General features: G+C 39.3%; 3 protein-coding genes across 20 annotated transcripts; 1 reads left to right on the forward strand and 2 right to left on the reverse strand.

The window, feature by feature from the left end:
* Nucleotides 1-10779: 10779 nt before the first annotated feature.
* Nucleotides 10780-47744, reverse strand: TTC8 (tetratricopeptide repeat domain 8). The gene is made up of 14 exons (XM_084884246.1): nucleotides 47542-47744; nucleotides 34591-34711; nucleotides 34172-34235; nucleotides 33905-34064; nucleotides 33615-33704; nucleotides 31139-31183; nucleotides 26770-26855; nucleotides 22403-22490; nucleotides 19979-20089; nucleotides 16471-16610; nucleotides 14767-14941; nucleotides 14371-14493; nucleotides 12170-12253; nucleotides 10780-11390 (listed from the first exon to the last, which is right to left on the reverse strand). Exons 1-14 carry the CDS (start codon nucleotides 47653-47655, stop codon nucleotides 11274-11276), a joined length of 1518 nt encoding a protein of 505 aa, XP_084740372.1. The 5' UTR covers nucleotides 47656-47744; the 3' UTR covers nucleotides 10780-11273.
* A 15036-nt stretch (nucleotides 47745-62780) lies between these two features.
* Nucleotides 62781-172748, forward strand: EML5 (EMAP like 5). Of its 9 annotated transcripts, none has more exons than XR_014794996.1 (42): nucleotides 62781-63370; nucleotides 70886-71045; nucleotides 77463-77561; nucleotides 79583-79651; nucleotides 83882-84067; nucleotides 84611-84746; nucleotides 85500-85701; nucleotides 87827-87964; nucleotides 89528-89784; nucleotides 91194-91406; nucleotides 94120-94287; nucleotides 95271-95377; nucleotides 96161-96279; nucleotides 97986-98172; nucleotides 100512-100617; nucleotides 103250-103343; nucleotides 104061-104161; nucleotides 106775-106977; nucleotides 107914-108025; nucleotides 110138-110265; nucleotides 112420-112561; nucleotides 127864-128016; nucleotides 128952-129083; nucleotides 130520-130608; nucleotides 132982-133158; nucleotides 136085-136286; nucleotides 136976-137102; nucleotides 143655-143733; nucleotides 144547-144676; nucleotides 145693-145791; nucleotides 150467-150487; nucleotides 153957-154130; nucleotides 154812-155043; nucleotides 157296-157453; nucleotides 160254-160368; nucleotides 161877-162065; nucleotides 162200-162372; nucleotides 164261-164423; nucleotides 164724-164827; nucleotides 168273-168426; nucleotides 168946-169046; nucleotides 169491-172748. XR_014794996.1 is itself a non-coding variant. In XM_084883710.1 (42 exons), exons 1-42 carry the CDS (start codon nucleotides 63174-63176, stop codon nucleotides 169567-169569), a joined length of 5952 nt encoding a protein of 1983 aa, XP_084739836.1. In that variant the 5' UTR covers nucleotides 62781-63173; the 3' UTR covers nucleotides 169570-172748. The 9 variants fall into 9 exon arrangements, 8 of the variants coding, with proteins under 8 accessions (XP_084739836.1, XP_084739838.1, XP_084739837.1 ...); XM_084883710.1 differs by having other exon boundaries at nucleotides 154812-155020; XM_084883712.1 differs by having other exon boundaries at nucleotides 154812-155020; nucleotides 169508-172748.
* On the reverse strand, nucleotides 169679-213199 carry ZC3H14 (zinc finger CCCH-type containing 14). Of its 10 annotated transcripts, XR_014795014.1 has the most exons (18): nucleotides 212976-213181; nucleotides 212463-212505; nucleotides 208808-208922; nucleotides 206126-206166; nucleotides 205487-205682; nucleotides 204748-205177; nucleotides 204051-204211; nucleotides 203364-203464; nucleotides 201403-201558; nucleotides 186064-186138; nucleotides 181122-181281; nucleotides 180140-180372; nucleotides 176415-176535; nucleotides 175378-175514; nucleotides 174998-175089; nucleotides 173971-174077; nucleotides 173090-173488; nucleotides 169679-173059 (listed from the first exon to the last, which is right to left on the reverse strand). XR_014795014.1 is itself a non-coding variant. In XM_084883932.1 (17 exons), the coding sequence occupies exons 1-17, from the start codon at nucleotides 213009-213011 to the stop codon at nucleotides 173482-173484; spliced, it is 2208 nt and encodes a 735-aa protein (XP_084740058.1). In that variant the 5' UTR covers nucleotides 213012-213199; the 3' UTR covers nucleotides 169679-173481. The 10 variants fall into 10 exon arrangements, 9 of the variants coding, with proteins under 9 accessions (XP_084740058.1, XP_084740060.1, XP_084740059.1 ...); XM_084883932.1 differs by having other exon boundaries at nucleotides 169679-173488; nucleotides 174998-175086; nucleotides 212976-213199; XM_084883934.1 differs by having other exon boundaries at nucleotides 169679-173488; nucleotides 174998-175086; nucleotides 181122-181248.
* Between the last annotated feature and the right edge of the window lie 5580 nt (nucleotides 213200-218779).

The raw sequence follows: 218779 nt of genomic DNA on the forward strand, positions 1-218779 counted from the left end.
CAACACAAACAAGGTCCCTGGCTGGCAGTGCAGTCTTCCTCTGAGTCAGAGCTCTTTAACAAGAATATAAAACAGATGGGGAGGAGGAGGCTCATTTTTCCAGCCCTGCAGGGTGTGCAGGTGGGATTGATAGGCAACACCAGACCCTCTTTTATCAGAACTTCTGCCCTGTCATGGCCCACACATGTGCCTACAGCGGCATTCTTACCCTACACAGCCTACCAAGACTTTTACTCCCAAGATTACTTTAAAATCTTCTTTCAGGGAGGGCTAGTCCCCGTCAAGGGGATGGAAAGTGACAGACTTCATTCAGAAAATTAGTTCATTATCATTCATACTGTGGTAGTGGGCTGAACAGTGTCCTCCAAATAATCTTGTCCACCTAGAACCACAGAATATGACCTTATTTGGAAATCGGGTCTTTGCAGGTGTAATCAATTAAAATGAGGTCACATTGTTTTAGAGCAGTGGCTCTCATCCTTTCTAATGCCACGACTCTTTAATACAGTTCCTCATGTTGTGGTCACCCCCAACCATAAAATTATTTTCATTGCTACTTCATAACTGTAATTTTGCTTCTGTTAATGAATCATCACATAAATATCTGTGGTTTCCAATAGTCTTAGGCGACCCTGCTAGCAGTTCTCAACCTGTGGGTTGATGGTCACCACAACATGATGAACTGTATTAAAGGGTCGCGGCATTAGAAAGGTTAAGAACCACTATTTTAGAGTGAGGTCATATCATATTAGCCCAATGAATGGTGTCCTTAGAAGAGGACAGACACACCGGGAAGGAAGCCATATGACAACAAAGACAGACACTGGAGGGATGCAGCTACATATCAAGGGATGCCAAGGACTGCCAGCCACCTAGGAAGAGAGAGGCTTTGAGATGGAGCATAGCCCTGAGGAGAGCTTGATTTTAGACCTTTCAACACTGTAGGACCCTCCCCCCCATTATATTAGGTATGAAAATATTGTCTGGACTTTATACCATGATGTCATCGGTCATCAAAGCCTTAGATCATTATTAGGGAAAGAGAAGAGAAGATCAAGCTCACACAGACTCCATAGTAAAGCACTGAGCTAGAAGTCTGATGTGTATGCACCCAGAATTTTATGTGATTCCCAAATCCAAAACCCTGTGAGATGGTCTGTTAGGATGTTTTCAAGAATCTGACAAATTCAATAAAAAGGCAGTGAGGTCATAGACAAATTGAATAATAGAATAAACCAAGTTATTTGTATACTAGAAAGAGAAATCTGGTATCTTATATAGAGAACATACATTTTATGTATACAGAACACATATCAATCATTGCAAGGTAAGTCCCTCAGAGATTCTATAACCCGATGTCACTAGTCTCAAGAAGAATGGTGAACAAAGAAATTGGTGGTCCATATAGGGAAATCTAAACAAGTGTCGTTGATAAAAGTAACAGAGGACTGTATTGAGAGCTAAAGTACTGGACACATAACATATAAGATTGAAGGGTTTTAATCATGCAGGAAAAGGGTGGAAAGATTAAATTAAATATAGACTTAAATTGTGTATGCTCCTTAATGTGAAGAATAACTACCAAAGGACACAGGAAGAGGTTGTAACACCTCCAAGTCAGTAGAGAGAAGCTAAGGAGAATGTTCTCTCAGTCTCTTCCAGGTCACTGTGACTCCTCTGTACCCTTCAGCCCTAGTGCACATTACCAGGAAAGAACCTGGTTAGGGCTACAGAGCCAAGAAATTTGCTCCTCCTGGTTCCACTTGGCAGGAGGTGGGGGGAGAGGGGCAGGAAGATGTTGCTTAAACGGTGTCTGTGGTTAGGGAGCAGATACTTCCAAGAGAGTTAATGTCTATTCCACGTGGTACGTTGATGCAGCTAATCTGAGACCACATAGATGTACAGATTGTCTCTATATTCAAAACAAATACTAGAAGATTTTTATTTCCCAAGTGGTATCTACCATGTTTCCCTGAAAATAAGACCTACTTACAGGTTTCCTTCTGAGTGAAATATAAGGCATCCCCCCGAAAATAAGGACCCCCTAGGCTAAACATGAGAGATTTGGTCCACTGATTCTGAAAGAAATGGAGTCACAATAAATTCACCAGGAAATTTAGGAATTGGATTGTTATGATGATGTTTCAGAAGATGATGACATGATTGTCATTGAATAAATGAGTAAATTCTTGATACTGTAGGATTCACAGCTTGTCTGGTTTGTGTTGACAACTACCGTACTACCGTACCATATACAGGTAATAAATTTCCTTTATTTTCATTTAACAATAAATGTGTACCGTATTCTTCTTCATGGAAAAATAAGACATCCCCTGAAAATAAGACCTAGCATATCTTTGGGAGCAAAAATTAATATAAGACACTGTTTTATTTTCGGGGAAACAGAGTATATAACAACTTTCAGGATCATATTAACTTGCAATTAAAAAAAAAAAAAAGCATATGATGTCCTCCACCATATATACACCTACACACACACACCCACCACACACACACAGAGATACACAGAGTACACACCCCACAGAACCCCTAAGGTGCAATCTGTATGGCACCATGTGGGCAGAAATGGATGTGTGAGCAACACCAGCGTGAAAAGTGTCTCCAAACACTGACTTTTCCCTCCCACAACCTCTCCAATGCCATTGTGTTGAGTTTACAGCTTTGAAAATGTAATTACCACTTCTAATCACGGGAGAGTAGGTCCTGAGAATTTTAACAGGACATGCTAGACACGGATTGAAACCTCAATGAGCGATGGATAAAATAAGCACAGCTGCCATTTCTGGTCTCTTAGGAACCTAGAGACCAACCTGGGCTCAGGTCAACCTTTCCTTGAATCCCACTGTCATTGGCACATCCCCCCATTGGATTTGAAAATTAAATTGCACCGCGTACAGCTCCAAGCAAGACCATAGTGAGAGCCCAGAAAAGCTATTTGAATAAACAGGATCTAGAATGTTCCCGCTTTCTGCTGTGGCTTCCCCAGCCACCCTCATGCCTTTGGGATTTCAGGAGCAGCGTCCCTGCCAAGGAGGCTACTTCCATGATAGGAGCTAGGGTGCTGAGAAGCTCCTCTTGTTCCCAGATATCTGCCTTGTAAGTCTGCCATGAGGCCTGCAAACCCGTGAAAAAGGACACATATTTTACTGAGAAGGAAGAAACATAAAACTGTCCACATTGGACAATGATTTGGTGGGATCTTGAGGGAAGAAATCCCAGAGCCAGCAACTTTTGGAGAAGAGACCCAAAGGTCCTGACAGGAGATGCAGCTGAGCCAGGCAGGGAAGGCCTCTGAGCCCGAGTCCAGGGAAAGGTGAAGGGGGCGGGGAGAGGAAGGCACTAAACAAGGCAAACTTCACCCACTTAATTCTTCCACCTGGAGCTGAGAAGTGGAAGGAGAGATGTGCACACTGCTGGGGAAACCACAGGCCTTACACAGACCTTAGTCTCAGAACAGCTGCTTTATGTAAAGATATGAGGAATATACTACTTTTCTATGAAAACAATACAGACTTTGGGGCAAGGGAGGAGTGTATGGGGGTTGGGGGGCTAGATGATGATGACGGAGACTTGACTTGGGGTGGTGAACACACAGAACAGCGTACAGATGATGTGTTGTAGAAGTGTGCACCTGAAACCTGTATAATTTTGTGAAGCAGTGTCACCACCAGTAAACTCAATAAAAAATAAAATTAGGACAACAAATACAGACTTGCTTTGAGGTTAATGGAAAGATCCACATGGCTGTTTTAAAGAGAGGGAAATCAGGAGACTTCACCATCAAATGTGCTGACAGTGGCTTTCTTGACCCGGACTCAGATTTTCCTGGCTCATTCCCCTCACCAGCTCAGCCAGTGGCATCACTTAGGGCCTGAGAAAGCTGCTTGCTCATGAACCTCATGGATAAGAAGCAAAAAAGCTGATCCAGGGATGCCCCTTCTTCCCGACTCTGGCCACTCTCCTGCGTCTTATCTAGTCACCACCTTCAGAAGCATCTTTGGGACCAGCCAACACATGGGTTTTGTTTTTGTTTTTGTTTTTCCTACCTTAACTCCTTATTGCTGAACACCATGAGCTCCCAAATTCATCAGAATTATTCCACTGAGGTGGAATTTGTGGTCAACCCCCTGCCCGACCTGCATCTGCAGGCCTCCCACACCCACCTCTCTCGGCTTCTATTTTGACCTGGACCTTGTGGTCTGGAGGGTGGGGGCCACTTCTTCCACCAGTTGATGGAAAAGAGCGAGGACACGGAGCATCTCTTAAAGTTGCAAACCAAGGCCGGTGGCCGCATTCTCTTCCAGGATGAGCTGAAGCCTTCCCAGGATAAGTGGGCAAAACTCAAGAGGCCATGGAAGCCGCCCTGGCCTTGGAGAGGAACCTGAACCAGGCCCCTTGGGAGCTGCATGCCCCAGGTTCTACCCGCGCAGACCCTCAGCTCTGTGACTTCTGAGAGAATCACTTCCTGGGTGAGGAGTAGAAAGTCATCAAGAAGATGGGCGACACCTGACACCTCTGCAGGCCCCTGGCTCCTAGGCTGGGGGAGTATCTCCTCGAAAGACTCACCCTCAAGAGGACCCTGTGCATCCCCAGGTGCGTGGCTTTTATCTGAGCCTCTGCCCTCTGAAACCCTCTCCCATGAAACAGAAGAGGAGGGAGAGGAAGAGGGAGGAGAAGCCTTGTTCTGGGAAGTCAGTATTAAGAACACGTGTTCTTTTCTATCGAAGTTCTTCAGAAGTTGTTTTCTGTTTGAAACCCTATCATAAGCTATGCAACCAAAATAGGGCCTCTGGCCTGGCCAGTGTGGCTCAGCATTTGAGTGTCTACCCAGGAACCAAGAGGTAGTGATTCGATTGCTGGTCAGGCATATGCTCATGAGTTGCACCTCAATAACCAGTGTGGCATGCAGGAAGCAGCCGATCAAAGATTCTTTCTCATCATTGATGTTTCTCTCTCTCTCCCTCTCCCTTCCTCTCTGAAGTCAATAAAAATATTTACCTGGTGAAATGTACCTGAGACAGGCTTGGTACTGTTTGAAGTGACTGTGTTTCCAATCACTCTGGCCTGGGAAGTTTAAGACATTTAGTTTGGCCTTCTGTTTAGTCTCTGAATCATTAACAGGCTGCCTGGTCGGGCAAGTAGAGAGGTACTGCTGTTATAGGGAGCAGATGTGTTTACCTCCCCAATCTGTCTCTCACCAGCTGTGTGGCCGTGGTGGATCCTGTTACCGCCCTGAATTCTGCTTTTCTCATCTTCAAGGTGGGGACACAGATTGCTAGACTGCTGGGCCCACTGAGCTGCTGAGAGAATCAGAGATCATGGAAGCATGTACCTTGTGACCGGTACAACTCAAGGAACTGTCAGGGTCCTTCTGAAGAGGCACATATCGTCATTCGTGAAACATTTGTTCTCTGTGGCGTCTCAGTGTTTATCTAACCTGTGATGCTGACCCCCTCATCTACTTTTGCTTTAAAAATGTAAAAAAAATCAATAAAATAAAATAAAAAAATAAAATAAAAAAGACAGCACACCAAGATGCAGATTTTACTATTTGGTTGATCTTGTGCCGGTGATGTAACTTTTTCCAGCCACTTGTTGTTAAGTGGCTGGAAAAGATAGCACACCAGCCGAAATCGGTTTGGCTCAGTGGATAGAGCGTTGGCCTGCGGACTGGAAAGTCCCAGGTTCGATTCCAGTCAAGGGCATGTACCCTGGTTGCGGGCACATCCCCAGTAGGGGGTGTGCAAGAGACAGCTGATGGATGTTTCTCTCTCATTGATGTTTCTAACTCTCTATTCCTCTCTCTTCCTCTCTGTGAAAAATCAATAAAATATATTAAAAAAAAAAAAAAAAAAAAAAAAAAGACAGCACACCAAGATGCAGATTTCACTATCTGGGTGACCTTGTGCCGGTGATGTAACTTTTCTGAAGTCATCACCAGAACAATTGGGATTCCTAATAGTTACCTTGTGGGGTTTTGAAGATTACAAGCAGCAGGTGCTTGATACTTCATAATTACTTATTATTAGGCTGTTCTCACTCCTCACCTCTGTTCTTCAGTTTTTCACCAGGGTCTCAAAAGGTGGCCTGCATCCTTCACTTCAAAGCCCACTGTCTTAAGGAACCTGGGACACTTCCCACTGGCACTGTACTGTACACCTCCACTCAAATTGTAAAGATAGATTCTTTGGTAGATATGGGCTATTTATGTTACTTATTCCTTTTGAGGGAGCTTCAATAGTTGCTGCCTTTTGAGGATGTTAGAGGACGTTAGAGGTGAAAGTGTTCTTAGAAGCCATCTAGCAAAGTGGTTCTCATCACAGCCTCCCCTCAGACATGAATTCCAATGCAGCAAATCTTAAAGTGGAGAAAACTGAATAAGTATTAATGTTTTTCTTTCCCCCAAATTCCTGTGAAATATAGAAATATTACATAACTAGTAGCCCTGCCTTTGTAAAAAGACAACAATCTTGTTAAGAAAACTATTTGTTGCAACCCATAATTACCGAGGCACCATCTGTGACATCCAGTGTTCTTTGCATGAGCGGAGACATCCGGGCACATTTTAGGATTTTTTTTTTTAGCACAGATGGGAAAGAGAAAAGGGTGTAACCAAGCAGAAGCATGGCATGAACTATCTGATTGGTTGCATATGCTATGCTGTTGAGAAATTTTTATTTAATAGCTATTGTAAATGCACTCATTTTCCTAGAAAACTTTATTTGCAATCTATATTCAGCTTTATATTCTCCCATTGACCCTGAACATCGCCTTCAGAATGATTCTTACAAAATACCTGCTTCCTCTTCCATCCTCAGGTAAAGCTTAAACCCCTGAACTTGGAACTCAAAAACCTACATTTCAGTCCTTCCTGAGTCTCCAGATTTAGCTGTCATGGCCAGACCTCTCTAGCTGCTGTTGCCCAATGCCCATCCACCAAATGCATACTCTAGTGGCCCCCAAATATGTTGACCCAGGAGCCTTGCCTGGGATGTCTCTCCATAGCCCAGTGGTCGGCAAACTCATTAGTCAACAGAGCAACAAACTGCATCTCACAAGCCACATGTGGCTCTCAAGCCACAGTTTGCCAACCACTGCCATAGCCCATCTCTCCCCTCAGGTTGTCAAAAATCACACTGCTTTTCCGAAGTAAGACACTTCATCCAGTAATTTCTCTCATCTGCTCTCAATGCTTGTTCTTAAAAAAACATCTGTAGAGCTCCTAAACTGTTATAGCACTTAAACAGTGTCTGTAAAAATAGCATGGCACTTCAGTTAACTGTATTTGCTTAACTCAAGTCTGTTGAAGTATAATCTACTGTGAAACTGCTTTGTTGTAAGAATGTAGAATTCTGCCCTAATTGGTTTGGTTCAGTGGATAGAGTGTTGGCCTGTGGACTGAAGGGTCCCAGGTTCGATTCTAGTCAAGGGCATGTACCTTGGTTGTGGGCACAGCAGGGGGTGTGCAGGAGGCAGCTGATTGATGTTTCTCATCGATGTTTCTAACTCTCCCTTCCTCTCTATAAAATAAATAAATAAAACATATTTTTTTAAATGTAGAATTCTATAAGATTTTTGTTAAAAAGGTTTCATTGAAGTATAATTGACATACAACAAACTGTATATATTTAAAGTGTAAAATGGGATGAGATTGCAATATGTATAGACTAATGCAGCCACTACTGTAACTGAGATAACGAACATATCCATTACCCCGAAGTTTCCTCATGTGCCTTTGTGAGTCCTCCCTTGCACTCCTTTGGAACCCTAACAACAAGATTTAAAGGATGAACAAAAGAAAAAGAATTAACCTATTGGGCAATTTAGAGTCTTTCATGAGATTGAGGGGTGCTCTGAAAAGTGGGAGGAGAACCCAGAAAAGTAAGGCACAAAAGAAGTCAAAGGAGAAGAGAACTTCAAGAGAGTGAGCCATGCAAATGCTATGAAAGGTCAAGTGAGATATAGACTAAAAATGAACCACCGAGACATCCCATGTTCATAAACACACTTAATATTAAGATGGCAAAATTCCCCCAACAGATCTACACATTCAATAGAATCTGCTAATGGATATGAGGTTTCTTTGGGGATGGTGAAAATGTTTTAAAATTAATTACAGTGATGGCTGCTCAGCTGTGAATATATTAAGAATCATTGAATGGTACTAAAGAGAATGGTATGGTATATGAATAATATATTTTTAAAAGGGGTGTTTTTTTAAAAAGCACCTCTGGATTTGCTCATTGGGAGTAATTAGCGACCTTAATGAGAGCAGTTTCCATAATGAAGGGAGTACTAGAAAGAGGGAAGCTTTAGAACTGTTATTCAGAGAGAAGGTGAGGGAGAGAGAATCTAGTAGAGAAAGAAATTGAAGTTATTAGATCAGAGCAGGTGTGAGGCAGGCGGGGGTGGGCAGTGACAGTGTGAAGTTCTAGATCCCATTGAACTTGAGTGAGGGTCTATCTTTTCTCCGATTTAAAAAGGGAAAATTTTTCTCCCTAAAATCTGCCGAGGTCTGGCCTTTTCCTCCCTAAGATAATGTGGTTGCTTTCTCCAAGAGTTTCTATCATTGACATTTTACCAACCAATTACTCCTCATTAGTCAGGATTCAGGTAAGGGAAAGGATCATACTGCAAAGAATACTATAGTCCCCAGTGATTATAATCTTTATTCTTTAATATCAAGAATATGGCTTTAAATCAAGAAGTAAAATGCCAGCATCTCTAAAAAATGTTGTATTTGCCAGCCAAAAAATAGGACTAATGCCATCTACATGGAAGAATATAAAACTGCAGTTATTTTCAAATTGCTAAATAAATCTCACCCTCCCCTACTAATATCTGAGGCTAGATAACCATTTTGGAACTCTAGAACATACCCAAGGATTATTCCAATTAACCTGTTCCCTAGAATTTATAACCATTTGGTTATGACCTTTTACCTGAGCTCAATTTCTGGGTTCATTATAGTCCAAGGTTTGAGTCCTTCCACAGTATTTCTAAAAATCTTTGTGTTTTTTCTGAATGCTTAAACTCCGTCCCAGCTAAAATCTCTTGACAAGAAATCCTTCATGTTAATAAAGAATTGGTGGTGGAAACTGCATTAAAAGGATAGTGACGTGTCTTTTTATCAATTTTCCTATCTCTAAGCCATACATTATATCCTGAAGGGTGCACTGGCTCTGGGATTGGAAATGTAACAATAATTAGTACCATAGGGGACTAGTTCAGATGTGATACATTTGCAAAGGAAGAACTTCTAACCTCAGCAGCTATTCAGTGTGGGCAGCCTTCTTGCCATATCTCATTTTCATCAGCTGGAAGCTCAATGATGTTAATTTTGGTTGAACAGTTTGTATATGGGCTGAATACCTTTTTAGCCATGATGGAAGACCATTGTTCACCTTCCTTCTATATGAATGTGGGCACAGAAGCCAGAACTGACGCAGTTCAGAAATAATTTTGTTACCAAGATGTATATAGCTCCTGACGCAGTGTTAGGTCATCATTCTGCCTTCAGCCATCCTGACTCACCCTTTGCACTGGCGTTCACATTGAATTAGCATAAAGCCAGGACAAAAATATCTCTATGTCACCTTAGGTATACTGACTCATGTACTTTTTGTTGTGTGAATATTCCCTTATTATTTGCTTTTCCCGATGCATATGATGTTCATTTTAAGTGATCATAGCTATTTACAGGAGAAACACTGCAAAGTGACTTAAGAGAGTGGTTAGGAGCACATACTCAGGGGCCACCATGCCTGTATTTACCTCTCAGCTCTGCCACCTGTAACTGTTTGACCTTGGGCCAGCGGCCTGACTGGTGCCTCATTTTTGTCACAAGTAGAATGGGAGGAGCAGCACCTCCCAGGACTGCAGTGGGAATTAGATGAAATAATCACATCAAGTGCTTATAGAACAGTGCCGGGTGCACACACACCCTCAGTAAGTGTTAGCCAGTTATTAGCACTTCTTTTAAATTAACTGAGAAAACGGTTCACATTGTAAAATGTCAATCTAAATACTAAGTACAGTACTAGGGCTAGAGGAAATTCTCATGAGCTAAACCAGCACTCGCAAGCTCTGCAGAAGAAGGAAAGGTTAAAGCCTAAAACTCAGGGTCAGGACTGTGGCTCCATCATGGCCGTACCACCGGCCGCTGTGCAGCCCCAGCCCCTGCTTCCTTCCTGTGCCCCTTGAAGACACTCTCCACGTACTCTCGGAAGTTACTTCCAGCCTCTAACAATCTATAATGCCTTGAATTCACATGGTCTTGTTCTGTCAGCTAGGCAGTACTATTTACACAGATCTGAAGAGAAAGGAATAAGCATCTATTATCATAAAACGGTTTTCATGTAGTTAAGAAATGAAAACTACATGGACAGATTCCAAAATCCAAAATGGAGTGTCCCTGTCCCCTTGACGCACGACCTTGAACAAACACTTTAAGAAGAGCTCCTCTATTCCAGTTCGGGGCCTGTCCAGGATTTACGAGGCACAGAACGGGGACCTGGCCTGACCTTCCAGGGCTGAGCACAGGTGGGACTCCTGGCCTGTGACCCCATTTCTAACCCTCATGTTCTGACACCAACAGTGTGACAGCCCAAAAATAGCTTCTCAGGAACAAAACCAACTTGGTGGTGCATTATTTCAAATAAAATGAAAATGATGACTTGATTTCTAAGAATACTGACTTCCGAAAGTGTTTTTATCTGAGCTCCCTGAAATAAGATCTCATGAAAAATAACAGAACCATGGTGTTTTACACACTGGTTTATTTTAAAGCATAATGTATAAGAAAAGGTAGAGTCTCTCACAAAGTATCTGATAAATACTTTAAAGAAATCTCTAATAAGGGTAAATGTACACACTTTTTAGCCACAAAAGTGTAATTTTAAAGGCAAATTTCAGACCTCTTTAGCTACATGATAGCTAATGGCAAGCTTAAGAACAGTAAAAATGTGCATTAATAAAACTTTGAGGAAATTCATGAAAACATTTTATAAGCATTATAAACATCCACTATATAATGTGGGAGAAGGCTTCATGATCTACTTACAAATGCTGAAATCCTGCTTTTGTAATATTACAAAGTTATTATACAAGTTTCAATTTACATACTTGTTTAAACTCCCTCATGTCATCTTCACGAATATCAAGCACAGATTGGAATTACGCATGTATATAAACACACTACTTCCTTCCTTATGTAACGCCCATCGCAAAAATACACTTGGTCTCAGGAGCAATCAGAGCGTAGCAAAGTGCTGCTTTAGCTGTTTAATTAAGTGCTGGGTGTCCACGTGATCTGGAAATGCGGCCTCAGACTTTCGAGCAGCAATATAGCTTCTCTGTAGATCTCCAATCTGCAAAAAGACCAGGATAAGACCACAGAATAAAACTTCCCAAAAAATGAGTAAGGATTCAAAACAAGACACACTAGTCCAAACTCAATGGGGTTTCTAAGGGTAAATTGCTTGATTATGCTATTTGGAATTTAGAATTCTTTCACCTAGATAACAATTCTGACTTGAAAAAAGACGAGAAAAGGAAAATAAACAATTATATAAATGACTAGAGGCCCACTGCAGAAAGATTCCTGCAAGAATAGGGCTTCCTGCAGCAGGAGTGAAGCTCCCTCCTCCACTGCCTCGCTTCCTCCCTTCTCTGCCGCTTCACTCCCTTCTGCAGAGCTTGGCCTCCTCCTCCGCTATCTTCAGTCTTCCGCTCTGTGCCTGCATATGCAAATTAACCACCATCTTTTGGGGGGTTAAATTGCATACTTACTCCTGATAGGCTGGTGGACATAGTGGAGGGATGGTCAATTTCTCTTTCATTAGTGTAGATTTCCATGCCAATTACTGAATCCTTCCCAAACCCAGCAGTTCCTTAATGAGTATATTTTTAATGATTAAATGTCATATCTTAAAATGTAAAATAATTCTTCTGCAACCCATAATGGTATTAAGTTTAGGCAATATTTGGTGATAACGTTCTTTAAAGTTTATTACACTGTTCCTTAAGGGAAGACATATGTGTAAATAATAATTGTGTTTAAAAAATCATTTCTTTCAGGAAGTTATGGTTAGAATGCCCTTATTTATCTGTATTTTTTAAAAACCAAGTTGCTGTAAAAAGAGAATACCTTATCAGAGATTGTTGCAAAATTAAAATGCGGTTCATACAAGTGGGGTGCTAAAGATGATGCAGTTTGCAACAGCGCTCTTGCCTGTGGAAAGAAAAGAAAAGAAAAACCAAAGGTATCTGAGCAGATGGTAGCACTATATTTATGATTTTTTTTTTGTAAAGAATCTTTAACCAGGATAGGACCTTAGTAAACATGATGCGATAAATACAGATGACATTCCTTATGAAATACAACTTACTAATGTTCTAATAACTACTTATATTTTCCAAAACTAGATTAATACTAAAATGTTTCAAAATATGGAAAAAATAAGGGAACTGAAAACTTAGAATAGATTTAGTTATTTGAGAACCGCTATTCTTCTAAAGTTTATATTTCAATATGACAACTCAAAATATAATCCTCTCAATGCAAAAAATAATAATAAGTCTTGTTAATCCAGTATGTGTTGCTGTTGACTGAGTTAGTGGGCTCCTAATGATCTGTTCTCTAATACAACAAACACACCTAAATGCCACAGAAAATGTCAAAGCTCCACACTCTGTTCTGGGTGGCAGTGAGCAAACAGTTTATTACTCTGCTGCCAGTGCCTGAAGGTGTCCTGGACAATGAAGTGCGACATGGCCTTTCTAAAAAGGGGACGAAGCTGAGACCCCGGTGAAGAAAAGAAAAGTCCCTGCAGGATCTGCAAGAACTCTCCGAAGGCCCTAAAGTAAGGACAGTCCCTGCGTGTCTGCAGAGCAGCAAGGCAGCGAACGTGCCCAGAAGCCAGTGTGAAAGGTGTACAGTGGTCCTCCCTCATCCACGGGGAAACGCTCCAAGACCCCCAGTGGATGGATGCCTGAAACCAGGGATAGTACCAAACCCTGCACATTCTGTTTTTCTTATACATACATATTGATGATAGTTTAATTTATAAATTAGGCACAATAAGAGATTAACAACACTAGTAAGATAGAACAATTATGACAATATACATTATGTAAATGTCATCTCTCTTTCTCTCTCTCTCTTTCTCTCTCTCTCTCTCTCTCTCTCTCTCTCTCTCTCTCTCTCTCTCTCTCCTCTTTCTCTCTCATAACCAATCTGATAACTGTGACAGCTAAGTGACTGATGTGCAGTGACTGATGTGCAGCGTGGATAAACTGGACAGAGGGATGATTCCCGCCCTGGGCAAGATGGAGAGGGATCGCACTCAGGATGGTGCTCAATTTAAGACTCATAAGTTGTTGCCGAAACCAGTTTGGCTCAGTGGATAGAGTGTCAGCTTGCGGACTGAAGGGTCCCAGGTTCGATTCCAGTCAAGGGCATGTACCCTCAGTGGGGGGGTTGCAGGAGACAGATGATCGATGTTTCTCACTCATTGATGTTTCTAACTATCTCCCTTCCTCTCTGTAAAAAATCAATTAAAAAAAAAAAAAGACTCATAAGTTGTTATTCCTGTAATTTCCCATTTTACATTTTAGGACCATGGTTGAGCGTGAGTAACTGAAACCGAAGAAAGCGAAACCGTGGAAAGAGGGGGCTGCACAGTGGCAAAGGTGTGTCTGAGAGGGAGCCAGAGGCCATGTTCCTCGGGCCTCCTAGGCCAAGTGTTCAGTCCAGGTTTTATTTCCGATGAAAAGAGAAAGTTGCTGAAGGATGCTCAGCGAAGTAGTAATAAAATAACCTTGTTTGCTGTTTAAAAATCCCTGCGGCTGTCCTGAGGAGGATGTCTTAGAGGCACACTCACTTGCTGACTTGAAAACAAAAAGACCAGCCAGGAGACTCTTGTATTGGTCCAGGCAGGAGGTGAGAGCAGGTGGGGGAGTGTGGTAAGGGAGGAAGGTGGCCGGGTTCGGGACGAGGCTTGGAGGTCGGCCTGACAAGGGCTTGGGGACCCTGCTGGGGACATGGGTGGCAGGAGAGGCAGTCCGAACAAGAGGCCTCCAGGGTGCCCCCAGGATTCTGGCTTGAGCAGCTCCCGGGTGGGTGGGGACTGTGAAGGTGCAACATTCCCCCGAGACAGGGAAGACTAGGGCTGCAGGTCTGTCCTGATAAACCAGGTGCTAGTGACTCGTGCCAGGTCACATCACTAACGTGTGACGGGCTGGGATTCAGACCCAGCTCCCGGTTAAATGTCAGCCTGCGGAGGTGCTGCCGGGACAGCTTTTCCTGGGAGGCAGCGGCCTGTCCGCTGTGCAGGGCGGGGCGCTGACCTGTTCCACGTGGCCCTTCCGCATCTCCAGCACGGCCAGGTTGTTGTAGGCCTCGGCGTGGTGGTTGTTGTTGACCAGAGCCAGCCTGAAGCACTGGTGGGCCAGGCTCGTGTCTCCCACTCCCTGCAAAAGAGACACGCGTGTCCGCCCACCCGACCCACACGCTTCCTCCCGCCACCTCCTCCGGTCTGAGCAAGAGTGCCGATCATGGGAGTCAAACGGGGAATTGTACGTGAGAGGATTTAACTCGGGAATATAAAGGGAGTGTGGTGACGCTTAGAAGTCTCTACATTGCCACCTAAGACTGTTGCCGAGCCTGGATTCACTATTCCTGAAAAGGCCTTCAGGCTGCACCACCTTTTCTACAACAGAAGTTGTCTGAGAGGAACGACATACCACAGCTATATGTCCCAGGTTGTACCAGACATCAGCCGTCTCTTCTTCGTTCTCAGCCAGAGAAAGGGCACGTTCGAATGAGGTCAGGGTCATGTCGTACTGCTGGGCATAGAAGCAGCAGAGCCCCAGGTTGTTGAAGAGCTGGCAGTTATAAACCCCCATCTGCAGGAGGCGCCTGTGTGAGGAGAGAAGACATATTTTGGCGTCAGGCCAACTTTACAAATGTTCACACAGATGCATTTTTTACAAAGTTAGAAGTGAATTTATTTTATAATTTTAACACCCCCAAATAGAAGTAAAAAGTATTGCAGTCAATGAAAAAAAAATAAATGTTAAAGCAAATACAGAAGCATGCCTTTTTGAATGGTACCCGTTATGGGAAATGTGTCCAGAGGCAAAGTCAGACAACTTATCTAAGTTTTTCCCCTCCAAAAAGCTTGGTTGGAGAATCAAAATAAGATAAAAATAGTCACGTAAAGTGAAACCCACACATTTTTGCGTCATAATGCTTTCGTACCCATAGGTAAGCTCCTAAACATCCTGATCTAATTTGAGGATGTTTAGCATTTACTTCCACATTTTCAGCTGAGTTGGGTCCTGGTTTTGGCGATGAGTATTTTGTAGTTTAGCTGCATCTACCAACCAATGGGCTCCCATTGAGGAAGACAAGACCGCGACAGCTCAGGAAGCCCATTTGCTTCTAAGCATCATTAATCCCATAGACAAAGGACAAGAGCTCAAATAAGCAGATGAAATCCAGCCCAGCTGCCCTGAGGAACCCATAGGGGCAGGAGAACAGACAGCATCGATATTATCGCTTATATGTATCTGGGAAGAACTCTTGCCAGTTGCCAGTTACCACCTTTTATATTACCTAAGGGCTGAAGAGGAAATCGAAATTTAAAAATTCATCAGAAACAAGCTGTGGGATAAAATAAGTCTGTGAGGGGAAAAAAAAAAAAAAACAAACCCAAAGAACAGAATTCATTTAGACTGAAAAATTTTTTGGACAGAAGTTGACAATGCTTCACAGAACAGGGGATGCTGTTTCAGGACCCCATTGGGGCTCAGGACCTGGGAGCTGCTTCTCTTTGCTAATCTCACCCCCATCTCAGCTTCCAGGTTGTTACATTACACAGAGAGGTTTGAACGAAGGCAGAGATGGTGAGAGGGAGGTGCTTCCAGCAGCCATAGAACTGATTAATGACAAAATGACTAATTTGTACAATGCCAGAGGGTTAAACACTCAGGTGATTATTGGGGTGTGTTTCTACAAGGTGCCAAATATCTGTGCATTTCCAAATTTTGAGAGGTCACTTTTAATGCTCATAAAACACCTGGGTGGCCGAAACCGGTTTGGCTCAGTGAATAGAGCGTCAGCCTGCAGACTGAAAGGTCCCAGGTTTGATTCCGGTCAAGGGCATGTACCTTGGTTGGAGGCACATCCCCAGTAGGGGGTGTGCAGGAGGCAGCTGGTCGATGTTTCTCTCTCATCGATGTTTCTAGCTCTCTCTCTCTCCCTTCCTTCCTTTCTGTAAAAAATCAATAAAATATATTTTAAAAAAACACAAAACATCTGGGTGTTGGGAGTTTCTAGTCTCATAGAGACATGGCTTATCCACTATTTATCTACATTCCCTCTTTATTACTGTCTCACCAATATTCCACAGGAAAGGAGTCTCACAAACTGAAGGGAGAGCTCACCTGTAGAAGCGGAGGGCGACTTCTGGTTGATCAGAGTAAAAGTGGTTGCTCCCAGTGCATGCAATGGCCTCCATGTGAGTGTTGTCCTGTTTCAAAACTTCTTTGTAGTATTCAGAGGCTGATGAGATATTGTTCATTTCCTATTCGCCATCAAGATAGAAGACAATAATTTTAAAAATATATTTTTACTGATTTTTTTTTTTTTTTTTTTTTTTACAGAGAGAAAGGGAGAGGGATAGAGAGCTAGAAACAACGATGAGAGAGAAACATCGATCAGCTGCCTCCTGGGACCCTTCAGTCTGCAGGCTGACACGCTATCCACTGAGCTAAACCAGTCAGGGCAGAAGAGCAATCACTGACTGATATTGCCAAGTCATTACTTTCTGACTGGTTTACATTCTCTCATTCAGTAAATATTTATTAAGAACCTACCAGACTGTTCTAGGCCCTGGGGACACAATATAAACCAAAAAGATAAAGTTGCTATCCTCAAGGAGGCTGCATCCGGTAGAGGATCAACAAATGACCACACATGTGATGTGATGTCGGGCAAGGCCAAGGGATGGAGAGAAAAACAGAGCAGGGTGAGGAGACGGGAGGGTGCTGATGCAGAAGGGCCGCGGAGAGGGTGCCGTGAGCACAGGCCTGGGTGGAGGGAGGGGCTGAGACCTGAGCACATTTGCTGTTCATACAAAACATCTCTGCCGGCCCGTGCAGCGTAGGCTGCGGTGCTAGGACAAACTTCACTGGTGAACGCCAAAGTCATTGTCACTCCAGAGAAAAAGGACACGCTGGAAATCTTCATGCCGCAAACTCTGCGCCAAGGGGAATGGATTCAAGGGGAATGCTGCCCCCGACCAGCTCAGGTCTGGGCCTCGTCCTCATCACCCTACGTGTGCATGGCCCTGTCCCCACGAAAACCTTTCCTCTCTCATCTGCCTTCCTCTGAGTGTGAAGTGAAATTCTCCTTTCCTCACAAACCTCCCCTGGGCACTCTTAACAGGATAGGTTCCTCCAACTCCTGGCCACCGCGAAGCAGGGCAAGGAAGAAGGTGGCTGGTTAAAGGGCCTGCGCCCTATCGCAGGCATGGCAGCAGTGACCATCACAGAGGCATGGAGGGAACTCTGACCAGCAAACACAGGCTAGAGGTGCCCGCGTTCTCTAGGTCTCTCTGCCAGCACTTCCTGCCTAAGGAAGACCGGCAGAAGGACTGGGATGTGAGAAGGCAGAGCATGAAGGTGCAAGAGCATAAGGATCGCAACCCTATGCACGAATGCCACTGGGTTCACAGCCCAGTTTATTTCTCCTCCTCCCCAAGCTTCTTGGTCAAAATTCTGTTCAACGTGGAGTCACACACGTAGAGATACAGAGATAGAAAATTTTTATGGAATGATCAAAGTTCTCTATTTACATGTCTATCAAAACTATATTTCAAAAAGAAAAACCACCTTTCCAGACAATTCAAAAATACTACTGTTTTTCTTTTTTTAAAGTGATGCATGTTCATTACAAAAAATCTGGAAAATACTGAAACTGTAAAACCAAAAATAAAAATCATTCATATACTACTCCCCAGATATAGAAACTATTAATATTTTCCACTTTTTCTAACAAAATAATTTTTACAATATCGTAACTAGCATTTCAGGGCATTTAAAAGAGAACAGAGGTGCTTCTATTAAATACTATATTCGAAGTCCTAAACAATAATATATTTTTTAGTTTGGTAAAATAATTGAAGAAATGAAACTATTTGTAGTGATGATTATTTTATTACTTAGAAATTTTAAGAGAACCTGTGGATAATGAATTAAAACTTAAAGAGTATTTAACCAGGTTGCTAGTATCAAATCTACTTTTAAAAATTAATGCATTCCTACTAACCAGAAATAATCAAACAGAAAATACAATAGAAAAAAGGATCCCATTCATAGTTATATGCAGGAATACATCTGTGCAGAAAAAGTTAACTAGCAGGTCTGAGACTGTTATTCCTGGAAAGGCTGGCTTACAAGGTTGGCCCCTGAGCAGCATCTCAGAACTTTGCTAGTTCCCTACACTGATATAAAACTTTCCCAAATGATAAGAACTGCTCACCTCACTTACACTGTGCAAGCAATGTCATTTTTGCTGAACAGTGCTTGACTTTTGGGAGTCTGGGATTTGGGTACGTGATAGGCAGAGGGTGCCTATATGACCAGCCCCTAGTAATAGCCTTGTACACCAAGTCTCCAATGTGCTTCCCTGATAGACACTGCTTGGTACACGTGGTCATAGCCTGGGGCTGAAAGAATGAGATGTGTCCTGTGTGAGTCCACAGGGGGAGGACTCTTGGAAGCTCATGCCTGCTTTCCTCTGAACTCTGCCCCAGGTGCCTCTTCCCTTTTCTTAAGGTCTTTCTAATAAATCACCCAACTTCAGGGTGGTTTGGGAGACCCCCAACAAAACATCTTTAAGAGATAATTAAAAAATATGTGCTGTAAAATAAAAGAGATAAAAGTGAAAGGAGACATATTGAGAGTGGGGGAGAAGCAGCCCAGCCCACCCCCTCACTCTTGTATTCAACTCAAGTCCCATCACTATCCCTGCAGTTATTTTTAATGGTTCTTGACAAGTCAGTCCTAAAATCAATATAGGAGAGCAAAGGGCCAAGAATAACCAATTGTGAAGAACAGGTCTGGGGAATTATTGAAAAGCTAAAGTAATTAGGCAGCAGGAAGGATATCTCAATGGGACTTTTCATGGAATTTGACATGACTGCTAAAATTTATAAAAAGTAAGCAAAGTCCTGATAATGATGAACAAAGTGCCCTACTAAATAGCAAGTTTTATAAAACCACAGTAATTAAGATGGTATAATATTGGCATAAGTTTAGACAAACAGACCAACAGAACAGAATTGAAGGCCCCAAATCATGTCTACCCTACATAGAAAAAAAATTATAGTGACATTTGAGACCTTAGGAAAAGGTCCATAAATGTACAATAAATGTACTGAGACAACAAGCAAGCTATAGAAACTAATTTATTTTTATTTTTTTTAAATATATTTTTATTGATTTTGTACAGATAGGAAGGGAGAGAGATAGAGAGTTAGAAACATCGATGAGAGAGAGTCATCGATCAGCTGCCTCTTGCACACCCCCTAGTGAGGATATGCCCTCAACCAAGGTACATGCCCTTGACCGGAATCGAACCCGGGACCCTTCAGTCCCCAAGCCGATGCTCTATCCATTGAGCCAAACCGGTTTCGGCTATAGAAACTAATTTAAATCCCTATTTCATACCATTCTCCATACATTTATGTACGTTTGAAATATTGCTTAAGAAAAAGTCAGCTTTACTAAATGCATCCACTAAAATCTCTTACTCTGTTGGTAAACTACAGGCCAGCAGTCCTGGTTTTATGAATTGTTCTCCTTGCTAGGACCCCACAGGACAATGGGCTTACTTAAGAAGCATATGACCTCAAGTTTACATCAACTTTTTGAATACTATGAATGTCACCTCGTAGATCCTGGCAATTCCACAAAGTAGGGTTACTTCTCCTGGAAACTTTTCTAAGCCTTGTTTGAAAAGGTTTAAAGCAGTCACAGGTTGATCCAATGAGGTGTAAACCTGAAACCAAGATACATTTCAGTAAAAGTACAGTTCTTAAAGTAATATAGAATTTGTTATGACAATTTGTTACATAATTACTTAGTAACAAATTATCTCCTATATATTATAGTAAAAATTGTGAAGGATTTCCAATAATGATGTTATCATTTTATCTCCACAGGTTGTATATGAAGCATTCACTCATTTATTCCTTCAATGAATAAATGAGTGAATGCTTATTGTCACAAAGACTGAGCAGTGAGTAGACAAGGATCAAGGGAAACACTTTTTAGGATAGAAGACATGACTATGTCTACAGGTTGGCCAAAAGAATCAATTGTGAGACTGAAGTTGAAGACACAGGAGAAAGTTGGGAACAGGCGCTGAGAAAGAGCAGCAGGGAGAGCTTGTGGACACGGTGGTTTTGGAAAAGGACCCTCAGGCTTGCATGCATGCATATTAGCATAACCAATGGACACAGACAGCAGCAAGTGAGGGCATGAACAAGGGGTGGCGGGGGGCGGACAATAAGGGAAATAAGCACACATATGTAATACCTTAATCAATAATTTAAAAAAAAAAATAGAGGGGAAACAGATTTGTGAAGAGTGTGGTCAAAATGTTGAAAGAATTGGCACTTGATGGCTTTCACTTAATTAGCAATCAGGATATTAGCATGAATAACCCACATATTTAAAAGAAATCTCTAAATTAGAGAATTATTTTGTGTATAGAAACATAAGATTCGGGCTTTTTTTCTTCATGACCATGGGTCCTCCATTTCTTCCTCCAAAGATAGTTTGTGCTTTGAAGAGGCCCAAGTAGATACACAGAAAACTGTTCACAGTGTTTATTACCAAAATATAAGACTAGAGAGGAAGTATGGGTGAAATTTTTTCAACTTTTACCTTATATATTTTTTAAACTTCTTTTTAAAATATAATGAATTATATAATTTAATATGCAAAATAATATAAAATATTGAATAATCATTTTTAAATTAACCATCTAGAATTGTAATAATTCTGTTCCTAAAATCTGCTGATCCCTATCAGCTAACAATCATTCCTTCATATATTTAAAAAATAATTAAATTTTACCTCTATACAGTCATGTAGACAATGGATTTAAACAAATTAATTTATGGAAAAATAAGTCAAACCACATAGTTAACAATAGTTAAAATTAAAAGTACATTTCTTAACCACATGGTGAGTGGTTATCAACAAGATAGTATTACCTGAATTTTAATTTCAAGCTGTCAGAAAAGTTTGTCTACTGTGAGTCTTAGAAACTTACTTTAAGAGTTGAAGTTTACTATATAAGATGCAGTAGGTTTAGGTTCCAGACAGTTCAAACGTGTTTGGAACCACTGTACACGCACTAAGATGAGCACACTAAGTTCATAACACAGCTTTCATTTGCTTTTTCAGAATGCTAACGTCTAATGCCTGTTTACGAGTGGTAGCACTATCGTGTATATCTCATCTTCTTTTCAACCCCCTTCACCACACTTTTCAATTGAAAAAATTCTTAAGAGGATTGGGCACGGTGACATCATAACCACCAATTCATCAAATGTTTCCTTCAAAGTAGCCTTGGTGAGGGTCAAGAAGTAACTTTACCCCAATCCTGAGATTCTAGGTGTGCCCTCACTTCCGCCGTGGCTGTGGGTGGCACGAGGAGGCAGGGGGTAGGCTTCGGAATCAGAAAGCTCTGGGCCTGCATGCTGGCTCTAACAGCCAGGTGACCCCGAAATCTCACTGACCCTCCCAGACCTCCTTTTCCTGCAGAGCAGAAAGGAAATACTGAAACCTGCCTTGTGGAGTTGCTCTAAGGGTTAAATTGAATGCCTATGGAACAGACCAGATACAATTCCTTACACTGAGTAGGTGGCCCACACGTGGGAAATATTGTTTTTGTTATCACGGCAGAGCCAAGAAGTAAAGGACCTATATTAGAACCACCCCTGCTCTGCACAGTCTGCTTGGGTGGGACACGGTGTGTTGTTAAAAAAAAAAAAAAAAAAAAAGGAGGGGAGGTGAGGGCCTCTATGGAGCCTGCACCCATAGGGGTGGTAAGCTCGTGATATTTTCTTCTGCTCTAATGGGCAATCTTTCAAAAGGGTTTTCTTATTTTCCATCAATTTCTCCTGAAATGGTTCTTCTCTATGTGGTCTCACATTTTCCCTTGCTAAAAAGAAAAATAAGTTAAGTCTGAAGACACTAGCTTGCCAAAATATTCCTGAAGAAACTAGCAACTCTCCCCAGGTGCCGGCAGAATGTACACAGTTCTGAGGAGGCAGATTCCACTCAGATGAGGAACACTTACTTTTGCCAAGTAGAGAAATGTATCTACCATTTCTTGCTGCTTCAGAGCCGATTTAAACTGCTTTTCTGCTTCACGATACATTCCTAACCTAAGAAAAGCCATTAAAAAATTAGGCATGCACCTTAAAAATAAATACTCTAATACGCATTCATACCCTAGGGATATGGATAGAGACAAATTACATCTATAAGAGTAAGCACGTAAAAAGAAGGTAATGTCCACACACACACTTATATTAACATTAACATGTAGTTTATATAGTTTAGTAAAACACAGTCTAGTTCCCTTATTTACTGTCTATCTAATCCTCAAATGCTGTGTAGAGTCTGCTGCAGTTTAGGCACAGCAGGACCAATAGCTGCTGGTGAGCCCGGTCAGACGGGTTCAAGGCCCAGAGAGCTTATGATCAGCGGGACATATGGCAAGTGACCTGGATAAATGCTTAGAGTCTCTGTTTTACTGGAAGAACTAAAGGATGCCCTTTCTTAGAAAACAGCATTTCCTCTGAGGCAAAAATCCCAATTTTAAAACCATTTTTGAAACAATTTTGATGTAAGGAGTAATTGCCACTTGAGTTGATAGCTATACCATTTTGTTATTCTAGAAACATTTTCTTTTCCTCTTTTTGGTGTCCGATGTTGACTGTCCTAGCCTACCACTGGGAGATTTGTTCCTTGCCTAACTGTAATTGTCCTGGTATCAGACCCACCTCTTCTGCCCAGCAAACATTTTGTTACCACTAACTCAATCATTACAGCATACTCAGCCTGTCTTTAATAGGTTTGTTGGGCTTTCTTATAACTACTCCTCCCCTCTACCGCCCCTCCCCCCCCCCCGACTTCTAAGAGCTCCTTAGGCACTTTAATATTATTTAATATAATTTTATTTTGTAAGATAAAGTCAGAACAACACACAGTATGTTCCACTGTGCTACTTTCACTTAAAGGCTAGAAAAAATAGCTCTGATCTCTTTCCTAACCTAAGCCTCAAGCATTGGCTCTTCCCCAATAGCTATTGGAAGACACGGGATTAAAGGTGTGAAAAGTGAACCCCCAAAAAACTGGCCTAAAGTTAGAGGATATATGATATAACAGAAGCCCCCACCTTCTCAAAGATTTCACAACTTTTATAACGAGTAGTTATAAAATTTTACCAAAGACACTAAAAGTTCTGGAAAACAGCATATTTATGTGCATAACTTGAACTAAATGTGCAAGTCTGAAACACGTGGCTGAAGTTCATCACTGACTTCCATGAACACCTCATTATTCATGAGAGTCTGTGTATTTTTATTTTTAATTTATTTTTATTTATTTTATATTTTATTGATTTTTTTACAGAAAGGAAGGGAGAGGGATAGAGAGTTAGAAAGATCAAAGAGCCGAAACCGATTTGGCTCAATGGATAGAGTGTTGGCTTGGGGACTGAAGGGTCCCGGGTTCGATTCCGGTCAAGGGCATGTACCTTGGTTGCGGGCATATCCCCAGTAGGGGGTGTGCAAGAGGCAGCTGATTGATGACTCTCTCTCATCGATGTTTCTAGCTCTCTATCTCTCTCCCTTCCTCTCTGTACAAAATCAATGAAATATATTTAAAAAAAAAAAGAAAGAAAGAAAGAAACATCAATGAGAGAGAAACATCGATCAGCACCCTCCTGCACACCTCCTATTGATGTGCCCGCAACCAAGGTACATACCCTTGACCAGAATTGAACCTGGGACCTTTCAGTCCACAGGCCAACACTCTATCCACTGAGCAAACTGGGTGAGTCTGTATATTTTTATTTAGTAAATTGTCTCTTTCCAAAAATGATTGAAAAGGGATTACAGCAAAAAGACACATATAAATAAAAATATGAAAACAGAATTACCTTTTTAAAAACACACACACACACACACACAAGGAGATGGAAAGATAAACCAATTAAAAACCAAAGCAATCAGAGATACTGAAATACCCAGAAACCAAAGAAAAGGAAGTCTTTTATTACTGCACCCTTAGAGCTCATTTCTCCTAGTACTAGCAGAAGGAATGTACCTCCTGGGTTCATGTGCAAAGGAAATGGGTGGGCCATGTACACAGCAAGTATAATGAAAACATCGGTCATATTCATGAACACAGGCCAATATCAGAGTCAGAGTCCAGAGATAGGAGATCCCCACCAACTGCCAACATTTTCTCTGCCATTTAATTCAATAATCGTCAAGCACCAACTACATGCTCAGTTCCTGATGGCAAGAAGACGCAAAAATGAAGATAACAACCATGTCCCAAAGGCACCAATAAAGGCTGAAATAAAACATGCTCACAGGTAAACTTGGTTTCGTGGCAATGAGAACAAAAGGTGCCTGGAGAGCTCAGAGGAGGAGTGAACCAAGGTAGTTTCAGGCAGGAAGCAACAGAACAAGATTTTGCCCGACAGGATGAGGTGAGGGTGAGGGGACATTTCAGACAGAAGCAAACTGTCAGAATAAACGCACAGACGGGCGAGTGCAGAGCATGGTGGGGGGATGCCAAGTTGTCCTGGCTTAGCTGAAAAGGTAGACACAGTGAGGAATGGGAGAAGTGAGAGATGCGGGCAAACATGCAGCCTGAGACAAGACCTGGGGTACCACCCCTAAAACCCAGACTTCATTCTAAAGGTAATGCACGTTAGCCAAAGCAGCCAACAAGAGCTGTGCTTCACAACAGTACATCGACAGTAGGAAAGACTACTTGAGGCCAAAAACAAAAAAAATAGTAGTAGACAATTCAGGCAAGAAGTTCATGTAATAATTCAAACAAATGACACTAAATGCCAGAATGAGGGCATGGCTGGGACTGTGTAGTAAGGGAGCAACTGTGAAAGCTACTGCAGAAGAAGGACCAAAAGAACTAACTGGTCAGGAGCAGAAAGACGGAAGTCGGTTTGGGGCTACATCGCTGGGAGTCCATCCTTGGCCTCCCTAGTGGAAATTAGCTTTCTCTAGTTCCCTCTGCCCCTGCACCTGCTTCCATCACAGTGGGAACCGGGCTTACGGTAGTCTACTGTCCTCTCTCCGCACTGGCCTGTAAGAAACTATCATTTAAAGGAAGAAGCTCCCTAATGGGAGAGGAAATGAATGAGTGAATGTTATATCCATAATAAAGATGAGAACCTATTAAGAAACAGAGAACGGTAATATGAAAAAGTACACTCATTTAAATGCCATCCTAAATGGATGGCAGAAGGAATCTGAGTTGTGCTTATCTTTAATTATTAAAGATTTCTGAAAGTCTTGCTCAGACACTCAAGATTTCAAGCTTGTCTTCAGAAACTATATTCATGAGTTTAATGTTACAATGATCTAAAATTACCTTTTAACAGAAAAGATTCCTCAACCCAACAACAGGAAAAAATACTTTAGAGTACAATGTGAAATATCTAAACAGATAGTAGTCTTAAAAGAAAAGGCACCCCTTTGGTTCTATTTATATAATTCCTTTTCCTCACAGTATCTGCCTGAAAACTAAAGAACTGAGGAATGGTCACAGTAATCAGTTTACCTTGTTTCATTTTGTTTCATGCACCAGGCCTCTAGTGTGCCTGGTGCATGAAATTTATGCACTCAGGGTAGGGGGGCAGGTCTCTCAGTCCAGCCTACGCCCTCTCACAGTCCAGGAGCCCTCAGGGGATGTCCGACTGATGTCTTAGGCCCGCTCCCTGTTCAGGGAATGTCCAATTGATGGCTTAGGCTCAATCCCCACCACAGGGAGCCATCAATTGGACATCCTTAGTGCTGCTGCAGAGGCGGGAGAGGCTCCCACCACCGCTGCTGCACTCGCCAGCAGTGAGCCTGACTCAGGGCTTCTGGCTGAGCAGCACTCCTCCTGTGGGAGTGCACTGACCACCAAGGGGCAGCTCTTGCATTGAACATCTGCCTCCTGGTGGTCAGTGCGCATCATACCAACCAGTTATTCCTCTGTTTGGTGGATTTGCATATTAGCCTTTTATTATATAGGATGTTTATTTCAGAGAGGAAGTGAGAGGGAGAGATAGAAACATCAATGCGAGAATCATCGATCAGCTGCCTCCTACAAACCTTACACTGGGGATTGAGCCGCAACCCGGGCATGTGATCTGATCGAGGATAGAATGGTTGATCTCTTAGTTCATAGGTCGATGCTCAAACACTGAGTCATCCCTGCTGGGCTAAAATTATTATATTCCAAAGGTGTCAGTTCTTTGTGCCACCCTGTGATTGCTCAGTAAATGCTTTCTCAACTAAGCCAAAGATATTTCTTCATGAGAAAAATCTTTCTCTCACTCCCAACCCCCAAAATGATCAGGTTTGAGACTCTAAAATATGTTGCCACTCCTAAGCCCTTCCCAAACAATCCAGATTTTACCTGTAGTAACACTTTCCAATCTGCACTTTCCACCACCAGTCCTTGTACTGAGAGTGCTCTGTGGAAAGGGCAGCCAGATCCAAGGCCTTGGGAAACAAGTCGTTTTAGGTTAGGATTTTCTCTTCTAACAATAAACAGAAACAATAAATAATGAAATCAACCATATAATTTGCATCAATCAAAGCATGCATTAGAAATCAGACAGCAACTCAAGTTGCTCATGTTTCCAGATGGCCCCAGGAATTTTCCCCAAATAATCAGTTCCAGACCAGAGGGCTGACAGCAGATGACAAGTAAACACTGCTTAAAGGGAAGCAGATGTACAACATATTTAAATACAATTTTAATATACAAGGCACAAAAGTGGTATTTTAAAAATCCATACATTTTCACCCTCTCCCCACCATTTATCGACTGTCTAATGATCCAAAACGCCTCCTAATTCAGCGTCAGTCAAGCCTGCAGGGTGTTAACCTGGTCCAACCGCAGGCTCCACTTAATAGAGACACAGAGAAACAGAAAAAAATCAAGGATGCAGGTAGAAAAGGGTTTGGAAAACAGGATCATGAAGAAGCTGGGGTACTTGGGTAATGATCATCTTCAAAAATCTTCATTCCATATTCTGATATCACTTCACATTCCAATAACTCTAAAGGTCAGACTTTCCTTTGCTACAGACTAAAAAAAAATCCCCTTGGTTGCTTTCATATTTAACATGTGTTTCTCCTATCTCTCTTGTGTCTTTTATTTTGTTCTTTCTAGTGTTTAAGATCTGGAAAAAAAAAAAAAATGACTAAACAGGAATGAGAATTTTATATAGAGGAAGTGGAAACCTTTTGGATAAGAGAAAAGCAAATCAATCTTTTCACAGATTTGCAGCTCATAGAAAATTTGAAGCTCATGCAAATATTTAGTGAATAAAAACTCAGGTTATTAGTTAAAAGAGAATTCTGATATTTTAAAAGTAATACTTATTGTTCTTTCTCTCAAGGTTGAAAAACTTATTCTTTAAACAGTGTTAGTATAAGGATGGCCAACACTTCAGTTAAAGGAACTTCAATTTTCAGTTCTATTATCTCAGAATATATCCCATATTATTGTCCATTTCTTAATATTAACCTTTTTCTAAAATAAATGCCAGAAATAAATGCTCTCCTACTGTAAAACTAATAACATTTTTTTGTTTCCCCTCTTCTCTTGCTCCAGGAAAAACTTTTAAATAAATATGCAAATTACTTTTTTTAAAAGTGGTGTCCCTATGCTGGGGTTATAATAGACTTGAAAAATCAACACCTCTACTTGAAAGCTATAGATATTAAAAAACAAGACACATATAACTTTCATATGCTTATTTTTCTTTTTTCCCCCAAGTCAGAAATAAAAATGGAAGCAAAAAATGATGGAAAAAGTGTACCTTCAATTAGCATTATCCCTGGAAATAGTAGAAAAACATATTTTCAATCAGCTAAATTCAGGGGTATAAATATCTGCATATATTACTTTTTTATATTTTTTAATTTTCCAAGACTAGACTCGGTGCTTATTCCAGGCTACTGATTTTGCTCTCACATACGGCCCTGAAACACATCCTCCTACGTAGGATCCCCATGTTTGTGCTAACCCAATTAAGAAAATTAATATGAATTATTGATATAGAATAATAAAAATATACATTTAAATGATCATTCTTCATATGAAGTATGAGGCTGTACTAGACAAAACCATTGGCGACAATTTCAAAAGGGCCCCAAGTTCTCTGAAGACAGGCACCCCTTCTTACACAGCTCTCTGGCTCTGATATGCTGCCGTGCTAAGTAAGAGACACTGAAGAATTATCTATTGATTTAATTAATTCAATTCTTTATTTCTAATTTATGTTGAAAATAACTTAAGCACCAAACAAACTTATTATAGTAATAAGATTCATATTAAAATTTAAAAATTTTAAGTGGTAACAAAATCTATATTATTTCTTTAAAGTCCCAATTTTTAAAAAAATATATTTTATTGATTTTTCACAGAGAAGAAGGGAGAGGGATAGAGAGCTAGAAACATCGATGAGAGAGAAACATCGACCAGCTGCCTCCTGCACACCCTCTACCAGGGATGTGCCCGCAACCAAGGTACATGCCCTTGACCAGAATCGAACCTGGGACCTTTCAGTCCACAGGCCGACGCTCTATCCACTGAGCTAAACCAGTTTCGGCTAAAGTCCCAATTTTTTATTTTTTTAAATTACAATTTACATTCTATATTATTTTGCCTTAGTTTCAGGTATAGCATAGTGGTTAGACAGTCATATGTACTTTACACAGTGCTCCTTCAATGTTTCCAGTACCCACCTGGCACCATATATAACTATTGCAATATCATTGACTATTCCCTATGCTGTACTTTGCATCCCCATGACTATTTTATAATACCAATTTGTACTACTCAAATCCTTCAACTTTTTCACCCAGTCCCTCAAACCTCCTCCCCTCTGGCAATCTTCATTCTAAAGTTCCAATTTTTAAAAATAAATGACTATATATATTTAAGGGCCTTTAAATAATTTAACCAACACAGAATCTCAATATTAAAGGCTCAGAAGATCATAAATAAAAACCGTAAATGCATAGAAGTCCATAAGCAGAGTCTTCAGAGATCTACACATCATAACGTTTGTGAAAATGTCCAAGTGAGCACCCCAACTGCTTTCCTAATAGGGCTCCAACTCTAATGTTAAAAAAAAAAAAAAAAAAGAGTTGTCTTTTCACTATTGTTATAGGTGTGACAACTTCAGGATGATGAAATTAAAGAGCATTTGAAATAGAGACTCCTCGGTCACCAGCTTTATTTTGTCAGTGCTGTCAAATTGCCCCAAAAAGGGAGAGGAGGAAGGGGAGATGTTAAAAACCCCAAGGCAGAAAAAAACAGTTTCCATAGGACAACTTTTCTTTTCCTTAACACTGAAACATCACTTCATAATATTCTCTAAAGTTATCCACAGTATTCTCCATATCTGTCTATAGACAAATGCAGAATCACCAACCCACATGCCATTTTAGATTTGTTACTATTGGCTTTCCCCACAAACGGAAAAAGTATTAAGAATTCAAAGATAGTGCCAAAACCGGTTTAGCTCAGCGGTAGAGCGTTGGTCTGCGAACTGAAAGGTCCCAGGTTCGATTCCCGTCAAGGGCATGTACATTGGTTGCGGGCACATCCCCGGTAGGGGGTGTGCAAGAGACAGCTGGTCGATGTTTCTCTCTCATCGACGTTTCTAGCTCTCTATCTCTCTCCCTTCCTCTCTGTAAGAAAAATCAATAAAATATATTTTTTTAAAAACACGAGATTAAAAAAAAAAGAATTCAAAGATAGAAATATAGTTTCCCATAGAAGAGCAACTTGATTTTTCTTGACATTTAAATACCATTTTACAGTACTTATTTAATATTCTTTAAATTTGTGTAAAATAATTTATTTACAAAGAAATTTGGAGGCCACCCAAGTAACCAGTATAAAAGCACCTCTGATTTCTTCAGCATGTTGAAAACAGAATTCCCTTTTTTCCCCAGCCAAGTTGCAAAACATTCATTAAAAAAAAAAAAAAAAAAAAAAAAAAAAAAAAAGAATGCTTCTGGTTCGTTATCTAAATTCTTCTTCCATTCAGAAAATAACATTTGTGGGGAAAAATAATTTTAGCCCTAGCTTGTTCAGCTCAGAGGGTAGAGCGTCAGCCTGCAGACTGAAGGGTCCCCGGATCAATTCCAATCAAGGACACATACCCGGGTTGCAGGCTCGATCCCCAGATGGGGGTGTGCAGGAGGCAACAGATCAATGATTCTCTCTCATCATTGATGTTTCTATCTCTCCCTTTCCCTTGCTCTCTGAAATCAATAAAAATATATTTTTTAATAAAAATAAAGTAAAATGATATTTTAATGGAACAATCTAATCCAGAACAGAATTATGATGTGGTGAGCCCATACCAGTGAAAAAGAGATACAGGGATTCTGTCTTTCTCAGTATTCCTAGCACACATAATAGTACCAATGCATAGGCACTCAATAATTACTGGTTCAAGGAATAGCCCAATCAAGTAACAAATCCATAAGTAAAATACTGAATAAAAGGGAAAACAGAGGAACCAATTATTTGCGGTTTTACTAAATAAAAACAAAACAAATTGCTTAAGTTCTATAGAGTAATGTATATGTATTGGAGGTTAGCAGAGGAAAAGTCCAACCAGAGGGTTTGAAAATATTAGTAATTCTCCAATCTTTAATAATTCTATCTGTTTATAAGGTAGGAAACAGAACATTTCAGAATTTAAATCCCTAAAGTCAGAAAACTCAAAAATAAAAAGCATGAATTCAAAACTTACAGTCTTAACATCATTTTCATGATGAAAGATATACTCAAACAAAGCCTACAAAGAAAAAAATGCCAAAAATACATTAGATTTTATTTTAACAAAAGCACTCTATTATTATATCAAAACTCAGACAGTTGTGACAACAGCTGGATTGAACCAGAATAAGAATGTACTCGAAAGTGCCTGGGATTTATAAATAATGTGTCAATCCATCATTTGTCACAATTACCCATTTCAAAATATGGCTATTTACAACTAATTCCTGTCTTTACAGAGTCCAAACTGGAAAGCTCAAATGACTGAATATTTTTTCACATTGTACATACTATTTTATTAGAAAGAGATAGAAATGGGGGGGGGGGGGACACTAGAACTGCCAAAAATGACAGATTCATCCCATTTTTAACACATTTTATGTATATTATACAGTGATTATGATATTAAAAACAATACTTTAGACAGAGGAAAATCTGGACTTTCTTCTAAAACAGAGTACAGCTTAAGGGTAAAGTGGGGAAGGAGGAGTTGCTTATTATTCAGATGACTCTAATGCAGCGTTTTTCAACCGCTGTTCCGCGGCAGTTGCCTAATGTGCCGTAGGTGAAGACAAGACAAGAATTTTATAATTTTTCACTATTTTGTTTACTTAATATTTCATAATAAAGTAATTATAAAATACTTTCTTTGTGTTTATTTGATTCCTATTCAAGAGAATTACTTTATATATAGTCAATATAGGCACCGAGTTAAATTTTTTAACATTTTCTAATGGTGGTGTGCCTCGTGATTTTTTTCATGAAACAAGTGTGCCTTTGCCCAAAAAAGGTTGAAAAACACTGCTCTAATGGACAACCAGGGCTGAGAGCCATTATTTTAATCCTTCAGCCAACTCATGCGGATAAATAAGCATTTGCTGGATTATCTGTTGGTAGGACTGCGTCTGTCCACAATAACATTATTTGCACTTGCACAGAGGCTGGTACCCCTGGAAGATATCAAGGTTCTTAACAGAGAGGACTTGGAAACAACAACAAAAAATCAGGCCAAGGTCTTTCTTTAAAAAACTATACGTAACCTTCCATTTGTTCTGTTATACAGAAAAAGGAAGAAAAAGAAAAGAAGTTCAGAATGCAGTTTGGTGTTACCCCTGCCATGAAAAAGATGAGACAGTGCCAGGGAGGCGAGTCACACAGGCACCCCAAGCAATATGCCAAATATTAGAAGTGGGTTCTGAGGAGCCAAGCAAGTTGGGGACCAAAGACAGAAAAACCTGGCATCACTTCTGCAACCCACTAAAAAAGTACAAAATCTAGTTCAGTCTAAATCGAGTAACACAGACAGGTCTGTCCTGGAGGCATCAGAAGTTAACTGTGGAAAATGCCTTCACTGATGAACTTCCTAGTTAGGACACAGCACCTCCAGTAAATGGCTGAAAAGGAATTTCAGGGAACCGGGTATTCCATACAGACTGCTTTTAGCACTCCACTCTCACAGAGAAATGAGAGAACTGAGAAAAGCTTCATGATTCTGCTGAATGAAGCTGATGGGGCTGCTGTCAAATAAGAATTTAGGAAAAGTATCATCAGCACTACTCTCATCTGAGTCCCTTTCTACCTTCTAGCATTTCTCTTCCTGATTTAAACTCCAAGTCTGTATAGCTCGTATCCATTTCGGTTTTCTGGAGTGTTTGATATTTAGCAAATATGTTCAATGCCACTGGAACTGAGATTAGGAATGAGCTCAGGACTCACGTACAGAATTCACAGAGATTACAGTTAAAAACCTGAGCTAGGCTTAAACCAGTTTCCAGAAGAAAAGGGCTCCTGGCTCTGAATTATTCCACGCTACCTCCAAGTATTTTTATACTGGAAAGGTCATGGACTCTCTCCCTCGCCCTCTCCCTCTCTCTCTCTGTTTCTCTCCATCCCTCCCTCCTTCGCTCCGACTTTAATTTAAAGGAGCATTTAATCTTTGAGTAGTTAGAATGACTAATGTACTTGGCTTGCCACTGTCTGGTTTGAGTAATCCTTATTGAGATGCCTGATTAAATACTAATTAGAAGGAGTACATGTTTTTTATCTTCTCTTTGACAGTCCTGAAATCCTCAAGGATAAAAAATTGTTTTTCTGAGAATCGGCCAAGCTGAAAAAGGAAAAAAAAAAAAAAAAAAAATACGCACACATAGAGATGACCTCCTTAGCTTCACTCCCTGAAGATGCTGCTGTGTATCTGCTTGCCTTGCTCTAAATTACTGTTCTTTATAAGGAAGAAAAGAATTTCCTAGAATAATGGTACACTGTATATGCTATCTTTCTGACTGACTTTACTTAACTCCAGACCAAGAGGAATTTTACAAATATAGCAATTAAACATATCCATTTTAATAAAAACATGGCCTTTCCTGCACAGATTTGTATCCATTTCCTACAACGTTATTACAATAATACTTCTAATATAACTTCCTAACATAATTTTAAGTACCTACCTTTGCCAATTTAGGTTTCTGGGCATACTTTGTTAAATTCAGCCTAGATAAATTTATAAAAGGTCCATCCGGACTCGTCAGCATGGAAGCCTATGGAGAAAATGATAAAAACAAGAACTAGAAAACGTTCTCTTGAAACACAAATTAAAATGTATGGATAAAGATTATAAAGGCGACACAGTAAAAAAGAATCACCTTTAGAAACCTTCCATATAATTCTCCACTATCACAGCAGGGGAAAGTGACGTAACGTAAGGTCACTTTGGCAGTGCCAGGCTCTGACAACTCACCGTGCCCAGCCTGACGCACCTTCCGGACGAGCTGGTGATGGGGCGGGCCGTGTAGGCGGTCCGGGGCGTCCTGATGGCCTGCTCCATGGTGCCTGGCCTGCCACCCTGGGTGCTGGGTCTGAGGAAACCTGTGATAGGCCTTCCAGCTTGAGTGATCGGCCTGTGACGATTGTAAATGGTTCAAACACAAAGAAGATCGATAAAGGAAGGGTCTCTAACCGTAGGGACAATATTTAGTGGCAGAAGGTATGACACAGAAGCGCATACCTGATGGCTGGACTAGGCCCTCCGGTCTGATTAGTTCCAGGGAGTTTCAAGGATGTGCCAGGGCCTATGAGAGGAGACAGTGAATTGGACTTAGGTATTACTTATAAAACTGGAAAGACTGTCAGAAACGTGCTGGTGCAAAAGACATTAATAACAGGAAATATATTTTAGGGAAATGTGTTTGAGACTAATATTTATTGAGTGTCTATCAGGTTACTTACGTTATCATATTTCATCTTCACACTAAGTCTGTCAGGTAAGTAGTACTAACCCATTCTGCAAAGGCTTACAGCGGTGATTTTCAACCGGTGTGCCGTGAGAATTTTTTAAACATGCAATACCTGACTACGTATTTGTAAACACAAGATTTCTTCCTCCTAATGGCATTTAATTTACTTAACTGAAAAACCTACACTTACGTGGAACTTGAGCAATAGCATTTTCGTCCAGTATCATTTCCGCAATTCCTTCCTGATCTACATCGATTTCATCGACATATACCATTTCAGTGAGTGCTCGTGCTTTCAAAATCCAAGCTGCCTACAAAGCATGGATAAAATAAGCACATATTAAACAGCATTAGAAGTTCTGCAAAGCCTGTAGAATCCTTCATTAGCATCTAACTGGAGGCCCAATGCACAAAATCTGTGCAAGGGGCTTGGCCCTCACAGCCCCGGCTTCATCCACAAGGTCATCTGGAAGGACGTCCAGAAGGATGCTTTCATTATCATAGACTAGAAGCCCGGTACATGACATTCGTACACTGGTGGAGGGGGGAAGTCCCTCAGCCTGGCCTGCTCCCTCTCACAGTCCAGGACCCCTCGGGGGAAGTGTGCCTGCTGACTTAGGGGAAGTGGCCCTAAGCCAGCAGTTGGACATCCCCCAAGAGATCCTTAGCGCTGTCACAGAGGTGGGAGAGGCTCCCACCACAGCCACTGTGCTCACCAGCCATGAGCCCGGCTTCTGTCTGAGCAGCACTCTCCCTGTGGAAGCTCACAGATCATCAGGGAGCAGCTCCTGCACTGAGCGTCTGCCCCCTGGTAGTCGGTGTGCATCATAGCAACCGTTGTACCACCGTTGTTCAGTCAATTTGCATATTAGCCTTTTATCCTATAGGATTTTTTATTAAGCATGTTTACCTCTTAATGCATTATTCTAATTTAAAGGGTTATGTCAAGAACCTAAGAAGAAAAGATCATTATCATGAAACAACTAATATATCAATTACCTAATAAATAAAAATGTAATAATTAGCTTGTGAGCCTTCTAACATGCCTCTTTATAGATAAAAGAGCTTAGAGGAAATTTTACTGAATAAGAATTTGAGAACAAATGGATAAAGTTACAAACACCGTGCTCCTTCTGTCCTCCTCCCTCAGGATCAAGTCCTTCATGATGACTTCCCTTACAGTTCAACTCTAAACCTACTTCACTCTCATCTGTCTCACAGAGCATTCTCTTCTAGCTTCCATTATTATGTACTTACCGTATTTGACAAACGTTATAATTATTTGAGCATATGTTTAGCCCTCCGTTCCCTAGAAAATGAGCCTTTTTCTTCATTTTTTAATTTTCAATAACTTCTTCGGTGGGTTTTTTTTTTTTTACACAATAAGTATTCCAAAAATGTTGAATTAACTAAGATCAACTTCTCCCAATAATTAATCAACATAATCTTGGTTGCTTTGTGATCTAGCCAATAGAAAACCTGCTAGCAAGTGGAGCTAGGGGAAAGAAAAAAGTAACTAAGGAATCTAGAAAATATCAGCTTTGCTTTAACTAAAAAAAAATTAGATATAAAGGTGTGCACAATTCTATGTCTTGTTAAACACTTAAAACTCCTTTATCAGGAGCAGAGAACAACAAAGCTCAGTCCTATAGACAATATGGAGAGAAGGCAAGTCTTGCAGTCACAGCACAGAGCTGACTTATAGTCTATAGACTCTAAGCTTAGAGCACTAGTTAAGTATACAATTTTACCTATATGTTCCCAAAAATTCTAGTTTAGCACTTCTTAGTTGGGATTCAGGAATCTGTATTTTAACAACTCCACCAGGTGATTCTCATCATGAGAGAAGTTTGGGAAACACTGGTCTAGAGGAAGTAGCAGCAAGGGAAACTTGGACGGTTCAGAGCTCACCATAGCTGCTGAGTGAAGGCAAAGGGACAGAGAGCGGAACACATGAGGGCACTAAGAGGTCCAAAGGGTCCTCACACAAGGAACCCAAGAGGCATGCAGTTAGTCAATCCGCATCTATTGAGTACAGCACTGGGCTAGGTTCTGAGAAGGAAGCATGAGAATAAAACTTGGATCCTAATATCCTGGAACATATCACCTGTTGGAATATAAGGCAAGGCAAAGCAGTGCAAGTGGTACGGAAAATAGTTTTATAGGAATTAAAAAAGTCAAGATTTCTTTGTAGGCTAAAGTAATTGGAATGTATATATTTTTTTAAATTTAAATAAAAGATCTAAAAATCTCCATGCTTTCATTTTGAGTGGGAATAAAGAAGACTATCTTCATGGTATATTTAGGCTCCTAAGGTGATGGCTTCCATTTTCCAGGGCATTCTTTGCTCAGCACCCTCTGGTGGCCAGGAGGAAGGACTGCACATTTTCTGTTGGAACAGTAAAGCAGGAGGTAGGCTTTGCTGGTTCCCTGGGTCATTCCAGCACTTAACTCAGGAGCTCCTACGGCTTGCCAGGTCCTGGGAAAAGAGATAAGTAGGCCACAGCCCTAGTTCCAGCACATGAGAACTGCAGTGCTACGGGAAAGTGTAATGACACAATTCTGGAGCTACTTGGGGAGAAAGGCACCCAGCTGCCTTGAGGTAGAGGGAAAAGCAGAGAAGAGTTTGGCCCAGTGGCCAAGACTAGAAAGCTTTTGCCAGGGAAAGCAAACAACAGGACAAAAGCAGGCTAGTTTGGCAGCTCTGAGACAGCTGAGTCTGGTTGGAGAATCAGGTCCAGCTGAGGCAGCAATCAGGAGAAGTCGGAGAAAATGGCAGTAGCAGATAGGTGATGGTCTCTGTATCCCACAGTGAGGTATATGAATTTTTATCCCGATAAGAATGAGCTGATGAAACTTCAAAACCAGAATGTGGAGTCCTCATTCAGTGGAATTTTTAAAAGCCAAGTTTTTATTATTATAGTGTCATTTATATATTGGGATTTAATTACCCATGCACATATTTTTAAATTATTTTCATGTCCAGACTTTATCTCATAGTTTACGCCATCATGGTTCTCAACATCTATCTTCCTACTAACCTCTCAAATATTAAAGAAGTGCAAATTTTCTTATATTAGGCTAAGCAAAACATAGGAAAGTAAATCAACTATTCCCTTCCTACACAAATTAATAAATACTTCAGAAGCCAAATAAGAACATTTTTAAAATTTTATTCCATAAAAATTCACTTTTTCAAAAAGAGCTCCAATTTCCAAAATCTAATTTTTAAGTAGAAATAATTATGTGAATTTTTTATATCTAAAGCTCTATAATAAAACCTACTTAAACCGTTATTAAATTTTAAATTTCACCACTATTTGAGATTAATCTTCCTGACTTTCCTTCTATCCTAACAAAAAATGACCTTGAAACTCATATATCACTGCTGGATTGAACATCAGATTGTGTTCAAAGAACTGCTCTTGGCAACGTGAACAATTCTTGAGATTTCAGTAATAAACAGCAGATGGGGCTTTGGCTTTAAACAAATTTTTTAAAATTTATTTTGGAAAAAAGCCAAGTATGTTTTACAGCTCCCAAATCCTCTGCCTGTTTAAATTATTTTTTAAGCTCAAAACTAATCAGTGATTAAAATAAAATGCATAATAAAGCACAATCTGTGATCCCAAACTGCCCCTTGAATCCCAAACTGCCCCTTAAATTAGCTTTATCAGATATGTTTAACTTGTTGAAAAATGACAAGGTCAGGCAATTTATGTAAATAATTTGAATACCTATGTATTGTAAGTACTGTGAGATCCACAAAAAATAATAGATGTTTAGGGAAGTTTTTTAAAGAAGAAAAGCATAGATTCTCCCAATGTAACTGAGTGATTACCATATCACATCAATATTTTCTTTTCTTTATCTGTGAAACATAACCCCATCTCGTTCACCTACTGAGTTAGACTGCAGGACATTATTCCGGAGGCAAGTACCTGTTGGCTAATATCAGGAAAAGACTGACTTGTTCTCCCTTCTGTGAGGTTAATCCAAGTTTAGTTATAAAAATAAACATTTCAAAAGGCAAAAAATATACTGAGGGCAACATATTTAAATTGTTCAGTTCCTCTTAATACAGAATGCAAGGCCAGTAGTTAAAAACATGTATGAAACAATTTTGCTAGGTTATTAAGAATAGTCTGTCTAACCCGATTTTGACAACATAAAAATCAGTAACATCTGACACTGTCTAGGCTATGAAGGTGAAAATTTAGGCACAAAATATTGAATTATTATTGCAAAGCCTTATTTATTTTGAAGTGGTAAAAATGAGCCAAAGAAGAGAGAGGCAAAGTATTTTAAAAAAATTAAAAAAAAGTATAAATAGTGAGCTCAAAAGAATCCAGTCACCTTGTTTGCTTTTTATTCTTTTAGCTCACTATCCACTGGATAATTAGGTCTACAGTAACATATCAGGAAAGTAATACTAAGTACAGATCTTTCATGAAGTTCCTGTGCTAGTTTGAAACTTTCCAATGCCATTTATGGTTTTAAAACCATGCAAATTATTGATGTTTTAATTTTAATCAAAAATCCTCCAAAATTAGTGAAAACAAAAAAGCACACTACTTGCACTATTTATAATGTAAGTCCTTCTTAAATGACTTGTGCATAGTATGCAAAAAATAGTTTTGTACCATCTATCAATTTGGAAATCATGGTTATAAACATTTCAGAGACAAATGGCGTACTTTAAAGAACAGGATACTACATTTTAACCTATTTATGATGTCTCTTTACTACTCACAGGCCTCTCTAAGAGCACTTTGTATACTGCTTTCTTCTAAAAGGTTTCATGATTATCCATATGGGCCCTATATAAGGTTCAAATTGCCTATTTACCTGAAAAACACTTAAAATTCTCTCTCATTTGGGAGGGCAAACACCTGGCAATATTTAAACTCTCTGATTTACAGCTCTTTCCTCCCTTCCCCTAATTCTCACACTTCCTGGAAACCCACTTGGACTAAAAGCTTCACCCGCCAGATGTTTCCCTAACGAGACCCCCCTCTCTCCCTCATTTGCTGTTTCTTTCCCAGTTAACACGACCCTCTGACCACCTCCTACCTCTAACCAAGTGGATTTGGTAGAGGTGGCTGTCTGGCCAGGGTCCCTTCCTTTCTTCTTCACTGTGACAAGCACCTCTGTCCATAACCAAGACCTTCTGAACCAGAGTAGGGCTGTTCTACTCAAGACATGTCCTATCCATCACAGTCTCTGCAGACACCTGTGGCTCTGCTAACTTCTTGCTCCCTTTCTAAGATCCTGGTTCCCCTTCCTTCCCTTACTGTTATCCTCTGGTTAATACTGGTTATTTCTATTTAAGCGAAGGGCTTACTGAACAGACTCTATGAGTTCCATTAGGCTATCCATCCACAGACACAAAAGCATTAGGAATGTAATAGTTACATAAGAAGGTACAGAATGCCTAGATACGGCTAATTTTATAACAGGACAGGTAGACAGGCAGCACATTTTCTAATCTATAGCAACAACTAAGCACTAATAACTAAAGTATTCTCTAAACTAAAGGCTGCAGCTAAGCCTTTACCTGAGATACCGGCAATTCAGGACCTGGTTCCTGGAAAGCATTGAGAAGGTAGCAAACATGTTTTTTTTATTTAAATTCTTTATTGCTGGTAGTATACATTTGAAAGAAATACAGTTTCTAAAATAAAAAGTCTTACTGACCAACCAAGTGTTTGTAGGTGAATTCAAACTCACTCAATAAAAATAAAAAATATTAATTTTAATTTTTCCCCATAAGTGCTCTCAGTTCTGCAAAACTAATATACTTTGAAGAGCACTAAATTCTCTATGATCAGAAAATTCTAAGTACTCTAACCTCATTTAGAGCACAGAGAAGATAGCTTAACTGCTCACTTAAAGGAGGCGCAACAGCTCCCCAAATTTTAAATGATTTGACAATTGTACCAAGGAAACATTTCTTTCTATGGTGGTTAAAATATCAGACTTTAATCACTTAGGCAGGAGAAGGAAAATCTACATACTCTAAACCCTCCAGTTCACATAAATACAATGGGATTGGTGGCTGAGGACAAGAAATTAATTCTAACTGTCATGTGCTCTGAGAAATTTTGATAAATAGACTATGTAATATATATATATATCAGTGCCAGGTATTAATAACTCAGGATATTTTCTGTCCAAATTAAGTAGAAATTCATTGGTAAAAAATCAGATTTATAACAAACATCTACCCTTACATGTCTATATCAGTAAGCCTCTGTTGAATACCTGTGTGTGTTTTATTGAGGAATCTACTAAGAAAGAGAAATAGGAAGGGATGGGGAGGGGCCAAGGGGAGGCAGAGAGATCTTTGCCTGCCTTGCTTTCTACAACTCTAAAATCCAAAAAAGAATACCCTACATATTTATTTAAGAATTACTTTGTGCGCAGGCAGGTGTAAACCTTTCGGTCACCATGCGTGGCACGTGGTAGGAACTCCGGAGACAAAGGCCAAGCGAGGCTGGAAAGTGAGTATTTATCAATCAGCTGAACCAAGCACAAAACAGCAGCTGAGAACGCATGGCAACGGGAGGTTTTCAATGCCACTGTGGGTAAGAAAGATCTAGAAAACGTACAGATTTCCCACAGTCCATACTTAGAGAAACACACTGATACACAGGAAATGCAATGACAGAAGTCACCCTCTCTGTTCTTTTTTCTGGTTATTTGTATACATGTCTAGACCCATTATTTCATTTGAGTTTCTTAACAACCACCTGAGAGAGGCAGGTAAGTGTTACTATCCATTTTACAGATAACAAAACAAATTCAGAGAGATGTCTTGCGATTTGCTTAAGGTTATACAAAGAGCCATAGCTCTTTCTTGCCAGGGCATCCTGGAGATTAAAAAAAAAACACGCCGAAACCGGTTTGGCTCAGTGGATAGAGCATCAGCCTGCGGACTGAAAGGTCCCGGGTTCGATTCCAGTCAAGGGCACGTACCTTGGTTGAGGGTACATCCCCAGTTGGGGGGGGGGGGAGGGAGGGGGGTGTGCAAGAGGCAGCTGGTCTATGTTTCTCTCAATTCCTCTCTGTGTAAAATCAATAAAATATATTTTTAAAAAAAGAGTTGGCAATAATAAGGCAGGATTGAAGGGTAAAGTGTACAAGAGACATAAGTTCCATATAAAAAGGGGGGGAAAGCTCACCAGAGGTGATTGTAGACAATGCTTGAAACAGACAAGAAAACAACTAAAGAAGATGCTTGTTATTCTGCCAAGGGCAGGAAGATCCCCCAGTGGCCAAACTGCAACCGGCAGCTCAGCCTCAGAGCACTCTGTTCTCAGACGAAGGCCTCTGTGCGGGCTCTGTCTCATTCCACGGTCCCTCAGGAATACAGTTACAATTTGCCATACCGCTAAAAAGCGTGTCGGGACATGATGTGAAATGAGAAGGTGAGAGAGGAAAATCAGAGGCCTGGAGGATGAGAAGATGTTGGGGCAGGTGAGGTGGTATGAATGGAAGATGGAGACGGGGCCTAAAGGAGAGGGAGGCAGAGAACACACTCATTCCACCACCTTCTCCCGGCATCCCTGGCACTCTGCGAGGCGCTGAAAACATTCCATGGGGGAAAGCACGTGATCCAATGAATTACAGTACACTATGCTAAATGCTATAGTCAAGCTATGGGCCGATTATAGATGACTCAGTTGGAGGGGAGAAAAGAACACATGAGAGATAAGGAAGTCTGAGAAGAGGGAGAGAAATTATTCTGGAAATTACTGAGTGCCTATGATTTATAAACTACACTCAACATCATTTTATCATCAATTCGCACTCCGCACAGATGCTTTCCATATTACCAACAATCCTTTCAGAAAAGCACAGATGACAGAATCCCACATGCAAATATCTCCAGCTCTATAGGGACAATAGCAGCTTACATTTTTGATCACTTACCATGTATTCATGAACTCAACCCTCACAACAACCCTTTGAGGTAGGTTCATTATCATCCCCATTTTACAGGTGAGAAAACGCTGAGGGCAAGGTGGACAGGCAGTATCTGAGCCTAGACATTCTGGGCCATCAGCTTGTAGTTTGCTGAGAATGTGAGATCACAGCCAGGCTGGCCAGCAGACTGCTGTGCGGCGTGGGGAGACCCAGGCCAGCTAGCGCTGGCCTGGAGGTCCATCAGGAGCAGCAGGACTATGACAGGAAAAGACTCAGGATGTTGTAATTTAGAGATAAGGCAAAACTTTTTAAAAATCATTGAGACATCTTTGGATCTCTCTCAATGATAGTTTTGTGATTTTTAATTAACCCACCCCTATAAGGAACCACAAGTGAGGTTTGCTTGGTCTAGCAAATTATTTCCATGGACATCCACACAGCGGAGTAGAAAGCACCAGGCCTAGCCCTAGAGTCAGAAGACCTGAGCTTGGTCCTCGGGAGCCACTTGGCTGCGTGACCTTGAGCATGTCATGCAACCTCCATTGCCCAGTCCTCCGCTCACATTGGAGTAATAGTGCCCACTTTATAGCATAAAACTTTGCACTTTTAAGAAAATGTAATAACTTTCGGAATTCTTCCATACGTACTGTCATTGTCAGTGAAGTGTAAGGCGGTAGCACCTTGGACAGGAGTTATCAATCACACAGAATTTCTCTATAAAAGCATCTACCTAATGAATGAAAAAGCACCAAACTCTCTATGACTTCCCTTGTCAGAACTCCGAAGGAACGTAAATTAAAACTTCTCTTTGGATCTCCTTCAAAGTGAGCGAGAGGACATGGACAGCAGAGTGGCACCGCCCACAACCAGCAAATACCCATTAGCATCAACTTCAATTCACGTCAGTCTGTCTCCTCCCTTCCTCCCTGCACTAAGGCTTTCTCTCGGGCTGCTGGTAATGCTTCAGGGAGTTAAGTCTCCAGATAATTTTGAATGTGACTTCCTAATGGTCACCAGTAATCACTGCAGCTAAGGAACCTACTCTTCTGGGCTATTATTCAGAATTTAACAATAACAGGAAGGGGGAGGAGGATGTAAGGGAACAGAGACATGGATGGATTTCAGAAGGTTAAGGAGATTTAGTAACCAAGTAGCCACGTGGGAATGTAATCTGTATAATTCAGCAGGAATATAAAATCATAAGATGAACTGCTCCATAGGGTACAGAACCAACAGACTAAGTGTGGCTAAGTCTCCACGGCCCCAAAGAGGAAATAAATTAGATAATCATACAGAAAGATGCTTTTTGGCTTGGATCTCTAGATCATTGTCTCAACCAGCTACTAACAGAGAAGTCACTGGGGAGCCCTGATTCCCTATCTTTCATCTAAGCCAGTGGCTCTTAGCCTTTTCTCCACCTTCAAACCATTTACAATAGTAACTTCTTCCTCTCTGTAACATCTCTCACTGCAGGCAGAGATTGAGGGTAGGGAAGGAGAATGTGAGTGACCCCCCTATTCTGATATACGGCTTCCAGAATCACTGATTTTAATAAGTTGGAAATCTATCCGAAATCTAACCGATTGTCAAACAAAAACAAAACACAAACAAACAAACTTAGTGCGTGAAAAACCTCCGTTTTATGAACTGTTTCAATATAATGGAGCTAAAACATCAGAACTGGGTTTCAAGCCATCCATCTGACATATGGAACGCAAAGAACAGTAATCAGATTAAGCCACTAATCAGGATGACCCACATCCTGTAAAAGCAACCTCTCCCTCGGGGTCAGCCTGGTGTGTGGAAGGCGTTTCTCCCTTTCACATCTTGTCACTTTTAACCACTTCTTCAGCCACGATAAAAAAGACAATGCCTCTCTATGAATGGCTTGTTCTTGCCCTACTTTATCAAACGGGGAAACTGTGCTAAATTAACCAATTATCCTTCTCTCTTTACTCTTAACTGACCAGAACCTTAATGAGTGCCCTTCCAGCTTACAGACCCTGCCCTGTGTCTCACCATTCTGCTCCTGGTAAAAGCAGTTCAGAATCCACCTTCTTCATGAACCTTTTCCCACCATCAACCACCATGTCAATACACTCAACCTACCCTTCCGTTCTTCTGTATCCATATAAAAATGTACTACTCTAAAGAAACATGCTATTCCATAGTGTGTCAGACCTCTCTGGCCAACCGGACTACCTCAATTTTGACAAGACTCAAAATTAAATAAAACCCAGAATGTCCCAATAAAAAGCACAAGGCATTAATTAAATATTTTTGAGGGAGGTATGTCAAAATGATATCCCTTAGAGGAGAAGTAAATGTAAAATAGTCTCAAAGATGGGCTTCCTCCAAAAAGGCTGATGTATCAAGACTGAAATGTTATCTTTTTGAAGCTTAACAAATAATAAATCACTTTGGAGAGAGATTCTTCTCATCTGGGAGAAAAATAAGCAAAATGAAAAGTAAGGAAAAAAACAAGAACATCAAAAGCAAAAGCTGTTTTGTTTTGGAAAAAAGTAAGAGCAAACATGAATCCATTTGGCACTCCAAAGAAATAATGTCATTTCCTTGCTCTTCTGTGTATCCCAGCACTGCTTCAAAAATCACTCATTTGTACCAAGACCAGTTTGGTGGCACAGGATGAATATTATACCAGAGAGGATAATTACTATTAGAAACAGTCTCCTGGAGGGATCCAAGAAGAATTTTCTGGACTAATTAACAAGAAATGAATTAAGTTATGTCCATAATGCAAATACATTTATTTGAAAATATAAATGTACATTTAAGAACCAATGGTCCTGAGAATTAAGGATGTGGGGCGGCCAAAACCGGTTTGGCTCAGTGGATAGAGCATCGGCCTATGGACTGAAAGGTCCCAGGTTCGATTCCGGTCAAGGGCATGTACCCTGGTTGCCGGTGTGCAAGAGGCAGCTGATCAATGTCTCTCTCCTCGATGTTTCTAACGTTCTATCCCTCTCTCTTCCTCTCTGTAAAAAAATCAATAAAAATATATTTAATTTAAAAAAAAAAAAGGATGAGGGGCGCCCGGACCACAGGGCTCAGGGGTTGAGCATTGACCTATGAACCAGGAGGTCTCTGTTTGATTCCCAGTCAGGGCACATGCCCAGGTTGCAGGCTCAATCCCCAGTGGGGGCAGACAGGATGCAGCCAATAATGATTCTCTCTTATCATTGATGTTTCTATTTCTCTCTCCCTCTCCCTACCTCTCTGAAAAAAAAAAAAGAAAAAAAAAAGTGCGAGAGGAGGGAGGTTATTTTAAAAAAAGGATGAGGGGCAAGGGTTGGAAGTGATGATCATCAGGCAACGAGGATGATCTTCATAAACATTAATAATGCCATCAAAACGCATCCATGCATATGACTAATTCGCTCATTCAGCAAATACACAACGGCAGCCCCTGGGGGCCAGACTCTGTGAATACCTTACAGACCTGCCATCCTGGACTCGTTCTAAGGAAAGGAAAGAGCATTTGTCAAGTTTTTACTCAAAGGAACCTCCTTAAGCTTCCTAAAGCTCTCCCTTAATTACCTCAGTACTCTTAACACAAATATCTACTTTTTTTAAATTAAGAATAAAGCAGAATTTCTTCAAGGTTGGGAAAAGTAGGCTTGAAATATGTCCAAATTGAAATAACAACTGGGCTCAAAATACCTAAACTGGTCCTAAGAAAAGCACACAGTCCACAAGTATGGTGTTTAAAGGTTGGCTCACAGGATATTTAACATGAATGAACCCTATAAACTTTTCAGCAGCCCTATCCAGATACCAAAAGCCCAGTTTTGCAAGATAACATCAAGCTAAACTTCTCTTCCTGGTGAAACATTAATCATTGTTCTGACCACAGAGATCTTGAAAACCATCGTGCCTAGAACAATGCCTGGTACATCACAGATCTGGAAGTAATGTTTGTGGTACAAACGTAAATGGGTCAATATTTTGTCATGATTCCCCTATTGGATTATGGTTTTTGTGTTGTTGTTTTTTTTTTTAACATCATCTGGAGTACTACTGTCCCAAGAAGCACACTTGGAAAAATACTTGCCCACAGAAACACAATCCTATTACCTAACACAAAGAGAAACTAGCCCGGCGTTTCCACTAACGTGGATTGTTCTAGGGGAGACGGACTGTCTATCTGAAGGCCAAAATGTCCACCTCAACAGGTTATCCTCCATCCATTTGCTGGGACCTACCGCACAGCCTCCTGGGAGTGTTCACCCTCATTGCCTCTGCTTATGCATCTCCCCTCTTTTTTTTTTTTTTTTTTTTTTTTCTAACTAGACTAGAGGAAGAGCTTGGAAACAAGAACTCTATTTTGCATTTCCTAGAAGCCCTGACTAACTGCCGCAGCTCTGCTCCCATTCTCCCTTGGTCTCCCCTTTGCCTCTCCCAGGAATTACCTGTCAACCAGACCAGTACCTCTCATACATGCATCAAGTTATATGACCTATTCCTCCGCTTTACGGAAGATTACACTTGAAGAGAAGTTCAACTATCAGCTGTAGTTTATTTAAAATCTCTTTTAATCATAGCCACCATTTCTTCTTTTAGGCCCTAAAATTTAGGGGGACATTTCTGTCTCTTCCCCAATCTCTCTCTTAAGAATAAATGCATCTTTTCCCCTCCTGGGTTCCTCTAACTGGTCTTATTGGCCATAAGTTGCACTCATGCCCCCAAATCAAATCAAAGACTCCTCCCCCTTGGATAACAGTTTTTAAGAGGAAGTGGAAGGATCACACATTTAATCCAAAAAAAAAAGAAAAGAAAAGAAAAGAAAGCAGCTATTGCACCGGGAGGTAGAAAGTTACAGATCCTTAAGTTTCTCTATAATTGTTTTTTAGAAATTAACAACGCACATACAGCGAGTTTAAGAGCCCATCCACATGCAAGTAAAAATCGGGGACTTAAGTGTTCCTTTCTGGGACCCTTGAAGGAAGTAAAGGCACCGCCAGAGTTGGAGGAGGGGGTGACCACGGCACAGCCATCCTGGGTGGCCCTCCGGGACTCCGGTACGCCGCTGACAGGCAGCCGCCGGCCACGCCTCCAGGGGTCTCGCTCCCGGTGTCTGGGCTAACTAACCACACAGTCAGCCCGACTCCGGGCCTTCCTCCCCGGAGCCCCCCGCCCGGAGCCCCCTGCCTCGTCCCCAGGATCCGCAGGGCCGATGGGGTCTGGCGGGTACCTGGTCGTAAGGGGACTTCTCCAGCATCTGCGTGCACAGATCGGCGCAGAGCTGGAACTTCCTGCGCCTGAAATAGCTCCAGGCCAGGAACAGCGGCTCCATCTCTGGGCCCATGGCTGCCCCGGGTTGCCCGGGAAGGACCACGGACGGACAGACAGACCCCGGGAGGGAGGGGAGGACCAAGGAGGAGCGGGCAGCGTCCAGTTCTGCCCGGCAACGCGGCGGCAGGGGCCTAGTCAGAGGGCAGCCCACAGTGCGCCTGAAAACAGGAGACAGAAGGAAAAAAAAAAAAAAAAAAAAAAAAAAAAAAAAAAAAAAACACCGCAAAGAGAACTCAGCTGCAGGGTCGCCCATACGCTAGGGCTTGCCAAAGGTTGTGCAAAAAATGGGTACTATTAAAGACTACATGTTTCATTCGTTTCGAGAAGAAGGCAGCGTAACTAAAGTAAGAGGCGCTACTTAGACACCTCCGGCTGGGGTCCTCAGCCTCCCCCGTAGAGGCGCGGTTGCCTAGCAGCCGAACGCTCTTCTTACTCTGCCAATCACAGAGTTGACCCTCCAACAGGTCACTGTCTTACTCTTACTCCTTTACCCATTTTTATCGCTAGAAACGAGAAAATGTTAAATATGTCATTGTTCTGACCACAGAGATCTAGAAAACCATCGTGCCTAGAACAATGCCTGGTACATCACAGGTCTGGAACTAATGTTTGTGGTACAAACGTAAATGGGTCAATATTTTGTCATGATTCCCCTATTGGATAGAGGATTATGGTAAGTTTTTGTGCTGTTGTTTTTTAACAGCATCCGGGGTACTAGAAACGCCAGCTTGCAAACCGCTTTTTCAACATCATCTCGCCCAGTAGAACCCAAAGCCCTACCTAAAATCTTAAAAACTCTCGTCTGTTTCTCAAAGCCCCTCTCACCAAATCCCAAAGTCCGAATTGAAAGGAACATTGGAGATTGCTTAGTTCAATACATTCATTTTTTTTACAGATGGAAAACTGAGATAGGCTGCAAAAAGAGAATTTTTTTTTTAACCTTATGTCACGTGAAGTTAGGGATCTTGGCTGTAACCTATGTGGCTACCCACAGGCTGTTATTACTGTTTGTTCATTTGATGCTGCACAGGAATTCTGGATTGTAAGTTACTCATTTTTATTCAAACAAGATAATGTGTGCAAAAAATGAAAAGTGAGCTTTTGAAACACCATCTTCAAACACTTGCTGTTTGCCCAATGTTTACTTGTGCAGAGTGATTTCTTCAGGCACAATTCTGACTTTGCTCTAGAGATCAACCCACATGACCAATATCTTTAATGGTTATGAAAAGACAAGTGTGACTGGGCCAAATCCAGGTAGACTTCACTATGGAAGCCTAGGGGATCTTTATTTTTTGCCTCCTTCCCACCACAGTGGGAGAGGCAAGAGAGGAAAATTAACTCAAAACTGAATAACTTTCTGATCAGGTCTCAATCTCCTTTATAGATAAGAAACAACCTGCCAACAGCACTGAGCAAAGATAAATCACAATTTTCTCAAACCCCCAGGGTACCATAATGCAGACATATTTAACCCAGATTTTTATATATTTCATAGATGTAAAAATTAAACTTACCTTTCTGAAAAATGGGTTGTGAGTAATTTTTTTTTTTACACCTTTACACATTCTTTCTTGAATTTTTGCATCTTGGAGGCAATTCATTTCATGATTATGATTATAATTATCTATTAAAATTAGTGCATTGCTTTCCACTGGGAGTGCCTCTAGAAATGTAATCTGTTCTAATAATATATAAATAAAGCAGCTTATTGCTTTAAGGTGGCAGATTTTTAGGGCCATACATGCTGGCATTTGGCAATTAGGCTCAATATTTCACAGGGTCTTCTCACTAATATCCTTTTTCTCTTCCAAGATCTCACTTTAGATACTATATTATATTTAGTCATCATGTCTCCTTTGGCTCCTGTGTTCAGTGACAGTTTCTCAGACTTTCTTTGTTAAGGTGTGCCAGTCAAGTATTTTGTAGGATGTCTGAGAAGCTTCTAAAAATATGATGCCCAAAGTCCATCCCCAGATATTCAGTAAATGGTTTGAGGTAGGGCTGAGGAATCAGGGTTTTTTTTTGTTTTGTTTTGTTTTGTTTTAGCTTCCCAAGTCCTTTTAATGAGATACCAGGGTTGAACAAACACTATGTGGAGTTCAAAATGGCCTTGTAGTGCTCACTTCGGCAGCACATATACTAAAATTGGAACAATACAGAGATTAGCATGGCCCCTGCGCAAAATGGCCTTGTACATATTGAGAATATTGCCAGCTTCTTAGAGCGGTGGTTGGCAAACTGCAGCTTGCGAGCCACATGCGGCTGGAGAGCCGGGGTTTGCTGCTCTGTTGACTAATTGTCCTAGAGAGAAATAGATTTTTGTAAGTAAGATACAAAAAGTATTTTTAAATATATAATATATATATTGAATATGGGACAAAATAGAAGCATTAAAATATCTTAGGAGCATATAATTCATCTTAGCTTCTTTCAGAAGGTTACTCTTTCTCTTTCAGAAAAGTCAAATGGATGAGAAAAATTATAGAATACTTAGCAAATTGCAGAATGTTATGTCCAAATGTAGCATAAAATGTACTTTTCAAAGGAAATAACATGTTATTTTTAAGTCATGTACATGTATTTATGTTAATTTTATGAATGTATATTTTTATCATTTCTAATAATGCAGAAATAATTTTTAATATAATGCCATTGATAGAAAAAATCATTGCTGTAACAGTTCTTGGTGAAGAGGGTAGATAAGAATTACTGGGACTATTTTCCTACTGGAGAAAATGAAGCATAGCAAAACAACATAATTGCTTAGAAAGGGTCAGTTTCACAATCAGAGCTAGATCTCAGTTCACAGATCCTTATCTTTAGCTCTCTAGCAACTGAATATCGCTTTAGGTTAATTGAGCTTGAAATCAAATACTGGAGATAATGTAACTTTAAATGTCAAAAGTTAAACTTCCTTAAATGTTAAATTGGAGTTATTCAGGCCATGAAAACTTAACCCAAAAGAAAAGCAAAAGTATAAAATAAGATATTCTCTTGGTCAACTATTATTTGTGTAGGCCCTATGGTTGGTGATAAGAATGCAGAGATGGACAAGAGAGGTGTCCCTCCCTAAGGTTATTTATGTATGGAGTGGAGCAAAATAGGTTTAAAGTTGTTCATATGCAAAATAATACAATAATTCTATCTAATAATTAAGGGAATATGCCCCCACAAAGATGGCGGTGCCCATAGCCAATAAGGAGGGAATATGCTAATTTACCACCACACCTTCAAATATGGCAATGCCCACAGCCACAAGATGGAAGCACCCAGTCCCGTCAGCCCCCCAGCCATCCAGGGCCAGCCCAAGGTGCAGGCAAGCTTTGAATGGCAGCTGCCCAGCCACCCAGGGCCACCTGAGGCTCAAGTAACCAGGGCCAGCCAAGGCCTGCGCTACCTGCAGTGGCAGCAGCAGAGGTGTGATGGGGCTGAAAGGACTGGGGGACTCCAGTGGAGCTGAGGGAACTGTTGCCGTCTTGTAGCTATGGCTGCCACCATATTTGTGATGGTGTGATGGTCAATTTGCATATTCCCTCTCTATTAGATAGGATAGAATATCCCTGGCTGGTGTGGCTCAACTGGTTGGAGCATTGTCCCATACAACAAAAGGTTATGAGTTTGATTACCAGTCAGAGCACATAACTAGATTGCAGGTTTGATCCCCAGTTGGGGTAAGTATGAGGCAACTGATCGATGTTTCTCTCTCACATGATCTCTCTTCCTCTCTCTCTCTCTTTCTCCTTCTCTCTCTCTTTCTCCATCCCTCCCTTATTCTCTCTCTAAAATAAATAAAAACATATCCTGAGGTTGAGAATTTAAAAATAGAATCAAATAGGACTTGGAAACTGATTGGATATGTGGAGGGTATTTGGCTAAGAAAAGAGAAGAAAGCTAGGCTCTCTCCAAGGTTTTCAGGTTATGGGGAGGAGAAGGAATGAGTTGAGAAAAAAAGAGATTAAATTCAATTGAGGTATAATGATTTTAATGTTTTGGGACAGCCAGATGAAGATGTTCTGTTGATAACTGGACATAGATACATAAAAAGAAGTCAGCAATAGAGATAAAATGTGACTCATGTAACTATACGTCTTTTCAATGGAGAGTATGAGATTACCCCGTGGAGAGCTTGCTTAGAAACTGTTAGTCAATTCAGTGAACAGAATAAGAGATTTGTCTATTGGAAGAGCAGAGCCAAAAGTTTTATTATTTGCCAATTGCTGATCATTGTTTTTCTAGGAAATTTGTCATGTAAGGAAGTTCTTGTGTGTTTTTTTTAATATTTATTTTGTATTCTGCAATTTAATGGAAACTGATTTAGTCATTTGGAATGCTACCTTCATTACGTGCTAAATTCTAGCATAGATGGTATACTGTTTCTGGGCTGTGTATTCAGGGCCACTGATGTGAAGGTCAATATTTATGAACGCATAACACATTTTAATTACTATAACTCTATTTATAAATATTCACACTTTTCTCAGGTCTTCAAATTCATGTGAGCCCTTACAGAAAAACTATTTTATGCCACAAAATTAGTCACAATCCAGAATTACTGGCTTCAAATAGTTGAGCAATAATTTTTCCTAACCTGGTGGGAAATATTCTGTTAATAGCATGCTCCAAAGAAAAACGCACTATAAAACTAGTGGCACCCCTGAAAATAAATGAAATGCTCCTCAATTTATATCCACGGGCTGCATTACACTCACCCCAAATCACTGGCCGTCTGCCAAGCCCCATTTTCCTCCTGTGGCTCTCCAATGAAGTTGCCACCTGCTACTTTGGCAATGGTCTTAAGAAAATAGAAATACAATTCTTAACCATTCCCCTTTGTTCCAACTTTGCGTGTTTCAATTCTGAATTTTACAGGCAATTACACACTCACTAAGGTGAGGCATCTAGAGTGTCCTTGGAAATATTTATCAAGTCCCTCTGACTCATATTGTACAGGACAGCCTAAACAGTTTGAAACCAAGCCCATAAAGAGAGATTGATTGCATTCCGCTGCTTTTTCCATCAAGCTTCTTGTCCTTTGGAAATCAGATTCTGAAGATTGAAAATGAATTAATTTTCAACAATTGAAGTGGAGCTTAGAACTCTGTTGGTATACATTTTATTTATGCGATCACCACTTCTGGCTGCATATTATCCACAGGCAATTGACAGTGATATGAAAGAGTGCCTTGTTTTCTATTCATTGGGAAGGAGTCGTGCAGATTCTTTTAAATAGACCTAGAGTCTTTTTAAAGCTAAACCAATGACATGCTGATCAAACCAAAATCAAATGGCATAAGGAAGCTGGGTGTACATATTTATGCCAGGACCGGCTTGGCTCAGTGGATAGAGCGTCGGCCTGTGGACTGAAGGGTCCCAGGTTCGATTCCAGTCAAGGGCATGTACCATGGTTGCGGGCACATCTCCAGTAGGGGGTGTGCAAGAGGCAGCTGATCGATGATTCTCATCGATGTTTCTAACTCTCTATCCCTCTCTCTTCCTCTCTGTGAAAAATCAATAAAAATATATATTTTTTAAAAAAGAATGGGTGTACATATTTAAAATGCAAAATAAAAGTACTGATTTTTATAATGCAATATACACTACATTCAAACATTCCTGCCTTCTGCTCTGACCTGCCACAAGGACACATAGACATGTATGAGAAGAAGGCAACGAGTAAGAAAGTATATTTTTTAAAAATATTTTTTTATTGACTTCAGAGAGGAAGGGAGAGGGAGAGGGGGAGAGGGAGAGAGATAGAAACATCAAGGATGAGAATTATTGATCGGCTGCCTCCTGCACGATAAGGGATTGAGCCTACTACCCAGGCATGTGCTCTGACCAGGGATCGAATAGTGACCTCCTGGTTCACAGGTCGATGCTCAACCACTGAGCCACCATGGCTGGGCAAGAAAATATCTTTGATTTGACTAGGGTACTGCTCTTAAAAAAAAAAAAAAAAAAAAAAAAAATGTTCTGGAATATTCTACCACCACCATCCAAACTCCTTACAGAGTCCTAAATGTCTCACAGATTCTAGCTCCTGGCTACCTTTCTGACCATATCTCACCCGCTAGTCTAACTTGTTGTTTCACTTGGGAGACAGTGGTCTCCTCGCTGGTTCTTGACTGGGTTAGCAGGGCCATCTTGTGCTTGCTGTTTGCTGACAGCCACACTCTTCCCCTAGATATCCACCTGCTGCTCTGAGCGACTTCTCTCATTTCAAGGTCCCTACTTAAATGTTACTTCACCAAAGAGGACCTCTTACACAACACCCCCATCTCATTTCCCGGCCCCATTTTTCTTCAGAGTACCTACGACAACTTGACATAGTTCGTAAGTGTAGACCAATAAGATTACCTTCTATCTCTACCACTAACGCCTCTTCCCCAGAATGCAAGCACCAAAAGTAGAGGCTTTGCCGCATCCCAAATGCCTATTCTAGGCACATAATATGTGCTCAAAAGAAAGGTTTGCTGAATAAATGGAATAGAGAAGCCAGAAATGGCAGCGGATATGTGATGAATTAGCATATGATGAATGTGGCATTTCTGAACAGTGAGGAAAAGATAGCCTTTTCAACAGATTGAAGGGGACAGCTAGCTTTCCGTTGGAAAAAAAATATATTGAGTCAACCTCACCAGTATACAAAAATAAAGATCTCCTGGAACAAATTTCAACAGTAAAAGAACAAAAGTTAAGAAGCCTAAAGTTTTGTGTGTGTTTTTTATTTTTTATTTTGGACTGATCTTTGCTAAATAGTTACAAAAACAAAATCATCATTGAAAAGACTGACTTATTCGACTACATAACAAAATTTAAGCTCCTGTAAAGCAAAAGAAATTAGGAAGAAAGTAAATGAATAATAACCTAAATATTGTAAAATACGTGATAGACAAAATGTACACATATAAGAAGTTACTCTGTCTCCCTATTAATCGAAGAAATAAAAATTAAAGTAATAGCTTTTTTTCACTTAGCAGATTAGAAAAAATCAGAAAGATAAAAAATATCCTGGAGAAACCAATGCTGTCATTGATTGCAGGTTTAATGGGAATTCTGACAATGTTTTTGAAAAATAATCTGAAGTTTAAACTACAAAACCCCTTTGACTTAGTGATTTCACTTTTGGAATTTTATCCTTTAGAAAATAAACACACTTCTAACATTTCTTTAGTTTTTATAAGAAATACTTAGGTATTGTTTTTATAATGTTAACTTTAAAAAGATCATGCCCTAGCTGGTTTGGCTCAGTGGATAAAGAGTCGGCCTGTGGACTGCAGGGTCCTGGGTTAGATTCCAGTTAAGGACATGTGCCAGAGTTCGGGGTTGATCCCCAGTAGGGGGTGTGCAGGAGGCAGCTGATCAATGATTCTCTCTCATCATTGATGTTTCTATTTCTCTCTCCCTCTCTCTTCCTCTCTGAAATCAATAAAAAAATATATAAAAATTCAGTGTCAGTTTTCCAACCTCCATTCTCATGTGCACCCCTATTCTTTTTAATTCCCAGAATGTCATCCTTTGTCCTTTACAAGTTATCTACCTATCAATTATTTGGCCCAACATAAATTACTTCTCTCTAAATGTTTACTTATTCCTGCCAAATAAATATACTTGTGGTCTTAAAGGCCCAAGTTCTCACACTAGCTCATAAGCCCCTATGTGATCTACCGGCTCATCCACTCCATCTCTCTGGCCTGGTCTAATGTCACTTTACATTGGCTCATTTTACCCAAGTCACACAGGCTTCTGTTCCTTGAACAAATCAAACATAGTCCATCTCAAGTTATTTGCACTTGCTCTTTCCTTTACCAAGAATGCTCTTTCCCCAGATGTCCCGATGAATTGATTCCTTGATTTCTTCATGACCTAAATCAAATGTTACCTTATAGAGTACTATATCCTTCACCACCAGGACTAGCTACATAATTTATTGGGCCCAGAGCAAAATGAAAATGCAGAGCCCCTAGTTATTAATATTTTCAAGACATCAACAGGAATGCCTTACGCCAATAATGGGACTCTTCTAACCACTGGTCACACACCCACAAAGCCAGACTGTCTGAGAATGTCACATAAAAAAGCAACTTCACCCTATATTTTTTTATCTCCTTTAAACACACACACACACACACACACACACACACACACACACACACACAAAAAAAAAAAAAAAAAAAACCACAAAAAAAAAACACATATTTTTATTTACTTCATAGGGGAAAGGAGATAGAAACATCAACGATGAGAGAGAATCAGTGATTGGCTGCTTCCTGCATACGCTCCACTGGGGATGGAGTGAGCAACCCGGGCATGTGACCAGGGATTGAACCCTGACCTCCCGGATCATAGTTTGATGCTCAACCACTGAGCCATGCCGGCCTGGCCTCCTTATTTTCTTTACAAAGATAAATATTTACGTCTTTCTTATTTGTGTTTCCCACTAGAATGTAAGCTCCATCAAATCAGAAATTTTTGTCTCTTTTATTCACTGTCATGTTTTCGAGGACTTAGAACAGAGACCAAAAATAGCAAACACTCAATACATATTTGTTGAATGAATGAATGAATGAATAGTTCGTCATAATGCATGGCATTGATTGTGGAAGAAAAGCAGATGAGCCCATATTCAGGAAGCAAAAATAAGATTAGAAGTATGAATTCATGCTTTTAAGAATGGAATTAAGTATACAATGAATTGCTTGCTTTCTAGGAAAAAGTTCAAAGCTACTACATATTTTGCTGTAACTATATGTTAAGCCATTGACATAGGAGGATGACAGCTAACTTTCCTAGTGTTAATAATGTGGTTTTATGGTTCTGTTACATGCAATAAGACACTATGATTATGTTGTTTCAACATATTTTATAATTTGTCCAAACAGTATTTCACAAGATATGAAGAAATAATTATTATAAAAATTAATGATTACTTAAAATTGTATCAGATTATGTCAATATTAAGTAGTGTACTTCCTAAGCTTTTCCTGAAGGTAAATTGTGTTCAGAGGCCACAAATCCTTCAACTGATGATTATGTGCATGAATGCCAACTCATATCTCTTCCTTCTACAGTAGAATATTTTCCAAAAAGTGATTTCTGACACTTTTCTGAAATCTAAACTTAGCCCATTGCATTTTCTATTTGTTATCTTTATTTCAGAAGTTACAACCCATGATTCTGTGTAACCAATCCAGACTTCCATTCTATGATACAGATTTTCATCCAGGTATATTACCAGCCCTTATGTGTGACATTGTTTGAAAAAGATATTCACCTCTGATAATCACAGTAACATAGTAACAAGTATTACGTAATACCTTTTGTGATGCTGGTCTCCTTTTTGATCTGCCAGTTCACTGGAACTCAGCTGAAGTCCATTTAAAGTCCATTGAAAGGCTCAGTGGATAGAGTGTCGGCCTGCGGACTGAAAGGTCCCAGGTTCGATTCCAGTCAAGGGCATGTACCTTGGTTGCGGGCACATCCCCAGTGGGGGGTGTGCCAGAGGCAGCAGATCTATGTTTCTCTCTCATGGATGTTTCTAGCTCTCTATCCCTCTCCCTTCCTCTCTGTAAAAAAATCAATTATATATATATATATATATATATATATATATATATATATATATATATATATATATATATATATTTGTATATATATTTAAATATTATTCACTTGTTTATTTTTTCATTTGTTTTTAAAAAATACTTAGGTCTTTTTCTTGCTTTCCTTTTTCCAACGTACATCCTTCAAAGCACAGCCTGAGAGTTCATTTTCTCTGATTACTCCCCCATAATACCAAGCGCAATGATTCACACGTGGGTGCTGAGTTTATGTTTGGGGGTGATTAAGGTTGTGTTTAGGAATTATTTTTCTTTCTGTGGCATGCTTTCGAACAGTGGAATTTTTAGTGATGGACTGGAAGGCATTAGAAACCTGGGAACTTGAAACAAGCTGACAATAATAAGAGGATAATTGTTACTACAGTTAATAACAGTGTCTTTCAGTATCTATGCCAGCATCCATGGTTACCTCCCTGTGTGAGCACAATTATTCATGATCCTGAAGGTGTGCTGTTAAAAGCTCACTGAGCAAAAATTTCTCATGTTTTCTTTTATGAGATTGATGTCAAGGTATGCTTTTTACTTCTTGCTTATAATTATTGGGTCGGCAACTAAGTAATTGCGGATTTTTTTAAGAAAATCAAAGACAATTTTTTCATGGAACTAAATAACTTTATTCTGTAATGTATTGCCCATTTTGATCAATGACCTTTTGCCATCTTTCAGGCAGCATCATAATCCCACGTTCAAAAAACTTCTGGTTTTTATTAGCAAAAAACTGAATTAGGTACGATTTGACATCATCATCATTATTGAAATTTTTACCATTCAAGGAGTTTTGTAAAGATCGAAACAAAAAGTAATCAGATGGTGCAAGGTCAGGACTATATGGTGGATGTGGCAAAACATCCCAACCAAGCTCCATTAATTTTTGCCGAGTGACCAAAGATGTGTGTGGCCTTGCATTGTCATGATGGAATACAACACCTTTTCGATTTGTCAATTCGGGCCGCTTTTCTTCAACTGCATTGTTTAATTTCGTTAGTTGTTCAATGTAGACATCAGAATTGATCGTTCGGTTGGGTGGTAAGAGTTCAAAGTAGACAATTCCTTTGTAATCCCACCAAACTGATAACAAAACCTTCTTTTGATGAATATCAGCTTTTGATGTTGTTTGAGTTGGTTCACCTGGCCTGCTCCACGATCTTTTCCGCTTGATATTGTTGTAAACAACCCATTTTTCATCGCCAGTTATCAGTCGTTTTAAAAATGGATCAGTTTCATTACGTTTCTTTAGCAAATCGCAGCTGCTAATGCGTTGCGTTAACTGTGATTCTTTCAGTTCGTGAGGAACCCATGTATCGAGTTTTTGAACATAGCTAAGTTGTTTTAAGTGATTTTCAATGCATGTATGTGATACATGAAGCTTCTCTGCAATCTCACGTGTTGTACTGTGACAGTCTGAATTGATTATTGCTTTGATTAGGGCGTCATCAACTTCAACTGGACGACCAGAGCGTTTTTCATCTTTGAGTGAAAAATCACCAGAACGAAATTTGGCAAACCAATTTTGACACTGCCGTTCTTTTAAGGCTTCGTCACCATAAACAGCACATAACTTTTTATGAGCTTGCGATGCGTTTTCCCTTTGCGGAAATAAAAAAGCAAAATATGACGAAAATGTTCCTTTTGATTTTCCATTTTTCAACGAACGCCAAATGAAAACTACAAAACAGATCAAAAAACTTTTTTTACTGATTAACAGCTGAATAGCCAACTATCAAATAACAAAATGTGTTTTACATTTGTACTACGTCTGCAAACTAAAAATTCAACTGAAGCCATATATGTGTGAAACCCGCAATTACTTAGCTGCCGACCCAATAGTTGTACCACTGCTATACTGAGAATGGCAGAACTCTTGGTATATAGCAATTCCATCCAAACCACCGCACTAAGAGACCAAATTAGCATGGTTCTGGCAGCTTAAGGCCATGTCCCTAGGCTGATCCAAGACCCCCTTACAATGCCTGTCTGAGAATCAGCTTAACAAGGGCAGGACAATTTATTATTTGTTCAGCTTAACAAGGGCAGGACAATTTATTATATGTTGGAAAGCTTGCAGTTAATTATAAATCAATTTTCTGCCCTTTGAGGTATAAACCTATATACCACCCCCCCCAATTGTTTCTTTGAGGACTTGAGAGCTGTCTCTTTGAAACACTCTCTCTCCCTGTATCTGCATAAATAATTTCTCAAAATTCAATATAACTGGTAGGTGGAGGATAAGGGTCTAACTTCAGTGGCTGTTTTGCTTCAACTTGCACCACTGCCTCCTGTGGTAAAGACAGGAGTTTATTTCTTCCCCGATAAGTTCCAATGTACAAACCCAGGTGTCCTGGTCACAGGACTGAAGCCCCTGAACACCAGCAGTGCCTTTCCCTTCCCACAACCATCTTTGAAAAGGTATCCAACCCTTTGTTTTGGGGAAGTTGAGTTCAGCTTACCCTGGACCCTCTTCCCTATTGCAACATAGTATCCCATATAATAAAAGCCTAATATGCTAAGTGTCCAGTCAAGCAGTCGGTCGTTCAACCAATCAAAGTGTAATATGCTAATGATATGCTAAGGCTGCTCAACTGCTTGCTATGATGTGCACTCACCACCAGGGGGAAGATGCTCCAACTGGTAGGTTAGCTTGCAGCTGGGGTCCAGCCTATTTGGACTGAGTGAGAGCAGCTCGAATTGCCTTGGAGCCCTCCTGTGGCTCCCCCTCAGCTGGCCAACCTCCGCATCCCTTCCCAGCCCTGATCGTGCATTGGTGGGGTTCCTTGGCCTGGCCTATGCCCTCTCACAATCCGGGACCCCTCAGGGATGTTGGAAAGCCAATTTTAGCCTGATCCCACAGGCCAGGCTGAGGGACCCACTGGTGCACAAATTCGTGCACTGGGCCTCTAGTTACTGAACAAAATATGTCCTTTGTTTTAACTAACGTCCAGCTTAGCCTTTGACAATATTATGTTGTATTACCTGCTTAACTCAATATTCTCAGTTGCTGCAGAAACGAATTTTACATGATCACAATTTGGTAGCATGTCTACTCAGGGAAGAAGTATGCAAAGTGCTGCATGTTGGATCTCTGTTAGGAGACAATGCTCCAAAGGTCTTCCCTGTTTCCGCACATCTTTGTGAAGGCTCGGACTGCCTTTTTTTCGTATCTTTTCTGGGATGTTTGTGTAGCGAACAACCTTGGAGGATAAAGATAGCATCTTCTGGACAAAAGGGAGGTTTGCTCATGGTCCCGTAAAATAAAGACGATGTCTCCCTTCAGGGCCCTCAGGTCAGGCTTCCCGCCCATTATAAAAGATTTGGGTTCCCTGACCGTGGTTGAGATTCCTCGCCTGCAACGCAACTCATTGTATTTAAATATTCTTCACCATCCTACATCTCATGAAAATGACATGTAACCAGAAATTAATGCACCACAGATGTATAGCAACAAAACACGTCATCTTTTCTAAGTTCACTGATTAAATATAATCAACAACCTTTTCTTTTTCTCACCAGGGACTTTCAAGGAACTCACTAGTGAGTTAGCAAACATTCTTATTAAAAAACAAAAAACAAATACAGGTGCACCCTGGTCTTATGGCTACAGAGCCACTTGTACCCGAGTTTTTCTTTCCAGCAGGTGCCAGAAACCCAATCTACATTCCTCATTCCTTTCTGCTAAGATTCTTGTTACCCCTAACCAAAGACAAGCTGCCGAGCGGGCACACTTCCCCCAATCTTGCTCACTCCTCTCTTCTAATTCTTCGCTGTTCCTGAAAATTAGGACAAGGGCCCTCTTCATTACAAGAGCTTTATAGCTACTCACTCTGGGAATTGCAAAAATAATAAACTTGAGGATGTCTGAAAGCTTGGAAATTTTATGAAGTTCATGCAATCACTTTTTCCTGCATCATACTTCTCTCTAGTCTGTTAGATGCCAATGGTGAACCTCAGTGCGTTGCATTTCTATTTTAAGCCTTCCTAGCCACATCTGCTCATTTCTTTAAGTTTGCTTTGCATGACATTTATGTAGATTCCTTCCTCTGGGATGGCCCTTCTCCTCTGCAATTGGTAATTTGAATCTTTGAGGAAGTAGAGGCTGTGTAACATCCATTCAAAAGGTATGGGTACCGAATAGGAATCATCACCTTTGAGCAATCACTTTTCAAAAAATTCTCATCCAAGGGCATTTTTACTGATGAGAGAATCAACATTTTGATACTGCTCCAAACAATGGACAGAGCAGTCACTTTCTTGAAAGGATTGTTCATTCCAGCTTATGTCAGATTTCCATTTTAATATTTCCCAGGGAAACCAAAACAGCGATTTTTAGACACGGGGGGGGGGGGGGGGGGGATTCATATTTGTATTTTATTGATATTTCTTGTTGTAAACCTCATGGCTATCATTCTGCACTTAAAACCTCTTAAAGGGTGGACTTCAAATATATATATATATATATATATATATATATATATATATATATATATATATATATATATATTTTTTTTTTTTTTTTTTGCAGGTATTGGTTAACCTCGGCCATATTTCCATGGGAAAGGGGTCACTTAGAAAACTGAGTTACCAGGGGAAATGACATAGCCAGGAATCCATCGCCGCCAGGACATATTTGTTAGTGGGGCGTTCTCCAGGATCACAATATCCACGCCATTACTAAAATGCAAGAAGTATCAAGTACTGGTGTTCAAAACAAATATTTAAAAATCCAGGCACAATGGCTATGTACTAACAAATCGGATCTGACGTGTTATTTTACGACCTAAATTCCTTCAGCTTTGAGGTCACCCACACAAATGAGAAAATGTACAGCTAGGAAGTCAGGTTTCATCCCCACTCAAGTTCTGGTGTAGTGAGCAATATGAAACAGCAAGAAACACGCCAGCCACACACACACACACACACACACACACACACACACCCCAATACACAATCAGAAGGAAAAAAAAAAAAAAAAAAGCGGTTAGCATCCTCTCCCGGCACAAATGCAGTCCTGGCCTGGTCCCCGGGCCTGGCGACGCAGGCAGGCACATCCCCGGGCGAGGTCCCCCGGCGGCAGGGACGGGGTCGCCGAGGGTCCCGGGGCCTGGGCGTCCCCGCGGGGGCTCAGCTCCCCGCGCGCGGGCGGGACGCGGCCTGGGCACCGGGGCCGCTCGCCACGCCTCCGTGGAGCGGGTCCCGACGCCGGGTGAGCGCGACAGCGCAGGAGCGGCGACCCCGCTGCGTTCCCGAGGCTCCGGACCCCGGCGCGTTCCCTAGGCTCTGCGCTGGGAGGGGCGGGGCGAGCGCGCGGCGGCCGGAGGCGGGGGCCGGGGCGAGCGCGCGGCGGCGGCCAATGACAGGGGTGGGGGCGGGGCGATCTGGCGGCGGCGGCCAATGACAGGGGGAAGGGGCGGGGCGAGCGCGCTGCGGCGGCCGAAGGCTGGGGGGCGGGGCCGCGCGAGGCCGGGGTCCTGTGCTCGGGGGCGTGCGGCGCGTGCGCGCGGGGCGGCGGGACCGGGCGGCGCGGGGCGCGGACGCCGCAGGTGGCTCGGGCTGGGCGCCGGGAGCGCGGGCGGCGGCCGGGGCGGGCGTGGAGGCGGGCAGTGGCCCTCGCTCGGCTGCGTCTCCGCCGGGGCGCGGCAGGCTGAGACCAGCGAGCCGAGGCGGGGAAGGGCGCGCGGCACCCCCTGGACGGCCCTCGGCATGGTCCGCGAGGCGAGGGAGGTCCTGCGGCCAGTGGGCTGAGGCGGCGGCGGCGGCCCGGAGCAGCGACATGCACCTGCCGGGCGCGGCTTAGAGGACGCGGCGGGCGGCGAGTCCCGGCCGCCAGCCGGGGGGCTCCCTGCGCCCGGCCGCCGCCGCCTCCCGCCGCCACCGCCGCGGGCCGGAGCTGGAGCGGCGGAGGGGGCGCCCCGACATGGCGGCCCGGAGCGCCCCGAGCTGCCACCTGCGGCTCGAGTGGGTGTACGGCTACCGGGGCCACCAGTGCCGCAACAACCTCTACTACACGGCGGCCAAGGAGATCGTGTACTTCGTGGCGGGCGTCGGCGTGGTGTACAGCCCGCGGGAGCACCGGCAGAAGTTCTACCGCGGCCACAGCGACGACATCATCAGGTACCGGCGCGGGGGCGGGGAGGAGGCGGCCGCCGTCCCCGCCGGGAGCCCTTGGCGGGGTCTGCACCCGCCGACCTCTCCGGGTTTGCACCGGCCGACCTCCCGGAGTTTGCACGGCCCGACCTCCCCGGGTCTGCACCCGCAGACCTCCCGGGGTCTGCACCTGCCGACCTCCCGGGTGCGGTGCGGTGACCCGGTGCCGCCGGGAGCATCGCTGCAGAGACAGCCCGCAGGCGTCTCGTTCCGAAGCCGCGCTGTCCTGCCAGCGCCTCTCCCCATCCTCGGGCGGAGCGGTGACACCCAGGCCGTGGGTCACTGGGCGTTTGGCGCTCGGTATCCTCCTCCCTACACGTTCCTGAAACTGCACAAAAAGGTTATTTAGGTAGCAGTTTCATCCTTTGCATCCCGCCCGAGATTTCTGATTCGACGAATTCTTAAAGCGCCGGTGGGAAGTCCTTAATAGAGAATTGATCGAAACCCAGGACCACGAGCTGGAGGCTGGTCCCGGGCGCGCGCTCACTTCTGGGCCACAATAATGAGAATAACGGAGTTCAGGTTTCACCGCCTGCTGTGAGCAGCGGACCGAAAAGAAGCCCCGGCGACCTCCAGGCAGTTGTTTAGAGGTTCACGTTTGCACCCCCAAAGGCAGTTTGGGAGTAGGTTGCATCTGAAGGAAGCATCCGTTCCCAATTCCCTTGTTTTCTCTAAAGGATCCCTAACATAAGTTTACTTTTGTATTTTTGGCTTGAATTACATTTTTATTGTTTTGCTTTGCATTTTAGTTCTCCCTTTGGGTGAATTCGTTGTTGACATTTCTTTAGGGAATGATGCATTTGAAATGTGTCAGTCGGTGTCTCAACAGAAACTTTTGTGGCAGATAAAGTTGAAAGCTGCAGAAATTGTGCTAAGGCCATTGATGACTGCCTCAAGCACAGCATAGGAAGTGTCGGTGATGGGAGCGTGTACTTAAACTATTTTGAGAATGTGTGTGTGCTGCTTTTGGGTTTTTAATAGAAACTCTAGGATTGGATTTGGTTCCTCCACAGGATTTAAATTGGGCATTTCAAATCCAGTATCTGGGTTTGGTGTCTTACAGGCGAGAATCATAAATTCCATAAACGACAAAGTTCTTTTCTTTAGTGTGTACGTCCATGATCTGTAAGAGGGAAAAGGAGGTAGTAGGGTAAGATGGAGTAAAGGTACGAAGAGCAAAAATTGGGATTGTGGAATACGGAATCGGGTTGTTTTTGGGTTCATTTGTGTGTTTGTTGTTATTAATCCCAAGAGTAGACTTCATGCCAGTTCTCTTTTTCGCTATCCTTGACAGTTTCCTTCTTTTCCATGTGTTAGGTTGCCCACAATGCAGGGGATAGGCAATGACTTTACTTAGTTGAAGTAGCCATCCTCCAGGTACTCGGTTTATTAGGTTGAATTCAATAGGTGAGGAAGGTGTGAAGGATTTTGAGGTCTTCTCAGGACCTCTGTTGTGTGTACTCTTTGGTATTTGAAAGCAGGATGATATGAGGCTCTTTGAAATCTAGATATGATTTATTTGATGGGGCACTATGTTTTTTGTGCATCCAGCCGTAAGTAGAGGTTATGTCATATGTCACACTGCTTGAATTTTTATCATTGTGTTTCTGTAAACTCTAAGGAAGGTAATGCTTTTCCTTTCCTTTCATATTGGTAGGTAGGTAGATAGATCTATAGATAGATACAGTTGCACAATCCATACATTGTCTCACAATATTGCAAAATGGCAAGTTACTTTTATATAGGCAAAAGATTTACCCTTAAAACAATTTCTAACACTAAAAAGGTTTCCTGAAAAAATTGCAGTGGGATAGTAAAATCGGAGTCATATTGCATCTTGAAATTGGCGGCACCAATTTAATATAGCACTAAAAATATAGATGAGGAATCAGTGAAAGGGCTCTGGAAATTTCATCTCGAACAATGACAGGTCGTTATTGTTTGTGAAATAGATCAGGCAAATGTTCAGACTTTTTCCTTTTCTTTCAGTTCAGTGTTTGAAATATAAATGTAGACAGTACTTCAGTAATTTTCAACTATTTCACAGCAAAAAATGTAATATTCATAAATGTGATGCATAGTGGAAAACAGTGTTGTTGAAAAGTTAGCCTTAGTAATAAAAAGTTTACTGTTTTTTTGCCATCTGTTTTGTTTCCATATTTGCTCAAAGCTTAGGTAAAACTTATTGGTCAAATCTGACTTAGTCTGGTGCTAACCGGAATGAGCAGGTTATTTTCTTTAATGTTCTGAAACTATAAATCCTATATTGCTTGTACAGAATGAATCAAAACCAGTTTATCATTTACCAGGTTTTGTTTTTTTTGTCATCTTACTACATCTAGTATTGCTAATGATGGTGCTATATGACATCATTTTGTCCATGTTGCTTGTTGTTTTACTTCTTTTTACCATGTATCTCTATGCTTCTTTAGTAGTTTATCCTTTAGTTGTATTTATGTCAGTACTGATTTATACAGAAGTTAGTTTCACTGTCAGAAATAATATAGGAATTTTAGGGTCACTTTTTCTTATCTTTATAAGTTGGGGGCAAAAGTAGGGCTACAGTTGTTCCTATGGAAAATAAAACAATCCTATATAATAAAGAGCTAATATGCTAATTAGACCAAACAGCGGAACAACCGTCTGGAAGGCCTTCCGGATGAAGCTGGGGCTGCAAGGGCCAACCAAGACAGGTGGGGCTGCGAGGGCCAAGCCCCTTGCACAACTTTCGTGCATTGGGCCTCTGGTAATTAATAAAAATACAAGAATAAACTTCGTGTTTGCATTCTCACAGCCATAAATCTACTTTTGCTCCATCCCATATTATAATCATAGGACTCTCAGGAGACTGTATGCTCAGGTGATCAGAGGAAGGGGGAAGGGGAGCAGAAAGATGTCTTCCAAAATACAAAACTGGCCTTCAAGATATGTCCCAGCAGCTTCTAGTTTACTTGGTTATTAAAAAAAAAAAAAATGACACATGCTGGCAGATGTAGATCCGTGTTGCTTAAACATATGGTCCTCAGACGAGTAGTCTCAGCATCACTTGGGAGCATCTTAGATATGGGGATCTCCAACCCCACCCAACCTACTGAATTAGATTCTGAATTTTAACATGCTCGGCTGATTGTAAACATATTGTAGTTTGAAGTTTGACTAGCACCCTCTATCTAGATCCGTGGTCTGCAAACTGCGGCTCGAGAGCCACATGCGGCTCTTTGGCCCCTTGAGTGTGGCTCTTCCACAAAAATACCACAGCCTGGGAGAGTCTATTTTTGAAGAAGTGGCGTTAGAAGAAGTTTAAGTTTAAAAAATTTGGCTCTCAAAAGAAATGTCAGTCATTGTCCTGTTGATTAATTTGGCTCTGTTGACTAATGAGTTTGCTGACCACTGGCCTAGATCAGTGGTTTTCCAAGTGTGGCCCTCTAACCAGCAACATTGACATCAGCTGGCAACTTGTTAGAAATACAAATTCTCAGAGTTCACCCCAGGCCCAATCAGAAACTCTGGATATGGGACCCAGCAGTTAATCCATGTTAATCACCTCCAGGTGATAACGGTGTGTTGTAAAGTTTGAAAACCCGCTGCTTCTAGATTCCTGATTCTCAACCCTGGCTGCATATTAGAGTCGCTTAGAGCAGTGTTTCCCAACCTTCTCTCATGATGAGAATCACCTGGTGGAGTTGTTAAAACACAGATTCCTGAATCCCAACTAAGAAGTGCTAAACTAGAATTTTTGGGAACATATAGGTAAAATTGTATACTTAACTAGTGCTCTAAGACAGATTTTATATACAGAGCACTAAGTTAGGTAGGCAATTTTACCTATATGTTCTCAAAAATTCTAGTTTAGCACTTCTTAGTTGGGATTCAGGAATCTGTGTTTTAACAACTCCACCAGGTGATTCTCATCATGAGAGAAGGTTGGGAAACACTGGCTTAGAGAGTTAAAATAACTCAAACATAAGAAAATCACCAATGACTGAGTCCCATCCTGGAAATTTGATTTAATTTGTTTAGGGTGGGTCTCAGGTATAATTTGCTTATTGTTGTTTCCTTCTGTTTTTAATTTTTAAGCTTTCCAGATGAGTCTGATATGCAGCCAGGGTTAAAAACCACTGCTCTAGAGATAGTAATAACCCGTGTTTAGCTGGAGGGCTAGGGAAGTCAACCTCAAAAAACTTGGGGCCAAATTCATTCATTACTATTATGCATTTTATAACAATGTAGGTAATCTGCTAAGTGTTGGAACCCCTTTAAGATTTTGGGCCTCTTGCTTTAAGTTCTCCCTTGCTGGACATCCCTGTTTGGGATTTATTACCAAATAAAGCAATCTTAACTGTGGTTTTCTCGTGGTGGATGTGCTCACTACCATCAGGGGCTGGAAACACTGAAACACAGATATCTTGCATCATCAATCCAGGAAAACACAGATGTCTTGCATCAATCATCAGTTTTGGAACCAGAATCTGCAGTCAGAAATAGTCCAAATATCCACCACGTTAACGTCTGATAGGGCATATAAGTGCCTATGAGAAGGATAGGTCATTTCCACCCTATGAAATTCTAAAGTGGATGTATTTTCATGGACGTTTGAAATAACACCCTAAGTTTATGTCTAGTCAGGGCATGGTAACTGAGATAACTATCTTTTGTAGGGCTTGAGACCACGTGCTGCCACCAGCCATGCACGGAGCAGCCACTAACAGCTGACTAGCTTCTCTTTATGCCATCAGGAATCTTCCATTGTGTCTTCAATAGGGGTCAATATTCTGAGACACGTAGGTCTGTTCAGGATTACCTCTAACCGGTGTAAACAAGCTGCTTTGGTTACAGTGGTATCTATTCTGCTTATAGGGTGGTATGTGGCATCACCCTGTTGGCTAAAGACAGCAAGAACGAGCACAAAGATCTTAAGAGCTCCTGGATGGTAGCAACAGCATCACCCTCTGTGGGCCAGTGTAATTTAAAGGTGGATTCGATTGTTAAAAAATAGAGTGCTCACCGCATGACACTGGCATGCATATCCATCTCAACACTAAGCAATTCTTTGGTGCTGATTGGCTGCTAGAATGAGGGGATGGGGATGGGACTGAAGATGGACATCACACTCTGGATCTAGCTATTTCGGAGGCCATAGGCAGGCTTGATTCATCGTTACACCACAAAAGACTTATTTTTTCCCTCCTGGGATAGGCAGTGTATCATAGCTGGATTGGCAAGCAAGAGGTTGTGATAGTAGAAGGTGTTAATTCAGATTTCACTCTAAAGACTACCGGGTTCTTCACCATCAGGGTGAGAGTACATGATTTCACTTTAATCCAGAGGCTGGGGAATACAGGGACAAGGCAAAGAGATGGGTTGGATGTGAGGTAAGAATTCTGGATTGTATCATTGCCAAGGTGTGGATGGTTCAAACTCTTGCCTTTCATAGTGTCTGTATTTTGCATTTCAGCCAGCAATGTTTTGCATTCCTGTTGTTCCATCCACATTCTTGTCAGCATTTAGCATCATCAGCGTTTCAGATTTTGGCCAGATAGGTACTGTAGTAGAAACTCGTTGTTTCGCAGTGTGTTTTCCTGGTGACATGTGATGTGGAGCATCTTTTCATATACTTATTTGCCATCGGTATATCTTCTTTGATGAGTGTCCATTAGGGTCTCTCGCCTGATTTTTAATTGGGTTGTTTGTTCTCTAATTGTTGAGTTTTTTTGTTTTGTTTTAAAATATATTTTATTGATTTTTTACAGAGAGGAAGGGAGAGAGATAGAGAGTGAGAAACATCCATGAGAGAGAAACATCTACCAGCTGCCTCTTGCACACCCCCTCCCAGGGATGTGCCCGCAACCAATGTACATGCCCTTCACCGGAATCGAACCTGGGACCTTCCAGTCCGCAGACCGATGCTCTACCACTGAGCCAAACCGGTTTCGGCTATTGTTGAGTTTTAACAGTCCTTTATCAGATGTGCCTTTTGTAAAATTTTGTCCCAGTCTGTGGTTTGTCTTCTAATGCTCTTGACATTGTCTTTCACAGAGCAGAAATTTTTTATTTTAATGAAGTGAGGATTAAAAACATTTATGGACAATAAAATGGCACTAAACACATATTAATCAACAGTTGAATCTAAAAAACAAAATGAATGAACAAGTAGAACAGAAACAGCCTCATGGATACTGAGAACATTTTGATGGTTGCCAGATGTTGCAGTGGGTTTAATCAGATTTAGGAAGTTCTCTTTCTAAAATTCTTAGGTTATTATATTTTTATCATAAAAAGGGTTGAATGTTTGTCAAATGTGTTTTCTATATCTATTTCTATGTATGGGGGTTTGTTCTTTATTAATATGATATGTTGGTTGACTTCAAAATGTTGAACTAAGTTTTATTTCCACTTATCTTCCCTTTTAATATTCATTTAGTATGTTTTGACTTGTTGACTACCATCCCAAGCCATCCAGATGTTCAAACCAGAAACCCTAGCGTTAACATAGACCATCTCCTTTCCCTATCTCCCTATATCCAATCCGCTGATTCTGTTTTAATACCTTCCTAACTTTTTCCTCTTTCATACATCCTCTACCCTGATGCCATTTATTTTTCCCTCTCAAAGGTGAAACTCATCATCTAAATCTACTTGTAGAAAAATTTGTCAAGGAGAAATTTATATTCATTTCCTGTCTTTTGCTGATGTATTATATATAAATCATTACCAACGATTAGGTCTTTGTCTTGTATTTAAAGATTCATAGATTATTTTCCATGACTCATGGATGACATTTTGTTTTGTAAAATGTGATTTGTACTTAATATTAATGTTATTGTAAGAGTGCTACTAATACTATTTTTGGGCACTAAAGATATGATCTAACTCTATCCAATAAAGGAGTAAAAATGGGATAGAGGGCTTGAAAATAGATGCATACCAATGGAGAGAATGGAATGTGGTAGGGTTGCTACTGATCTGTTGTATGTTCAGTTGACCCTTTTGAACATTCTGTTTTTGGAGAAATTTGCACACACTCTATCAAATTATAGGGATTAGGAGGTCTGTCATTAACTGTTTATCCTATGTACTATTTTTTTTTAATATATTTTATTGATTTTGTACAGAGAGGAAGGGAGAGAGATAGAGAGCTAGAAACATCGATGAGAGAGAGTCATCGATCAGTTGCCTCTTGCACACCCCCTACTGGGGATATGCCCGCAACCAAGGTACATGCCCTTGACCGGAATCGAACCCGGGTCCCTTCAGTCCCCAAGCCGACGCTCTATCCATTGAGCTAAACCGGTCCCGGCTATCCTATGTACTATTGAAGTAGTAGCCCTTAGCCTGGATTTTTATAGAGGTTACTTGTTTTAAATCCAATTATTTTAAATAGATAAGTAAACTCTTAATTTTCACATTGGTATATGTTATGTATACCAAATATTATAAAATCTCTATAACCATCTTTAAGTCTCCTACTTGTTTGTTTTGCAGCCTTGCATTGCATCCTGAACGAGTATTGGTAGCAACAGGACAAGTTGGGAAAGAGCCTTACATCTGTGTTTGGGATTCATACACGGTACAGACCATATCAGTTCTGAAGGATGTTCATACACATGGTATAGCTTGCTTAGCATTTGATTTAGATGGCCAGGTATGTGATAATTTTTTCTTTTTTTGTAACTTTATATTAAGAATGTGTACTATAAGAAATTATTATAAATCTATGCATATTAAATCAGAAAGCAATGATAAAAAGTATTTGTTCAAGGCTGGAGATGGGTAGGTGGGATGAGTGGTTGGTGTATATGAGAACAGTGAGGTTTTTTAATTTTCTCAAGAACTTTTCAATTGAATTAATTACTATCATGAAAGCTAAAGAGATTCTGATGCAGTGGAATAGTACCTGGTTGTTCTAGAAAATTTTACACATAATTCTTTTCCAGGTTGTGTATATTGATAAGACAAATGGAAGACATCTTAGGAAAATAAGGTTTAAATAAAGTTGTATACATTTTAATTTTTAGTTATTATAAGGTTTTCTATTAAAATTGCATTTTTTATTGAAAATAACAAGGCAGTTCCTATATGAACTGTTTTTAGACAAAAATCAAAGTTAAAAACAAAAGATATAATTAATATTTCACTTACTTTACTAATCAGTTCCCAAATTATTTTTTACTTCTAGACAGTGACTTTTTTTAAAAATTAAACAAATCAACAGCTTTTTGGTGGTGTTTTCATGGAACTTGTTTTTACCTAAAACATATTTAAGAAGTGGTAAAAAGTTGGATTTTGCAGCTGTGCAAAACTTTTATAGTCTTTAAAAGTTTTATGTTAAAAATTAGAGTTTAAAAATTATTTTAACCTTTAGAAAAAAATGTAGGTACCTGCTTTTTAATTAATAAAATTAATTTCATAGGGCTAGATTTAATAGGAACAGATTACATTGTGAGCTCTTCCATTGAAAATGATATCCAGTAGATGTTTTATTTATAACTCTGAGGAATAGCTTCTTTGAGTAGCATAGATACATATGACTTTCTGATAAGAGTCTGTTAAGAGATCTATAAAGACTTAACTGGAACCTCTCATTTGGGAAAAAATGTGCTTCTAGGTTTAATATCACAGTGTAGCAGTGATCGTCAATTACAGAACCTTAATTTGTGTGTGCCATTTTTATTATTCAAGTCCCTTAATGTCCTCATATCAGGATTTATTTTATTCTTTAAAAGGAAGAGAATAATACTCCTTACCTACTTTACAGGAGATGATATTTTATGAAATAAACCAACAAAGTTGTTTTTAAAAATCACTTACTAAAAGTATTATGAAATCCAAGATGTTTTAACTGTGTGTCTGTATATTTTAAGTATAGATGTTTTCTTCTTAATTTTAAAATTGCCTTTTCTAAATGTAATGTATGGCATTGCTGAGGAATTTCTCTTATATGTGTAAGGAGAAGTTATGCCCACCGCTTTTCTTAGTTGAAACCTTTAATTTCACTTATTTTAAGCAAGTTAAAGATAAGTCTTGGGTTCATGTATTTTATTACCACAAATATTCATGAGAACATGTTACTTAAAATTTAAGCTTATAAAAAAAAACAACATAATAGCTAAAAGTTATTCAGCACATACTAAGTGTAAGGCATTGTCTACATCAGTGTTTCCCAAACCTTTGACATATGTGTACCCCTTCTATAATTTTCGTAATGCTGAGTACCCCTCGTACTCATGAGAACGTAGAATTAGGTGCAGCTAAGCAAGGTGCAGTGCATATCCCCACCAAACTCTTCCCGTACCCCTGGGGGTATGCGTACCACACTTTGGGAAACACTGGTCTACATTATCTCATTTAATCCTCACAACCCTATGAAATAGAGACCGTTATTATCTCTATTTTACAGATAAAGAAACTGAGACTTAGAGAGGTTAAGTAACTTGCCCTGGGTTACACAGCTAGTAAATGGAACCAGAGCTGGAACCCAGGGCAGTCACACTCCAAAGCTCATGCTTTTAACTGCAATCCTCAACTGCCTCCCCAAAAGGAACTTCGGAGGTGCTTGCTTATATTTCAAACTGAGTTTACCCATCTTAAGTACAGTTAAATCCTGTAATGAACTGCTTCCAGTTAAAGATTAAGTTAAGAAGAAAATATCTGAAATGATGTTAATGAGAAAATGCCTTAGTTAAAAAATATATTTTAGTACATATCTCTCCACTCTATAAACTATGAGATACCCATTAGGAAGTACTGTATAATGTTTGTATTTTCTACTATAACTGAGACTATAAATGACCAATTAAGATTTATCCAGTGAATGAGTTTCCCTGTTGGTAGCAATGCTGGATGTTCTTTTCCTGGAGAGGTTCTTCTGAATGGAGTATCTGTGCCAACACTGGAGTCTCCCTTATGGAGAATAATTAGGGCCTAAAAAGGCTAATTATATAAAGCCACATCAAACCGGGACTAAAATTTCATAGTAAATGGGGGAGGAATAGGAGGAAGAGGAATTTAGGAATTTATCTTGAAAATATAATCATAATTTAAAATAATAAAAGTACATTTCTCATATTTAATAAAACCTGTTACAGTTACAACTTTGCTAATTTATAGAATAAACCAAGAATAAAGGATTAATGTTTTTAACCTAATTTGTGAACTATACACTGGTACAAAATAAAATGCTTTGGCTTACCATTGACTTTAAGCCAATGATGAGGGTCATTTTTACAAAAATATTAGGGGTTTCATGGTTTTTTCCCCCCAAGGGCCTTCAAATAACCTCCTGATATTTAAACATATGTCAAGTGCCTGCTCCTTTTTAAAAAAATTGTCTTGTATTGCTTTACAGATCCTAATATCTAATGGCTTTCTGTATGATTTGGCCAATATTTACTTCATTAAATCCTGTATCTTTTTCAAAATTAGTGATTTTTATTTTGTAACATTGTAACCGTTAGATCTTCTATAATGAGCCCTGAGACCACAGGAATTCTCCACACTAGGATCTCTTCAGTTTAATTGTCCATTATTTGAAAGAATTTCACAAGTATAGGAACACACGGGATGCGTCTAGCTGTGGCTGTTGGAATATCTTTCTTATTTGAGTAGAGTGCCAGAACTTTTACTAAAAACTTCCATGGAATTTTAAAGCTTTTAGCCAGTTGTGACTTGCTTTGTGTGTATGATGAGTTGAGCCAGAGAGAAGAGGCAATGGTATAAAAGGACCGAGCTTCTCTGGTATTCACTTTATGGTTGTCTTGTGACATTTTAATTTCTACACAGTTTGCTATAGCAAGAGGTGAATATCTTTGTTTTGGCTAGATATTTATTGATACCTTCTTGTTTCAGATATTAAAGATTCACCTAAGGATTTTTTTTTTCATTGTTTTTTAGTGAGAATAGAGTGGGGAGGGGGAGAGAGAGAAAGAAACAGATCAATGTGAGAGAGACACATCGATTGGTTGCCTCCTAAATGTGCCCCAACCAGGGCCGGGGATTGAACCTGCAACCCTTTGGTGCAAGGGCTGATGCTCTATCCACTGAGCCACACTGGCCAGCCAGGACTATTCTCTCTCTTTTTGCATGAACCATTCATTCTACTCATTTGGGGGTTTAAATAGTAACTCTACTTTGCATAAATGGTTTCTAACAGGAGACTAGATGACATTTCTCATTTGGACAAGAAGAGGAAATAGGGTCTTAAAGCTACTTATGATTATGGTAAACTGATGATGATGATGATGATGATAATGATAGCGATGATAGCAAACACTTATATAACATTAACTATATTCCAGGCACTCTTTTAACTCCTTTATATACAGGATGGGGCAGAAGTAGGTTTACAGTTGTTCATATGGAAAATAATACAATAATAAATAATAATACAAGAATAAACTGTGTTTCACTTACTTACAACTGTAAACTTCTGGTCCCCCCCCCCCCCGCCCTGAGGGTATATATGTTAATTGTCCTATTAACCCTATGAGGTACTTTTATTATCCCCACTCAATAGGTAAGGAAACTAAGGTAGAGAGAGGCTTACGAACTATCCTAAGTCATCCCATTAGTAAGAGATGGGGCCGGTGTTCCAATCTAGGCAGCCCGCTACCAGAATCCATGCTCTGAACCGGAGACTGGTAAACTTTCTCTGACAAGTCAGATAGTAAAGAGTTTAAGCGTTGTGGGTTAGGTGGTCTCAGTGACAACGGCTCTGCTCTGCCCTGTAGTGTGAACGCAGTCATAGACAGCTGGTAAAAGAATGTGTGTGGCTGTGTCCCAACTTTATTTACAAAAACCAGGGTGCAAGTAGAGTTTGGCCTGAGAATTGTACTTTGCAACCCCTGCTTCTAAATCAGTGCTTTTCAAAGAGTGTGCTGTGGGTCGGTCCTTGTGACTTCTTCTTTAACCCTTCATTCACTAAGAAGTGTATGTGTTGTTAATTTACAAATATTTGAAGGCTTTTCTGAATACTGTTCTGATTTTTGTTCTTGTCAGAAACTAATAACATTGTTTTCTTACCTATTAAGTGGAGATAATAAAAGTACTTCATAGAATAATAACTTCATGCTTATTCTGATTTCTGTTTTTGAAAATACAGAAAACATACTCTGTATTTTCATTATTAGAAATTTGTTTAGGCTTATTTTGTGATTCAAAATTTTGTGATCTTCACGAAGCATCATGTACATTTGGAAAGGGTAGGGAGAAATATGTCTTCTTCTGTTTCCTTTCCTTCTGTTTATGGTACTGTTGTTCTCATTCATTTTATTTCTACATGTTTTGTACACCCCATAATAACTTGCTATTTTTGCCTAGAAGAGTTAGTTTTAAAGGCAAATTAAAAATAAGAAAATCATATTTATGCATTTACCATTTGGGTGCTCTACATGCATATGCGTACTAAGTTAAGTTTTGCATGACTGACCCTTTGTGATCTTTGGGAGTTTTTTCACCTAGCTTCTTAGTAATTGTTTTTTCTTCCTCATAATTTTGTTCTTTGCTTGGCCTCGGGATTTTACCCTGTGCATGAAATATTGGTGCTCTCCAGGGGACTTATAAGTAGATTTTATGGAGCTCTTTCTCTGTTCTGCAAATTCTAGCCATCTTGGCTTCTCTGAACTCTAGGCTGTCTTCTCAAATCAGCAAGTCTGCTGGGCTCTGTTGGTATTCCACCTTTCTGGGCTGTAGTCTGGAAATTGCCTTCTAGGTAAAGGCTGGAGCAATTTCACCTTGTTTGTTTCCTCCCCTTTCAGGATTCACAACTCTTCACTTCCTATTATGAATGTCTGAAAACATTTGTTTCATGTATTTTGTACAGTTTTTGGGTTGTTTATAGCAGCGGGTCAAGTTCAGACTCTGATACTCATTCATGGCCAGAAGTTCATCTTTCATGTTTCTCAACCTCTCTTCTCCTTTCCATCTATCTCCTCTTTTCAATTCTCTCTTTACTTTCCTCTACTTGCCTATTTAACTCTTCCAATGAGTTTTGAATTTCATTTTTTTATATATATCTAAAAATTCCCTTTGCTTCTTCAAATCTGCCTGGATACTTTTTATAGTCTCCTATTCTTTGCTCATATGAATATATTTTTAAGTCTTACACTAATATAATCTGATAAATCCAATGTCTGATGTCTTGCAGGACTGATCTTGCTGTTTGTTGTGACTTTCTGATTCTCACTCATGTTTCTTATGTCTGTGATTATTGGGAACAGGTTTATTTTTTATTTTATTGATTGCTATCTTTAAAAATACTATAAGGGATGGGTGTTTTAGTCTTCCACATAGGATTTATATCTGCCTAGGCAACATTGTTGAAAAATGCTTGAAGATTCTGCAGTCCTTAGGATCACTCCGAATGAAAATTTCCACTCAAGGGATTAATGGTTAATGTGGATTTAGGCCTTACAGTCACATGAAGGCTGCTTGTGGCTACAGATTTTCAGGGTAGTTTTTCTCCCTTCATGCACTGCCACCCCTCCTTAAAATAGGATAGTCTCTTGTTTTCCCTTATTCTGAGGAGTTTGCTGCTTTAGTCAGAGGTTTGCAAATGCAATCCCTACCTTAAGCGTGTCCTAAACTTTATTTCCTATTCCTTTTCAGTATACAGAACAAAATCAGGCTTACCAGGACTTAGCTAACACCTTTCGAATAAAGCGGATGGATGGAGGAGCTCTTACTAATCAAGATTCCCATAGGAAACAACTTTGTTTTTGCTCTCAGATTTCTTAATATTCGATAGCTCAGTAGTGCCTTTAAGAGATGTTTTTATATTTTACCTAACATTTTTAGTTTTTGACAGGAGAGATGTTTAGGGTATTTTGGCAATCCTACTGTTAGACATGGAAGTTATTTTTCTGTTTCTTGATGTAAAGAACCACACATATGTGCAAATTATTAACAAGATGAAATATATCCAGCCTTTCTCTATAAGGTCTATAAAATATAACTGTTTTTGATATTTATAATACCCACGAGTAGAACTTTCCATTTATAATTTGGTTCCTTTTTTACTCGTTTGCCTGCTTATTCTCTTCGGGACTTCCTGGAAATATTTCAGCGCTTGGTTTCAGTTGGACTCGACTCAAAAAATGCAGTTTGTGTTTGGGATTGGAAAAGGGGGAAAATGTTATCTATGGCTCCTGGTCACACAGACAGAGTAAGTATTCCCTTTCTGGTTTCTCATGGGGACCGGGAGACGCCAGAGCGTGTCAGGGGGTTTTATGTTTCTGTCTTTGGTATTGACCAATAATTCATATCTAATTAAAAATTTAAAGTACAGTTGTAATTAGAATGCACATGTATTGTAGACTCAGTATGTATAGTGCTAGCACAAAACTTTTAACCTAGTTGCTTCAGCAAAAATGATGAATTTTTATGACACTAAAACCTCAATTTAAAAATTGAATGGTTTAGGCCTAGAGTCTGTTTAGTTTGGTTTACCACTGATTTGTTACATATATTTCATCATTAAGGTGAAAATGATATTTCATGTGTGAATTTAAAATTATGTATTAGAATTAGGGTTTTTAGAGACCTAACATTTTTTTTTATTTATGAAATTTGTTAAAGATATATTATTCTAAGTTGTTTAAAATTAACATAAAGGATATGTTGTTAGCTTTTGAATTAAATATTATACTACTTTTATAAACACACATCAGAATTTTATCATAAACTCTTTAAAATGTCTGAGTCTTTTGTGTGTAATAAAATTTTTACCTAAACCAGCACAGGAGGGATAGTCATTGATTCTATTTCGGGGGATCTATGAATCTGTAAAAGTATATAGAAACATTTGTGTGATTTGCAGTTTGGAAAAAAAAAAACCTTAGTTTTTAGCAAATTCTCAAAGCGGCCTGTTACACACACACAAACACAATTTAGATTATTAAAGTGTTAAGTACAGTTTATTAAACAATTTTGTATTCTGACTGAGAGCAAAGCATATCACACATTACTACTTTGGATTTAGTAAATAGACTGATTACTATGAAAAAAATAATACTGTCATTGTTGGAACTTTTAAAACTGTTTTTGTGGTTAGTATTTTAAAGTTGCATTAGTAAGTTTTTCATGTAACCTGTTTTTTTGGTGAGTTGTTAGTCATTAATTTATAAGATGTATTATTTCTTCATTATCACTGAAGGCTATCACTTAGTACATTTTTAGAGGTAGTGAGCATTTTACTTCATCAGGCTGACAGATGTCAAAGAAATATGATGAAGACTACCAGATAGCGGAATTCTGCTATGAAATTGTTTTTCAAATATTAGTTTTTCTGTTATTTGTTATTAAAGTATATGTTTCTCGTGTATTTTTTTTTCATCTGGGGTTTTTTCTTTTTTGCTTTTGTAACAAAAATGATTTGTGTGTATTTAGAATTTATGGAATCTTACAAAGAACAAAGCCTGGGGAATCTCCAAACTTTAATTGCATAAATTAATTTTGTTTGATAAACAATAAAGATAAAAATAGCATTTGTGCTGTGAAATAAATGTTTGGATTCTTTATTAAAGTAGCTCTGCATGATGGAAAGCTATAAAAACGTTCTCCCTTCCCAGCTGTATGTGTGAAGTGTGTGTTCATTCAGATTTTTTTTTTGTAGAAATGCCTATGCCCTAGTTGTATTGAACCATTCTTGTTATTTATGGGCCTATATTTTTAAAAAAAAGAATCTAAAAGAATTTTTAATTGTCATTCTACTACTTGCTTCATAAGTTCATGTAGTTGTTTCACAAGTTCATAGAAACTAAGAAATAGTGTTTTTTTTTTAAATAAAGAACAATTCATCTTTAAAAAAAATACATTTTTATTGATTTCAGAAAGGAAGGGAGAGGAAGAGAGAGATAGAAACATCAATGATGAGAGAAAAATCATCAACTGCCTCCTGCGTGCCCCACACTGGGGATTGAGTCCACAATCTAGTCATGTGCCCTGGCCAGGAATCAGACTGTGACCTCCTGGTTCGCAGCCACTCTGGCTGGGCAACATAAAGCTTTTGTTCCTTATCACTTATGTATTTATTTCCCGTAAGATTTTTATTATTATTCTGATAATGATTTGCTGAGAAATATGACTTTATGATAGGTAGGGTTTGGGGTTATTTAGTCTTTTGGACAGCATTGTTAAATGATTCTGAAATTAAGTATTTTAACCATAAATCTGATTTGTTTACAGATATTTGATATTTCTTGGGATTTGTACCAGCCAAATAAACTTGTCAGCTGTGGTGTGAAACATATCAAGGTACTAGAATGGTCTTGTTTTATAAGTTACCAGAGGCCTGGTGCACAAATTTGTGCACTGGTGGGGTCCAGCCAGCCTACCCTGAGGGGGGCCAGCAAGGGTGGGCCGGCTGGGGCGGTAGGGGAGCACCTCGAGGGCAGGGGTGGCCAGGGTGAGGGGCCATGGGCGTTCTGATTGTTCTGCCGATCAGTTGATTTGCATATCACCCTTTATTATATAGGATGTTAATGTATTCTCTGCCGATGAGTACATTTCACACTATTTACAATTTAGGATAGTTTTTGTATTCTGACAGTACTTACTTTTAAATGTCAATATTTGTAATATTTTAATGTCCAATCTAACAAATATCATGTAGTTACTGTGTGAGGAATCTATGTGAGGGACATAGATATGAATAGAGAATTAATAAAACACTTCCCATAAAGGAATTTAGCCTAATGAAATAGGTTTTGCACTATTTATCTTGTTGCTTCATGTCTCACTTAGAAACTAAAATGTGAGAATAGAAAACCAAGTAAACTGAATTTTCATTTACAAAGTTAAAACGTTGTGGTAGAAGCATCATGGAGAGAATTGGCTTTGCCACCTTCTAGCTGTTGACCTGGGATGAGTCATTAACCTCTAAGCTTCTTTTCACATCTTAAAACTGTGGCTTCTGTTACACCTCACAGAGTTGGTGATGTAATAAGGCAGTGTGTATGTCATAGTGCCTGGCACATGATCAGCTTTCTGACAGTGTTACCGTTTCTTCTCCATTAGTTCTCTTATTTGATTTCAGCCTTTGATAGCAACTGTTTACTTTGCATATGAAAGCTTTGAGTTTTGTTTCATAATCGTAGTTCAGGATTTGAAACCCATATAGTCAGTGGTAGTATTCACTCTTAGGTTTATAATTACTTTTAAATCCGTGATGCAAATTGGAACTACTTGCTTTTCTCCCGGTATCTGATATAACAGTTCCTATAACAGTTAAATAACTCCCAGTAAGTAAGGTGGGTTTTTTTAAAAATATATTTTATTGATTTTGTACAGAGAGGAAGGGAGAGAGATAGAGAGTTAGAAACATCGATGAGAGAGAGTCATCGATCAGCTGCCTCTTGCACACCCCCTAGTGAGGATATGCCCGCATCCAAGGTACATGCCCTTGACCGGAATCAAACCCGGGTCCCTTTAGTCCCCAAGCTGCCGCTCTATCCACTGAGCCAAACCGGTTTTGGCGTAAGTAAGGTTTTGTGTGCACATTCTTCTGATACTCTCACTTCCATCCACATTTTCTCCAGAGCATCTTTGGCTGCTGCTGCAAATCTGGGTCCTGATTTGATAATGATTTGATAATGAATAGGCTCTGTGCTAGGTTTAAAGTATGTAGTATAAGCACCATGAAGGTGGAAATTGTGTCTTGTTCATCTTTTATGAACATCAGTTTGACACAGTATTTGATATATATTGTATTAAGTCCTTAATAAATTGTTGGCAAATTAATAGAGACCTTACTGTTGTTTTTCATTTTCAGATTTGAAAATCTTCTCAATTAAACAAACTATATATATATATAACTACCATTTCCTTACATGGTAGCTCTCTGCAGACAATACAAATAAAGAAACTAAATCCCAAAGATGATCTAGAACTGCAGTGGCCAGTACAGCTAATTAAATTAAATTAATTACAATTAAATAAAATTTAATAATCATTTCTCAGGCACACTGGCAGTATGCTCAAGAGCCCCACATGTGTCAAAAGAATAAAGGATTGATTCTAGATACATGTATATAAAAAAGAGCCACATGTGTCTAGTGATTCGTCTATATATACTATATATATATATATAGAGAGAGAGATATACAGACACATTTTCATCATCATAGAAAGTTGACTTGGGCCGAAGCCGGTTTGGCTCAGTGGTAGAGCGTCTGTCTGCGGGCTGAAAGGTCTCAGGTTTGATTCCCGTCAAGGGCATGTACTTTGGTTGCGGGCACATCCCCAGTAGGGGGTGTGCAAGAGGCAGCTGGTCGATGTTTCTCCCTCATCGACGTTTCTAGCTCTCTATCTCTCTCCCTTCCTCTCAGTAAAAAAATCAAAAAAATATATTAAAAAAAAAAGAAAGAAAGAAAGAAAGTTGACTTGGACAGCACTGATCCTAGAATGAAGGTTCTTCACTCTCACTGAGCATCAGAATCATGTGGATGCCTGGACTTCACTCTCCAGAGGCTCTGTCTGTTTATCTCAGTGGGGACCAGATGTACTATGTTTTATCATTTCCCCCCAGGTGATTCTAATGGGCAGCCACAATTGAGAACCACAATTCTAAAAGAAAATAATAGATTGAAATTGGGACTTGCTGAAAGGGAGAAAACCAGCTATTCTTATGCACAAAATCATGGAACTTTAAAATGTAAAAATCTTAAACTTTTTTTTTGTTATTTGAGTAGATCTGCATCATAATTTTTAATTCTTTGATGCTTCATATTTTTTTGTTTTGTTTAAAAATATATTGTATTGATTTTTTCAGAGAGGAAGGGAGGAAGGGAGAGAGAGATAGTTAGAAACATCGATCAGTTGCCTCCTGCACACCCCCACTGGAGATGTGCCCCTAATCAGGGTACATGCCCTTGACCGGAATTGAACCTGGGACCTTTCAGTCCACAGGCTGACACTCTATCCACTGAGCCAGACCAGTTTTGGTTGATGCTTCATGTTTTAAATTAAGATCTTTAGGTCTTAAAATAAGAACTTGAAGGTCAGATAAGATTTTTAATTATATAACATTATATTATTTTAAATAGTAATTTAGTTGTTATAAAGTTGAATTTATTCTTAGGGCCTAATTTCTTTGTACAGAGCTATTTTATATATCTATAGTAATAAAAGCATAATATGCTAATTAGACCAGAAAGCCAAGTGACCTGATAAAGCCGTGGCGGCAGGGGGCTAAGGCAGACGCAGTCAGGAGTGACCAGGCAGGCAGGTAGAGTGGTTAAGGGTGATGAGGTAGGCAGGCAGAGTGGTTAGGGGCAAGGAGGCAGGCAAGTGGTTAGGGGCACTGAGGCAGGCAGGCCTTAGTGGTTAGGGATGATCAGGAGGCAGGCAAGTGGTTAGGGATGATGAGGCAAGCAGGCAGAATGGTGAGGGATGATCAGGAGGCAGGCTAGTGGTTAGGGACGATGAGTCAGACAGGCAGAGTGGGTAGGGGTGATCAGGCAGGCATGCAGGCAAGCAGTTAGGAGCCAGTGGTCCCGGATTGCGGGAAAGATGTCCTGGATTACGAGAGGGTACAGGGGGGCTGAGATCCACACACACACACCACCACTACCACCACCACCAATCCCATCCCAGGCATGCAGGCAAGCAGTTAGGAGCCAGTGGTCCCGGATTGCAGGAAAGATGTCCTGGATTACGAGAGGGTACAGGGGGGCTGAGACACACACACATACCACCACCACCACCACCACCACCCCCACCACCACCACCCCCACCACCACCACCTCCACCACCACCACCACCAATTCCACCAATCCCATCCTTGCACAAATTTCGTGCACCTGGCCTCGTGTGTGTGTGTGTGTGTGTGTGTGTGTGTGTGTGTGTGCGCGCGCGCCTTTGCCCCAATTTTGTTTTTTTATTTCTCTCTGCAAACTATTAAAATTGACTTCACAAAGAAGAACAAAACTCTGGTCATGAAGATTTATGTTTGACCTGTTTGACTTCCCTGTGTTTTCCCAAGAACGAACCAGTCATTCCAAATATGTATCCCTCTTATTTTTTAAGCATTGAAAAGATCAATGGGTGCAACATACTAATCCTTTTATTTTTCCCTGACTTTGCTGTCTTTATCAGATTGAACATTAGGTTTGGTCCTTTTTCCTATTAGTATATAGTATCTTCATTGCTAGCTCATTCCCAGCTTTTCAACCTAAATTTCATGTAGTTTTCTCTTCAGAAACCTAAGGGAAGCATAGCACATTTAAAAAGTAATGTAGTTCACCCTCCCCCACCTCCACCTCTGTTGTTCTTACAGATAAGGATTGAAACCAGCAATTTATATGCTGTAACTAGCTATTGACAACACTAGGATGAGGATGTGAACCTTGAATGCTATTGTATCATAAGGGGAATTCTTAGGTAATTTCTAGTCCGCTGCTCTAATGTAGCATCAAAGTACTGGGAATGATTTACTTTGTTTTATAAACTTTCTTTGATAATCTTATTAGACTCTGTACCTTTTAGTTCTGGAGTTTATGTGGAAATGCTCTGACCCCAAAACGAGGAGTCTTTGGTAAGACTGGCGACCTGCAAACAATATTGTGCCTGGCCTGTGCAAGGGATGAGCTGACATATTCTGGTGCGCTCAATGGGGATATCTATGTTTGGAAAGGAATCAACCTTATACGGACAATACAAGGAGCCCATACTGTAAGCACATTTAAATATTTCCAAACACTTTTTGATGTGAACTGCTTATCTTCTTGCCTTAGAACAAAAGATTACATAATCTAGAAAACTTTCTAATCAGTCCAGTTACTTGGAAAATGTTGTAACAGAATTAATTTTATGCCTATCTGTAATGAATTTTTATAAGGTTTAACCTTATTTTCTTGTATGTTATGTGCATATCATTAAATACCTCTTTGGTCAGATATTGAGTTCCTATATATAATCTGTTTCTAGATTTTACAGATTTTTCTTAAAAAGTAACATGTTAAGCCGAAACTGGTTTGGCTCAATGGATAGAGCGTCGGCTTGGGGACTGAAGGGACCCGGGTTCGATTCCGGTCAAGAGCATGTACCTTGGTTGCGGGCATATCCCCAGTAGGGGGTGTGCAGGAGGCAGCTGATCGATGACTCACTCTCATTGATGTTTCTAGCTCTCTATCTCTCTCCCTTCCTCTCTGTACAAAATCAATAAAATATATATATATTTTTTAAAGTAACATGTTCAATTATTTACTCTTCCAGGCAGGAATTTTCAGCATGAATGCTTGTGAAGAAGGCTTTGCTACTGGTGGCAGAGATGGCTGTATTCGCCTTTGGGATTTATCTTTTAAACCAATTACTGTGATTGATCTCAGGGAAACAGACCAGGGATACAAAGGTAATAACAAACCAAATAGTGTCTCTTTATTAGACAAATTCTAAATATGCCTAGGATTGTCTGTTTCTTTCCGTAAACATGAATGTATGTTTTATAAATATAATGAGATATTTGCCTGTTCAGAATGTATACATGTAATTGAAATTCTTCTGTTGAAGAGAAGTTTTGCCTAAGGTCAGTCTAGATTTTCTGTTATGACAAAGGTTCTTTCATGTCTGATGACTGTTATAATGGACCTGAAGAGAGATGTGTAACCTTGAATCTTGAAACTATTTTACTATTAGAATGCTAGATGTAACTTTAGCAAGTAAACTGTTGAAAAGAAAGTGTGTCAAGGGTTTGGAGGAAACTGTACACAGCACCTCTGTGTTGGCCATAATGTATAGATAAGAAAACTGGGAGGAACATTAGCTTTCCTAAGGTTACAAAAGGAACTGTGAAATATACAGAAAAAGTAGAAGTCTCTCTCTCTTTTTTTTTTTTTAATTAAAAAATTTTTTCAAACCTCATTCTCGGGTGAGGATTAAAATAATTAAAAAAAAAAAGAGAAATGTCATTCCATGTAGAAAACAATATAGAGAATTAAAAAATATGTATGGATCAGAGATTTACAGATTTCTTTTACCTTATATCTAAGGTATAAAAAGTTATAAAAATTAATATCATATATAATTAATAGCATAGGCTGGAATTTAGGGCATTGGAATTCTGTTATTACAGCATTGCTCTTAAATGCAATTCACTTTTGACTAGGCTTGTCTGTGAGGAGTGTTTGTTGGCGAGGTGACCACATTCTAGTTGGAACACAGGACAGTGAAATTTTTGAAATTGTGGTGCATGAAAGAAAGAAACCCTTCCTAATTATGCAAGGGCATTGTGAGGGTGAACTCTGGGCACTTGCCATCCATCCTACAAAACCTTTGGCCGTGACTGGAAGTGATGATCGTTCAGTCAGGTAAGCCAATCTCTCTCTCTCTCTCTCTCTCTCTCTCTCTCTCTCTCTCTCTCTCTCTCTCTCTCTGTCTCTCTCTCTCTCTCTCTTTCTCTCTCTCTCTCTCTCCCTCTCTCTTTCTCTCTATATAGATAGATAGATAGATAGATAGATATAGTTATAGATATAGATATAGATATAGATATAGATATAGATATAGATATAGATATAGATATAGATATAGATATAGATGCATGCCTAAGCGACCATTACAACTGGATGACCAGATGACTGGCTGGTAGCTGTGACATGCACTGACCGCCAGGGGGCAGATACTCAATGCAAGAAGTGCCCCCTGGTGGTCAGTGCATTCCCACAGCCAACCTCCCACAGCCCCTTCCCCCAGCTGGCCAGCCCCCATGGCCCCGATTGGGACTGGGCCAGATAGCCCCAATCAGCCCTGATTGTTGGCCAGGTTGAGGGACCCCACAACACAAAACGAACATATTGTGATGAGTGCTTAGTCTGAAAATAACACATATTTGTATTCTTTTAAAGAAGCTATTGTGTCATTGTAAAATAAACACAATGCTTTACTAATTCAGTAACAGTATAATTTGTAATTAGCTTTAAAAATGCAGTATTCAAAGTTTACTTTTCTGTGTGTTTTTTTTTTCTTGTTCTGACATGAATGGCTATATACTAGAAATTAAAAATAGTAAATTGTCACCATATAATAATACAGCTCAATGAACAAAATTCTACCAAGTTATAACTGTGCCAGTGTAGTGCGCGGAAGGAGTATACAGAGTGCTATGTTGCACCCTGTCTGCCGTCTCTTTCGCAGTGGGTGACGCACCACTGCCTCCGCAGGGTAAAAGCAGCCATAGACACATGTAAACAAACAAATGGGGCTGTTTCCATCAAACTTGGTTTTCAAATTTGATTTTGATTTCATATGATTTTCATATAAAATTTCATATGATTTTCTCATGTCTCAAAATGTTATTCTGTTAATTTTTTTCAACCATTTAAACATGTAAAGAAAACTTCTTAGTTTGCAGACTGTACAAAAACAGACAGTGGGCCCCCTTTGGCCCACCAGCTCTGTTTGCTGATCCCCGTGGTAGAACATAGAAAGCCTTCAGTAATTATCACATTTCTATCAAACATGGACATTTTTCCTTTGAAATCAGGAAGAAGACAATGGTTTCCACCCTCACCATTATATTCAGCTGTAGAGTAAAAGTCTTTGTCAGCACAGTAAGGCCAAATATATATATATATGTATGACATAATATTTATGTATTTATGTACAGAGAGATATATAGATATTTGGATTGAAAAAGAAGAAACAACTCTCATTTATAGGTATTATGATTGTATATGTAGAAAATTGAAGATACAGAGAAATTATTGGAATTAAAAGGAATTTAGCAAGTTTTCCTGGATATATAAAAATATACAGAATCATTTTTCCTATAAGACAGCAAAATATAGAATCCTGTTTTTTTTTTAAAAGATGCTGCTAGAAAAACACTCAAGAATCTACTTAGTTTTACTGATCTTTTGCTAACCTTTTGGGGTAGATGCTTGTTCATTGAGTTGTTGCCTTTGTTTTTATAATATCTGCCAAGTTCCCCCTAAGTACTGTGTCAGCTTGTATCCCTTAAAACAGGTTTGAAGTAAGTTATTAGGATTTTGTCTTTGTCCTTTAGATTATTTGGAAGTATAATTCTTAATTTTCAAGCAATGGGTATTTTCTTTTTACATTTTTGTTGTAGATTCTTAACATTAGAGTCTGGAATAGACTCTCAATTTGCATAGTCTTAATTTGAAGGACTATATACAAAGTATAGAACATATACCACTATCTTATATCTAGATCTCCCCTTTGATCAGGGTAGAAATCATCTATCTAAAAATTGTCATTACATTGTTTTAAAATACAAGATTCTATCTATTCTTGTCATTTTAAGTATAAACAGCATTTCTGTTTTCATGGATAAGAATTCCATGAAGTATACAGTTAAAATCTACATTTATCTTAAAATGAGATGATTATTTTAACCAAAATGTTTTCATAGAGTTTATTATTTTTCAAGCATACACCAGTTAACGATTCTTATATTTTAATTAAATGTTACAGGATATGGAGCCTAGTAGATCACGCATTAATAGCAAGGTGTAATATGGAAGAACCGATTCGTTGTGCAGCTGTAAATGTAGATGGCATCCATCTTGCCCTCGGAATGAAGGATGGCTCGTTCACTGTGCTTAGAGTAAGGTATGGTATTGGGGAAGAAACAGGAACAGATAGTAATTTTCTAAGTGAAATACAATACTTATTGTTTTACCCATTTTCTTTTTAATTAATATATATTTCCGGTATTAGTTTCATTAAATATAAAAATATATTTATAAAATGTTTCATCAGAAAATTAAGTTAACTCAGAAACCTTGGTTTGGGGTTTAAGGATGGTTAATAGATTAGTGGCTAAAATTTGAACTATAAATTTGGATTTCTTGGTAATATTGATTTTCAGTAATGATCCTCTGTCATTGAAGGGGGTGGGATGGACATTAAGCCTTTAAAAATGGCTGAATGATTTTGTTGTTTGAAAAAAATTTCTTCTGTTTTTCTTTTGTTTGGGTCTACTTTGAAGAATTTGTTAAAGCAATTAACAGCTAGTGTTGAATCATAGATATGGTACAGATAAGTATTTATGAAATCTTTTTATTGAATTTATTGGGGTGACACATTAACAAATTTACATGGGCTTCAGGTGCACAGTTCTACTTCACATCACGTCTCTGTGCATGTCCTTGTCCATCATCATTTGTCCATGTCTTTCCTCCTCCATCTCCCCTCCGGCATTCGTCACACTGTTGTCTCGGTGAGGACCATCCACCCAGTTGCCCAATCCAGAAACCATTCATTCCTTTCTTCCTTTTGCCTCCCTGGTTTGGTGGAATGGTATTTCAGCTGGTCCCTTTACCTCCTGCTTTACTTACCTCAAAGCCTTTTTCACTCTACAGCTATAGTGATGCCCAACATATTTGTTTGCATCCCTCCTCTTTCTGAAGTAGATAGAAGCTTTGGACTGTCCTTAGGATGAAGTTCATAATCTGTAGTTAACGTAGACTGAAATTCCCATCTCCCCAGCCTTTTTCTTCCCACCTCAATCTCTTTCTTCGAACATTTATAAAATATCTTCTACGTTTTCAGACACATCCTGTTCTCTTGTACTTCTGAGTTTGTATAGATGCTGACTCCTCTGTCAACATAAAATTTTACGACTTTATTTCCTTTATCATATGGCCCCATGAAGTTAATTTGAATCTCTAAACTACTTGAAGTAGCCAAAACTGGTTTGGCTTAGTGGTAGAGCGTTGGTCTGCGGACTGAAAGGTCCCAGGTCCGATTCCGGTCAGGGGCATGTACGTTGGTTGCGGGCACATCCCCGGTAGGGGGTGTGCAAGAGGCAGCTGGTTGATGTTTCTCTCTCATTGATGTTTCTAGCTCTCTATCTCTCTCCCTTCCTCTCAATAAAAAAATCAATAAAATATATATTTAAATAAATAAATAAACAAATAAACAAATAAACAAACTCCTTGAAGTAATTCAGGAAATGAAATTTAGCATTTTTCACCTGTCTCCAACTATATTGTACTTATATGTTTCTGATCAGCAAAATAATTATTCCTTAATACTACTTGTCTCATTTACATTTATTTTATTGTTTATGAATACTTGATTCAGCCTCACAGTCATTTTATACACATTTGGAAACTGAACTAATTCTGTAGTGACTTTTCCCATATGGTTTAATGTTTTTTTTCCTTATAGAGATATGACAGAAGTTGTGCATATTAAAGATAGGAAGGAGGCAATTCATGAGTTAAAATATTCACCAGATGGAACGTACCTTGCTGTTGGATGCAACGACAGCTCAGTTGATATTTATGGAGTTGCTCAGCGTTACAAAAAAATGGGGGAGTGTGTGGGATCACTTAGTTTCATCACTCATCTGGACTGGTCCTCAGACAGCAGATACTTACAGACTAATGATGGAAATGGTAAAAGACTTTTTTATAGGATGCCAGGTAAAAATTTCTAATACATTATTTATAAATTGTAGATTTTTAGTGCCTATAAATTTTTCTAGGATTTCACTAGAAACAGAGGTAAGCTACATTTGACTATAAGAAATCAGTGAATTCCTGAGCTGATATTTTGGGCATTGTGATCTTTTCCATAGGCTTCCCTAATTAATTAAAGTCTTTTTTGATTCTTAATTAAAGCTTTTTTGCTTAGAGGATCTAGAATAAGCATGTCAAACTCGTGGTCCATGGGCTACATGCCTCATCATTTGGCCCATGTTAGCCTTTGAGTTTGACATGCTTGATCTAGAACCGTATTATGTTGAATTCCATACATGTGTATTGTACCAGAATATGGTAAAGTCCTTCTGTGTGTTAGGAAGTAAAAAATGCAATTTTTATTGTGGAACTTCTATATAATTGCTACAAATGTCTAACCATAAGTTGTTTGGGTATTAATATTGGGTTGCCAATATTAATATAGCTAACAAATTAAATTTGAAAAAGTTTTCATCAAAGATTTAAAAATAGATTTAAAACAGAGCAAAATATTATTAGTACTTTATTTAGTATGATAGTGAATTAGTGACTTTTGCAATAAGCAATTTGATACAACTACATAATTAAATTAATGCATCTCAATAGTGTTTACTAACAATCTGTAAGTAATGAACATTGAATTAATCCTAAAGTCCTGTTACCTAATATAAATGTATTACTTCCCACTCGTCTTTCCTTCCCAGACCTTTTCAAAAGCTCTCTTTTTCTCAACCATGTACCTTCTTAGGTTTCTATTTGAATACTTGGTTTGTCACTTTCTGAGAGCTTTTACTTTTTCTTCTAACTTACCCTATTGTGACTAATCTGTAGCATGACTTTAATAGGGTTCAGTTTTATTCTTCATATGGTGAACCTGCTAGGTATATCTGGTTAAATCTGTGTGTATCTCTGAATCAGTATAATTTTGGCTTTTTAAAAATTTCTAGCATTTTATTATCTCCTCTTCTTACTATATTTACCAATCTATTCATGGGTTCTATTTTTAACTGGAGTGGGAAGCTATTTAATTTTTTTTAATTCCTCACACTCACGGACATGTGGTTTTCGTGTTTTTTTAAGTGATTTTTTTTCCAAAGAGAGGAAGGGAGAGAGAAAAAGAGAGAAATATTAATGTGAGCAAGAAACATCAGTTGGTTGCCTCCTGTATGCCCCCTGACCGGGGTCAAATCTGAAACGTAGGTATGTGTCCTAACCACCTTTTGGTGTTCAGGACTGTACTCCAACCAATGAGCCACCTAGCCAGGGTGGAAAGCTATTAAAAATTTTGGAGTTTACCATTATATCAGTACAATTTATGCTTTAGTAAAAATCAAATGAAATAACTTACTCCATTAAAACTGGTTTCTTTTTAGGAGGTAAAGAAGTGACAAATAAAGAAGAAACAAAAGGTGTTCACTGGGCTTCATGGACATGTGTTTCAGGCCTTGAAGTAAATGGAATTTGGCCCAAGTACTCAGATAATAATGATATAAATTCAGTAGATGGAAACTATATTGGACAAGTTTTAGTTACAGCTGATGACTATGGAATTGTGAAACTATTTCGATATCCTTGTTTAAGAAAAGGTAATTTTTCTTTCTAAGTACTATTTTATAGAAATTCTCAGTTCTTGCAAAAACGTTAGTCTTGAGATAAATAGAGGTTTTATATTTTTGAAAATATTTGCATTGATAATTTGGTGAAGTTGCATTAAAATGGACAAAATTAGCTACTTTTTATTTTGCTAATTAAAAAATTATTGTCGTTACTTTTTTTACATGAAATCTTTATTAGAAAATTATTAGAAAATTAATTTTGAATTCATGTATTACGAATGGACTAATACTTTATCTTTCTTTTTAAAGAACCATTTTTCTTCCCACTTCCAGAATTGCTTCATATTGTCAGACTGTACACTGATGTTCTTTTCTTATGGTTTATTTTCTTTAATTATGCAACTTATTGAACATATATCTTTTAGGTGACATTTTCTTGTCTTTTTCTCAAGAATGCTAATGAAGTGGTGAACTGTACAAGTTCATGCCATAGTTTGGAATTTATTCGTCGTTGGTTGGTCTCACATGCGAGGGTGTTTTTCCTTAAATGCTTAATATATGTTATTTGACATTTCTTTATTTTCTATAATCATGGGGGGGATTCTTTTTTTACTTTGAAGGCAGTGATTTATTCATTTATTGAGTCATTTAAACATTTTTTAAATTATAGCCCTATCTGGTGTTAGCCAGTGGTTAAGAGTGGTGGCCCACGCACCACAGGGTCACAGATTCGATTTTCTGGTCAAGGGCCCATGCCTGAATTGCAGGTTCAATTCTGGGTTGGGTCACATGTGGGAGGCAACCAATGATGTCTCTTTCACATTGCTCTTTCTCTCTCTCTTTCCTCTCTCTGTTCCCCTCCCTCCCTTTTTTCCAGTCTCTAAAAATCAATGGAAAAAATATCCTTAGGTGAGCATTAACAAAAAAATAAAATATTTTTCAATTATAGTTTATATTTAATATTTTAATATTATCTTGCAGTAGTTTAAGGTGTACAGCGTAGTGGTTAGGTAATCATATACTTTACAACATGTTCCCCCCGATGTTTCAAGTACCCACCTGGCACCGTACATAGTAATTGCAATATTGACTATATTCCCTATGCTGCACTTTATTTCCCTGTGACTGTTTTGTGACTACCAATTTGCACTTCATCTGTTCACCTTTTTCACCCAGTCCCTCAACCCCCTCCCCCTCTATCAACCATCAGTCTGATCTCAGTATCTATGAGTCTATTCTGTTTCATTAGTTTATTTTGCTCTTTAGATTTAAGGGGTTATTTTTATATATCATTTTTCTTGGATATCTTCTAAAATGATGATATTAATCATTTTTTTCATAGTCCTGGGGAATAAATGAAATTCTGTATTTGTCATTTATTTCATGCCTTGTTCCATAAAGTATTTGAGTCAGCTTATAACAGGCCCATAAATACTAAAATAATTGCATGAATAAAATATTAGTACCAGAGCAAATACCATAGTATTAAAACCAGATAAAAAAAATAATAATAATAAAATTAAAAAATAAAAACATACTTGCTACTCAGGGAAAGCAAAATTTCTTTAGAGGTTTGAATTTACAAAGAGCTCTCTCCTGTTGTATAGAATATTATATTAGGTGCAGTGAGTGTATTTCTAGAGTATTACCATCTATAGCAGATGCAGTAATAATTTTCATCTGGTTGTTAAAAGCTTTGAGCAAATATTAAAATGCAGTTTTAGTAAAAGGTGATCGTGGGAACAGCCAAAATAGTTTTATTCAGATGAGCAGTCCATTGATTCAGATGCAAGGGCCCAGTTTTCCTCAAAGCCTAAGCCCTAGGCTGATTATTTCTGTTGTGCCTCTAAGGCGGTGAGTGCCAGGTGCTGCCAGCTATGCCATGTTGTTGGTGCCTGCCTATGAGGTGTTCGCTTCCTAGATACAAGTGAAAGTGCATCCATAAGTAATGCAGGCCTTCTGTAACTTAACATAAAACTTTTAAAATGTTATAAAAATGAAGCCAAACCTTATATAACCAGTGTCCTTCCTTCCTTCCTTCCTTCCTTCTTTCCTTCCTTCCTTCCTTCCTTCCTTCCTTCCTTCCTTCCTTCCTTCCTTCCTTCCTTCTTCTTCTTCCTTCCTTCCTTTCTTCCTTCTAGAGAGGAAAGGAGAGGGAATAGAAACATCAATGATGAGAGAGAATCATTGATTGGCTGCCTTCTGCATGCCCCCTACTAGGGATTGAGCCCGCAACCCAGGCATGTGCCTTTGACTGGAATCGAACCTGGGACCTTTCAGTCCGCAGACTAACGCCCTATCCACTGAGCCAAACCGGTTTCGGCATGACTGAAATTTTAAAAGGATCCCATAGCTGCTGGGGCTGAGAGTGGTGGGGGGTAGAGTATACTTCTTTGAGTGTCACTTAAGACCAGAGGCCTCAATCCAAAACATTCAAATATGTTCATATGAAATCGATTGATCTTGTGGCTTGCAGGCTTTTTTCAAAGCAGTAAGACTATGCCTCCCAGCCCTGTGGTTCCTATTAAATTATATCGTGAGTCAGTGTAACAAAGATGTACATCCCTTGATGTAGACGCGTTCATTTGTTCATCCCACAGATTTTGAATTAACATTTTCCTTTGATCATAATTAAGGCAATGGAAGAAGGATGCATTGGTTCAGGTGTAGAGATTATTTTTTTTGAGGTGGTATTTTTGTGTTGGCATTAGTTTATCAATTGATAGGTATATTTTTGTTACAGGGGCCAAGTTTAGAAAATATTTTGGCCACTCGGCTCATGTAACGAATGTCCGATGGTCACACGATCATCAGTGGGTTATTTCTATCGGTGGAGCAGATCACGCTGTCTTTCAGTGGAGATTTATTCCTGAGAGAAAACTAAAAGATGCTCTTCACATAGCACCCCAAGGTGAGTAAGCAGTACTTACTGCCTAACAACATCTCTGTCAATAACGCTTCAGTAACTCCCAGGAAACATTTTGCTGTTGAAATGTAATCTAGCCTTATGGTATAGTTTATTATTGAAAATTTTAAATTAGAATATCAGGTCTACATGGGTTTTTTTGATTTGTTTTGTTTTTAAATATATTGATTTTTTGCGGAAGTTCGATTCAGGTCTATATGTTTAAAGTCAGATTTTACAGAACCTGGAATACGAAGTAGATTTGGTTGCATTTTATTTATTTATTTATTTTAAAAATATATATTTTATTAATTTTTCTTACAGAGAGGAAGGGAAAGGGATAGAGAACTAGAAACGTCGATGAGAGAGAAACATCGACCAGCTGCCTCTTGCACACCCCCTACTGGGGATGTGCCCGCAACCAATGTACATGCCCTTGACTGGAATCGAACCTGGGACCTTTCAGTCCACAGACCGACGCTCTACCGCTGAGCCAAACCGGTTTCGGCAGATTTGGTTGCATTTTAAATCTATGAAATGATAGATGAAGAGACAGTTACATTAGCAGAACAAACATTTAATGTATTCTATGGGAGATGGGTATCTAGGCTCTGTATATAGTTTTTTTCCCCCAAAAGAAAAGTTATTTAATGTCAATTTAGCTGTTAATCATAGTATTTCCTAGCTAACTATAGATTAGATTATTTTCATGTTAATTATAGAATATATTATATTTTCAGACTTAAATTTTACGTAGCAGTCATTGGGGAGAGTGGGGGTACTTAAAGGAGCGATTGACTCTGCAGGGAGTCGGGAGGAAGATAACCTGTAGTGCAGTTCACTGACTTCTGTGTCACCCGAATGGGTAATTCCATCCGATTATTTTATGACTTGTCCGTTGGCACAGTTGCCTCTTAATTAATTTTATGGTGCTGCTTTGAAAATGGATTTTTCTTAAACAAATAATGTTTCATTTCTTAAAATTACAGAAAGTCTGGCTGACTCTAATAGTGATGAGTCAGATTCAGATCTGTCTGATGTTCCCGAACTGGACTCTGAAATTGAACAAGAGACACAGCTCACTTACCGTCGGCAGGTGAGTTTCCCCTGAAAAAGTCTGGTTTCTTTTTCCTCTTCACTTTCTGTTGATTACTCATCTGTTATCTTTTGTGGTTTTTAATTTTTCAAGAAATATGTGGCCACTTGCTTTCCCTCTTTAGGAGTTAAACTTTTGTGACGTGTTCTCTTGATAGTAAGTGCTTGGTATATTAAGTGTGCCCATATTTTATTTACCTACTAGAGGCCCGTTGCACGATATTCGTGCAAGAATAGGCCTTCCTTCCCCTCTCAGCAGCCCGGGAGCTGGCAAGTCCCCACTCCTGGCCCACCCCGGAGGCCACAAGCACTGCTTCTGTAGATCCCTCTGCCACTCCCCTCCCCCACAGAGAAGGAGTCCAGCCCGTCCCCAGCCACTCCACGACTACATATGCAAATTAAACTCCATCTTTGTTGGGTTAGTTTGCATGTTTCTGTGATTGGCTGTGGGTGTAGCAGAGTGATGGTTAATTTGCATGTTTCTCTTTTATTAGGTAAGATAGCTTCTTGTCACAGTATACTTCTATTTATTCCCTTTAAAATATTCTCTTACGAAGTACAAAAATATCATGGAACATTAAATATGCACTTGTCAGTGTTACATAGAAAATATAAATTAGTTTGTTCTTCCCAAGGAAGTAAGCTTCATAAAGTACCTTCCTAGTTAGGACAGTTGTTAAAACTTCAGTAATCAGTGGTAAACACAATGTCTGAAAGTTACATTAGGAATCTGTGAAAACCGTTGTTGATATATATTCTGAAAACATTTCTATATTATTTGAAGGTTTACAAAGAAGATCTACCTCAGCTTAAAGAACAGTACAAGGAGAAACAAAAAGGCGGCACTTCTAAAAGAAGAGAACGGGCTCCCGGAAACAGTATTCGATTGCACTTTGTTCATGGGTATGAAGCAACAGTTTTCCATTTCTGTGTTTGCCTTTGGGCTTGCATAACCTCTCAGTGCCTCTGTTTCCCCATCTGTAAATGGGAATAACACTGTCTACTTCATAGTTCATAGTTTTCAGATGACGAGTAAATAAGGAAATAGTTGTGACTTAGAATGTTGTCTGGTACATAATAAGCATTGTATAAATGTATATTAATAAAAAATTAATTTGTCTTATGATAGCTTTATATTTATAGAAATGGATTGCTTGTCTTTAAACAAATGAGTAGTAAAATGTAAGAGAGTATAATCACCTCTAGCTATGTCTGATTTGGAATGATATTGTGCATTCAGTAGGCCTGAGCATTTTGGCCTTCAAATGTTAGTTTCAGTAAAAGACAGTTTCTGCCAAAACCGGTTTGGCTCAGTGGATAGAGCGTTGGCCTGCGGACTGAAAGGTCCTAGGTTCGATTCCGGTCAAGGGCATTTACCTTGGTTGTGGCCACATCCCCAGTAGGGGCTGTGCAAAAGGGAGCTGATCAATGATTCTCTCTCATCGATGTTTCTTTCTTTTTTTCTTTTTTTTTCTTTTTTTTAGTGTTTTTTCTCTTTTATATATATATTTTTATTTTTTATTTTTTAATAAATCTTTATTGTTCATATCATTACAAATGTTCCTCATTTTTTTCCCCTCCACCAGGTTCCCACCCCACCCTCTGCCCTTTCCCCACCCCCCATTGTCCTCATCCATAGGTGCACTCTCATCGATGTTTCTAACTCTCTATCCCTCTCTCTTCCTTTCTGTAAAAAAATAAATTAATTAATTAAATAAATCAATAAAATATATTTTAAAAAATAAAATCAATAAAATATATTAAGAAAAAAATAAAAGGTAATTTCTGGGTTGCCTTAGAACATTTAGCAGTACAGGTCTCACCTCTCATTCTGGAACAACAGATTCTCCAATCCGACTCTTATTTCTCCTTACCCACTTATAGTGCTTTCAAGGATTTCAAAAAGGATCCATTTAGCAAAAGGTTTTTTTTCTCCCATATTAATAGGCAGTATTGCCATGCAGTTATAGTTTATGAATTGATTTTCTTTGAAGTGCAAAGAAAGGTTGCTATAAATGGAACTGTAATAACCATTTTAAGAAGATTTGACTACTTTTTCCCAGATGAGTATAATATTTTAAAATGGTTTAAATTTACTTTTGGAATATAGATTATTTTCTCATAGTTCAACAATGTGTATAAAAGAGCACACTTTAAAAATCCCCCCCCCCCCGCTCTTCAGCCATCATTTCCCTGCACCAAGACCAACCATCCACTGTTACTTAGTTCCAAAAATATTTATGCATGTACAGACAATATACAAATATATATTATTTTCTGTACCCTTTCACTTATAAAAAGCACCTATTTTTGTTTTATAGTATACAAATTTAGTACTGTACTTAAATTCAAATAGTAGTGTACTATATACATTTACCTGCACCTTGAGTTTTATAAATTCAGTTTTATAGTTTGGATTTAGTTATTGGTAATTAGAGCAGTTCATAAAAGTTTATGTGACCTGAAGTTTTGTATTTTGTTTTAATGGCTTAGTATCTTATAAAATTAGAAATTGAGTGACCTAAAAGATATATACCTACTTCTCCTCTGTATAGTCCATATTTATCAGATAAAGGCCAAAGTTCATATTATATGTTTTCTATGTTTAGTTACAGAGGTTATGACTGTCGAAGTAATCTGTTTTATACCCAAAGTGGGGAAATTGTGTACCACGTGGCAGCAGTGGGTGTCATTTATAATCGGCAACAGAACACGCAGCGCTTCTACCTGGGCCATGACGACGACATCCTCTGCCTGGCTATCCATCCTTCGAAAGACTATGTGGCAACAGGCCAGGTAGGTCATTTGAAAAACTTATAACAGGTCAGATAGGTTAGACCTTTGTTTGGCTTTAAAGTTAGGTAAGTCTACTTTTTAAAAATCTATTTTTTGTATTCTGTGAAATAAAGAGTAAAGAATTCTGGCCCCAGCCAGTTTTGTTCAGCGGTTAGAGCATTGGCTCGATTCTGGTCAACCAGTCAATGTATCTCTCTCACATCCATGTTTCTCTCTATCTCTCTCCCTCCCTTCCACTCTCTCTGGAAATCAATGAAAAAAAAAAAATCCTCTGGTGAGGGTTAACAATAACAAAAAAATAGTGAAGAATTCTTTAGAATGGGATTTTATTTTCATACTAGAGGCTTGTTGCAGGAAGATTCCTGCAAGAATAGGGCTTCCTGCGGTGGTCTCTGCTGCCCCACCTGCTTTTCCCTCCCTTCTCTACTGCCCGGCCTGCTTCCCTCCCTTCTCTGCCGCCCTGCTTGCTTGCTTCTCAACAGCTTCATTCCCTTCTGCAGCAATTGGCTTCCTTCTACACTGTCTTCAGTCTTCATTATGCGCCCAGATATGCAAATTAACTGCCATCTTGGTTGGGTTAATTTGCACATTTGCTCCTGATTGGCTTGTGGGCATACGGAAGTACAGTCAATTTGCATGTTTTTTATTAGATAGGATTACAAATACAATTTATCCTAACTTTTTCCCTATAGTTTTCTTTAGAGTTTTAGTTATTGTTGTTTTAATTTGAATTTGGAACTAAAGAGCTCTGACTTCTTTCTATGAGGATAATATTAATTTTTTAAAATTTGTGAGTTAAAGTTATAGAAAACATAAAGACTAGAAATATGATTTATTTAGGTTATCTAAAATACTGTACTAAGTTATCTAACAAATGTTCTATGACAGACAGGATCATTATGCTTTTGTTTTACAACCATGGTAGGAACCTATTTAGGTTTACCGAAGTACAAAGCAAAACTATTGAAATAAAAAACAATAGGATAAGTCTTAACTGATACCTGTCTATGTAGACATTCTTAGAGAAGGATGGAAAGGGGTAATGTTTATAGATTCTCACTGCATGTCAGAACTTCACTAGTTTCTTAAAGTATATTCTCACCTCAATGAGAGTGAAACCACTTCCTCCAGTTTACGAATAAATTTAGGATTAAAGAAATGAAATAATTTTCAGCCAATAAGTAGGAAAGCCCTTATTCTGTCCAGCTTTAAACACTGTGTAAATATACTTCCTGGGATTTATCATGGGTGGGGGGCTGGGCAACTAGTATCATCCCGTGTGGCTCTTTATAGACAATAGACTGAAGCCCTGGCCCATCGAGGTGAGCATGTGGCCGTCTCTCACCTCCAGGATCACATCTTAAGTATAAGCAGATGCACAACACCCTCCACGTTGTGGTCCCTGATGGTGAAATTCCAGACTGAATGGAGCAGGTCCCCCCAAAGGAAGTTATTGGCAACTATTAATTTTGTACAATGAAAGCTGACGCAGGGCTGACCGAGAGTTGAGAAGCCATTCGGGCCAGTTGCTAGGGCCCAAAGAGGAGGGGTAGAGAGACTGGGGGAGAAGTGACCTCTCACCCAGGAAGTGACCATCAGGGAACGCAAGACTCCAGCTGGACCCACCACTCACTGCACCCGGGCCCTCACCGAAGACCTGTTCCTTTTTCTGGAGTTTTTTTTTTTTTCTTTCCTAATAAAGGCACTTCTTTGGAGGCGGAAGGGGATTGATAGTTTTCCAGTGCTTTAGTAAACATCATAAACCAAATTAAAAGGTAGGGGATAGAGTGCTGCAGGGACATTGTTTATTCAGCCTTGTTTACCTGCTTGGTCCTTTAACCCCTCTGATCTTTGCTTGCACCATTGTACTAGACTGGAAGTGCTTGCTTCCTTTTTTATTCAAGACCTGTGAGGCCCAAGTCATGATTTTCTTTCCAGCATTTTCATCTTCATTAAGCATATATTAACTGAAAATATATTCTTGTCCCACAGTGTGAAAATATATTGTTGCACACAGTTGAGTGTGCAAAATTTACCTTAATATCTTAGTGCTAATTATATCTCCCTTGGAAACACTACCAATAGTAGGCACCCGGCCACATTATCATTATTGGTAAAGCATAAGATAAGATTTAGGAGTCACATATAGTAGTTCTAGGATATTAGCTCTTCAACAAACATCAGAAAAACAGTCACATCTACAGTCTAATTTATGTTTCTCATTTGATAACTGTCAATAACAAATACAAAGAGGACTATAAAATCTGTTTCATTTCCTTTTTAAAAGATGAAAGTAAATTACTTGTATAAAATAACTTTCATAATTCTTTCTCTCGTAGGTAGGTAGGGATCCCTCAGTTCACATATGGGATACAGAGACCATTAAACCATTGTCTATATTAAAGGGCTACCACCAATATGGTGTCTGTGCTGTTGATTTCTCAGGTAAGGCCGTTTTCTATCTAAGAATGATAAAAATACAGAGACAATACATAGCATTTTAGTCTAAATCAGTGTTTTCCTAGACTTGCCAAATGTGCATTTTCTTTTCCTCACCAATTAGGACCAGTTCATGTGGGTTTTCTGGCTATTGTATAATTATAATTCAAGGAGTATAATTTCTGATACCCATTAACTTAAATATGTTCCTATTAAAAATTTATCTATGTAACGTCTAAAATCATCTCAATTACTACTAGCAGTATATAGCTCCCACTTTGGGCAAACTGACCTCAAGTGTCATAGCCACAGAGTAAACTTGGAAAATGTTCAGGGTGAAAGCTAAGAAAGAAAGGTGAGACCTGAAATACTTCTTTTATACATTTCTGTGAAGTGACAATTCCAAGATGTTTTATTTATAATTTCAGATCATGTTAGCTCTACTGCATATGTAAATGTTTAACAATTATAGGTAGCTCACAATATGAAAATAGGTCTACAATGAAAGGTAGGCTGTGGGTCATGAAATGGGGATACCATTAATAGAGAATTTTATATTAAGAAACAGTCAATTTGTGCTTTCTGCCGCTCTGACTAAAGTGATAATTGAATTATTCATAGTGGAGACTTTTGGGGGAAAAGTATATACACATTCAAGGATCTGCTAAAAATCAAGAAATAAGAGAATAAATGGAAAACTAGGGAAGTCAACAGGAAAATAGCACTGGTTGTGATAATGAACTGATTGTGGGTTTTCAAAAGCATGGCAGAGCCATGGTCAGTGTTGCTCAGTTGGTTGGGCATAGTCCTGTGCACCTAAAGGTTGCCAGCTAGATTCCCAGTCAGGGCACATGCCCGGGTTGCGCGATCAATCCCTGGTAGGGGGCATGTAAGAGGAAGTCTGTCAATATTTATCTCTCTCTTCCTCTCTAAAATTCAATTAAAATATACATATTTTAAAAGTATGGCAAAGTGGCAAACATTCTTGCTTTGAGCCTTTATAACTTCTAAACACATGCCCACCTATCAGCTTGACTAATTTATCTCAGTCATTTGTCTAACACATTTGTTATTTGTTGCTTGATAATAGTAACAACATAATTGACCTTTACTAAAAATATTCATATTAATGGCAATATGTGATTGTAAATACATCTTTTTTATTTGATTAACATTTCATAATCACTATGGGTTTTTATATTATAACTAGAGGCCTGTGCACAAATTCATGCATGGGTGAGGTCCCTCCCAGCCAATTGGGGTGGTTTTGCCCAGTCCCAGTCGGGGCCAGCTGGAGGGAGGGGCCACAGGAGGTTGACCAGTTGCAGGAGGTTGGTTATGGGAGCACACTGACCATCATGGGGCAGCCCCTGTATTGAATGTCTGCCCCCTCGTGGTCAGTGTGTGTCATAGCTACCAGCCAGTCATCTGGTCATCCATTCATAAAGGTTGCTTAGGCATACATATACACACACACACACACACACACACACACACACGTACATACACGTACATATATACATACACTAGAGGCCCAGTGCACAAAAATTTATACACTCAGAGGGGGTCCCTCTGCCTGGCCTGCACCCTCTTACAGTCCAGAATCCCTTAGGGGATGTCCACCTGCCAGCTTAGGCCTGCTCCCTCAGGGATTGGACCTAAGCTGGCAGTCAGACATCCCTCTGGCCCTTGGGGTATGTGGCCTAAGCCGCAGTTGGACATCTTTTGTGCTGCCAAGGTGGTGGGAGAGGCTGCCACTACCGCTGCTGCACTAACAGCCATTAGCCCAGCTTGTGACTGAGTGTTGCTCCCCCTGTGAGAGTGCACTGACCACCTGCATGGAGTGTCTCCTGGTGGTCATTGCACGTCATAGTGACTGATCATTCCAGTTCATTCCGCTTTTAGGGTTAATTTGCATATTATCCTTTTATTATACAGTAGGTCCTCTGGTTATGTCAGAGATCCGTTCCTACGGGGCGATGTAATGCAATTTTCACCGTAAGTCGGAACCCACCTACATAAGCACCTCCATCACTCATATGGAGTACATTCACAGCAGTAATGAAGTGAAACAGAAAGATAACAACTCCTGACCTTTATTTGTGGTAAATGAATAATAAAAACATAAAGCACATATGTACATACATTGAAATGATGGAACTTTTTTTATAAATAAATGGGAGATGACCACATAATCACGAATTGACATACAATGAGTCAGATGTAACCTGAGGACTGCCTGTATAGGATAGAGTTCTTATGGTGAATTTCGTTGAAGTGAATGTTGTCTTCCTTTCTTTTCCTTAGTTTTTCCTTCCCATTTTTAAAATCTTTTTTCCCCCCACTTTTCTAATCTTCTTTCTTTCCTCCGTCTCATCCTGGGGGATAAGGTAAATGAAATGAGAGAAAATGTCAACAGATGTGCATTGGGAAATAAGTCTTCCTCCCCTTATAAATTCTGGGTTGTTGTTTTTGGGTTTTTTTTGTTTTTGTTTTTTGTTTTTTATAGCTGTATGTATACCTAGCATTTAACATTATTTTATAAAATTTTAAATAGGATGCTGTAATTTTATATGTACTGGATGGTTTTATCTTCTGAATTTAATGATCAGTATATCTCTCTGATTAATCATCATAGCGGATGGGAAACGTTTGGCTTCCGTTGGCATAGATGAGAGCCACACTGTTGTGCTGTGGGACTGGAAGAAAGGCGAGAAACTTTCAATAGCAAGGTAGGCGAAAGGTTGATATCACATTGCAAAATACTGAAACTACTTTGGGATTCAAGTTTAAAAAATTAAAATAGTTTTGAAATCAAGGAAGCATGTAACCTTTTTCTATCACTGCCATCTTTTTCATCATTAAGTAATGCATCATAGTAAAAAAAGACTAATGTCCATGTAATATGACATTGGAAATAGCTATTATCTAAAATTTCCATTTACAAGTAGAGTGAATTCTGTATGATAAGCTATTTCATAGCTATTGGGACGCATGATAAAATGCTCATATATTTGCGTGAAAGAAGATATATACATACACACATTTCACAAAGACGTTATAGGTTTTTAAATCTTTTATGTTTTCATTTTCTAAATTTTCTACAATGAGCATGTATTATTTTAATAATAAAAAATATTAAAGATTTATTTGAAGTAGGAAATAGTCAAGTGTCAGATTATCTCTTTTTTTAACTTTCTGTTCCTCAAAGTGAAACATTAAAGCATTAGGAAAATACTGATAAATGCTTTTTTCAGAGTATATAGACAGTGCCCAAATAAAAGATAGTTTAAGAGCAACTTTGTATTTGGAAAGGCTATGTTAAGCTAGAGCAAAATATATTTTTTAATCATCTTTAACTCATTCGTGCCATAAATAGCATTCCCTATGCATAGTACTTTAGTAGGTATCATGCAAAAGAAGTTCAAACATTTTGGTATTTATTTCAGAGGAAGTAAAGATAAGATTTTTGTCGTAAAGATGAACCCCTACGTGCCTGATAAATTGATTACAGCTGGAATTAAACACATGAAATTTTGGCGGAGAGCAGGTAAGGAAATGCTTCTTTTTATTGTATTTCTTAGAAATTTAAGAAGTTACTACTTTTCAAAGTGACTTAGCTAAGTGTAATGTGATATTGTAGATTGATTGGCTCCTGAAACAGGAAAGAGAGTTGAAAAACAGGTGAAATCTAAATGAAATCTGGAGTTCAGTTGATGGCAATATAGCAAGCATGTTGGTTTCTTAGTTTTGATAAGTAGTCAATTGGAATGAAAGAAGTTAACATTTGGGGAAACTGAATAAGTATTGTATTTGAGATCACCATGTTATCTTTGCACCTTTTATGAAAATATAATATTATTCAAAATAAAAAGTCGATTTTTAAAAAAGTGATTTGGAGTTGTCTTGATACATTTTAAACAAATATAAGATTTACTTTATCATCATTTATTGGCTGCATTGATGTAGTATTTATATTTGCAAAAGGATTCAACTTATAAAATTAATCAAGTGGTGTTCGAACTCCTTTTTTCTGTTAAAGACATTTTTAAAAAATTCTTTATATGCTATAAAATGACATAGAAATGGGCTGTCTTATTCCTTTAGTTATTTGTACCTGGAAATTAGTAACTGTGGAATTCACATTATAACATGAAAATGTCTCTTTACCACATAGATTATTATACTTACAAATTCCAGCAATTTGACAACAACGTCTCAGTACTCTTAAACCTTTCAGATAAAATATGTAAACATAGGAAGAAGTGAAACTTAGGAAAGAAAAGGCTTCTTGAAGACATTTTCCAAGTTCAAATAACTTTCAAATTGTAAACCACATAGAACACAAATCAATTTTCAGGGATTTAATACTTCATCACAAACTCATCTGATCGTAGTGTATACACATTTACAAAATAAAAGAAATATTTTCATATTGGTAATTTTCATTCCTATACATTTAAACAAAACTTTTAATTTGGGTGTCTTAGTTATTTGGAATTGCAATTACCAAGCACATAATGACTATTCTTTCTATCGAAAAAAAAATTATAACTTTTTGAAATAAGAGACTTAAAGTAAATAGCCTTAAAATGAAAAGATGTACAATTGAATAACTTTTTTCCTTAAGTTCGAGAAGACATCTAGTAGACCTGAAACTGAATCATAAATGGATAAGTGATAAGATTTTGGTGTGCTTTTCAGCCATCCTCATTTTTGGGGTTCTGATCCACAGAACCAGGTGGAAAGTGATCACTTATTGTCTAAATGCTGCCTAACCCTCTAAACGCACAGCTTTATGTAAATTAAGTTAAAGATTACTTAAGCCTTAGAATAAGGGGAGATTCTTACCTCCTATTCTGATGTAGGCTTTGAGGATTCCACATTACGAATTATTAATCTCTCCTCTAAGGAAGTTGAATTCTCCTCCATAGCTGATGGGGCAGGGAGCCACTGAAAGTTTTTCTAGTTTTTCTTGTTATACTGTGTGTATCAGAAAACCAAACTAATGATGGTCTAAACCAGGGGTGGTAAACTCTTTCTCTCAATGTCCAGAGAGGAAATATTTTAGACTTTCCAGGCCCCAAGTCAAGCATATTACATTGGCTTTTATAGAACAAAGAGAGAATTTCTGTGGCCATTAACATTGTCTCCAAGATCGGCCTGCTATGGTGAAGAGGATGGGCAGGTTGGGGTGGGGACCACGTCAGCCTCCCTCTGTCTCAGTGACACATAGATCCTCTCGGAGAGGCCTGCCTTCTCAACGTGGGCAGCTGGCCAGCGGCAGGGCAGCTCCTAGACTGTGATTCCACTGCCAGGTGCCCAGCAGTTGTCATCAGCAAAGTCCTGTAGATGGTGACCAGCTCAAACTATGAGCAGCTGCTATCTGGCAGCCAAAAGTCAGAGCAGAGAAGGGAACAGGCGTGGCCTCTGCAGCTCTCGGTGCAAAGCTGCTCCAGTGGGAACTCTACAAACTCGGGGTGGCAGGATGTGGCCTGGAGCCCAGAGTTCGCCACGCTGCTCTAGATGCATGGACCATGCTCTGGTGAAGGCCAGTCCTCCCACATGCACTTGATTTCCTCTCTCACTTACTCAAGGACATCACGCCAAGCTCTTCTTCCCTTGCTCTCCCACATCAGTTTTCCCTCTACTGTCCTTCCTTTCAGCATTTAAGGTGGTGTTACTCTCCCTCTTAAATAAGTAACTCAACAAAAACCCTCTTTTAACTCTATCCTCTGGTTATTAATCAATTTCTCTTCTTATCTGTGTACTAAAACACCTCTAAACTGTTGTTTATCCTTTCAAGTGGAGATTTATGTCCGAGGTTGTGGTGTGGGTTTGATCCTCAGTCAAGGTGCATATGGGATACAACTGATGGATGTTTCTCTCACATTGATGTTTCTCTCTCTCTCAAAATCAATAAACATATCCTCGGGTGAGGGCTTAAAAAAAAAAAAAAGGCTATGGCCGAAGGCAGCCCCAAGTATGTTTGTCTCAGCCAGGCAAAGTGTTGCTCAAGTTTTACTCATTGAGAAAACGTATTTTTCTTTTTAACTCTTCTTTTTGTTACATGTCTTTCTATGTGAACATCAACAGGAGAAATTGTGCTGTCTTACGTTATATGGTTGAAAGTGGAACTTTCATAATATTTTTTGTGACTCAGGGGGAGGATTGGTTGGAAGAAAAGGCTACATAGGCACGCTGGGGAGGAACGAGACAATGATGTGTGCGGTGTACGGATGGACAGAGGAGATGGCTTTTACCGGGACGTCCACGGGAGACGTGTGCATCTGGAGAGACATCTTCCTTGTCAAAACAGTTAAAGCGCATGATGGGCCAGTGTTCAGTATGCACGCATTGGAAAAAGTAAGTCATCTGAAGATGCTTTAAGTTCAACAGAATTTGATCCTGCAGGGTAGAGCAATTTAACAAGTAAAGGGACAGTGGTATTCAGCTTAGTGGAGCCACTCAGAAATAATCGGTGAGCTAGTTTTCCTGGCCTTGTTGTATTCCTCTTTCAAATGCCTGAACCCAGAGTGAAATAAGTCTGCTGTTAAAAAACAAACAAACAAACAAACAAAAAAAGTCTAACTTAATATGTATTAATCACTTACTATGGGTCAAAAGTTGTTCAGGTGTGTTATAGTTTATCACCATGCCCTACAAAGTAGCTCCTGATAGTAACCTTTCTTTTTGAAGGATAGGGTTATGAAGCCTCCAGGAGAATAGATGTGACCTGATGAAAGTAGTAGAGCTACCTTACGGATCCCGCTAACCAACTGTGTTTTTAAAGGCCAGTCCTAAAAGTTGAATGTGCCACTGGAAATATTTTTGCAGGCTCCATAGTGATGTATAAAAACAACCAGTGGGCCCTAGCTGTTTTGGCTCAGTGGATAGAGCGTCGGCCTATGGACTCAAGGGTCCCAGGTTCTATCCCAGTCAAGGGCATGTACCTTGGTTGCGGGCACATTCCCAATGGGGGGTGTGCAGGAGGCAGCTGGTCTATGTTTCTCTCTCATTGATGTTTCTGACTCTCTATCCCTCTCCTTTCCTCTCTCTAAACAATCAATAAAATATATATATATTTTTTAAAAAGAATCAACTTAATAAAAAAAACAAAAAACAGTGGATTCTTACACTAATTTCCATTCATTGCAAGAAGTAACTTTTGGAAAAAAAACAAAAAAAAACGAAGTAACTTTTGCCTATAAATGTGCTTTCCTCTAGAATTTTTCAATACAAAGAGGCTTATTGTTTTTGAAATATTTGGATTTTTATTAACTGAAACCTTGACCTTTACAGGGATTTGTCACTGGAGGGAAAGATGGCATCGTCGCTCTTTGGGATGACTGCTTTGAACGATGTCTCAAGACCTATGCTATCAAAAGAGCTGCTTTGGCCCCCGGATCTAAAGGTGAGTGGAGATTTAGCTTATTTTGTAGGAAAACAGAGTAATGGCTCGTTAACACCTGTGGTCACTGAGGTAGAGCACATGCCACAAATTTTTCCTTCGCTACTAGACAGGCATCAGAGCTAACGGGAGAAGGCACTTACCTGAATGCTGGAGTCACTTGCTATCCTTTCAGACTGTTTTCTGTGATATACAGGGTAGCACGTCAATCAAAAACAAGATTAGTCGTGTTAATTTTAATTTTTATTATTTTTTTAAATATAGTTGCTTTCTTTTTTATACTGGGTATGTGCCCACAACCAATGTACATGCCCTTGACAAGGATTGAACCTGGGACCTTTCAGTCCACAGGCTGTCACTCTATCCAGCGAGCCAAACCGGTTTTGGCTTAGAGTTAATTTTTAACATCTTTAATTTTCCAAAGAAAACGGCCACGTGAACATCACAGTACCAGCAATCAGGAGTTTGTTTTGTCTCCCCTCGGTGTTTTATTGGCCCTGCCTGTCCAGCCCTGCAGGCCCTCCTTTGCTTTACCCTTCCTCTCAGCACATTAGCCACGGTGTCACCCTCTGGCCTCCTGGCCTTTCTGCTGGTATACACTAGTGCAGTAGTCCCCCCTTAGCCATAGCTTTACAGTAGCAGTTACCTGTGTTGAACATTCGTCTCAAAATACAAAATGGGAGATTTCAGAAATGAGCAGTTCATGGGTTTTGATTGGTGCTGTTCTGAGTGGCATGAAGACATCTCGCGGTCTTCTGTGCAGTGGGACGTGGACCTCCCCTCTGCCCAGGGCAGCCGTGCTGTATTTGCTCTCCACCCTTGAGTCACTGAACCGCCTCGGCTATTAGACCCACTGTTGTGGTATCAGTTTTTTGTGTTCAAGGAACCTTTATTTTACTTAGTAATGGCCCCAAAGCACACAAATAGTAATGGGGCAAGCCAGGCATGCCAGAAAGAAGCCAGAAAGTGCTTCCTTTAAGTAAAAAGGCAAAAATTACCAACTAATAAGGCATTTTATCATCTCATATAATCACAAGAAGGGTGAGTACAGTACAGTATGATATTTTGAGAGAGAGAGACCACATTCACGTAACTCTTATTATAGTGTATTGTTATAATTGTTCTTTTTTTTTAATAAATCTTTATTGTTCAGATTAGTACAAATGTTCCTCTTTTTTTTTCTCCCTCCATTGCTCCCACTCCACCAGGTTCTCACCCCACCCTCTGCCCTTTCCCCACCCCCCATTGTCCTCATCCATAGGTGCACAGTTTTTGTTCAGTCTAATTGTTCTCTTTTATTATTAGCTATTGTTGCTAATTTCTTACTATGCCTAACTTATAAATTAAACTTTATCCTAAGTATGTCTGTATAGGAAAGAAACATAGGGTTTGCTACCATCCTCAGTTTTAGACATCCACTGGGGGTCTTGGAACATGTCCCCTATGGAGGGGGGCAGCTACTATACTTTGGTCATGACTGCCCTTCCTTCTCCCTTTTCTTCCCTCCGGTTACATGGCCAAATATTCGTTTTTCAAATCTCAAACATTCTTTCTTCTAGGATGATATCTTTCCCTCCCATTCTCCGTCCAGAAAAAGGTTGATTCCCTTAGTGTATGCTCCTTTTTCAACATGCTTCTAATATAGATAGGGTCTGATTTTCTCATTATAGATGCCCTGTGAAGGCAGGAGCTGGCTCTATCATGTTTATCAATATATTTCCGAAGCCTGCCTTAGGATACAGTAGACACAAATGAATTCATCTGAAATTGAGTTGAATTAAAATTACTAACCAGAATAGTATGCATGCTCTTAGAGGGTCAGGAGGTGGATACAGAGGTACAGATATAAAGGGAAAAGAAACAGTTATCAGAATGATAGTAGGAGATCTGGGATTATATAGAATCATACATTTGTAGTATATAAGTGGTACTTCCATTTGAGATTAGCAAATTGGGGAAAATGCAGTGCATTTATTAGAATACTTAAAATATAGGAGAAAGCAACCTTGTAATGTGATTTTCATGGTCAGAATAGCATCCTTGGCAATATATATATATATATACTTGTATTATTCTAATTGATACCTAGAGCAACATCTACATTTAACATTTCAGGTCTTCTCTTGGAAGATAACCCATCTATACGTGCCATATCGTTGGGACACGGTCATATTTTAGTTGGCACAAAGAATGGTGAAATACTAGAAGTGGATAAAAGTGGCCCAATAACACTTCTGGTTCAGGTAATTTCAAATGTTAATATGCTTTTTATCTCTTAATATACAGTTGATACAATTCCTAAGCACTAAAGTTGATAGTGGTGAAAAGGATGTTAAATTAATTAGAGAAATATTTGTTAATGTTACTAGATAATATATCAAAAATTTTACATTTAATTATAGTTAAATGCATAGCTTCAGTAAGTAAATTGGCATGATATCATGGGGATAATAGCCAATATTTTAAGAAATTTGTTACTGTAAAACAAAACAATGGGGGGGAAAAACCAGTTTAGTTGATTTAACCCAGTGCATTTATTTCATATTTAATTTTATTTTTTTGAGGTATATTTGTTGAACCTATGGCCATTTTTTTTTGTGAAACTTCAGTTTACTTAATTCTTTCTCACGTTTCTAACTTAGAAAACTTAAAAATGAATTTATGCTAAAAATTTACTGCTGAAAACATCAGTGAAAATGAAGGGTGGGTCTAAAGTAGGTTTACTGCAGTTTGTATGGAAAATTATATAATAAATAATAATACAAGAATAAACTTCTGTGTATTCACAACTATAAGCCTACTTTTGCCCCACCCTGTATGTCAATAATAAAACAAAAACAACAACAAAAATCTAGAAATATATGCTCGTTGGTTTGGCTCAGTGGTTGAGCAACAACCCAGGCACCAAGAGGTTGAGTTCAATTCTCCTTCAGATCACATGCCCAGATTGTGGGCTCCATCCCCAGTAGGGGGCGTGCAGGAGGCAGCCAACTGATTATTTTCTCTTATCATTTTTAAAAAATATATTTTATTGATTTTTACAGAGAGGAAGGGAGAGGGATAAAGAGTTAAAAACATCGATGAGAGAGAATCATCGATAAGCTGCCTTCCTACTGGGAATGTGCTCACAACCTTTCAGTCCTTAGGCCGACTGCTCTGTCCACTGAGCCAAACCGGTTTCGGCTATTTTCTCTCATCATTGATGTATCTATCTCTCTCCCTTCTTCTCTCTGAAATTAATGAAAACATTTTTTAAATCCAGAAATAAAAATAAAAAATGTATGTGGTAGAAATGTAAAATGAAACAGCAGGGAATGCTGCACTAATTTTTCATGTGTACATTTTCAATATGTATTACGTTTTTTCTGAAAAGTAGAGAGGGAAATAAATTGACAGTGTAAAATACACACTAAGTGAGTAGGCTCTACCCCAGCGATTTTCAACCTTTTTCACCTCATGGCACACATAAACTAATTACTAAAATTCTGTGGCACACCAAGAAATACGTTTTTTGCCAATCTGAAAAAAAAAAAGTATAATTTTGTTTCATTCACACAGGATAACTATTGGCTGCTGTTGTTGTTTTTTAATTATTACTATTTGACAATCCAAGGGAAAAGAGGTCAGTGCCACTGACTAAATAGTCAGGTATTGCATGTTCTAAAATCCTTGTTGTGCACCGATTGAAAAATCTCTTATTTACCCTAATGAAAAATTGCCCTCATGTAACTCTATATAGCAGCACCTACCAAGACTTTAGCATCAGTAGCAGGTACTGGGGCAGGATGGAAAATGCTGACAACTGCCCCTTCTGGGAAGATTCCCTCTAACCGATATCTGGTGACTAGGAGGGGGAGTGTTTTCTTGGTTTCATCGGTCTGTTGTGGATTTTCCACATTAGTGAGTTAGGAAGAGGGAGAACAGGGGTGGGTCTCAGTTCAAATATTGCAGACGTGCACTGTTCATTTAGATTGTCCGAGTAAATGTTTATTCACTTGTTGCTTTTCCTTGGAACCATTTCCAGAGACTTGAAAGGTGTGCTGTATTTTTATTATTGCTTTCACCACATTTACCGGTGAGGAGGTTGTGGAACTCCTTACCCTGTCATGCAGGCTGTCCTCCCCCCCCCACGAGGCATTTATTAACGTTCTAGGGCAGCCAGTTTCTACTTCCTTCATCCAGTGAATGTTTTAGGATTTTAAGATACTTTTCATAGTAACTTATTGTATTGTCATTGTGGGGATAAAGTTGTTAAAGAAGCTAAAGAGAAAAGTTTTAGTAGACTTACTCATTATTTATTATTCTGTCCTTATCACATATTACTAAAGTTGTCTTTGGTGGTTTTCTAAATCCACATAGTTTTAGGTTAAACTTACCTTACTATGTTTCCTGTTCAGGGACACATGGAAGGAGAAGTGTGGGGTTTGGCCACACATCCGTATCTGCCCATCTGTGCAACTGTCAGTGATGACAAAACCTTGAGAATATGGGATCTCTCCCCTAGCCACTGTATGCTGGCTGTCCGGAAACTGAAAAAGGGTAAGAGGCTCTCAGACTTGAGCATAGAGTAAGTTATCACAATTTTTTATAGCCCTCACAAACGTAAGAACGCAATGGTCTGTATATTATAAAAGGCTAAATAGCCATTCTCTGATCACTTGCTCATGATGCTATATAAACAAAATTAACTATCTTATAAAGGCTTTGCTTTACGGAACCTCCTGTGCTCATGCCTAACCTATGCCAGTTTTCAGCTGCTTCATGTTGGAAGAAAGAACATAGGAAGAAACAGTAGCCGAGCGTTCTACCCTTTATGACTATGGAGTATGTGTAATTCAAAATTAAAAACTAAGAAAGAAGGCCTTAACTTAAAAAGGAGTAGCAGATGGGGGGAAATGGGACATATTTGTAATACAACCAACAATAAAAAATATATTTTAAAAAAGTAGCAGAGTTGATGGGAGGATATTTTAGGGTGAAACAGTACTGAGCACATTTGTAGGAGGCAAATGAGGCTGGCCTATTGGGATAGGAAGACAGAGAGTTCAGTTGCTGAGCAAGGCTGTTTCTATCAGCTGAGGGCGGGATGAGGACATACAGAGCGCTTATAGCATGAGGATAATAGTGCGCCGAACGCTGGTTGAAAAAGTTGGAAATTGTGAGAAATGTGATAGAATCAGTAGATGAAGAGCAGGATCTGTCTAGCTGCGCTAAGGGCCTGCTGGAGTTATGTAACATGTCACATTTAATTTACTGTTACTTCCTTTACTAACTTAAAAGTTACAGAGCCTATTCTCTTCTTCTAGGGTTACTGTTAAATATTTCACACGTATCCTTAAAATCTGAAGCTAATCATAGTCTCTAGAACGCTTGAACTCCGGCCACTGTACTTCCTTTTTTTTTTTAAAGTTATTGATGTGCAGCCTTTTCATTCTCAGATGGTTTGTTTGTTTGTTGACAAGAATTAGAATTACCCAATATTTCAGTGGTTCTGTACTTGATTTATAAATGTGAAAAGTTAAAACGGATTCCCAAACCATAGTCACACTTCTGTGTACACAGAAAAAACATGCTACCAAATATTCTTTTCTTCACAGGGTCCTGGGAAGTCCTGATTAGTCAAATTTGGAAGATACTTGGTTTTAACACCCATCAGATTTTCTTTTTCTTTTTCTTTTTTTTAAATGAAGTATAATTGACATATAACATTATGTTACTTTTGGATATACAGTGATTGGATATTTTTGGATATAATGTAAAATCATCACAATAAATCTAGTTAACATATCCATCACCATACAGAGTTAGAAAAAAATTTTGTTATTGTGCTGAGAATGTTTAAGGTTTGTTCTCTCAGTAATTTTCAAAGATGGAATACAGTCTTATTAACGGTAGTCACCATGCTGTACATTACACCCCATGGCTTATTTTATAACTGGAAGTTTGTACCTTTTGACTTCCTTCACCCATTTTGCCCGCCCCCAGTTCCTCTGTATCTGTGAGCTTTGGGTTGGTTGGTTGTTTGTTTTAGATTTCACATAATTTCACATATAAGGGAGATCATATGGTATTTGGATTTCTCTGTCTCACGTTAGTATTAGTAGCACAATGCCTTCAAGGTTCATTCATGTTGTTGTAAATGGCAAGATTTCACTCTTTCTTATGGTTATTTAAATAATTGCTTAGCCAAAACTGGTTTGGCTCAGTGGATAGAGCGTCAGCCTGCGGACTGAAAGGTCCCAGGTTCGATTCCGGTTAAGGGCATGTACCTTGGTTGCGGGCACATCCCTGGTGGGGGGTGTACAAGAGGCAGCTGATCGATGATTCTCTCTCATCGATGTTTCTAACTCTCTATCCCTCTCTCTTCCTCTCTACAAAAAATCAATAAAATATATATTTTTTAAATGGTAAATGACTATAATAATCTTAAATAAATAAATAAATAATAGCTTAGAGAGAGTGTGTGTGTGTGTGTGTGTATGTGTGTGTGTGTGTGTGTGTGATACATTTTCTTTATCCATTCACCCATCTGTGGACACTTTGGTGGTTTTCATATCTTGACTATTGTTAATAATGCTGCAGTGAATAGAGGAATATATATATATTGAGTTAGTGCAGTGGTCGGCAAACTCATTAGTCAACAGAGCTAAATATCAACAGTACAAGGATTTTTTAAACTTAAACAACTTTTTTTTTTTTTTGGTTGCGGGGCGGGGCAGCCAGGAAGCCCGCGCCCAGCGCCTCGCTCCCCCTCCCCCCTAAACTTAACTTCTAACGCCACTTCTTCGAAATAGACTCGCCCAGGCCGTGGTATTTTGTGGAAGAGCCACACTCAAGGGGCAAAAGAGCCACATGTGGCTCGCGGGCTGCAGATGCCAACCATAGGATTAGTGTTTTTGCTTTCTTCAGGTAAATACCCAGGAGTGGAATTGCTGGGTTATATGATAGTTTTACTTGTTATTATTTTTTTTTTTTAGGATTTCTGGGTTTTTTAATTCACTTCAATTGGATATTATTGTTTTATGCAGTCAGAGTTAACATGTTATCTATGCTTATACATTTCTTTGTTCATTTTTTCTTATTATAGCTCAGACTTTTTCTTGTATCATTTTCTTTCTTCCTAAAATACAGTCTTAGAGTTCTTTAATAAAAATTTGTTGGAAATTTCTTCAGCTTCCTTTGTCCAAATCAGTGGCATAGTAAGAACAGACTGGTGGGAGTGGTCTATTCTGGCAGCTGAAGTATTTTATCACTGACATCACAATTCTTAAAAAGCAAACTCTTTTTATTCAGTTTTATTATTGTTTTAAATTCTCAGTAGGCAGTGCAATGCCACTAAGTGTGGACTATTGCCACCGCCCTGCCCTTAGTACACTACAGTCTGGACATGTTTGATTTTTTACTTCCATTCTTATATGTTAATTTAACCACTTCTGGAGTTTAGTTGAGAGTTATTATTTCTCTGGTTTCTACTGTCTCTTTTACTTTTTTTCTATAATTCTGTAGTTGAATAAAATCATGCATATATGTATTTTATTTTAGTATATTCTGTTTAGGATTTGGCGGGCTTCCTAACTCCGTGGATTTATGTCTTTGTATAAGTCTTGAAGAATTGTCTGCGAGAAGTACTGGCTCCTTTTAGGACTGGATCTTTATATTAGACTAGAGGCCTAGAGCATGAAATTTGTGCACTGTAGTGTCCCTAGCAGCTGCCAGCCAGGTACTCCCTCCCTTCCCCCAGCCAGTCCCCCCTACCCCAATCAAACTTCTTGATAAACTCCCGTTTGAGGGGACAATTTGCATACTATGCTTTTATTATATAGGATTGCAGAGGAGAGTCATGATTCTGCATTTTTGTTTTTACATATTCTTCTATAACCGCGTTTTAAAAATGTTTGTCATCACTGATTCAAGAGGAAATCAGATGGATTTTTATAACTGCAAAGGGATATGTATGGTTTTATACTGGTTGAGTTAATTACTGAAGTTATAGTGGTTTAAATATTATAAAACACAGTTGTTGCTTTTAAACATTCAGTAAGCAAATGCAATTTTCTTTTATAAATGAATATATAGAATTTATGGTCCTGAGGCTTAACATTTTATTTAAAAAGTCATTATTGTTCATGTAGACTATCTTATGAGAATTTTGCCAAACAAATAATTCAATTTTATAGTAACTAGTTATAGAATAACCAGAAGTATGAATATGCAGCGTAATGTCCATATTCTTGATGTCTGTAAATACTTTATAAATATTTGCCAGCCTTTTACATATATATATGAATAATGGTGTATTAGAAACTTCCTGTTAGAAATTTTTATTTCCTGACTTCAGCTGTTAATTATAATCAAACCTGAATTTTTAATAGACTTTTTATTTTTTACTTCTACACTATTATTTTATGTCTTGGCTAATTTTATATTTTCTTTCCATCTCTCTGTGTAGTGTTCTGGAAATTTTCTTAAGATCTTTACTACCCTGTTTCCCTGAAAATAAGACAGTGTCTTATATTAATTTTTGCTCCCAAAGATGCACTAGGTCTTATTTTCAGGGGATGTCTTATTTTTCCATGAAGAAGAATACGGTACACATTTATTGTTAAATGAAAATAAAGGAAATTTATTACCTGTATACGGTACAGTAGTACGGTAGTTGTCAACACTAACCAGACAAACTGTGAATCCTACAGTATCAAGAATTTACTCATTTATTCAATGGCAATCATGTCATCTTCTGGAACATCATCATAACAATCCAATTCCTGAATTTCCTGGTGAATTTCCTGTGACTCCATTTCTTTCAGAATCAGAAGACCAAATCTCTCATGTTTAGCAATAGCACTGTCTTTAAATGAGTACTTCTTGTCAAGGTAGCCTGCTCGCAGTGCATTTACAATGCAACTGTCAGTGATTTTCTCTCATGAATTCTTCACCCAAGTCACAACTTCTTGCAGTTTAGGTTTCACAAAGTTTCTGAGTCAGAGCCTGGGTGGGGCCTTATTTTCGGGGGATGCCTTATATTTCACTCAGAAAGAAACCTCTAAGTAGGTCTTATTTTCAGAGGATGTCTTATTTTCGGGGAAACACAGTAGTATTCTAGCTCTGAAAACTTTTTTATAGCACCTTATGTTTGACCTACCCATTCTGTATTTAATTCTGATAATTCTCATTTTTAGGACTTCTGTGTGTTTTCATATTTACCTTAGATTTTTAAATATTATTTCTTATGTTTTATATTTCTTCTTTAAGCCTTTAATCTTATCTAATCGGATAAAAAATATAACATGTAGTTGTTTGTCCAGCCAGTGTTGTTCAGATCAGGACACATGCCCAGGTTTCGGGCTCGATCCCCACTTGGTAGCGTGCAGGAGGCAGCCTACCGATGTTTCTCTCTCCCTCGCCTTTCCTCTCTCTGAAAGCAATAAAAACATATATTTAAAAATCTAATTATTTGACAGCCTTGCAGATCTGACCACGCTGTGTTTTTCTTTCTGCTATTTTGAGGTTATTTTCCTGCTGACTCCGTCCTAGCAGTCCATTTTCTTGTTTGCTTGAAAATTTGGATTTTAGGTTCATGCTTGTTTGGCTTTCTTTACTTATGGGAATCCTCTGAGGTCTGAATTGAAGGTGTGTTCTTCTGGAGATTTTGCATTTTCTTCTGCCACATGCCTGGGGTGCCACCATCCAGAACTACTAACAATTAATTTCTTTGATGGGAATTTCTTAGAGCATGTCAATATTATAGCTTCAAATCTACGATCTACACAAGCCACCCCTGTTTGGGAATTCTCAAGTATGATTTTTCAACTCCTCTAGCACCTAGGCCAGGGTAGACACATCTGTGTTTTTCTTTTCTGTCACACACATTTTTTTTTAAGTCTATTCTTCCTTGAGATGGGATTGCATTTCTGGAACAAAATGAAAATACAGGTATTTGGAGGATGTCTTTGCCACAAAATAATTTATATAATTAAATATTTTTATTTTATTTCTTAAGGCATTTACAAATCAAAAGAGAAGTTGTGAAAGTAAAAATCTGTGAAACTAAATAGTGTATTTAAATACAAAATTTGTCAACATAAGTAATCAAGTTAACCCAGTTCTAAATTTCCTCTTTCAACCTCATATAACACGATCTCTTGTGTGATAGCTTTAAGGATATTTTTTTAATAACTTTTGTTTTCCATAGGGACTACAGGCATAGAGGCCTTTTGTTGATAGCAAGCTATGTTTGTTTCAAAGAAAGCATTTACAACCCTCTTTGTCTTTAGATATGTGATTTATGGAAGGAAACTCTAATTCATCATTACTATGTCTAATATGGGTTGAGACATTACTATGTCTAATTTGAGTTCCCCAATAGATATGTGGGAGTCCCAAGCCCCAGTGCCAGGGAATGTGACCTCATTTGGAAATAGAGTCTTGCAGACGTAGTCAGGGTAAGAGGAGGTGACACTGGATTAGCATGGGCTCTAGATCCAGTGACTGTCCTTGTGAGAGGGCTACATGAAGGCATAGGGACACAGACACCCAAGGAGAACGCGATGCAGTGTTGGGCAGAAATTGAAGTGTGAGGCATCTACAAGAGTAAGCCAAAGGCACCAATGATTGTCGGCAACCGCCAGAAGCTAGAAAGAGGCAAGAAAATTATCTTTCCTAGAGCTTTCAGAGGAAGCGTGGCTCTGCCAACAGGGTGTTCTAGCCTGCAGACTTGTGAGAAAATAGACTTGTGTTGTTTTAAGCCACCCAGTTTGTGGTAGTTTTGTATAGCAATCTTAGGAAACCAGTGTTCCACTTTACAAAGTCACTGGACTAGAGTAAGAATCATTCTCAGCCAAAACTTTGCTTAGTTGACTTTTCTCTCCAAAACTTGAGAGAAGTAAGAAACTACCAGGTATACCAGTTAATAATGTGGATTTTTTTTCAATAGATATAGTTACACATATGTTGAGATATATATATGTGATTTGATATGCTGTTTGGTTGTATAGACAGCAAGCTTCAAAATGTCATATGTCAAATTTTCTGAAGGTGTTAACATCATAGATATTTTTATGTTTAAAAATGTCAAATTTCATGCCAAATTCAAGCATGGAGTTTTATTTCATTGCTTCATTTTGAAGAGAAGTGCTGCTGAAAGTTATTGTAATCTCTGGGAAGCTTATGGTGAACATGCTCCATCTCAAGATACCTGTGAACTCTGGTTTCAACGCTTTAAAAGTGATGATTTCAATGTGAAAGACAACATCCAGGTCAACCAAAAAAATTTGAAGATCAACAGTTATAAGCATTATTGATGAAGATGGGTATCAAACTCAAAAACAACTTACAGAAAGATTAAACGTTGCTCATTAAACAATTTCCGATCATTTAGAAGCAACTGGAAAGATTTTAAAGGAAGGAAAATGGGTGTCACATCAACTGAATGAAAACAAATGGAAAAACGAAAAGTCATCAGTAAAATGTTGCTTCAATGGCATGAAAGAAAGTCTTTTTTTTTTTTTAATATATTTTATTGATTTTGTACAGAGAGGAAGGGAGAGAGATAAAGAGTTAGAAGCATCAATGAGAGAGAGTCATCGATCAGCTGCCTCTTGCACACCCCCTACTGGGGATATGCCCGCAACCAAGGTACATGCCCTTGACCGGAATCGAACCCGGTACCTTTCAGTCCCCAAGCCGACGCTCTATCCATTGAGCCAAACCTGTTTTGGCGGAAAGTCTTTTTTTTCATCGAATTGTGATTGGCGATGAAAAGTGGATTTATTTTGAGAATTCCAAACGCAGAACATCATGGGTTGATCCAGGTCAACCATCAACATCGACTGCAAGGCCAAATCAATTCAGAAAGAAGACAATGCTCTGCATTTGGTGGGATGTGGAAGGTGTGGTGTATTATGAGATTCTACAACCAGGTGAAACTGTTAATACTGATCAATACAACAAATAACCAATTTGAACCACGCTTTGATCATTAAATGACCAAGAATGGACCATAAGACACAGCAAAGTAATTTTGCTTCATGATCACGCACCATCACACACTTCAAAGCCAGTTAGAGACACGTTAAAAGATCTTGCCTGGAAAGTATTAACCCACCCGCAGTATTCACCAGACCTTGCTCCTTCAGATGACCACTTGTTCCAGTCAATGGCACATGCACTTTCTGAGCAGCACTTCAAAACGTACGGAGAAGTGGAAAATTGGGTCTCTGAATGGGTTTGCCTCAAAATAAGAAAAGTTCTATTGTGACAGTACCCACAAATTACCTGAATGATGGGAGAAATGTGTAGCTAGCAATGGACATTACTTTGAATAAAGCACTTTCGATGTTTCTCTTGAAATTATTGTGTTTTCTTTTATCACAAAATCCACATTATTAACCGGTACACCTGGTAAAGAAGCATACTTTATATAACCCATGTTGAATTAAAAAAACTTAATGTAGTATATAACTCTAGATGTCTCAAGATGCTAATGATTCAGATAGGAGAATATTTTTAAATTTGGAAATAATGGCATTACATTTTCACTACTGGTATTTTAGAACTTAAAATTAACATCAAATTTGAAAAACAGTATTATAAGAATACAATCCTATGTAATAAAAGGCAGATCTACCAAATGAGGGAAGGACAGGTCGCTATGATGCACATTGACCACCAGGGGGCAGACACTCAGTGCAGGAGCTGTCCCCTGGTGGTCAGTGTGTTCCCATGGTGGGAGGGCCTCTCAGCCAGAAGTTGGACTCATGGCTGGCGAGCGCAGCAGCGGTGGTGGGTGCCTCTCCCGCCTCCTCGGCAGCAATAAGAATGTCTGATGGCTTAGGCCCACTCCCCTTGGCTGTCAGTTGGACAGCCCCCGAGGAGGCTCCCAGACTGTGAGAGGGCACAGGCCAGGCTGAGGGACACCGCCCCCCCCCCCCCCAAGTGTACGAATTTCGTGCACAGGACCTCTAGTGAATAGATAGCTCCTCAAAAACTCCAGTTTTACTCAGGAGGCCCTGAGGCAAGACTAGTCTCTTCTGCCCTCAGGAGTATGTGACCTTATTCTATTGCTTTCGTTTTTTCCCCCCTTTTTATTTTTGATCCCTGGGGAGTTTTTGTTTTCAGTTTTTAAAGATCCTTGTTATATTAATATTTACTTAAACTCAGCTTTCCACCTGCTCTGTTCTGCCCCCAACCAGCTGAACAGGGTTGAGGAAAATGTGCATCGGTGATGCCTGGACGCACCACCGGCCCTCCGTTGTGGCAGAGCTCCTCTGAGCATGGTGGCTGATGCTCCCTTCACAAACCGCTGCCGTTAGGCTTTTCTCTCTGTCGGTCCACTGAGCCTGCCGCCAACCTCTTGGTCAGCTCTTAGTCCTCATCTTAATCACCTACAACTCCATTTTGATGTGATGGATTGTTATCCCTTCTCTTCTGAAATGCTTTCCTCTCTGGACTCAGGTTTCCCCTTCTACTTGACTGCCTCCTTTCTTTCCTCTGATGGTCCTGCCTCTTCTTCCCGCTCTCTACATGCAGAACTGCTTCTGGGGTTCTCTCCCTGGCCTTCCGTTTCCCATGTGTACACTCCCACTTCAGGTATTTTACCAGTCATTGTTCAGTCAGAACACAGACCATGCTAGTTATTTGAACTGGGAAAATTTAATGAAAATAACAGTTAATTAGTAAAATGTTGTTAGCTACTGAAAAAAAGCTATAAAGGCAGCCACAAAAGAAGGCAAGCACTAGCCCTAGTTAGCTGCGGAGAGGGAATGAGGAAGGAACTTGGTGGAGATTCAGACCTAGTTTGAAAAAGGTGTGACCGCCATCAGAACACGGTCTTCCAGTGGTGAGCAAGCTCGCTGGAGGCTGCAGGCCTCGGTGGGACAGTGCGTGTGCTCACGGGGGAAGGAGAGCTTTCTGGAGGGCACAGGCCAGGGCTGAATGGCAGGATCTCTGCTTAGAGAAAAGCCACCCAGGCCAGAAGCTGTCTGGGCAGAGTGTCCTTCAGGGTCACCCCTGCATGGGTTGCAATGCTTTCAGATGGGTATGAACATACTGTGTAGCAGCATCTGTAAACCTGGCTAATTTTGTTTTCTTCCTCAGCCAACTGATCAGAAGGATTACCTATGAGACCAGGGGTATAGACAGAGAGAGAGGAGGCATTGCAGTGAAAATTATTGTTGAAGGATTCTGATGCACCTGTTCGTGCAATTACTTGTAACTTCCAGGTCTGGCCAAGCCTGGTATTTTATACGCCATTTCCGCCTGATGGATTGCTGCTGTGCACACCCAGTTGTGGTTAGGTTGTTCAGGTCGTGATAGGAAGTCTCTGGACACACAGTCACCTATATCCCATAGTTAGGCCTTTCCTCTCTAACCAGTTCTATAGCAGACTGGGAGCAGCTTCTCAAAAGGAAAATACTTATCTGTAAAGGAAGGCATGGACTTTCTCTCACATCTGAGCTCCGCAATGTGATTCTCCTTAGTGGCCTTCCAGAGGCTCCGTGCAGCACCTCTGTTCACCACAGACCCATTGAGCATCACTGGATCTGGAAGCCTTATAGGTGACTTGAAAGATAGGTAGAAACAGCTCATTCGGATGTGGTTGATGTTGCTACCAAAAAGGCCTACCAAGCGTCTTGCTCTTTTTGTTTGTGGTAGGTGATGTGGGGTGCAGCCACTTCACTTCCACCTTGGAAAGAATATCTTGACATAGCCCTGATCATTGGGTCTCTGGAAACCTCACTGAGGTGGCAGGTCCCTGAATTTTGGGGGGATTCTCTGCCATGCTCTTGATTTGCTTATGTCTTAACTAAGGCATCTAAAGTACTTGTTGCTTCCTGCTCCCCAGATCCATTCAACATAATGTCATCAATGTAGTGGACCGTTGAGATGTTTTGTGGAATGTCGAGACGATCAGGATCTCTGTGGACTGTATTGTGGCAAAGAACAGGAGAGTTGAAATAGCCCTGAGGCAAGGCTTTGAAGGTGTACACAGAGACCAGCCAGGTAAAAGCACACCGCTTGTGGTTGTCCTTACAAATGGATACGGAGAAAAAAAGCACTAACCAGGGCGATGGCTGCATGCAGAATGTTAGGGGCTGTGCTAATTTGCTCTAGGAAAGATCTAGAAGAATGCATCTGGAAGAGTAACTTCAGTTAGAGTCACTATTGAATGAACGTATTATCCATAGTTGTAATCTTAACATCCACCTGACTTGAGCCCAGACCAAGCAGGCAAGTCTTCCTGATGACGTGGCAGGTATTCTCACTCTTGCTGTGGCAGGTCGGAGGTGGTGTCACCGATGTTTGCAGTGGTCAGGCTTGCACTTTTGCTTTGGTTTATTGTCTTGGCTAGAGAGAGGAATTTACAGAGTTTTCACTTAGTTCTTCCTGTTGTGATGACCTCACCCCATGGCCAGAGTCAGGGTAGAGGACCCTCCCGGTTGCCAAGTATATCTATTCCAATCCAGGAACTGGGTGAGGTCCACAGACCACCTGAGTGCACTGATTCAGAACTGGACTCAATCTTCTCCTGCCACATGCTCACCATAGGTAAGGTGGCCAGAGGTCCCGCTTTTGGTGGGACAGTCCCGATTTTTAACAATTTGTCCCGCATCCTGCGGCGTTTTTAAAAAGTCCCAATTAAAAATCAGGACATCTGGTCACCTTAACCATAGGCCCACTTGTGCTGGTGTACAACAGCAGTCCTTTGTAGTCTCAGGAATCAATGTCAGTTCAGAGCTTGTGTCTGGTAATTCCTGAAAGCTTGGATTTTTTTTCTCAGTCACAGTCATCCTCATAAGTGGCTACAGATGCTTGGAAGAAAACATACTTTATATACGATGGCCATGCTGCTGAGTTTTTCCTGAATGGGCCTGGCCTCCCCTTTAACTAAGGGGCTCTGAGTATAAATGGGCTCAGGTCTGAAAAGGGGTTGAGGATCTGCAACTCTCCATGGTGGTATTTAAGTGGTGATTTGAGTCAGGCTTTTTAGTCACCCGGTATGGGTTTTTTTTCTGTTATATAATCAATCACTAATCTAGTAGTCTCCTCATCGGTTTTGTTTCTGGAGACACCGTGATAAATTAGCCACCAACAGAAACCCCCACAGGCCACCACATTCTGATGACCACTACATCCCTACTGCCTTTTTGCTAAAAGGAATACATACCATATTCAGTGGATGTGATGCTTCTTGCCTCTGCTTCTCCAGGTTACGCTGGTTGAGACAGGGAGCCCATGTCAACGGGGTCACCTCCCCTTCCTGACCCATGCAGGAGGATAGTCACAGAGCTCATCACAGATGCAGATGCTGTCCTCTGTTAACGTATTTCTCAATGCCTTCGTGAAGGGGCTGTTTTCTAGACTGTTTTGGAGGGTGTAGGTCATGGGTGGGTGTGCAGGTTGTGTATGAAAAATCTATATTAACATTCTTACCTCCCTAAGCTTTTGGGAGTCCTTCCTCTATATGAGGTATGTTAGCCCATGGATGAAACCTAGCCCGTGATTTTGTAAATAAATGTTATTGAAGCAAAATCATGCCCATTCCTTGATGTATTATCTAAGTCTACTTTTGCGCTACAATACAGAGCGGAGTAGTTGTGACAGAGCTATATGACCCACAAAAGTGAAAATATTTGATATCTGGTCCTTTATCAAACGGTTTTCCAACCTCTGCCCTAGAGCATGCTGGGATGAGATCCAAGCTGGGGAAATAGTGACAGCAGAGGAATGAGTGGCTATGATGGTTCTTCAGACGCTAAGCGTCTCCTTGCCAAGGCTTCTGCCTCCGAAAGTCACTCTTCTCGTAGACAGGAGAGCAAGCAGTCTCTTTGCACTGGCCAGTGAGGCTCAGAATGTACGTTCAGGATTTTCAGTTTTGTCAGATTTCAACCCAATGATTACATTCCAATTTTCAGCGTTTCCTTTCTTTCCAATCAATGCCCTAACTTTCACATAAGAAACTTGGTGAGCTTTGATTTCAAGTTGTAAATTCTAAACCAACACAATTAACTTTTGTGTGTAATTTTCAGCAATATCAGCTCTATAAGAGATTTCTTTTAAAGGTTTGCCTGGAAGCTCTCTCTTGATTCAGACCAAAACCCGTGCTGAGAATTTTGAGACCCGAGCTTACTACTTCTTTCTATCAAAGTCCATGCACTCAGTTTCACAACACAGTCTTTGTGGTCATCGCTCTTTTTGTAATGGTCAAGGACAATGCCTTTTGGTCTCCTGGGCACTTATTTCAGTAGATATGTGTCATAATCAATCGCAGGATATAACTTAACTAATTGTTATGCCAGTGCATACCTTGTATTACTAAGCATCCCAATTCTCACTGGCAAAGATTTTTTTTTTTAAATCTTTATTGTTCATATTATTACAAATGTTCTGCTTCTCTCCCCCCCCCCTCCGTTGCTCCCCTCCGCCAGGTTCCCTCCCCACCCTCTGCCCTTTCCCCACCCATCATTGTCCTCATCCATAGGTGCACAGTTTATTTCAGTCTCTTCCCACATCCCCATCTCCCCTTTTCCCCAAGAATCGTCAGTTTACTCCCCTTCCATACCTCTGATTCTATTATATTCAACTATTATATTGTTCATCAGATTTTTTAAAATTTTTTTGGTTTTTAGATTCACTTGTTGATTCACTGGCAAAGATTGCAAAGACATGACCAGAAGAGCAGTCCTCTCTTTAATGGTCTGTCTCCTATGACCACCTCAGTACCAATTCTATATCAGTCAAGAAACAGGAAACAGTTTCTTGACTGATACCCCAGGAATTTGAACAGGGAAAATTTAATATGAAGTGTTAACTAATAAAAAGGTTTGGAAAAAAAGGATTCTTAAGGTGTATAGAAGTAACAACTGCAAAAAGCAGCTACCACCCACAAGGCAAGTGGACAAGACAAGGAATGAAGTCAGGATGGACCCTTTCCCTCTTTCCCCAGGCTGAGATTCAAATCTTTTTGGAGAGGGTGTAGGTGTCACAGGATCTACAACCTGCCAGTGGAAAAGAAACTTGCCAGAGGGCTGATCTACTCTGGTGTCAGAGAAACTCCCCCATAAGCACCCCAGAAAAGTTCCTTCTGCTTTTGCCTTAAAACGGGTCCCTTCATCACCTCCTACTGACTAAAATCAAGGCAGCCAGCAAAGGAAAAATGTCTACAGGGTCTAGCTCCAGTATCACATACCAGGGAAAAGGGATGGATTTGGAGCTGAGTGGCAATCCAATATAATAAAAGGTTAATATGCAAGTCGACCAAACAGCAGAATGACTGGTCACTATGACGCACTCTAACCACCATGGGGCAGACTCTCAATTTAGGAACTGCCCCCTGGTGGTCATTGCATTCCCACAGAAGCCCTGAGCTGGGCTCATGGCTGGCTAGCACAGCAGTGGTAGCGGGAACCTCTCCTGCCTCCATGGCAGTGCTAAGGATGTCCAATTGCTCTATGGGGAACAGGCCTAAGCTGTCAGTCAGATATCCCCCAAGGGCTGATGAGAACCCCCCTCAAGTGCACAAATTTCATGCACCAGGCCTCTAGTAAATAAGTTGGTATCCAGTTTCTTGGCTGTAGCTGCTATCTGTATGATACTACTTGTGAACTAATTTCATGCACCAGGCCTCTAGTAAATTAATAAATTGGTATCCAGTTTCTTGGCTGTAGCTGCTATCTGTATGATACTGCTTCCCATATTTATCTCTCAACCTCTTCTCCCTGGAACTCCAGAGGAGAACTGGCTCTGTCATGCCTTCACTTGAGTTTTTCATAGGCATCCTTAACTTAGTGGGTAAAAACCAAAATTTCTACCTTTCCTAATTTTTCCCCACCTCAGTAAATGGACTCACCATTCAAACAAAAACATAGCCTTCCTTAACTTTGGACTTTTCCTCTTAGTCCATCATCCAAGTCTTGCCAGCTCTATCTTCAAAATATCCAAATCCTGCCTTTTTTTTTTTTTTAATATATTGCATTTATGTTTTTATTTTTTTATTATTATTATTTTTATAATATATTTTTTTCAAATCCTGCCATTTTTAATCACCTCTTTTTCCTGCCACTCTGCTCCATGTCATCATCTCTTGACTCTTAAATCTCAAAAACCATGGCCTAAATTTCTTTATTATATACTTCATAATTAAATAACTACTTGATCCTAATTCATTCTGTAACTTTTCATTCTATAACCTCTGTACCCCAACCCCTTCCTTTCCAAATTTTGCACAAGGTACCAAGTCTTTGGGATTTTAATGTGCCTGCTTCTTCCCCTCCTATTGGGAAAGCTCATTTTTATGTGGCTGCCAATGCAGCACTAACTCTTATTTTCGAAAAAATAAAATAATATTAACATTATTTTTTCTTCATGTGTGGTTTTGAAACATGTATAGATAGATATTCCTAGCTTAAACTAATAAATGCTTATTTTCAGATTTTTTTATAATTTGAAAGCATTTTTATAAAGATGGCTTTATATCTTTATTTTTGATTTATTGGATAGAAACTACGAAGGTAACCAAAAACAATTTCCACATGTGTCATTGGCTTTTTATATTAGTTAAAAATTCTCACTCTTGTTCAACAATTTAAATTTCTTTTAAGGTGAGTCTCAGCACTTGATTTTGTTACTTTCAGAAGGGGGAATGAATGGTTTGTATTAATTATTGCTTAAAATTCCATACTATTGATTTTCATAGAAGACTTTATTACCTGGATCTCTTGATTCCTTTCAATGTTGATTTGAAGCTGTAATAAGTATAGGAATCCTCTTTTAAATTAAAGGCTCTTTACATACTTTTTTAAATAATAGGAAGTCACCTGACATATGCTGCCTTGCTCTTTCAGGTGGACGATGCTGCTGTTTTTCTCCTGATGGTAAAGCTTTAGCTGTAGGTCTCTGTGATGGAAGTTTCTTAATGGCAAATGCAGATACTCTCGAGGATCTTGTATCTTTTCACCACAGGAAAGATATTATTTCAGATATCCGATTCTCTCCAGGTAAGATTCCATTGAAATCACATTTGATTATTAACTTGGGTCTGGCAATGCACAAATAAATCAATGCATGATTTTTATTAGCTGTTATTTTAAAATAATGCTTTTATTAATTTCTTAGAGAGAGAGGAAGGGATAGGGAGAAAGAGAAATATCGATTGACTGCCTCCTACATGCCCCTTATTGGGGATTGAGCCCACAACTCCAGCATGTGCCTGACTGGGAATTGAGCCAGTTACCTCTTGGTGCATGGGACCACGCTCAAGCAATTGAGCCACAATGGCCAGGACTATTAACTGTTATTTTATCTAAGAATTTCACTTTGCTTTTGTTTGTTTGTTTGTTGTTTTTTTTTTACTAGAAGAGACAGTATGGTGAGAGGTAAAAGCCCAGTATGAGATCAGTGGCAAAATACCTTTAGTACCAAACCAGTCACTAAATTTTCTGTGTGACTTGAGCCTAGGTACTGCTCTGAGTTTCAGTTTCTTCATTTGTAAAATAAAAGGATTGGAGGGACTATCTTCATTTTAATATCAATGCTTTTGGAATTATATTTTTGTTTCGTCAATTTCTATGTACAATTGATAAGAAAACCTACTGTAATGTAGGAATTACTAATGTTAAGGCAAAATTTACCTATGTTGGTTTACTTCCTATTTTTTTCTTAAATTTATAAGGTTGCATTTTTTTGTTTTGTTTGTTTCTGTATTTGTTTTGGTTAAATGCATAGTGTACCAAAATTATATTACATATAATTTTTGACATTTGCTTTCCACTTAACTACTACACTACAAAACTTACTTCATTGTTAATTAGAATAAGTTTTTAAAATTTGTCACCTAATACCATTTGACACATATACTTTGTTATAACTTACAAAACAACTGAGTTTCTCCAAGAAAATATTAACACAATTAACTCTAGTTCTACAATTACAGGTTCTGGAAAATATCTCGCAGTAGCATCCCATGACAGCTTTGTGGATATATACAATGTAATGAGCAGTAAAAGAGTGGGAATATGCAAAGGCGCTACGAGTTATATCACCCATATTGACTGGGACATTAGAGGTAAGAATTTAAATAACTTACTATTTTATAGAAGTTTTATTTGATTTAGTATTGCTAGTTTAGAGAAACAAAAAGTGATTCAACAGATAAGTTCAAAAGCATTATGAAAAGAAAATATAGTTCTCAAAATTATTTTCCATTGCTTTATTTCACATCTAAAGATGAATACCATGAGTTTAGACTTTTCAGTATTTCTCCTAGTAAGTGTAAACTCTTTAATTTGTAAGGTAATTTAAGTATTATCCAAAATAATATTAATCATCTGTCTTGGTTTTTGTAAAAAAAAGTTGACGTAAATAGCAACTGAAAATTTGGAAAACAGGTATGTTAGTGAGAATTTTAAAGTGATTTCCCCATTGTTTGATATAATTACATCCTCTAAAAATAATAGTCATAATTGTATAACATAAACAATTTAATTAACATCTTTGTGTTCTAGCAGAATGCATGGCATATGTCAGCGTTTAATAAGTTTGGATAAATGCTAAATATTTTAAATGCTCCATATTTAAGGATTTTTAAAAATTGATTTTAGAGAGAATGAGGAAGGGAGAGAGAAAGAGAGACATTGATTTTGTTGTTCTGCTTATTTTTGCATTCATTGATTGCTTCTTGTACATGCTCTGTCCGGAGATTGAACCTGTAACCAGATGTATCTAGATTTCTTTCTAACCAACTGACCTATCTGGCCAGGGCCATTTTTAAGAAATTTTATTTCATGTATTCATCTCTATAAATCTGGAATTATAAATCAGCTTTTTTCAAGTACTATTGAACAAAATTTTAAAAGTTCCAAAATTAGTTTCCAAGTGGTTTTTTTTTTTAATACACGATAACAGAAATAGTTTTTATGTGTAGACACACCCAAAAATGAAACCACTTATGAACTTAATCACTTAATTATATAGAAAGTAATAAAATCAAATGCTCTTAGTATATATTGACTGCAAGTGAAAATGGCTTTGTGTTTAAGCTTAATTTTTCCCATAAAAGTTAAACATAATACTAAATGTATATGTATTTGTATTTTATATTTGTATATGTAATTTTTTCACTTTTGAAAATTTTATTCAAATGTCCAACTTCCTTCTAGAACAATAGTATCAGATTATGTGCCCAAAATCAGGTTTCACACCCATTGGAATTGTGAAATCTGGCTTAATTTTTGGCATGGTTAGGTGAAAAATTTTATTTCTTGTTTTAGTTTACATCTCTAAATTATTTGTTTTTGTAAACTTTTATAATTATTTTATCAACTAGTATTCTTCCTTTTAACATATAAGGTTCATAATTTTATATAGTAAAAGTGAATTTTATTAAACTTTTCTTTATAATATCAAGTGTTCATGCTATGTTAGTAATGGTCTCTATTTTGAGATTATAAAATTATAAATATATGACTATGTATGTGTATATATTTTTGCCTTCTTCTTAAGGAAAGCTCTTACAGGTTAACACTGGTGCTAAAGAACAGTTATTCTTTGAAGCTCCCCGAGGCAAAAGACAGACCATCCCCAGGATGGAGGTAGGAAGACAGGAGAATTTGTAAGTCGATACGACTAAACATGGTTACAGAGCTGATGCCCACTCTCATTTAGTTACACGTGAAGCCTGTTCTCAGGTTATTCAAATGATGGATATTCTTTTTCTGAGTTTATTTTATGGGGTCATACCACATTGATGGGTAAAGGAAGAGATGCTGTAGTAAGAAAGAAGCATCTTGTACATCCAGCTATGCTCCAATGACTTCCTCAAAGCACAGGAAGCATGCCATAGGACAGGGGTCCTCAAACTTTTTAAAGTGGGGGCCAGATCACGGTCCCTCAGAGAGCTGGAGGGCCGGACTATATGAACTACTAATTCCTACTGTAACACCTCGGCTGCGCTCACTGCCCAAAAAACCTGGCGGGCAGGATCAGACTCCTCTGCGGGCGCATGTGGCCCGCGGGCCGTAGTTTGAAGACCCCTGCCATAGGAAGTAGATGACATGACATCCCATATGAGAGTACTGCATGGGGGCTGAATCTTTTCAAACCCATATGCTTAAAATGCTTATTGGAAAATTCCTGCTTCAAGAAAGGAAAACAAAGTGTTCAGTTTTATGCCTGACAACAATAGCAAAAGTTTTTGCACATGACATGGCCAAGAAACAGAGGTTAAACAAATGTAACATGAAAGTGGCTTAATATGGAAGGGACTGTAAATAAAAGTTCATAATTTCCAACAGTGATTAATTGGAAAACATGCTTATAATGTACTACGGGCCTGGTGCACGAAATTCATGCATGGGGGGGAGGGAGGGGGGTGTCCCTCAGCCCAACCTGCATCCTTTGCAATCCGAGAGCCCTCAGGGGATGTCCTACTAATGGCTTAGGCCCACTCCCCATGCCTCAATCTGGCCCCCCTCTGCAGGATGCGACCGGGCTGATTGGGAGAAGGTGCTGCCTCCATCACCCGCTGCTGCTGCACTGCTGGCTGCAGCAGCCACCAAGGTGTCTTCATCAACACGGACTCCAGGCCCTTCACCGTGAAAAATGACAGTGTTCTTTAGGCATTTTTCAAGGTGTCTCTTCCATAGGATATGACAGTTCTTTCTTTCTTTCTATTTTGTATCCTCACCTGAGGATATTTTTCCATTGATTTTTAGAGATCGTGGGAGAGGGAAAGACAGAGAGAAACATCAATGTGCGAGGGACACTTCGATTGGTTGCCTCCTACATAAACCCTGACCTGGGCCCCGGTACATGCCCTTGACCAGAATCAAACCTGGGCCCTGCGGTTGGCAGGCCAAGGATCTATCCACTGAGCCAAACCGGCTAGGGCAGGATAGGGCATTTCTTAGCCCCTCCAGCAGCAGACCTTCATTTTTTCCTCTGGTAGTGAGGTGGAAAAACCCTAGATCACCTTCTTGGATTCTTATTATGCAAGTTACGAGAACACTGAGTAGTGTACAGGCAGCTTTGCCAATGAGCGGTCAGAAAAGGTGTTTCCTCTGAAGCTCACATGCAGAGGCGGGACTGCAAGCAGGCAGGCCCGCCCTGCTCCCCTCTCTCTGCGGGCCCTACTCTGCCCTACTCTGCCCTGCTGCACATGCAGCCTCCTCCTGAGCTGGTTGTTTCTGTTACAGTGTCCTGGCTAATTTGCATATTGCCTCTTTTTATTTTTATAGATAGATAGAGATTAGTAGAAATTTAGATGTGAAAGATAAGAATAACTTTCTTGATTATTTAAAGAACAGAAATAAGCTTATTCCTTATCACTGTATGCTCATCACTAGAACACATAGTGTTCTATGAGTACATCTTTAATAATGTCATGTTGAAATTTTAGTAGATGAGTGGATAAAGCTGTGGTATGTTTACCCATGGAATATTATGCAGACAGCATGGAGGTTCCTGGAGAGTATCATGCTAAGCGAAATAAGCCAGTCAGAGAAAGACAAGTATCACATGACCTCACTCATGTGGAATTGAAAGAACTAAATAAACTGATGAATAAAATAGATCCAGATACATAGAAATATGGAAAGACTGATGAATCTCAAAGTGAAGGTGGGGGGGTGGGGGGGAAGGGATTAACCAAAGAACTTACATGCATATCTGCATAACCCATGCACACAGATAATAAGGTGGTGAAGACGGGGTGGGAACAGGCTAGAAGGGGTCAATTGGGAAAAAAGGACATCTGTAATACTTTCAACAATAAAGATAAATTTAAAAAAATATTTTCTGCAGGAACTAGAGCGTTTGGGAGGCTACAAAACCAAGACAACTAATAATTTTTATTACATATTTTATTTTACTTATGGCATACAATTACAAAGAAAAATATTCATATTTAGTTATTAACTTTTAGGTTTAGATTTTTCAAACTTACAACATTTTTTTTTTCTTTTTAGGTAGAAAAAATTGGTTGGGCATCATGGACAAGTGTGCTTGGTTTGTGCTGTGAGGGAATTTGGCCAGTAATTGGAGAAGTCACAGATGTAACTGCCTCTTGCCTCACCCATGACAAAATGGTTCTAGCCACTGGGGATGATTTGGGATTTGTGAAATTATTTAGATATCCTGCTAAAGTATGTGTTTTTCCTCAACTGTCCTAATGATTACAATTATAACATTAATGTAATGTCCTTTCATAGCATGTCATAGTTGTGAAATGCTATTTCATTACAACAGCGAAATAGCAATATTACATAGGTAATATAAGTTGTAATATGAAAGGTTCAGAATTACGTTCCCTATTCTTTTCTTTTTTTTCTTTTTCTTTTGAGGGAAGGAGGGAAGAAGGAAGCAGAAGAAAGAAAGGAAGGAAAGAGGAAAGGAAGGAGAAAATGGGAGGGAAATATAAGCAGCCAGTTGTAACTGCCTTATGTTCCCTGGTCTTAACATCACCTTTATGGCTTTATCTAGAAGTATTACAATTTGTGATTCCTTTTCTTAAGTTATATATTATGTTGTACAGTGTTTTTCAACATTGGGTAATGTAAATATTCCTTCTAAAGGAAATATCCCTTTTACCCTAATAGTAACCTAAGTAATTCTAGTATTCTTTTGATTAAATATATACAATTAGCAGTAAATAACAAGTTTATATTTATACCTTTAAAATTTAATGTTTTGATCAATTAAATAAAAATACTATGGATATCTACAAAATTAAAATAAACAGCATTGATTTAATATGATGAATGATGTTATTTTGCTAAAACCAAACTGTACAAATTCTTTGGAGTACTGTACTGCGTGTCTATGCTAGTGATGACTCAATTCTCTTATTGCTTCCCTCTATTCAAACTACTGGGAAACATTACAAAAGTAAAATGCATGTATCAAGTCTAGATGCATTTATTCTTAATGGTCACAAATACAGATATATAATTTCAGGTGCCCAAGAAAGTATTGTATCTACTTTATACACTTAAGTGGTAGGACTTTATAGTTGACTAGAGGCCTGGTGCACGAATTTGTGCACCAGTGGGGTCCCTCGGCTTGGTTTGCAGGATCAGGCTGATACCAGCTCTCTGACATCCTCCGAGGGGTCCCGGATTGCAAGAGGGTGCAGGCCAGATTGGAGCCAGGGAGAGACCTGGGAGGTTGGCCAGCTGGGGAAGGACTGTGGGAGGGCTCCAGGGTGTGTCCAGCCTGTCTCACTCAAACCTGATCAGCTGGACCTCAGCAGCAAGCTAACCTATTGGTTGGAGCATCTGCCACCTATGGTCAGTGCACATAGCAAGCGGTTGAGCAGCCTTAGCATATCATTAGCATATTATGCTTTGATTGGTTGAATGGATGACTGAACACTTAGCTTATTAGCCTTTTATTATATAGGATAAGAATATGTTCCAATAAAACATTATTAGTCAGAAACTTCACTTCCAGCATTTTAGGTGGTATAGATGTTTAGGAAGAGGTCCTGCGATATTGTTGTAGGATTCTCTCTTCACCTATTGCAGCAAGAACCACAAAATCTTAGGCAAACTAACCTTCTTGCAGTGTTTTGTTGACAGATCCTCCTTTTATTTCAGCTAACTTTCATTCCCAGAAGGTTTACTGATTTAGCTGGCATTATGTTTTGTATAGTTAAAAAATTTCTTACATTAACATCCTTGAAAAGATGTCCATCTGAAACCTGCTTATGATAGACTAGAGGCCCAGTGCATGAAATTGGTGTATGGGGGAACTGGGGTGTTCCACAGCCCAGCCTGCACCCTCTCCAATCTGAGAACCCTTGAGGGATGTCCGACTGCCCGTTTAGGCCCGATCCCAGTGGGGCAGTTGGACATCCCTCTCACAATCCAAGATTGCTGGCTTCCAACTTCTCGTCTGCCTACCTTTCTGATTGCCCCTAATCACTTCTACCTGCCAGCTTGATCACCCCTTAACCACTCTCCTGCCAGCCTGATTGATGCCTAACTGCTCCCAGCCAGCCTAATTGCCCCTAATTGACCTCCCCTGTAGGCCTGGTCACCCCTAACTCCCCTTCCCTTCAGACCTGGTTCCCCCAACTGCTCTCCCCTGCAGGCCTGGGTCCCCCCCAACTGCCCTTCCCTGCAGCCCTGGTCACCCCTAACTCCCCTCCCCTACAGACCTGGTCCCCCCAACTGCTCTCCCCTGAAGGTCTGGGTCCCCCCAACTGCCCTTCCCTGCAGGCCTGGTTGCCCCCAACTTCCCTCCTCTACAGGCCTGGTCCCTCCCAACTGCCCTCCTCTGCTGGCCATCTTGTGGCGGCTATCTTGTGTCCACATGGAGGCAGCCATCTTGTGTGTTGGAGTGATGATCAATTTGCATATTACTCTTTTATTAGATAGGATTACTCTGAAGTGTACTTCTGTAACTGCTACTGTTTAAGATTTAAAATTGCCATCCCTAGAACTAGTATTTTTCTTAATATTTAAAAGAAAAATACATTCCCATGTATGGTGCTTACAGACAATGAATGAATGAAGATAAAAGATATTTATATGGGTTTATACCAAAATGCTTGATAATTACTTTTATTAAGATGGCCATCCTGTACATAGATATTTATATTCTGATTTCTAAATCATTGTTTCTATTTTCAACAGTATGTCTCATAGCCGTTGTTTTTAATAGATATGTATTGTTCCAAAGGTATACACTATAGTATTCCTCTTAGAAACGTTTAAGGTATTTAAAGTTTTTCACTGCTAAAAGTAAACGCCTTGGTAAATGTTGCACTTGCCGCATTTTTTAGCATAGATCTCTAGAAGCGGGGTTGGTAAATGAAAGATCAGAATATTTTTATGCTTTTAATGCTCAGTACTAAGTTGATTTCTAAAAAAGCTCTGTCCCCGGTACTAGCAAGGTGTGGAACTACTAGGTGTACCCTGCCCTCAGCATTTTCTAATTTGTATACATTGTATTTATAATGACTAATTTCCTAGTCATATATTAAGAAAGAAATTCAAAATTGTAACTGAAAGATTTCAAGTAATGGAATTTCTCAGAATGACTTTTTGGCTTTTTTTTTATCTTTAGGGAAAATGTGGAAAGTTTAAGAGGTATGTGGCTCATAGCACACAGGTCACAAATGTGCGCTGGACTTGTGATGACAGCATGCTGGTGACCTTAGGCGGCGCGGATATGTCCTTAATGGTGTGGACAAACGAAATGGAGGGCTCTCGAGAAAAAAGGCCTTGTGACAGTGAAGAATCTGATACAGGCTCGGAAGAAGATGGGGGTGTGTTGGTTTACAGTCTTCTTTTAACTAGAACATAGGAGAAATAGTACAGCTGGTTTAAACTGCAGATGCTGAAACACGTAATACCGATGTTTGAATAATTGTGAGGTTAGTCTATTGGGTCTACTTAATACCAAAAATGGTGTGTGACTCAAGAAGAACAGGCTGTCATGTATTGATGACTTACATATTCTTTATCTACAAATGTACAATAATCATACTTAAATAGGTACTGTTTAAAAATTTATAGTATCTAACTTCATGTTTTAAAATAATTCCAAATATACCGGTAATACCAGGTCATGATAGAAAAGTTAGAAAATACCTTTTACAGTAAATAACAAGCACAGAGCATCCATAATTTAACCACTCAGAGACAACTTCTGTTAATATTTTGGGATCTAGTAATAAGGCATTTGTATACATAGTATGTTTTTAACAAAAATGGTATCATATTGATTTTTTTGTAGCCTGCTATTATCACTTAGTAATACTTTGAAACATTGTTATATATCATTAAATATTCTTCTACATTGCTTTTACTGGCTGTATATTATTTTATAATTTGTTTGTAATAATATACTTTAACTTACTTCATATCGTTGAACATTTTTGTATCCAAATAATAAGATCACATACTTGGCCTCTTCAGTAATCAGTTAATGAATAATTCTTGTATCTAATGGTAGGCTACGACAGTGATGTTACAAGGGAGAATGAAATCAGTTACACCATCAGAGCCTTATCAACAAATATTCGTCCAATGTTTGGAATCAAGCCTCATTTGCAACAAAAAGAACCTTCAATGGATGAGAGGTAACAGTCAAGTTTAAAACTAGATGAAGAAAACGATACTGCTGTTAATAATTGAATTTATTCTTTAACTGAATGTATTTTTGCAAAAATGAAATAACAGTGGTACTCCTATTATACAGTCCCCAATACCTCTTAGAAAACCGTATTTTTCCTTATAGACTTTTTGGTGGTGACACTTTTAGAAATTGGTTTAAGGGATGATGCTATATATAAAGTCTATATAATTGAAGAATGTTATTTGCTAACTTTTATAACTGGTTGTGATGGGTTGAGGAGGTAATAAAAATGGAGCCTAGTACTATGTACTTTTTAGGAAACACATGAGCAGAGATATTAAATTTTGAAAAGGCCCTCTGAACCATGTGCCTTTAATCAAGGGTAGATTTTTCAGAAATCTTTCAAAAGGGGGAGTTAAAGTATAGCTTGTCTCTAATGGGAATTACTGGTCTTTGTCTAGAACCAGCAAAGCAAAATTAAGGACGTGTGCACAATAATTTTATGAGGAGATAACTTTTTAATAAAGTCTCTAATCTAGGTGACAGATGAAGAGAGAAATTGTGAACCTGATGATTAGGGGAGATAGGAAACAATAAAGAGGTATAGATCAGTGAACCGCATGGATTCCAGAAGCAAAGAGGTTTTAAGAAATGATAACGGAAACATTGTCCAGAAATAGCAGAGAGGAACAGAGAAGAAGTGGGAGGTGAAAACAGCGGTGACCTCTTCTGTAGAAGCTGCAGCAAGGAAAAAAAGCTTCATTATGAGAAGTTAGTAAGGGTAGCCGAAACCGGTTTGGCTCAGTGGATAGAGTGGATAGACTGAAAGGTCCCGGGTTCGATTCCGGTCAAGGACATGTACATTGGTTGCGGGCACATCCCCAGAAGGGGGTGTGCAGGAGGCAGCTGGTCGATGTTCCTCTCTCATCGATATTTCTAGCTCTCTATCTCTCTCCCTTCCTCTCTGTAAAAAATCAATAATATATATATATATATATATATATATATATATTTACACACACACACACTTTTTTTTTTTTTAAAGAAGTTAGTAAGAGTATTTGACAGGGGAGTTAAAGTCAGGGAATGCATTCACAATGAACAGAATGTGTGGAAGTCAAGTGAACGTATAGTTGGTGAGGCTAGTGCTGAAGAGCATTGGAGCTCAGCTCGTAGGAATTATATCAGAAGAAAGCACTGGCAGAGGGAATGGCGTTTACACCTAAGGGTTTAAGAACAGGGGAAAGGATGATGTCAGAAGGGTGGATGCATGATGGTGATGGAGAAGAGGGCAGAACTAGAACAATCACCCAAAGTTCCCAGGAGGTTCTGGGTGGAATGTTGTGGTGGTGATGGCTCCACAGCTGTTCCATGTGCCCCTGTTGATGATGGTATACATCAGATAATACCAGGTTTCCCCGAAAATAAGACCTAGCGCATGGAAAGATAAGACATCCCCTGAAAATGAGACCTAGCGCAACTTTGGGAGAAAAAAATTAATATAAGACACTGTCTTATTTTTGGGGAAACAGGGTAGCAGTGAGGAGTCACCTAATGGCTAGTCATCAGCATTGTCATCACGTATAAAGAGGCAAAGTATGAAGTTACAGATATGTTTCAAAAAAGCCTGCCAAACCCTAATCTGAATACTTGCACAGGATTTAAGGTTGAAGCAGCTGGGTAGGAGGCAAACGGCATGGGGTTTGAATTCAGACAATGGGTTAAAATACTCATTTTATCATTTACCAGTTGTGTAAATGATAAATATGAACCTTGTAAAATTGTTCATCCTCTCTGAGCCGCAGTTTCCTCAGAGGTAAAATGACTTCTGATTTATGGTTTAAATGAAAGAATTTAGATAGTAGGTCTTTACCAATGGAATGAAATGCAAAGTAACCTGAGGAGTACCTTGGTTAATACTGAAACATTCTATGAAATTAATTATTCACAAAGTAATGAATACTGCCTATACATTAATTAATTAAAGCAGTATATTTACATATGCAAATGTGGATGTTCCTAATTAGAATATTTGCAATATAGTGTTTAATATTATTTAAAGGAAAGTATATCACCCAGGTCATGAACCATGAAAAGTGTTTCATAAGGGAAAAGGAACTTGACATTTTCTTAAGTCTTTTATTTATTTATTTTTTATTATTATTTTTTTAAAATATATTTTATTGATTTTTTTATAGAGAGGAAGAGAGAGGGATAGAGAGTTAGAAACATCGATGAGAGAGAATCATCGATCAGCTGCCTCTTGCACACCCCCTACTGGGGATGTGCCCACAACCAAGGTACATGCCCTTGACCGGAATCAAACCTGGGACCTTTCAGTCTGCAGGCTGACGCTCTATCCACTGAGCCAAACCGGTTTCGGCTTTCTTAAGTCTTTTAAAGAAAAATATTTATCAGATAAATTTAGTATGTCAGAAAGTGTGACCTAATTTTAATATGTAGGCCATCTTTTATGGTAAAACACTTTAATTTTCTTCCTCATTGCTGAAGTGACCCAAGTTCTGACAGGTGAAAATACCTTAGTGCAGGGGTCCTCAAACTTTTTAAAGTGGGGGCCAGATCACGGTCCCTAAGAGAGCTGGAGGGCCGGACTATATGAACTACTAATTCCTACTGTAACACCTTGGCTGCGCTCACTGCCCAAAAAACCTGGCGGGCAGGATCAGACTCCCCTGGGGGCTGCATGTGGCCCGCGGGCCGTAGTTTGAAGACCCCTGCCTTAGTGCTCATGGAGAGTATTTGACAGTCATGATTATAATCTTTGCTGTTAGCTTGCATTTTTTACAGCTAATGTTTTAAAAATTATTTTGAAATTATTTCACACCTTGTTGTCAAATCATAATTCAGCTCTACTAAATTCTTCTGAAAATGTTGAGGCAGAAGAAGCCGGTAATGTGATTCATAGTTAGGAGTCTTCATTTTCATGAAATAAAAGGATCCAAGAAAATAAAATGAAGAAATATTTCTTTTTACCAACTTTGAATATAATTATGAGGAGAGAAAATAGTGTGTATAATTATTTTCATATTTTAAATAAAATGCATGTTGTCAAATGTGAAATAAGACACTTGACAGTTAAAACAAATGCTTGTCAAATAGCTTATTCACTTAAAAGGAAAATGTTGCTGGTGACAATTTGATAACTGCTATAATTGCCTGATACTTTGTGGGGTATTTTACCTAAATGACTTGAATAATTTTGTTATTCTTTTGATCTAACTATTTTTGAAACAAATCTTATGTATTTAAGTAATTTATTATCAGTGAAATGTTTGATATTTGTCTTTTCTCTGCTTACAAAACTGGTACATTTTATTCATGATCAGTTTTCATATGTCTCCTCCTTTTTTCCTTTTGCTCCTTTTGAAGGCAAGGGATAGTAAGGTCAGTATTTTATTATAGAAAATACTTTACTCAAAAATTGACTCTTCTGTTTTGGTCTTTATAGTTACTTAAGGTATATTTTCCCCCTATAAAACATTGAACTACATTTGTCAGGAAAGAATCAGAAAATGAAACAGGACAAATCCTACAAAACTGTTGCATTTTATAAATACAGTATGTGGGTATTGTTATGAGAGTCTTGATTATTATCATTGGTTTTAAATGACTTTTCATAGACTCCTACTCAAGATAGTTTCCATTTTCCCTTAAGTTTCAGAGACTGATAAAAACAATCTGTTCGCCATACATTTTTATCAGTGGAAAAAGTTTATAAACCTATAAAGGTCATTTCATGCATATTTAATGTCTCCATGAATTTTAAAAAAACATTGACATAGGGCAGTGAATGTATTTGTATGTTTGATAAAATTATGTGCAAGGACTCTGGGGTACTTCTGTAGCTACTTATACTGAGATGAAAATGTCTCCAAACCATTTGTGCTAAAGGCTACTTTAGAAGTTTTTTTTTTTTTAAGGTAGCATTAGGAAAATGCTGGAAGATAAGGATGGAAAAAGGATTTTTTAAATGAAATTGCATAGAAATTCAAATATTGGGTGCTCCTTCATTTGCAGACAACAGGAATTATCTGTTTTTTGCAAGTTTTAAAATTTATAACAGAAAATGTTGAATTCTCATTTATTTTTCTCCTTCACCTTTCTTATTTCCATGCCATTAATGGAGTAACTTAAGTCTTTTCTAATATGCAGTAATAAATAAAAACAGGCCTTTAAAATACACAGTATAGCTTATCTTCATTAAAGTTGTAAAAAAAAAATATATTTTATTACAGGAAGTATTTTACTAGTGTTGTAAATTAAATCTGTGTTGTAATCTTTTCCCCTTTTTATCTGCTGCTGAAAAGAGGTTCCAGGTAATCCTCTTTCTTTGCTATGTCTTATGAGGCCTAATTTTGTATTTTTATCTTCTTTTATGTTTCCCATTAATGAGCTATGTTACTTGGTGTTCTTTACTTCTAATCAGTTTATATTTTTTCCTTTGAAATGAGTATTTCTGAAATGAACAGCATCTTAATTATTGGATTTACACATTAACTACTTCTCTGAAACATTGTCCATTTAACTAGTATAATATTACCAGCTGTGTAATTTTAAGCGATAATGTATCTTATATGAATTGTTTTTACAGAGTTTAAAGTATACTTACATGTTACATGGGATTATATAAATAAAAATTACAGCTATCAAATGATAACATCAAATCAAGTTCAACAAAATGACTTGGATGCAGAGCCAACCAAGGCTGTTGTCCTTTATTGAAATGATCCTAGCACAAATATTTTGAGTTAAACATTATACATTTCAGTTATATTTACTATAAAATATACATATATTTTTAAATTATATGGAAAAGGTTTGAAATCAAAATTGTTGTGATAATTTGAAAGGCTCTTTATATAGTTTTGTGAGTACATTTAATTTTTATGCCACTTCTACATCAGCTGTTGACCATGCACACTCTTTTATATCACACTAGAGGCCTGATGCACAAAATTTGTGCAAGGGGCTCGGCCCCTGCCGCCTGCAGCTGCCCTTGGTGGCTGCCTCTGCCTTGGCCCCTGCCTGCCATGGCTTTCTGGTCTAATTAGCATATTATGCTTTTATTATAATAAGTGTTCAAGACATAACACTTCATTTACTTTTTAGGATCAATTTTGAAAATACAAATGTTAGCCAAAGCCGGTTTGGCTCAGTGGTAGAGCATCAGTCTGCGGACTGAAAGGTCCCAGGTTCGATTCCGGTCAAGGGCATGTACCTTGGTTGCGGGCACATCCCCCGTAGGGGGTGTGCAAGAGGCAGCTGGTCGATGTTTCTCTCTCATTGGCATTTCTAGCTATCTCTCTCCCTTTCTCTCTGTTAAAAATCAATAAAATATATTTTTTTAAAAAAAGAAAAAGAAAATACAAATGTTATTATGCCTTTATTTTTATGGACTTATTTATAAATATTGGAATTTTTCAGAGGAAAGTTAATTTGTATCATTTCCTGATTTTGTTGTAAAAATTAGCCCAGCAGAAGTGGCTCAGTGGTTGAGTGTCAAACCATGAACCAAGAGGTCACAGGTTTGATTTCCAGTCAGGGCACATGCCTGGCTGTGGGCTCAATCCCCAATAGGGGGCATGCAGGAGGCAGTGGATCACTGTTTCTATCTCTCTATCCCTTCCCTTCCTTTCTCTCTAAATCAATAAAAACATTTTTTAAATGAATATTAGCTTAAAATTTGGAGGGGGGAGTTGATGCATGATTCATTTAGATTCAGTGTTCAGGTTATTAAACCTTTGAATAATGATTCTATCAGTTAAAACTAAATGATGAGGAGTTTTTAAATTTTATTTTAAAAAGAATTTTAGGAAAGAGCCTCTACTTTTAAAGGAATCAAATGTGAACTCTATACACCTGATGGGACATTACAAATCGCCCTGAACTAGCAGTGGAAACCGAGAAGAGGGAGCTAGATTTTGGAGAGCTGCTGTGTAGTGAAGTTGGTTAGACTTTAGTAAACAGTGAGGAGAAGAGGAGAGAAGGAGTTGGAGGCAGTAGTAACAGCGTCACCTTTTATAGAGTGTGGTATGATTTATGTGCTTTGCATTATAACGTGTCCTGCCGGACTGATGGGATGCCACGGCCCTGCTAGGGGCTGTAAGAGGGAGGGAAGGTAGGCATGGAGTGGCAGGTAAGAGCACAGATTGGAACTCAGGCGTGATTTCTGTTTGCCAATAGAAAATTCATAGAAATATTTTCAAAATTCAGTTCAAGAGGAACCTATTGAATACGTGCCACGTATAAAATACTGTGATAGATACTTTAGAGCAGTAATCCAGGCTTTGAATATATAAAACTAACATTTGTATAGTTTTATAAGCAGTCTGCTATATAGTATTTACATTATGAAACCTGCACTAAAGAAATTAAAAGTAAAATGAATGAAAGGTCGAATACCTTCCGTTGTTTTAGAAGATATCAAGATAGAGAGGGCACAGTCTAGTGCGCACACAGATGGGGCTTGTGCTAGACATGTCTCTCCATGAAGGTGCCCGTAGCTGCCTTTCCTCACCCCACTTCCCTGTTTCAGGCCCCCCGTGAGCAGGGCCCCGCCACAGCCAGAGAAACTCCAGACCAACAACGTGGGCAAGAAAAAGAGACCCATCGAGGTGAGGAAAACTCATTCTCTAGTTCATTCTGCTTTCTTTTTGTAAAATACCTAAATCTTAGTTTTAATGAAAATAAACATACTGGGTAATCATTTTTGTTTGGTTGTAAAAAAAATTGATTGCTTACATGTCAAGGCTGAGCTTTAGATTGACATCCTCGGCATTTCGTAATGCCAGTAGCAGCAGCAACAAGCCATCCGGGCTACGTGGGTCGAAAATAAGGCTGTGGGAGGGCCATTGTCGTACTCGCTACCCAAATGGGCCCAGGTCACTGAGAGCAGAAGTCCTCAGGGAGGTGCCTGCCCTGGTGCACAGTGTCACTGTACTGTTCCCATGCTCAAAAGTGCACCCGTGGGACCTAATTTCTACTGAGTTATAATAGTCAGAATAACTATGGTTTTGACTCATGAACACAAATCGGAATATTCATCTTTTGGCAGAAGTACCTTCATGTTTAACCCATAAAGTCTTTTTTTAAAAAATATATTTTAATGATTTTACACAGAGAGGAATTGAGAGGGATAGAGAATTAGAAACGTCGATGAGCCATAAAGTCTTTTAAGAAACAAAATTCTTGGAATCCTGCTTTCCTTTTCGCTTTTACAACTTTATGTGGGAAAGATAGAATGTGTGTTTTAGCTGTCCAAAACAGGTTACATAAAGAAGTATATCTACTTTAATTTTGTGTTTGCAGTTTGTAAAACATCAGAAATGCATCCTTTATTTTGTCTGAAGATACCAATACTGTACACAGTTAAAAAAAATGAATATTTAGACATGAGGACTCATATTATGGTTTTATCATTGTTACAGGACCTCATGTTGGAGCTTGTTTTTGGCTATCGAGGCAGAGACTGTAGGAATAATGTTCACTACTTAAATGATGGTGATGATATAATTTATCACACTGCATCCATCGGAATTCTGCACAACGTTGCTACAGGTAGGACACCCTGATTCCCCATCCCTCCTTTCTCTTAAATTTAAGATTTTTAAATTTAGCATCCTAAAATTCTTTGTTGGAACTTTAAGTAATTAAAATGCCTGAGCCCAGAATATACTTCATACTGTAGCACTTCCTACTAATATTTCAAGTAACCAAATTTACAGTCTTTAATAGAGCATAGGAGCAGAAACGGGTTTCATATACCAAAGTGTGCATAGGTCTCCCAGCGAAGGTTTACTGTATGTTGAAACCATTGTAACTTTTCTGTTGATGGTTTGGATAGTTGTCTCTGATGGTGACTGAAAGTAGCATGCTGGGTGAGCTGGTTGCTGGGGATGGGGATGAGGTGGGTGATGTTCATACTGAGGCTTTGGAAAGCCAACATTTAACTTCCATTGGCGTATTTCTTTCTCCCCCTCTCCCCTCCTCCCACTCTCTCTGAAGTAAAGTAAATTAAATAAATAAGTAAATAAGTAAAATTCTTCAGTACCTCCCGCCGATTATAGAACATGAAATTCAGTAGAATGGCATTCAAATTCTTCTATGATTCTAGTTCCAATTTGCCTCCAATCGTATTTCTCACTTTTCTTTTTATGACCCTGCACTTCAGCCAAGTGAGTCCTTTGTGTGCTCACTCAATCCCTTCCTGCCTTGTGCCTTTGCTTCAAGTATTCTCCCGCCTGGAATGCCCTCCCCACCCACCTTCACATTCCCGGAATCCGCCCGGATCAGAAGACTTCTCCGCTGTGAACCCCACAGCGTTTGGTCTTTGACTCTGTGGCACTTGTGTCTTCAGCCCGTATCACATCGGTTTATGCCTTTCAGGCCTCTATCCCTTTAAAGGTTTCTGGGTCATTTTTCCATCTTCATGATGATGTGCACATATTAAGTGCTCAAAAATATGTGTTCAAGAAGAAGTAAGTTTTACAGAGCAGTTTATTGCTGTGGATAAGTGCAGTTGGCTGTTACACTTTAAAGTTTTAACATTTAATTCTCCAATTATTTTTTTATAGGGACTCAGAGTTTTTATCAGGAGCATAATGATGATATTCTGTGCCTCACTGTAAATCAGCACCCCAAATTCATCAATGTAGTAGCAACTGGCCAAGTAGGTATGTTTGTATATTTTAAAAGAAACAATTTTAAGTGATTGTCTTGCTCAAATTAATTTAGTATCCTAAGGAAAAAATTAAAATACCTTGTTTATTTTTCAAAAATTATTTGCACAGCCGAAACCGGTTTGGCTCAGTGGATTAGAGCATCGATCTGCGGACTGAAAAGTCCCAGGTTTGATTCCGGTCAAGGGCATGTATCTTGGCTGTAGGCACATCTCCAGTGGGGAGTGTGCAGGAGGCAGCTGCTCGATGTTTCTCTCTCATCGATGTTTCTAACTATCTCTCTCCCTTCCTCTCTGTAAAAAATCAGTAAAATATATATTTTTTTTTAAATTATTTGCACATAAAGCACACACCTGGTTTGACCATATTATTTATTTCTAGGTATCTTTCTTTCACTTCAGTTATCTGAGTTGATTCAAACAGTTCACAATTAAGAATAAGCTATTTTATGTTGGTTGAAATAGTTGGATTTAGTCCGTTAGCAGAAACTTCAGGTCAGCAAGAAGGTTTAATTTACTAGCATGTAGAGCAGGAAGGAAGAATTTGAGGAAGACACAGTAACGAAGGGGAGCCAGGACATAACTAGCTGAGGGGGCAGAGCCTCTGCTACGGCAGGGTGATTAAAGAGAAGCCACGTCTGCTCTGTGCTGGCAAATCCCGCTGCCTTTCTCTCTCCTTGGAATTGACCTAATTTGCCAGCTGTTTCTAAATCATCACCTATACTGCTGTCTCTAAATCGGTGGAACTATAAACTTATGCAAAGACCGTAACCCTACCAGCAAAACCCATCCCCAGCAACCAGGATAGCAGGTCTAGTTAAGACATATCTACCAATCAATCCGTGATCACTGTGAATTCTGCATAATAGAATCTGTCAGTCAGATCTTCACAACCTGGCATAGTTTTTAGAAATGATTGGAACCCTGAGGTTGTTGGGTCTCGGCCTCAGTTGCTAAGCCAGCTTTTCAGGTGTTCCAAGTGTCTTTCTTCTTAAGATGATTTATGCCTTTAATGTCTTCATACAGGTACTAAATTGATCAGTTAAATACTAACTTTCTGGGTTGCTTAGTTCTACAGTGATGCCACAAAGACCCTTGTATTCTTTCTATCGGTAAAATTTTCTACTTTTGAAAAGAAAGTAAAGTAATATTTCACCAATCATATACAAAATATTCTAATCTTGGAATATAAATACACTAGAAGCCCAGTGCGGAAATCTGCACCTGCACGGGTTTGGTCATTATGGTGTCAGGGCCCCTGGGTTTTTATAGTAGAGATAGGTCTAACCCCTTTTTCTGTTAAGTGTTTTGAAACTGAATTTTGTTTTTACTCTGCCTGAGGAATGAGAGGCCATGTTATTGCCATTTTGGTCACCAAAGAACCTAGTTCAGCCGAAACCGGTTTGGCTCAGTGGTAGAGCGTTGGTCTGCGGACTGAAAGGTCCTGAGTTCGATTCCGGTCAAGGGCATGTACGTTGGCTGCGGGCACATCCCCTATAGGGGATGTGCAGGAGGTGGCTGGTCGATGTTTCTCTCTCATTGATGTTTCTGGCTCTCTATCCCTCTCACTTCCTCTCTGTAAGAAATTAATAAAATATTTTTTTTAAAAAATTAAAAAAAAAAAAAGAACCTAGTTCAGTGCCTCTTGGCATATACTTACTTTTTTATTGCTCGGTTAATTTTGACTGAGCAGATTTATTTATCCAACAAGTTTATTGAGCATGTTCAAGGTATTGTTCTAGGTTGTGGGGATACAAGAAGCTTACAAAAGAAAACTGTTCACAATTTAAAAAGTGGAATTTACATTTTGTGAATAAAATTCTGGAAGGCATGTTCCTTTCATTTTCCAGTGTTGCTCCTTCTCTTTTTCTTTCCTCTTCTCTCCCTCTGTTAAGCAACTTTAACATATTAATTAGTGTTCTAGTTTTCTCTTTTGATTAAGTAATGTGATCACAAGTTAATCTTCCACAAAATTTAACTCTCGTCTACTTCTTATCCTTTTTTTAAAAAAAATTGACAAATAATTGGCATATAACACTATGTTAGCTTCAGATACACATCATAATGACTTGAGATTTGTACTCTTTAAAAGGCAACACTAGCCGAAAACGGTTTGGCTCAGTGGATAGAGCGTCGGCTTGCAGACTGAAAGGTCCTGGGTTCGATTCCAGTTAAGGGCATGTACCTTGGTTGCGGGCACATCCCCAATAGGGGGTGTGCAGGAGGCAGCTGATCCATGTTTCTCTCTCATCGATGTTTCTAGCTCTCTATCCCTCTCTCTTCCTCTCTGTGAAAAATCAATAAAATATATTTAAAAAATATAAATATAAATAAATAAATAGCAACACTACAGGGAATGTGGAATGACTAGTTACCGCCTCCCCTCTCCTTTAAGTCCAGGCAGTGCAGAGTAGCCTGAGCCTTGCCCCCACTTGTACCCTCCCACAAAACCCTTAACAAAAGTTCTTTACTGATGACTAGTTAAGTGCAAGAAAGATTCCAGAGAGACCAAAGAATGAGGGACTTTTTTCTTCTGAACCTAAAGAGAACTGAATCAGTAGTTACTTTGCCTGCCAAGCTTGTTTTTAGCACCTGCAAAGCAGAGAACACTGCCTATAATGTTTATGTTGTATTTGTTGGAAATCATATAGATCATAGAGAAATCGAAATACTTTGCTTTTTTCATATTTTACCCTATTACATTCAAGCTTTTCTTTTTTTCTTGACTGGAATCTTGGAATCCCAGAGACAAATAAGATCATTTTATCTAGTCTGTCATTAGATGTTTGAATGGCCTCTGTAACATCTCTGATGAAGGGTCTGCCTACATATGCTTAAACCCCACCATTACTTACTGCTTAACAAAACAGTGTAACCTCCCCTTGGGAAGCTCTGTTATAAAGTGCTTCTTTATTTTATACACAACACAAATCTGTCTGTTTAACTGCAGCTCATTGGTCCTCCTTCTTGAGGCACCTAGAACAGCTAATTTCTTTTAAAAAAATATTTTTATTGATTTCAAAGAGGAAGGGAGAGAGAGGTAGAAACATCAATGATGAGAGAGAATCATTGATTTGTTGCCTCCTGCATGCCCCCTACTGGGAATTGATCCTGGGACCCTTCAGTCTGCAGGCCGATGCTCTGTCCACTGAGCTAAACCAACTAGGGCTAGAACAGCCAGTTTCCCATGATAGTTTCTTCCACTATTTGGAGAGAACTGTCATAATCTCCCTGAGTCTAATCTAGTTTTATCTAGCCTCTAAGACGGCTCACTTTAAACATCCTTTAACTACATTTCATAGTCAGAGTAAAAGGAGAGCAATGGGGTTGCTTTCCATGGACTGTGATATGTGGAAACCCAGAATTCTCTATCAAATGGTCCTAAACCTGCTTGTGGGCCTGTCTAAGCCTCTTCTCCAAGTCCAAGCTCCCAGTCGTAGATTGCACAACCAGTAAGAGCCCAAGGGGCAGCGTGCAGTGGGAGGTGGCGGAGGGGCTCTGCGGTGCAGGCTGGAGGACGATCCATGAGCTTCCATGCTCCTGGGAGGGGGGTAAAGCTGGGATGGGAAGAGAAAGGGACAGGCTAAGGCTGTCTCATGCTGCCCAGGTTCTAAGGAGTTCTGACATTGAACCACGTCTTCCAAGTTGTTATAGGGGGGTACTTGTCAAGATAGGAAGATGAAACATTTCAGTTAATAATTTTATCATGATTGATAAGTTGAAAATATTCAGGCCTGTGATGTTTAGGTCTTTATTTGTGCTCTTGTCTCAGGTCCTGCAGATAGTCGGGGCCCAGCCCAACTCCCAAACAGAGTGCCCCGGGTTCCCGCCATGCTTCCTGGGGCTCGGTGTCAGTCCCTCCCGTTTGGTTTCCTTCAGAGCAGTTCCCCACTGACAGTGTGTTTCCTGTGCCGCTGTTCAGCAGTCAGCTACGGTTTTCTCTTTTCTCCCACATTCCATGGCAGCACACCCTGGGCCTGCATCATAATACGTCCTTGAAATCATTATTTCACAGGGATATAAGGCTCTCCCAAAGCCATCATCTGCCTTGAAAGGATTCCTGTTTTTACTCCTTTTTTTGCTAAAAATTACTGCTTCTGAAATGTTTGGTAATAGGTATTTCTACCACAAACGTAACGAGCCCAGGCTTTCATGTTTTCTGTATTGGTAACCTTTTACTCATACAGAAAATTTTTAGTTAAAAAAAAAAAAAAAAAAGAGCATGGTTATGGCCGTGAGTTATTGGTAACTTTTTTAACCATCGTTTCTCTCAGGTTTAGATCTAATTCTTCCCTTCAAGTAAAAATGCATTCTAACCTTAAAGGGTCTATTAACAGTTCGTTTCGTAAAACAAAATGAGGAACATATCAATTTAAATCATATTATTATTTTCAAAGTTGTTAAAATTTTATTTAGCTTACCAAATACAAAGAAAATATTAATCTGAAGTTTGAAAGGTCATATATATAGAATGTTAATATGTATGTATAATTTAAATTATTGGTTTCACTTACAGTTTACTCAGTTTCACACAAAATTAATTTTGTATGACATTTGATTATTTAAATTATATAAAAATCACCCCTATTTTATAATTGAGTTTTCGAATTTTACTTTTAGTATTTACGTTGTTAATGGATAATTCTTTTTCTGCTCCTTTTCCATTTTAGGTGATTCAGCAGACATGTCACGTAAGGAAAATTAATCATTTTTTTTTGTTTTAGTTATACTGTTTAGTAATGATAGTCCATATTTTTATAGAGTAATGAGATACTTGAACCTATTTTGGATGTTTTAAAAGTGAAGAATACATCCTTTTAATGTCATGATATTATGCCCAAACTGTAATAATAATAATTTTTTTTAAGTACCGTATTTTCCGGCGTATAAGATGACCCCCTAATTTTACAGTTAAAACATAGGTTTAGGCCTATATTCGCTATATAAGACTACCCCCCCACTTCAAAGAAAAGACTTACTTTGCCGTCAAGATCTGCAGGTAATTTTTGTGCAATTTTGGTCTTTTGCCCCCGATTTTCGGTTGACTTTTTTTCGTTTCAAAAGTCATCTTATACGCCGGAAAATACAGTAATACTATATTTTGACCTTTTTAGTGTGCCCAACACTGTTGTAAGCACTAGAAATGTAGCCTATTTAGTCATCACAAGAATTCTTCATGGTAAGTATTAATTTGCCAATCTCATGTAGCTATTAAAAGTAGAGGGTTTAACACAATCTTAAATATAAATCAATAAATTTTATTGCCTGAAAATAAATTTTAAAAATTTTATTTTTATATACTACAACAATTATTCCACATGCCAGATCAACAGATCATTTAAATATTTAAGAGTAACTTTTTTATTGTTAATTTTCACCATGGGCTTATGAATTTATAAAGCTATTAAATAAAAAAATCTTTTCATTGTTTTTAGATAATATAGGGTGTCCCCTCCAAAAAAATGTACACACACTTTAATAACTGATAGCTCAATTTTGAAAATGAAATGCATTTTAATAAACACTGCCTTTAAAGTTATTTAGTGTGTGTCTACATTTTTTTGGGACACCTTATATAATAACTAGGCTTTTCAACTCTCAGTTTACATGATATAGTAAGAATTAGCAGTTTGACAAGAAAACATTTCCCAGTGATTTGTCACTCTTTCCCTGCCTTCCCCTCCTCCGGCATAAAGCGCCGTTCTGTGATTTGACTGTAATTTAAGGAGACCCCAATGGCATCTCCATACCGGAGACAAGAGTCAAGGATGGTCATGAAAGGTTGGTGGGATTGCTTTTCCAGAGGCAGCTTGATGTGATGGACAGATCAGACAGGAGCCTGGGGACTGACTACAGCACTCCTGCTGGCTCTGCCTGCCCTGAGCTGTGTGTGACTCAGGCAAAGCACTTAACCTCTCTGAGCCTGAGTTCATGGGAAAGCATACCTGCCTAGAAGTAGGGATTAGAAAGCCTGAGATGTTCCTGGTAACACGCCTGGTTCATGACAGGCACTCATATCTGGTGGCATATAGGAAGCAGAGAGCAGGAGAAGCATCTGTGTTAGGGCAGCAGAGTGAATGGCCATTCTGAAATTATAGTTGGCCCTCCATATCCATGGGCCATCAACGGCAGATTAAAAATACCCAGAAGAAAAAGCTCCCCAAAATTCCAAAAGAAAATATTTTGAATTTGCCACATGCTGAGCACTGTGCTGAATCCGTGCAAATGAAGTGAACACTGCCATAGCCTATAGGCAAATACAGGTTGTATGCAAATATTATATACCATTTTACATAAGGGACTTGAACACCCCTGGAGTTTGATACCAATCCCCCAGGGAAACTGAGGGACAGCTAAATAGGAGAAAATAAAATAAATTTCATAAACACAACTTAATACTTCTTTTGAAAGTTAGGCCTTGAGAATTTCTAGTAATTTAAACTTTACTGTTACATCAATAAGTTTAGAACAATCTAAATGTGGAGCAGTCCATAACATAGTCACACTTACTATATATATTTTAAAATATAAATTCTGCTATAAGTGTCTTACCATCTCATGTAATTTTTTATAAATGTTTAAAAAGCTCAGTAATTCAATTTATCTAAGATTATTTGCTATTTAAATTTTAGATAAATTGAACTGTGTAATTTGTGGCATATTAAATTTAAGACAAAAATAAGTGATGTTTCTTGAAAATCCATTATCTGTCTCATCACATTTAAGCAAATAGAGTATATGAATTGCCCAGAGGTGCTTTTTGTAAACATATTAAAATGTTTTTACATTATGACCCGTGTAATATTTATCACTAGCAAAAAACCAGCTTGATCTACCGGTATGTATTTACAGTTTAAATTTGAACCACCTAACATGGCTTATTAAGTTTACAGTCCCCATATCCTTTGAATTTTATTGAATGAGGAACATTTTAGTCCAATACTTAAATTATTGTCCGTTTTTTACACATAGATACCGTATTTTATTATAGAGTAAACCTTTGTATCTATTTCCATGTAGTTTTGATTTTTTTACATAAAACTTGTTACTGTAATTGAAAAAGTTTAAAAATTAAATAAAGAATAACTTTAAGAGAAAGTTGCATAAATCTTTGAATAGTCCCTACTTAATGATAATAAAATTAAATCCCTGGTTTAATAGATTGTAACTATTTTGTTTGAGGAACTGCCAGGTTTAATTTATCATTGTATAACATAAATTATACCTGGCATACCATAGAGTCTACATTGATCAGAATATTTTCTTTAGAGACCAAAGTTTGTTTCTGCACCAAAATGGATTTAAAGCAGCTTGTCTTAATATTTCTCTATTTTTGCAATACAGTATTTGTAGTAGATTTATAATTTAAAGCAAATGCACGTTAGTATTTTAATTAATTTTCCTAAGAGTTCTGAGACTAAATTAGCTGCTGAATTAACTTAACCATTTTTTAAAGGTACAGTTCATGAAAAAGGGACAATAATACAAAGCTGTGATTTTTTTAACTTAGAAAAGAGAGAACTGGGAAATTTTTTTAAGCAGCAGAAATGGGCTCTGCAAGATGAATAACAACAAAAGTAACTGTAAAAAAAAAAGATTTCTTCCATAAAATCCTGTTTTTAAAAAAACAAAACTGTCTTATAAAGTGATATGGAGTTAGCATTTTACCCAATATCCAGTTAAAAAAGTTCTTTTTGAAATCTTTTCCAGGAGTTTTTTATATGTTGCTTTTCTCAATTTGTGTTTGCTTTTCGATCTCTCCTTGAGATAATCTAAGTATTGAGTATACCCTGATCTTTAATTGTGTAATGTTTATATATTTCTCCACATAATCATGTAAAGATTTAATGTGCATCAAAACATGTATTATCTTTGAGGAGTTGTTTAAAGTTGCCATTACCTAATTTGCTTATCCACCTGCTACTTTGTCAAAAATGCAATTTGGACTATACTAGCAGACTGAAGAAGTGTTCTGTATTTTCCCCTTTCCTTTATCTTCCTTTTTCTTAGTTTAGTCTTAGTTGTGCCTTTTTAAATTGAGTATATAGTCTTTCTTTGGTACTTATTTTTCCAGGGTTCAGAGATGAGTGTGCTTCCGCTGTAGAAATGGAAACGTTTGTCAGAGGTGTGTTACAGCTTTTGGATTGTGTCTGTGTTTAGCTACAGCTCCTTCAGTGCACGTCTGGGAGGCCGTGAACAAGCAGACGCTGGCTATCCTAAGATGCTACCATTCTAAGGGCGTGTGCTCCGTCAGCTTCAGTGCCACTGGCAAACTCCTGCTGTCTGTGGGACTGGACCCAGAGCATACTGTTACCATTTGGAGATGGCAGGAAGGTAGGATTCTTTTTTCCTTTGTGGTTTTTAAAAATAAGAATACTATGGTAACATGAATTCTCTATTTAGTGTTTGCCTGAACTTGATGATTGAAACCATTATTCACGATAGCCTGGACAATACATAGCACACAGCTTGTGTTCTTGTAGGTACATCCCTCTTTAAAAGCCCAACAAAATTGTAAGCTCACAAAACATAAACTAATAAAGTTAACGTTATAAATGGTTTGCTGCTCTTTTCTTTCAGTAAGAAATTATGTATATAAGTATTTTGCTGATTTTTTAGTTTTTTGGGGTTTTTTTGGTTAGGAGGTTCTTAATAAAAAAATGGGAGTGAACTATATTGTGAGGCGAACGTGATAACCACTACACTATGGAAACGCAGGAGTGAACTATATTGTAAGAACAATCCAGTTGTAATGAATTTTATAAGCCAAAACTAAATAAATAAAATGCCCCTTCAATGATAATGAAGCTCCTTGTACACACATCACTTGCAAAAATAGGTATTTGAATTTCATGTGGTTGCTAGGTAGCAGTGGGAGGGACACACCCTCTCACTTTTTTAAATAATCATTTGCTTTTTGAACTACATACTTTGAGTAACTGTTTGATCCTATAAAAATTAGCTTAGTTCTTACATTAACCTACATGATTCTGTCGTATCTTTTTTTTTTATCAGGTGCCAAAATTGCCAGCAAAGCTGGTCACAACCAACGTATTTTTGTGGCAGAATTCCGCCCAGACTCAGATTCCCAGTTTGTCTCTGTGGGAGTGAAGCACGTGAAGTTCTGGACGCTGGCAGGAAGGGCTCTTCTTAGCAAAAAAGGGCTGCTGAGCTCACTCGAAGATGCCCGGATGCAGACCATGCTTGCTGTTGCATTTGGTGCAGTATGTCTCTTAAAATGCGTATGGTAGTGTACTTTGAATTACCTAAACTAGACTACTTTGAATTTTCTTGCCTTAGATAAATCACATTAATGGTGCTTATATGGCACTGGAATCCAATTACATATATCCAGGTCATGCATGTATTTCATCTTTAAGAATCTGATAGTCCCAGAAATCAGAGAGTGAGAAAGTTAATGAGGAAGAACTATAATGAAACTTTTAAATCCTTGGGCCATTTCCATTCTCAAAAGCCTTCGTTATTCCTGTAATTGTCATCCTAAATCTCCTGGGCCCTAAAAATTTGTCAGAATGAAAGAGAGATATATCAAGAAATGTAATCTTCCAGTGTTTAAAAGGTGGTACTTGGGTTTGGGATTTCCTCTGCTTTCCATCATCTTAGCTTTCTGCTACTTACCTAGTTGGAAGTGCTCTGGGCAGTGGCTCTCATTCAGGGGAAGAGCACACTGGTCTTTTTTGCTTGCCAATCCTCACATGAGGATATTTTTTCCACTGCTTTTCAGAGAGTGCAAAGGAAGGAGGCGAGGAGAGAGAAATACTGATGTGAGAGAGACACATCGGCTGGTTGCCTCCTGCTCACCTCCTACTTGAAACCCAACCAGGAGCTGGGAGTGAACCTGTGACCCTTTGGTGCGTGGGTCAATGCTCTAACCACTGTGTTACACTGGCCAGAGCACAACTGCTCTTAAACTTAATGGAAAGTGTTCAAAAGAACCACTTACTGCCCCCTCCCTCCCCATCTGGGACTGTGTTTTACAATTCACATCTGTTTCCTTTAATACTCTAACTGGGTTTCCATACTAAAGTATTTATGTGTGTATGTAATCCTTGAAGAAAATTACAATTTTAGAACCTTTAAGCACACTCATGTTTTTGAGAAAAAGACCATTGAACATGTTGACCATGCCATGTCAAACCAGTTAAATCTTTTGGGAAGTCCTAATATTAAGACCAGTAATTCCTTTCCAGAAGGAAAGCCCACACATTCAAATGCTCCTGGCGTTGAATCTGCCCATGTAGGTTAACCTTCTTCACATACAAAATTCCTTAGGTAGTTAATTGCCTATTCCACATACAAAATAAGCTTGAAGACCAAAATATTAGCTGTACTTTTACGTTTGAAGCATTAGCGCAGTCAGTGAGAATGTTTTGTTACATAACAAAGTGAGTCTTCTTCAGTTTAAGCCTGTGAAGCTTTCTGCTGGGCTATGAAAACAGCCGGAGAAGTGAGATATTGGTTTTTACACTTTGACAACTTACATTCTAATTGCACATAAGGCATGAATTAATGCTGTTCCTAGATGCCAGATGGCATTGTTATTCAAATATGAGCTATAAGTATATATGCTGAGGAATTCCTGTGAGAGTGATTTGTTGGAAGGAAATGACCATACAAACTAGTATCCTCAGGAAGACGAAAGACAAATCTCTGTTTGTTTCTATTATTCAGACTTATTTTTCTGTTGATCCTTTCCATGTTGTTTTGGGTGAATGATTGTATACACGTTGTTCTAAAAATGAAGCTAAAATGGGATGAAAATCGCACGAGATGCAGGATTTCAATTTTCCAGTTTCCACATAATGAACTGTATCGGGATCGCAGTTCTCAATGTGACCTAAAGCACAGAGAAGCTTTGGGTACCTTATCAAATTTACCTTATTTTGGGTTGATTGCAGAAATGCATTAACTTTGGCTACCTTGATTTTTAAGAAATGGCAAGTGTTAATTTCATTTTTTTAACACCATGAGTTAGTAAAATTTGAAAAACTACAACTTTGCTGTAGAAGGTAGTTTTCCTTTCTTCAAAATGACAAGATAAGAAACGTAATAAAGTTATTTTCACTTCCTATTTTTACTCCTCTTTTTTCACTCTCGGTTACTAGTGACCTTTCAATTATTTCTTGGGCAGCTACCAGGGAGCATTCTGAAGGGACAATATGAACTCGAATTGTAGTGTTTGTAATTGGAAGAGACCTTAGAGAATGGTTTCCCTCATTATCCACATGAAAAAGCTGATACTCATAGAGGTTAAAAGTCTGGTCCAAGGTCATTCCAACTAGTAAGCAACTGCACTGGGACAGAGCTCGCTGACAAGGCGCAGCTGCAGATCAGGGTCCCCGGCCGCTGAGCCCAGGTCCTCCCACCAGCCCGGCTCTCGGTAGCCGCAGTGAGGCAGGCTCACATGTATGTAAGAATTGCATCTGTTTGAACTCCACTTGAACTTTTGATGAGTGTATCTTCCCCGCTCCTTTTCAGAATAACTTGACGTTTACAGGTACCATCAGTGGAGACGTCTGCGTATGGAAAGATCACATACTGTGTAGAGTCGTGGCCAGAGCCCACAACGGGCCTGTGTTTGCCATGTACACCACCCTGCGAGATGGACTTATCGTGACTGGAGGCAAGGAGAGGCCGTGAGTCCTTTTTTTCTTCACCGCCTTCCTAACTGCACTGTGACCCACCTGAGGTTTGGTTAGGTATTCTAGTTAGTTCTAAGGTGATCCTCTCTGACCTTCCTCATCATATGCTTCTCATTTTACTGCCTTCTAAAAAGAAAAATGTGTTTTATTGATTTTAGAGACAGAGGAGGGGAGAGGGATAGAGAGAGAAACATTGATGAGAGAGAGACATCGACTGGCTGCTTCCTGCGCATGTCCCCCACCGGGGATTGAGGCTGCAACTGGGCACATGTCCTGACCGAGAATCAAACCAGCAACCTATCCAAACATGGGATGATGCTCAACCAACTGAGCCACACCTGCCATGGCTTTAGTTCTGATTTTTAATGGCTTTTTTCTGTTTTTGTTTTTTGGTTTTTTGCATTGTAGATAATTTAATTTCCAACAACTTTGGGTGATAATTTTTCTGAGGTATGGATAGGCTGTTATTCTGCAAGTTAATATTTTATTCCTTGACCCTGGGCAGGTATTTCAGTTGGTTAGAGCATTGTTCCAATGCATCAAGGTTGCAGGTCGCATCTCTGTTCAAGGCACATACACAAATCAACCAATGGATGCATAAATCAGGGGAACAACAAATCAACGTCCCTCTCCTTCTCCTTCTCCCTCTCCCTGGCTCCTTCCCCCATCTCTAAAATCAATAAAATATTATTTTCTTTCTTTTGTTAATCCTCACCCAAAGATATTTTTCCCATTTATTTCTAAAGAGGGTGAAAGGGAAGAGAGGAGGGATGGAAGGGGGAGAGAGAAACATCAATGTGAGAGAGGCACATCAATTGTTTGCCTCCTGTATGTGCCCTGGTCGAACCTGCAACCCAAGTATATGCCCTTGACTGGGAATCTAACTTCGGTATGAGGGCCTGCGCTTTAACCACTGAGAACACTGACCAGAGTAGTAGATGATTTTACTGATATCTACCGTATTTTCCGGCGTATAAGACGACCCCCTAATTTTACAGTTAAAACATAGGTTTAGGCCTATATTCGCTGTATAAGACTACCCCCCACTTCCGAGGCAACACCAGTTCTTTTTTTTAATAGACCGCCTCTCTGACTCTGGTCAATCCAAGCAGGCTTTTTATGCATGCAAATTATACATGTCCTGTACCCAAAGCTACACTGTGTTCTAGTAAAAAGCCTGCTCAGATTGGCCAGAGTCAGAGAGGCAGTCTATTAAAAAAAGAACTGGTGTTGCCTTGGAAGTGGGGGGTAGTCTTATACAGCGAATATAGGCCTAAACCTATGTTTTAACTGTAAAATTAGCAGGGGTCCTCAAACTTTTTAAAGTGGGGGCCAGATCACGGTCCCTCAGAGAGCTGGAGGGCCGGACTATATGAACTACTAATTCCTACTGTAACACCTCGGCTGCGCTCACTGCCCAAAAAACCTGGCGGGCCGGATCACACTCCTCTGCGGGCCGCATGTGGCCCGCGGGCCGTAGTTTGAAGACCCCTGAATTAGGGGGTCGTCTTATACGCCGGAAAATACGGGATATGCTTGTATAAGCCTTTGCTGAGAAATAGGCGACTCATGGGGGAATCTTTGTTACTGAACCCAGGATGCATCTTGACTGCTTGCTTTTGTTGAGACTGGATGCTGAGGGTAGAACGCACAATGCCGTATGAGAAAGGGTGAGATGAGCTAGAAACAAACTCCGCCTCGTTCGCTCTTGAGGCAAACTTGTTAGATAAAACTTCAGAATTTAATACTGAAGAGAGGAATCCAGTGGAAACCAGATACTTGTCATTGATTTCCTACCAACATATTTATATGCACGTTGAAGTGCAACATATAATGTGACCAGGAGCTAAGTACATTTTCAGTATAGGATTGAAAGAGCCCGCACACACCAGTTACACACAAATGCAGCTGTGTTTGCCTTTCTCATAAAGGAAGACTGTATTATGGTACAAGAACATGTTTCTCCCCAAGACGAGCAGTTCATTCAGCAGAAAATGAAGCAGTACACATGTCAGTCCTTCCAACAGAAAAACGTAAATGGGCTAGATTTCCTCTTATGTTACTCTGATGCTTGTTTCCATTAATCATCTAGTCTTGCACACCCCCTACGCATTAGCCTGTAAACAGTTTCATTAGGTATTGTTTTGATCTTAGGAACGGTTTTATAAGTAAGGTAATAGGATCAACTTGCTCAAATGCCAAAGCTAACACGGAACAACATTTCACTGATGCCTCTCAATCCAAACAAGTGAGAATACAATTGCCTGAACATATTAAATGTGTGTGTGTGTGTGTGTGTGTGTGTGTATGTGTATGAAGCTTATTAGATAAAAGATGTATTTTTTCAGGTTTTATTTTCAGTAGGATATTTGAATAATAACGTAGGGGGGGAAGTGTGCTTCTCTTTTGGCCCTTAAACTATAACCATAACATGGCAGCTGGAATCCTTTCCTCTAGCCACACATTTCCATTGTCCTCTTAACATTAAATCACATTCTACTTTTCCTTAATCGAGAGGTATTATGAAGGATATGTGTTTGGGGAGGGCAGTAGATAAAATCGTGCTCATGTCAGAAAAATGAATTTTCATAAAATAAGATTTGCTTAAACTGAATGTTTGAGATACAGTATATCTTAAAATTGTCATAGAAAGTTTAGAAGAATATCTGAAGTAAATTATAAATATATCAGGACTTTATTAGTTAGTAAACTGCTTATAATTTAATACTTTTAGTAAACATTATCGGTAATAGCCAATAATAAATGCTCTCTTTGTTGCTTGGGTGGCTGTTAGGTCAAAGGAAGGAGGGGCAGTCAAGCTGTGGGATCAGGAACTGAGGCGGTGCCGCGCCTTCCGGCTGGAGACGGGACAAGTCACGGATTGCGTCCGCTCCGTGTGCAGAGGCAGAGTAAGCTGCTCCTTGAGCCATGGTGGGGAGGCGGGCAGTAGAGAGCATTAACCCTGTGGCGCTCATCCTCTGCAAGGCTTGCGTGTCAGCTTTGTTCTGTGGGGTCCCTCCTCTCTTGGCAGCACCAGCGCCGCTGGCACACGCGCGGCCTGCACCGTGCAGGGTCAAGTGGAAGTGCCTACCCCAGGCTGAATTCAGTCCTCCATGCTTTCTGGAATCTGCTCACTCAGCTGGGGTAGATGGAGTGAATTTCCTTTTCACTACTAATTTTGACTAGTGCTGCTTTCATTTTCTTGAAAACACACATTTCTATACCAAGTTTCGACCATGCATGTGCTTGTAAAAAGTGTATTTATAAATTGTCTTCATGCATTACTGTCAGTCTGTAAACTACATATTAGTTAAGCTTTTATTTATACTTATTTCTCACTAAAATCCAAATTTTCTTCCTGTATCTCAATGCACTTACACCTCTTTGGGGATTTTCAGATTAAAGTGTCATCAGAGCCAAAACCTGATGATTGGAGAAGCCAGGTGTATTATCTTAGAGAAAAGGTGACATTTTTAGCACAGACTCCGACATGCCACCCAGCCCAGTGCTCTTGCAAATGGGCCTCTAGTCATAGAAAACCACTTCGGCGAGGTTAGTGCACAGCAGCAAATTCTCTGAAAGTAGGTTGCTTTGGTTCTGGACCCAATTCCAACAGGACAGGGTTGGGGAAGCCCACATAACCTCCAAACAATTCTCCAGCACCAACAGGGTGTCTGAAAATTAACTCAGTTCTGACCCTGCCTACCCAGAGACAGCATCAGACCCTACAGGGGAGGGTCTCCTAGGTCCCACCCCCTTTAGCTGACAGACTTAAGTCCAGGTGGTTACCTGTGCTTCCGACCAACTGGCTACAGATTGGGGGTTCCCAACCCTATGTGTGGTTAATTTGCGAGAGCAGCTCACAGAACGCCAAGATATCTTACTAGGTCACAGGTTTACTGAAAAAGGACGGAACTCCTGCTCAGCCAGATGAACTGCGCAGGGCAAGGCATCCGGCACAGGAGGGAGCCGCAGCGCCCCCAGCGGCCACCCTCCCTCACCTCCACCTGCTCCCCAGCTCCCTCCTCTGGATTCCCATGGAGGCTTCATCCGTCAGGACTGATTCACTCCTTAGCCACTGGTAACTGATTTAACTTCCAGCCCTTCCACCTTCCCCAGGCGGATGGTGAGATGGAACTGAAAGTTACTACCCTCATCACAGGATTGGGTCTCTGGCCACCAGTCTCCAACCTTAAGTGGAATCCAAAGGGCACCTCATTACCATACCAAAAGACACCTTAAAGCTCTCACCACTTAGTAAATTCCAAGGGTTTTAGGAGCTTAGTGCCAGAAATGGGAGGAGACCAAATCTGTATTTATTATAAATCATAGTAGCACATAGGTCAATAGAGCATTCTTATTAAAGAAAGAACTGTAGTGTTGCATTGAATATTATTTGGTCTCACTTGTATTTCAGGGCAAGATACTAGTTGGGACAAGGAATGCTGAAATAATTGAAGTTGGAGAGAAAAATGCAGCATGTAATATTTTAGTGAGTGGTCATGTGGACGGGCCCATATGGGGACTAGCGGCACAACCTTCCAGGGACTTTTTCCTCTCTGCTGCCGAAGATGGGACAGTGAGACTCTGGGACATTGCTGATAAAGTAGGTGCAAACAGTTTTTTAAAAGATGCCATTGTATAATTTATCAAAATTGTGTTGAATTTTTGGAAGAAATTGGTTTATTCTGTAAGTACTGTACTTGATATAGTACTCTTTGCCTCTTGGTTCTTATGCAGAAGATGTTAAACAAAGTGAATTTGGGACATGCTGCTCGTACTGTGTGTTACAGCCCTGAAGGGGACATGGTGGCTATTGGAATGAAAAATGGAGAATTTATTATTTTACTCGTGAGCTCCCTAAAAATATGGGGAAAGAAGAGAGACAGACGATGTGCAATCCATGATATCAGGTTAGTCAACAATACAGTATTTCTAGTATATTTTAAATGACCCAGTTTGCATGTGAAAAAAGGTTTAGTACCCATAGCATTTTATCACATCATAAATTGTATGCTGAAATACAGCTGTTTATAGGCTTACTAGAGGCCCGGTGCATGAAAAGTCATGCACTGGAGGGAGGGTCTCTCAGCTGGGGCTGCCCCCTCACATTCTGGGAGCCTTCAGGGGCAGGAGGCAACCTGGCAAACGGGAAGGTGACACCCCCATCACACCTCTGCTGCAGCCACTGCCAGCAGCACAAGCATTGGGAGGGCCTGGTTACCTGAGCCTCTGGCAGCTGCCATCTGAGGCTTGCCTGCACCTTGGACTGGCCCTGGGCGGGTGAGAAGACTGGGGGACTCCGGAGGCAGGCACACAGAACGACCAGACCTGCCTGGGGGGCTGCAGGGACTGGGCACTGCTATTTTTGAGGATGTGACAGTCAATTAGCATATTCCCTCTTTATTAGATAGGGTTTTCTTCTTGCTAAATTATGAATCCACTGGGTACCAACCACAGAGCCTTGTAATAGCAAGTACTCAGCAAACGTTAGATGCCCTTAAGTTCTTCCTGCCAAAGTGATCTTTCCCCTGCCCTTCAGTTTTCCAGGCTGACAACTTTTGAAGTAATAATCCAACCAACTCTTACTTTTCTTTTTCTTTTCTTTTTTTTAATATATTTTATTGATTTTACACAGAGAGGAATTGAGAGGGACAGAGAGTTAGAAACATCGATGAGAGAGAAACATCGACCAGCCGCCTCTTGCACACCCCTCACCGGGGATGTGCCCGCAGCCAAGGTACATGCCCTTGACCGGAATCGAACCCGGGACCTTTCAGTCCGCAGGCCGACGCTCTATCCACTGAGCCAAACCGGTCCCGGCGTCTTACTTTTCTTAATATCCATAGAATATATAGTTCATTCATGTAATGCTTACTACATATCTGCTATGCCCCAGAATCCGATTTTCAGCTTCTCTTGAACTTTTATTTTTCAGTGCTTAAGCTTATTTTAAGTGGCTACTATTTACAGAGCACTTCTATCTGATGGTCAGAACCTTCCCCTTTCTCCACCACTAAAACCCCTTTACAATGCAACTTCCTCATAACTCCAAAACATAAAACAGCATTGGCTTCCCTACGCTACCTGGCTCAGCAAGTTTTCACAACCCTGACTGAATACAGTTCCCCATGATCACTAGGCAAATAGTACTCTGTCTTTTATTTTTAAAAATATATTTTATTGATTTTAGAGGGGAAAAGGGGAGAGGGATAGAAACATCAATTATGAGAATCATTGATTGGCTGCCTCTTGCACGCCCCTTACTGGAGATCATGCCCGCAACCCAGGCATGTGCCCTTGGCCGGAATTGTACCTGGGACCTTGCAGTCTGCAGACTGACACTCTATCCATTGAGCAAAACCAGCCAGGGCGCACTTTGTCTTTTAAAATATCATCCAAGTCTCAAGTAATGTCCCTTCTTCTGATAACCTGTGTGAACTAAGCTGGTCTGTGTTCTTCACTGCTAAGACAGGATGTTTCCAGAGGAAAGAATCCTGACTACCTTATGTGAATTATGTAATTGTTAGTGGTTGTTCTAAAAAACAAATATTTTTAAAGGAATTAGGAGATAAAAGTTCAGAAACAATTTAAAATTGAAGTAAAATATAAAGCTTTTTGTTTCATGTAACACAAATACCTCAGGATACATAATCAGTTGTTCCTATTAGGTAAATCTGTTTGAGGCCATATCATATGTACACATTCTTGAGAGCTAGAAAGAAAAGTCAGGGGTCTTTAACTGTTTATACTATCCCATGTCACTTAATCCATCTTTTCCATGTTTTGTTACCTATTCAGATTTAGTCCGGATTGCCGGTTTCTGGCAGTGGGTTCCAGTGAGAACTCGGTGGATTTTTATGACCTATCATTGGGCCCCACCCTAAACAGAACCAGCTACTGCAGAGACATCCCCAGCTTCGTCATCCAAATGGACTTCTCCGCAGACAGCAGATACCTCCAGGTGCAGTATCAGTGCTGGACACGTGTACATTTCTTCGGCATTTCCTTAGTTGATGCATTAAAACGCCCGAGTTCCAGTACTTCCAAATTCTTGCATTTCCTACTCACTCTACATTTTTTACTATCCTGTTCCTCAGGCCTTCCCCTCCACTTTTTTTGTACAAGATTTTTTAGTCATCTTTCACATTCTTAGTAATGTTAGAAATGTAAATCAAAAGTAGCACTCTGCTAGTATACTGTAAACTTCTGGATTTTGCCTCACATAATGGAATTCTTGTTCCATTTTAATATATGATGAAAGGTGTCCACTGGTTGCTATAAACGGCATGTCTACGAAGTGCCTTCAGGAAGACATCTTACGGACCAGGCTGCCATTGACAGAATTACTTGGGCTACATGGACTAGGTAAGCATTCATACAGTCATTGAGAAGGGCTGCTCATCCTGGGACCGCTTTTGGTTGCCTGTATTTCCAGGCTTTATCAGTTTCATGGCTTACCAGTTCTTTTAAAGAAAGGAAATCAAAATTAATACTTTAAAGATGCCCTGATATTTCCTTTAACATCATAGGCTTAACAGACAAATATAGTGTGTTCTCTTAGGCAATTATATTATTTCTCTATCAAAAAGGAATGCTGTCTTGCAGCTGTTAGAAATGAAATGATAAATTTGTTCAAACTTGCTGGCTGTGTGACAGGTAACAATGAGCATCCATCTTTTTTTTTTTTTTTTTTTTTTTTTAATATATTTTATTGATTTTTTACAGAGAGAAAGGGAGAGGGATAGGAAGTCAGAAATTTCAATGAGAGAGAAATATCAATCAGCCGCCTCCTGCACACCCCATACTAGGAATGTGCCCGCAACCAAGATACATGCCCTTGACTGGAATCGAACCCGGGACCCTTGAGTCCGCAGGCCGAAGCTCTATCCACTGAGCCAAACCGGTCTCGGCAGCATCCATCTTCTTAATCAATGTAAATGAAAACTACTGTCAAATTCCTATAGAATAAACATCACTTTTTACTTTATAAATCCAGCTCTCATACAGTATTAATTTTTAAAAGATTTAATGTATAGAGGGAAACCAAGATGGCAGCCAGGTAAGCACCTAAGCTGCCACCTCGCACAACAATTTCAAAACAACAACTAGCCAAAACCGGTTTGGCTCAGTGGATAGTTTCGGCCTGCGGACTGAAAGGTCCCAGGTTCAATTCTGGTCAAGGGCATGTACCTTGGTTGTGGGCACATCCCCAGTAGGGGGTGTACAAGAGGCAGCTGATTGATGATTCTCTCTCATCGATGTTTTTCTCTCTCTATCCCTCTTTCTTCCTCTCTGTAAAGTCAATAAAATATATATATTTTAAAAAAACAAAAAAAACTAAAAGACAGAACAGACATCATCCAAACCCACAGGAAAGCTGGATGAGTGAGAAAATCTACAACTAGAAAGGACAGAGGCTCACGGATCAGGGGAGCCACAAAGCATTGAGATGGGGAGATGCTAGCGCGCAAAGAGGAAGGCTGGCTTAGTGCCTGGCTGGCGAAAGGGGAAAGGAAGCCCCTTGACTGCACTAAACCCCACTTCTAGATGCACTAAACCCCAACACTGTCTGAAACCCCAAGGACCCAGGCTCACACCGGTGGAGTCTGGACTGTAGAGGAAGACACCCGGAGACTCAAAGACTGGGAGACTCAGGAGAGCCGGGAGCCGCAGCGGGCAGGGTCTACAGTCGCACACCAGTGAGTGCGTGCAGAGAGGTCTGACCGTGAAGGTTGCCTCAGCCTCTCCATAGCGGAAGGAGTCAGAAGCTCCAGACTACAGAGACCCAACCCAATTCCGGGCAAGCCCCTGGGGTACCCACGCTCTTGCAGGGGGAATCTGGACTGTCAGGCGGAAACACAGGAGCCACGGAAGGCAGAGGTCTGAGGCACGCGCACAAAGGTAGGACTGACTGGAAGCCAAGACTGTTGGCTCAGCCCTGAGACTCCGCCCCATCCAAGCTGAGCACAGAGGCTTTTGCAATTTTGCAAATCTGATCCTATAAGACTGTCTCCAATACAGAAGGTATCCCAGAGTAGACACAGCTGATACATCCAATTGGCCTGGAGGTCAATTCCTCCCAGTGATACCAACAACAATCAAGACTTAACTACAAGGCTATACACACGGTCCACAAAGGGGAGCACCAAGAGTATCTACCTCAGGTAACTGGGGAGGCTGACCCACCTGGCCATATAGGACACCAAACACACAAAGCCATTCTACCAACCCAGGGAAGCAGCGAAAATCCCGAGAAAAAGGAAATAGATCTCAAACAAAAGAAATGGAGGAGAACAAAAGACTGGATATAGAGTTCAAAACCATGGTTATAAGGTTTTTCAAGAATTTTCTAGAAAAGGCAGATAAATTTAACGAGACACTCGAGGATATGAAAAAGGATCAACTAGAAATTAAATATACACTGACTGAAATAAAAAATATTATACAGAGACCCAATAGCAGACTTGAGGAACACAAGAATCAAGTCAAAGATTTGGAATACAAAGAGCCAAAGGACACTCCTCTGGAGAAGCAAGAAGAGAAGAGAATCCAGAAAGTTGAAGATAGTGTAAGGAGCCTCTGGAACAACTTCATGCGTGTACCAACATCAAAATTATGGGGGTGCCAGAAGACGAGAGAGAGCAAGATACTGAAAACCTATTTGAAGAAATAATGTCAGAAAACTTCCCCCACCTGGTGAAAGAAATAGACTTACAAATCCAGGAAGCGCACACACCCCAAACAAAAGGAATCCAAAGAGGACCACACCAAGACATCATAATTAAAATGCCAAAGGCAAAAGACAAAAAGAGAATCTTACAAGCAGCAATAGAAAAACAGTTACCTATAAGGGAGCACCCATACAACTGTCAGCTAATTTCTCAACAGAAATTAAGCAGGCCAAAAGGGAGTGGCAAGAAATATTCAAAGTGATGAATAGCAAGATCCTACAACCAAGATTACTCTACCAAGCAAAGTTATTCAGAATTGAAGGGCAGATAAAGCTAAAGGAGTTCACCACCACCAAACCAGTATTATATGAAATGCTGAAAAGTATGCTTTAAGAAGAGGAAGAAAATTATGATCAAAAAATACATATATATCAACAAGTGAATCTAAAAATCAAGTGAATTAAAAATCCGAGGAACGGAATTAATGAATATAATAGAATCAGGGTCAAAGAAAGGGAGTGGATTGATAATTATCGGGGGGAGGGGTATAAGGGTGAAAGAAGAGACTGGATTAAAATTATACATCTATGCCGGGACCAGTTTGGCTCAGTGGATACAGCATCGGCCTGCGGACTGAAAGGTCCCGGGTTCGATTCCGGGCAAGGGCATTGGTTGCAGGCACATCCCCAGTGGGGGGGATGCAAGAGGCAGCTGATGGATGATTCTCTCTATCCCTCTCTCTTCCTGTGAAAAATCAATAAAACATATTTTTTTTAAAATTATACACCTATGGATGAGGACAATGGGGGGGGGCAGAGGGTGGGATGGGAACTGGGTGGAAGGGAGCTATGGGGGGGGGGGGGGGGAGGAGAAACAATTGTAATAATCTGAGTAATAAAGATTTATTAAATTTGAAAAAAAAGATTTAATGTATAAACCTTAAAATTTTTAAATTTTCTTAAGGCGGGGGGAGGATTAACTTCTCAGGTAAAACTCAGGACTCCTGGTAACTCACAATTTGCTTCCTGTATTTTAAAAAACACATTAGGTACTTAGAGATTAATTACCAAGGAACTTTTGCAGTATGGTCAACCTATCTGTGTGTGCTATGGTGGATTTCTCTTCTGCCTTCCCTTTAGCATTCTAGGAAGTGAAGTTATGGGAATCTGGTCCAGGCATGCTGAGAAAGCAGATGTCACCTGTGCCTGTGTGTCCCATTCAGGAATCAGCCTTGTGACAGGAGATGACTTTGGCATGGTCAAGTTGTTCGACTTCCCATGCCCTGAAAAATTTGTAAGTGTTTGAGGTTTAGCATTTTATATAATTATAATCTCAATTAGATATCTGATAATTAGTACATTTCCCCACATAATAGCTAAATTGTGTTGTGTTCTGCTCTGGTAATACTTTGTGTTCTTAAATTTTTTCCCCAAATTTCCTAAATCCCTTACTCTGAAATAACTATTAGAAATTATACCCCCTGCCCCAAAGTAACACCCATCTTTGCAAATTATTCTAATAAAAAGCTGTGATTGGTCTTTTTTATCAAACCTTTACCAAATTTCAAATGCTTTTCCTCAGAGGAAAAATTTCAGAGTAACTGGAGAAATCTGCCCGCCCAAATCACCTGGTTTGTGTTAAGTGCTGACCCATTACTAATCTGAGAGGCACTTGATCACTGGCTATGGTCCCAACTGCTTCCTCCTCTTTCACAGCCCTGGGGATGGGAAGTTATGGTCCCTTGTAGAAACCTTTGACTTTTGTGTACATCACACACCTTGAGCTTAGTTTTTTGATTGTTGTTTTTTTCAGGCAAAGCATAAAAGGTTCTTAGGTCATTCACCCCATGTGACAAATATTCGATTTACCAGTGGGGATCGACATGTGATTAGCGCTGGAGGTGATGACTGCAGGTTGGTAACTTTTCAGCCCAAGAAATCTCTTTGCTAGTTAAGAGATTTAGTATCACTTCTACAGCTGCAGTTTGGGGACTCACTTAACCCTTTGCACTCCGCTGTCCCCTCTCAGGGGACATCGGAATTCTAGCATATCACTCGGATGTCCCCTCTCAGGAGGGACATTGCAGTTTATTAGTGATTACGGGGAATTGAGTTAATTCAACACAGGTTTCCGCCGCAAAGTAGCGTCGAGTAGCTGGTAGCCAATGTCCAGAATGGTTCGGAGTGCAAAGGGTTAATTGTTAGCATCGGAAGGTAGCAAAAGCAGATGACTCCTTGGAGTCACGCACTATGTATAAATACAGAATAAAAGGAGTTAATGCGGAAAACTTTTATACATGTATGGTTTGAAAAACTTAACTGTTCTGAAAACCTAGAAATATAATGAACTCATTGCAGGTTTCCTCTGGTTGCAGTTTGTTTGTCTGGAAGTGTGTACACATGCCTCATTGAAGGATGTGGATGCTGGGAAGACTGAAAAAAACAGCCTTGAGAAACCAGAATTACAGAAGAGGGAGAAATCAAGTGGTGCTAATTTAAGAATGTAACAGGGATATATGCCCAGAATCATCAAAATATAAGATGGATAAGTTAAAAATATTTATTATATGCACTGAATAACTAATCCATACACTGCCAGATAATTACATTTCAAGGAGGACGAAATAAATAATAGTGAGAGCCCAACCCCCATTTGGGGGGAGTGTGCAAATTTGGCAGACCTGCTAGCAAGGCAAACCAAAACCTTAAAAACCCAACTCGGATTCTTTTCATCATCCTTTAACAAAATGCTTTCCTTTTAGAAAGTTTGTGGTTCACAGTTTAGTGAAATCTATCCTTATGTTTCTGTAAGGAAAGGAAACACACCATCCATCACCCCAAAGGATGTCTTTAGAAGGCAAACCTTATTTTCCCTGAGGAGACACACACAAGCTTCCCTGGAGGACATACTATTTCTGCAGCATCGAGAAAAGCCCTTTTTAGAAATGACAGTGTTCTCCGAGCACTTGTAGTACAGGTACAAACCCAAAGCTATTAGTATATGATTGCTACATTTTCATTTTGAGCTGTCCATCTTTACATTCAGAAGTTACTGAAAAGTTAAAATTATACCCTCATTAATGAAAAAGAAGTAGATGAACAATCATTTCCAACTGTGTACTGTTTAAGGTTTTAGATAGCAATAGTATTTCAGTGGGAGAGCATACTGAATATTTAAAGATATACTCCAATAGAAACATGTTTAACATGTAAACTAAAGAGTTAAATTCACATTTACAAAGTGATACAATTTAGTTAATTCTTGAAAAAATATTTTTACAGCCTTTTATTTTTTTAATTGGAAAATCTGTTTAGATGTATACCACCCACAGCCAACTTCCGAAAGGGATGACAAGTTCACTTTTCAAACTTGTCTATTTCTTTTTGGTGGGTTGGGCTGAACTCTTAGATTTTTATTCCTATTCACTTTTAATGCTGCCAAAGATCAGTATTTGCCATTCAGGAATTTGCTGTTTAGCCTATCTGTAGTTTCCTGAAGATTGGAAATTATGTAGACTGATATTTAAAAATATATTTTTCTAAGTGTGAAGAAGATTATGATGCTCTATTGGTCCTATGAGTTTTTATTTTAATGTATTATCTTTGTAGCATAAAAGGCCCCTTCAGGTGTCTGGGAATCTTAGTTTTGTATGTCCAAAGCCTTGTAAATACTAAGAACAGAAATGGTCAGATTACATCACAAGGAAGCCTAAAAGTGATTAAAACTGGTCAGTTTTAAAGCTTGGAATGCCTGTGTTGGAAAGGACTGATTAAAGGTGTTTAAGAAACTTGAGACATAAGATCATATTCTTTCCTTATTTACATCAATAGTCTCCTAAACAAAGGCAAATTTTGGAATACACTTAATATTACATTTCTATTCATGTATATTATAAAGGAGCAGTCAACAAATTAAAGGGGAAAAAATCCCCTGAACCCCTCTCCCCCTCCATTTTTGAGACTTTTGGCAGTCACGTTTGCAGGTTTTTGGCTTAAGAGAAATTCTATTTCCATTACAATGCAGATAGAAACTCTACTCACCTTAAGCAAGTAGGATAAAATTGCTTCATTGCTTTTTCTTCCTTCCAAGTGGCCAACTTGATAAGCCAACCTTAATCTCTGCTGTCAGTTCATGACTGAAGGTCATGCTGAATTTAAGGAGTCATCCCACAAGTACCTTGCTCTTTTGCTTCCACCTGCCATCAAGCTAAGGGAAGGTGAAGAACCACCACAGACGGTGGAGATCCTGCTGTTTGTTTTTTTAACCCAGAGAGAGTGATGTGTGTGCAGTACCTGACTACGCACCTGCATTGATAAGCTGAGGCTTCCGGCACCCTGAGCCCTGTGTCTGTGTATAAACGCATGCCAAAGCGCACTGCCCTGTGCCGCGCACTGCTTACCGTGAGCCACACCAGTTCCCTTCCGCTTTTTGTAATCCTTTTGGATGATGATGGTTCATTTTAGACCAAGATACCCAACAAAGGTTTTGGAATCAACCTTAGCTCTCCCATAAACCATAGCCACTGAAAGATAAAACTCTCAAATATGTTTCCAGGCAATGTCTATTAAGTAGCAAGAAACAATTCAATCTTAGCATGTTAGCTCCTTGTAAAATGGCTGAACTAAACCACTCCAGCCCTTGTTTCTGACTTATGTCTTTTATAGTGGAATTATGACACTGCAACTACAAAACATTTATAAACGATGATACTAAATATCTGTTTAAATTTCTGGAAGTACAATTTAAAACAAATTTCTTCTGCAGAGATGTGAACAGCATCTCGGCACTAACACTGGAATGAATATATGCCTTAAATTCAATAGAGCCGCTTTTTAGAGCTTTTTAGAAGAGGAACTGTCACTTCACTTACGCCTCATTGGCACCTCTGTGCTCCTCCGTGCTTTGTCTTTACTTTGGAATCAGCACAGCAAAGTGCAACTTACAAAATGGTCAATAACAGTTATCTTTCTTCTCCCAATGGAAAAGCAGTGGCCATAAAACGGCAGACTGCTGGTTTCAGGCCCTTAAACATGAGTTGACACATGTGGTTTCTTTCTCTCTTGGGGATGTGATTGAAGAAGTCACAGAACTTTTTTACAGTTACATTTAATTTGGTCGTCAGAATGTTTGAGTCTTTATTATCCCTTTTGCATTAATTCGCTTTTTTCTAACCAACTTTTAGCTTTACTTTTTAAAAAACTGTACATCAAGTCTTTAAAATCAGTGATCCGTTTAATTCTAAAGTTTTTGACACTTCTTGCCTTAACAATTTTAAAAACCACAAACACATAACTCTATTTTAATTCAGTAGTCAAAAAGTTTAGTCCTACTTTGCAATTTATCCATCTGATCTCTGTAATTATATAGGCTGCCATTTAAAATATACTATTGAAATCTAATTTATACATTTAAAAAATTATCTTCAGTAACTATATTTTCTGGAGTTATTTCTGAGAATGTTTTTCAGAATGAGAGAATGTATATGTATAGCTATATAATCTTGTGAATTTTAAGTCTGTTCTCTGATACCTATGTATATATACTTGTAAAAACTTTTGTATAATTTTGTGATAATGTAGTTCTCGAAAATATTTATTTTAAAAGTATATGTTAAACGAAAACATTTTAAGAAACTGTTCTTTTTCTTTTTGCCATTGGCATTCCAGCTGTTTTCACTCTACATGCCCACCTCAATCATCCTTACCAGAAGGCAAAGTCTAGCTATTTGGGAACCATTTGCCAAACCAGCACACAACCTAAGAAGCCAAACTTAATCACTTAAAATTAAAAAGTAGGATGGACTATTTAAACTACCTCAACACTTTTGGCCACTCTTTTTAGTGGATCTTGAACGTTATATAATCCCTGGAAAAAATGAAAGTAGCAATCCAACTTTTGGAATAGGGATGTTCCCTTCAGTATATTTCTCTGTATACACATGCTCATGTGCGCGCACGCGCGCGCGCGCGCGCACACACACACACACACTCACTCACAGGAACATGTAGTCCCAAACTAGATTATCTGTACTGACAATATCACCAGGTTGTACATGCTGATACTCGAAACAGCAGTGTACAAACAGGCCAGGTGTTTTAATAGAATTCAGTTTTTCCTTAAACTGTCTTTCCATAGTGAAAACAAGGCAAACAACAAAAACACTAAACGTTAAAACCACTTAATAAACTTACAAACTTGAAAAATTAGGTACTTCGGATAGGCAATAACTTCATATTATGAAAGCAATATATTCCAAGTTTCAAAGATTTGACAAGTTCTACAGAATCTTTTTCATCAGTAGATGGAAACTTTCAAACTTCATGATCTTCTGCCAGGTAGGACTGGGTGTTATTCACTGAATAAAACCAAAAAAATTTTAATTAACTGTTTTGCATCCCTATATACCACATTATCTTAATTAAGAAGTTGAGTATCTTCAGACAATATTTGTTCTACAGATTATGATGCAAATATCAGATTTTAAAAGGTACATAAAAGATGGCATGAATTTATAGGCCACTCTAAAATGTTTTGAAACTTTTCCCCCTAATTATTAATGTCTAAGAAAACTGATATGAGATTTGTAAGCAGTGTAACTCCTGAAGGCCTTAGTGTGTGTGCAGATGAAGTTATAAAAGAAATCTTCTCTGGAGATGATCCAGGGAAATAGCAATTGCTGGATAAAACAAAATTGGCTTCCAAAGAACTCACATAAAATTAAACATCAGAGAAAAGGCAGTGATAATTTATTCCACATTTGTGTGCTTATAAATTTAAGAAACTACAAATTAAAACAGTATTTGAATTGACATTAGGAAAGCTAATGTTCATCTTTACCTGGTTTGAGGCCGAATCCATTTCAAGGCATGTCGTGGCGGCACAGTAATGGTGGGGTGATAAAATGTGCAGTCAGGTCTTGTACACTGAGTGTTAAATCTACAGTGCTAAGGAGATAAGAACGGTTTCAACACATGCCAAGTTAATACAAACAAAAACGGCAATTAGAGTGACTAATAAGCTCATCCTAACAATGGGGCAAGAGATATGGTCTGTAACATTAATTTTATTACTACTGAAACCTTGAAAAGTGAAACACCCCCCCACCCCCCCCCACCCCCGACACACACACATAATCCACTACTAATCAATGTAGCAATAGTCCTGCCTAACACCCTAACATTCTTCACTGGGCACGGAACCCTCAGCTCTGCCCAACTGCAGTTGAGGGAAGTGAAGGCCTTCCGTATGATCTTCGGGCTGCTATTTCAGAGATCACTACTCTGAGCAATTAAACAGTGAGAACACATCAACCAGTCTTTAGTACACAGACAAAAGCATCAGAACAAGTCTGGATGGCAGTAAGCTGGACTACTAATCTCATCATCTCAGTTCTGGCATTAGGAAACGAAAAAACCACTGACATGCTTAGGGGCAGTGGAGAACGGCAGCGAAGAACAAAAACTAGTAAAGGTGAGCTTAGAAGACTGACATTCAGTAGTGTCACACCACTCGGCCAAAGAGAGAGAGGCTGAATGACACTAAGGAATAACTTAAAGATCTTAAAGACCTTCAACTTAACTCTAATAAAAAAATAAGTTAAAGGAGGTGGGGGAGAAACTCAACCTCAATTTGCTAGTGATTTTCCAGGTCTCTCAACTGAAAAGATATCACTAAATTCAGTTTTGGGAAAATAGGTGGGGGTGAAGGGTTGAGAGAAACCAAAGGACTTGTTTGCATGCATATAAGCCTAACCAATGGACACAGACACCAGAGGGCTGAAAGCATGAGTGGGGGGATGGGAGGGGGGGGAAGTGGAGGGATAAGGACATATGTAATACCTTAATAAAGGGAAAAAAGTTCTTACTTTTGGATGATAGAAGGGACATTCCATTTTCTTACAAGCAGGGAAGTAACGGCAGAGCTGACTACTAGAAGTAGGTGTTGCTGTTAAAACTGCTGACAAAAATAATAACAAACATTGATCAAATTTATTTGGCAAAATAATTTTTAATGCATTCTGATGTTTTTATGGGAATCATTTTAAAATTAAAATATGAATGATGATTCATATATATTCATTAGTGAAGATAAAAGTACGTAAGAATACTATATATAGTATGCATACACTTCCTCTTTGGAGATTCGTTATGTTAATTGATTCTGCTACAATTTTGAAATTATTCCTTTCACAAAATGCCATTTATTTTATTTTACCCAAAAGTAGTAGTGCACAAAGTCACTAACCTGGTTTTGGAGGCAGTATTGGAATTCTTCTACTCATATGAGTGAAGGGACAATCTGGCTTAGTACATTTTGCATCATATTTACAATTTGGATGGACAAACAAACATTTTTCAGCAAATTTACAATTGGGGAAAGCCCTATAAAACAACAAAAAAAGCATATTATTCACACTTAATCTTCTAAATGCATTAGTTTTTTTGTAGAGGGGCTCCTTATACTCATATTCCATCACTACTTGTTTTCAGAAATAAAAAATAGCAAGAGAAGGAAACTCCATTTTTAAGTGAAGCCATATATCAAAATAGGATACAACTATTCCAAAGCCTGGGATAATAAGTTTCCCAACTCCAGCCAAGTCACATGAAGGGTAAAAGAGTTTTTGGTGATAATGAAAATCACACCACTTAATTATTAAAGTCTATGTTTATATATTTTATGAAGTAAACACTATAGTGAGCATAAAATTTGTACAAGGGATTGTGCTCCCAAAAAGAATACCTGTCTCACATGATCTCCCTATATACATCAACATTATTCTCATATCAGAATCTCCTGAAATTAAAACATGGAGAGAGTCTACCTATAGAACAAAAACAAAATGTAAAGCCATCAAAGTTCATTCCATTTAACCAGCAAGCGGATAAGGAAAAATTATACCCAAGTCCAAAATATTTTCTCATTACCTATTATATAGTTTTTCCTCAATGCCTTAACATTTGGGTATGTATGGATGAACACAATGCATACAAACTGAGATAGTTAATATACCCACCTTAAATGTACAGAAACTGGAAGAAAACCCAGAATTTCATCTCATAGGCCTTAGGCACAAAGAAGCCACCTCCCATCTCCCCATTCCTCTCACACACACACACACACACACACACACACACACACACGCTGTTCAGTCCGGGGCCGTGGTAAGTGTCAATGAATTTAGCTACAAAACTCAAACTTGGCCATAAAAAAAAAAGCTAACTACGCGATCAGATAATAGGAATTAACCTGAGGACCAGAACTGGTTTGCTGCTACTCACTTGCAAGGTGAAATCGGGTGGTGGTAAGCACATTCATCCCCGTTTTTGCAGGCAGGCCAGTACTTGCAGCGCTCCAAAAGTTTTTCTGGCTTCTGTGCCACACTCAGTTCACTCATCTCAGCTACAAGGGAGAGGAATTAAAAGTATATATTAATTATGATCAATGCAGTACATGGCATTTTAATAAATTTCCCTCAAAACCCAGTCTTAAAATCGTATCTTCTATGGCCATATTCATATGAAATAAATGAGTCCAAGTAATCTGAACAACACTGTAAAAGAATCCTGCAAACAATCCAGGAAGCAGACTAGTTGGCATTGTGGAAGTAAAGTGAACAGTGACACTGCAACTAGGGCCAAAGTTCTCATCAAAGCACATGCCTCAAAAATACTTCAGAGCTGATCAAATATAAAAGAGGGAAGAATGTCAAATAGAGAGTCAATAAAATGAAATGCAGACTGAAAACACAAGCTGATAAAAATTTTTAAAAAAATGTGAATGAATTCTCATTCAGGCAAGTTCACCAGCAGTCCCAATACAAAAATGAGGTATGCCCACTTTTCTAAGTCCAGGTGATAAATTTGGCAATGTCTTCAGAGTGAGGAAAAGACTTCTGCCTGAAATGGGTCCAGGAGATCACCTGACAGAGTACGCCTGGCTGGATGTAAGATCACCAGGGCAGTCAGTCTCCTCGTGGATCAAACGGGTGGGGAAGAGCACACTGAGGCCAGTGCCCACACCATCAGATGGCACACGCACTGCCATGGTACGCACCACATTCTGTCCAATTACAGTGTCAATTACTGTGTCTTCAGAAAGTGGGACCATGTTGCCAGACTGTCTCCTGATTCTGTAAGCCAAAAACCTTTATACATGACATTTACATTTTAAATGCTGGCAACTAATTCAAATTTAAAACAGAATAAGCCAAATGAAGTTACACCTGGTAGCTATCAAAAAGCTACCAAATTCTGGTCCAACACATCCAATCCCCGCTCCCAATAGCACCATGGGTATTACCTATTATTGCTCATATTCATGTTTGTGAAAGCAGGTATCACTTGAACTACATCTCTTACAGAGCTGTTCAAATTTGGTGCTGTAACTTTCGAGTGGGGGAGGCAGAAACTGGGCAAGTGCTATCTAACATCTCTGAATGTCAGGCTCCTCCTTTACACAGAGGAAATAATGTCTTCCTTAGTTTATGATCAAATGAAAACAAGAATGCAAACCAGGTAATCAATCAAAGCCTAACAATACAGTGACCCAACTTCAGTCTTTATTCAGGATAACAAGGCACACACACCTGGTCCTGAGGCCCTGAGGAAGATCAGCAGCACTATTATGACTGTTCCAGGCTCCTTAGTAAGTCATCATTTATCTCCAGGTTAAAAGTATCCTTAGTTTTAAATAAAACCTGGTAGGGCCAGAGGATTTTCTCCAAATTTAAGTGATTTTTGTGTCACCCCTGCAGAGATGTGTCTGTCTGACCTTCCTCCTAAACAACATTCTTTAGACTATGGTGTGTGTGTGGCAATCCAGGACAAATGAGAGAAGTTAACAGAATACCCTTAAAGGCTGCTGGAAAGTGGAAGAAGTGGCAACTCACAAGCATATTAAAGAGGTTAAATATTGCACAAGGAAACTGTATCTTTCTGATAGAAATGTTAAACTATATATGCGAAGGCCATGACTCTGATTTTCCCTAACACTTACTTCATAGGCTATTAAAACTTTTCCTGTTTACATTTTAAGGGGAGATTCCCTTTCTGCTGCAAGCTATATAATCTGTACTGCTGTATCATGGCCAGTGGGGGTGACTTCAAACGGCTGTGGCTGTTGCTGTTGGTAGCATCCTGGAAACACTAGACAAAAAGCCACCAAAAGCAATTACAAAGTTTCAAACTCCCTGCTCAGAGGGGGAGAGCAGCGAAAGAGCCCAGCCTCTTTGTGACTGCTGTTCAGGAGTCTCTCCAGCCTCTATGTTCTTCTACAAAGTTTCCTCCTGGAGCAGCAGTGTAATACATTGAGTCCCAGATCAAAGCGATGGTGAAAGAGGCTCACCAGGCATCAGGGCTGCCTCCATAATAGCCACTGTATATGTGTCACCAATGACATGTATACCAATAAAGCCTAGCAGACATCTACTTTTAAGTGAAACTAGACCCTAACATATAAAAAATTAAACTGCCAAATTGAAAACCAAAGTAGTAAAAGCACCAGAATTTTCTCTTACTTTTAAACAAAATATACAAGGTCAAGAAATGTACAGTGCCCAACTTGCAGTTCTTATCCCCTTTGTTTCCATTTTAAAACCGTTCCTCCTTTCAATAGGGTTGTTTTCAACTTCTGCCACCAATCAAAACTCTAACACTGTATTATTGCCTCATTCAGTTCACGATAATAGCGATATTCCTTCACTTACTCATATCTCCCCTTAAGGGCTATATTTTTAGCTATTAAAAAAGCATTTAATACATTCCCATATATCTGCAAAGAAATTTTACTTCAGAAGTATTTGAAAACCCATTATTTTTTTTCTTTGATACTGTTCATTAAGATTCAGTAATTGGCCAGCTGGTGTGGTTCAATGGTTGAAAGTCAACCCATACACCAAGAGGTCGGCAGTTCAATTCCAAGTCAGGGCACATGGCTGGGTTGCGAGTTCAATACCCAGTGGAAGCCATTCAGGGGACAGCCTACTGATGTTTCTCTCTCATCAAAGTTTGTCTCTCTTCCTCTCCCTATATCTCTTTCTGGCTAAAATCATTAAAAACATATTTTTAAAAAATGTATGCCGGGACCGGTTTGGCTCAGTGGGAGAGCGTCGGTCTGCGGACTGAAAGGTCCCAGGTTCGATTCCAGTCAAGGTCATGTACCTTGGTTGTGGGCACATCCCCAGTGGGGGGGGTGCAAGAGGCAGCTGGTCGATGTTTCTCTCTCATCGACGTTTCTAACTCTCTGTCCCTCTCCATTCCTCTCTGTGTAAAATCAATAATATATATATATATATTTTTTAAATGTATTGTAGTAATTGCCTCCCCTGTCAAAGTAGGTGTTTCCAGGAATGTGAAGAGGTCTGAGGAGCATGGTTATTCTCTATTCTGAGTGAAAATGATCAGTAGCTGTACCTGCCACTAATATCCAGAGAAAACCCATAAGAAAAGCTCATCTGCCTAAAAGCATGTCACTATCTGAAATGAGTTGATCTGACTTCTAAATATTCTGCTTAAATATTAATTTAGACGTAAGGACTTTTCTTAATGTCCAAGAACTATTTTGACAGCTAGGTGAGAAACTTTACTCAAGAGAATTTCACTGAAGGAGAAATACCATCAAAATTCAGATTCATTTTTCTATCAAGTTAATTATAAGAGAGACTATTGCTGGTGAAAGAGGAAAGTAGCCAGTATAGTTTCTTTTTCAGAAAAAGGTGGACAGGAATTAAGAATGACAGTCATTCTCTGACAAGCATAATAAGAGGTATTTTTTGGCCTCCATGGCTGAATACCATGTTAGCACTGAAATAACAGCCAACATTCACAGGAGAGACAGTCTCAAATTTAACTGGTTGTTTTGTCTGGAAAAAATAAAGGCCACTACTGAAGAATAAATAAAAGCAAGGCCTCTAACCAGTATGCATTCAAGATAGAGAAACAGGTCAAAGATTTCCTTCTCAATACCAGCGCCCTAAGAGTTTGGAAAGGCTGAGCTCTCAACACACCGTGTGCAAAGCTACCATTGGGGTCATCAAGCTGCCTGCTCATCAACTGCAACTGCTGTGGGTGGAGGAGACCTCTGAGTCCCTGGTTTGAGGCTGCAGTTTGGTTTACAGGTTTCATTCCTTCAAAGCACATGTCCTCCTCTTGATCTGACATGTATCCTGGGGGGCTGGGAACACCATCCAGCGTCACTATAAACTTGGGACTTGCAGGTTTATCTGGTTGTACAAGATCTCTGCCAGATAGATAGAAAATACCATAGAATTAGGGAAATGAACACATAAAGCTGAGCCTCCTAATGTGCTCTTTAGCAGAACTATTGCTCCCTTACTTGCTCTGTTGTTTCTTCAGTAAAAAAAAAAAAAAAAAAAAAAAAAAAAAAAAAACTTTAAAAAACTTGCAAGTACAGCCTCGGTGGATTCCTGCTACACACACTAGCTGTGGCCCATCACTGTGGCAGCATCACCAGTGAACCCTGGGCTAAAGCCAATTTCTCCTCAACTCTCACCCCCACCGTCCATCTGATGCTCATCGGGTCACATGGAAATAAACATCCATGCCCACAGCACAATAGCCAGCAGTCTACATTTATGTTAATTCTATTATCATATGTTTCTTAGAACATTTAGTTAATTATCTAAGGGAAGGATCATCCCAACCCAACTGGCTAACTCTGGAGGGATTTCCTGAATTTGGCCTTTTAAAATCTCATTTTCTGGATGTACATAAAAAAAAGAATCTTATTAACATTAAATCATACGCTGACTTATTTTGTAGGATAATGGATTTCTGAACAAGAAAGATGAACTGGAATATTTGAAACCTGAATTTGGCTTACTATATACAGGGCCTAACTACCAAGTCAATAAAAGCACTCTACACATAGCGCCAGGATCGGGTGGAGGGACGTGTAAACTGGTGGTTTTCCTGCACTGCCCATCTAATGAACACAAATTAGCTACACAAAAAAAAGAAACCATCTACCGTGTCTGCATAAGGTGTCCTGAAAGTACCCGAAGGGTATCTGCGGTCTTCATCCCCGAATCTTGGTTTGATGCCACTACTATTTCCTCAGACAGCTTTGGCTTCTTCAGAATAAATGATCTTGTGTCTGCATAGACCAGGGATTCCATGTCATAGTAATCTGAGCCAAAAAAATTGGCCACAAATGTTTACTTTTGAATATACCTTTATTCCCAACATCACACACGTGAGAAGAACGTCAAGTTTTTAATATATATATTTGTAATTATTTTCAAAGGAAAACCACAATGGTTCTACTCAAGAATAGAGCTGCAATTCTGTGCCAAACATCTTTCCAATGAAGCATTCTTTCCCTCTTCCAGCATATAACCAAGGGATTCTAGAACACTCCTTACCTACAGTATGGAAAGGTTCTTACATGAGGCATCTAATGGGATATTAATAATATGAACTTACTTTTAAATACAATACTTTCTAAAAACATGGAGAATAAAGAGCCCTAATGTTCCCTAGAATTATGATACAAAGACTGTGTAAAAAGCTTTCTAAAATCTGCTTTGTTCATTTTGCACAGTATCACTTAGAGAAATGAACACATCCTGATAAGAATTCAGCTGTCATAATTTCCGCCTGGTTATAAAGACCACTTTGAGAGAGGATTTTAAGATGAACAGACATTTAAAAAAATACAGCAAGGAACACAATGACCTTCAATGCAAATAAGTAGAGCTCACATTATCGGCAACATCATCTTAGGCCCAACACTTTATAAAATACACCAAGCCCTGAGTGGAGATGGCTATCAATATGCAGTCAACTGACTCGAGTTAATGAGCTCCACAGGTAGGCAAATAACAGACCAAAATTCGGACTATTCGTTCATGTTCATTCCCTGAAAATAACTGAACTGAGAATACTTGGCTAGGTACACTCACAAAAAAATTTCAGAACTGTATGCCACAAAAAGTGACCTAAAAGGGGTATAAGCAGGTTGGAAGAGTCCAGAACCTCTTCCAACTGGGAAAAGAAAGGCTTACAGAGGAGGAACAAGTGCAGCAGATACTAAAGGAATGAGCAGGAATAGATTAGGAGGGAAAGTGCTGAGGAGATACCGTATGGAGAAAGGCAGGGCTTCCCTCATTAGGAGCACAGGGATTTGAGGCAGGGAGAAGTGTGGTATGCTGGAGGGCGGTGTGTGGTGGGCTCAGCAGATGAGTGGCAAGGAAGGCTGAGGCATAAAGGAGTTTAAATTCTGGTGCAGAAGTAGTAAGTAACCCAGAGAGGTTTCTAAGTAGGGAAGTCACATGTTTACACTGGTTTTCAGAAAAAAGGAACAGTGGTAAGATGGACTGGAGTCCTGGATCTCAGTTATGAGGCTGTTGCCTAGGAGAGATGCTGAGGCTCCAAGTTAAAAGGTTATTACCCATTTTCCTAGTCTCAGGTGTATTTTCACCTACTATCCCAAGTAGGAGGCATGCCTATTGTCCCTGCCTGTGCAGCAGAGACTGGTAAAGACAGGTGTATGAATGAGAGCAGGAGGAAGAGGAACTTGATGCAGGAAATAGAGGACAGGAGAAAGAGCTGATTTAAAAGGGGAAAAGACAGGTGCCCAAGACAGGAAACAACCAGAGGGTTCTTCCATAGATGACTGGATAAAAAAGATGAGATACATATATACATTGGAATATTACTACTCAGACATAGAAAAGATAAAATACTGCCACTTGCAACGAGTATCATGCTAAGTGAAATAAGGCAAATGGAAAAAGTCAACCACCATATGCGTTCATGCACATGTGGAATATAAAACTGAAACCAACCAACAAACAAGACACAAAAACTCTAGACACAGACAATAGCATATTGGTTACAGAAGGAAAGGGAGAAGAGGATAAGGTGGTGATAAATGGTGATGGAAGGAGGATTTGACATGAGGTGATGGGCACACAATGCAACATATAGATGACGTATTACACAACTGCACATTTGAAACCTTCAAAGGGTGGGGCAAAAGGAGGTTTACAGGTGTTCATATGGAAAATTATAAATTAATTAAAAATGCCCTAGCTGTTTGGCTCAGTGGATAGAGCATTGGCCTATGACTGAAGGGTCCTGGGTTTGATTCCGGTCAGGGGCACATGCCTGGGGTTGCAGGCTCAATCTCCAATAGGGGGTGTGCAGGAGGCAGCCCATCAATGATTCTCTCTCATTATTAATGTTTTTTTCTCTCTTCCTTCTTCTCTAAAATCAATAAAAATATATTTTTTAAAAAATAACAGTATAAGAATAAACACTGTGTTTTGGATACTCACAACAGTAAACCTACTTTTGTCCCACCCTGGATCATTTTATTAACCAATGTTGTCCTGGTAACTGCTAATAAAATTAATAAAAAATAAAAGAGGGTAAAGATAAATCTCAGTTTTAGATTTATTTAGTTTGAAGTGTTGTGAGGCTCTCACATGTTCAGGTCAAGGTGAACTAGGCAGATGGAATAGTGACATCTGGGTGAAGAACACAGGTGTCTGACCCAAGCATTTTGTTTCCTCCAGAAACCCCACTAAAATATCAACAAAGTGTTAATTTTTAAAAAACCCACAAAGAAAATGATTGTGAGAGAAGATACCACCACACTTTGGAAGTAAAAAACCAACTTAGTTCATCTTCAAAAGCTGAGTCTGAAGCCAACCAGCATGGATCCCAAGACTCTCTGCAGCGGCTGAGAAATAGGGGACCTTGGGACTTCCAGGGGTGGGCAGAACAGACGTGTGCTCCAATGTCCATCTCAAGCACAGTTTGTTATTCCTAAATTCTCGTTTCTCTTCCCCTACCTCTATAGTAAAGACATTGGAATACTTGGAGATCCACTTTCTCACTGGTCACCATGGGAGACGCCTATGGATGAAGCACCCTGGTCTCTGACAGAAAGGTGCTACAACATGAACTAAATGCATACTATTAAAACTGTTAAAAACAGGTTTCCTGATAACCTCTGACCAGTTTCTCCCTTGGAGAAAATAACACTTTAGATTCTTGAGTTAAAAGCAGAGGGTCTTGGCACCAACGGATGCCAGCCAGGTTGAAGGAAGCACCATTCAGAAAACAGGGAGGGGCTTGTTAAGGTGAAGATTCTGTAGTAATTTATACTGAGAATTTATTATATTTTCACACTTGGCTCCGAGCCAGTCCATTACTTTACTTGAAAGGTCTTTAGAGAAGTTGACCAACCTACAGGAAAGGACTAAAAAACCCTGACATCAGGGTGCCCCAAACTAGATAGCAAGACACATCATACTCCACTGTAGATTTGTGTTCCTATGTGAGGTCCAAAGCACACACCCCAGCTAATTAGCCCAGAGCACCAACAGCCTCCTAAGTGCCCACTCTTAAATCTAAAACTACCAAGGGCCTGAAGTCATATGAGGAAAACCTCTTTCACAAAAGACAGTGATCAAAACAAGTTTGGAGAAAAGACAAGAAAAAAAAAGTCAGAAACTACCATCAATATCCTCAGAGAAATAAGAGGAAGTACTGCATACATGAAAGAAAACCAGTATGTTTTAAAAAATAAAAAATAAAAAAATTGTAGACCTGGCTGGTGTGGCATTGGTTGGAGCGTTGTCCCATGCACAGGAAGGTCATAGGTTCGATTCCCAGTCAGGACACATACCTAGGTTTAGGGTTCAATCCTGGTCTGGATGTGTATGGGAAGCAATTGACCGATGTCTCTTTCTCATCAATGTTTCTCTCTCCCTCCCCCTCACCCCCCACTTCCTTCTCTAAAATCAATTAAAGTAATTATAGGAGGTAAGCAAAGGATATAGTCATTCATAAACCTACTAGAACTACTTGATGATTTAAACTGTATGGGCACCATGGATAAATATAAAAACAAAAGGAAACAAAACGAATCTGTGAGGGTTGATTAAGCAGATATTACATACACAGACTTCAGCTGCCAAACATTTGAAGGAAAATGGCCTTATGTAGAAAGCAGGATGGAATATTAGATGAGTGGGCAAATCAAGACTGGAGAATTTCTAAACCCTTTCAAACCCCCTGCATAGGTAGGAGGGAGAAGCCATAAGAGAGGCAGAAACTGAAGCAACATGTGTGGTGATAACAGAGTGCTCATCAGCAGGTGAGGAGCTGGCACGTGGGTGGAAGTCACCCTCGGAGAAGACAAGCGCAAAAGGCCATGGCCAGGTCAGGTAGTGCAGTTGGAGACTGTGGAGTCCCAGTGACGAGGAAGAAAACTTGGTTAGGGGCAGAGAAGCAGAGGGTCAAGGCACCAGAGCTTCCAATGAAGAGCAGGTTTGGGGGAAACATAAGGAAGTGGAGAAAATAAGACTTGTGAATTTAAATTTGCAGGTGTCCAATGGCTCCCATCATTTATTCAGCAGACATTAGGGATTCCATATGCATCTGGCAACAGAGATAAGTTAGGCACTAGTCCCAGTCCTGAAGTAGCTAGGACTGTGTTGGGTGGGAGAGACTTAAATTCCAGTGGCTCTAACCACCACAAGTCCTAGGTGTGTCCTTGGCAATGAGATTCTAAAGTGAAGTAAAACTGAGGGCCAGGTTCAACAGGCAGGGAAACTACAGCAGCTCAGGGCAATGGCAAACGCTGGGCAGAGAGGAGAGTAGGGTAGGGACTCTAGTTACCCCTAGAGCAGGGTAGTGAGAAGCCAACAAATTCCAGGGTCCTAGGTAAAATGGCAGCAATGGAAGAAAGGGTTTGAATGAGGAGAAAAATGTAAACACATATAACATAAAGAAAATGCACATCTTGTCACCTGCCCCTAAAATATTTTCACAGACCTAAACATAGCACCTTAGGGCAGGATCTAAGAGATACAAGGCACATTAAATGAAGTGTAAGGAATGGAAATAGCAACTAAAAAATGCCCCATTACACTTAAAACTTAACACGATTACCAACCTGGATTGATCTGCAGAGTTTCTGCCATGACTGGATCAATTTGCAGCCGGGACAGTAATGGCCTCTGCTGAGTTCCTACAATATAAATTTTAAAACTTAACTAAACTTAACACACAATACCAGCATGTTTACGTCCCAGAAATTAAGCCCCAAATAATCTTTCTGGGTTCTTAAAAGTCTTAAAAATAAAAGTTTAAATAATACAATTTACTAATATTTCTAGACCAAAGGTGTGTAAGACAAAAACCTGTACTCAGGATTAAACCAAAAAGAGCAACGAACAGCATTCCTGGCTCTCCCTCTGGAGGCTGGTGTTCCCAGGCTGGAGAGAAAGCCTGGAGAGAAAGGGGGAAGGTAGAAAAGCCAAAGGCGGTGCTGCAAGGACCCACAGCTTGCACCATAAGAGACAGGTGACTGCCAACTGCAAGGTCAACGTAAGAGGCATCTCCCTCCATCACCTGGGCTCTCACCATTATGACTCACTCCACCCACCCCTGGACTTACAAAACCAAACCCTCCAGAGTTATCTGGTCAGAGTGTGCCCAAAAGACTAACTATGGCTTCATGGATATAAAGAGAACCCTGAACAAGCATGACTCTCAGCTGTACTGTCCAGGTCCTACCAAAGCATGAAAATAACCACTTGGATTTCCCAGAACCGTGTTTCCCAAAGTGTGGTACGCGTACCCTCAGGGGTACGGGAAGAGTTTGGTGGGGGTACACATTGCACCGGAGTTTGGTGGGGATATGCACTGCACCGTGCTTAGCTGCGCCTAATTCTACGTTCTCATGAGTACGAGGGATAGTCAGCGTTACGAAAATTATAGAAGGGTACACATATGTCAAAAGTTTGGGAAACACTGTCCCAGAAGATGCTCAGCTAGAAAGACTCATATTTCTTCATAGTTACACTGCAAAACACACACAGCACTGACTGTCTCCATCTTCAACACAGCACTCTTCCTCCAAGCCTCCCTATCCATTGCATAGCATATATTAGGTACTCACTCGCTTGCAGACTTGAGACAAAGGCATCACACAGTACAACCTGATTGATAGGGATGTGACTGGCAGGGCTCCACACACGGAAATGTCAGGTGCCTGCATGCTAACTTTTAGTGTATCTACTACTGGCAGCTTCACAAGGATAGCTTGTGCTCACTCAGCGAAAACATGCAACTGCCAACTACCATTTTCATTAAAACGGTTTTTAAATTGTAAAAGCTATTTTTCAAAATTGTTGCCGGGACTGGTTTGGCTCAGTGGATAGAGCGTCGGCCTGCGGACTGAAAGGTCCCGGGTTCGATTCGGGGCAAGGGCATGTACCTTGGTTGCGGGCACATCCCCAGTAGGGGGTGTGCAAGAGGCAGCTGATCGATGATTCTCTCTCATCGATGTTTCTAACTCTCTATCCCTCTCTCTTCCTCTCTGTGAAAAATCAATAAAATATATATATTTTTTTAAAAACAAAAAACAAAATTGTATCAGCTGTTTTCTTTTAAAATATAAGCTACATTACTCTGTAGTGGTATACCAAAATAAAAGTTAATTCCTTCCAAAATTATCATGGTAAAAATACAGTAAATTTCAAGGAGCTGACCTGAAAATGAAAGACAGATGTCATTTGGTCAAGCTAGCATTCCTGAGAAACTAACATAGATTAGGAAAAAAAATGCTCTTCTAATTAAAATACAACAGGTTTTACATTTAAAAAGAAATTCCCAAGACAGATATTTAAAAAAAAAAAAAAAAAAGGACCATTTTCTCACATTTCAACTTTTGCTTCATTTCTCTTTGCTCCCTTATCTTTTCAACACATCATTTCAGAGAAACCCACTAGAGAGGACGGAATTCTGATTAAGTTCTAGACTTCTAAGTCTAGAACTTAAATCATGCAGGGTCCAATTTTGTCATTAATGTCCATGAAAACTTTCAAGCTCTTGGTGACATGCTGCCTCTGTATGAGAACTAGTCAGGTTACAGGAAAATATATAGTGCCATGGGTACCTAGAATCTATCACACTATGAATTTACCTTTCTCAACGTTGCTAAGGAAGCCAATTATTTTTACATCAGTAGTCCTTGACTGTGACTCAAAATCTACTTCCTCTTGAAGACCTTTAAACTCTCTGTCGCATTCAGCTGTTGATGTTGAATATTCATTCATTTTAACCTCCAAAGATGAAATTTTTGCTTCATTCTGTGACACTCTAACTTTTAGATCAAAAAGATTTGCTTCCGCTGTCAACATTGCTGTTTTCATTTCTTTAATTTCATTGATATCAGTTGATATTTTCCTTAAAAGATGGGAAATATTGTCTAGCTCATTCAGTGAACAAGAGGAACTTGTTACAGAACCTAAGTCAACTGGCTCAGGTGAGACGAAAATCGGTAAAGATGGTGAAAACCTTGAAGACATTTTCATAAAATTCTCTCTCCCTCCTATTTTTTAAATATTTTCCTTTGAAGCCCATTAAATTGTTTCATCAAAAGTAATAGTAATTAAGGCTTTTACTTTAAGCAGCATTAAGAATGAATAACATTTTAAACCTGTAACTAAAAACACAGGATTGTATATTTCTGTAGTCAAAACTCAAAAGTCCTACTTATAGCTCCTCTCCAAACAGTAAGCCCTATTATTACATACAAGAGAATCTGGCTTCTGATTGGCTGAAAACAGACATGTGACACACAAAGAATTTTTCTATTACTAACCTCATGACAAGGAGCACTGAAGGTTTGGGATGTAAATTAAGCAATATAACAACATTAAGTACTTTATATTGGGATATAATGTGAATTAAGTATAATTTTGTCCTGACATCTATTAAATAATAGTTTTTAAGCTTCGGATTATTTAGTGTTTAGTAACTTCAGTTTCTTCCCTTAAAAATGGTAAAGGACAGTATCTATTGTAGCATTTCCTTTGTAAGCAGAGGACAGAGAGGGTTACTGGACTCATGATCACACACAAATCTCTCTAAAAATATGTGGCTATAATGGAATTCAACACACTGATATGAAATGATAGAAATTTAAAGATAGGGGAAATGAAGACTTTGCCTTGGCTTGATGCTAAAACATTATTAGATATGTGGTTTTCTTCCATTCTATGGGTTGTCTTTTCATTTTCTTGAAACACACCAATTTTAAACTTTGATCAAATCCAATTGATCTAATTTCTTTGACTTTTGGTGCCATATCTAAGAAACCATTGCCTGCCTATACCAAGCTTGCTTATTTATTTATACCTATGTTTTCTCCTAAGAGTTCTATAATTTTAGCTCTTATATTTAGGTCTTCGACCCATTTTGAGTTAAAATTTATATATGTAGTAGTCAAGGACCCAACATCATTCTTTTGCCTATAGTTATCCAGCTGTCCAACACCATCTATTGAAAAGGACTATTCTTTCCTCCACTAGATTGTCTTGATATACTTGTTGAAAACCAATTGATCATAAATGTATGGTCCATTTCTGAATTCTCAATTTGATTCCACTGGTCTTTATTATACCTTATGAGAGTACCAGTTTTAATTACTGTAAGTCTGTAGCAAGTTTTGAAATTAGGAAATATAAGTCCTTCAACTTTATTATTTTTCAATAGTTTTGGCTATTTAGGTTCTTTTCATTTCCATATTAACTTTAGGAACAGTTTGCCAATTTCTGCAAAAAAATACAAGCAGGAATTTAAAACACCGAGTTAAATTTATAGGTCAATTTGGGAGTATCGCCAACTTAAAATATGAAGATGCAAGATGGTGAATACGACTACCCAGTGCTTCTCCAAAAAAATGATTTTTTAAAATATATTTTTATTGATTTCAGAGAAGAAGGGAGGAGAGAGAGAGAAACATCAATGATGAATGAGTCATTGATTGGCTGCCTCCTGCATGACCCTCCTGGGGATAGAGCCCACAACCCGGGCTTGTGCCCTGGCAGGGACTCAAACCCTGACCTTCTGATTCACAGGTTGACACTCAAACACTGAGCCACACAGGCTGGGCAAAAGAGTAATTCTTATAAATAATTGTAGCCTTTGGTTTCTCAGCTAAATAGATATTGTTCACAATAATAGAATAAAGAAAAAATGTTTAAGTCTATTTAATAATCTTTATTTATTTCTCTATTGTACCTGTAAATTAACCTAATTCTTTAAAAATCTTTGGATAGAAAATACTTTTCAAAATTTACAAGGCATTGGATTCACATAGAACTTTTTAAGAGCACGAGCTTATGGATGACACCTATAGCACACATTAGGAAGAGCCATGTGCCACCTGCAAACCAGATGGTTACTGGAGGGTAGCAAACATACTTGAATGAGAAAAGCAGAGAGGAGTCACAAGGAAACAAGGTAGCTAAAAAAAAAAAAAGATTCTTGTTGTCACCCATTGTGCCTAGACCAACTTTAGAATGCAAAATAAGCCAAGATCCTTCTATAGATTCTAGTGTAAATATCTACCAGCAGAGGAAGTTTACATATTTTAAGGAAACTGGAACCTTGAAAGGTTAATGTCAGCTAGTAAGTGGCAGAGCCAACACCTAATCAGGCCCCCTAAGTCCATTTAGTCAGTCACAGTCACTATCTTATATTTCTCTTCTTGATGTATCATGTGGAATAAAATGTCAGAGAAATTCACATAGTATAATTCCTATTTTATATATACATATATGTGCATGCACATAAATATACATGTAATTCTACTCTGTACAGAAAAGTGAACATGTATATACATTTTTAAAAAGCCAGGAAGACCAGAAAGCACACAAAACTAGTTTGGGTGCAGTGCTTACCTCTGAGGAAGACAGTGGGCAGAGCACAGGGGGATTTCCCTAGTTTTCTCTTAATATAAACCTCCTCTTTTACTAAGACCCTCTAAGTGCTTCCAGTCCAACATGATAGACCAAGTATATGCGATTATATCCTCTCCTCAAGAGAGTCCATGAAAAGGAAGGAACTTAAAGGGCACAAGTCTTCAACATACAGCAATGAATTCCAAATTGGGTCTCTAAGATTAGCCAATAAAATGTAGGAAGAAGCCGAAACCGGTTTGGCTCAATGGATAGAGCGTCGGCTTGGGGACAGAAAGGTCCCGGGTTCGATTCCCGTCAAGAGCATGTACCTTGGTTGCGGGCATATCCCCAGTGGGAGGTGTGCAAGAGGCAGCTGCTCGATGACCCTCTCTCATCGATGTTTCTAACTCTCTAGCTCTCTCCCTTCCTCTCTGTACAAAATCAATAAAATATATATTTTTTAAAATGTAGGAAGAAAGTATCAGAAATTCTTTAGAAATCACAATAGAAATATTTATTATCTCTATCCTTCTCAGAGTTCTATTTTTTACATGTTCTAACATGCACACTAATAATAGAGGGTGTAAATGTAAATAAAATACATATATTGAGTGTAAGAGCTGAGAAATTATTTTAGTATATAAAAAATTGTACGGTCAATAATACAGAGATCACTGATTTAAAGATGGGCTTAGAGAGGAGATCATAGCAGATGAGATTTCAACCACTTCTGGAAAATAGGAAATATGCAGGCAAATACTGGCTATGAGGCAGAGCAGAAAAGCCAAACAAGACCCTGGGAAAACTGCAATTGAGAGGTAAGGCAGGAGTGACATAAATATTTCCTGAGCTCTTACATATGCCATGCACTGTTCTGGGTACTCAGTAAAAGACACGAACAACCAACACAAAGAGCTTATAGTCTGGCTGAGAAAAGAGAAAATATTTGTTAAGCCTGGCTAATGTGACTCAGTGGTTAAGTTGACCTATGAACCAGGAGGTCATAGGTCATGGTTGGATTGATTCCCGCTCAGGGCACATGCCTGTGTGTCAGGCTCAATACCCAGTAGGGGGAGTACAGAAAGCAGCCAATCAATGATTCTCCCATCACTGATATCTGTCTGTCTGTCTGTCTCTCTCTGCCTCTTTATGAAATAAATAAAAACATATTTAAATTCATATATCTAGCATAGTTTAGCCCTGGCCAGGTACCTCAGTTGATTATAGCATCATCCCGATACACCAAAGTTGTGGGTTCAATCTCCAGTCAAGGCACATACAAAAAGCAACCAATGAATGTATACATTAGTGGAACAACAAAGCTAGGTATGTTTCTACCCCTACCAACTCTCTATAACATGAATAACTAAAAATAAAAATAAAAATAAATATATATATGTATCAAAAACAAAGTTGATGATACATATTTAAAATCCTAAGTATGGGTAAAATTATCTAAATTATGAAAATATAAAATATGTAAGTGGCAATAAGTACTACAGAGAAACATATAGCTTAGAAAGGTGAGTTAGGGAATGTGGGGTTGGGGGAGACCTCAGAGAGATGACTTTTTAAAAAATATATATATTTCTTTATTGATTTCAGAGAGGAAGGGAGAGGGAGAGAGAGATAGAAACATCAAAGAGAAAATCATGGATTGGCTGCCTCCTACACGTCCCCTACTGGGGACTGAGCCTGCAACCAGGGCATGTGCCCTTGTCCGGAATATAACCTGGGACCCTTCAGTCCGCAGGCCAATGCTCTACCCCCTGAGCCAAACCAGCTAGGGCCAAAGATGACTTTTGAACAAACTATGTGGACATCTGAAAGAACATAGTTCAAGGAGAGGAAACACTATCTCAGACATGCTCCTTTAAACACTTTAGATTTCTAAGAACTCAGAAAATTTATCTCCCCTACTGTTTAAGTTTCTTCATGATGTAGTGACAAAATAGAATATACTGAGAAGACTATGTGGGACCCAAGAAATGCAGAGCAAACGAGGAAAATATATCCAGGTATGATATCCTTGAGGCAGACCTAGAGAGCAACCAGTCAGATTAGCAAAAGAGAACAGTTACTTTCGTAGAAAGGTACCTAAGAAAAAAGGAGAACCCAAAGTTTAATGGTATAAAATGACAGATCTTTAAGTTATAATACAGGCAGGCAATGCAAAAAGGGGATAAAAAAAAAAGAATGAAGGAAAACAAAAAAAAACTACAAAAAGGGGAAAAAATAAACAACTCTAGGGAACCACTAAATAAAGGACTATAGAATAAAATTTTAATTTGGCCCTGTAAAGAGTAATATTTGTACAGTCTTAATTATATAAATGCTTATTGGTTCTCAATTTTTAGAGCAATCTAAAAAGAATGGTAGTGTAATAGGAAACAGAAAAAAAAAGAGATGAGCAAGTATAAAAGATGGGAGACCCTGACCAGTTTGGCTCAGTGAATAGAGCGTTGGCCTGCGGATTGAAGGGTCTCAGGTTTGATTCCGGTCAAGGACACATACCTTGGTTGCAGGCACATTCCCGGTAGGGGGTGTGCAGGAGGCAGCTGATATCAATGAATGTTTCTCTTATGTTTCTCTCTAACTGATGTTTCTAACTCTCTATCCCTCTCCCATCATCTCTGTAAAAATTCAATAAAATATTAAAAAAATAAAAATAAAAGATGGGAGAAAAAGTAAGAATTAAAGAACATAAATATTCTTATGTCTTGGGAGTTGAAATGTACTAAAATTGGGAAGTCAAAACATACTGAAATATAGTTAAATCAGACAAAATATATTTAGCTGTACTTCTTAACATTACAAAAGTAACCAATATATAACTAAGAATAGTGATTTTACCAAATGGGCTTAGAAAGGAAAAAGTGAGTTAGATCCTGATATATGAAAGAAATCAAAAGATACCATCTTACACTTGGTGAATTAGGTACTGGTATAAGCAAATTATTACAAACATGGAGAAAATTAAGAGTCATAAAACAATCATTCAAAAGCAGTGGCCATAGGGAGGATCAGTGTGGAGAAGAAAAAGAAATGTTGCCTTTTTTTGTTGTTAATCCTCATCCAAGGATACACACACACACACACACACACACACACACACTTTTTAGAGAGAGTAGGAAGGAGGGAGGGAGGAGGAAAGAAAAAGAGGGAGGGAGGGAGGGAGGGAGGGAGAGAGAGAGAGAAACAGAGATGTGAGAGACATATCAACTGATTGCCTCTCAAATGCATCCCAACTGAGGCCAGGGAACAAATCTGCAACCCAGATACATGCCCCTGACTGAGAATCAAACCAGAAATCCTTTGATCTACAGGCCAACACTCCAACCCTGAGCAACACCGGCCAAGGCAGAAATGTTTTTTTTTATTTTAAATTTCTCTATATGATTTTTCTAATTTATCAGCAGGTATTACAATGATTTGTTTTGTTTTACCAAATTTTCTGCGGTGAACATGTATTTCATAATGTGAAATTTTTATTTTAAATATTTTTATACAACATATACCAAGTAGGAAAAATAAAAGGAAATCCATGCCTAGACACATCGTAGTGAAACTGTAGAACATCAAAGACAAAGAGATCTTGAAAGCAGCCAGAGAAAGGACAGATCACCTACAAAGGAACAACAGACAATTAGAATAACAGAAGTCCACTCAACAACAATGGAAGCCAGAAGACAACAGAATAAGATATACAAGGTGCTAAGAGCAAATGACTATTGTTAACCTAGATATGGATATATGGCAAAAATACAGCCCAAGAACAAGGAGAAAAACAATGTTTATAGCCCTACCAGCTTTGGCTCAGTGCATTTCCTGGTCAGGGCACATACCTGGGTTGCAGGTGCAACCCTAGTGTGGGGTGTGCAGGAGGCAGCCAATCAATGATTCTCTCTCATCAATGATGTTTCTAGCTCTCTCCCTTTCTCTTCCATTCTGAAATCAATTTAAATAAATACATAAATATAATTTTTTTTAAATGTCTATAAACAGGCTCCTGGGAAATTTACTACTAATAGACCTGTTCTAAAGAAACTTCCAAAGAATATACTTCAAAAATACTACAAAGTATTAGAAAATAATGATTCCCCAAATAACATTCAAGAGATATGAAAATTGCCCTAACCAGTTTGGCTCAGTAGATAGAGCATCGGCATGCGGACTCAAGGATCCTGGGATCGATTCCAGTCAAGGGCATGTACCTTGGTTGGGGGCACATTCTCAGTAGGGGGTGTGCAAGAGGCAGCTGATTGATGTTTCTCTCTCATCGATGTTTCTAACTCTCTATCCCTCTCCCTTCCTCTCTGTAAAAAAAAATCAATAAAATATATTTTATAAAAAATATATGAAAATTAAAAATGATAAACATTGGTATATCTAAGCATACATTGCCTAGGTAAAATAAGATAATGCAGCTCAATTTATGCATTTAAAAAAAAACACGAACATAACATAAGTCAGGAGGGTAAAGACTAGTGCTCAGGTATCCTAAAGTTCGTTTACTATTTGAGAATGGGGTCCGAATATTAACTTTTAGAATATCCAATTAAACTAGCTTGATAAAATTTCAGTGGTCACCACTAAAAGAACAGAAATGGAATGTTTAAGTTTAAATTAGTGGGGGGGAGTAGAAATAGATAATCAACAACAATAACAATAGTGATTAATGAATAAAGGAAAAAGAGGAAAAACAAAAGCAAGCAAATGCAAATACAAATAAAAAGAAACTAGTCCAACTACATCAGTAATTCTAATAAAAGTGGCCTGAAGTGACCTCTGAAAATTGCTCACTATTCACTTGACCAGAAAATCTCACAAAAGCTGCTTGCAAATCAAATGGGTTCAAATCTTCATGTTCACTTTAAGAACATTCATAAAACCCCTCAAAGGTATGCATTGCTGAAAAGCCACCATATATCTGAAGGATGTCACTTTACAGAAGCAGTGTGTACCATTCTGTGGTTACAATGTTGGAGCTAGTAGGGTGTACCCAAGCCTAACAGTGGGTACACAGGATCAGTTGCCCAAAAAGAGCGAATTTTCTCCAAAACCAGTTTGGCTCAGTGGATAGAGTATCAGCCTGCGGACTGGGGGATCCCGGATTCGATTCTGGTCAGGGGCATGTACTTTGGTTGCGGACACATCCCCAGTAGGAGGTGTGCAGAAGGCAGCTGATCAATGTTTCTCTCTCATCGATGTTTCTAACTCTGCCTTCCTCTCTGTAAAAAATCAACAATATATATATTTTTTCTCATCGATGAGAGAGAAAAAAAATATATAAATATATATATATACACATATATATACACAAATATATATATATATATATATATATATATATATATATATTTTTAAGGAGTGAATTTTTGCTGCACATGCTTAAAAATGCACAGTAATGCTGAACTTAAATGTTTAGATGTAGATTCTCTGGTCACTGAGCACCTTTGTAGGTTCTACACCAACTCCCAAGATACGGTGTAGAGCCTACAAAGCTCATGGACAGATTAATCCACACATGGAGGTGATCCTTAATGAAAAGGATCTTAAACCTCTTCCTAAACCAGAAGAAAATGATATACAAGAAACTGGAGAAATGAAACCTTATGGCCTAGGAGTAAATTCAGCATGATATAAATGCTAATAAAAGTAAAAACAGAACCCAGCCTGCATGGCTCAGTGGTTGAGCGTCAACCTATAAACCAGGAGGTCACAGTTCAATTCCCGGTCAGGGCACACGTCCAGGTTGTGGGCTCAGTCCCTAGTGTGGGGCGTGCAGGATGCAACCAATTGGTGATTTTCTCTTATCACTGATGTTTCTATCTCTCTCTCCCTTTTCCTTCCTTTCTGAAATCAATAAAATATATATATATATATATATATATATATATATATATATATACATACATACATATATATATATATATATATATATATATATTAAAAAAAAAAGCAGAATGTTACTTGTCTTTATTAGTATAAACAGGGGTGAGCTACAAAAGTAGGTTGGTAATAGTAACAATTACAGAGCACTTAAGATCTTGATCTCCAGCATGTTGTAGATTTATGTGGCTTAAATAAGTTCTTATAAAAATTCTTTTAAAATAATTAATAGCAACCACTGCGGAGAACAGTATGGAGTTTCCTCAAAAGACTGAAAATGGAACTCCCATTTGACCCAGTAATCCCACTCCTAGGATTGTATCCCAAGAAACTAGAAACACCAATCAGAAAAGATATATGCACCCCTATGTTCATAGCAGCACAATTTACAATAGCTAGGATTTGGAAACAGCCTACGCGCCCATCAACAGATGACTGGATCAAAAAACTATGGTACAGCAGCCGAAACCGGTATGGCTCAGTGGATAGAGCGTTGGCCTGTGGACTGAAAGGTCCCAGGTTCTATTCCGGTCAAGGGCACGTACCTTGGTTGCGGGCACATCCCCAGTGGGGGGTATGCAAGAGGCAGCTGGTCGATGTTTCTCTCTCATCAACGTTTCTAACTCTCTATCCCTCTCAATTCCTTTCTGTGTAAAATCAATAAAATATATATTTTTAAAAAAACCTATGGTACATCTACACAATGGAATACTAAGCTGCCATAAAAAAGAAGGAATTCTTATCATTTGCAGCAGCCTGGATGGAATTAGAGAACATCATGCAGAGTGAAATAAGCCAGTCAATGAAAGAGAAACACCACATGACCTCACTCATTTATGGATAAAAAAGAACATTATAAACTGATGAACCAAAAGATAGATATAGAGACAGTAAAGCAACAAGCAGACTGTCAAATTACAGTGGTAAGGGTAGGGAGATCTGGGGGAGATAAGAGATCAACTGAAGGACTTGTATACATGCATATAAGTACAACCAATGGACACAAAACTCTGAGAAGGGAGGGCATGTATGGGAGGGGAGGAACAATGGTAAGATATGTACACAGATAATAATTTAATAAAAAATATAAGAAAAAATTTAATAAAGTAGTTAATAATAGTACAAGAAGAAACTGTTTCTTTCATATACTCACAACTGTAAACCTACTTTTCCCACCCCTGTATATTTCAAGCACCCTTACAAGATGGATAAAACAAGTTTTCTTCTGATTAAAATTTAAAAAAAAAAACACAAAAAAACACGCACAAAAAAAAAATAAAAAATAAATAAATAAAATTAAAAACATAGGTTCTATTAAAATAATAATAAATGTGAATCATTTAAACTCTCCAATGTAGGACAAACTCAGAAACAATTAAAAAATAATAATCTAGCTTTATGACATTTAAGAGATAAATATGCCCAAAGCATAAAGATAGAAAAGACTTAAAACAGACATGGAAAACAGAGAGATGAGGAAAATACTAATTGGCAATATTAATATCAGATAAAAGCATCATTTGATATAAAAGTTCATAAAGATAAAAGGTTCGACTCATCTAGAAGATGTAACTATTTTAAATATGCATGCACCTAGTTTAAAAGCCACAGAAGTATAGAGAAATTAAGATAAGCTTGTCATCCTGATGGGCAACCTCAAGACCTTCTCTCAATTACCGAGTCAAGCAGAACAAGGACGCAGCAAGATCAAGACGAACATTTTAACATGTAGAGCTTTATCTACTAAATGCTAAATTCTCAAGCCAACAATGAGTCCACTTTCTTCTAAAATGCACATAAAATAGTCTTAAGTCTTAATTTTCAAAAATACATATCACATTACCTGACTACAAAGCAATAACGTCAGTTCTATAAAAAGGAAAAAAAGATTAAAAGACAAATAACAAAAATCTCCATGCATGTAAATTAATAACACTTCCAAATAATCCATGGATCAGAATCTAAGTGGGAATTAAAGATGCTTAGAATAATGAAAACATATTGTATCAAAATATGTGATATGCAGTGAAACCACATCAAGAGAAATTTATAGCCTAAATGTATACATTTGAAAAGACAGACTATGAAAAATTCATTTTAAAATTGAATATATTAAAAATAAGAGAAAACATACAAATATTGTGAGGTGCTAGGGTAGGCTAGTAAAAATACTGAAGCTCGAGAAATGAGAGAACACTATGAACAACTTATATCTATATTTAAAAAAAAACAAAACCTGTCATAGAAAAACCTGTAAAACAATGAGTAAGCACACTGACTAATAATGGCTTTTTGCAGAGTGTCACTTTGTACTTCTGAACAAATGAATCCAGTAAGAGCAGTAATAGTCCTCCATCAGTAAAGGTCCTTGATATCACTTCTATTGTCTCATTTTAAAACAAAACAATGAGCCGGGACGGTTTGGCTCAGTTGATAGAGCATCGGCCTGCGGACTGAAAGGTCCCGGGTTCGATACCAGTCAAGGGCATGTACTGGAACTTGGTTGCGGGCACATCCCCAGTGGGGGGTGTGCAAGAGGCAGCTGGTCGATGTTTCTCTCTCATCGACGTTTCTAACTCTCTGTCCCTCTCAATTCCTCTCTGTGTAAAATCAATAAAATATATATTTAAAAATAAAAATAAAAAAATAAAAAAATAAAACAAAACAATGATATAGAAAACCACACAAAACAAATAACAGCTCAATGAATTTTCATATGGCAAAAACATCCTTACAACTGTCTTCTAGGCCAAGGAAGTAGCTATGTCAGCACCTGAGAAGCCCCCTCACAAGCTCCATCCTAGTAAGTCCTCTCCAAAAGAGTCACTATTGCCTTTCACAGTAATAGTGTTTCTTTGTAGTTTTATCCCACAAGCCCTAGACACTAGAGTTTAACTTTACCACCTTTATTTTAATTTGTCTTTTAAGTCTTTTAATCTAGAACTCTTGGCTTTCTAACCTATGTAACTCCCAGAAACTGCACTTTGCTTGCTATACACACAAGGGGTAGGTCAGCCAATATGCTTCCTTGGCCTTTGTACTTCCTTCAAGCTGACCGCTGTTATCAGACTTGATCACTCTGGCAAGACTAAGGTAGAATTTTATTCTTTCATCAGGAGGTACAAAATGGCTGATTTTCCTTTTATTAGCTAGAATGATTTCATAAGATGCTTCTGTCACTTCTTCTATTTTAGGTTATGTGGGTTACATGGTCTGTTGCAACTATTCAATTCTATGGTTATAGAACAAAAACAGCCAGAGATAATACATAAATGAATAAGCATGGTGGTTCCAAGAAAACTTTACTTACAAAAATATGTGCTAACTCCTATACCACTTTGTTACCAAGTGGCACCATTCTTAAAGGAAAGACAGTAGAAATGCTCAATTATTTACTTCGTTTATAATCTATTATTTTCCAAAAAGTGACTAATTAAGGGTCTACTTTTTAAAATCATCACTGTAAAAAAAAGTTACAAATATCATGAAATCATGGGCTTCATTCAATCTACTGCCATTCCTATTTCTACTGAAGCTCAAACTCAGTTGCCCTTCTCAAACTGGCCCACTCACACCTCCCAGTTACTACCTCCTGGCTGGCTTGCGGTTTTCCTGTGCTCAGGTTCATCCTTTATTGGAACTGCAAATAACCTTGACATGGAAATTGTACAGTACAATCAAAGATTTTTTTAAAAGAGAGAACAAAGAAACAAATATAGGATAAACTCATAAAGCTTCATGAAACAAGTAAATCTGAGATGAACCTGGAATTATTTAAAGGATACAGATGAAGAGGAATAATAAACATATTCCAGTCTTAGCAAAGTGTAAATTAGAAACAACATGATGAGCTTATACTTTTGGTGGGATTTTAAAATAAATTCAAATCACAGAAGAGAAAAAGAAACTAGAATATTTCCTAATGGGGATGGGAGAAACAGTGGAAAGCAGCGGGGGAAGGGCTGGGCCGAATCAGGGCCAGACAAGGAAGCTGTTGAAAGACCAAGTTGATGGCATTAGTTCTGGGCCAGGCCCTGGGAGGTGTATGTGGGGGACTCACACACTAAATGCTCTGACAAAGAAGTCACAGTCATACTTTAGATGAAGAGTGTGCAGGAGTCGGGCATAGGAGCTGAGAGAAAGGAAGCAGAAAGATCAGCCCGAAGCTAACTGTAGTTTGTCAGGCACGATGGGATAAATAAAGTAGGGCCACTGAGACATAAGGCATCTGGCAGGTCACAGAGAGGGAGGATGGTCAGAAAAGGGAGATTTAAAGATAAGATTTCAAATTCAAGAGAACAGGAGAATTAACAAAAAGGAAAGCTTTAATGTAGAGATCTATGTATCTTTAAAATGGCACATTCGAAAGACCAGCAAAATATTGATAATACTAAAGCTGGATGACTGAGTTCATGAAAATTCATTGCACTATTCTTTCCTCTTTGAGAACAATAAAAACTTCCCTGATAAAAACGTTTTTAAAACTCTGAAATATGTAAATATAGATTCCTCATGGTCCCTTCTTATTCTATTTTTGGGCTAGTGCGCACTTTTCTCATAATATAACATTTCATAAACACCCATAAGAAAATATTTAGTGGTTCATGAAAAAAGTACAATAGAGGATGAAATAGCATTTAAATTATTACCTTGACCTTTTTCTATATTATCTCCTTTTGCTTCATCTTCTTTAATGGGGGGACTTATTCTAGAGGTCCTGCTTTGCCCCTGGACCATTTCCGCCAGCAATTCTTCTTGAGAAGTTCGAGTTCTGGGAGCAACTGGAAGCGTCTGTTTCTGCGAGACTTTTATATAAAAAGCAAAAAAGATGGAAATGCAAATGTAGTAATACATCAAACTCAACAGTCATCCTAAATAATAAAGAGGTAATATGCAAATTGATCCTCACATTCTTTTTTCCCCCCATTTTATTTATTTATTATTATTTTTAAATTTTAACAAATCTTTATTGTTCAGATTATTACAATTGTTTCTCCTCTCCCCCCCTGCCCCGATAGCTCACCTCCACCCAATCCCCACCCCATCCTCTGCCCTTAGATCCTCACACACAAGATGGCTGCCTATGACCAGGCCAGCAGAAGGGTTGAGGGAAGACCAAATACTGAACAAGCAGGCTGTGTGGGGCTACCAGGCTGTGTGGGGCTAACCCCGACAGGGGGGTTAGTGAGGGACAACCAAATGACTTTACAGCAGGCTACGTGGGGCGACCAGGCCAGCAGTTGGGGGGGAGGGGGGGCAGTTGGGAGCGACCAAGCTGGCGGGGGGGGGGGGGGGGGGGGAGTTGGGGGTGTTTAGGTCTACAAAGCACGGGGCGGGGGGCAGTTGAGATGACCAGGCAGGCAGGTAAGCAATAAAGACCCAGCAGTCCAGGATTGTGAGAGAGATGCCCAGGATCGGGCCTAAACCGGCAGTCAGACATCCCCCAAGGATTCGCAGATTAGAGAAGGTACAGGCAGGGCTAAAGGGGAAACTCCCGCCCCTCTGTACACAAAATTTGTGCACCAGGCCTCTAGTATTAAACATAAATGCTCCTTTATTTTAGAACATGAGGAGCTTTAAACAGTTCATAGATATCACTTCATTTTTTCTTACAATATTCTCAAGGGATAAGATAACTTGACTTAAACACCTCTATGTGCTCCATGTGTATAAACAGCATTTACACACTTTAAACCACATGCCACATATACATTGAAGCACATATACATTTTAACCAAATGCAATTTAGGTTCTACTTCATGATCCCATTAACAAGCTCAAATTGTAATTTAGATAAACTAGGTAAATAAAGAATTTCAATGCTATTTCTCAAGAAAAACAAAACAAAACTTGGACAATATCCAACTATTATGAAAGCAAAATATTTCTAGTTCACAAATGAGTAAAATTCTCTACCCTTATTATCATTTTAAATATAGTGACAAAATGGGAATGTAAATAAAAGAATTGTTCAGTTTGCCTGAGAATTCTTATCCTATATGCAAAACCTGTTCAATTTCATGTTTAGAGGTTAAAAGAGAAGCAGCGAGACAGATGACTATCAGGATCAAAAGCAAGCTTATAGTTTCCGTCACTCTAGGAAGGGGTAGCAAAAGAAATATGAAAAAGCAGAACAGCTCTAAAAGAACCATCAAATAGGCAGCAAAAATAAAATTTAAAGTAATCATTACAGCTTATTAATGAAATTTCACACCCAGCTCTACCATATGGGGCACAGAGTACAGAATTTAATGACATGACATCCATGCTATGGTTTGCATTTCAGAATGAGCTTTTTTGTATGATCAGATTATAGCTGCCTCATCTCCTCTGCTTTAAAACATGTAATAATTTATATTATCTATTTGACACAAACTGGAAAGAGGGAGTAAAAGACATGACAGTTGCTCAAAGAAATAAATTCCTGACAGTTGGGAAAGTTTCTCAAACTGGCCTAATCTCCTTTTAAAACCATTCTTCTGAACCGCACCTTGGTCTTGACATTGGGTAGGGTTCTTTATTTCACCACAACTTGGTGATCATCATTTCTAGCTTACTTAAGAGTTATAGAAATCTCTTACTTAATGAAAACATAATTCATTTAAATTACCTGTAGAATAGTTAGTTGTTTTTGTTACAGATTCTTGAGCTTCAGATATTGCCTTCAAAATTAGATTCTTATTAGCTTGTTTAGAAGGAGGAAGTGAGGGTCTAAAAAAGTTAACAAAACATTTTAATTATGGATTTGAATTCTTTATGTGCTAGCCATTATGCCTTTACTACAGCCTTCTTTTAAGTTTTTTTTTTTTTTTTTACATCCTCACCTGAGGATATATTTTTACTGATTTTAGAGAGAGAGGAGGGGGTGAACGAAGGGGGAAGCATCAATCTGTTGCCTCCACATGCACCCTAACTGGAAATCGAACCCACGACCTAGATATGTGCCCTGACTAGTAATCAAAGCCATAAACTTTTTATTGTACAGGACAATCCACCCAACTAAGCCAGTGGCCCAGGACCTTCTCTTAGGTTTTGAACAAACTAGCAGCTGTCTTTAGGAAATGCCAACTAAACTGAAACCTTGTTACTATTTAAAATAATAAATCTGATCAACTTTCCCACCCATATTAATTTTTAATATTCTCAGCAATTTCTCCAATTTTAAGCAGTTTTCCTTTCATTAATATGGTTTATGCTTATATGCTATTAATTTTTTTATTTTTAGGCTATCCTCTTCAAGAAACACAGAAGGCGCCGCCAAGCAATTCAAGGTTAAGTTACAGTTGTGTTCAGGTACCTCCGTTCAGGCTTTGCAGGCACGGACACACTGCTGGAGATGCTTCCTGTACGAGACCCACAATCATCATCGTCCTCCTCCTCTTCTCCATCGTGGTTAAACTTTTTTACTTTAACAACTGAACTTACCACAGGCAACTTTCTCTTCCGAAAATTTTCTTCCTGTAATCAGATAAATTCATGCTTACCTAGTCTCAGAAAATAACAAAGTTCTACCACAGAATTTTTTCTTTTTAAGAAAAAGCCAATCATATTAATAATTCATGGGCTATTTCCTGGTTTCTTATAAAAATATGAATATTATCTCTCTAATAGCCAACCTTTAACAAAAACAACAACTAGTGCTTTACATTCATTTATAAGCAGCAGCAACTAGCACTGTTGAGGAAACTAACAAAATAGTTACTTCTTTACCAATAAATGCCATAAGAAATCTAAAAATTGACCTAAAATCCCACCAAAACTGTAAGGTATTGTTAAAACTATCTCACATGTTGGCATCACAAGAAAGTAAACAAGGTGTAATATACACTTGTAGAAGTTAGTCATGGCGAAGAAAATCTGATTGGTATAATATGCTGAGCATACAAAAATAAGCTTAACATAAACTTGCAATATGTATGGTATTTAGTTATTTCACATACTATTTACTGCCAATTTTCAGCCTAATGAGGCAAGATTCACAAGTACATACAAACCTCAATACTCATTTTTTCTGCATTATTTCTGAAGAAAGGACTGTAAGTCTCTTCTAAGCTGTTAAGCATTTCTGGTTCACACAAACGTCCTGTTTCATATACCCGGCTGTTCTGTACATCAAGTTGCTTGGCAGCATGAATACTGTTTTGCTGCTGTTGAAATTGCAACCTGTTTAAATGAACACCACCATCTGCAGTTCGACTTGCAGGTGGTCGATAAATTTCAATAGAAGGGCGAGAAGAACCGTATGTGAGTGTCACTGTGGGTTTTTTCTGAGATAAGGGATTCTCCTGCACAAAATTGAGGTCTTCATCAATGAGGTCATCTGGTTCCGGCTTAATATCAATCACATCTTCAGAGGGTGCTGGCTCCCTCAGAGGTTTCACTGTTGACATTAATCGGGTTGCAGCTCCGTCGTCATAACTCTGCCTATTAAACACACACTCAAACATATTACAACCAATTTAGAGGAATATGATCAATAGTCAAAGAATATTTAAATTGTAAGGTAGTCACTAAAAACTACTTTGAAATGGCTTTTTTGTTTTAAACTTTGATTTACAATATTTCAGGTAATCATACTTTGATCTCATCCACTTTTTATTTTAAAAATTGCTCATGACCACATACCTCACCATTTCCAAAACTTTCTGAAAGGAGCAATTCAAAGATATGGAAACTATGTAAATGTCACATATACCCCCATCTGTCCATAGGTGGTCTACACAGAACTCTTACCTGACATTAGTGGCTTTCTGCTCCTGTGAACTTGAAGAAACTCTGGACTCTCTTTTCTCAGATCTGGTGCTAGAAACTGCAAGGGGTGGCACTGCAGCTTCGTGCCTTCTCTCGTCGCCCCGACTGAAGCTGCTCTTGTTGGAAGGCAGGTTACTATCGAATATGTTGGTGTCAGAAGACTTTAGACTAGAGGGGTCTGGAAAGAAAAACATAATCCTTCTATACTATCTTATTACTTTGATCCTTCCCCTTGTTCATCACCAATTTAAGTTATACATGTTCACAACATTTTTAATGGCTCAATATTATTCCATGCATAGTAATTTACTATTACTGAACTTTTAACTAATTTTCAATTATAAAATATTGAAATATCCTTGAAACTGAACTGTTGCACAATTCTATAATGACTTCCTTAGGATAAAATGCATAGTTCCCTTCCCTTATTTAAATTATCTTTGAATTATATTAAATGTACTGCTATTAAATTTGTAACAATATGTGCTTCCTAAAAAATGTTCAAATGAACTGTTTCCAAATTTATGTGTTCGTTCCCCAAAGCAGTTTAAATGGCTTTAGAAAGAAAGCAATCATATGCTATAGCAAATCACCCCAAAAGCCCATTTTTATGAATCTTACCTGTTGTAACAGAACGAAGTTTATCTAATACACCATGAAGCCTAAAAGAAAACAAAAAAATCTTAAGTTTCCTTAATCAAGAAAGATTTTATTTCAACTACCACTCTAAATTTGATGACATTATGGAATCAACCTTCAGATAAATATTGATAAATTATACTAAATGGTATTTAATGGATAAATGATATTAAGTATCACATTTTAAAAAGGCTTTACATGAATACTACAAGAGCCAATTAAAAATCATTTTTATCACTATTTTCAACATCTAACCTCTGCAAAAATAAGTGCCAGAATATGACTTGAGCACAAAGTCTTATCTAAAAGGATGAATTTTGTTTCCTAAGGACTAAAGATGCAATATAACTGATGGTAAAAGATAAAATATCACACACACTTGTACTACAGCTTACTATTACAATTATTTAGGCATTATTTAAATTATTTTTATCTACTCATATGGTTTCTGGAAAAAAACTTAATTCTGAGGTAAGAAAACTTAATCTCAAAATATACTATCACATTTCACTGTATCTGTTATTTACAAAACAAATGCTGAAAACAAGCACAGACCATAACCCTGCTTATAATATTACCTATTTTATTTTAGTTATGTACAAGGCAAATTTGCCTTACAATCCTCCCATGAGGCCATGCCTCCTGAAACACCAGAAATAGCTCAGTATGTTTCACCCCGAACCCAGTCATATGCCACTGTTGCCTAGGACACAACTCCAGCAGGGCTCCGAAGGATAATTTGGGACCATTGTCAATGAACCATTTAACTTAGGAAAGCAAAGTGCCAAATGATAGACACTATCACTTGCGTCAGTACATATTAAAGAACTGAACTTATGGCAAGGTGAAAAAGTTGAATTAATTTGATTTTAAATTCAAATTCAATTAGCAGTATGTTTATGTAAGAAATTTGTCTAACACATTCCATCAAGTTATCTAAGAAATAATACACTAGGTCAATCTCCTATATTAATTTTAGAGGGACTCAAAACTAAAGTGATCAAAGGTTAAACCAGCCGAAACCGGTTTGGCTCAATGGTAGAGCGTTGGTCTGCGGACTGAAGGGTCCCGGGTTCGATTCCGGTCAGGGGCGTGTACCTTGGTTGTGGGCGCGTCCCCAGTAGGGGGTAGTGCGGGAGGCAGCTGGTTGATGTTTCTCTCTCACTGAAGTTTCTAGCTCTCTGTCTCTCTCTCTTCCTCTCTGTAAAATATCAATAAAATATATTTTAAAAAAAAGGTTAAACCAGAAGTCAGGTCATAAAAATGTACATGAAACAAGTACCTGGACTGCTGAAGACTTTAAAAAAAGCACTCACGATAATGGTCATTTCCCCAGGCAAAACACCTTGATCTTTTTTGGGAGGTACGGAGGGTACATTTTGGGGACAAGCTGTAAACAAGTGGGTTAGGTCACGCACACTATGTACTAAAACATTTGAGGATCAACCACTGTACATCATGTTCTCCAAAACTATAATACAAACTAGAGAATCCTGGGTGGCATTTCAAGCAAGTTTCAGAAGGATTGTAAAGCATTCATTTACCTCCTGGGGCAAAATCACCTTCAAGATAAGCTTTTGGTTTAATGGCAGAAAGTTAACCAGCTTCTTCATATTCCTCCTTAGTGCCTCCTATTCCCTGTCCCAGTCTCCGGCCTTTCACATTAAGCAGGCCGTTCCGCTCGCTCACTTTCTGCTCCATCATCCGCTTGTGCTGTAACTGGTGGTCTCCAGTGCGAGGAGCCCTAAGGGGACTTCTTGCTCTGTTCTCATCCACATCATCACTCTGTCCACCTGAAACCTGGTTCCAGAACCTGACTTCTTAAACTTAATCTTATGCTGCTAGTCAGTGGTTTTAACGAAAGGCCTAAAAGGACACTGAAGATTATAATACTGATTTATATTTGAATACCAAGTTGCCTATCTTAAAATTCCAAACTTCAAAAAGTTCTAAACTTTAAAAAATTTAATCTGAAATTCTGTCAAAATCCTTGCCCCCTCAGAATGAACTCAGAGAAAGCAATTTAGGAAGTCAACCCAGTTCAAAAGAACACCTGCAGCCTATTTAGGCTAAATGAGAGGAATAATAAGATGAAGACAATGCCGAAACCGGTTTGGCTCAGTGGACAGAGCATCAGCCTGCGGACTGAAAGGTCCCAGGTTCAATTCTGGTCAAGGGCATGTATCTTGGTTGCGGGCACATCCCCAATAGGGGGTGTGTAGGAGGCAGCTGACCGATGATTCTTTCTCATTGATGTGTCTAACTCTAATCCTCTCTCTTCCTCTCTGTGAAAAATCAATAAAATATATTAAAAAAAAGATGAAGACATTTACAAGAGAAACACAGAAACTACAGTTAACACATATACTAAGTACTTGCTAGTGGCCGGACACAGCTGTGAGCACATTACATGTGTTAGCTCACTAGCCCTCAAAGGACCCTATAAAGGTGATTTACTATTCACGTTTTACACATGGAGAAACCAAGGCAAGAGGCAGATGAGGATTCAACCTTGGCAGTCTGGCTCCAAAGGCTGTGCTCATTGCTCACAACCTGCCTCCCACACTGACTCTGACTCTCCTGTCAGGAGCCCCTCTTCAGAGAGGACACCTGCTCTGACTTGTGCCAAACTTTGGTCTGAGGAGTAAATATTCAGAAACATACCATACGGTGAATCGGATTGTGTTGTTCCCAAGAAACAGGGACAGGTCCTCTGTCATCTGGTCCTGACTTTTCTTGTTGGCCACCATCACCATAATGTAATCAGGAAGTTCTTCATCTATTTAAAAGGAAAAGTACATAAAAACTTTTTTTGTGTTTCCCTCTATTTAAAGTTGCCATGCTTGAAAATATAGATGTAGCTCTAAGAATTAATATTTCAGCTCTACAGGAATTATGTTTTTAAAAAAAAAAGTGCCGAAACTGGTTTGGCTCAGTGGATAGAGCGTCGGCCTGAGGACTGAAGGGTCCCGGGTTCGATTCCAGTCAATGGCATGTGCCTTGGTTGTGGGCGCATCCCCAGTTGGGGCTGTGCAGGAGGCAGCTGATCGATGATTCTCTCTCATCAATGTTTCTATAATAACTCTCTATGCCTCTCTCTTCCTCTCTGTAAAAAGTCAAAATATATTAAAAAAAAAAAAAAGGTATAGCTTTTTTTTCTCTTCATTCTATAGGTATTTCAATTACTAGAAGGATGGGATTTGGAATAATGAATACTTACAAAACTAGAGATTTTAAATTACAAACTTGAGAGTACATACATATCCATCATTGTTTTAAAAATGCTAATTTCAGAGAAGTTTCCAGAAAGCATATGGACATCCACCAAACTGAGTTTTGTTTAGTGTCTGTTTCAAAATGACACTCATTTCTCAAGAGAACTTTACCCTTAGTAAAGTCAGGTTTCAATTACTCAAGGTAACAACCATGCAGCAACATCAAATAAACTAAAACCACCAAAAAACCCTGTATCATTTTAAAGTTCCATCTTAAGATTAAATAATTTCAACTCATTTGTTTTATACTAATAGCCTCCTACACAGTGATTATGAGGGTGAGATCAAGAACCAAAATCAACAAAAACAAAAACCACCATAATGAGAAGGTATGGAAGCAAGACATTCATCAGGAACTCTAATCCCTACAAAAAAAAAATTTATTTAATACCTTAAATACTCATAACATTTCTAAACAGACAGAAAGGTTCCTTTCAGAAGTACTATCAGACATTTGTTAAAAGGAGAAATATAAAAAAATCCAGTTCAAGAAAAGCACAACTATACTGCAGATAATGTGAGTATTATTTTGTGATACTACACCAAAATTCAACAAGTGATAGTTTCTTAAGGATTAGTAGCAATATGGAAACAAAAACTGTATCAAATAACCTTTTTTTGTATTGTTACATGAAAATCCATTAATCCGCCCTAGCGTTTTTTTAAAAAAATATTTTTACTGATTTTCAGAGAGAAAGAGGGACAGATAGAAACATCAATGAGGAGAGAGAGAGAACATCAGCCCACTGCCTCCTACATGCCCTGCCCTGCCTCCCCTCCACCCCCCAAACCAAATTGTTTTGTCACTGGCAGCAAAATCTCTCAGTTCTTTCCTCTGCAAACTTTCAAGAAAATGTCTGGCCGAAACCGGTTTGGCTCAGTGGATGGAGCTCGGCCTGCAGACTCAAGGATAACGGGTTCGATTCCGGTCAAGGGCATGTACCTTGGTTGTGGGCACATCCCCAGTGTGGGTGTGCAGGAGGCAGCTGATCAATGTTTCTCTCCCATCGATGTTTCTAACTCTCTATCCCTCTCCCTTCCTCTCTGTAAAAAATCAGTAAAATATATATATATATTTTTTAAATGTCTGGAAACTACCCAAGTGTATGTAACTAGCTTGTCAGTCCTTATAATTTAAAAATGTTCCATGATAAAGGTGGCTAGTTCAGTTCTCAACTCAATTACACAAATCCTTTTCCTTAAAAGACAACCCATCGTGCTTCAGTGTACGCCAGAAATACTTTATACGTTTGTACAGTACTTTATAAGCATATATTTATAAGTATTTCCTTCTTCCTCACTGCATGTTAAATAATGTAATCAAGGGCCAGGATTTTAAAAATATATTTTCACTGCTTCATTACATTCTTAAGTGAAAAGGGCTTTTTTAAGAATTGCAAGTAAGCCGGGACCGGTTTGGCTCAATGGATAGAGCGTCGGCTTGGGGACTGAAGGGTCCCGGGTTCGATTCCGGTCAAGGGCATGTACCTTGGTTGTGGGCATATCCCCAGTAGGGGGTGTGCAAGAGGCAGATGATCAATGACTCTCTCTCATCGATGTTTCTAACTCTCTATCTCTCTCCCTTCCTCTCTGTATAAAAATCAATAAAATATATTTTTAAAAAAAAGAAAGAAAGAAAAAAGAATTGCAAGTAAAGCCAAAACCGGTTTGGCTCAGCGGTAGAGCGTCGGTCTGCTGACAGAAAGGTCCCAGGTTCGATACCGGTCAAGGGCATGTACATTGGTTACGGGCACATCCCCTGTAGGGGGTGTGTAAGAGGCAGCTGGTCAATGTTTCTCTCTCATTGGACGTTTCTGGCTCTCTATCTCTCTTCCTTCCTCTCTGTAAAATATCAATGGAATATATTTAAAGAAAAAAAAAGAATTGCAAGTAAAGAATATGATGCTTTCCCCTAAAGTTTGGTGTGAGACCTTGATTTCTTTTTCTTTTTTCTTTTTTTTTGAGACCTTGATTTCTTGATTCAGGGTCAAGTACCAGAAGTTTTACCCACTATTGCTTTTGCACAATACAAATGTCAGTATTAATATAAAAAACAATTTTGGCCCTAACCAGTCTGGCTCAGTGGATAGAGCGTCTGCCTGCGGAATGAAAGGTCCCAGGTTCAATTCTGGTCAAGGGCATGTACCTTGATTGTGGGCACATCCCCAGTAGGAGGTGTGCAGGAGACAACTGATCAATTTTTCTCACTCTCTGTCCCTCTCCCTTCCTCCCTGTAAAAAATCAATAAAATATATTCAAAAAACAAAACACAAAACAAAACAATTTTGACTTCAGAGTCCCTTGGAGTCTTCCACACCTTGAGAACCACTTTCATCATAAGTGACAGCTAGTATCTGTATAGGAGGCACCGGCTTTGCAGCCAAACAAATCTCAATCTTGCTCAAGTAAGCACTCAAAGCCTCAATCTCCCTGCCTGTACAGTGGGGATATTACACTTACCTTCCAGTGTCCTCCTGAGGATTACCATGGCCTAATGCATACACATAGAGGTTAAGCTCAGTGCCTGGCCCAAAGTAAATGCTCAAATTATAAAAATCACAAAAGAACAAAGAGGATACATTGCTGTTAGGAGGTAAAAGCGAGAGGAATAGAAAAAAAAAATAAGTAAATAAATAAATAAGAGAAGTGAAAATAAAACTCACTGAACAGATGCAAATGCCAGAAAGCATCAAACATCCCAAATGCAAAATAATTGTGAAACATGAAGATCAAGAAAAGCCAACAAAATAGGGAAAACAATAAAAATACGACCATGCCTCAACAGAGGAAGCTAAACAATTTCAAACCACCACAGAAGAGGGTACACACACACACACACACACACACACACACACGGTTGTATGTAGAGCTTTCAATTAGAAGTAAAACAGCAAGGAAAAGAAGTAACCAGGGATTGTCTGACGTGATAGCAAAAAAGGGTTTCTTCAAAGTCAGCAAATTACATCGGGGAAAATGCACTCACTAAGACACAATTAGCTGCAAATTCCAAATTGCATTAGGTTAACAAAATCAACAAAACTTACCAACATAGGCTCCTAATTCTTGCAATTTCCCCTTAATGGCACTCTGAGGGGGGATGATGGGGAGGAGAGAAAAAAAAGACAAACGTACGTGAGAGAACGGCGGCCCTTAGGAAAACCGACTTGCAACGCAGACGCTAACTGTGCGGGTGCACGCACCTCCAGCCCCGCTGGGCGCCGGGGGGAGGGGGGAGGCGCCGGGGCCCGGGCCCATCCTCCCGACCCCCACCGGGGCCGCCTCCCGCGTCCTCCGGCCCCCCTTCTCCGTCCCCTCTCCCCTCCCCCGCGAGCCCTCCAGCAGCCTCCGGAGAGAGGTGCACGGCTCGCACCGGCCACCTCCGCCTCCTTCCGCTCCCCCGCAGCTCCCGGGGCCGGGTCAGCCCCCCAGGCCCCGGGAGGCGCCGCCAGCCCGGGGCCAGGCCGCAGCGTCCGGGCCGGGCCCACCACCCCGTTACTCCTGACAACCGCGCGGCCGCCGAGGCCCGGCTTCCCGCCCCCGCCCCCCGCGGGCCTCACCCGGATCTTGCGGCTGATCTCCGTGCCAATCTCCATGGCTCCGCGGCGGGCGGCGAGCTCAGCACGGCGCGGCGCTTCGCTGAGCCAGAGCCCGGAGCCGGCTCCAGCACGCAGCCCCCGGGCCACAGCCACCGCCACGGCCACCGCCGCTTCGGGGTGCGCGGTCTGCGTGACCCGCCCACAGCGTCCCGGCGCCCGGAGCGAGCCGGGTGCAGCGCGCCTGCGCCTGCGCACGCGCCTGCGCACACCTGGGCCCGCAGGGGCCTGCGCTCTGGCGCCGTCTGCTGGAGGCGCATGGCCTGGGATGCACTTCCTCTGTAGGCACCTGCAGAGCTGGCTAGGTGGTTCGTCCCTGTTCTCGCCCCTAGTTATTAATTTTACTCTCCTCTGGGAAATATGGATGAGTTAAATATGCAGCGAGAAAAATCTCTGGCTTTGACGTGATATCCGAATTCGAGTCCAGCCTTCACTTACATAGGTTCACAGATATTGGTTTAGATGTTTAAACTTTCAAACATTTTTTTTCAATTACAGTTTACAGGGAACATTATTTTGTATTCGTTTCAGGTGTACAGAATAGTGGTTAAACAATCATATGGTTTACAAAGTGGTACCCCAATAGGTATCTAAACTCTTGAGTCCTGGTTTTCTACTGCCCCCTAGCGGTTGCATTATAATGTACTTGGAGGGAAAATGGAATATCCAGTGCAACAGGACTAGAACCCTGGTCTGCAAACTGCGGCTCGCGAGCCACATGCAGCTCTTTGTCCTCTTGAGTGTGGCTCTTCCCCAAAATACCATGGCCTGGGCGAGTCTATTTTGAAGAAGTGGCGTTAGAAGAAGTTTAAGTTTAAAAATTTTGGCTCACAAAAGAAATTTCAATCGTTGTACTGTTGATATTTGCCTCTGTGGACTAATGAGTTTGCCGACCACTGGGCTAGAATATCAAACATAGTCCCTTGTTTGAGTCCACAACTACCCTGAGTGGGGTAGAGGGTAGCTACAACCAAGTCACAGGTGCTGCCTACACTCAAGGGAGGGGATTGATTATTCCAGGGTGTGAACAGCAGGAGTAGAAATACTGAGGCCACCTAGGGTCTGTCTGCCATGTGGCCCTTCATCTCATATACCTTTTTTTCTTTTTCTTCTGAATTCCTTTACCATCTATTTGGGAGCTGTTACTAGGACAAAACATGCTCTGTAATGTTTATTTTACTTGTGGGTGTGTCCTAACCAAATCATACATTCCTTGTAGGTCTGTATTTCTCCAAAGTGTCTTTCCGAATGCTAAACACATAGTAAGCATTTACTGAATATTGTAGGATAAAAGAAATTAATGACTAAATTATGGATAAATTCAGTGATCATGTCTTCATTCAACATTGATGAGAGGCAGTGGAGCAGAGTGACTGAGAACAGGGACACCAGAGCCAGGCTGTCTAGGTAGAATCCCAGCTCCCCTACTCCCTGTGAGGCCTTAGGCATGTTGTTTATTTCTCTGTGCCTCCGTTTATTCACCTGTGGCATAAGTACGACACCAGTTTCTCCTTCGTCGGGGTTATTATAAGGATGAAATGTTAATATTTTGGAAACATTTCAAACTGTGCTTGACTCATAGCAGCACTATGTTTGTTGATTAAAAATTAAAGACTTTCCCTGAGCCAGGTACTGTGCTGAAAGCCCGAGCACACAGATGAGCAAGACTGTGTTCATGATGCAATCCAAAGACAGTACATGCAGCCGGTGTTGTTCAGAGGCTGAGTGTTGACCCATGAACCAAGCGGTCACCAGTTCTATTCCGCACATGCCTGCAGCCAATCGATGTTTCTCTCTCATTGATGTTTTTATCCCTTTCCTTTTCTCTCTCTCTAAAATCAATTAAAAAAAAAAAGACAGGAACATTGTTTCTATTTGTTTATCCACCATTTCAGACTTAGAACAAAAAAACAAAAAACAAAAAACAAAAAACATATGTTTTCCATGCTTAGATACAAAATTTTTTTTTAATATATTTTATTGATTTTTTTACAGAGAGGAAGAGAGAGAGATAGAGAGTTAGAAACATCAATGAGAGAGAGACATCAATTAGCTGCCTCTTGCACACCCCCTACTGGGGATGTGCCAGCAACCAAGGTACATGCCCTTGACCAGAATCGAACCTGGGACCTTTCAGTCCGCAGGCCGACACTCTATCCACTGAGCCAAACCGGTTTCGGCTAGATACAAAATCTTAACCAATATTTAGATAATATTGAAAGGACATGTTAAAGTAATAGATTTTCATTAAAATGTATTCAAAATAAACTGATAAACAAAATAGAACCAGAGACATAGAAGCATGGATTAGAAAAATCTCAGAGAAAAGGCTGGGGGGTTGGGGGAGGATTAATTTGGGAATTTATATGCATATATGCATAGCCAGGTCTCAGACAATAGTGTGGTGAAAGCCTGGGAGGGGCAGGTGTGAGGTGGAGGGGTTTATGGGGGGGGCGGGAGGAGGACATCTGTAATACCTTCAACAATAACGATAAGTTAAAAAATAAAAATAAAACGTAGTCCGGCCGGTGTGGTGCAGTGATTGTGCGTCAACTTATGAACTAGGAGGTCTCAGTTCGATTCCCAGTCAGCACACATGCCCAGGTTGTGGGCTTGATCCCCAGTGGGGGGCATGCAGGAGGCAACTGATCCTCATCATTGATGTTTCTCTCTCTCCCTTCCTCTCTGATATCAATAAAGACATATATTTATTTTTAAAATGTTAAAAATAAAATGTATTTGGAATGGGGAAATTTGTACTAAAATGTATTCAAGAAAGAGTTAGCTTTGGATACAATCCATTTAAAACTATTGGGAAAGGGGCTTGCAGGCTGCTAAAGAACTCGCCTATTTAGATCTCAGGAGTTACTTGTCTGGATCACAGAGGAGCAGCCGGTGGCCCGGTGCTTCTTGGGAAGTTGCAGCTTCACAGCTGTACCTCATCAAGGAGAAGATGATCATGATGATGCCCTGGGAGAATCTATTAAAGTAAGGTGACTTTTTTAAAATGCTGCGGGATGCAGTACAAATTGTTAAAAATCGGGACTGTCCGCCAAAAGCGGGATGTCCGGTCACCTTACATTAAAGGGGTCTTCGGCTTGAAAAAGACTACGCTGACCCATGAGAATTCTTTGGCAACATGGCAGGGAGCTCGGGTTCAGGAGGAATGACATGTTTTGCTCAGGGGACAGAGTGAAGACTAGATGGCAACAAACCACAGCGCCGTCTAGGGGAGCTCTGGGCTGTCTTCCGAGAGAGGTGACTGAAAAGAGCATAGGTTTTGAAGACGGCGAGGTCGGCGTACTAACCCCTGCTCCGTGGAGCCTGTGTCCTCTCACACGGGCCCCTGGCACCTCCGGCCTCCTCTCGGGCCGCTTTCCCGCTGGAGATGGCGCATCCTCTGGAAGTATGCGTTGGGCGTGGCTCCTTCAGCCTGGGATGCTTTTCTCTTGCTTTCTTTGGATGCTTAGTGGGCTTGTATCTGTCCTTCCAGACGCAGCTAGAAGCTGATCTCAGTGTTAAGCCAGGCGTTTCCACTCCATGTAGAATATATGCCCACTAAGTGACTATACTAGTAACGCCACTAGAGTTAGAGATTCACCTGTTTCTCCCCTGGGGAGTCTTTGAGGACCAGGCTATGTATCAATCAAAATATGTACTGCCTTTCTCTTTGCAGCAACTGTATCCAATAAATATGGGGTGAATGGACAAGTCTTACTTTTTTAATATATATAAAAAGAGCATAGGTTCTGAAGACGGCGAGGTCGGAGTACTAACCCCTGCTCCATGGAGCCTGTGTCCTCTCACACGGGTCCCTTTTTCAAGCCGAAGACCCCTTTAATGTAAGGTGACCGGACATCCCGCAATAATATATATATATTATTGATTTCAGAGAGGAAGGAAGAGGGAGAGATATAAACTTCAATGATGAGAGATAATCATTGACCAACTGCCTCCTGCAAGCCCCCACACTGGGGATGGAGCCCACAACCCGCAATCAACTAGAATTGAACCTGGGACCTTTCAGTTCACAGGTCAACGCTCTATCCAATGAGCCAAACCGGCTAGGGCTGGACAAGCCTTTCCAATAGTGGGTATCACATGGCATGTCTGCCCTTTGATGAGAAATCCTAAGTACTGGGAATTACACTCATAGCAGTCACTTATGCTACTGAGTCTGACAGACCTTTCTCCATTTTCATGTCCATTTGAGTAAGTATATTGCCAACACCATTATTCCTCGGTTGTCTGGGGGGAATTTGGCCTCTAAATTCTCACTCCTTTGTTGCTGAAAAAGTGCTGTACTGCACCTGGGGTGGTGGTGCGTGTGGTAGGCAGAGCACCTGATGAGTGTTCACACCGGTGAGGAGATTTCACCTTTCTGGCTCTGGCTCCCACTGCCCGCTGCATCCAGGCATCATTATCTCCATAGGGTGGGACAGTCATTCAATTCAGATTCTTTTTTTTTTTTTTTTTAATATATTTTATTGATCTTATACAGAGAGGAAGGGAGTGAGATAGAGAGTTAGAAACATCGATGAGAGAGAGTCATTGGTCAGCTGCCTCTTGCACAACCCCTACTGGGGATATGCCCGCAACCAAGGTACATGCCCTTGACCGGAATCGAACCCAGGATCCTTCAGTCCCCAAGCCGACGCTCTATCCATTGAGCCAAACCGGTCTCGGCCAATTCAGATTCTTGCAGAGGCTGAATACTTACATAGGGAGGTACAGTTGATACTCACCAAGCTGTCAAAGTGGATTCATTTTTTAACTCCCCCAAAATTGTTGTTACTGCACCACGAAAATCACCATTTCCTTCCGTGTAATGGAGCCTCTTTTCTGTCCAGAACTTGCTTTTGTAAATCTTAATTTATGCGTTTTTAAAAAAATCTATTTTATTGATTTTTTTTACAGAGAGGAAGGGAGAGGGATAGAGAGCTAGAAACATCGATGAGAGAGAAACATCGATCAGCTGCCTCCTGCACAGTTCCCACCGGGGATGTGCCCGCAACCAATGTACATGCCCTTGACCAGAATCAAACCCGGGACCTTCCAGTCTGAAGGCCGACGCTCTATCCACTGAGCCAAACCGGTTCTGGCAATTTATGTATTTTAACAAGAATTACCTTCAGAAGAAAAAGTGTTTATAATACGCCACTTTCCAGGTAACAAGAGGAGAAAAGATACAGCTATGCAATTGCTTACTTATTTACAGAATCTCTCTAGATGGACTCATGGGATTAGGGTAACCCTGGTTACCCCTAGGAGGAGAGGGAGGCGGCTTGCAGGCAGGGTGGGAAGAATTTCCACTTATATCTTTTTGTGCCTTCAGGGTTGAACCACATAAATTACTTCATTTCCTTCCGAATCACAAGCCAATAATAATTCCATGTGTAACGCTTGGAAGGCGGTTTTTCAAGCGGCTTCTCCTGGGGATGTTACTGTCCCATGAACACGGTTGAGGGAAAACAGAGCTTAAGTGCTGGGTCAGCGAATGACACTTGCGGATTATGAGGGAGGAAGTTCAACCCGGTTATCTAACATCCTTGGGATTTATGGTCATTTTCTATTTTTAAAATTCTTTTATTTTTTTCCCGATTCAATTAACACGTTTTTATTTAGTGCCTCCTCTCTGCCCAGCAGTGTCCTAGGAATGTTAGCAGTTATAAAACAAGCCTTCCTGAGAGGTTTTTTAAAGTTCTTGCCAAGTGTGGACATCACTGCGGAATGAGGCGGCTAGATAGTTGTCATGGAAGCAGAGAGCC

Source organism: Pipistrellus hanaki (assembly GCF_964339955.1).
Source record: "Pipistrellus hanaki genome assembly, chromosome: 1".
NCBI classification, from domain to species: Eukaryota; Metazoa; Chordata; class Mammalia; order Chiroptera; family Vespertilionidae; genus Pipistrellus; species Pipistrellus hanaki.

Bases quoted from the DNA above. Each gene is read 5' to 3' on its own strand.
- ZC3H14 (XM_084883930.1), bottom strand. From the start codon at position 213,011: ATGGAGATTGGCACGGAGATCAGCCGCAAGATCCGG. The intron at 212,506-212,975 runs GTGAGGCCCGCG...ATCCCCCCTCAG, and splicing joins AGATCAGCCGCAAGATCCGG to AGTGCCATTAAGGGGAAATT. The intron at 205,683-206,125 runs GTAAGATTCATA...TTTTCTTTCCAG, and splicing joins ACTTCGTTCTGTTACAACAG to ACCCCTCTAGTCTAAAGTCT.
- TTC8 (XM_084884246.1), bottom strand. From the start codon at position 47,655: ATGGGCCCAGAGATGGAGCCGCTGTTCCTGGCCTGGAGCTATTTCAGG. The intron at 34,236-34,590 runs GTAAGTGTAGGT...CTCCTCTCATAG, and splicing joins TGCTATTGCTCAAGTTCCAC to GCCCTGGCACATCCTTGAAA. The intron at 33,705-33,904 runs GTGAGTTGTCAG...TTTTCTCCATAG, and splicing joins GGTGCGTCAGGCTGGGCACG to GCTTCCATGCTGACGAGTCC.
- EML5 (XM_084883710.1), top strand. From the start codon at position 63,174: ATGGCGGCCCGGAGCGCCCCGAGCTGCCACCTGCGGCTCGAGTGGGTG. The intron at 89,785-91,193 runs GTAAAAATTTCT...GTTTCTTTTTAG, and splicing joins ACTTTTTTATAGGATGCCAG to GAGGTAAAGAAGTGACAAAT. The intron at 96,280-97,985 runs GTATGAAGCAAC...TTCTATGTTTAG, and splicing joins CGATTGCACTTTGTTCATGG to TTACAGAGGTTATGACTGTC.